At 43.3% G+C, this 271,988-nt stretch overlaps 6 protein-coding genes and 1 non-coding gene across 11 annotated transcripts in view; 4 read left to right on the top strand and 3 right to left on the bottom strand.

Annotated features, from left to right (window-relative positions):
- LOC115144625 (circumsporozoite protein-like) overlaps positions 1–685 on the top strand; it is a 4,018-nt gene extending 3,333 nt beyond the window's left edge. For both annotated transcript variants that reach the window (XM_029685663.2, XM_065002304.1), the window contains one exon: positions 1–685. This exon is cut by the window's left edge. The gene's annotated coding sequence lies outside the window, so the exon portion shown is untranslated.
- Positions 686–2,025: 1,340 nt separating this feature from the next.
- Positions 2,026–16,779, bottom strand: LOC115144454 (hepatic leukemia factor-like). The gene is made up of 4 exons (XM_029685508.2): positions 16,401–16,779; positions 14,809–15,156; positions 11,581–11,792; positions 2,026–4,714 (listed from the first exon to the last, which is right to left on the bottom strand). The coding sequence occupies exons 1-4, from the start codon at positions 16,534–16,536 to the stop codon at positions 4,499–4,501; spliced, it is 912 nt and encodes a 303-aa protein (XP_029541368.1). The 5' UTR covers positions 16,537–16,779; the 3' UTR covers positions 2,026–4,498.
- Positions 16,780–30,225: 13,446 nt separating this feature from the next.
- LOC115144452 (syntaxin-binding protein 4-like) lies at positions 30,226–157,015 on the bottom strand. The gene is made up of 22 exons (XM_029685506.2): positions 156,818–157,015; positions 146,432–146,505; positions 145,972–146,067; positions 144,796–144,865; positions 144,229–144,303; positions 137,011–137,102; positions 130,336–130,495; positions 125,815–125,947; positions 122,689–122,795; positions 122,024–122,327; positions 118,291–118,363; positions 114,456–114,553; positions 113,900–113,996; positions 105,345–105,469; positions 104,528–104,617; positions 104,334–104,399; positions 88,747–88,932; positions 71,303–71,419; positions 70,644–70,693; positions 68,015–68,154; positions 39,087–39,144; positions 30,226–33,915 (listed from the first exon to the last, which is right to left on the bottom strand). Exons 1-22 carry the CDS (start codon positions 156,871–156,873, stop codon positions 33,768–33,770), a joined length of 2,415 nt encoding a protein of 804 aa, XP_029541366.1. The 5' UTR covers positions 156,874–157,015; the 3' UTR covers positions 30,226–33,767.
- Positions 157,016–165,893: 8,878 nt separating this feature from the next.
- Positions 165,894–166,009, bottom strand: LOC115144636 (U5 spliceosomal RNA). The gene has a single exon (XR_003865856.2). It is a non-coding gene; the product is annotated as a U5 spliceosomal RNA (small nuclear RNA).
- A 13,327-nt stretch (positions 166,010–179,336) lies between these two features.
- Positions 179,337–187,048, top strand: LOC135561243 (uncharacterized). Its single transcript, XM_065002663.1, has one exon. The coding sequence runs from the start codon at positions 179,493–179,495 to the stop codon at positions 180,702–180,704; it is 1,212 nt and encodes a 403-aa protein (XP_064858735.1). The 5' UTR covers positions 179,337–179,492; the 3' UTR covers positions 180,705–187,048.
- A 14,836-nt stretch (positions 187,049–201,884) lies between these two features.
- On the top strand, positions 201,885–245,917 carry LOC115144450 (ras-related protein Rab-40B-like). Of its 2 annotated transcripts, none has more exons than XM_029685505.2 (7): positions 201,885–202,160; positions 202,415–202,651; positions 232,416–232,476; positions 241,357–241,417; positions 242,876–242,953; positions 243,502–243,724; positions 244,198–245,917. In XM_029685505.2, the coding sequence occupies exons 2-7, from the start codon at positions 202,510–202,512 to the stop codon at positions 244,497–244,499; spliced, it is 867 nt and encodes a 288-aa protein (XP_029541365.1). In that variant the 5' UTR covers positions 201,885–202,160; positions 202,415–202,509; the 3' UTR covers positions 244,500–245,917. The 2 variants fall into 2 exon arrangements, with proteins under 2 accessions (XP_029541365.1, XP_029541364.1); XM_029685504.2 differs by having other exon boundaries at positions 201,885–202,210.
- A 3,418-nt stretch (positions 245,918–249,335) lies between these two features.
- The window catches only part of LOC115144506 (caskin-2-like), a 92,184-nt gene continuing 69,531 nt past the window's right edge, over positions 249,336–271,988 (top strand). For all 3 annotated transcript variants that reach the window (XM_065002661.1, XM_065002660.1, XM_065002662.1), the window contains exons 1-2: positions 249,336–249,699; positions 251,445–251,966. In XM_065002661.1, coding sequence (XP_064858733.1) covers positions 251,873–251,966 — 94 coding nt within the window. In that variant the 5' untranslated portion in view covers positions 249,336–249,699; positions 251,445–251,872. The remainder of the gene's footprint in view (positions 249,700–251,444; positions 251,967–271,988) is intronic.

Genomic DNA, 271,988 nt, shown 5'->3' with positions numbered 1-271,988 from the left:
AGAAAAAACAAGGGCCTTGTCAGCTCAGTGCCCATCGAGACCAACCAATGACTTGACCAATCACAGAGCCCCATTTGCAATATGAATAGCAGCAAATGATGCATCCCCCATGTTTCATGTTAGAGGGATTAGTGTCCAACTCAAGTATTATGGGAGAGCGAGGGTTACATATTCTCTCTGATGTTTGCTCTGCTTTGCTTTGGTCCTCTCTGCAGGGTAACATACGTTTCTTCTTGTTAACAGACCAAAAACATTTTGGTCATATTCTGGATTTGACGTAGGTGGTAGTGGGGACTAATAAGGAGTGGACATCAGTTAAGGGACTTAGTCTAGGGAGGGAGATATTTGTGGCACGCAAGAGGGAGGATTTAAAATCAAACTTGACTTGAGCCAACGTTCAAGTGAACTTGGAAACAAACAGGTTGAAACAGGGTGGAATTTTCCCAATAAGAAACAGTTGTTGTCTTTTTCTGTTGCAAAACATTTCGCTACCGTGTACACTAATGAATAACACCCAGGTTTTGGGGAGAAGTCAGACATGTTGCTATCAAAACACAGTATATCCTTCATTAAATGTCATATTTATGGTACAGTATTAAGATACTGCAAGAATATATTGCACATTAAATAAAAGTATCACAAAAGTATCACCTTTGCCCAAGCCCCTGTAAATTACATTGTATAAAAAAAAGATTAATAAAAAAAAACTAAAAACTAAACTAGTTGATGTGTTTGTACGTATGCTGAGAGAGAGAGGTAGACAGCACAGTGCAGCATAACACACACACACACACACACACGCACGCACACACGCACGCACGCACGCACACACGCACACACACACACACACACACACACACGCACGCACACACGCACGCACGCACGCACACACGCACACACACACACACACACATTGTGCTAGCCTGTCTAATCATTAAATGTCACGACCAAATAATGTACGGCTGAATTACAGATGTGTTGGCTACAGCACATAACGCAGTAGTGTAGTAGTAAACTATGACATGGGACCAGGCTATTGAAGATCTGCCATGGATGGAGATCGCCCTCCAGTGGTTACCTTTGGAAAAACTACTCTCTCATCTGACTCTTTAAAAACATATATTTCTGATTGAATTTTCTCATTCGTGAGATACAGATAGTTATTGCATCATGTCTTGTCTTGTTTCTTTTTTCCTCATCTGATACCACACAGGGAAACCACCGAATCCAACCAAGAGCTTGTGGATTGAGAACATTGTTTCATTCCAAATCAACCCGTAGGTTTTTGCCCCATATACTACCCACCATATACTACCCACCATTGCAACCTGTACGTTCTCACTGGCTCCAGGTCATCTACAGGTCTCTGCTAGGTAAAGCCCCGCCTTATCTCAGCTCGCTGGTCACCATAGCAGCACCAACCTGTAGCACGCGCTCCAGGAGGTATATCTCACTTGTCACCCCCAAAGCCAATTCCTCCTTTGGACACCTTTCCTTCCAGTTCTCTGCTGCCAATGACTGGAACGAACTGCAAAAATCACTGAAGCTGGAGACTCATATCTCCCTCACTAGCTTAAAGCACCAGCTGTCAGAGCATCTCACAGATCACTGCACCTGTACATAGGTCATCTGTAAACAGCCCATCCAACTACCTCATCCCCATACTGTATTTATTTATTTATCTTGCTCCGTTGCACCCCAGTATCTCTACTTGCACATTCATCTTCTGCACATCTACCACTCCAGTGTTTAATTGCTATATTGTAATTACTTTGCCACCATGGCCTATTTATCGCCTTACCTCCCTTACCTCATTTGCACACACCGTATATAGACTTTTTATACTGTATTAATGACTGTATGTTTGTTGTATGTGTCGAACTGCTTTGCTTTATTCTTGGCCAGGTCGCAGTTGTAAATGAGAACTTGTTCTCTACTAGTTAAATAAAGGTGAAATAAAATTTTAAAATAAATCAAATAAACCCCCACTTGTTTTATCATCAGAAAGAACACATAACTAGCAGATGATTTCAACCATTTTATTTTGATCATGAAAAACAAACGAAAGACAAGGGAGGAATACTTGGAAAAACACAGATTTGAACATATCAGCATATAAGTATTCTGTCTAGTGAACCCTACACCAAGAGGAATGTAGGAATCATCACACAAAAGGGAGAAATTAAGAAGAGACATAACATAAGCGTTTGTTGTTGGGATTTGACTTTCTTCTAAAACCAAAACTACATACAATACAACTAAGAGTTTAAAAAGGGATGCCAATATCAATCCTCCTCTTAGACTACAGAGCTTCTGCTTCTGAAAACCAAAGAAAAAACGCAACAAAACATACACAACTTTTCAAAACGAAAACAGCAAAGCGTTTTGAGTTTGTCTGTGGTGGGCGTGAGGGGTTAAAGAGTGAGACTGACTACACTTTCATATGGTCTGTAAAACAGCCTGTCACTTTCATATGGTCTGTAAAACAGCCTGTCACTTTCATATGGTCTGTAAAACAGCCTGTCACTTTCATATGGTCTGTAAAACAGCCTGTCACTTTCATATGGTCTGTAAAACAGCCTGTCACTTTCATATGGTCTGTAAAACAGCCTGTCACTTTCATATGTAAGGTTGTCTTGAGTAATGCCCATGCAAAGTATCTGAGAAACAGCATCGGTAGAGGTGAACAAGTTCTGAATATACATAGTTCATTTTTTAAATACACAGGAGATATATGTAGGGAAAAAAATACTGTACAAAAACAAGAATATCTTTGTAGAAACAACAAAACCTTTCATATATTAACATATACTTTCTATACTGTAATCTTTTGGTCTGTAGTAAAGAGATATATAAAGTGATGTGGGTATATTCCACAGGCAACACCATTCATTTGCCCAACGTACACTGTGTTCATTTGTTATATACAGTAGTACATCTGTTACATTCATCTCTCATTGGGTCATGGGGAGAGCATCTGTACGGTGTTAATATTAGGACAGCCTCATTCTCAGCAGGAATTCTTTCAATCTCGGCAGGACTGAGAGGCAGTCCTAATATGGACAACCCGTACCTCTGTAGACAAGAACATGACACCGAGAAAAGATGACACCTGACAAAAGAAAAAGAACACAATAAAAACTATTGCCTACTGCACAGATGCTGATAATGTTCACGTTTGAATGCTTGAACAACAAATAGAATCATGCCTGATTTTATGTAAAGACATAAATATCATAATATCACCTAATAAAAGCAATTAGAAATTGGTTACGTGCTAAAATAAAGAGGGCAGGTCCATGCGTGTCTGTGACAGTAGGCTTGGTAGAGAGGAGACCAAGAGCTTATACTGCCTTATTGCTTTAGCTTCCCGAACATGTTCTGTTCAACAGAGTGATCTGGTGACAAGGAACTAGAAACAAACCTTTGTTATACATAACACTGCTATAAGAAGAACATGAGAACGATGACGCTGACATGATAATAGCCTGGCGGCCGGGTCTGTCTCTGCTTTATCCTCCATGTTGTCGCCTCACTAAGGCAACAACGTAGCGTTGCTTAATGCAGAAACAGTCGGATACCCAGGCTAGTGGTATGTAGGCCTGGGAGAGGTTTTAAAGTATGAGCAGGGCAGTGATTGTTTACACGTTACAAACAGCTTATATCTGTTGGAGAAGAAGACAGGGAGGGAGGTGGATAAAGTGGGACAGGTAACGTCAGGGGGAGACGTCTCAACTGACATTTACACTATGGAAACCAGAGAAAAACCGAAGCAACCATTAACACAAGATGATTCACAGACATTATGAATCAAGAACGTTATGAATCACAGACGTTATGAATCAAGGGAGTGGGAGGAGGGTAGGTAACATAAGATTCAACATACACATTCATAAGAAAATAACACACCACAGAAAAAGTCATGAAAAATGCAGAAAATAACACAAAAGCCATGTGTGGACAGATACACTACTTCAGAAAGAAAAGAACCAAATGAAAAACACACACAGATCGGAAATCAAATAAACCCATTCCGTTTCTTACATATAGACGGTACAGAAAGCTACCCGCTTTCCCTCACAAGGGCCAATCACAGAGAGACATGGATGAGGATGAAATATATGGTATAGAAAATGAGTAGAAATGTGCTACTGAGCCTAAATAATTTTGTCCTTCAATCTCTTGATACGAGTTGTGAGATGGTAGGAGGCAGTTCCTAGGTTGTGTGTGGGGGCAGTTTTCGAGCAGGGAGGACATTGATCGGGTGGTAGCCTCAGGCAGGTGTAAGCCCAGCCTCTCAACCTCATGCTTCTGGGGGTGTTCAGGGATGAATGAGGACCTGGGCAACAGGGCCGTGTGTGTGTGTGTGTGTGTGTGTGTGTGTGTGTGTGTGTGTGTGTGTGTGTGTGTGTGTGTGTGTGTGTGTGTGTGTGTGTGTGTGTGTGTGTGTGTGTGTGTGTATTCTCCATGTTTGTGAGTGTATTCTATCTCAGTCCCATTACAGAGGCCCCTGTGTGGCCTGGTACTCGGCCACAATGTTCTTTGTGCGCCCAAGCTCTCTTCTCAGATCGGCCACCTCCATTTTCAGGGCGGAGTTCTCCTTCTCCAGGAAACCCGCTCGGATGGCGATCTGGTTTTCTTTGAGTCGACGGGCGTCACGTGACCTCTTGGCAGCCACGTTGTTCTTCTTACGCCTCACCCAATACCTGTCATCCTGCTCGAGAGGTGCAAGGGAAGAGAGCGGGTATTAAAAGAGGGGAAATGTACTTAATTATAGACTGGGTGGTTCGAGCCATGAATGCTGATTGGCAGACAGCCATGGTATATCAGATCGTATATCAAGGGTATGACAAAACATGTAGTTTTACTGCTCTAATTACGTTGCTAACCAGTTTATCCGCGTTGCGCCGCTACGACGATCAGCCCTTAGCCGTGGTATATTGGCCATATACCACACCCCCGGGCCTTATTGCTTAATTATACACTACCGATGAGCAATATGATTATTTAAAAAATAATCACATATTTGATATAATCGTGTTAACTGGACTGGTAGCTTTAGACAACTTTTCATTGACTTATTTCTGTGTTGAAAACACACCCATATGTTAACTGTCAGGGATAGATCTCTCCCAATTAGAAAATGACCCCTCCTCTCAGTCTGGCAGCTAGGAGGAGTTTTCCCATAACCTTTGTACACAATCAGCTTTCAGTCAATTCATTACTGGACTAAAGCCCTGCATGGATATACCTTTATGTGAATACATTTTTAAAAAGGCAAATCCCCTTAGTCTGACAGAGGAGAGAGAGAGAGACAGAGAAATAATGAAAGAGAGAGAGAGAAAGAAAGAAAGAACAGGAGAAAGAGAGGGAGCGCGAAAGAAAGGAAGAGCGGTAGAGAGAGGGAGAGAGAGAGAGAGAGAGAGAGAGAGAGATTAATCACACAGGGTGTTCTTGGGATGAACACAAGACCAGCTAAGCCTCTTATCTGGACAACACACCCCTTAGGTCAGATCTGACCAATGGGAAGGGTGCAAATAGGGTCAGGGTCAGATGAGAGCTGATGGAAGCAGCTAGTGAGAAGAGAGACAGAGAGAGAGAGATAGAGAGAGAGAGAGAGAGAGAGAGAGATAGAGATAGAGATAGAGAGAGAGAGAGAGAGAGAGAGAGAGAGAGAGAGAGAGAGAGAGAGAGAGAATGCAGCGTGGTAATCAAACAAACCAGAGTTGATGGCTCTGTGTGAACAAATTATAGTCTACTACAAACTATAGTCTACTACACACTTTGGTCTACTACACACTACAGTCTACTACACTAACTACACACTATAGTCTACTGCACACTATAGTCTAAGACACACTATAGTCTACTGCACACTATAGTCTAAGACACACTATAGTCTACTACACACTATAGTCTATTGCACACTATAGTCTACTACACACTATAGTCTATTGCACACTATAGTCTAAGACACACTATAGTCTACTGCACACTATAGTCTAAGACACACTATAGTCTACTACACACTATAGTCTATTGCACACTATAGTCTAAGACACACTATAGTCTACTACACACTATAGTCTACTACACTTACACACTATAGTCTACTACACTAACTACACACTATAGTCAACTACACACTATGGTCTAGTACACACTATAGTCTACTACACACTATAGTCTACTACACACAATCTGCTACAACACAATATAGTCTACTACACACTATAGTCTACTACACTAACTACACACTATAGTCTACTACACACAATGGTCTACTACACACTATGGTCTACTACACACTATAGTCTACTACACTAACTACACACTATAGTCTACTACACACTATAGTCTACTACACTAACTACACAATATAGTCTACTAAACACTATAGTCTACTACACTAACTACACAATATGGTCTACTAAACACTATAGTCTACGACACACTATACTTTACTACACACTCTGGTCTACTACACTGACTACAAGCTATAGTCTACTACACACTATAGTCTATTACACTATAGTCTACTACACTATCTACACACTATTGTCTATTACACAATATGGTCTACTACACACTATAGTCTACTACGCTAACTACACACTTAAGTCTACTACACTAACTACACACTATAGTCTACTGCACACTACAGTCTACTACACACTATAGTCTACTACACACTATGGTATACTACACACTATAGTCTACAATACTAACTAGACGCTATAGTCTACTACACACTATGGTCTACTACAAACTACAGTCTACTACACTAACTACACACTATAGTCTACTACACACTATAGTCTACTACACACTATACTCTACTACACTAACTACACAACATAGTCTACTACACACTATAGTCTACTACAAACTACAGTCTACTACACTAACTACACACTAAAGTCTACTACACACTATGGTCTACTACACTAACTACACACTATAGTCGACTTCACACTATATTATACTACACACTATAGTCTACTACACACTATAGTCTACTACACACTATGGTAGACTACCCACTATAGTCTACTACACACTATAGTAGACTACCCACTATAGTCTACTACACACCATAGTCAACTTCACACTATATTCTACTACACTAACTACGCACTATAGTCTACTACACACTATAGTCAACTTCACACTATATTCTACTACACTAACTACACACTATAGTATACTAAACACTATAGTCTACTACCCACTATAGTCTACTACACTAACTACACACTATAGTCTACTACACACGTACGTCTACTACACTAACTACACACTACAGTCTACTACACACTATAGTCCACTACACTAACTACACACTATAGTATACTACACACTATGGTACACTACACTAACGACACACTATAGTATACTATACACTATGGTACACTACACTAACGACACACTATAGTCTACTACACACTATGGTACACTACACTAACTACACACTATAGTCTACTACACACTATAGTCCACTACACTAACGACACACTATAGTATACTACACACTATGGTACACTACACTAACGACACACTATAGTATACTACACACTATAGTCTACTACACACTATAGTCTACTACACTAACTACACACTATAGTCTACTACACTAACTACACACTATAGTCTACTACACAATATAGTCTACTACACACTATAGTCTACGACACACTATACTTTACTACACACTCTGGTCTACTACACTGACTACACGCTATAGTCTACTACACACTATAGCCCGCTACACACTATAGTCTACTACACACTATAGTCTACTACACTATCTACACACTATTGTCTATTACACAATATGGTCTACTACACACTATAGTCTACTACGCTAACTACACACTTAAGTCTACTACACTAACTACACACTATAGTCTACTGCACACTACAGTCTACTACACACTATAGTCTACTACACACTATGGTATACTACACACTATAGTCTACAATACTAACTAGACGCTATAGTCTACTACACACTATGGTCTACTACAAACTACAGTCTACTACACTAACTACACACTATAGTCTACTACACACTATGGTATACTACACACTATAGTCTACAATACTAACTAGACGCTATAGTCTACTACACACTATGGTCTACTACAAACTACAGTCTACTACACTAACTACACACTATAGTCTACTACACACTATAGTCTACTACACACTATACTCTACTACACTAACTACACAACATAGTCTACTACACACTATAGTCTACTACAAACTACAGTCTACTACACTAACTACACACTAAAGTCTACTACACACTATAGTCTACTACACACTATGGTCTACTACACTAACTACACACTATAGTCTACTACACACTATGGTACACTACACTAACTACACACTATAGTATACTACACACTATAGTATACTACACACTATACTCTACTACACTAACTACACAACATAGTCTACTACACACTATAGTCTACTACAAACTACAGTCTACTACACTAACTACACACTAAAGTATACTACACACTATAGTCTAGTACACACTATGGTCTACTACACTAACTACACACTATAGTCTACTACACTAACTACACACTATGGGCTACCACACACTATGGTCTACTACACACTCTGGTCCACTACACTAACTACACAATATAGTCTACTACACACTATAGTCTACTACATACTATAGTCTACTACACACTATAGTCTACTACACACTATACTCTACTACACACTCTGGTCTACTACACTAACTATACACTATAGTCTACACACTATAGTCTACACACTATAGTCTACCACACACTATGGTCTACTAAACACTATAGTACACTACTCACTATAGTCTACTACATACTATAGTATACTACGCTAACTACACACAATAGAATACTACACTAACTACACACTATAGTCGACTTCACACTATATTATACTACACACTATAGTCTACTACACACTATAGTCTACTACACACTATGGTCCACTACACTAACTACACACTATAGTCTACTACATTAACTACACACTATAGTCGACTTCACACTATATTATACTACACACTATAGTCTACTAAACACTATAGTCTACTACACACTATGGTCCACTACACTAACTACACACTATAGTCTACTACACACTATAGTACACTACCCACTATAGTCTACTACACACCATAGTCAACTTCACACTATATTCTACTACACTAACTACACACTATAGTATACTAAACACTATAGTCTACTACCCACTATGGTCCACTACACTAACTACACACTATAGTCTACTACACACGTACGTCTACTACACTAACTACACACTATAGTCTACTACACACTATAGTCCACTACACTAACTACACACTATAGTATACTACACACTATGGTACACTACACTAACGACACACTATAGTATACTACACACTATGGTACACTACACTAACGACACACTATAGTCTACTACACACTATGGTACACTACACTAACGACACACTATAGTATACTACACACTATGGTACACTACACTAACGACACACTATAGTATACTACACACTATGGTACACTACACTAACGACACACTATAGTCTACTACACACTATGGTACACTACACTAACTACACACTATAGTCTACTACACACTATAGTATACTACACACTATGGTACACTACACTAACGACACACTATAGTATACTACACACTATGGTACACTACACTAACGACACACTATAGTCTACTACACACTATGGTACACTACACTAACTACACACTATAGTATACTACACTACACTAACGACACACTATAGTATACTACACTACACTAACGACACACTATAGTATACTACACACTATGGTACACTACACTAACGACACACTATAGTATACTACACACTATGGTACACTACACTAACGACACACTATAGTATACTACACACTATGGTACACTACACTAACTACACACTATAGTCTACTACACACTATAGTATACTACACACTATGGTACACTACACTAACGACACACTATAGTCTACTACACACTATGGTACACTACACACTATAGTCTACTACACACTATGGTACACTACACTAACGACACACTATAGTCTACTACACACTATGGTACACTACACTAACTACACACTATAGTATACTACACACTATAGTATACTACACACTATAGTACTACACTACACTAACGACACACTATAGTATACTACACACTATGGTACACTACACACTACACTAACTAACTACACACTATAGTCTACTACACACTATAGTATACGACACACTATGGTACACTACACTAACGACACACTATAGTCTACTACACACTATAGTATACTACACACTATGGTACACTACACTAACGACACACTATAGTATACTACACACTATGGTACACTACACTAACGACACACTATAGTCTACTACACACTATGGTACACTACACTAACTACACACTATAGTCTACTACACACTATAGTATACTACACACTATGGTACACTACACTAACGACACACTATAGTATACTACACACTATGGTACACTACACTAACTACACACTATAGTCTACTACACACTATAGTATACGACACACTATGGTACACTACACTAACGACACACTATAGTCTACTACACACTATAGTATACTACACACTATGGTACACTACACTAACGACACACTATAGTATACTACACACTATGGTACAGTACACTAACGACACACTACTAGTAGTACTACACACTATGGTACAATACACTAACTACACACTATAGTCTACACTAACACACACTATAGTATACTACACACTATGGTACACTACACTAACGACACACTATAGTATACTACACACTATGGTACACTACACTAACGACACACTATAGTATACTACACACTATGGTACACTACACTAACGACACACTATAGTCTACTACACACTATAGTATACTACACACTATGGTACACTACACTAACGACACACTATAGTATACTACACACTATGGTACAGTACACTAACGACACACTATAGTCTACTACACTAACTACACACTATAGTCTACTACACACTATAGTATACTACACACTATGGTACACTACACTAACGACACACTATAGTCTACTACACACTATGGTACACTACACTAACGACACACTATAGTCTACTACACTAACTACACACTATGGTACACTACACTAACGACACACTATAGTATACTACACACTATGGTACACTACACTAACGACACACTATAGTCTACTACACACTATGGTACACTACACTAACGACACACTATAGTCTACTACACACTATGGTACACTACACTAACGACACACTATAGTCTACTACACACTATGGTACACTACACTAACTACACACTATAGTCTACTACACTAACTACACACTATAGTCTACTACACTAACTACATGCCATTCACTCACTGTGATTATCATTTATTCATCTATTCATCAATAACAGAAGATGGCCGGATCTACCTGTTTCATAATCAGGGATAACACAGATAGTCTGATAGATTAGAGACACAGAGAGACACACACACATACCTTCAAGTCATCTGGCAATAACACCTTGCGGGCCTTCTTGAACATGGGCTGTGGTTTGAGCTCCTCGGGGGCAAACTTGCGTTTGCGGGGGTCGAACATCTCCTGTCCTGGTACGCTGGACAAAACCAAGTCAGCAGGGTCAGGCACATAGCTCACCGGCACCTGGATGGACTCTGGGTCGATGGGGCTGGGAGTGTTTCTGGACGGCAGGGCTGGTGAGGGAGAGTAGGAGGACAGAAGGATGTTAGATACATGGAAGTAGGTTATAGAAATGTATTTGATAGAATTAGAGAAATTACCACTACATATTTTTTCGGGGAGAGGGTTGGTGGTTTAGTGCACTATTCTGAAGATATTCAAGATAAAAGTTAAACTTGAGCTAAATCAACGTGACAAGGTGAAATTAGTGCGTTTTTATTCCTTGCACCATGAATAGTCACATTGTTATCGTAATGTTTCCAGTAGTAGTGACAAACTGCAGCCACTGGGGGGCACAAGACACAAAGATAACACACAACCTAAACCAAAGTTTGCCCGTCTGTGAAACATCTAGTACCTCGTGAGTACCTACATACTCACCCCTCGTCTTCCCCCTCCATTTCCCATCCAGAACTAACTACTGGACAGAAAAACACTGGTTCGAAAATGGTTACGTGGACAGGATTTATGTAAGTCTGTATTCATCTATCTCTGACCACTGTCCTTACACAAGCATTATGCATGTAAGTATAGATTTGCATTGAGTGGGCCTGAGGCTGGAGGCCAGCTGGTGTGAGATGGGCGAAAGCGATAGTGCCAGAGGCCCCTGCTCCTTTTCAGTGTTCAAATTACATCTCAACCTCAATCTGAACCTGATGTGCCGACTAGGCCCTTCCCTAACATGAGCCGAGGTAGAATAGTTGTATAGAGAACCTTATAGCCTTCACACTCTAACTATAGTGACCTGTACAGGCAGTTTACTTGTTCATCAAGCTGCCTTACACTACAGAAACAGGAGACAGGTCCCTGTCCCTATGGGCTGTTCTGGCTCGGACCGGGCTTATTTGTCAAAGGCTTAAATACTTACCTAACTAACCTCGTCCCCAGGCTCAATTGCTACCAGAGAGAGAGCGAGAGAGAGAGACAGCTGGTGGACGAGATGAATTACACTGATGCTGCCTGAGACATATACAGTGCATTCACAAAACTTGTTAGGTTACAGCCTTATTCTAAAATGGATTGAATAGTTGTTCCCCTCATCAATCTACACGATACCCCATAATGACAAACCAAAAACAGGTTTTAAGACATTATTGCACATTAATAATAATAAATAAAATGGAAATATCACATTTACTTAAGTATTCAGACCCTTTACTCAGTACTTCGTTGAGGCACCTTTGGCAGCGATTACAGCCTTGAGTCCAATCAATTGAATTGACCTCAGGTGGACTCCAACCAGTTGTAGAAACATCTCAATAAAGGATGATCAATGAAAACAGGATGTACCTGAGCTCAATTTTGAGTCTCATAGCAAAGGTTCAAATAAATATGTAAATAAATATTTTTTTTATTATTATTGTAAAAACCTGTTTTTACTTTGTCATTGTGAGGTATTGTGTGTAGATTGATAAGAGAAAAACAAACATATAAGGCTGTATGTTACAGAATAAGAATAAGGCTGTAAGGTAACAAAATGTGGAAAAGTGAAGGGGTCTGAATACTCTCCGAATGCAATGTAGATAGATCTATACGTAGTTCAGCTCAGATGTACTGGGAAATATATGACTTCCAAGAAATATTTGACTTCCAGCCCCAGTGTGAAGATTTCATAAATCACGAGAAAGCAATGTATGCTTTATTAGACCTGTGTGTGTATAGCACCTGATAATCAACAGCTGCCTCTCAGAAGCTGCTAATCAACAGCTACCCCTCAGAACCTGATAATCAACAGCTGCCTCTCAGAACCTGATAATCAACAGCTGCCCCTCAGAACCTGATAATCAACAGCTGCCTCTCAGAACCTGCTAGTCAACAGCTGCCTCTCAGAACCTGCTAGTCAACAGCTACCCCTCAGAACCTGATAATCAACAGCTACCCCTCAGAACCTGATAATCAACAGCTGCCTCTCAGAACCTGATAATCAACAGCTGCCTCTCAGAACCTGCTAGTCAACAGCTGCCTCTCAGAACCTGCTAGTCAACAGCTACCCCTCAGAACCTGATAATCAACAGCTGCCTCTCAGAACCTGCTAATCAACAGCTGCCTCTCAGAACCTGATAATCAACAGCTGCCTCTCAGAACCTGCTAATCAACAGCTGCCTCTCAGAACCTGCTAATCAACAGCTACCCCTCAGAACCTGATAATCAACAGCTGAACCTGCTCAACAGCTCCTCTCAGAACCTGCTAATCAACAGCTGCCTCTCAGAACCTGCTAATCAACAGCTGCCTCTCAGAACCTGCTAGTCAACAGCTGCCTCTCAGAACCTGCTAATCAACAGCTGCCTCTCAGAACCTGCTAGTCAACAGCTGCCTCTCAGAACCTGCTAATCAACACCTGCCCCTCAGAACCTATTAATCAACAGCTGGCCCTCGGAACCTGCTAATCAACAGCTGCCTCTCAGAACCTGCTAATCAACAGCTGCCCCTCAGAACCTGCTAATCAACAGCTGAAGGGATATAAAGTGAGGGATTTGACCTCCAGGGGGAAGATTTCACTTAAATCAAGACAAGGAAATCTATGCTTTTCAGAAGTGTCTAAGACCTGCCTATCAAAACAGAAGTGCTTAAAATGAGTGACTAAAGAACAGAACAGTACGCTAATTAGTTGAGCTAGTGGGGTCACGACCAGGGTCTGCCATCAAAGCCTGGAGAAATTAGGGGTAAGTGCCTTGCTTAAGGGCACATCGGCAGATGTTTCACCTTGTCGGCTCGATGATTCGAACCCATAACCTTTCGATTAGGGGCATAGACAGAGGAAACACACACACACTCACGGGTCACAACATCTGAATTTCACACCTTTTCCATTCTGGGTTTGAGGCCTCTTCTACGAAACCTAAGTAGTAGTCCTACTTTATTCTTCCTGAGCTGTGGTTGATATGTATTATATGAGCTAGAATTGTCTTTCAGATATTCTCTGTACAGACAAACAGAGGATGTGGGTGTTATCCTTTTTTCCTTGTGTGTGTGTGTGTGTGTGTGTGTGTGTGTGTGTGTGTGTGTGTGTGTGTGTTTTTTTTACACACCTGCTCTGGCGAGGCTAGGGAGACAGTTCTGTGCGCCCATGCTTGTGTGTACCGACGTGGATGCGCTGGCATGGTTGCTAAGGTCGATCACCGAGGGCAAGGCTTGTGACATGATTGGCGTCTGGTGCTGGGACTGTGATTGGTACTGGTTGGGGTGGGTGGAGGCGTCGAGTTCAGAGGGGAGGCCGTTTTCCGACAGGAACTCGTCCAGATCCATGTACTCCAGCTGGAAGTTGTCTCCATCGTAGGGGAGAGTCTTGTTCCACAGCGTGGGCCCCAGGAAGGCTGACTGGGGGGCACTCCTCTCCTCATCCAACTTCTTCTCCTTCTCTTGCTCCTTCTCAAATCCTAAAGAGAACATGGGGGGGGGTCCACAGTAAGTACCAAGACACCAAAAAAACAACGCTCATCTATATATACAATGGTAGCACTTTACTTCGAGGTACAGAAATTAGATTACAGAAACAGTCAAATAAAGTGCTGCACAGTCGTGAGGCTTCTATGCTAGTATTGAAAGTGCTATGCTAGTATTTAAAGTGCTATGCTAGTATTGAAAGTGCTATGCTAGTATTTAAAGTGCTATGCTAGTATTGAAAGTGCTATGCTAGTATTTAAAGTGCTATGCTAGTATTTAAAGTGCTATGCTAGTATTGAAAGTGCTATGCTAGTATTGAAAGTGCTATGCTAGTATTGAAAGTGCTATGCTAGCATTGAAAGTGCTATGCTAGTATTTAAAGTGCTATGCTAGTATTTAAAGTGCTATGCTAGTATTGTAAGTGCTATGCTAGTATTGAAAGTGCTATGCTAGTATTGAAAGTGCAGCATCTATTTATTGCATCTGTTATTTGGGAGACTAAAGTATCCTCTATGGTTTGCAGCAGCTCATCTTCAGGGTTAACTGGTTTGGATAACTGGTTATGAGGAGCAAAAAAAGCTGAAATTCGGAAGTGAAACCTGCTTTGATAACGTTACTTCAATAACAATATCTATTGCTACATCACTACCTCTCAAATGATCATACTTTCAATCAATCAATCCATTGCATCAACATACATCACTGATCACTGGGGCTAGCTATATAATTCAATACATTCATGTAGGAATAATAAGGAGTAGTGTGGTAGTTAATTGCTAGCTAATGAATTTGTCAAGTGTTGTCAGGTGACTAATATCAGAAAACATAGCTACTGTAGGCCTACTAGTGGAGCCGGTTTGGGCACATACAGACAGGTACCCACGTATATAGTAACCTTATGTGAACTATATCCATATGTCTGTATTTCGATAGGTAAGGACGCTGAAGCAAATCATTATCAATTTGATCGAAGATTTCTAAAAAAAATAATGTTGGCTATAGGCCTTTAGAGAATAGTTCAAAATGCATTATTTACGCTATCTATCTGGAGCAAAGCGAGTCCATAGATACTAGTAGATTTTCCAATAAACTATTCAATATATAAATAAATAATGTAAATAAACAAATTGTCTCTATAAAAATAAAGACAATTTAAGTTTGAGATAAGTAATGATATATTCTAGAATAGAAAGGAATAGAATAGAACAGAGTAAAACAAAGGTTAGGCTGTTTTTACCTTCATGTTGTTGTTCGTGTTGTTGGAGGAGGGGTAGTTTCATGGGGTTCTCCAGTAGAGACTTCAATACCCAGTGATTCGACATAGGTAGAAACCTTGGATTCCCCGGGAGATGTCTGGACACTATTTTATCCATCTCGCCTCCCTTCAGCTGTCAAAAAAAATCACTTAACCTGGTCCTGGTGGGCTAATACAAAATCCAAAACGTTCAACTGTATCGAAATTTTTTATCGAAATCACAGGTCGATTTCGACCTCAACAACTGCCGATATAAAACCCAGTGGGAAAAGCTGGTTCCAGTGACACCTGCTATTCCAATAGCTCTGTAGTCTACAGTAGAAGGCAGAGCTAGCCTAGTCCCGTTCACCCATTCATACCATGTGAAAACCGAGATATGTGACGTCAAACCCTGAGATACCGCCCATTTTATCTCTCTCTATCGCTCTCTCTCTCTCTCGTGTGTGTGTGTGTGTGTGTGTGTGTGTGTGTGTGTGTGTGTGTGTGTGTGTGTGTGTGTGTGTGTGAGTGAGACACTGACAAGTCAAGACACCTTAGTCCCCTAGCTATTAGGATATTTTATTGACGGAAGGAGGAATATAGCCTATCAACAACACTGTTTCTATATAGCCCATTGCGTTTCCAGACTAATTCGTATGGAGGTTACCTACTAGATTAGAATAGACCTAGTACTAGGCCCTACAGACTATAATTTCTCAAATTTAAATCCTGTCAAGGAGAGTTCAGAGAAGCCGGCAAAGTAGGGCTATTCATCACATGCATGCGCACAGAGAGTAATATTCCGAATAGCATAATATCCGAGTTTGTGTGTGCACTATAATTACATTATGTAGGCCTACATTGGCTGTTGTTCAAAATAGGTACAAGGTGCGTCTGTTTTGAACCCACCGTTCTCATCATGAGAAGCGCGTCCTCATATGTGAAACACGTGACAAATTACACTAAAGTTAGGCAAAGTTTTTTCCGACATATACATACATAGATGGACTAATTGCACAATGAGGTAAATGGAAATCGCTGTAGTCATGTTCCAAGCGAGGAGCTATGAGAAAAACATTTGGGTGGAGAGTGATTTTTTGATAGAGTGCTTTTTCGTCTGTCACGCATTGAGCGCACGGACCCCCCTTCACCCTTAGCCTAGAAAAGGGTGGATGGAATGACGGGTCACGTTAGTGGGCGCGGTTGACCTACTTTTGTCCAATAGCGGAGCGAGATATCCTGCGCTCGCTGCTCACCACCTCCTAGGGCCTAGGCGGTTCTCACATTGAACCTCATGTGCTTTCAGCGGGGTGAAAACAACTCAATCTAACACACAGCAGCCTACTGGGAAGAAAAAGCTCCTGTACTCTTTGTACAAATGAAACAAGGCGTTTAGGCCTACAAAGTGAACAACTGCAGGATCTTCATCCACCCTAGTCCTGCCTTCTGCTGCCAAAATGCAGACAGTCACTCATAAAAACAATACAAAAACACATCTTTCAGAAAGCCAATGGTCTTTGATTGATTCTGTCCTGCCCCCTATCCCCTTCTGTCCCTGAAATTGCAATATTAATTGGTTAATTGTATTATTAATTGCTCTATAATTTGATTCAACCTGCACTTGATTTTATGTAGCCTACTTTTTCCCTTGATTGTCCTGAAAGGCCTCTATCAATGAATGTATTATTTTTTTTAAATATATTTTTTAAATGTAACCTTTATTTAACTAGGCAAGTCAGTTAAGAACAAATTCTTATTTACAATGACGGCCTATCGCTATAGAAACTCAATGTAGTATTTTATTTAGCAATAAGGCCCGAGGGCGTGTGGTATATGGCCAATATATTATTGTTAAGGGGTGTTATTATGCACGACACAAAGCGGAGTGCCTGGATACAGCTCTTAGCCGTGGTATATTGGCCATTTACCACAAACCCCCAAGGCGCCCTATGGCTATTAAAAACTGGTTACCAACGTAATTAGAGCAGTTCAAATACATGTTTTGTCATACCCGTGGTATACAGTCTGATATACCATGGCTGTCAGCCAATCAGCATTCAGGACTTGAACCATCACGTTTATAATCTTGTTTATACCATGGCATTGTTGAATACTCCTTTCTGATTGGCTTGATGGGCATTCAAGAGCGTGCATTATTTCCCTATAATGCACAGTATATTTGCAGGTAGAATTCAATGGCTGTAATTAATTTGTACCATGTTTTGTTTGAAAGCAGTCGAATTGAACATATTATGGGTACTGTTGAATTTGATTTTCATAAACTAGCAAGTCTGTTTGTTTGGTTACCATGGCTACCATGGTTACTACTAGTACTGTAGTTATCTAGTAACCTTGCTAGCCACTTGAGTGGATGTTGAACACCTTTCTACTGGCAAATGAACACATATTTCTAGTGGCAAATTATAGCTATAGAATAAAAGGGATAATGAACTCAGTCAGTTCCACTCCGGCATCGTGTTGTGGAACACACCTTCCACGTCACTTTATTTTCCATAGAATGCATAGCGCCCCTCATTGACTATCCCTTTATTTTTGGTTTATATGAGAATATGAAGTAGTAAGCTCTTGCCACTCTCATATCCACTAGCAGTCAAAAGTTTGGACACACCTACCCATTCAAGGGTTTTTCTTTATTTCTACTATTTTCTACATTGTAGCATAATAATTGTGAAGACACAAAAGCTATGAAATAACACATATGGAATCATGTAGTAACCACAAAAGTGTTAAACAAATCAAAAAATATATTTTTAATTTGAGATTCTTGAAAGTAGCCACCCTTGTGGAAGCTATAGTCCTTTGTCTGCCTATGTCTGAAAAAGTGACATTAGAGACAATGTTAGCTCACACGAATATGTTAAACAAATCTCTATTTTCCTCCTAAACTCTAAACTCTGTTGACATCCTTGACAACAGAGGTTGCTAAAGCATATGTCGTGACAACCTTTGCAAGAGAAAAGTAGGACATTGCTTAGCCACACCTGCTCCCCTGGGCTAAGACAATTCCAGACATGTGCACATAGGATCCAACAGTACTAACGATGTTTGTGCATGATGTCAATTAAATGTCTCTGAAGGAGTCAGTGACACTAGCTTGCTTACAGTGTGTGATGAGTGATGTTGCATGAAATATATAGACCTATGCTAAAAAAAAAAAAACATTTTGGCTACAGATGCAGTTGGATGTATTAGGGATTTAGGTCGATTCTTTTGCGGGGGGGTTGGGGGGTCATTTTGAGCACCTTCCCCTTACAAAGATCTATGCACAGCCCTGAACACTTGAAAAAGTGAGTGGGTTAGTCACTGCATGTACAATATTCTCCTGAGCGCTGGCACACGAAAGTAAAGTTGTCAGATTTGAGCTTTAGGCAGGCTAGAAATCATCTCAGGCAGAAAATCTGTTTGCAGTATTCACATGACTTTGTTTTAATCAAACATGAGATATTGCAACTCAGAACAATGGAATTAGAACTATTACGAATATCCTCTTTAACCTGAAGGTAATTATAGTATATCTTCCTTACACACACTCCAATCCAATATCGTGTGTGCGTGTGTGTTTGTACCAATAACAGATTGAAAATGCGATTAGCATGACCAGCAATGACCTAAATTAGCCAGTGTGTTATGTACTGTAAGAACTTGAGCCTACTTTGCCCAACACACACACACACACACACACACACACACACACACACACACACACACACACACACACACACACACCTGGCTGAAGGCCACCGCTCACACAAGTTAGGGTTGCCAAGATTCAGTTGTATTAAAACTACTGTACCTTGACCTTTTCTGCCTCTGATGAAATTGTTTGATCTTTACCTTCTTTCACTACTTTGCGTGGTTAATCTTTCCTTAACAGAGACTATGTCAAGAGAATGAGAATGTTGTGAAAGTAATATAAAAGAAGGCTGAAACAGCAACTGTCTGGCTCTGAATGCATCCCCAATTGCACCCAATTCCCTATATTGTAACTGTCACACCCCGACCATAGTTTGCTTTGTATGTTTCTATGTTTTGTTTGGTCAGGGTGTGATCTGAGTGGGCATTCTATGTTACATGTCTAGTTTGTCTATTTCTATGTTTGGCCTGATATGGTTCTCAATCAGAGGCAGGTGTTAGTCATTGTCTCTGATTGGGAACCATATTTAGGTAGCCTGTTTGGTGTTGGGTTTTGGTGGGTGATTGTTCCTGTCTCTGTGTTTGTTGCACCAGATAGGGCTGTTTCGGTTTTCCACGTTTGTTGTTTTGTATTATGTTTAGTTGTCTTATTAAAAAACATCAATAGTAACCACGCTGCATTTTGGTCCTCCTCTCCTTCAACTCAAGAAAACCGTTACAGTAACGTCTCTCGCCAGAATGAGGATCGGACCAAAGCGCAGCGTGGTAAATGTTCATGATAATTTATTACTTAAAACACTCGAACAAAATAACAAAGAGAAAAATGAACAGTTCTGTAAGGCAAATCAACTATACAGAAAACAACTACCCACAAAACACAGATGGGGGGAAAAAGTATGATTCCCAATCAGAGACAATTATAGACAGCTGCCTCTGATTGAGAACCCCACTCGGCCAAAAACAAAGAAATAGCAAACAGAAATAAAGAAACTAGAATGCCCACCCTAGTCACACCCTGGTCTAACCAAAACATAGAATAAAAGCCTCTCTATGGCCAGGGCTTGACATATATAGGAACTACTATAGCCCTACTACTTGGGCTCTGGTCAAAAGTAGTGCACTATAAAGGGAATAGGGTGCAATCTGGAACGTAACACTGACTCTCGTTTTTAGTAGAACATTTAGTACAGCAAGACCAATTAGAGGAGTCAGCCAGTCAGTCACTTCCTGTTGAACGCGAAACGAGGGAGAGCTCGTTTTGGTGTTTTGGAAAGTTTGTTGTTTTGAAAGACTATTGAAACTCTTTTGAGTTTCGATTCCGCAACCCGGTTGGCATCAGTTGCTGGGACTGCTACTATCTGTCCAGTGATGCTGCCGACCAAGGCCGGTTCTGAGTAGCTGTTTGGCATATCAGCTAGCCTAGCTGCTAGCTAACTAGCTGCCTATCAAGCTAGCAGGGTTTTCTTGAGGGCTTGAACGCAGCCCATGATGAGGTTAGCCATTGTGGCTGGGAAGCGGATTGTCCCAAGCAGAGAAAGAAGAAAATAGCTTCAAGTGGTGTGTCCAAATATTGGTGGAGTCAGTTAATAAAAGAATAGACGACCTGACCAGAGAGGCCCAGAACATAAAGAACAGTTTGCAGTTCTCCCAGGGTCAGAATGATGAGTTGAAACAGGAGAACGGCAAGATGACAGCAATCTGTAAGTCATTGAGAGAGGACATCAGTTCTGTTTGTGAATCCCTGATAACAATGACAGAGAAATCACATTATCTCGAGGGACAATCAAGGCAGAACAACATTGTTGTAGATGGATTTGCAGAATCCACATGAGACCTGAATGAAGTCTGAGGACAAAGTGAGGGAAATGATCTCGAAGAAACTGAAGATGGACCACAGGAAGATTAAGGTGGAGCGTGCCCACACCGGGACTGGTAACAGGCCCTGGCCAATAGTGGTCAGGTTCCTGAGGTTCAAGGACAAGGTAGCTGTTCTGGAAAGAGCCAAGAACTTGAGAGGAACGTACATCTTTCTCAAAAGGACTATCCTGAAGCTGTGCACCAGAAGAGGAAAGAACTTATCCCAGCCATGAAAGCTGCCATAGTGTGTGGGGACATTGCTTGCATCCGCTATGACAGGCTCTTTGTCCACCCTCCCTCCCAAAAGCCTGGAAGGGATGAGAGAGCCAAGCCTATGGGTTGTAGCTTCAACCCTGCAGCACACACACACACACACACACACACACACACACACACACACACACACACACACACACACACACACACACACACACACACACCAATTGATGAATGGACTGCTGAGGGTTTATCTTTTTGTCTCTTGCTTTGTTTGCTCTTTTCCATATTATGTTTATCTCTGATAAGCTACTCAGGAAAGGGCTGAAATTAGCCCATATTAATATATGTAGCCTTCGAAATAAGGTTCATGGAATCAATAACTTTTTAACATCAGATAACGTTCATATATTAGCCATTTCTGAGACTCACTTAGATAATTATTTTGATGATATAAGCAGTAGCAATACAAGGATATAACATCTATAGAAGAGACAGAAATGCTTAAGGGGGAGGTGTTGCTGTATATATTCAGAGCCATATCCCTGTAATGCTTAGAGAAGATCTTATGTCAAGTGATACTGAAGTGTTGTGGTTGCAGGCTCACCTGACACACCTATAGCCTTTTCTTTTGGGGTGTTGCTATAGGACACCAAGTGCTAACAGTCAGTATGTAAATACTACGTGTGAAATGCTTGATAGTGTATGTGATGTAAACAGAGAGGTCTACTTTCTTGGGGACCTGAATATTGACTGGTTTTCATCAAGCTGTCCGCTCAAGAGAAAGGTTCTCACTGTAACCAGTGCCTGTAACCTGGTTCAGGTTATTAATCAACCTACCAGTGTTTTTACAAACATTACAAGAACAAGATAATCCACATGTATTGATCTCCTGTTAACTAATACTGTATAACTTTGTTCTAAAGCTGTATCCGTACCCATTGGATGCAGTGATCACAATATAGTGGCTATATCCAGGAAAGCCAAAGTTCCAAATGCTGGGCCTAAAATAGTGTATAAGAGACCATACATTTTGCTGTGACTCTCATGTGAACGATGTCAAAAATATTTGTTGGTCTGATGTGATTTATAAGGAGCATCCAGACACTGCACTTGATTTATAAAATTGCTTCTTCCAATTATTGATAAACATGCACCTGTTAAGAAACTGACTGTTAGAACTGTTAAGGCTCCATGGGTAAATGAGGAATTGAAAAACTGTATGGCTGAAAGAGATGGGGCAAAAGGATTGGCTAATAAGTCTGGCTGGCTGACTTAGTGCAAATTGAGATATGATGTGACTAAACTCAACAAAAAAAAGAATAAACTGTATTATGAAAACAAGATCAATGATATAAAGAATGATGGAAACAATTTTGGAGTACTTTAAATGAAATTATGGGCAGAAAGACAAATTCCATCTTTCATCGAATCAGATGGCTTATTCATCACAAAACCATTTGTTGTTGCTAATTATTTTAATGATTACTTCATTGGCAAAGTGGGCAAACTTAGGCAGGAAATGCCAACAGCGAACAGTGAGCCATCATATTCATGAATAAAAACGAATAATGAAAGAAAATCATTGTAAGTTTGAATTTTGTAAAGTTAGTGTGGAAGAGGTGGGGAAATGATTGTTATCGATCAATAATGACAAACCTCCTGGCATTGATAACTTAGATGGAAAGTTACTTAGGATGGTAGCTGACTATATAGCCACTCTTATTTGTCATATCTTTAATCTGAGGCGAGAAAAAAATATTTATCCTCAGGCCTGGAGGGAAGCCAGAGTCATTCCGCTACCCAAGAGTGGTAAAGAGGCCTTTACTGCAGACCTATCCGCTTGCTGTCAGCTCTTAGCAAACTGTTTGAAAAAATTGTGTATACAATTACAAATACAATGCTATTTCTGTCACGGCCGTCGTAAGAAGTGGACCAAAGTGCAGGGTGGTGAGTGCTTCCTTTTTATTTTAATAAAACGTCTCTCTAAGGTCAGGGCGTGACAATGTCTCTGTAAACAAATTAGCAGACTTTCAGCATGATTATAGATAAGAGCACTCAACATGTACCACACTGACACAAATGACTGATGATTGGTTGAAAGAAATTGATAATAAGAAGATTGTGGGAGCTGTACTGTTAGACTTCAGTGCAGCGTTGGATATTATTGACCATAACCTGTTGTTGAAAAAACGTATGTGTTATGGCTCTTCAACCTCTGCTATATCATGGATTCAGAGCTATCTATCTAATAGAACTCAGAGGGTTTTCTTTAATGGAAGCTTCTTTAATGTCAAACATGTAAGGTGTGGTGTACCGCAGGGCAGCTTTCTAGGCCCTCTACTCTTTTTTGTTTTTACCAATGACATGCCACTGGCATTAAACAAAGCATGTGTGTCCATGTATGCTAATGATTCAACCATATACACATCAGCAACCACAGCTAATGAAGTCACTAAAACCCTTAAGAAGGAGTCACAGTCTGTTTTGGAATGGGTGGCCAGTAATAAACTGGTCCTGAACATCTCTAAAACTAGGAGCATTGTATTTGGTACAACTCAGTCCCTAAGTTCTAGACCTCAGCTGAATCTGGTAATGAATGATGTGGCTGTTGAACAAGTTGAGGAGACTAAATTACTTGGTGTTACTTTAGATTGTAAACTGACATGGTCAAAACATATTGTTCAATGGTTGTAAAGATGGGAAGAGGTCTGTTCATAATAAAGGAGATGCTATGCTTTTTTGACAAAACAGAGCGGCATGTCTAGGGCTGTGGCGGTCACAATTATTATTATTTTCAAGCAGGCCAGGTAGGCTATACTCCTTTTGGAAATATAAGCTATGTGTTTAATATTAAGAAAGTTGAGAACTAGCCTACCGAATGCTGATGGGATCCTCCTCTTTTTAGTAGAGGCCATCACTCTGTTTTCTCCCACAATTGCATAGCCTATAAAAATGTTGCGCAACATGAGGTTATGGGCTCTCGTGAAGTGTTTGACTAGATTTTCGAACCCATTTTTATTTATTTATTTTATTTCACCTTTATTTAACCAGGTAGGCAAGTTGAGAACAAGTTCTCATTTACAATTGCGACCTGGCCAAGATAAAGCAAAGCAGTTCGACAGATACAACAACACAGAGTTACACATGGAGTAAAACAAACATACAGTCAATAATACAGTATAAACAAGTCAATATACGATGTGAGCAAATGAGGTGAGAAGGGAGGTAAAGGCAAAAAAAGGCCATGGTGGCAAAGTAAATACAATATAGCAAGTAAAACACTGGAATGGTAGATTTGCAATGGAAGAAAGTGCAAAGTAGAAGGTGGGAGATGCTATGGTGACCAGCGAGCTGAGATAAGGGGGGACTTTACCTAGCAGGGTCTTGTAGATGACATGGAGCCAGTGGGTTTGGCGACGAGTATGAAGCGAGGGCCAGCCAACGGGAGCGTGCAGGTCGCAATGGTGGGTAGTATATGGGGCTTTGGTGACAAAACGGATTGCACTGTGATAGACTGCATCCAATTTGTTGAGTAGGGTATTGGAGGCTATTTTGTAAAGGACATCGCCAAAGTCGAGGATTGGTAGGATGGTCAGTTTTACAAGGGTATGTTTGGCAGCATGAGTGAAGGATGCTTTGTTGCGAAATAGGAAGCCAATTCTAGATTTAACTTTGGATTGGAGATGTTTGATATGGGTCTGGAAGGAGAGTTTACAGTCTAACCAGACACCTAAGTATTTGTAGTTGTCCACGTATTCTAAGTCAGAGCCGTCCAGAGTAGTGATGTTGGACAGGCGGGTAGGTGCAGGTAGCGATCGGTTGAAGAGCATGCATTTAGTTTTACTTGTATTTAAGAGCAATTGGAGGCCACGGAAGGAGAGTTGTATGGCATTGAAGCTTGCCTGGAGGGTTGTTAACACTGTCCAAAGAAGGGCCAGAAGTATACAGAATGGTGTCGTCTGCGTAGAGGTGGATCAGAGACTCACCAGCAGCAAGAGCGACCTCATTGATGTATACCAAGTCAACAAACAAACAGGTCACTGACCATCTCGAATCCCACCGTACCTTCTCCGCTGTGCAATCTGGTTTCCGAGCCGGTCACGGGTGCACCTCAGCCACGCTCAAGGTACTAAACGATATCATAACCGCCATCGATAAAAGACAGTACTGTGCAGCCGTCTTCATCGACCTCGCCAAGGCTTTCGACTCTGTCAATCATCATATTCTTATTTGAACTTCTACTTTTAAAAATCCACCTCTCTAAAAACAAGTCTCTCACCGTTGCCGCCTGCTATAGACCACCCTCTGCCCCCAGCTGTGCTCTGGACACCATATGTGAACTGATTGCCCCCCATCTATCTTCAGAGCTCGTGCTGCTAGGCGACCTAAACTGGAACATGCTTAACACCCCAGCCATCCTACAATCTAAACTTGATGCCCTCAATCTCACACAAATTATCAATGAACCTACCAGGTACCCCCCCAAAGCCTTAAACACGGGCACCCTCATAGATATCATCCTAACCAACTTCCCCTCTAAATACACCTCTGCTGTCTTCAACCAAGATCTCAGCGATCACTGCCTCATTGCCTGCATCCGTAATGGGTCAGCGGTCAAACGACCTCCACTCATCACTGTAAACGCTCCCTGAAACACTTCAGCGAGCAGGCCTTTCTAATCGACCTGGCCGGGGTGTCCTGGAAGGATATTGATCTCATCCCGTCAGTAGAGGATGCCTGGATATTTTTTTAAATGCCTTCCTAACAATCTTAAATAAACATGCCCCATTCAAGAAAATTAGAACCAGGAACAGATATAGCCCTTGGTTCTCCCAGACCTGACTGCCCTTAACCAACACAAAAACATCCTATGGCGTTCTGCATTAGCATCGAACAGCCCCGTGATATGCAGCTGTTCAGGGAAGCTAGAAACCGTTATACACAGGCAGTTAGAAAAGCCAAGGCTAGCTTTTTCAAGCAGAAATTTGCTTCCTGCAACACTAACTTTAAAAAGTTCTGGGACACTGTAAAGTCCATGGAGAATAAGAACACCTCCTCCCAGTTGCCCACTGCACTGAAGATAGGAAACACTGTCACCACTGATAAATCCACCATAATTGAGAATTTCAATAAGCATTTTTCTACGGCTGGCCATGCTTTCCACCTGGCAACTCCTACCCCGGTCAACAGCACTGCACCCCCAACAGCAACTCGCCCAAGCCTTCCCCATTTCTCCTTCTCCCAAATCCATTCAGCTGAAGTTCTGAAAGAGCTGAAAAATCTGGACCCCTACAAATCAGCCGGACTAGACAATCTGGACCCTTTCTTTCTAAAATTATCTGCCGAAATTGTTGCCACCCCTATTACTAGCCTGTTCAACCTCTCTTTCGTGTCATCTGAGATTCCCAAAGATTGGAAAGCAGCTGCGGTCATCCCCCTCTTCAAAGGGGGACACTCTTGACCCAAACTGCTACAGACCTATATCTATCCTACCATGCCTTTCTAAGGTCTTCGAAAGCCAAGTCAACAAACAGATTACCGACCATTTCGAATCTCACCATACCTTCTCTGCTATGCAATCTGGTTTCAGAGCTGGTCATGGGTGCACCTCAGCCACGCTCAAGGTCCTAAACGATATCTTAACCGCCATCGATAAGAAACATTACTGTGCAGCCGTATTCATTGATCTGGCCAAGGCTTTCGACTCTGTCAACCACCACATCCTCATCGGCAGACTCGACAGCCTTGGTTTCTCAAATGATTGCCTCGCCTGGTTCACCAACTACTTCTCTGATAGAGTTCAGTGTGTCAAATCGGAGGGTCTGGAACTCAAGCGTACTCAAGCGTACAGAATTTTTATTTTTCCATCTTATATAGCACAAGTGAACAGCAAACCTGGTTTCAAAAAACAAATAAACCAACAACTCACGGCACAACACCTCTCCCCATGTGACCTACTGGTTGTGTGTATGTACTGACATGTGACCTACATGTTGTGTGTATGTACTGACATGTATGTGTAACTGATAGATACACACACACACTACATTTTAATGTTTTTAAATGTACTGTACGTAAATTGTAATGTATTTTCTGTCTGTAATGTATTTTTCATTAGGTGTTGGACCCCAGTAAGACTAGCTGTTGCTATTGGCATCGGGCTAATGGGGATCCTATCAAATCAAATCAAATGAGCCAGTCCATCAGCCAGTCCTTCAGCCAGACAGTCAACCAGCCAGCCAGTCCACCAGTCAGTCAGTCAGTCAGTCACCCAGTCAGTCAGTCAGTCAACCAGTCAGTCACCCACCCAGTCAGACAGTCACCAAGTTAGTCAGTCAGTCAGTCAGTCACCCACCCAGTCAGTCAGTCACCCAGTCAGTCACTCAGTCAGTCAATCACCCAGTCAGTCAGTGAGTCAGTCAGTCACCCAGTCAGTCAGTCAGTCACCCAGTCAGTCAGTCAGTCAGTCAGTCAGTCAGTCACCCACCCACCCAGTCAGTCACTCAGTCAGTCAGTCAGTCACCCAGTCAGTCACTCAGTCAGTCAGTCACCCAGTCAGTCAGTCAGTCAGTCAGTCACCCACCCAGTCAGTCAGTCACTCAGTCACCCAGTCAGTCAGTCAGTCACCCAGTCAGTCACTCAGTCAGTCAGTCAGTCACCCAGTCAGTCACTCAGTCAGTCAGTCACCAAGTCAGTCAGTCACCCACCCAGTCAGTCAGTCACCAAGTCAGTCAGTCAGTCACCCACCCAGTCAGTCAGTCACCCAGTCAGTCACCCAGTCAGTCACTCAGTCACCCAGTCAGTCAGTCAGTCACCCAGTCAGTCACTCAGTCAGTCAGTCAGTCACCCAGTCAGTCACCCAGTCAGTCACTCAGTCAGTCAGTCACCAAGTCAGTCAGTCACCCACCCAGTCAGTCAGTCACCAAGTCAGTCAGTCAGTCACCCACCCAGTCAGTCAGTCACCCAGTCAGTCAGTCAGTCAGTCAGTCAGTCAGTCACCCACCCAGTCAGTCAGTCACCAAGTCAGTCAGTCAGTCAGTCACCCAGTCAGTCAGTCAGTCAGTCAGTCAGTCACCCACCCAGTCAGTCAGTCACCAAGTCAGTCAGTCAGTCAGTCACCCACCCAGTCAGTCAGTCACCCAGTCAGTCACCCAGTCAGTCAGTCAGTCAGTCACCCACCCAGTCAGTCAGTCACCCAGTCAGTCAGTCAGTCAGTCAGTCAGTCACCCAGTCAGTCAGTCACCCAGTCAGTCAGTCAGTCAGTCAGTCAGTCAGTCACCCACCCAGTCAGTCAGTCACCCAGTCAGTCAGTCAGTCAGTCAGTCAGTCAGTCAGTCAGTCAGTCAGTCAGTCAGTCACCCAGTCAGTCAGTCAGTCAGTCAGTCAGTCAGTCAGTCACCCAGTCAGTCAGTCAGTCAGTCAGTCAGTCAGTCAGTCAGTCACCCAGTCAGTGGGTGTGTTCGAGCAGATCACTTTTGTCAAGACTTGATCAACATTTGTCACCACCTTACATGTGATCCAAATGTTTAACATAAATAAATGAAATATCTAATTTGAGACAATATAGCTAATGTATTTATTTAGATGTTACTGTAATGTTGTGTCCCATATTATAGCCTACAATTAGTCTTGTAACAAATTCAGATGTGCTTATTGTCTATTAAGTGTGAATAAAATCTAATACAAATTGTTGACTAGACCTGGGTTTTTCTACACTGGCCATTTCAGGGACTTGTTCTGTGTCCCTTCATGAGCAAGAACCCCAGACATGTTGGGGGTCAATACCAAGTGCATTTGACAGCTTGGCATATTGTTTACCCATTAACTTATGTGAACTGATTTACATGTATAGTCTAATCTTTTTCGTCATGTGATTGAATCAAAAAATCAGTTCCTGGGGTGGCAGCGTAGCCTAGTGGTTAGAGTGTTGGCCTAGTTAACCGAAAGGTTGCAGGATCGAATCCCTGAACTGACAAGGTAAAAATCTGTTGTTCTACCCCTGAACAAGGCAGTTCACCCACTGTTCCTAGGCTGTCATGAAAATAAGAATTTGTTCTGAACTGACTTGCCTAGTTAAATAAAGGTTTATATATATATATATATATATATATGTTCATCATGCTTACTGACAAAAGCAACATACAGGTTGAGAATGAGATAAATACACTGCAGACTGTGGTGATTTGACATGTAATCAATTACCATACAGTAAGAATCTTTGTGGACTTCATTTAATCACATCTCTTACAATTCCATGTTGCACAAACACAAATAATAATGAGGAGGGTACATAGGCATAGCAATGGCAACAGAGCATATGCAATATACTGCAAAAACACCTCTATGTTCTCATTCTAGTAGCCTACGGTGTATGTGACAATAAAACATATATATATATATTTTTCTGAACCATCACACAAATACAAAACAAGTCTTGTGAATGTTATAAAGAGATTGGGCTGGTATCTAATGTCCTTATCATCAGGATATTCATTCCTTGGACCATGTTGATCGTGTTCATCTTTGTGTAGGAGAAGTGGAATTTCGATAGCATCCACTTCATTGGCAATAGCAAAGGTGAACATATCTCACATTGTTGTGCTTCCTAGAAACAGCAGAAGTTGGCCGACTTGCTGTCAGTGCATATGTACCTCTCCCGACTTTACTCGCTGGCTTCCATCTACAGACGGCTACTTTCAGCTTAACACTCAAACGTGCCCAGTCAGCCAGTCAGCTAGTCAGCCAGCCAGCCAGCCAGTCAGCCAGCCAGCCAGCCAGCCAGTCAGCCAGTCAGCTAGTCAGCCAGTCAGCCAGCCAGCCAGCCAGTCAGTCAGCTAGTCAGCTAGTCAGCCAGTCAGCCAGCCAGCCAGCCAGTCAGCCAGTCAGCCAGTCAGCCAGCCAGCCAGCCAGTCAGCTAGTCAGTCAGCCAGTCAGCTACTCAGTCAGTCAGCCAGCCAGCCAGTCAGTCAGCTAGTCAGCCAGTCAGCCAGCCAGCCAGTCAGCCAGCCAGTCAGCTAGTCAGTCAGCCAGTCAGCTAGTCAGCCAGCCAGCCAGCCAGCCAGTCAGCTAGTCAGTCAGCTAGTCAGCCAGTCAGCCAGCCAGTCAGCTAGTCAGTCAGCCAGTCAGCTAGTCAGTCAGCCAGCCAGCCAGTTAGCTAGTCAGTCAGCCAGCTAGCCAGCCAGCCAGCCAGTCAGTCAGTAGCTGGAACACTGCCGCTATGGAACACTGTCACTACACTACACAAAAAGGTGCTATCTAGAAAATAAAGGGTTATATGGGAGTCCCCATAGGAGAACCCTTTGAAGAACCATTTTTGGTTCCAGGTAGAACCCTTTTAGGTTCCATGTAGAACCCTTTCCACAGAGGCTTCTACCTGGAACCAAAAAGGGTTCTCTACGAGGACAGCCAAAGAACCCTTTTGGAACCCTTTTTTCTAAGAGTGTATGGAACACTGTCACTATGGAACTATGGAGCTGTGGGGAGACGGTATCAACATCGCTGATACTGTTCGTTGTCACGGCTCTATGGAACACAGAACTTTGAACGAGAGAGAGAACGAGAAAGAGAGAGAGTGTGTGTGTGTGTCATGTGATTGGTGTTTCCAGAGGAAGGGGATATATTTAACCACACATGCTAGAGAGGGAAAATCAATACTCCCAGCCTGGGGCACGGTCGATATTGGCTTGGACACACACACACAAAACACACATGTTTGTTTTACTATTTCTCTGGGGACCAAACAATTGATTCCCATTCAAAATCCTATTTACGTTAACCCCTAGCTCTAGCCCTAACTCTTAACCTAACCCAAAACTGCCCAATTTCCCTTGTTTTAGTATCCTTGTGAGGACTTCATACATACTTAGTATAACATGTAATATTATGCAAAACACTGGTAATGGTTGGTTAGACATGAACACAACACACTTGACATGTTGTATTAGGCTGCATTTATACAGGCAGCACAATGATGATCTTTTGCCCAATTATCGGCAAAAGATCTGATCTGATCTGATTAATCAAAAGACGCAAAGTGGCAAAAGATCAGAATTGGGCTGCCTGTGTAAACGCAGCCTTTTATACATTTGAAATACTGTTTGATTGATCTCTTAATGGAGGTAGCAGCGCTACAGGACACAGAACAGACATGTTATCAATGTATTTTGGATAAAAATAGCAACACTGGGCTCAACTAGTGAGTAAATCAAATCAAATACTACAGGCTAAAGAGCAGGTTAACTAACAGCAAATAGGATGATGTTTGATAACTACCCTTGCTATTGCATGCTTTCATTCCATAACTCTTTTAAAAACAATGTGTTACATTATTACAACCTAAAGACACCTGGCAATAATCTGTCCAACTCTTATCTGACCAATGGACAAGATGCAAGCCAACTCTTATCTGACCAATGGACAAGATGCAAGCCAACTCTTATCTGACCAATGGACAAGATGCAAGCCAACTCTTATCTGACCAATGGACAAGATGCAAGCCAACTCTTATCTGACCAATGGACAAGATGTAAGCCAACTCTTATCTGACCAATGGACAAGATGCAAGCCTACTCTTATCTGACCAATGGACAAGATGGAAGCCAACTCTTATCTGACCAATGGACAAGATGCAAGCCAACTCTTATCTGACCAATGGACAAGATGCAAGCCAACTCTTCTTCTCAATCCTTTGCCTCTCCGCCATAACAGTTCTGGTGAAGGAAGAGAAAGGTCAAAATATAGCATGTTAGGCCGAGCTTTCAGCAGTAGATTCTGGTATATTTTGATTCAGAAGACAATTCCGATTTCGGAATGTGGACCTCTCGGAATGGCATTCCAAGGTGCAGCTCAGGGAGCAAACAGAAAAACTGGAGTTTTCTCCAACCTGTTTTGCTTCGGAAAAGAAAATTAGACATTGTGAAGCTGGCTTCTAAGGTTGAAAAATATGGAGGGTTGTGAAATTGTTTGTAAAGACTTATGTGTAAGTTGATAGAGAGATGAAGAGAGAGAGGGCTTGGTCACTGTTCCTCATAGAGGTAATAGGAATAAATAGCAGCATACACATATAATAGAGAAGGAGGAGAGGCAACTCCAGTAACTCTTTAGAAACCCACAGCGATATAATAAGAGTCATGAATCAACTCCATCGAATGGGGAAGCTAGCCTTGTGCAATTCATTTTAACACAATTAATTAACTGTCTATACACTGCTCAGCCCAATTCCGGATAGGTTTCAATGTAAAAATATATATATAAAGTTTAAACTGTATATTCACCAGAACAGCTAACGTACACTGCCATTTAATGAAACATTATGTGTGGCTACTTATATGATTTTAAAGACAATATTTTGTTGGGGCTCCTAAAGGGTTTCAGGTAGTTGTCTCTGTATCCACCTCTAGGGTTCTACTGAATCTCTATTTGTACAGGAAGACTGGTGTTATTTCACCAATGCCTGGTGTTTTTTCTTCGCTTGGGGAATAGCAACACGACAGAACGTTCAGATAGAAATGTTATATACAGAGCTGCCTGCGAGGCCTCTCTATTATCCAATTCCAAGACACACAATATCTAGTCTATTCAATACACGTTTATCTAAAGATTCTGCAAAGATTCTGCAGTTCCTATGGAACTGTCCCAGGTCTAAGTCTTGGTGTGGTCGGGGCTGGGGGTGGCTGTGTTGTCTTCCTGTCCGTCGGCTGATACCTCCCCCTCTCTCTCAGACAGCCCCAACCCCAGAGCCAGGCTGCAGGTCACCGGATGGGTCCACGATGTCGTCTGCGTCACATGACTGGCACGAGACAAAAATAAGACAGAGCAACACATCACTCTCAGGTCATCACCCCTGAACCCCTGAACCCCTGATCCCTCTTCAATCGAATGGATCAACTTCCTTAACGTTTATGTGCTTCTAACCCTAAATTACCAGAACATGTGGTCCCCTCATTTCTTACCAGTCTTTCATTTAGTCGTCAAGCACAAAACAACACACTCCGGGACTCCCTGCACATCTTTCATTCAGTCATCAACAACAATAAGACACACCCTGGGACTCCCTGCACATCTTTCATTCAGTCATCAACAACAATAAGACACACCCTGGGACTCCCTGCACATCTTTCATTTAGTCATCAACAACAATAAGACACACCCTGGGACTCCCTGCACATCTTTCATTCAGTCATCAACAACAATAAGACACACCCTGGGACTCCCTGCACATCTTTCATTCAGTCATCAACAACAATAAGACACACCCTGGGACTCCCTGCACATCTTTCATTCAGTCATCAACAACAATAAGACACACCCTGGGACTCCCTGCACATCTTTCATTCAGTCATCAACAACAATAAGACACACCCTGGGACTCCCTGCACATCTTTCATTCAGTCATCAACAACAATAAGACACTCCCTGGGACTCCCTGCACATCTTTCATTTACTCGACAGCCAGCATGGCTAAGACTGCGTGTAAGACTGAGATCAAAGCAGATATGTTGGGTTGAGTCTATTCTGTGGTTTACAGTCAGCTAGGAGTCAGGAGTCGCCGCTCAACGGCAGCCTTGGACTGGTTCTGTCCGTATAAATCAAATCAAATCAAATTTATTTATATAGCCCTTCGTACATCAGCTGATATCTCAAAGTGCTGTACAAAAACCCAGCCTAAAACCCCAAACAGCAAGCAATGCAGGTGTAGAAGCACCTGCAAGTATAGTCGAGAAGTACTGGTTCTGTCTGTATAGTCAAGAAGTACTGGTTCTGTCTTTATAGTCGGAAGTACTGGAAGTTTTAATTCATGGAATAGAAAAAGGGATGTGGGACTTTGTGGAAACTTGGCACAACATTGGTTGGTTCTGTAAGCGTGGGGCTCAGTGGCGGACTGGCAGATGATGTGGGCTTGTTGGTGTAACCGAAAGTAACTTCCGGGTTGGAGCGAGCGGTCGCATCTGCACTCGGTCCGCAGGTAGTATTACATTTCATTACATTTCATTATTTCATTATTCATTATTCATTACATTTCATTATAGTACAACGGTTTGATTTGTCTAATCTTAGCAATTTCTTCTTAGCTAGCTACATAGCCGTCTTTGTATCATAGATAATTGCGTAATTATCGTATTTCGTCGTCCTAACGCAGTCTACACTGCCCTGCAGCTAGCCAGCTAGCTAACGTCCACCGTTAGCTAGTCCACCGTCTACCGATTAGCAGCACAACTATTACACTCAACTGAACGACTTGATTAGTGTAGTGTTAGCTAGCTACATAGTTGTCTTTGCTGTCTTCGTATCCAAGATAATTGTGTAGTTTAGAGTGTGTAGTTTTAGAGTGATTATCTTAATTTACCGAGGTTAGCTAGCCAGCTATTTGTCGTCCTTAACGTAGGAGACACTGCTAGCTAGCCAACAGCTAGCCAACGTCTACCGAACAGAACTTCCGCACTCAACAATCCGGTCGCATTTCGCTCGCTCCACAGGTAGTATCACATTTTTCATTTCATTTCATTACAGTACAACGGCTTGATTTGTTTGATCGTAGCTAGCTACATAGCTAGCTACATAGCCGTCTTTGTATCAAAGATAATTGTGTAGTCTAGAGCGATTTCCTAGGTTAGCTAGCCAGCTATTGTCGTTCTTTTAACGCAACGTAACGTAATCAACACTGCTAGCTAGCCAGCTAGCCCCGAATAGCAGCACAGTAGAAACTATTACACTCAACGGAACGACTTGATTAGTGTAGTGTCAACAACGCAGCCACTGCCAGCTAGCCTACATAGTCAACAACGCAGCCTCTGCCAGCTAGCCTACTTCAGCAGTACTGTATCATTTTAATCATTTTAGTCAATAAGATTCTTGCTACGTAAGCTTAACTTTCTGAACACTCGAGACGTGTAGTCCACTTGTCATTCCAATCTCCTTTGCATTAGCGTAGCCTCTTGTGTAGCCTGTCAACTATGTGTCTGTCTATCCCTGTTCTCTCCTCTCTGCACAGACCATACAAACGCTCCACACCGCGTGGCCGCGGCCACCCTAATCTGGTGGTCCCAGCGCGCACGACCCACGTGGAGTTCCAGGTCTCCGGTAGCCTCTGGAACTGCCGATCTGCGGCCAACAAGGCAGAGTTCATCTCAGCCTATGCCTCCCTCCAGTCCCTCGACTTCTTGGCACTGACGGAAACATGGATCACCACAGACAACACTGCTACTCCTACTGCTCTCTCTTCGTCTGCCCACGTGTTCTCGCACACCCCGAGAGCTTCTGGTCAGCGGGGTGGTGGCACCGGGATCCTCATCTCTCCCAAGTGGTCATTCTCTCTTTCTCCCCTTACCCATCTGTCTATCGCCTCCTTTGAATTCCATGCTGTCACAGTTACCAGCCCTTTCAAGCTTAACATCCTTATCATTTATCGCCCTCCAGGTTCCCTCGGAGAGTTCATCAATGAGCTTGATGCCTTGATAAGCTCCTTTCCTGAGGACGGCTCACCTCTCACAGTTCTGGGCGACTTTAACCTCCCCACGTCTACCTTTGACTCATTCCTCTCTGCCTCCTTCTTTCCACTCCTCTCCTCTTTGACCTCACCCTCTCACCTTCCCCCCTACTCACAAGGCAGGAAATACGCTCGACCTCATCTTTACTAGATGATGTTCTTCCACTAACCTCATTGCAACTCCCTCCAAGTCTCCGACCACTACCTTGTATCCTTTTCCCTCTCGCTCTCATCCAACACTTCCCACACTGCCCCTACTCGGATGGTATCGCGCCGTCCCAACCTTCGCTCTCTCTCCCCGCTACTCTCTCCTCTTCCATCCTATCATCTCTTCCCTCTGCTCAAACCTTCTCCAAACTATCTCCTGATTCTGCCTCCTCAACCCTCCTCTCCTCCCTTTCTGCATCCTTTGACTCTCTATGTCCCCTATCCTCCAGGCCGGCTTGGTCCTCCCCTCCCGCTCCGTGGCTCGACGACTCATTGCGAGCTCACAGAACAGGGCTCCGGGCAGCCGAGCGGAAATGGAGGAAAACTCGCGCTCCCTGCGGACCTGACATCCTTTCACTCCCTCCTCTCTACATTTTCCTCTTCTCTCTCTGCTGCTAAAGCCACTTTCTACCACTCTAAATTCCAAGCATCTGCCTCTAACCCTAGGAAGCTCTTTGCAACCTTCTCCTCCCTCCTGAATCCTCCCCCTCCTCCCTCTCTGCAGATGACTTCGTCAACCATTTTGAAAAGAAGGTCGACGACATCCGATCCTCGTTTGCTAAGTCAAACGACACCGCTGGTTCTGCTCACACTGCCCTACCCTGTGCTCTGACCTCTTTCTCCCTCTCTCTCCAGATGAAATCTCGCGTCTTGTGACGGCCGGCCGCCCAACAACCTGCCCACTTGACCCTATCCCCTCCTCTCTTCTCCAGACCATTTCCGGAGACCTTCTCCCTTACCTCACCTCGCTCATCAACTCATCCCTGACCGCTGGCTACGTCCCTTCCATCTTCAAGAGAGCGAGAGTTGCACCCCTTCTGAAAAAACCTACACTCGATCCCTCCGATGTCAACAACTACAGACCAGTATCCCTTCTTTCTTTTCTCTCCAAAACTCTTGAACGTGCCGTCCTTGGCCAGCTCTCCCGCTATCTCTCTCAGAATGACCTTCTTGATCCAAATCAGTCAGGTTTCAAGACTAGTCATTCAACTGAGACGGCTCTTCTCTGTATCACGGAGGCGCTCCGCACTGCTAAAGCTAACTCTCTCTCCTCTGCTCTCATCCTTCTAGACCTATCGGCTGCCTTCGATACTGTGAACCATCAGATCCTCCTCTCCACCCTCTCCGAGTTGGGCATCTCCGACGCGGCCCACGCTTGGATTGCGTCCTACCTGACAGGTCGCTCCTACCAGGTGGCGTGGCGAGAATCCTGTTGGCTGGGCTCCCTGCCTGTGCCATTAAACCCCTACAACTCGTCTTTTGTTCAACCTTCCCAAGTTCTCTCACGTCACCCCGCTCCTCCGCTCTCTCCACTGGCTTCCAGTTGAAGCTCGCATCCGCTACAAGACCATGGTGCTTGCCTACGGAGCTGTGAGGGGAACGGCACCTCAGTACCTCCAGGCTCTGATCAGGCCCTACACCCAAACAAGGGCACTGCGTTCATCCACCTCTGGCCTGCTCGCCTCCCTACCACTGAGGAAGTATAGTTCCCGCTCAGCCCAGTCAAAACTGTTCGCTGCTCTGGCCCCCCAATGGTGGAACAAACTCCCTCACGACGCCAGGACAGCGGAGTCAATCACCACCTTCCGGAGACACCTGAAACCCCACCTCTTTAAGGAATACCTAGGATAGGATAAAGTAATTCCTCTCACCCCCCTTAAAAGATTTAGATGCACTACTGTTCCACTGGATGTCATAAGGTGAATGCACCAATTTGTATGTCGCTCTGGATAAGAGCGTCTGCTAAATGACTTAAATGTAAATGTAAATGTAAAACTGAGTCAGGCAACCGCAATACCTTGACTTTGTTGTCCTTAAGCCATTTTGCACAACTTTGAAAGTATGCTTGTGGTTATTGTTCATTTGGAAGACCCATTTGCAACCAAGCTTTAACTTCCTGACTGATGTCTTGATATGTTTCTTTAATATATCCACAGAAATGTCCTCCCTCATGACGCCATCTATTTTGTGAAGTGCACCAGATCCTCTTGCAGCATAGAACACCCACAACATGATGCTGCCACCCCCATGCTTCACGGTTGGGACAGTGTTCTCGGCTTGCAAGCCTCCCCCTTTTTCCTCCAAACATAACCGCTCCAGGCTTATGACCTTATAAACAAGCCCACATCATCTGGCAGTCCACCACTGAGCCCCACTCTTACAGAACCAGTACTTCCGACTATACAGACAGAAACAGTCAAAGGCTGCCATTGAGCGGAGACTCCTGGAGCGGTTAGAATATTAACCCTCTAGTTGTTTGGACTTACTTGATGAAGTATTTGACTCCTTCTGCAGTGTATGCCTCTTCCCATCCATATGGAAGATCTAGAAAAAGAGAGAAAGAGAAAGGGAGAGAGAAAGAGAGCGACAGAGAGAGAGAGAGAGAGAGAAATAACCTGACACTCTCAGCACACAGGGGTACAAATACCTACCTGGAGGTGACAGTATTTCCTCCCAAATACATCTATGACAAAACAACCAACAACCAACTCCTGCAGCTCTGTCGTACGCTGGGTCTGTACATAGTCAATGGTAGGCTTCGAGGGGACTCCTATGGTAGTTACACCTACAGCTCATTGTTTGGCAGTAGTACTGTAGATTACTTCATCACTGACCTCAACCCAGAGTCTCTCAGAGCGTTCACAGTCAGCCCACAAACACACCTAACAGATCACAGCAAAATCACAGTCTACCTGAACCGAGCAATACTCAATCATGAGGCATCAAAGCCAAAGGAACTAAACAATATTACGAAATGCTATAGATGGAGGGAAAGTAGTGCGAAGCTGAAAAGTCAAATATCCTGTTTAGGCTTCCTACTGCCATAGTTACTTACACCTTCACCATTACAGTGAAATGTTTTGTCCAGGAAGTTGTCTAAAAGGGATTGAATTTGATATTGCCTAGATGTTTTTTGGTAGGTTTATGCTATCAAATCAACATAGTTAAAGCAGACAACCTATGAAAATTAACAACAATGACAAATAGTTTGAAGAATAATGCAAAAACCTAGGAACGAAATTGAGAAACCTATCCAACCAAAAAACATTGAGATCCAGAAAACCTGAGTCTCACCCTTCACTATGGTGAATCACTAAAACCATACAGAAATACACTACGGAACAAGAAGGAACAGCACATCAGAATCAGCTCAATGTAACTGAAGAATCCATAGAATCAAACCACTTCTGGGAACACATTAAACAAACAAATACACAAAGTGTTGTCTATACAAAACTGAGATGTATGGATAAACCTTTTTAGCTCTAAAACAAATAACAAACAGCAAAAACATATACATGATCAATTACAAATCTAAAAATCAGCAATTAAAGACTACCAGAACCCACTGGATTCTCCAATTACGTTGAATGAACTACAGGATGAAATACAAATCCTCCAACCCAACAAGGCTTGTGGTGTTGATGGTATCCTATATGAAATGATCAAATATACAGAACAAAAACTCCAATTGGCTATACTTAAACTCTTTAATATCATCTTCAGCTCTGGCATCTTCTCCAATATTTGGAACCAAGGACTGATAACCCTAATCCACAAAAGTGGAGACAAATTTGACCCCAATAACTATTGTGTGATATACGTCAACAGCAACCTTGGGAAAATCCTCTGCATCATCATTAACAGCAGACTCGTACATTTCCTCAACGAAAACAATGTACTGAGCAAATGCCAAATTGTCTTTTTACCAAATTACCGTATAACAGAGCACATATTCCCCCTGCGCACCCTAATTGTCAAACAAACAAACCAAAACAAAGGCAAAACCTTATCAGGCTTTGTTGACTTAAAAATCGTTTTTGACTCAATTTGGCTTAAGGGTCTGCTATACAAATGGATGGAAAGTGGTGTTGGGGGAAAACATACAACATTATAAAATCCATGTACACAAACAACTGTAACAATGTACAATGTACACAAGTGTGCCGTTAAATTTGGCCAAAAACACACACATTTCTTTCCACAGGGCCGTGGGGTGAGACAGGGACGAAGCTTATGCCCAACCCTCTTCAACATATATACAGTTGAAGTCGGAAGTTTACATACACTTAGGTTGGAGCCATTAAAACTTGTTTTTCAACCAACAAATGTCTTGTTACCGGGTGGTGCAGTGGTCTAAGGCACTGCATAGCAGTGCAAGCTGTGCCACCAGAGACTCTGGGTTCGAGCCCAGGCTCTATCGCAGCCGGCCGTGACCGGGAGGTCCATGGGGCGACGCACAAATGGCCCAGCGTCGTCCGGGTTAGGGAGGGTTTGGCTGGCTGGGATATCCATGGCTCATCGCGCACCAGCGACTCCTGCCGGGCGCAGTGCACACTGACCAGGTTGCCAAGTGTACAGTGTTTCCTCTGACACATTGGTGCGGCTGGCTTCCGGGTTGGATGTGTGCTGTGTCAAGAAGCAGTGTGGCTAGGTTGGGTTGCGTTTCGGAGGACGCACGGCTCTCAACCTTCGCCTCTCCCGAGTCTGTACGGGAGTTGCAGCGATGAGACAAGACTAACTACTACCAATTGGATACCACAAAATTGTGAAGAAAAAAATTAAACAAAATATAGTTTTGGCAAGTCGGTTAGGACATCTACTTTGTGCATGACACAAGTAATTTTTCCAACAATTGTTTACAGACATATTATTTAGTTTATAATTCACTGTATCGCAATTCCAGTGAGTCAGAAGTTTGCCTTTAAACACCTTGGAAAATTCCAGAAAATGATGTCATGGCTTTAGAAGTTCTGATAGGCTAATTGACATCATTTGAAAAGGCCTACCTTCAAACTCAGTGCCTCTTTGCTAGACATCATGGGAAAATCAAAAGAAATCAGCCAAGACTGCAGAAAAGAAAGATTGTAGACCTCCAAAAGTCTGGTTCATCTTTGGGTGCAATTTCCAAACGCCTGAAGGTACCATGTTCATCTGTACAAACAATAGTACTCAAGTATAAACACCATGGGACCACGCAGCCGTCATACCACTCAGGAAGGAGATGTGTTCTGTCTCCTAGAGATGAACGTACTGTGCGAAAAGTGCAAATCAATCCCAGAACAACAGCAAAGGACCTTGTGAAGATGCTGGAGGAAACAGGTACAAAAGTATCTAAATCCACAGTAAAACAAGTCCTATATTGACATAACCTGAAAGGCTGCTCAGCAAGGAAGAAGCAACTGCTCCAAAATCTCCATAAAAAAGCCAGACTACGGTTTGCAACTGCACATGCGGACAAAGATCGTACTTTCTGGAGAAATCTGGTCTGATGAAACAAAAATAGAACTGTTTGGCCATAATGACCATCGTTATGTTTGGAGGAAAAAGGGGGAGGCTTGCAAGCCGAGAACACTGTCCCAACCGTGAAGCATGGGGGTGGCAGCATCATGTTGTGGGGGTTCTTTGCTGCAGGAGGATCTGGTGCACTTCACAAAATAGATGGCATCATGAGGGAGGAAAATTATGTGGATTTATTAAAGCAACATCTCAAGACATCAGTCAGGAAGTTAAAGCTTGGTTGCAAATGGGTCTTCCAAATGGACAATGACCACAAGCATACTTTCAAAGTTGTGCAAAATGGCTTAAGGACAACAAAGTCAAGGTATTGGAGTTGCCTGACTCAGTTACACCAGCTCTGTCTGGAGGAATGGGCCAAAATACCCCCAACTTATTGTGGGAAGCTTGTGGAAGGCTACCCGAAACGTTTGACCCAAGTTAAACAATTTAAAGGCAATGCTAGCAAATACTAATTGAGTGTATGTAAACTTCTGACCCACTGGGAATGTGATGAAAAAAATAAAAGCTGAAATAAATCATTCTCGCTACTAATAATCTGACATTTCACATTCTTAAAATAAAGTGGAGATCCTAACTGACCTAAGACAAGTCATTTTTACTAGGATTAAATGTCAGGAATTGTGAAAAACTGAGTTTAAATATATTTGGCTACGGTGTATGTAAACTTCCGACTTCAACTGTATCAATGAATTGGCGAGGGCACTAGAACAGTCTGCAGCACCCAGCCTCACCCTACTAGAATCTCACATGTCTACTGTTTGCTGATGATCTGGTGCTTCTGTCCCCAACCAAGGAGGACCTACAGCAGCACCTAGATCTTCTGCACAGATTCTGTCAGACCTGGGCCATGATCGGTAAATTTCAGTTAGACTAAAATAATGGTGTTCCAAAAAAGGTCCAGTTGCCAGGACCACAAATACAAGACAAGGCAAAAAAGGCCTTCTATGCAATCAAAAGGAACATAAAATTTGACATACCAATTACGATCTGGAAAACAATATTGTGTTGGTCCGCTTACCAACCAATAATTCACAAAATGGGACAAACACCAAATTGAGACTGCATGCAGAATTCTGCAAAAATATCCTACAGTATGCGTACAATGTAAAACACCAAATAATGTTTGCAGAGCAGAATTAGGCCGATACTCGCTAACTATACAAATCCAGGAAAGCGCTGTTATATTCTAGAACCCTCTAAAAGGAAGTGATTCCCAAACCTTCCATAACAAAGCCATCACCTACAGAAAGATGAAGAAGAGTCCCCTAAGCAAGCTGGTCCTGGAGCAATGTTCACATACACAAACAGACCCCACAGAGCCCCAGGACAGCAACACAATTAGACCCAACCAAATCATGAGAAAACAAAAAGATAATTACTTGACACATTGAAAAGAATTAACAAAAAAACAGAGCAAACTAGAATGCTATTTGGCCCTGAACAGAGAGTACACAGTGGCAGAATACCTGACCACTGTGACTGACCCAAACTTAAGGAAGCTTTGACTGTGTACAGACTCAGTGAGCATACCCTGCTATTGAGAAAGGCTGCCATAGGCAGACCTGGCTCTCAAGAGAAGACAGGATATGTGCACACTGCCCACATAATGAGGTGGAAACTGAGCTGCACTTCCTAACCTCCTGCCAAACGTATGACCATATAAGAGACACATATTTCCCATCAGATTACACAGATCCACAAAGAATTAGAAAAACAAATCCAATTTTGATGAACTCCCATATATATATTGGGTGAAATACCACAGTGGGCAATCACATCAGCAAGATTTGTGACCTGTTGCCACAAAAAAAGGGCAACTAGTGAAAAACAAGCTTCGCTGTAAATACAACAAAATACAAGGTTTATTTATTTTTCCTTTTTTCCCCCTTTAACTATTTGCACATCGTTACAACACTGTATATAGACATATGACATTTGAAATGTATTTTTCTTCTGGAACTTGTGTGAGTGTAATATTTACTGTTCACTTTTTAATGTTTATTTCACTTTTGTTTATCCAATGTAAACATACAGTACGAGTCAACATTTTTGACACACCTACTCATTACAGGGTTTTTATTTATTTGTACTATTTCTACATTGTAGAATAATAGTGAAGACATCAAAATGACAAAATAATACATATGGAATCATGTAGTAACCCAAAAAGATTTAAACAAATCAAAACATATTTTATTTTATTATTTTATTTATTTATTTTTTTATATTTGAGATTTTTCAAAGTAGCCACCCTTTGCCTTGATGACAGCTTTGCACTCTCTTGGCATTCTCTCAACCAGCTTCACTTCTTGAAGAAGTTCCCACATATGCTGAGCACTTGTTGGCTGCTTTTCCTTCACTCTGCGGTCCAACTCATCCAAAACCATCTCAATTGGGTTGAGGTTGGGATCATCAGGTCATCTGATGCAGCACTCCATCACTCTCCTTGGTCAAATAGCCCTTACACAGCCTGGAGGTGTGTTTTGGGTCATTATTCTGTTGAAAAACAAATGATAGTCCCACTAAATGCAAACCAGATGGGATGGCGTATCACTATAGAATTCTGTGGTAGCCATTCTGGTTAAGTGTGCTTTGATTTGTAAATAAATCACAGTGTCACCAGCTAAGCACCCCCACACCATCATACTTCCTCCTCCATGCTTCATGGTGGGAACCACACAAACGGAGGTCATCCGTTCACCTACTCTGCGTCTCACAAAGACACTGTGGTTGGAACCAAAAATCTCAAATTTGGACTCAGCAGACCAAAGGACAGATTTCCACCAGTCTAATGTCCATTGCTCTATTGCTGTTCTTGCCATAATATGGACTCTGTCTTTTACCAAATAAGGCTATCTTCTGAGTACCACCCCTACCTTGTCACAACACAACTGATTGGCTCAAACACATTAAGAAGGAAAGAAAATCCACAAATTAACTTTTAACAAGGCACACCTGGTAATTGAAAGGCATTCCAGGTGACTGCCTCAGGAAGCTGGTTGAGAGGATGCCAAGAGTGTGCCTTGTTGTGCCTCTCATCAAGGCAAAGGGTTGCCAAGAGTATGCCTGTCATCAAGGCAAAGGGTTGCTACTTTGAAAAATCTCAAATATAAAAAAGATTTAGATTTGTTTAACATTTTTTGGTTACTACATGATTCCATATGTGTTATTTCATAGTTTTGATGTCTTCACTATTATTCTACAATGTAGAAAATAGTAAAAAAATAAAGAAAAACCCTTGAATGAGTAGGTGTCTCCAAACTTTTGACTGGTAGTGTATATAAATACGTCAAATGCCTCTCCTCTGAAGTAGTGACGTCCGTAATATGCCCAGCTTTTGGAAAAAGGTCACAATTATGTGTGTGTGTTTTTGGTTTTACAATCCTTGTGGGGACCAGAAGTCCTCCAGGACTAGTAAAACAAGGAAAATTCTGACAAGTAGGGACATTTTGGCGGTCCCCACAAAGAAAAAGGCTATTTTAGGCTTAGGGGTTAGGTTTAGGGTTAGGTTTAAGGTTAGGGAAAATAGGATTTTGAATAGGAATCCATTGTTCAGTCCACACGAGGACAGTCAAACTTTTGTACAAGTAGCATGCTGACTGAAACGTGTCTTGCAGGCTGGGAACAGTTGTGGCTGCTTCGCATGATGTATTGTTGTCTCTACTTTTTTACCCTTTGTGTTGTTGTCTGTGCCCAATAATGTTTGTCCCATGTTTTGTGCTGCTGCCATGTTGTGCTGCTGCCATGTTGTGTTGCTACCATGTTGTTGTTATATTATGTTGCTACCATGTTGTGTTGTCATGTGTTTCTGCCATGCTATGTTGTTGTCTTAGGTCTCTCTTTATGTAGTGTTGTGGTGTCTCTCTTGTTGTTATGTGTTTTGTCCAATATAAACTCAGCAAAAAAGACACATCCTCTCACTGTCAAATGCGTTTATTTTCAGCAAATTTAACATGTGTAAATATTTGTATGAACATAACAAGATTCAACAACTGAGACATAAACTGAACAAGTTGCACAGACATGTGACTAACAGAAATGGAATAATGTGTCTCTGAACAAAGGGGGGGTCAAAATCAAAAGTAACAGTCAGTATCTGGTGTGGCCACCAGCTGCATTAAGTACTGCAGTGCATCTCCTCCTCATGGACTGCATCAGATTAGATTAGCTATTTCTTGCTGTGAGATGTTACCCCACTCTTCCACCAAGGCACCTGCAAGTTCCCAGACATTTCTGTGGGGAATGACCTTAGCCCTCAGCCCCCGATCCAGCAGGTCGCAGACGTGCTCAATGGGATTGAGAGCCAGGATCTTCGCTGGCCATAGCAGAACACTGACATTCCTGTCTTGCAGGAAAACATGCACAGAACGAACAGTATGGCTGGTAGCATTGTCATGCTGGAGGGTCATGTCAGGATGAGCCTGCAGGAAAGGTACCACATGAGGGAGGGATGTCTTCCCTGTAACGCACAGCGTTGAGATTGCCTGCAATGACAACAACTCAGTCCAATGATGCTGTGACACATCGCCCCAGACCATGACGGACCCTCCGCCTCCAAATTGATCCCGCTTTAGAGTACAGGCCTCTGTGTAATGCTCATTCCTTCGACGATAAACACGAATCCAACCATCACCCCTGGTGAGACAAAACCGTGACTTGTCAGTGAAGAGCACTTTTTGCCAGTCCTGTCTGGTCCAGCGACGGTGGGTTTGTGCCCATGGGCGATGTTGTTTCCGGTGATGTCTGGTGAGGACCTGCTTTACAACAGGCCTACAAGCCCTCACTCAGTCCAGCCTCTCTCAGCCTATTGCGGACGGTCTGAGCACTGATGGAGGGATTGTGCATTCCTGGTGTAACTCGAGCAGTTATTGTTGCCATCCTGTACCTGTCCCGCAGGTGTGATGTTCGGATGTACCGATCTTGTGTAGGTGTTGTTACACGTGGTCTGCCAGTGGGTGAACAATCAGCTGTCCGTCCTGTCTCCCTGTAGCGCTGTCTTAGGTGTCTCACAGTACGGACATTGCAATTTATTGCCCTGGTCACATCTGCAGTCCTCTTGCAGCATGCCTAAGGCACATTCACGCAGATGAGCAGTGACCCTGGGCATCTTTCTTTGGTGTTTTTCAAAGTCAGTAGAAAGGCCTCTTTAGGGTTCAAAGTTTTCATAACTGTGACCTTAATTGCCTACCGTCTGTAAGCTGTTAGTGTCTTAACGACCATTCCACAGGTGCATGTTCATTAATTGTTTATGGTTCATTGAAGCATGGGAAACAGTGTTTACATCTTTACAATGAGGATCTGTGAAGTTATTTGGATTTTTACAAATTATCGTTGAAAGACAGGGTCCTGAAAAAGGGATATTTATTTTTTTACCTTTATTTAATTAGGCAAGTCAGTGAAGAACAAATTCTTATTTTCAATGACGGCCTAGGAACAGTGAGGTTAACTGCCTGTTCAGGGGCAGAACGACAGATTTGTACCTTGTCAGCTCGGGGATTTGAACTTGCAACCTTCCGGTTACTAGTCCAACGCTATAACCACTAGGCTATGCTGCCGCCCCTACACTCTAACCACTAGGCTACGCTGCCGCCCCCTGCTCCAACTTCACTCCTTTTGCTGAGTTGATGTACATTTTTTAATCCCAGGCCGTCATCAGAAATAAGAATTTCTCCTTAACTGATTTTCCTAGTTAAATAAAGGTTAAATAAATAGCGTGACCGAGGAGGGCAGGGGATGCTGACATTTTCATCATTCTCATCCCGTGATGCCAAGTGTGTGTGTGTGTATTCTAGCTTATTATGTATGACAGCTGTTCATATTCTTCTGGAGCAGCACATTACTCAGGCCCATGCTGGGCCATGCCACCTGTGGAGGGTTAGCAAAGGTTAGCCGGGGTTAGTCAGCGCACGGTGAGCCACGTGAGACCACAGTGACACCAGGGTGGAGGAGGAGAAGGAGTGAATTTGGAGCAGGGGGCAGAGGGACTGGGGATTGGTAAGGGGAGAAAGAAGGGTTATTCGCTGTAATATTGAATTAAGCATTCAATGAATTATGAATTTACAGACACTTTGATTCTATCTACACACACCACAATTAACTCCTTGGTCTGACCCTAGCACAATGATGCTCCATTGATAATTTCCCTGTCCACCTATCTCTCCCCCTCCCCTTTATTTTATATTTGAATCTCCCTCTATATGATGTCCTTGCGGGGATTGTTGTAAGCAGCTTTAAACGCTTTATTTAATGCTTTTTATTTATCAGAAACACTCAATTGAATTCAGTCCACTGCCCCAGGATGTGGGGAAAAGGACACATTGAGGAACAAAGCTGGCATTGAGCCCTCTGTGGTTCACATGGTAAGACCCCCTCTCACTTCTCTCTCCGAGGCCAGGGCTAGGAGTCAGTCTCTGGTCACGAGGGACTCTCGTTAGAAACAGATACAAAACCAGAAAGCCTTGGAAGTATTTCTGAAATATACACTGTGTAATGTTCCAAACGGATTATTTGGCATGTCAAGCCAAGTTCAATCAGTTCAAATCAATTCAGATCAGTTCAAGATCATTGGATACTTTATTTTCTGTGACTGATGTGTTCACTAAAACCTGAGACCAAACTGCTTATCCCCGGGCCCCGCCTGTCAACATTTAATTAACAGAGTGAAACCCAGTGACCGATATCATGTTTTTCTGTTTCCGGGGGTGTGAACTATCGCCGTTGCCGAATATGTGCATTGTGTTTATTGTGCCATGTACAGCGATTGCGATACTTATTGTAAAATAACACTTTTTGTTCACAGTAAGAGGGACAGGATGATATTTGGTGAAAGGTCGACTGTAACCATAGAATCAGAACTAATAGATCCACTGGATTTCTCACAATCCAGACATCATTGCAGGTGTAGAACACAGAAAACAGCACTGAATTCTGAGTGAGGGTGTCAGAAGCATCAATTGATCGAACATTCCAAATGGTACATCCAACATGGCCACCGGTGTACCCACATATGGAATGTTGTTTGGAATGGGAATATACCTTCTACTAGTCCAACTCTATACCCATAACCCCTTTGGGTGGCCCCTGTGTCAAGAGACCGCAGACACTGTTACAGGTTTCAAGATGATCCATTTTCTTCAAAAGTGTGAAAATCTAGTTCCATCTACGTAAACTAATTGCAAAGACAGGCAGATCCAGCTCAAAGTTATGCAAGCATAGCTAGTAGTTACCGAATGTGATTTTTGGTGAGTGTGGACATTTACAAATGAAAGTGACCAAGAAAAATTGTGAAAATGAACAAATTGTTGATGCATGCTTTTCTGAAGGAAGTGCAGCATGTGTACAGGGAGCAGAGGAGAGAAACACTCCTAGTAGGAAGCACAGGGAAAACATGGCAGCTGTGCAGATAACTCATCCAAAGCTCTTTGACTTCTGGCAGAAAATCATTCAAAGATATCTGATGGCAAACATTTAGTTGTGAATTGCATACAAGTTTAACTTCATCACCTCATGTACGCTTCACAACAGAGACTAGATATAGAATGCTATGGACGCACCAGGTCACTTTCTGGGGAACTACGATAAGCTTCATAATTTAAAATAATAAGGTCATCTTTATTATACAATAATAGGATATGTGATACTGTTAATGGTTTGCCTAAATGGCGGAACTTGGTGAAATAACATTCAGAGAATCCATTTTTTGCAATTTGGTGAAATAATTTGTTTTTTAAGTGTATGTTTCCTAAGGATCAATGTAGCGCAAGTGTAAAAATGTTTGAATTTCCTTTTCTCCTAAATGGGATTATAAATGGATCAACTTTTAAACCAGCATTACTTCCATTATTCATCCAAGTACAGTGTATGGTATGCCATTTTGAAGCACTGTCTGTATTTTTATCCAATGTATTAAAAAGAAAAACACACATTTTGGAACAAAAGACAGAAAAGAGAGGGTTTTGGTATTTGGTTTATTTGCCAAAGCAGCTGATATTCTTCCTGGGGTCACAAAAAAACACAAAATACATCAAGTAACCAAATATTGATAGATTGATAGACAAGGACAGTCACATACATTTAAAATACAACGATATACAAACAATACAACTAAAGAATGTGTGTGTAGATGATTGTGTGTGTGTTAGAGTGTGATAGTGTGTCTGTGTCATTTCACAGTCTCTATTGTGCCATGGGATGTTATTTTATCAACTTCTGAAGGGATTTTTGCTGTATGCCTGAGTAATTGGAGATGGGAGTTCAATTCGATCATGGCTCTGTATAATATGGTGTGTTGCTGTGAATTCGTTTTGGACTGTGAAGAGACCCCTGGTGGCATGTCTGGGTGTCTGAGCTGTACGCTATTTGATTATGTAGACAATCAAATGTTCATCACAGTAATATTTCTCATAAAAACTAGAAGGAAAGCAGTTCATTTCTCATCAACCGTCAACCAGGAACGACTGGCATGTAAGTTCTGTGTGTGCAGTTAAGGGCAAGGCGTGCTGCTCGGTTTTGCATGCTGCACTTGACCATATTAACGGACAGTTATCAAGATGGGACAAGACCAGAGACCTAACAACTAGTACAGTCCCCATCTTTACAACAATTTTGTCAATATGGGGCGGCAGAGTAGCCTAGTGGTTAGAGCATTGGACTAGTAACCGAAAGGTGACAAGGTACACATCTGTCGTTCTGCCCCTGAACAGGCAGTTAACCCACTGCTCCTAGGCCGTCATTGAAAATAAGAATTTGTTCTTAACTGACTTGCCTAGTTATATAAAGGTAAAATAAAATATGACTTGACCATGATAATTGACCATCCAATGGCATACCTAGGAGTTTAGCTTCCTCAACTTACTCAATGGTCGCACCCTTTATGCACAACTCCAGTTGAGGTTTAGATCTTAGAGAATGTTTGGAACCAAATACAACAGTGTATTACTAATCACCCATTCTGATACTGACTGTAACTTCTTATTTAGAATTTCAGTGAGCTCACTGGCTTTGGGTGCTGACATGTAGAGTGGAATCATCTGCATACATAGTTGTTCTAGCGTTGTGTAAGACCAGTGGAAAACAATTTGTAAAACATAGAGAAGAGTAACGGCCCGAGGCAACTGCTCTGAGGAACACCACACTGTACATATCTGATGTGAGAGAAGCTTCCATTGAAAAACACTCTCCGGGTTCTATTAGATAAATAACAATCTCACCATGTAATGGCAGCTGATGAGTTTTTTCAATAACAATTTATAATCACATAAAAGGCTGGATTGAAATTTAACAATACAGCTCCAACTATCATCTTATTATCCATTTATTTTAACCAATCACCGTACTTAGTGCAGTACAAGTTGAGTGCCCTTCTCTGTATGAGTGCTGAAACTCAATGGTTACCTTCCTTGTTATCCTAAAAATAGCATTGTATTTGGTCAAACACAATTCTCTCAATCAGTTTACTAAGAACCTGTAGCAAACTGATTGGGCTGGTGTTAGAGCCAGCAAAGAGTGCTTTACTATTTTTAGGCAGTGGAATAACTTTAGCTTCCTTCCACTCCTGTGGACACATACACTCCTTTAGTCTTTGGATAGAGATAGGGGTGGCAATACAATCTGCTACTATTCTCAGTAGTTTCCCATCAAGGTTGTCTATACCTGGTGGCTTATCTTTATTGATAAATACCAATAGTTTTTCCACCTCTCCCATGCCGACTTGGCCAAATTCAAAACAGTAGTTTCTCTTTCATTATTACACTGAACAAAAATATCAACGCAACATGTAAAGTGTTTATCCCATGTTTCATGAGCTGAAATAAAAGATCCCAGAAATGTTCCATACGCATAAAAAGCTTATTTCTTTCAGATTTTGTGCACAAATTTGTTTGCATACGTTTTTGAGCATTTCTCCTCTGCCAAGATAATCCATCCACCTGACCGATGTGGCATATCAACAAGCTGATTAAACATTATGATCATTACACAGGTGCACCCTGGAGACAATAACAGGCCACTCTAAAATGTTCAGTTTTATTACAACACAATGCCACAGATGTCTCAGATGTCTCGCAGGAATGTCCATCAGAGCAGTTGACAGATAATGTAACGTTCTCTACCATACGCTGCCTCCAACGCCGTTTTCGAGAATTTGGCAGTATGTCCAACCGGCCTCACAACCGCAGACCATGTGTATGGCGCCGTGTGGGCGAGCGGTTTGATGATGTCATCACTGTGAACAGAGTGCCCCATGGTAGGAGTGGGGTTATGGTATGTCACCCATTGAGCATTTTTGGGATACTCTGGATTGACGTGTACGACAGCGCATTCCAGTTCCCGCAAATATCCAGCAACTTCACACAGCAATTGAAGAGTAGTGGAACAACATTTCACAGGCCACAATCAACAGCCTGATCAACTCTATGTGAAGAAGATGTGTCGCGCTGCATGAGGCAAATGGTGGTCACACCAGATACTGTCTGGTTTTCTGATACACACCCCTACCTTTTTTTGTAAGGTATCTGTGACCAACAGATGCATATCTGTATTCCCAGTCATGTGAAATCCATAGATTAGGGCCTAATTTATTTATTTACATTGACTGATTTGTTTATATGAACTGTAACTTTGAAATTGTTGCATTTATATTGTTGTTCAGTATAGATATTTTATGCAAAAATAGGATGGTTCACTGTTTAATGTTATCATTTCACTCCTGAGGTTTTCAACTTTACTAGTGAAATAGACATTGAAATGATTGGCAATGTCAAAAGGTTTTGCTATGAACGAGCCATCAACGTCAATGAACGATGTAGATGAATTGGGTTTCCTGCCCCTGATATAATTTAAGGTAATCTAAAATATTTTCCCATTGTGTTTTATGTCATTTATCTTGGTTTGGTAATATACACTGAGTTTACTTTTTCCAGACCGACCAGGTGAATCCAGGTGAAAGCTATGATCCCTTATTGTCACCTGTTAAATCCACTTCAATCAGTGTAGATGAAGGGCAGGAGACAGATTAAAGAAGGATTTTTAAGCCTTTAAACAATTGAGACATGGATTGTGTATGTGTGCTATTCAGAGGGTGAATGGGCAAGACAAAATATTGAAGTGCCTTTGAATGGGGTATGGTAGTAGGTGCCAGGCGCACTGTCTTGAGTTTGTCAAGAATTGCATTGCCATGTTTTTCACACTCAACAGTTTCCTGCGTGTACCAATAATGGGAAAGGGGGATACTTAGTCAGTACAAATGAATGCACTCAACTGAAATGTTTCTTCTGCATTAAACCCAACCCCTTTGAATCAGAGAGGTGTGGGGGGGGCTGCCTTAAATCGACATCCACGTCATCGGCACCCAGGGAACAGTGGGTTAACTGCCTTGCTCAGGGGCAGAAAGACAGATTTTTTACCTTGTCAGCTCGGGGATTTGATCCAGCAACCTTTCGGTTACTGGCACAACGCTCGAGTAGTCCACCACCAAAAGGACATCCAGTCAACTTTATACAACTGTGGGAAGCATTGGAGTCAACATGGGCCAGCATCCCTGTGGAACACTTTTGACACCTTGTAGAGTCCACAGCCCAACAAAATGTGGCTGTTCTGAAGGCAAGAGGGGATGCAACTTAATATTATGAAGATGTTCCTTATTTTTTGTGCACTCAGTTTAATTTATTCTTCTTTTAGTTAAGTTTAGTCACAAAACTTCTGTGGTGGAAATTGATTTATCATAATTAATTCATCACTACCGGTGGCTTGCACATGTGACTGACCAATACCTCACGAGGCCCTCTCTCTCTCTCTCTCTCTCCAAGTTGAGACTTGAAACAGACACCTCGGTTGTTCCCATAACAACATTCTGGGCGTACTGCCAAGGTGAGGAACAGTGATAGTGAGGATTCCTCCATACACGATCAGTCAGTCACCTGCATGAACCTTTCTAATTAGTTATTAGAAAGTAGCATGATACATAAACATATTATTTCCCTCACACTTCTCAATTTACAGTATGTCAACCAATCAGCTGTATTTTGCATATTTTTTTTTACCTTACAATTTTTTAAATTCATCATCAATCCATGGGGTTCTAACAAGTCAAAGTGAATTTATTAGGTGTCTGCTTGGCAACAATTGGCATTAATAATTTTACAAATACGTCTAATGCTGCATCTGGATTCACTTCCTCATACACATCAGACTTGTCTTTTTTACATCTTCAACAAGAGTCATGAGGAAACATTTTGTATGATCTCTTATGAAATACTTTAGGCCCAACCCTTGGTACTTTGGCTTATTAAATCACATACACACGTTTAGCAGATGTTATTGTGGGTGTAGCAAAATGCTTGTGTTTCTAGCTCCAACAGTGCAGTAATATCTAACAATTCACAACAATACACACTAATCTAAAAGTAAAAGAATGGAATTAAGAAATATATAAAAATATTAGGACGAGCAATGTCAGAGTGGCATACTGTAGACTGAAATACAGTAGAATAGAATACAGTATATACATAGATGAGTAAAGCAAAAATATGTTAATATTATTAAAGTGACTAGTGTTCCACTATTAAACTGGCCAGTGATTTCAAGTCTATGTACTGGATATAGGGCAGCAGCCTCTAAAGGTGCAGGATTACGTAACCGGTTGGAAGCCACCTAGTGATGGCTATTTAACAATCTGATGGCCTTGATGCACCTGTACTGACCTCACCTTCTGGATGATAGCGGGGTGAACAGGCAGTGGCTCGGGTGGTTGTTGTCCTTGATTATTTTTTTGGCCTTCCTGTGACATCAGGTGCTGTAGGTGACCTGGAGGGCACATAGTTTGCCCCCGGTGATGCATTGGGCAGACCAACCCACCCTCTGGAGAGCCCTGCGGTTGCGGGCGGTGCAGTTGCCATACTAGGCGGTGATACAGCCTGATAGGATGCACTCTATTGTGCATCTGTAAAGGTTTGTGAGGGTTTTAGGTGCCAAGCCAAATGTCTTCTGCCTCCTGAGGTTGAAATGGCGCTGTTGTGCCTTCTTCACCCCATTATTTGTGTGGGTGGACCACTTCAGATCATCAGTGATGTGTATGCCGAGGAACTTGAACCTTTCCACCTTCTCCACTGCGGTCCCATCGATATGGATAGGGGAGTGCTCCCTCTGCGGTTTCCTGAATTTCACAATCAGCTCCTTTGTTTTCTTGACGTTGAGTGAGAGGCTAAGTGACTATGCATAGATAATACACAGCAGCAGTGTAAACACAAAGGGGCTTCAGCAGTGTTATGGTTTGGGGGAAGAAGCTGTTAAGGAGCCTTTTGGTCCCAGACTTGGTGCTCCAATACCACTTGCCATGCAGTAGCAGAGAAAACAGTCTATGACTTGGGTGACTGCCTAGTATATAGGTCCTGGCTGACTACTGTTGTGTCGTCTGCAAACTTGATGATTGAGTTGGAGGTGTGCGTGGCCATGCAGTCATGGGTGAACAGGGAGTACAGGAGGGGGCTGAGCACGCACCCTTGTGGGGCCTATATGTTGAGGATCAGCTTTCTTGGGAACAGGGACAATGGTGGCCATCTTGAAGCATGTGGGGACAGCAGACTGGGATAGGGAGAGATTGAATATGTCTGTAAACACTCCTGCCAGCTGGTCTGCGTATGCTCTGAGGACGCGGCTAGGGATGCCTTCTGGGCCGGCAGCCTTGCAAGGGTTAACACATTTAAATGTCTTACTCACTTTGGCCACAGAGAAGGAGAGCCCACAGTCCTTGGTAGCGACCCGTGTTGGTGGCACTGTGTTATCCTCAAAGTGGGCGAAGAAGGTGTTTAGCTTGTCCGGAAGCAAGACGTCGGTGTCCGCAATGTGCTGGTTTTCCCTTTGTAGTTCGTGATTGTCTGTAGACCCTGCCACATACGTCTCGTGTCTGAGCCATTGAATTGCGACTCCACTTTGTCTCTATACACTTCCTGATTAACTCGGTCACCGTATCAGTGTATTCGTCAATGTTATTCTCAGAGGCTACCCAGAACACATCACAGTCCGTGTGATAAAAACAATCTTGAAGCATAGATTCTGATTGGTCAGACCAGCGTTGAATAGTCCTTTCTAAGGGTACTTGAGTTTCTGCTTATGGGAAGGGAGGAGCAAAATGGAGCCGTGATCAGATTTGCCGAAGGAAAGGTGAGGGAGGGCCTTGTAGGCATTTATCGAAAAGATGAGTAGCAGTGGTCTAATGTTCTCTCAGAGCGAGTGCTACAGTCAATGTGTTGGTAGAACTTCGGTAGCGTTTTCCCCAAATTTGCTTTGTTATAATCCTCAGCTACTATAAATGCGGCCTCAGGAAATATGGTTTCCAGTTTGCACAAAGTCCAGTGTAGTTCTTTGAGGGCTGCCGTGAGGGAATATACACGGCCGTGAGGGAATATACACGGCTGTGACTTTAACTGAGGAGAATTCTCTTGGGATGTAATACGGTTGGATTTCGATTGTGAGGTATTCTAGGTCGGGTGAACAAAAGGACTTGAGTTTCTGTATGTTATTACAATCACACTGAGTAGTTAATCATGAAACATACACCTCCGTCTTTCCGGAGTGTTCTTTATTCCTGTCTGCGCAATGTACTGAGAACCCAGCTGGCTGTATGGACGAAGACAGTATATCCCAAGAGAGACATGTTTGTGTGAAACATAGTATGTTACAATCCCTGACATCTCTCTGAAAAGAGATTTTCGCCCTGAGCTCATCTACTTTATTATCCAGAGACTGAACATTATTGAGTAATATACTCTGAAGCGGTGGGTGGTGTGAAAGCCTCCTGAGTTGGACTAGAAGTCCACTCCGAGTAACTCTTCTCCGCCGGCTGTGTTTTGGATCCGCCTCTGGAAACAGTTCAATTGCCCTGGGTGGTACGAACAAAGGATCCAAATTGGGAAAGTCATATTCCTGGTCGCAATGCTGGTGAGTTACCACCACTCTGATATCCAAAAGTTATTTCCGGCTGTATGTAATAATGCAAAAGCATTCCTGGGCTAATAATGTAAGAAATAAAACAAAAAAAATACAAAATACTGCAAAGTTGATTAGGAGCTAGAAGCTGAGTTGCCCTATCTGACGGCGTGATCTTACACAATATTGCCACAATGTTATGATCATTACAGCCAATGGGAACTGATATTGCTTTGGCGCAAAGCTCTGCCGCATTAGTGAAGATATGATCAATACAAGTGGATGTCACAGATACAATACTATTGGTGTCCATTCTAGTTGGTTGAGTGATGACCTGGGTCATGTTACAGGCATTAGTCAGAGTTAGAAGCTTCCTCTTGAGAGGACAGATAGTTGCTAACCAGTCAGGTCACCCAGAAAATAGACCTCTCTCTGTTAACATCACACACATTATCAAGCATTGCACACATATTATCCATATACTGACTGTTAGCACTTGGGGGCCTATAGCAGCACCCCAGAAGAAGAGGCTTTTGATGATACAGGTGAATTTGCAACCACAACACTTCAACAACATTTGACAATAGATCCTCTCTCAGCTTTAAAGGAATACACGTCTCTGAACATATACAGACACCTCCCCCATAGGCATTCCTGTATTTTCTGTAGATAGTATATACTTGTATTGCTACTGCTGTAATAGCAAAGGAATTATCTAAGTGAGTTTCAGAGATGAGCTGTATATGAATGTTATCCGATGTTAGCGAGTCATTGATTTCATGAATTATTTCTATGGCTACATATTCATGTGGGCTATTCTTCACCCTTTCCTGGGTAGCTCATTGGAGATTGAGATAATATGGAGAAAAACAAGATCATTGTTTGGCTAATAGAGTGGGCCAATCAGGCACTTGTGAGTGTCAGTTGGTGTGTGATGTTGAGCTGAAGCTACTGATCCAGAAGCTTGGCTCTCTCGCTCATGCTGCTTGTCCACACAACACACACACACAGTCTCTCTCTACTTTCTTGTTGTGTTGCCAAGAAAAAAGGTTGAAAAAGGTAATTACACTATTTTAGCTAACAGAGGGGGGAGTAGAGGAGAGACAGAGGGCCTAAAACATAAAGCCTTGTGTTTAGTTGTTATAAGAGTATTTAATTCGGACTATAACAGAGGGGGGAGTAGAGGAGAGACAGAGGGCCTAAAACATAAAGCCTTGTGTTTAGAAGAGAGACATAACAGAGGGAAGAAAACCTAAAACATAAAGCCCTGTGTTTAGTTGTTATAAGAGTATTTAATTCGGACTATAACAGAGGGGGGAGTAGAGGAGAGACAGAGGGCCTAAAACATAAAGCCCTGTGTTTAGTTGTTATAAGAGTATTTAATTCGGACTTTAACATAGGTGCCATGGACTGTATTAAACGGGTGCAGCAGGATCTAACATGGGAGTGTGTAAAGTTAACCTTCAAGTGCTTAATTGTAAAGATGTCTGTGTTAGGATGCAGCTCTGTGAGACAAAATACGTAAAGCTGCCATGTGCCAACTCAACCACAGCTTTCACTCACAGCTTAGAGACAGAAACCGTGCCGCAAATGACACCCTATTGCCTATATAGTGCACTCACTACTACTAGTCTGGTCAAATGTAGGGCAATATATAGTGAATAAGGTGTGATTTGGGACACACAGACTGGGGATGGGCTAGCAGCAGGGTGGTAATACCAGTAATACCAACACAAAGCAGGAATTGTCTGACAGTAATGCTTGAACTGTACTGTGTACAGTATTTGTATTCATATTTCCTGGGTGACAGACAGGATTAGTGAATGAGTATCTCTGGATTTGAATGATGTTTCATTCTCTCTGGCTATATCCAAAATGGCACCCTATTCCCTTATTAGTCCACTACTCTTTACCGGAGCCCTATGAGCCCTGATCAAAAGTAGTGCACAAAGTAGGGAATAGAGAGCAATTTGGGACACAGTCAGAGAGAATGACATACTCTGTCTGCCTCCTGCCTTTTCTGCTGAATGCAGACTGGGGTTAGGATTTGGTGTGTAAATACACTGATGGGGGTGACCCAAACACACACACACACACACACACACACACACACACACACACACACACACACACACACACACACACACACACAGTATGTAAGTATGTTTGACTACAGGGAGACAGGGAGTGGTTGTGGCTGGTATGCAAACATTCATCATGACTACTAACCACCGCAGGAGAAGGGGTAACACTGCAGCGCACAGTGGACTTTCTTCATTGGCTGGTGATATCCAATACACCTATACATGACTAGTCAACAAAGCTAATTCAACATCACATTTGACAGACAGGGAGAAAGGTGATTGACTACTACACTACTAACCAACCAGCATAGCATCAGAAAGAACCAACGCGTATTGTCTGGGATGCTACAGGACAGTCCAAAGGAGAGTCTTCAATGACAAATTGAACCCTAACCCTGAAATATATCACATGATATCATTAATAACAGATAGTAAAATCAAATCAAATTGTATTTGTCACATGCTTCGTAAACAACATGTGTAGACTAATAGTGAACCCATTTAGAGGAAGGACTTATTGAAGTTTATTATCTACTACTCCACAATATGTTTTTTTCAACATACCTCATAGCCTAACCTTTAACCAAAGGTATACAAGGCAAATATACAGTCTCTACAGGGCCTTCAGAACGTATTCACAACCCTTTACTCTTTCCAAATGTTGTTGTGTTACAGAGTTTAAAATGGATTAAATCTAGATTGTTTGTCACTGGCCTACAAACAATACTCCATAATTTAACATTTTAACAAATTCATTAAAAATGGAAAGATGAAATGTCTTGCGTTAAGAAGTATTTGTTTTGGCAACGCCTTAAGTTCATGATTAAACAGTTGCTAAACAAGTCACATAATAAGTTACATGGACTCACTCTGTGTGCAATAACAGTGTTTAACATGACTTTTCAATGACTCATCTCTGTACGCCACACATACAATTATCTGTAAGGTCCCTCAGTCGAACAGTGATTCAACCACATACACCTGGGAGAGTTTTCCAATGCCTTGCAAAGGAGGGCACCAATTGGCAGATGGGTAACAATAAATAAGCAGACATTGAATATGCCTTTGAGCATGGCGAAGTTATGCTTTCCCAAATTGTTCCTTTATGATCTAGTCAGGTCATTACATTGGTGTCAGAAGTGATCATACCTCAGGCTCGAAGGTCGAGGGTTCGTGACCTGCTCCCTGCTGTTTCATTACATTGGTGTCAGAAGGGATCGGACCTCAGGCTCGAAGGTCGAGGGTTCGTGACCTGCTCCCTGCTGTTTCATTACATTGGTGTCAGAAGGGATCGGACCTTGCATCCATGACAGTGCGTGTGCTTGGCCGGTGAGCGCGTTCCTGTAAGACGTAGAGTCGCAAGCTAACGTGAGGACGCGTTCTTTGAAAGGAGGGAGTAGTGTAACGACCCTGGGTTTATAAGCGCGGAAATCGACCCTGCCACACGAGCATGCTTTTGCGGCACAGTCGATAGCACGCCGGACATCGGGCTCGAAGGTCGAGGTCTCTGATATCCAATAGCTTTTCCCAGCTGTATGTAATAACACTTACGGTTTTCTGGTTTCCTGAGGACTTGAAGCGAAGCTGCCATCTCTGTCGGCGCTATCCTGTTAATGTCCAATGGCCGATGAGCACAGATGCGTTTTATTTATATGTTTCGGCATAGTTTCTCTTCATGTGACAAGGATTGAAAAGGATTTAGCAGTAGATTGTCGTCTTGATTCACGATGACTGCTAGCTTGCTAGCCAGATTTTGAAAGTATGATGTTGACATCATCAGTCCAATCAAAGCTACGGCTAACGTAACTCTATGGCAGCACCCAGGGTACTTGAATTTTCTAACTCTCTCTGTAGATTTTGCGATGATGTGGTGTCCCCATGAGTGACAGAACACTGAACCAATCACAGTGCAACTAGAGAACATTACCAACCCATACGCTCCATATTTTCCACTGGCTGCCCCACCATCACAGAAAGCACCGAGCTAGACTGCAACACCTGCATTTTGGAGCTGCCTTACTCAATCAAGAAAGCAAAAAAAGAGACCGTGTTTGTATGAGGCTTTATTAACTCAATGATTATTTTGTTTACATTGTTTGCAAATTAGTATGTGACACGTAATTAATGCCAAATAGCTAGAAACAGGTGGGGCAAAGCTCTTAGACTTACCCAGAAAGACTCACAGCTGTAATCACTGACAAAGGTGATTGCAACATGTATCGACTCAGGGTTGTAAATACTTATGTAAACAAGATATGTATTTCATTTTCAATAAATTTGCAAAAATGTCTAAAAACATTATTTCACTTTGTCATGTATGGGGTATTGTGTGTAGATGGGTGAGAAGAACATTTTTAATCCATTAAGAATTCCGGCTGTAACAACAAAATGTGGAATAAGTCAAGGGGTATGAATACTTTCTGAAGACACTTTACATTTACAACCATCATTCAAATCATTTCTGCAGTTAAACATGTTTTAATACCAAAGGTATTCTATAAAATATATTGTAATCTTCAAAAATTCAAATGTTAAATGAAATTGTTAAATATTTTTGAATGCTTTAGCCTGTGGGATGATAAGAAAGGGTTGTTTCTTGTGTTTTGATATAATCAGTCATGATCAGAATAAAGCAAATTCACTTAACAGGATCAGATTTTTATTTTATTTGGACAGTTTTTAAAGCAAAGGAAATGGTTGAATAACAGTATTATAAATATAAAATGTAACATGTAACAATTCTAAATCAATGTGATTGACTAAGTGTTTGATTAGTAGGGTTGTAAAATTCCAGGAACGTCCCTGGTTTTCCAGAATGCCTGGTTGGAGTATTCTGGATTTCATGCTTTTTCCCAGATTCCGGGAATCCTCCAACCAGGATTTTGAGAAAACGAGGGATTTTTTTCCAGGAATTTTGCAATCCTACTGATTAGTTACAAAGAGGGGGTTAGATATGTCTGTCTACCTACACACTGTTTGGAATAGCAACATTTACATGTTTGTCATATAGCACTTATCCAGAGCGACTTACAGGCAGACAGATTTTCCACCTAATCGGCTCAGGGATTCAAACCAGCGACCTTTCGGTTACTGGCCCAACGCTCTTAAGCACTAGGCTACTTGCCAACCTATGTAGCTAATAGCGGAATGCCATTGAGCCCCCATAATGTATTGCACTTTACAGTTGTGTACTGTTATATATAATTCCAAGAGCTAACTAAACATTTGTCTGTAAATATACATCAATTATTAACAGTTTACATAGGTTTTATGACACCTCAGGCTAACTGTGGGTGCTATTACCCTAAACCCCAACCACCCCTTTATAGCAGACAGGAAGTGTTCTGTAGAAAACATTTATTGCTGCGGATACGATATACAGTATAAACAATACTGTACATAAACAAGGACTTTGTATAAAGTGTATGATGTGGTGGTCCTGTATTCTTTAGCGGGTATAGAGCAGGGGTACTCAACTCTGACCCTACGAGGTCCGGAGCCTCCTGGTTCTCTGTTCTACATGATAATTAATTGCACCCACCTGGTGTCCAGGTCTAAATCAGTCCCTGATTGTTTCTTTCTAATGAAACAATGCAGTGGAACTGGCTTGGTGGTCCAGAGTTGAGTTTGAGCAGCATAGATTGAAGAGCTTGCAACACCAGGATTGTGGGTTTGACTCCTGAGGCCACCCATACGTACAAAATGTATACAAGCATGACTAAGTCGCTTTGGATAAAGCTGTCTGCTAAATGGTGTATATATTATTATTATATTATGTAAGTTTGATGTAAGTATGACGCAAGTCTAAGAAAGGTTCCTAGAACTGAATAGACAGAATGAGGACTCTTTAAATTCCAAGTCAATTCCATTCAATTACAATCTTTGCGCAAACAAAAGAGTGTGATTAGGTTGTGTGTGTGTGTGTGTGTGTGTGTGTGTGTGTGTGTGTGTGTGTGTGTGTGTGTGTGTGTGTGTGTGTGTGTGTGTGTGTGTGTGTGTGTGTGTGTGTTGAGAAGGGGTAGGTAAGTAGGTCAATCCAATATTAGTGACCCAAAACATGTGTGTGTTTGTCCACTCAGAAAGATCACCTGGTTGAAATGTAAGGTAAGATGGTTTTCCTCAGCCGTACACAACCAAGAAACACTGAACCCAGTGAAAATGACAAAGATGGGATCTGGGGAGAGGAGAATGTCTAAAGTACAAACACACACACACGCACACGCGCACACATACACAAAACACACACACACACGTACACAAACACACACACACAAACATGCACACGCGCACATAAACACACACACACGCGCATGTACACAAACACACACACACAAACACACACACACGTACGTACACAAACACACACACACACACACACGTACGTACACAAACACGTACACAAACACACACACACGCACACAAACACACACACGCGCACACACACACACATACACAAACAAACACTCCCTTAGATAAACATCTGTTGTTTTTGTAATGCTAGATCCATTGAAAATGTTGCGCCTTGCTGTACTACGGGGAACACAACCACATAAGAGTCGTTTCTTTATATGTGCCTAAATGTCCTGTTTTCTACCGTACTTTGCTTTTTGTTTATGTATACATGTGTGTACAGATGACCTAATGTATAATAATGATGCCAATAATGTATAGATAGTATTATGTATTACAGATTAGCAAATTAAAATACTGTACCATGTTTGACTATGGCCGCTTTTAGTGTCTTAAACTGAGTGGTCCACAGTGTGGTTATTACAATTGGTATTTTGTATTGTCAACTATACTATCATTGTGGAGTGACACTTTAATAATACATTTTTCTAACTAATACTTTGGGTCATTTGATATTGGATTGACCTACTTATCTAATGCCTCCTTAACACACAAGTTTACATAACACACCAATGAACACAATATATTTTCCAAATGATCCAATGTTCTCTTAGAAGTAATCCAAAACCAGAAAGGACTTTCTTCTCACAAAACATTCACAGGACCTTCTTTTGTTTCACAGAATCACTTGATATTATTACCAGCCTCAGATGGCAGCAGATGTTTATTTGTTTTTGAATGGCAGAAGTGTAAAGTAACAGTCTGGCAGCCTTTAATCCTACCATAACGTTTCTAGTTCTCTAATCCTACCATACCTGTTCTAGTTCTCTAATCCCACCATACCTGTTCTAGTTCTCTAATCCTACCATACCTTTTCTAGTTCTCTAATCCTACCATACCTGTTCTAGTTCTCTAATCCTACAATACCTGTTCTAGTTCTCTAATCCTACCATACCTGTTCTAGTTCTCTAATCCTACCATACCTTTTCTAGTTCTCCTCTAATCTTGCCATACCTTTTCTAGTTCAACTCTAATCTTACCATACCTTTTCTAGTTCTCTTCTAATCCTACCATACATTTTCTAGTTCTCTTCTAATCCTACCATACATTTTCTAGTTCTCCAACACTGACTCATATTATCAAGGACAGTACATTTTTATTTTTTGTATCTGACATTCATCTATGATTACCAAAAATGAAAACAGAAAGAGAGAAATCCTACATCCCAAAATGGCACCCTATTCCATATTTAGTGCCCTACTTTTGACCAGGGCCCATAGGGCTGAGTTGACAAACCCCAGAGTCACAATGACGCGTCCGCCTCAGGTGAGAGAATAGAGATAGTTAGAGGATGAAACATTGTATCTGTCTCATTATGGCATCTATGAGAGCATGGGCAGCACCATTGAGGCCGATCTCCATTTTTCTTCTACTACTACTTCTATGAGTTGGTAAACAAACTGAAAGGGTGCATACTGCCACCTGGAGTTTGTTGTTTGAACAGGTATAAAGCCAAGATTGACAATTACCTGCCACCTGCAGTAAATTGTTTTCTCACGGGCTTAATTCATTGGCTGATCCCTCCTGATGAACTGGATGGAATTATGTGATCCTTCCTAAACCCATAGGAAGTCCCAACCAGTTCACTACTTCAAAATGGTTATGTCCTCACAATGGCACTGCCCATGCTAAAACAGAATTTTGGGCACTAGAGTCCTCTATCTATCTCTATGGGTGAGAGTTAGATCACCTGGTTGATTGGCTGCTTCACCTCTGACTGGGAAAGGTCAAGAGGGGTCAGGGGTCAGGAGAAAGTTTTGTTGGATCAGACAAGGTTAAACTAGAGACCGTGACCTCGGAGGTCAGTACTTCTCACCAGAGGCATCGATACAGAGAGTTGGGCCAATGTGGTTTCTGTCTGAACATTCCGAAAGCGCCTCTTCCTCCTCCACAGCCGTTGCTAAGTATTTATGGTTACGCATTGTGCTGTTTATTTGTGAAAGGTTTTGAAAACTATGAAGATGTCCAGTGAAAGGAGATGTGCAATTTGTTGACATCACAATACCGAATTGGATACACATTGTTCCGAATGGTAATCAGTAAAAATGTTTTAAATTCGCTGCTCTGTTTTGCTTGTTTGAGTCGGGTAATTTCAGAGGGAACTATCGGAGGCGATCTCGTATTGTTACGTTGGCCAAAATTTCAAGACTGAAGGTGCTAACATGGCGTCCATTCTGAAACCGTAGTCTCTTAATATATGGCTCTACATCCAAACGAGCTGCAATGCCATACAACACTCCTTCCGTGGCCTCCAACTGCTCTTAAACGCGAGTAAAACCAAATTAATGCTTTTCAACCGTTCGCTGCCTGCACCCGCCCGCCTGACTAGCATCACCACCCTGGATGGTTCCGACCTAGAATATGTGGACATCTATAAGTACCTAGGTGTCTGGCTAGACTGTAAACTCTCCTTCCAGACTCATATCAAACATCTCCAATCTAAAATCAAATCTAGAGTCGGCATTCTATTCCGCAACAAAGCCTCCTTCACTCACGCCGCCAAACTTACCCTAGTAAAACTGACTATCCTACCGATCCTCGACTTCGGCGATGTCATCTACAAAATAGCTTCCAATACTCTACTCAGCAAACTGGATGCAGTTTATCACAGTGCCATCCGTTTTGTTACTAAAGCACCTTATACCACCCACCACTGCGACCTGTATGCTCTAGTCGGCTGGCCCTCGCTACATATTCGTCTCCAGACCCACTGGCTCCTGGTCATCTACAAGTCCATGCTAGGTAAAGCTCCACCTTATCTCAGTTCACTGGTCACGATGGCAACACCCACCCGTAGCACGCGCTCCAGCAGGTGTATCTCACTGATCATCCCTAAAGCCAACACCTCATTTGGCCGCCTTTCGTTCCAGTACTCTGCTGCCTGTAACTGGAACGAATTGAAAAAAATCACTGAAGTTGGAGACTTTCATCTCCCTCACCAACTTCAAACATCTGCTATCTGAGCAGCTAACCGATCGCTGCAGCTGTACATAGTCTATCGGTAAATAGCCCACCCAATTTACCTACCTCATCCCCATACTGTTTATATTTATTTACTTTTCTGCTCTTTTGCACACCAGAATCTCTACCTGTACATGACCATCTGATCATTTATCACTCCAGTGTTAATCTGCAAAATTGTAATTATTCGCCTACCTCCTCATGCCTTTTGCACACAATGTATATAGACTATTTTTTTCTACTGTGTTATTGACTTGTTAATTGTTTACTCCATGTGTAACTCTGTGTTGTTGTCTGTTCACACTGCTATGCTTTATCTTGGCCAGGTCGCAGTTGTAAATGAGAACTTGTTCTCAACTAGCCTACCTGGTTAAATAAAGGTGAAATAAAAATAAAAATAAAAAATAAAAAACTTCTCACCCTGCTCACAACCTGACACCAACGCTGGATTAGAACTGAATTGAACAATCGGAAACAGTTTGCTCCCATATGGCTCCTGGTCCAGATGCTGTATATTGTAATTCCTGAAGAATCGTGTTAGTAATGACGACATCAGTATCTAACCCCTCTTCCTCTCAATCATCTTCTCTGCTTCTGTTTTCGTTCCCCGTGGTGTTATTAAGACCCAATGTGGAAGGTTTTCCCCTTTTGATGTCATTGGCTTCCTCCCATCCCACTACATTCAGGGCTACAGTATGGTCAGCGACTGACTTGATCAGGTGCATGTATGGTGATGTTTTTTGTATTGACTAAGGTCTTATTGTACATTTCTAGATACACTGGTCCAATTCTGAAAACAATTATTTGATTCAAAACACAAATCTATAGGAAGTCGAACATTGCGAACATCATCAACACTACATTTCATGTTGAATGAAAGATCATTCTGTCCGTCCACTAGACGATGACTACAGAGAAAACACGAGTAACTACGGAACAATTAGTCTCTGGTTCATTCAACTCCACTGGACACAGAGACGGAACAATTAGTCTCTGGTTCATTCAACTCCACTGGACACAGAGACGGAACAATTAGTCTCTGGTTCATTCAACCCCACTGGACACAGAGACGGAACAATTAGTCTCTGGTTCATTCAACCCCACTGGACACAGAGACGGAACCTCTCAAAGTTGCTTAGCTGCTTTACGGTCTCATTCTGTTGTCTGATCCTTAGGTACAAGGATGTCCATCATTTTCTTACAGGCCACTCAACTAAAAGATGGCCATTGAGACGTGTATAGTAACTACAAAGATGGCTTGGTGTCTGTTATCCGGTTGGTTTTGGTTGGCTTAGTAACTAGATTGTTTGAGGTCTGTTGAGCTGGTTGATTTTGGTTAGCTTAGTAGCTATGGACATAATTTGGTTGGTTTGGTGTCTGTTATCCAGTTGGTTTTTGGTTGGTTTCAGAACTATGGAGGTGATTCGGTGTCTGTTGAGCTGATTGGAATTGCATGCTAGACCAGGGATAGAGACGACATGCAGGCATGCAGTGAGTCGAGATGATAGATCACTTACACTCCACCTCCAGAATGGCGCTAACAGTCCGTGTGAGTTCTTTAGCCTCCGCGGTTAGTGTGGCGGCCGTCCACTGGGACTTCTTCCCCACCCGGGCTCCCAGGGGCTGAGAGGAGGCTCCAGCCTTCACGTCACTGGAGCTGCAGAGACACAGACAGGTATAGAGTTTCAAGCTGACAGCATTTTTACACTGTTTTAAGCATGTCTGTATTTGTCAATCTAGCAAGGGGGCAATATTTAGATTTTTTTCATTGGCAAGATTAGCAAATTTAGGCACAGTGGTGGAAAAAGTACCCAAATGTGATACTTGAGTAAAAGTATAGATACCTTAATAGAAAGTTACTCTCGTAAAAGTTAAAGTCACCAAGTAAAATACTACTTATGTAAAAGTATAAAAGTATTTGGTTCTAAATATACTTAAGTATCAAATTAAATGTAATTGCTGAAATATAGTTAAGTATCAAAAGTAAAAGTCTAGATGATTTCAAATTCCATATATTAAGCAAACCAGACAGCACCATTTTCTTACGGATTGCCAGGGGCACACTCCAAAACTCAGATTATGCATAGACGCCTCACAAGGCCTCAACTGGCAGCTTCATTAAATAGTATCGGCAAAACACCAGTCTCAACGTCAACAGTGAAGAGGCGACTCCAGGATGCTGGCCTTCTAGGCAGAGTTCTCTGTCCAGTGTCTGTGTTATTTTGCCCATCTTAATCTTTTATTTTTATTGACCAGTCTGAGACCTGGCTTTTTCTTTGCAACTCTGCCTAGAAGGCCTGCATCCCGGAGTCGCCTCTTCACTGTTGACGTTGAGACTGGTGTTTGTGGGTACTATTTAATGAAGCTGCCATTTGAGGACCTGTGAGGCGTCTGTTTCTCAAACGAGACACTCTAATGTATTTGTCCTCTTTCTCAGTTGTGCACCGGGGCCTCCCACTCCTCTTTCTATTCTGCTTACAGCCAGTTTGCGCTGTTCTGTGAAGGGAGTAGTACACAGCTTTGTACGAGATCTTCAGTATCTTAGCAATTTCTCGCATGGAATACCCTTAATTTCTCAGAACTAGAATAGACTAATGAGTTTCAGAAGAAAGTTCTTTGTTTCTGGTCATTTTGAGCCTGTAATCGAACCCACAAATGCTGATGCTTCAGATACTCAACTAGTCTAAAGAAGGCCAGTTTTATTGCTTCTTTAAATCAGAACAACAGTTTTCTTCTGTGCTAACATAATTGCAAAAGGGTTTTCTAATGATCAATTAGCCTTTTAAAAGTATAAACTTGGATTAGTTAACACAATATGCCATTGCTACACAGGAGTGATGGTTGCTGATAATGGGCCTCTGTAAGCCTACGTAGATATTCCATTTTAAAAAATCAGCTGTTTCCAGCTACAATAGTCATTTACAACATTAACCATTTCAATTTGATGTTATTTTGACGGACAAAAAAATGTGCTTTTCTTTCAAAAACAAGTACATTTCTAAGTGACCCCACACTTTTGAACGGTAGTGTATATACAGTTGAAGTCGGAAGTTCACATTCACCTGAGCCAAATACATTTAAACTCAGTTTTTCACAATTCCTAACATTTAATCCAAGTAAAAATTCCCTATTTTAGGTCAGTTAGAATTACTACTTTATTTTAAGAATGTGAAATGTCAGAATAATAGTACAGAGAATTATTTATTTCAGCTTTTATTTCTTTCATCACATTCCCAGTGTGACCTACCCACCGATACACACAGGAGTAGGCACACATACACACACAGGAGTAGGCACACAGCCACACACAGGAGTAGGCACACATACACACACAGGAGTAGGCACACAGCCACACACAGGAGTAGGCACACAGCCACACACAGAAGTAGGCACACAGCCACACACAGGAGTAGGCACACAGACACACACAGGAGTAGGCACACAGCCACACACAGGAGTAGGCACACAGCCACACACAGAAGTAGGCACACAGCCACACACAGGAGTAGGCACACAGCCACACACAGGAGTAGGCACACAGATACACACAGCAGTAGGCACACAGACACACAGGAGTAGGCACACAGACACACACAGGAGTAGGCACACAGACACACACACACGGATAGATGAAGACACGCATACACACAAAGGAAAGCTGCAGGAGATCTTAGAGATTGGAATTTGTTAGAGACTGCTAGACACACACACACTCACTCACTCCCGCACACACACACGTAGGGAAGTTACAGGAGGTCTTACATACTGGGTCTTTATAGACACACAGTTTAGTAAAACTGATGGGATTATACAGAATAACATACTGTCTCATTAAATGAAAAGGTTCAGGAAAAATGGTCTGTTAAAAAAAAAAGTGCTTTTATGCTTGTCTTTACAATTAGGAGTGTATAGACTTGGTCAGAGATCTGCTGTCTGCCAACTGTTGCTACTAGCAACAAGTTAAATGTCGTCTTTTTGTGCATCACTCGCTGCAATCTAATGTCACCATAACCCATTCACGGTTTCCTGTATACAATGATGAATGAGATGCTCAGAAAGACAGCCGGCTTTTGAAAGGGAAAGGACGGAGGCAGACATTTTATTCATGTTCACTCTATTCCTACTGAGCACCATAGACGTTCTTACCTGTAGCTCTTCACAGGTCCTTGATTTTCAATGAGGAAGTCTTGGACATTCTGACCGGGAAGGAATGACAAGATTGGTATTATTTGTGAGTTGACAGCTGTCTCCAATACTCTATTTCCTATATGGTGTGCTACTTTTGACCAGGGCCCATGCATAGGGCCCATACATAGGGCCCATACATAGGGCCCAAGCATAGGGCCCATACATAGGCCCATACATAGGGCCCAAGCATAGGGCCCATACATAGGGCCCAAGCATAGGGCCCATACATAGGGCCCAAGCATAGGGCCCATACATAGGGCCCAATAATGGCTCTTGTCAAAATTAGGGCACTATAAAGAGAATAGGGTGCCATTTGGGACACATCTGATGAGACCACATTTCTGAACACCACAAGCCTATTTATCAGATCTGGGAATAAATACTATTTAAGATATTTCAATGACTTTCACATACATTTCGAAGTAAGTACTTGATCTTTTTTATTTTGATATTTATTTCCAAATACAGTTGGAAATGATTGGTATGTATTTAAAAATACTCAAATACACAGACGCATTTTCTTTTTCAAATAAAAATAGAGCATCCTTAGATGTCATTTTAAGGCCGCAAAATGTGAAGACTGCAAGGGGTGTGTAAACTTTCACTAGGCACTGTACCTCCACGAAGTTGAGCAGTTTACCCATGGACACCTCAAAACCCTTTTTGGCCTCCTCGTTCTTCCTTAGTTGACACTCCAGAACGGCCACTCTCTTCTTCAGTTCCTCTGCCTCATCCTATCAGAATGGACAACAACACAGAGATCAGGTCGTCAGCTTGGAATTTACTGAATGGCCTACATCTGGATGAGTTTTCAAGTTGAAAGATTGGCTGTATTTTCAGTAGGGCTGTCATAGCTACTCAGTTAATTTTTTGTATTTTAGTGCACAATTGTTTATTTTTATCGTGACTGATCGTATTGTCTGGAAGCGTAGAAAATACACTGAAAACAAGTTGACATTGAGGTTAATGAAAGCGTGCTTTATCAATTTACCTGTTACTTTGGACAAAATCAAGTTGTCAATATTCTTGTAATGCTTTTTGTATAAATAATCTTAAATTACAGCTCAATTTGAGCAAATTCTGAATTTACGATTAATCTTGATAAACCACAGCAAATCCTGTTATGAACACAATAAAAAATATTTTTTTACAGCCCTAATTTTCAATTAGTGACATTTTGGATGATAGTTTATTATTTTATAAACTATTGCAAACTAATCTATTTACTTTTCTGTGACTGCTAAAAGTGTGATACTACTTTGTGTGTTTATAAACACTTTTCCATTGACGTACTATACTACTGTATGTACTCTGAGTGCCAAAAGAGTGACTGGTGATGTAATCATGGTCCAGGTACTGGTCGCTAGCCAGATCAGTACAAATAACTTTAAATGAACGTCACTGAGCATCAACATTAATACATTAATGATGCAGCAGGAGCTGCTCTGGCCCTGAATAATACAAGTCAAATGCTGACCCACTTTTACTGAACAGTACAGAGAGAAAACCTGGAGTGGTTTCACGTACATGAGTATTGGAGATCTGGAGGGGACTCACACAGTAAGAGTGACTGGAGTGACAGGAGAGAAAGGAAAAGCAAGGAGAGGAGACGATGTTAAGAATGAGGGAGAAGTTTGAGCTTATTTTACTCACACATGGAAGCAGGGAATCCTAGCAGGTAGAGGGGAAAACCAGGAGCTTTGCTTAGCACAGCACAGGGGCGAGGGAGGGACCTGGAAGGCGCCGACAGACATGGCAGCTCAGCTTCCAGTTTCTTAGCAACTTTGCAGAATTTTGTTTTTTTGTATGTAAATTTTTACATTATAAGGCCAGAACTTTTTTATTACATACAGCCGTAAAACAACTTTTAGATATCAGAGCTACAGTAATTCACCAGCATTACGACCAGTAAAACAACTTTTAGATATCAGAGCTACAGTAATTCACCAGCATTACGACCAGTAAAACAACTTTTAGATATCAGAGCTACAGTAATTCACCAGCATTACGACCAGTAAAACAACTTTTAGATATCAGAGCTACAGTAATTCACCAGCATTACGACCAGTAAAACAACTTTCCCGAATTGGATCTTTTGTTCGTACCCCCCAGATTATTGAACTTATCCTGGAGGCCGCTCCAAGACGCCACTGGCGGAAAAGAGGAATTGACTTCAAGTCCGACTCAGGAGGTGTACACACCATCCACAGCTTCTGAGTATTTTACTCGCTAATGTTCAGTCCTTGGACAATAAAGTACAAGAGCTCAGGGCGAGGATTTCCTTCCAGAGAGACATCAGGGACTGTAACATTCTCTGTTTCACGGAATCATAGCTCTCTCCGGATATACTCTCCCCGTCCATACAGCCAACTGGGTTCTCAGTACATCGCGCAGACAGGAATAAAGAACTCTCCGGGAAGAAGAAAGGCGAGGGTGTATGTTTCATGATTAACAACTCTTGGTGTGATTGTGATAATGTACAGGAACTGAAGTCCTTTTGATCAGGCGACCTAGAATATCTCACAAACAAATGTCGACCAAATTACCTCCCAAAATAATGATCTTCCGTTATAGTCACAGCCGTGTATATTCCCCTTCAAGTCGATACCACGACGGCCCTCAAGGAACTACATTGGACTTTGTGCAAACTTGAACCCACATATCCCGAGGCTGCATTTATTGTAGCTGAGCAAATTTGAGCAAATTTGAGGAAAACGCTACCGAAGTTTTATCAACACATTGGTTGTAGTACTCATGCTACAAAAACTCTCGACCATTGTTACTCTCCCTTCTGGGATGGCTACAAGGCCCTCCCTTCGGCAAATCAGATCACGACTCCATTCTGCTTCTCCCTTGCTATAGGCAGAAACTCAAACAGGAAGTGCCCGTGCTAAGATCTATTCAACGCTGGTCTGACCAATCAGAATCCATGCTTCAAGATTGTTTTGATCACGAGGACTGGGATATGTTCCGGGTTGCCCCTGAGAATAACATTAACGTATACACAGACACTGAGTTCATCAAGGAAGTGCAGAGGGAATGTTGTTCCCACTGTGACTATTAAAACCTACCCAAACCAAAAACCGTGGTTAGATGGCAGCATTCGCGCAAAACTGAAAGCGTAAACCACCTCATTTAACGGCAAGGTGACTGGGAATTTGGTAGAATACAAACAATTCAATGGCTCAGGCACGAACAGTTGAAGTCGGAAGTTTACATACACCTTAGCCAAATACATTTAAACTCAGTTTTTCATAATTCCCTGTTTTAGGTCAGTTAGAATTACTTTATTTTAAGAATGTGAAATCTCAGAATAATAGTTGAGAGAATGATTTGATTCAGCTTTTATTTCTTTCATCACATTCCCAGTGGGTCAGAAATGTACATACATTCAATTAGTATTTGGTAGCATTGCCTTTAAATTGGTTAACTTGGGTCAAATGTTTTGGGTAGCCTTCCACAAGCTTCCCACTATAAGTTGGGTGAATTTTGGCCCATTCCTCCTGACAGAGCTGGTCTAACTGAGTCAGGTTTGTAGGCCTCCTTGCTCGCACACGCTTTTTCAGTTCTGCCCACACATTTTCTATAGGATTGAGGTCAGGGCTTTGAGATGGCCACTCCAATACCTTGACTTTGTTGTCCTTAAGCCATTTTGCCACAACTTTGGAAGTATGCTTGGGGTCATTGTCCATTTGGAAGACCCATTTGCAACCAAGCTTTAACTTTCTGACGGATGTCTTGATGTTGCTTCAATACATCCTCATGATGCCATCTATTTTGTGGAGTGCACCAGTCCCTCCTGCAGCAAAGCACCCCCACAACATGATGCTGCCACTCCCATGCTTCATGGTTGGGATGGTGTTCTTCGGCTTGCAAGCATCACCCTTTTTCCTCCAAACATAACGATGGCCATTATGGCCAAACTGAAAGGCCGCTCATTTTTGTTTCATCAGACCAGAGGACATTTCTCCAAAAAGTACGATCTTTGTCACCATGTGCAGTAGCAAACCATAGTCTGGCTTTTTTAAGGCTGTTTTGGGGCAGTGGCTTCTTCCTTGCTGAGAAGCCTTTCAGGGTATGTCGATATAGGACCCGTTCTATTGTGGATATAGATACGTTTGTACCTGTTTCCTCCAGCATCTTCACAAGGTCCTTTGCCGTTGTTTTGGGATTGATTTGCAGTTTTCACACCAAAGTACGTTCATATCTAGGAGACAGAACGTGTCTACTTCCTGAGCGGTATGACAGCTGTGTGGTCCCATGGTGTTTATACTTGCGTACTATTGTTTGTACAGATGAATGTGGTACCTTTAGGCGTTTGAAAATTGCTTCCAAGGGTGAACCAGACTTGTGGAAGTCTACAAAAAAAATTCTGAGGTGTTGGTTGATTTCTTTTGATTTTCCCATGATGTCAAGCAAAGAGGCACTGAGTTTGAAGGTAGGCCTTGAAATACATCCACAGGTACACCTCAAATTGACTCAAATTATGTCAATTAGCCTATCAGAAGCTTCTGAAGCCATGACATACTTTTCTGGAATTTTCCAAGCCGTTTATAGGCACAGTCAACTTCGTGTATGTAAACTTCTGACCCAGTGGAATTGTGAAACAGTGAATTATAAGTGAAATAATCCGTCTGTAAACAATTGTTGGAAGAATTACTTGTGTCATGCACAAAGTAGTTGTCCTAACCGACTTGCCAAAACTATAGTTTGTTAACAAGAGATTTGTGTAGTGGTTGAAAAACTAGTTTTAATGATTCCAACCTAAGAGTATGGAAATTCAACTGTATGTGGCAGGGTCTACAGGCAATCCCGGATTACAAAGGGAAAACCAGCCTCATCGCAGACACTAATGTCTTGCTTCTGAACAAGCTAAACATCTTCCTTGCCCGCTTTGAGGACAACACATTCCCACCGTCATGGTCCGCTCCCAAAGACTGTGGGCTCTCGTTCTCCGTGGCCGACGTGAGTAAGACATTTAAGTGTGTTAACCCTCACAAGACTGCAGGTCTAGACAGCATCCCTAGCCGCGTCTTCAAAGCATGCACAGACCAGCTGGCTGGAGTGTTTACGGACATATTCAATCTCTCCCTATCCCAGTCTGCCTTCCCCACTTGTTTCAAGATGTCCACTATTGTTCCTGTACCCAAGAACGCAAAGGTAACTGCACTAAATGACTATCGACCCGTAGCACTCACTTCTGTCATCATGAAGTGATTTGAGAGGCTAGTTAAGGATCATATCACCTCCACCTTACCTGACACCATAGATGAACCTCATTTTGCTTACCGCCCCCATAGATCCACAGATGATGCAATCGCCATTGCACCTCGCACTGCCCTATCCCATCTGGACAGGAGGAATACACCATAGTACCCTCCAAGCTCATCATTAAGCTCAGGACCCTGGGTCTGAACCCCACCCTGTGCAACTGGGTCCTGGACTTCCTGATGGGCCGCCCCCAGGTGGTGAAGGTAGGAAACAACACCTCCACTACGCTGATCCACAACACAAGGGCCCCACAAGAGTGGGTTCTCAGCCCCCTCCTCTACTCCCTGTTCATCCATGACTGCGTGGTCACACATGCTTCCAACTCAATCATCAAGTTTGCAGACGACACGACAGTAGTAGGTCTGATTACCAACAATGATGAGACAGCCTACAGGGAGGAGGTGAGGGCCCTGGGAGAGTGGTGGCAGGAAAATAACCTCTCCCTCAACGTCAACAAAACAAAGGAGATGATCGTGGACTTCAGGAGACAGCAGAGCGAGCACGCCCCTATCCACATCGACGGGACCGCAGTGGAGAAGGTGAAAAGCTTCAAGTTCCTCTGCGTACACATCACTGACAATATGAAATTGTCCACCCACACAGACAGTGTGGTGAAGAAGATGCAACAGTGTCTTTTCAACCTTAGGAGGCTGAAGAAATCCGGCTTGGACCATAAGACCCTCAAACTTTTACAGATATATAATTGAGAGCATCCTGTTGGGCTGTATCACCGCATAGTACGACAACTGCACCGTCCACAACCGGAAGGGCTATCCAGAGGGTGGTGCAGTCTGCCCAAAGCATCACCGGGGGCACACTGCCTGCCCTCCAGGACACCTACAGAACCCGATGTCACAGGAAGGTCAAAAAGATAATTAATGACATAAACCACCCGAGCCACGGCCTGTTCACACCGCTACCATCCAGAGGTCGAGGTCAGTACAGGTCAGTACAGGTAAAGCTGTGACCGAGAGACTGAAAAGCAGCTTCTATCTCAAGCTCATCAGACTGTTAAATATCCATCACTAGCCAGCTACCACCTGGTTACTCAACCCTGCACCTTAGAGGCTGCTGCCCTATGTACATATACATGGAATCACTAGTCACTTTAATAATGGAACACTAGTCACTTTAATAATGTTTACATACTGATTTACTCATCTCATATGTATATACTGTACTCTACCGTATTTTAGTCAATGCCACTCAGACATTGCTCGTCCTAATATTTAGATATTTCTTAATTCCATTACTTTACTTGGAGATGTGTGTATTGTTGTGAATTGTTAGATACTACTGTATTGTTGGAGCTAGGAACACAAGCATTATGTGTATGTGACCAGTAACATTTTCATTGATTTGATTTGGAGCGGACTTTACCTAGCAGCCCTGGGGAGAGGGAGGAACCTGGAGCAGAGTTTACCTAGCAGCCCTGGGGAAGGGAGGGACCTGGAGCAGAGTTTACCTAGCAGCACTGGGGAGAGGGAGGAACCTGGAGCAGAGTTTACCTAGCAGCCCTGGGGAGAGGGAGGAACCTGGAGCAGAGTTTACCTAGCAGCACTGGGGAGAGGGAGGAACCTGGAGCAGAGTTTACCTAGCAGCAGAGGGGAGAGGGAGGAACCTGGAGCAGAGTTTACCTAGCAGCACTGGGGAGAGGGAGGAACCTGGAACGGACTTCACCTAGCAGCACTAGGGAGAGGGTGGAACCTGGAGCAGAGTTTACCTAGCAGCCCTGGGGAGAGGGAGGAACCTGGAGCAGACTTTACCTAGCAGCCCTGGGGAGAGGGAGGAACCTGGAGCAGAGTTTACCTAGCAGCACTGGGGAGAGGGAGGAACCTGGAATGGAATTTACCTAGCAGCACTGGGGAGAGGGAGGAACCTGGAGCGGACTTTACCTAGCAGCACTGGGGAGAGGGAGGAACCTGGAGCAGAGTTTACCTAGCAGCCCTGGGGAGGGGAGGAACCTGGAGCAGACTTTACCTAGCAGCACAAGGGAGAGGGAGGAACCTGGAGCAGAGTTTACCTAGCAGCACTGGGGAGAGGGAGGAACCTGGAGCGGACTTTACCTAGCAGCCCTGGGGAGAGGGAGGAACCTGGAGCAGAGTTTACCTAGCAGCCCTGGGGAGAGGGAGGAACCTGGAGCAGAGTTTACCTAGCAGCCCTGGGGAGAGGGAGGAACCTGGAGCAGAGTTTACCTAGCAGCCCTGGGGAGAGGGAGGAACCTGGAGCAGAGTTTACCTAGCAGCAGAGGGGAGAGGGAGGAACCTGGAGCAGAGTTTACCTAGCAGCAGAGGGGAGAGGGAGGAACCTGGAATGGACTTTACCTAGCAGCAGAGGGGAGAGGGAGGAACCTGGAGCAGAGTTTACCTAGCAGCCCTGGGGAGAGGGAGGAACCTGGAATGGACTTTACCTAGCAGCCCTGGGGAGAGGGAGGAACCTGGAATGGACTTTACCTAGCAGCACTGGGGAGAGGGAGGAACCTGGAGCGGACTTTACCTAGCAGCACTGGGGAGAGAGAGGAACCTGGAATGGACTTTACCTAGCAGCACTGGGGAGAGGGAGGAACCTGGAGCGGACTTTACCTAGCAGCAGAGGGGAGAGGGAGGACCCTGGAACGGACTTTACCTAGCAGCACTGGGGAGAGGGAGGAACCTGGAACGGACTTCACCTAGCAGCCCTGGGGAGAGGGAGGAACCTGGAGCAGAGTTTACCTAGCAGCACTGGGGAGAGGGAGGAACCTGGAACGGACTTTACCTAGCAGCACTGGGGAGAGGGAGGAACCTGGAGCGGACTTTACCTAGCAGCCCTGGGGAGAGGGAGGAACCTGGAGCAGAGTTTACCTAGCAGCAGAGGGGAGAGGGAGGAACCTGGAGCAGAGTTTACCTAGCAGCCCTGGGGAAAGGGAGGAACCTGGAACGGACTTTACCTAGCAGCAGAGGGGAGAGGGAGGAACCTGGAATGGACTTTACCTAGCAGCCCTGGGGTAGAGGGAGGAACCTGGAACGGACTTTACCTAGCAGCAGAGGGGAGAGGGAGGAACCTGGAATGGACTTTACCTAGCAGCCCTGGGGAGAGGGAGGAACCTGGAACGGACTTTACCTAGCAGCAGAGGGGAGAGGGAGGAACCTGGAGCAGAGTTTACCTAGCAGCAGAGGGGAGAGGGAGGAACCTGGAGCAGAGTTTACCTAGCAGCAGAGGGGAGAGGGAGGAACCTGGAGCAGAGTTTACCTAGCAGCCCTGGGGAGAGGGAGGAACCTGGAGCAGAGTTTACCTAGCAGCAGAGGGGAGAGGGAGGAACCTGGAATGGACTTTACCTAGCAGCACTGGGGAGAGGGAGGAACCTGGATCAGAGTTTACCTAGCAGCAGAGGGGAGAGGGAGGAACCTGGAACGGACTTTACCTAGCAGCAGAGGGGAGAGAGAGGAACCTGGAGCGGACTTTACCTAGCAGCAGAGGGGAGAGAGAGGAACCTGGAGCGGACTTTACCTAGCAGCAGAGGGGAGAGAGAGGAACCTGGAATGGACTTTACCTAGCAGCAGAGGGGAGAGGGAGGAACCTGGAATGGACTTTACCTAACAGCAGAGGGGAGAGGGAGGAACCTGGAACGGACTTTACCTAACAGCAGAGGGGAGAGGGAGGAACCTGGAATGGACTTTACCTAGCAGCAGAGGGGAGAGGGAGGAACCTGGAATGGACTTTACCTAGCAGCCCTGGGGAGAGGGAGGAACCTGGAGCAGAGTTTACCTAGCAGCAGAGGGGAGAGGGAGGAACCTGAAGCAGAGTTTACCTAGCAGCAGAGGGGAGAGGGAGGAACCTGGAATGGACTTTACCTAGCAGCACTGGGGTGAGGGAGGAACCTGGAATGGACTTTACCTAGCAGCCCTGGGGAGAGGGAGGAACCTGGAACAGACTTTACCTAGCAGCACTGGGGCGAGGGAGGAACCTGGAGCAGAGTTTACCTAGCAGCACTGGGGAGAGGGAGGAACCTGGAGCAGAGTTTACCTAGCAGCACTAGGGAGGGGAGGAACCTGGAGCAGAGTTTACCTAGCAGCCCTGGGGAGAGGGAGGAACCTGGAGCAGAGTTTACCTAGCAGCACTGGGGAGAGGGAGGAACCTGGAGCAGAGTTTACCTAGCAGCCCTGGGGAGAGGGAGGAACCTGGAGCGGAGTTTACCTAGCAGCACTGGGGAGAGGGAGGAACCTGGAGCAGAGTTTACCTAGCAGCACTAGGGAGGGGAGGAACCTGGAGCAGAGTTTACCTAGCAGCAGAGGGGAGAGGGAGGAACCTGGAGCAGAGTTTACCTAGCAGCACTGGGGAGAGGGAGGAACCTGGAACGGACTTCACCTAGCAGCACTAGGGAGAGGGTGGAACCTGGAGCAGAGTTTACCTAGCAGCCCTGGGGAGAGGGAGGAACCTGGAGCGGACTTTACCTAGCAGCCCTGGGGAGAGGGAGGAACCTGGAGCAGAGTTTACCTAGCAGCACTGGGGAGAGGGAGGAACCTGGAATGGAATTTACCTAGCAGCACTGGGGAGAGGGAGGAACCTGGAGCGGACTTTACCTAGCAGCACTGGGGAGAGGGAGGAACCTGGAGCAGAGTTAACCTAGCAGCCCTGGGGAGGGGAGGAACCTGGAGCAGCCTTACCTAGCAGCACTAGGGAGAGGGAGGAACCTGGAGCAGAGTTTACCTAGCAGCACTGGGGAGAGGGAGGAACCTGGAGCGGACTTTACCTAGCAGCCCTGGGGAGAGGGAGGAACCTGGAGCAGAGTTTACCTAGCAGCCCTGGGGAGAGGGAGGAACCTGGAGCAGAGTTTACCTAGCAGCCCTGGGGAGAGGGAGGAACCTGGAGCAGAGTTTACCTAGCAGCAGAGGGGAGAGGGAGGAACCTGGAGCAGAGTTTACCTAGCAGCCCTGGGGAGAGGGAGGAACCTGGAGCAGAGTTTACCTAGCAGCAGAGGGGAGAGGGAGGAACCTGGAGCAGAGTTTACCTAGCAGCAGAGGGGAGAGGGAGGAACCTGGAATGGACTTTACCTAGCAGCAGAGGGGAGAGGGAGGAACCTGGAGCAGAGTTTACCTAGCAGCCCTGGGGAGAGGGAGGAACCTGGAATGGACTTTACCTAGCAGCCCTGGGGAGAGGGAGGAACCTGGAATGGACTTTACCTAGCAGCACTGGGGAGAGGGAGGAACCTGGAGCGGACTTTACCTAGCAGCACTGGGGAGAGGGAGGAACCTGGAATGGACTTTACCTAGCAGCACTGGGGAGAGGGAGGAACCTGGAACGGACTTTACCTAGCAGCAGAGGGGAGAGGGAGGACCCTGGAACGGACTTTACCTAGCAGCACTGGGGAGAGGAAGGAACCTGGAACGGACTTCACCTAGCAGCCCTGGGGAGAGGGAGGAACCTGGAGCAGAGTTTACCCAGCAGCACTGGGGAGAGGGAGGAACCTGGAACGGACTTTACCTAGCAGCACTGGGGAGAGGGAGGAACCTGGAGCGGACTTTACCTAGCAGCCCTGGGGAGAGGGAGGAACCTGGAGCAGAGTTTACCTAGCAGCAGAGGGGAGAGGGAGGAACCTGGAGCAGAGTTTACCTAGCAGCCCTGGGGAGAGGGAGGAACCTGGAACGGACTTTACCTAGCAGCAGAGGGGAGGGAGGAACCTGGAATGGACTTTACCTAGCAGCCCTGGGGTAGAGGGAGGAACCTGGAACGGACTTTACCTAGCAGCAGAGGGGAGAGGGAGGAACCTGGAATGGACTTTACCTAGCAGCCCTGGGGAGAGGGAGGAACCTGGAACGGACTTTACCTAGCAGCAGAGGGGAGAGGGAGGAACCTGGAGCAGAGTTTACCTAGCAGCAGAGGGGAGAGGGAGGAACCTGGAGCAGAGTTTACCTAGCAGCAGAGGGGAGATGGAGGAACCTGGAGCAGAGTTTACCTAGCAGCCCTGGGGAGAGGGAGGAACCTGGAGCAGAGTTTACCTAGCAGCAGAGGGGAGAGGGAGGAACCTGGAATGGACTTTACCTAGCAGCACTGGGGAGAGGGAGGAACCTGGAACGGACTTTACCTAGCAGCCCTGGGGAGAGGGAGGAACCTGGAGCAGAGTTTACCTAGCAGCCCTGGGGAGAGGGAGGAACCTGGATTAGAGTTTACCTAGCAGCAGAGGGGAGAGGGAGGAACCTGGAACGGACTTTACCTAGCAGCAGAGGGGAGAGAGAGGAACCTGGAGCGGACTTTACCTAGCAGCAGAGGGGAGAGAGAGGAACCTGGAATGGACTTTACCTAGCAGCAGAGGGGAGAGGGAGGAACCTGGAATGGACTTTACCTAACAGCAGAGGGGAGAGGGAGGAACCTGGAACGGACTTTACCTAACAGCAGAGGGGAGAGGGAGGAACCTGGAATGGACTTTACCTAGCAGCAGAGGGGAGAGGGAGGAACCTGGAATGGACTTTACCTAGCAGCCCTGGGGAGAGGGAGGAACCTGGAGCAGAGTTTACCTAGCAGCAGAGGGGAGAGGGAGGAACCTGAAGCAGAGTTTACCTAGCAGCAGAGGGGAGAGGGAGGAACCTGGAATGGACTTTACCTAGCAGCACTGGGGTGAGGGAGGAACCTGGAATGGACTTTACCTAGCAGCCCTGGGGAGAGGGAGGAACCTGGAACAGACTTTACCTAGCAGCACTGGGGCGAGGAGGAACCTGGAGCAGAGTTTACCTAGCAGCACTGGGGAGAGGGAGGAACCTGGAGCAGAGTTTACCTAGCAGCACTAGGGAGGGGAGGAACCTGGAGCAGAGTTTACCTAGCAGCCCTGGGGAGAGGGAGGAACCTGGAGCAGAGTTTACCTAGCAGCACTGGGGAGAGGGAGGAACCTGGAGCAGAGTTTACCTAGCAGCCCTGGGGAGAGGGAGGAACCTGGAGCGGAGTTTACCTAGCAGCACTGGGGAGAGGGAGGAACCTGGAGCAGAGTTTACCTAGCAGCACTAGGGAGGGGAGGAACCTGGAGCAGAGTTTACCTAGCAGCAGAGGGGAGAGGGAGGAACCTGGAGCAGAGTTTACCTAGCAGCACTGGGGAGAGGGAGGAACCTGAACGGACTTCACCTAGCAGCACTAGGGAGAGGGTGGAACCTGGAGCAGAGTTTACCTAGCAGCCCTGGGGAGAGGGAGGAACCTGGAGCGGACTTTACCTAGCAGCCCTGGGGAGAGGGAGGAACCTGGAGCAGAGATTACCTAGCAGCACTGGGGAGAGGGAGGAACCTGGAATGGAATTTACCTAGCAGCACTGGGGAGAGGGAGGAACCTGGAGCGGACTTTACCTAGCAGCACTGGGGAGAGGGAGGAACCTGGAGCAGAGTTAACCTAGCAGCCCTGGGGAGGGGAGGAACCTGGAGCAGCCTTACCTAGCAGCACTAGGGAGAGGGAGGAACCTGGAGCAGAGTTTACCTAGCAGCACTGGGGAGAGGGAGGAACCTGGAGCGGACTTTACCTAGCAGCCCTGGGGAGAGGGAGGAACCTGGAGCAGAGTTTACCTAGCAGCCCTGGGGAGAGGGAGGAACCTGGAGCAGAGTTTACCTAGCAGCCCTGGGGAGAGGGAGGAACCTGGAGCAGAGTTTACCTAGCAGCAGAGGGGAGAGGGAGGAACCTGGAGCAGAGTTTACCTAGCAGCCCTGGGGAGAGGGAGGAACCTGGAGCAGAGTTTACCTAGCAGCAGAGGGGAGAGGGAGGAACCTGGAGCAGAGTTTACCTAGCAGCAGAGGGAGAGGGAGGAACCTGGAATGGACTTTACCTAGCAGCAGAGGGGAGAGGGAGGAACCTGGAGCAGAGTTTACCTAGCAGCCCTGGGGAGAGGGAGGAACCTGGAATGGACTTTACCTAGCAGCCCTGGGGAGAGGGAGGAACCTGGAATGGACTTTACCTAGCAGCACTGGGGAGAGGGAGGAACCTGGAGCGGACTTTACCTAGCAGCACTGGGGAGAGGGAGGAACCTGGAATGGACTTTACCTAGCAGCACTGGGGAGAGGGAGGAACCTGGAACGGACTTTACCTAGCAGCAGAGGGGAGAGGGAGGACCCTGGAACGGACTTTACCTAGCAGCACTGGGGAGAGGAAGGAACCTGGAACGGACTTCACCTAGCAGCCCTGGGGAGAGGGAGGAACCTGGAGCAGAGTTTACCTAGCAGCACTGGGGAGAGGGAGGAACCTGGAACGGACTTTACCTAGCAGCACTGGGGAGAGGGAGGAACCTGGAGCGGACTTTACCTAGCAGCCCTGGGGAGAGGGAGGAACCTGGAGCAGAGTTTACCTAGCAGCAGAGGGGAGAGGGAGGAACCTGGAGCAGAGTTTACCTAGCAGCCCTGGGGAGAGGGAGGAACCTGGAACGGACTTTACCTAGCAGCAGAGGGGAGAGGGAGGAACCTGGAATGGACTTTACCTAGCAGCCCTGGGGTAGAGGGAGGAACCTGGAACGGACTTTACCTAGCAGCAGAGGGGAGAGGGAGGAACCTGGAATGGACTTTACCTAGCAGCCCTGGGGAGAGGGAGGAACCTGGAACGGACTTTACCTAGCAGCAGAGGGGAGAGGGAGGAACCTGGAGCAGAGTTTACCTAGCAGCAGAGGGGAGAGGGAGGAACCTGGAGCAGAGTTTACCTAGCAGCAGAGGGGAGAGGGAGGAACCTGGAGCAGAGTTTACCTAGCAGCCCTGGGGAGAGGGAGGAACCTGGAGCAGAGTTTACCTAGCAGCAGAGGGGAGAGGGAGGAACCTGGAATGGACTTTACCTAGCAGCACTGGGGAGAGGGAGGAACCTGGAACGGACTTTACCTAGCAGCCCTGGGGAGAGGGAGGAACCTGGAGCAGAGTTTACCTAGCAGCCCTGGGGAGAGGGAGGAACCTGGATCAGAGTTTACCTAGCAGCAGAGGGGAGAGGGAGGAACCTGGAACGGACTTTACCTAGCAGCAGAGGGGAGAGAGAGGAACCTGGAGCGGACTTTACCTAGCAGCAGAGGGGAGAGAGAGGAACCTGGAATGGACTTTACCTAGCAGCAGAGGGGAGAGGGAGGAACCTGGAATGGACTTTACCTAACAGCAGAGGGGAGAGAGAGGAACCTGGAACGGACTTTACATAACAGCAGAGGGGAGAGGGAGGAACCTGGAATGGACTTTACCTAGCAGCAGAGGGGAGAGGGAGGAACCTGGAATGGACTTTACCTAGCAGCACTGGGGAGAGGGAGGAACCTGGAGCAGAGTTTACCTAGCAGCAGAGGGGAGAGGGAGGAACCTGAAGCAGAGTTTACCTAGCAGCAGAGGGGAGAGGGAGGAACCTGGAGCAGAGTTTACCTAGCAGCCCTGGGGAGAGGGAGGAACCTGGAATGGACTTTACCTAGAAGCACTGGGGTGAGGGAGGAACCTGGAATGGACTTTACCTAGCAGCCCTGGGGAGAGGGAGGAACCTGGAACAGACTTTACCTAGCAGCACTGGGGAGAGGGAGGAACCTGGAGCAGAGTTTACCTAGCAGCCCTGGGGAGAGGGAGGAACCTGGAATGGACTTTACCTAGCAGCACTGGGGAGAGGGAGGAACCAGGAGCAGAATTTACCTAGCAGCCCTGGGGAGAGGGAGGAACCTGGAGCAAAGTTTACCTAGCAGCCCTGGGGAGAGGGAGGAACCTGGAGCAGAGTTTACCTAGCAGCACTGGGGAGAGGGAGGAACCTGGAGCAGAGTTTACCTAGCAGCACTGGGGAGAGGGAGGAACCTGGAGCAGAGTTTACCTAGCAGCCCTGGGGAGAGGGAGGAACCTGGAATGGACTTTACCTAGCAGCACTGGGGAGAGGGAGGAACCTGGAGCAGAGTTTACCTAGCAGCCCTGGGGAGAGGGAGGAACCTGGAGCAGAGTTTACCTAGCAGCACTGGGGAGAGGGAGGAACCTGGAGCAGAGTTTACCTAGCAGCAGAGAGGAGAGGGAGGAACCTGGAACGGACTTTACCTAGCAGCCCTGGGGAGAGGGAGGAACCTGGAATGGACTTTACCTAGCAGCCCTGGGGAGAGGGAGGAACCTGGAATGGACTTTACCTAGCAGCACTGGGGAGAGGGAGGAACCTGGAACGGACTTTACCTAGCAGCCCTGGGGAGAGGGAGGAACCTGGAATGGACTTTACCTAGCAGCCCTGGGGAGAGGGAGGAACCTGGAATGGACTTTACCTAGCAGCACTGGGGAGAGGGAGGAACCTGGAATGGACTTTACCTAGCAGCAGAGGGGAGAGGGAGGAACCTGGAATGGACTTTACCTAGCAGCCCTGGGGAGAGGGAGGAACCTGGAATGGACTTTACCTAGCAGCACTGGGGAGAGGGAGGAACCAGGAGCAGAATTTACCTAGCAGCCCTGGGGAGAGGGAGGAACCTGGAGCAAAGTTTACCTAGCAGCCCTGGGGAGAGGGAGGAACCTGGAGCAGAGTTTACCTAGCAGCACTGGGGAGAGGGAGGAACCTGGAGCAGAGTTTACCTAGCAGCACTGGGGAGAGGGAGGAACCTGGAGCAGAGTTTACCTAGCAGCCCTGGGGAGAGGGAGGAACCTGGAATGGACTTTACCTAGCAGCACTGGGGAGAGGGAGGAACCTGGAACGGACTCTACCTAGCAGCCCTGGGGAGAGGGAGGAACCTGGAATGGACTTTACCTAGCAGCCCTGGGGAGAGGGAGGAACCTGGAATGGACTTTACCTAGCAGCACTGGGGAGAGGGAGGAACCTGGAATGGACTTTACCTAGCAGCAGAGGGGAGAGGGAGGAACCTGGAATGGACTTTACCTAGCAGCCCTGGAGAGAGGGAGGAACCTGGAATGGACTTTACCTAGCAGCCCTGGGGAGAGGGAGGAACCTGGAGCGGACTTTACCTAGCAGCCCTGGGGAGAGGGAGGAACCTGGAGCAGAGTTTACCTAGCAGCAGAGGGGAGAGGGAGGAACCTGGAACAGAGTTTACCTAGCAGCAGAGGGGAGAGGGAGGAACCTGGAGCGGACTTTACCTAGCAGCCCTGGGGAGAGGGAGGAACCTGGAACGGACTTTACCTAGCAGCACTGGGGAGAGGGAGGAACCTGGAACGGACCCTACCTAGCAGCCCTGGGGAGAGGGAGGAACCTGGAGCAGAGTTTACCTAGCAGCCCTGGGGAGAGGGAGGAACCTGGAATGGACTTTACCTAGCAGCAGAGGGGAGAGGGAGGAACCTGGAGCAGAGTTTACCTAGCAGCACTGGGGAGAGGGAGGAACCTGGAACGGACTTGACCTAGCAGCCCTGGGGAGAGGGAGGAACCTGGAGCGGACTCCACCTAGCAGCCCTGGGGAGAGGGAGGAACCTGGAGCAGAGTTTACCTAGCAGCACTGGGGAGGGGAGGAACCTGGAGCGATGGGGCAGTAGCTCGCGTGTCTGCGTACACACATCCGTACCCACGCATGCAGTCAGTAAGCCTAGTAAGCAAAACATTGTAGCGGCCTCCCTCTTGACAGCGAAGAGAAAAACATTTTAGAGTTCATTTCCTGCAATTCTACACATTTTGCCATGGGGCATTGAGGAAATGTTGCAGTTTTGGAGCAAGTTGCACCTTGTGTGTTCTACTATTCTAACTCTCAACAGCAGTTTTTGGAAATGGATCTGCGGGCCTACAAAAGGGGAGCCGCGGGCCGCTTTTTCCTCATCCCTGCCTTAAACCAAGTTAATAATACGTGTGGTTGAGTCGTTGCGGACATCTTGCTTCTGGACAAACTAAACGCCTTCTTTGCCCACTTTGAGGATAACCCAGTGCCACCGACATATTGCGCTCCCAAGGACTGTTTGCTCTCGTTCTCCGTGGCCGCCGACGTCAGTAAGACATTTAAGCGTGCATGTGATACATGTTAATAATACATGCGGTCGAGGAGTAGACTGTTATTCATTCCAACAGGGGAATGTAGTGTAGTCTGTTAGCTCACACTGGGCACAGGTTTAATAGGCCCCACACACGGACGGACGGACAGTGAAGTCTGTTACCTCAGACTGGATTTATAGGCCCTGCAACACACTAAAAAAAGGAAAAGGAGAATGACATGAAAAGGAGAGAGAGAAGGAAAGACAGTACCAGAAGAGAGCAACAAAAACACATCTTCGCCAGGAGGTCATAGCACTGGGTTTTGGCTCTGGTCTACAGTAGTGCACTACATGAACAATAATAGCACTGGGTTTTGGCTCTGGTCTACAGTAGTGCACTACATGAACAATAATAGCACTGTGTAGGGTATTGGCTCTGGTCTACAGTAGTGCACTACATTAACAATAATAGCACTGGGTATTGGCTCTGGTCTACAGTAGTGCACTACATTAACAATAATAGCACTGGGTAGGGTATTGGCTCTGGTCTACAGTAGTGCACTACATTAACAATAATAGCACTGGGTATTGGCTCTGGTCTACAGTAGTGCACTACATGAACAATAATAGCACTGGGTATTGGCTCTGGTCTACAGTAGTGCACTACATTAACAATAATAGCACTGGGTATTGGCTCTGGTCTACAGTAGTGCACTACATGAACAATAATAGCACTGGGTATTGGCTCTGGTCTACAGTAGTGCACTACATGAACAATAATAGCACTGGGTATTGGCTCTGGTCTACAGTAGTGCACTACATGAACAATAATAGCACTGGGTATTGGCTCTGGTCTACAGTAGTGCACTATATTAACAATAATAGCACTGGGTAGGGTATTGGCTCTGGTCAAAAGTAGTGCACTGCTGTATCTAGAGAATAAAGGGTATGATTTGAGACTCAGTCTGTGTTACCTGCACCTGGCTGGACTGGCCGGGCTGCTCTGTCCTCTGGGTCTGGAGCTCAGCTATCTCAGCCTCCAGGAGATGGATCACCTCCTCATAATCCATCTCCATCCCTCTGGCCTGCTTCTGGGCTGCCTCAGACAGGTGGATCCTGCTCCGCAGTGCACGGCTCTCCTCAACTCCAGACTTGACCTCCTACCATCGACAGGATAGGACAGTTAAACAGGAACAGGGGTACAGGAGTTCCGGGAGGTGGGCTTGTTGCCTTGAGTCCAGAGTGGACCAACTTAAACTTAAATCATATGTTTGACATCTTAAATGATCGTGGCCCAGGTTACATGAAAAACCACATTGATATGGTCTTATAACCAATACCAGAGCTGGTGTTATGTCTCGTAAAATTCCAAGAGTAAACAGTACTGCGAGGAGCACGTTTTCCATACAGGCATTTGTCTATGGAATAGCCTTCCCTTGGAGATCAAGCAAATAAAAATAGCTTTAAAAAGCAGGCAAAGTTTTTCATTTAGACAAGGTTGTCTAAGTAAGAGAAACCACTCCACTGCCGCTTGTGCCCCTTACTGCTGGCCAGGTGGATTTATTTAAAGGATCGGTGTGATGTGCAATTAATAGATTGTTTTAATGTGAAATGAATATGGTTGATTAGAGTAGAGACAACGGACTAGAGTAGAGACAACGCACTAGAGTAGAGACAACGGACTAGAGTAGAGACAACGGACTAGAGTAGAGACAACGGACTAGAGTAGAGACAACGCACTAGAGAGAGACAACGGACTAGAGTAGAGACAACAACGGACTAGAGTAGAGACAACACGCACTAGAGCACTAGAGTAGAGACAACGGACTAGAGTAGAGACAACGCACTAGAGTAGAGACAACGGACTAGAGTAGAGACAACGCACTAGAGTAGAGACAACGGACTAGAGTAGAGACAACGGACTAGAGTAGAGACAACGGACTAGAGTAGAGACAACGCACTAGAGTAGAGACAACGGACTAGAGTAGAGACAACGGACTAGAGTAGAGACAACGGACTAGAGTAGAGACAACGCACTAGAGTAGAGACAACGGACTAGAGACTAGAGTAGAGACAACGGAGTAGAGACAACGGACTAGAGTAGAGACAACGCACTAGAGTAGAGACAACGCACTAGAGTAGAGACAACGGACTAGAGTAGAGACAACGGACTAGAGTAGAGACAACGCACTAGAGTAGAGACAACGCACTAGAGTAGAGACAACGGACTAGAGTAGAGACAACGGACTAGAGTAGAGACAACGGACTAGAGACAACGTAGAGACAACGGACTAGAGTAGAGACAACGCACTAGAGACAACGGACTAGAGACAACGGACTAGAGTAGAGACAACGGACTAGAGTAGAGACAACGGACTAGAGTAGAGACAACGCACTAGAGTAGAGACAACGCACTAGAGTAGAGACAACGGACTAGAGTAGAGACAACGGACTAGAGTAGAGACAACGCACTAGAGTAGAGACAACGAGTAGAGACAACGCACTAGAGTAGAGACAACGGACTAGAGTAGAGACAACGGACTAGAGTAGAGACAACGCACTAGAGTAGAGACAACGCACTAGAGTAGAGACAACGGACTAGAGTAGAGACAACGGACTAGAGTAGAGACAACGGACTAGAGTAGAGACAACGCACTAGAGTAGAGACAACGGACTAGAGTAGAGACAACGCACTAGAGTAGAGACAACGGACTAGAGTAGAGACAACGGACTAGAGAGAGACAACGGACTAGAGTAGAGACAACGCACTAGAGTAGAGACAACGGACTAGAGTAGAGACAACGGACTAGAGTAGAGACAACGCACTAGAGTAGAGACAACGGACTAGAGTAGAGACAACGGACTAGAGACAACGGACTAGAGTAGAGACAACGCACTAGAGTAGAGACAACGGACTAGAGTAGAGACAACGCACTAGAGTAGAGACAACGGACTAGAGTAGAGACAACGCACTAGAGTAGAGACAGAGTAGAGACAACGGACTAGAGTAGAGACAACGCACTAGAGTAGAGACAACGCACTAGAGTAGAGACAACGGACTAGACAACGGACTAGAGGACTAGAGACAACGCACTAGAGTAGAGACAACGACTAGAGTAGAGACAACGGACTAGAGAGACAACGGACTAGAGACAACGGACTAGAGTAGAGACAACGGACTAGAGTAGAGACAACGGACTGGAGTAGAGACAACACACTAGAGTAGAGACAACGGACTAGAGTAGAGACAACGCACTAGAGTAGAGACAACGGACTAGAGTAGAGACAACGCACTAGAGTAGAGACAACGGACTAGAGTAGAGACAACGCACTAGAGTAGAGACAACGGACTAGAGTAGAGACAACGCACTAGAGTAGAGACAACGGACTAGAGTAGAGACAACGCACTAGAGTAGAGACAACGGACTAGAGTAGAGACAACGCACTAGAGTAGAGACAACGGACTAGAGTAGAGACAACGCACTAGAGAGACAACGGACTAGAGTAGAGACAACGGACTAGAGTAGAGACAACAACACTAGAGTAGAGACAACGGACTAGAGTAGAGACAACGGACTAGAGTAGAGACAACGGACTAGAGTAGAGACAACGGACTAGAGTAGAGACAACGCACTAGAGTAGAGACAACGCACTAGAGTAGAGACAACGGACTAGAGACAACGGACTAGAGTAGAGACAACGGACTAGAGTAGAGACAACGGACTAGAGTAGAGACAACGCACTAGAGTAGAGACAACGGACTAGAGTAGAGACAACGGACTAGAGTAGAGACAACGGACTAGAGTAGAGACAACGGACTAGAGTAGAGACAACGACTAGAGTAGAGAGACAACGGACTAGAGTAGAGACAACGCACTAGAGTAGAGACAACGGACTAGAGTAGAGACAACGCACTAGAGTAGAGACAACACACAACGGAGAGTAGAGACAACGCACTAGAGTAGAGACAACGCACTAGAGTAGAGACAACACACTAGAGTAGAGACAACGCACTAGAGTAGAGACAACGCACTAGAGTAGAGACAACACACTGGAGTAGAGACAACGCACTAGAGTAGAGACAACGCACTGGAGTAGAGACAACGGACTAGAGTAGAGACAACGCACTAGAGTAGAGACAACGCACTAGAGTAGAGACAACACACTGGAGTAGAGACAACGGACTAGAGTAGAGACAACGCACTAGAGTAGAGACAACGGACTAGAGTAGAGACAACGCACTGGAGTAGAGACAACGGACTAGAGTAGAGACAACGGACTAGAGTAGAGACAACGCACTAGAGTAGAGACAACGGACTAGAGTAGAGACAACGGACAACACACTGGAGTAGAGACAACGCACTGGAGTAGAGACAACGGAGTAGAGTAGAGACAACGGACTAGAGACAACGGAGAGACAACGGACTAGAGTAGAGACAACGCACTGGAGTAGAGACAACGGACTAGAGTAGAGACAACGGACTAGAGTAGAGACAACGGACTAGAGTAGAGACAACGCACTGGAGTAGAGACAACGGACTAGAGTAGAGACAACGGACTAGAGTAGAGACAACGGACTAGAGTAGAGACAACGCACTAGTTTTTCTGACCACGTGACCTGGCCTGGAAAACTCCTGGCCGTACCTGATACCATGATAATATGGTAGTGACATTGAAGGCTGTGGCCCATTTTTTACTGTTGTTACCATCTACACAAGCTGTCATCTGTTATTAAGGTGCAGCTCATACTGTTAACAAAAAAACATTTGTTGACGATTACTTCCGGTCTCTGCAGACCTAAAAAAACATCCTGTTTCGTGTTTCTAGTGGCATAACATGCATTGGTCAGTGAGTTTGAAACCTTTTTTTACAGAAACCCCCCCTGTGCTACCCCCTACCTGGTGTTCCATTATCCATCAGTAAGTCAGTAGAATCAGGTCAAGGATGTAGCAGTCTAGTCATAACTCACATGGACATATACAACAATTTTGACAACACATTTTCTGGGGTAATTTCTGATCTCTGCTGATGGATAAAAATAAATATCTCCCCTGGTGTCTCTCTCTCTCTCTCACACACACACACACACACACGCGCACGCACGCACACACACACTCCAGACTAACTGTTCCTGTTGTTTCCGGTTAGAATACTGGGAATTCTATCAATTCTGAGAACCGACGTTCCGAGAAGAGAGAGAGAGAGAGAGAGAGAGAGAGAGGGATAAGACTTAAGCTGGGATAGATCACAGCACACGGGAAAGACATGAAAAAGCAGAGAAAGCCCTCCATAACGTATCAGTATAAATATGTACACTACCGTTCAAAAGTTTGGGGTCACATAGAAATTACCTTGTTTTTGAAAGAAAACCACATTTTTGGTCCATTAAAATAACATCAAATTGAACAGAAATACAGTGTAGACATTGTTAATGTTGTAAATGACTATTGTAGCTGGAAACGGAAGATCTTTTTGTGTTATATCTACATCGGCGTACAGAGGCCCATTATCAGCAACTATCACTCCTGTGTTGCAATGGCACGTTGTGTTAGCTAATCCACATTTATAATTTTAAAAGGCTAATTAATCATAAGAAAACCCTTTTTGCAATTATGTTAGCAGAGATGAACACTGTTGTCCTGATTAAAGAAGCAATAAAACTGGCGTTCTTTAGACTAGTTGAGTATCTGGAGCATCAGCATTTGTGGGTTCAATTACAGGCTCAAAATGGCCAGAAACAAATAACTGTTGAAGGCCAGCATCCCGGAGTCGCCTCTTCACTGTTGACGTTGAGACTGGTGTTTTGTGGGTACTATTTAATGAAGCTGCCAGTTGAGGACTTGTGAGGCGTCTGTTTCTCAAACTAGACACTCTAATGTATTTGTCCTCTTGCTCAGTTGTGCAACGGGGCCTCCCACTCCTCTTTCTATTCTGGTTAGAGCCAGTTTGCGCAGTTCTGTGAAGGGAGTAGGTCACAGCATTGTACGACATCTTCAGTTTCTTGGCAATTTCTCGCATGGAATAACCTTCATTTCTCAGAACAAGAATAGACTGACGAGTTTCAGAAGAAGGTTATTTGAGAGAGAGAGAGATCTCGTGCATTTTTAGATTTTGAGTTGGATATACAGGATGCTACCCTCTACAACATAATATATACAGGATGCTACCCTCTACAACATAATATATACAGGATGCTACCCTCTACAACATAATATATACAGGATGCTACCCTCTACAACATAATATATACAGGATGCTACCCTCTACAACATAATATATACAGGATGCTACCCTCTACAACATAATATATACAGGATGCTACACTCTACAACATAATATATACAGGATGCTACCCTCTACAACATAATATATACAGGATGCTACCCTCTACAACATAATATATACAGGATGCTACCCTCTACAACATAATATATACAGGATGCTACCCTCTACAACATAATATATACAGGATGCTACCCTCTACAACATAATATATACAGGATGCTACACTCTACAACATAATATATACAGGATGCTACACTCTACAACATAATATATACAGGATGCTACCCTCTACAACATAATATATACAGGATGCTACCCTCTACAACATAATATATACAGGATGCTACCCTCTACAACATAATATATACAGGATGCTACACTCTACAACATAATATATACAGGATGCTACCCTCTACAACATAATATATACAGGATGCTACACTCTACAACATAATATATACAGGATGCTACCCTCTACAACATAATATATACAGGATGCTACCCTCTACAACATAATATATACAGGATGCTACCCTCTACAACATAATATATACAGGATGCTACCCTCTACAACATAATATATACAGGATGCTACCCTCTACAACATAATATATACAGGATGCTACCCTCTACAACATAATATATACAGGATGCTACACTCTACAACATAATATATACAGGATGCTACCCTCTACAACATAATATATACAGGATGCTACCCTCTACAACATAATATATACAGGATGCTACCCTCTACAACATAATATATACAGGATGCTACACTCTACAACATAATATATACAGGATGCTACACTCTACAACATAATATATACAGGATGCTACCCTCTACAACATAATATATACAGGATGCTACCCTCTACAACATAATATATACAGGATGCTACCCTCTACAACATAATATATACAGGATGCTACACTCTACAACATAATATATACAGGATGCTACCCTCTACAACATAATATATACAGGATGCTACCCTCTACAACATAATATATACAGGATGCTACCCTCTACAACATAATATATACAGGATGCTACCCTCTACAACATAACCTTCACTCCAAATCAAAACTCAAAACCTACAACCTGATTTTGGACGGAATTGCGGAATCACCTGGAACGTTTACAACTACCAAAGATTATTATTCCAACGCTATACAGCAAATGCTCTGGAAAACAACAGAAACCTGAAAACACCATCCAACCTGGAACTGAATGAGTAATGTTATGTCTGAAGATATACTTTATTTCCATAAGCCAAGAAGAAGAACGCATTACATTACTTTATAATGACTGAATGATAAATTAAGGCTGCTAAGCTTGATACAACTTTAATTAGCACTGACGTGTCAAGTGAGAGCTGTCAAAGCCCTTTAGCCCAACAACGTCAGGAGAGAGCTGTCAAAGCCCTTTAGCCCAACAACGTCAGGAGAGAGCTGTCAAAGCCCTTTAGCCCAACAACGTCAGGAGAGAGCTGTCAAAGCCCTTTAGCCCAACAACGTCAGGAGAGAGGTGTCAAAGCCCTTTAGCCCAACAACGTCAGGAGAGAGCTGTCAAAGCCCTTTAGCCCAACAACGTCAGGAGAGAGCTGTCAAAGCCCTTTAGCCCAACAATGGCAGGAGAGAGCTGTCAAAGCCCTTTAGCCCAACAACGTCAGGAGAGAGGTGTCAAAGCCCTTTAGCCCAACAACGTCAGGAGAGAGCTGTCAAAGCCCTTTAGCCCAACAACGTCAGGAGAGAGCTGTCAAAGCCCTTTAGCCCAACAATGGCAGGAGAGAGCTGTCAAAGCCCTTTAGCCCAACAATGTCAGGAGAGAGCTGTCAAAGCCCTTTAGCCCAACAACATCAGGAGAGAGCTGTCAAAGCCCTTTAGCCCAACAACGTCAGGAGAGAGCTGTCAAAGCCCTTTAGCCCAACAATGGCAGGAGAGAGGTGTCAAAGCCCTTTAGCCCAACAACGTCAGGAGAGAGCTGTCAAAGCCCTTTAGCCCAACAACGTCAGGAGAGAGCTGTCAAAGCCCTTTAGCCCAACAACGTCAGGAGAGAGCTGTCAAAGCCCTTTAGCCCAACAACGGCAGGAGAGAGGTGTCAAAGCCCTTTAGCCCAACAACGTCAGGAGAGAGCTGTCAAAGCCCTTTAGCCCAACAACGTCAGGAGAGAGCTGTCAAAGCCCTTTAGCCCAACAACGTCAGGAGAGAGCTGTCAAAGCCCTTTAGCCCAACAATGGCAGGAGAGAGGTGTCAAAGCCCTTTAGCCCAACAACGTCAGGAGAGAGCTGTCAAAGCCCTTTAGCCCAACAATGGCAGGAGAGAGGTGTCAAAGCCCTTTAGCCCAACAACGTCAGGAGAGAGCTGTCAAAGCCCTTTAGCCCAACAACGTCAGGAGAGAGCTGTAAAAGCCCTTTAGCCCAACAACGTCAGGAGAGAGGTGTCAAAGCCCTTTAGCCCAACAACGGCAGGAGAGAGGTGTCAAAGCCCTTTAGCCCAACAACGTCAGGAGAGAGCTGTCAAAGCCCTTTAGCCCAACAACGTCAGGAGAGAGCTGTCAAAGCCCTTTAGCCCAACAACGTCAGGAGAGAGGTGTCAAAGCCCTTTAGCCCAACAACGTCAGGAGAGTCGAACAGTCTACTCCAACCAAATGGAGAGGCCTTAGAAGCTGCCTCCCGCTGTTCAGAGGTCATTCAAATACAGTACCCTGTGTATGTAAAGAACGATAAGACAAGAAAAGATCACAAAATGAAGCTCCTTATGGAAAGTCAAGAGACACTTTTTGCTGACTATTATAAAAATGGGCACATCAGCAACCTCCTCTTCTACAAAAACCATCCCCTGGCAGGGCACAGTGCTATATTAACACAAACCATCCCTGGCAGGGCACAGTGCTATATTAGCACACTACCCCTCTGTTAAGAGAGGGGGTGTTGACGAGGGGTGGAAACTCAGGATACTAGACAACGAGGACTCTGAGTCAGCTAATATACATCTCTATAAGTCTGGAAGAGTAATGGTACAGGTGAACCCCAAACAGTTTCAGCTGGACTTTCACCTACCCCCCGAGTGGGTCAGACCCGACCTCTTCATTATAGAACCCCACAGACGAGCTATACATACATTGGCCTAAACATTAGCGCCACAGGTAACTTCCACAAAGCTGTGAACGATCTGAGAGACAAGGCAAGAAGGGCATTCTATGCCATCAAAAGGAACATAAATTTGACATACCAATTAGGATCTGGTTAATACTTGAATCATTAATAGAACCCATTGCCCTTTATGAGGTCTGGGGTCCGCTCACCAACCAAGAATTCACAAAATGGGACAAACACCAAATTGAGCCTCTGCATGTAGAATTCTGCAAAAATATCCTCTGTGTACAACGTAAAACACCAAATAATGCATGCAGAGCAGAAATAGGCCGATACCCACTAATTATCAAAACTGGTTAACCTTTTTTTTTTTTTACTATGACTTTTGTAATGGGTTTATTCTTTTGGAACTTCTGTGAGTGTAATGTTTACTGTTCATTTTTATTGTTTATTTCACTTTTGTATATTATCTACTTCACTTGCTTTGGCAATGTTAACATATGTTTCCCATGCCAATAAAGCCCCTTGAATTGAATTGAGAGAGAGGTAGAGACGTCGAGAGGTAGAGACAGGGGAAGGAGAAAGCAAGAGAAGTATGTGCATGTGTATGAGTCCATGTATGAGTGTGTGTGCCCCAATGTCCATGTCAAATACTAATCTTGGTGACCTTGGACACTAATGACAAATTGTAATGTTTCCCATTTCTTCATCTATCCATCTTCATCTCCCCTTCCTTCCTCAGCTCTACAAAATAACCCTAATCAAGTCATACCAGTTGGCAATATAACCCTTCACAAAGAGAAACAGCAGGTCTTTCCCCTGGTTCAATTCAATACTTCCACTCTGTATGCATATTTCATACATTTTTCTTGTAAATAATTTATTTTATTTATCCGCTTGTGTAATGTTTTCTGTGTGCTATCTGGGGTGACCAACCTGGACTCAGGGGTAGACTTAACATAGTAAACTTAAATCTTTCTCCCTCCCTTTAGTATGATAGGATTAGGGGTTAAGGTTAGTGGAAGGGTTACCCAGCTAGCACATATTTTTGTTTTGGACCTTGGTGAGTGTGTTGTTTTCCTACGGTTATTTGGCATACAACCTTCCCACAACGTTCTGGGAATGGTGCAGGACACCCAGCTAGCACATAATATTCTGAGAACCATATGTTTCTTAAGTGGGAATTTCAGAACTTTAGCATAATGCTTTCTGCAGGTTTGTCATGGTTCTATTTAAAGTCATATTCTCAAAGCATTAAGAAAACGTTCAGGGATCCATAGTAAAACGTTCTCAGACGCTACATGAAACCTACAAATGTAAGTTCCCAGAACAGGCGAAAATTTTACTTCCGTTCTCAGAACGTTTAAAACAGTCTTACCAGTCAGGAAACTTATGTTTTTGTTCCCAGAACCAATGGGAAACCAAAAACATATGTTCCCACAACTCCCAAGGAACCAAATGTGCTAGCTGGGAAAACTTAGGGTTAGGGGTTAGGGTTAAGATTAGGCGAAGGGTTAGCTGACATGCTAAGTAGCTGCAAAGCAGCTAAAATGTAGCAAGTAGTTGCAAAGTTGCTACCAACTAGCTAAAATGGTCTGTGATGCGATTAAAAAATTAAGAAAAACCCTTGAATGACTAGGTGTGTCTAAACTTTTGACTGCTACTGTATATATATATATTATTTTGTATTTTTTTAAATGCCTCGTGCTCCAGCACGTTGACTCGGTGTATATATATATATATATATATATATATATATATATATATATATATTTTTTTTTTAAATGCCTTGTGCTCCAGCACGTTGACTCGGTACTGTATATATATATATATATATATATATATATATATATATATATATATATATATATTTTTTTAAATGCCTCGTGCCCCAGCACGTTGACTCGGTACTGTATATATATATATATATATATATTATTATTATTAATTTTCTTGAATGCCTCGTGCCCCAGCACGTTGACTCGGTACTGTATATATATATATATATATTATTATCATTTTTTTTAAATGCCTCGTGCCCCAGCACGTTGACTCGGTACTGGGACCTCAAGTTATTGTTACTTTTGGTGTATTTATTCCTCATGTTATTATTTTTCAATTATGTATCTTTTTTCTCTCACTGCATTGTTGGAAGTAAGTTTTTCACTGTTAGTCTACACCTGTTGTTTGCAAAGCATGTGACAATTTCTTTTGACTATACATGACCATACCAACCCAGTGTAGTGTACATAGAAGGTTAAATAGTTACACTGCTGAATACACAGACGAAGCTAGAGTTTAGAGTTACTCGCACACACACACACACACACACACACACACACACACACACACACACACACACACACACACACACACACACACACACACAGACAATGCACGTACACACACACACACACACACACACACACACACACACACACACACACACACACACACACAGTTTAGCTGTTAAACCTGTTTGTGTGTGTGTGTGCATGTGTTTGTGTGTGCATGTGTGTGTGTGTGATTATGTGTGTGTGATTGTGTGTGTGTGATTGTGTGTATGCATGTGGCGCGTGCATTTGCTTGTGTGTTTGTTACAGTAGAGCTTTAACCTGAAAGCCAGGGAGTGACCACATAAAGTGCTTTCAGGAATGTATTCACACCCCTTGACTTTTTCCACGTGTTGTTGTTTTACAGCCTGAATGTAATATGTATTACATTTAGATGTTGTGTCACTGGCCTTCACACCACATAATGTCAAAGTGGAAAGATGTTTTTAGAATTTTTAACAAATTAATTTAAAAAATGAAATGCTGAAATGTTTTGAGTCAACAAGTAAACCCCTTTGTTATGGCAAGCCTAAATAAGTTTAGGAGTAAAAGTCTGCTAAACAAGTCACATAATAAGTTGCATGGACTAATAGTGTTTAACATGAATTTCAAAAACAGATTCAACCACAGACCAGGGAGGTTTTAAATGCCTCGCGAAGAAGGGGACCTATTGGTAGATGGGGGGAAAAAAACAGACATTGAATATTCCCTTTGAGCATGTTGACGTTAATAATTACACTTTGGATGGTGTATCAATACACCCAGTCACTACGAAGATACAGGCGTCATAACTAACTGAATTGCCAGAGAGGAAGGAAACCGTTCAGGGATTTCACCATGAGGCAAATGGTGACTTTAAAACAGTTACAGAGTTTAATGGCTAAGATCGGAGAAAATGGAGGATTGATCTACAACATTGTAGTTACTCCACAATACTAACCTAAATGAGAATAAAAAGAAAGCCTGTACATAATAAAAATATTCCAAAACATGCATCCTATTTGCTATAAGGCACTAAAACAGCAAAAAAATGTACTTTATGTCCTGAATACAAAGTGTTATGTTTGGGGCAAATCCAACACATCACAGAGAACCACTCTTCATATTTTCAATCATGGTGGTGGTTGCATTCTGTTATGGGTATGCTTGTCATTGGCAAGGACTAGGGAGTTTTTTTAAATTAAATAAATAGAATAGAGCTAATCACAAGCAAAATCCTAGAGGAGAACCTGGTTTCCACCTTTCAGCAGGAGTTGCTTACCTAGACGACAGTGAATGTTCCTGAGTGGCCGAGTTACAATATTTACTTAAATCTGCTTGAAAATCTAATGGCAATACTTGAAAATGGCTGTCTAGCAATGATCAACAAGCATCTTGACAAAGCTTGAAGAATTTAAAAATATTTGCAAATATTGTAAAAATTCAGGTGTGCAAAGCTCTTAGAGATTTACCCAGAAAATCTCACAATTGTAATCACTGCCAAATGTGATTCTAATTGACTTCAGGATGTGGTCATACCTGGTGGAAGAGAGAGGTGAGCACCGAAACATCCTGTCCTGCCTCTCTACTGCATCTTTATGTAATACATGTATCACTAGCCACTTTAACTATGCCACTTTGTTTACATACTCATCTCATATGTATATACTGTACTCGATACCATCTACTGTATCTTGCCTATGCCGCTCTGTACCATCACTCATTCATATATCTTTATGTACATATTCTTTATCCCCTTATACTTGTGTCTATAAAGTAGTAGTTTTGGAATTGTTAGCTAGATTACTTGTTGGTTATTACTGCATTGTCGGAACTAGAAGCACAAGCATTTCGCTACACTCGCATTAACATCTGCTAACCATGTGTATGTGACAAATAAAATTTGATTTGATTTGACTGTCCATATCCTTATCCTGGAACATTCTGAGTATTGACTCAGGGGGTTGAATACTTATCTAATCAATATATATTAGTGTATTCATTATTTATTTATTTATTTATTCCACTTTGACTTTGACTTTATTTTTTCCACTTTTGAGTATTTTCTGTAGATTTTTCACCAAAAAAATGACAATTAAATCCATTTTAATCCCACCTTGTAACAGAACAACATTTTGGAAAAGTCAAGTAGTGTGAATACTTTATGAAGGCATTGCATGCAGTCATGGTCGTGACAAACATGCAGTAAAGAAGGAAGTCTAAGAAAGAAAGAAAGATGTTACCGGTTCCTGATGGGCATATTAATATTGCCTGTGGATAAATGTGGATATTGATCTGTGCTCTTTACGCAACACTTGTATCAGAATATGCATCTCAAATGGCACCCTATTCCCTATATAGTGCACTACTCTGGTCCAGTTGTCCATTATAGGGAATAAGGTACCATATGGGACGCATCCAGAGTGTGTGGGAGACCGACCCGTAGAGGAGTGGAGGTGAGGCCAAGTGTGCTGTGTCTATGACTCACAGTACAGAGAGGGTGTATTTATTTATTTTACTTAGGGTCCACCCTCTTCTGTGTTCCGTGGAGTCTCGCACTTCATACAGTGAGTTTGTTACACTGTTCTGTCTGTTTCTCCCGCCTACACACGGTACTGTAAGTGCTGCTACTACAGGATGTGCTAAACCCAGTGCTCTCAACAAGCTCAGAGTACGCTTCCCAAATTATACCCTATTCCCTATATACAGTAGTGCACTACATTTGAACAGAGCCCTGGTCAAAGAAGTGCACTACTTTTGAACAGAGCCCTGGTCAAAGAAGTGCACTATAACCCGGAATAGTGTGTAATTTGGGAAGTGTACTCAGAGGATGCTTAGGGATGATGGCATACGTCGAAGGGACCGTGACTGCTCTAGTAGTACTAAGGTTGATTAACCACTTAGTGATGTGGTTCAAGGAGTTTATAATGAGTGGTCTGTTTGTTTCAGTATGGGATGCTCATGTGGTTTGGTGTATGTAGTATTGGATACTCTGGGCTGATCAGTTTATAATGAGTGGTCTGTTTGTTTCAGTATGGGATGCTCATGTGGTTTGGTGTATGTAGTATTGGATACTCTGGGCTGATCAGTTTATAATGAGTGGTCTGTTTGTTTCAGTATGGGATGCTCATGTGGTTTGGTGTATTGTATTGATACTCATGTGGTTTGTTTGTGTATGGGATGCTCATGTGGTTTGGTGTATTGGTATTGGATACTCATGTGGTTTGGTGTATGTAGTATTGGATACTCATGTGGTTTGGTGTATGTAGTATTGGATACTCATGTGGTTTGGTGTATGTAGTATTGGATACTCATGTGGTTTGGTGTATGTAGTATTGGGTACTCATGTGGTTTGGTGTATGTAGTGGTTTGGTGTATTGTATTGGATACTCATGTGGTTTGGTGTATGTAGTATTGGATACTCATGTGGTTTGGTGTATGTAGTATTGGATACTCATGTGGTTTGGTGTATGTAGTATTGGATACTCATGTGGTTTGGTGTATGTAGTATTGGGTACTCATGTGGTTTGGTGTATGTAGTATTGGGTACTCATGTGGTTTGGTGTATGTAGTATTGGATACTCATGTGGTTTCGTGTATGTAATATTGGATACTCATGTGGTTTGGTGTATGTAGTATGGGATACTCATGTGGTTTGGTGTATGTAGTATTGGATACTCATGTGGTTTCGTGTATGTAGTATTGGATACTCATGTGGTTTGGTGTATGTAGTATGGGATACTCATGGGCTGATCAGTTTATTGGCTGTGTCTGAATACTCCTTCTTGTTCTCTAAAAAGTAGTCTTTTTTGTGGTATGTGAAAATAGAACGTTGTATATGTGAAATTTCCAAATTGTAGTTAAAGCTTTAAATGCGTAGTCATTTTGGCTTTTCGTCGAGTAGAATTCGCTGCACACTATAGAGAAGGGGAATCTTCTTTCCAAACCCTTGTGCGTTTGACAACAGCTTATAATCAGATAGGGAGACTCGCTTTACCAAAATGAACAAATGCTGGGATCAACACAATTGCACATTACACGACTCATTGTTAGTATGGTTGAGCTAGTATGTTTATATTTGTTGCTTATTGAATGCAGTTTTACTAAACAATATGTTCTAAATAGTATGTGGTACGACACAGTATGGCTTTTTAGTAAGTAGTAGGCAAGACACAGCCATTCACAAGACAATCCTGTTATTGCATTATTGTATGAATTCCATAGGCTAAGACCAAGAAAAGACCCTTGCTTGCTCAATATAAGCTGGGAACTAAGGATACGTAATCAAGATATAGTGCTCGTATGCTACCAATTCCCGACTAGTCGTTAATAAAGCTTGAGTTGGACTGTGGCTCATTCTCTGTATCTTTATAACCATCAAGATTCTTCATTTTTAAAAGTATTATTGCTGGACCTAAAATTTTAAAAACACCAGCAAATCAAGCTCCAAGTGATTAACTTTTTTATTTTTGTATTTATCTGTTCCAAAGTGTAATTGAAATGCATTCCAGGTGACTACCTCATGAATCTGGTTGAGAAAATGCCAAGAGTGTGCAAAGTTGTCATCAAGACAACTGGCTACTTCGAAGAATCTCAAATATATTTTGATTTGTGTAACACTTTTTTGGTTACTACATGATTCCATATGTGTTATTTCATAGTTTTGATGTCTTCACTGTTATTCTACAATGTAGAAAATAGTACAAATAAAGAAAAACCCTGGAATGAGTAGGTGTGTCAAAACTTTTTTCACTTGTACAGTATACACTTTAAGTGTGCTTGTGCAGAACTCCCTCTGGTGAATGGGGAAACATCTATACAACCCCCCCCCCCCCCCCCAGATAAACTGTACTAACACACCTGTTTGACATTGTTCAGCTCTCCCTGCATCTGCAGTTGAAGTCTCTCGGACTCTGCCAACTGCTCCTGAAGAATGTAGAGACACGGCAACAAAAAAGAACATAAATTGTCTATATACTGTATATGCTCATGTATTCACGTTTCTCTTTTCTGACCTACTAATGTTTGATATCTCGAACTCCGGTAATATGTACCTGTAGTTTCTTGATTTCTCTCAGAGCCTCGATGTGGTCTTTCCTCAGTCTCTCCATCTCCTCTAGGTCATCAGAGTCAGACAGTGAAGACTGATAGATAGACAGACGGACAGCTTTAATGCATATAAAAACACACTACTATACTACACATATTACACCTTCAAGCAGAGCATCAACAGGGCAACATTCATAACCACTGCACATCAAGTTTACTACAGCAAACATTAACGCTACAACAGACAAACACTCTTTGGGGCTGTTTCCCAGACACAGATTAAGTTTAGTCCTAGACTACAAAGCACTTTTAATAATGGAGATTCTCAATTGAGTTTCCTTTTTAGTCCAGGACCAGGTTTAACATGTGTCCGGGGAAACGTCCTTTTTAATTTAGCATACAGATGTAAGATCTTAATTTGATCACCCTGTTGCAGGAGAAATGCCGAGAAATGTAATGCAATGTAGGACATTTAAAACATGTAGTAGTGTATTTGAGGTTTAAAAAGGCTTCTGAAGTTCGTCATTTCCACTTTGAAATTTCTGACTTGATTTTCCCTTACGAAAAATGTATCAACCCCTTACAAAAATGTCCACATGATAATTCACATTCCTGTTATTTTATGTTCCTGCTGTAGCAATTTGGGTCAAAGTAAGATCCTACAACTGTAAGACATAGATCTGCAAGTTATTTTCAAAATCATCATACCTATATCAAATTTCACAGTCTGACGTGCACGTAAACAACTACAGTACATTAGATTTTATGTATTTACACAGGAAACCCATTGAGGCTGGAGGGTGCAGATTTAATATATCCTACCCGTGATTTGGTGGGTGACTCTAGGAGGCTGGAGAGGTCTTCTGACACAAACTTTAACCTCTGACCTCCCGCCTCTGACTCCTCAAACTGTAGCTTGAACAGCTCCCGCGTCAGCGTCTCAAAGTCTGTACACAGAGAGGCAACGTGTGTTTTATAATCACAATCTATAAATACAGTGCATTCGGAAAGTATTCAGACCCCAGACTTCTTCCACATTGTTACATTACAGCCTTATTCTAAAATGGACTAAATAAATGTTTTCCTCATTAAATCTACACACAATACCCCATAATTACAAAGCGAAAACAGGTTTTTAGGAATTTTTGCAAATTTATTTCAAATAAAAAGATAAGTTTTTTTTTTTAAGTATTCAGACCATTTGTTATGAGACTTGAAATTGAGCTCAGATGCATCCTGTTTCCATTGATCATCCTTGAGATGTTTCTACAACTTGATTGGAGTCCACCTGTTGTAAATTCAATTGATGGGACATGATTTGGAAAGGCAAACATCTGTCTATATAAGTTCCCACAGTTGACAGTGCATGTCAGAGCAAAATCCAAGCCACGAGGTCGAAGGAATTGTCCGTAGCGCTCCGAGACAGGATTGTGTTGAGGCACAGATCTGGGGAAAGGTACCAAAACATTTCTGTAGCATTGAATGACCCCAAGAACACAGTGGCCTCCATCATTCTTAAATTGAAGAAGGTGAAATCCCTGAGCTGTGTCCTTCCTCTGCAGCAATTGAGTTAGGAAGGACACCTGTATCTGTGTAGTGACTGGGTGTATTCATACACCATCCGAAATGTCAGTAATAACTTCACCATGCTCAAAGGGATATTCAATGCCTGCTTTTTTTACCCATCTACACTACCGGTCACAAGTTTTAGAACATCTACACTTTAGCTCAGTGCGAATGTTGCCTGTAATCCATGGCTTCTGGTTGGGGTATGTACGTACAGTCACTGTGGGGACGACGTCCTCGATGCACTTATTGATAAAGCCAGTGACTGATGTGGTGTACTCCTCAATGCCATCGGAAGAATCCCGGAACATATTCCAGTATGTACCAGCAAATCAGTCCTGTAGTTTAGCATCTGCTTTATCTGACCACTTTTTCAATCGACTGAGTCACTGGTGCTTCCTGCTTTAATTTGTGCTTGTAAGCAGGAATCAGGGGGATGGAATTATGGTCAGATTTGCCAAATGGAGGGCGAGGGAGAGCTTTGTACGCGTCTATGTGTGTGGAGTAAAGGTGGTCGAGAATGTTTTCCCTCTGGTTGCACATTTAACATGCTGATAAATCAGTTCTCTTTCATTTCTAAGTTTCCCTGCATTAATGTCCCCGGGCCACAAGGGTGAGAGTTTTCCTGTTTGCTTTTGGTGGTATACAGCTCATTGAGTGCAGTTTAGTGCCAGCATCGGTCTGTGGTGGTATGTAGACAGCTACGAAAAATACAGCTGAAGGGCCTCCCGGGTGGCGCAGCTGTACTGCAGCGCCAGCTGTGCCACCAGAGACTCTGGGTTCGCGCACAGGCTCTGTCGTAACCGGCTGTGACCGGGAGGTCCGTGGGGCGATGCACAATTGGTCTAGCGTCGTCCGGGTTAGGGAGGGCTTGGCCGGTAGGGATATCCTTGTCTCATCGTGCACCAGCGACTCCTGTGGCGGGCCGGGCGCAGTGCACGCTAACCAAGGTTGCCAGGTGAACGGTGTTTCCTCCGACACATTGGTGCGGCTGGCTTCCGGGCTGGATGCGCGCTGTGTTAAGAAGCAGTGCGGCTTGGTTGGGTTGTGTATCAGAGGACGCATGACTTTCAACCTTCGTCTTTCCCGCGCCTGTACGGGAGTTGTAGTGATGAGACAAGATAGTAGCTACTAAACAGTGAATAGAATAGTGCAGTGAATAGAGTTTTTAGAAAGTAGACGGAAAGAAAGATTGGTTAGAGAGAACGAGATCACTAAAGTCAATGCTTTGATCTCGTTGGATAATACAGTATTTTTTTTTTTTTTACTCTATTCTATGTTAGCGTTCATTCATAGGCTAGGTTGTAGAAACCTCATGATGGGTGCAGGGAAAACTTGAGCTGGGTGAATGTCATATGAATGTAATAGAAATAAAGCCATGCTCATATGTAAAATAAATCATTCTCCCTCATCTTAAAGGGCACCGACCACTGAAAGAAGTTAGCTATCATCTAACATGTTCAGGGAATGCATGATGGATATTTTGATGTGCAACATGTCAAAATAGGGTCCAGAATGATCAGATATAATTTTGGACCATTAGAGATGAATTTGCCTACATGTTTTTGTGCATATTGGCCTAGGCTATTTGCTACATAATTTAGGCCTACCACCTGTGAAAGTTAGAACTCAAAACACACTAGCTAGATTGCTCACTCTAAATATGATATTGTTGCTAGATAGAAATGCAATTGATCTAACAGTAAACGTAATGTCCTACAAAAATGTTCCATTTGTAGGCCTATATAGGTTCTTGATATAGGCTATTCATCGCAAACGGTGCTCTCAGCTAGCGTATTATCTCAATTATATACTCAATTTTTAAAGTGGTGTTACATCCTCTATATTGATAGTTGAGAAATAATTGTTATACTCACATAAATATGAAACTCTCCTATTTTTTAACAACAGTAACAGTAGTTGTTTTAAAAACTCTCTTTCCCGGAATTACATTTCAAAATGATGCTCAACTGTCACTATGCTTGTGCTTATCAGAATGTATCTAAAAATGATGCTCAACTGTCACTATGCTTGTGCTTATCAGAATGTATCTCAAAATGATGCTCAACTGTCACTATGCTTGTGCTTATCAGAATGCATCACTCCCTTCACTTCGTGTGCAAAGGGGAGAGAGGGAATGAGAGCCAGCACTGAAACAGAGACAGAGCAGATACTTTCATTACAGGAAGCAGCCTAATGCACATTACTGTTGACCAAATAATGGTTTTAGAACTAAAAAATCTGCAGGAACGCTGTGAAGCCTAATCACCAACATAAGTCAAATTGTTTTGGTAAGAGGGCAATGTTGGTTTCTGTCATTTCCGTTTCTCGTCCCATCTCTAGATAGTTTTGTTGTCTATCAAATTGTCTTTTTTTTTTGCCATGGTGACAGAGGCACAACATAACAGAAAAATTGTAGCCATGTCTGTCGTATTTTAAAATACCTTTGAAAACTGAATGTTAAGGCCTTTAAATCAGATAATCAAAAATATAAAATATTTTTAAAGACTTTTCAAGGATGTGCAGAGACACCCTGTGAATGTGTTTGGGATAAGTATCAGCCATCAGGGTTAAACGTACATTGTCTTGCCCTGGAGGCAGAACTAAGCGGTTTCCACTAGATGGGCGGGCTGCAAAGTCAAAAGGGTCAGGTAAGATTATGGGGAAGTGTAGTCTTACCAGCGTAGAACACTGTCAGAGCAGGGTTAGGGTCAGGGTAAGGTAAGGTTATGGGAAATGTATTCTTACCTGCGTAGGCCACTGTCAGAGCAGGGTTAGAGTTAGGGTAAGGTAAGGTTATGGGAAATGTATTCTTACCTGCGTAGGCCACTGTCAGAGCAGGGTTAGAGTTAGGGTAAGGTAAGGTTATGGGGAAGTGTAGTCTTACCAGCGTAGGCCGCTGTCAGAGCAGGGTTAGGGTCAGGTAAGGTTATGGGGAAGTGTAGTCTTACCAGCGTAGGCCACTGTCAGAGCAGGGTTAGAGTCAGGGTCAGGTAAGGTTATGGGGAAGTGTAGTCTTACCAGCGTAGGCCACTGTCAGAGCGGGGTTAGAGTTAGGGTAAGGTAAGGTTATGGGGAAGTGTAGTCTTACCAGCGTAGGCCACTGTCAGAGCGGGGTTAGAGTTAGGGTAAGGTAAGGTTATGGGGAAGTGTAGTCTTACCAGCGTAGAACACTGTCAGAGCAGGGTTAGGGTCAGGGTAAGGTAAGGTTATGGGAAATGTATTCTTACCTGCGTAGGCCACTGTCAGAGCAGGGTTAGAGTTAGGGTAAGGTAAGGTTATGGGGAAGTGTAGTCTTACCAGCGTAGGCCACTGTCAGAGCAGGGTTAGAGTTAGGGTCAGGTAAGGTTATGGGGAAGTGTAGTCTTACCTGGTTAGGCCACTGTCAGAGCAGGGTTAGAGTCAGGTAAGGTTATGGGGAAGTGTAGTCTTACCAGCGTAGGCCACTGTCAGAGCAGGGTTAGAGTTAGGGTAAGGTTATGGGGAAGTGTAGTCTTACCTGCGTAGGCCACTGTCAGAGCAGGGTTAGACTTAGGGTAAGGTAAGGTTATGGGGAAGTGTAGTCTTACCAGCGTAGAACACTGTCAGAGCAGGGTTAGAGTTAGGGTCAGGGTAAGGTTGTGGGGAAGTGTAGTCTTACCAGCGTAGAACACTGTCAGAGCAGGGTTAGAGTTAGGGTAAGGTAAGGTTATGGGGAAGTGTAGTCTTACCAGCGTAGAACACTGTCAGAGCAGGGTTAGGGTCAGGGTAAGGTAAGGTTATGGGAAATGTATTCTTACCTGCGTAGGCCACTGTCAGAGCAGGGTTAGAGTTAGGGTAAGGTAAGGTTATGGGGAAGTGTAGTCTTACCAGCGTAGGCCGCTGTCAGAGCAGGGTTAGGGTCAGGTAAGGTTATGGGGAAGTGTAGTCTTACCAGCGTAGGCCACTGTCAGAGCAGGGTTAGAGTCAGGGTCAGGTAAGGTTATGGGGAAGTGTAGTCTTACCAGGTTAGGCCACTGTCAGAGCGGGGTTAGAGTTAGGTAAGGTAAGGTTATGGGAAGTGTAGTCTTACCAGCGTAGGCCACTGTCAGAGCAGGGTTAGAGTTAGGGTCAGGTAAGGTTATGGGGAAGTGTAGTCTTACCTGGTTAGGCCACTGTCAGAGCAGGGTTAGAGTCAGGTAAGGTTATGGGGAAGTGTAGTCTTACTCAGCGTAGGCCACTGTCAGAGCAGGGTTAGAGTTAGGGTAAGGTTATGGGGAAGTGTAGTCTTACCAGCGTAGAACACTGTCAGAGCAGGGTTAGAGTTAGGGTCAGGGTTGTGGGGAAGTGTAGTCTTACCAGCGTAGAACACTGTCAGAGCAAGGTTAGAGTTAGGGTAAGGTAAGGTTATGGGGAAGTGTAGTCTTACCAGCGTAGAACACTGTCAGAGCAGGGTTAGGGTCAGGGTAAGGTAAGGTTATAGGGAAGTGTAGTCTTACCAGCGTAGAACACTGTCAGAGCAGGGTTAGGGTCAGGGTAAGGTAAGGTTATGGGAAATGTATTCTTACCTGCGTAGGCCACTGTCAGAGCAGGGTTAGAGTTAGGGTAAGGTAAGGTTATGGGGAAGTGTAGTCTTACCAGTGTAGGCCGCTGTCAGAGCAGGGTTAGGGTCAGGTAAGGTTATGGGGAAGTGTAGTCTTACCAGCGTAGGCCACTGTCAGAGCAGGGTTAGAGTCAGGGTCAGGTAAGGTTATGGGGAAGTGTAGTCTTACCAGCGTAGGCCACTGTCAGAGCGGGGTTAGAGTTAGGGTAAGGTAAGGTTATGGGGAAGTGTAGTCTTACCAGCGTAGGCCACTGTCAGAGCGGGGTTAGAGTTAGGGTAAGGTAAGGTTATGGGGAAGTGTAGTCTTACCAGCGTAGAACACTGTCAGAGCAGGGTTAGGGTCAGGGTAAGGTAAGGTTATGGGAAATGTATTCTTACCTGCGTAGGCCACTGTCAGAGCAGGGTTAGAGTTAGGGTAAGGTAAGGTTATGGGGAAGTGTAGTCTTACCAGCGTAGGCCACTGTCAGAGCAGGGTTAGAGTTAGGGTCAGGTAAGGTTATGGGGAAGTGTAGTCTTACCTGGTTAGGCCACTGTCAGAGCAGGGTTAGAGTCAGGTAAGGTTATGGGGAAGTGTAGTCTTACCAGCGTAGGCCACTGTCAGAGCAGGGTTAGAGTTAGGGTAAGGTTATGGGGAAGTGTAGTCTTACCTGCGTAGGCCACTGTCAGAGCAGGGTTAGACTTAGGGTAAGTGGTTATGGGGAAGTGTAGTCTTACCAGCGTAGAACACTGTCAGAGCAGGGTTAGAGTTAGGGTCAGGGTAAGGTTGTGGGGAAGTGTAGTCTTACCAGCGTAGAACACTGTCAGAGCAGGGTTAGAGTTAGGGTAAGGTAAGGTTATGGGGAAGTGTAGTCTTACCAGCGTAGAACACTGTCAGAGCAGGGTTAGGGTCAGGGTAAGGTAAGGTTATGGGAAATGTATTCTTACCTGCGTAGGCCACTGTCAGAGCAGGGTTAGAGTTAGGGTAAGGTAAGGTTATGGGGAAGTGTAGTCTTACCAGCGTAGGCCGCTGTCAGAGCAGGGTTAGGGTCAGGTAAGGTTATGGGGAAGTGTAGTCTTACCAGCGTAGGCCACTGTCAGAGCAGGGTTAGAGTCAGGGTCAGGTAAGGTTATGGGGAAGTGTAGTCTTACCAGCGTAGGCCACTGTCAGAGCGGGGTTAGAGTTAGGGTAAGGTAAGGTTATGGGGAAGTGTAGTCTTACCAGCGTAGGCCACTGTCAGAGCAGGGTTAGAGTTAGGGTCAGGTAAGGTTATGGGGAAGTGTAGTCTTACCTGGTTAGGCCACTGTCAGAGCAGGGTTAGAGTCAGGTAAGGTTATGGGGAAGTGTAGTCTTACCAGCGTAGGCCACTGTCAGAGCAGGGTTAGAGTTAGGGTAAGGTTATGGGGAAGTGTAGTCTTACCAGCGTAGAACACTGTCAGAGCAGGGTTAGAGTTAGGGTCAGGGTAAGGTTGTGGGGAAGTGTAGTCTTACCAGCGTAGAACACTGTCAGAGCAAGGTTAGAGTTAGGGTAAGGTAAGGTTATGGGGAAGTGTAGTCTTACCAGCGTAGAACACTGTCAGAGCAGGGTTAGGGTCAGGGTAAGGTAAGGTTATAGGGAAGTGTAGTCTTACCAGCGTAGAACACTGTCAGAGCAGGGTTAGGGTCAGGGTAAGGTAAGGTTATGGGAAATGTATTCTTACCTGCGTAGGCCACTGTCAGAGCAGGGTTAGAGTTAGGGTAAGGTAAGGTTATGGGGAAGTGTAGTCTTACCAGTGTAGGCCGCTGTCAGAGCAGGGTTAGGGTCAGGTAAGGTTATGGGGAAGTGTAGTCTTACCAGCGTAGGCCACTGTCAGAGCAGGGTTAGAGTCAGGATCAGGTAAGGTTATGGGGAAGTGTAGTCTTACCAGCGTAGGCCACTGTCAGAGCGGGGTTAGAGTTAGGGTAAGGTAAGGTTATGGGGAAGTGTAGTCTTACCAGCGTAGGCCACTGTCAGAGCAGGGTTAGAGTCAGGATCAGGTAAGGTTATGGGGAAGTGTAGTCTTACCAGCGTAGGCCACTGTCAGAGCGGGGTTAGAGTTAGGGTAAGGTAAGGTTATGGGGAAGTGTAGTCTTACCAGCTGGCCACTGTCAGAGCAGGGTTAGAGTTAGGGTCAGGTAAGGTTATGGGAAGTGTAGTCTTACCTGGTTAGGCCACTGTCAGAGCAGGGTTAGAGTCAGGTAAGGTTATGGGGAAGTGTAGTCTTACCAGGTAGGCCACTGTCAGAGCAGGGTTAGAGTTAGGGTAAGGTTATGGGGAAGTGTAGTCTTACCAGCGTAGAACACTGTCAGAGCAGGGTTAGAGTTAGGGTCAGGGTAAGGTTGTGGGGAAGTGTAGTCTTACCAGCGTAGAACACTGTCAGAGCAGGGTTAGAGTTAGGGTAAGGTAAGGTTATGGGGAAGTGTAGTCTTACCAGCGTAGAACACTGTCAGAGCAGGGTTAGGGTCAGGGTAAGGTAAGGTTATAGGGAAGTGTAGTCTTACCAGCGTAGAACACTGTCAGAGCAGGGTTAGGGTCAGGGTAAGGTAAGGTTATGGGAAATGTATTCTTACCTGCGTAGGCCACTGTCAGAGCAGGGTTAGAGTTAGGGTAAGGTAAGGTTATGGGGAAGTGTAGTCTTACCAGCGTAGGCCGCTGTCAGAGCAGGGTTAGGGTCAGGTAAGGTTATGGGGAAGTGTAGTCTTACCAGCGTAGGCCACTGTCAGAGCAGGGTTAGAGTCAGGGTCAGGTAAGGTTATGGGGAAGTGTAGTCTTACCAGCGTAGGCCACTGTCAGAGCGGGGTTAGAGTTAGGGTAAGGTAAGGTTATGGGGAAGTGTAGTCTTACCAGCGTAGGCCACTGTCAGAGCAGGGTTAGAGTTAGGGTCAGGTAAGGTTATGGGGAAGTGTAGTCTTACCTGGTTAGGCCACTGTCAGAGCAGGGTTAGAGTCAGGTAAGGTTATGGGGAAGTGTAGTCTTACCAGCGTAGGCCACTGTCAGAGCAGGGTTAGAGTTAGGGTAAGGTTATGGGGAAGTGTAGTCTTACCTGCGTAGGCCACTGTCAGAGCAGGGTTAGACTTAGGGTAAGGTAAGGTTATGGGGAAGTGTAGTCTTACCAGCGTAGAACACTGTCAGAGCAGGGTTAGAGTTAGGGTCAGGGTAAGGTTGTGGGGAAGTGTAGTCTTACCAGCGTAGAACACTGTCAGAGCAGGGTTAGAGTTAGGGTAAGGTAAGGTTATGGGGAAGTGTAGTCTTACCAGCGTAGGCCACTGTCCCAGCAGGGTCTGTTTGTAGTCTGGCCCTCAACGTCTGTCTCTGTGCCTCTGTAGGATTCAGTCCCAATGCATCCAGAGCCTGGCAACACACACAGAGTTACACACACACACACCATACCCTTAAATATGACCACACGCACAGACTAGTAAACCACACACACACCTAGCGTGACTAAGCATGCTTGGATGTGAATACTGCCTATCGATATTGCCATGATGTCGTGGGAGAATGATTGGAGCAGCTCGGACAGCACACAGTGAACACACTGAACACACACGTTGGCTGTACGATGCAGTGTAATCAGGCCAGAGCACATGACAGGCCAGCAGCAGTAATAGTTTATTGAGCAGTGTCTCTGCAGGGATGAGGCAACGTCAACACAATCAATACACTGCAATGACCCTAATGTCAAACCACATCCGTACAGTACATACACACACAATTATAAACATTCCCATACACATACACTAATTCTTAGACACATACATTAAACACTGATAAACACACATTCTTCCACATCCACATGCCCACACTGACCTGCTCCAGCCTCTCCAGTTTGAGGCGACAGATGGAGCTGAGGGAGCACTTCCTTTGTGGTACGAGACTGCTGACTGGCTGCCATACAGTGGAGGATTCTGGGTAGAGGGAGACGGACAGGTAACCAAGTGAACCAGTAACTGGGTATAATAATGCATAACGTTGTTGTTGTCTATGACAAATGTATTACATTTATTGCATATACATGTGTAAAAAGAAAAGCTTATAAAATGGAGGAGAGAGAAAAAGAGAGAGTGAGCAAGAGAGAGAGGGGGCAGAGGCAGAGAGAGGGGGCAGAGGCAGAGAGAGAGGGAGAGGCAGAGAGAGAGGCAGAGGGAGAGGCAGAGAGAGAGGGAGAGGCAAAGAGAGAGGCAGAGGCAGAGAGAGAGAGAGAGATTTACAGAGCAAGAGAGAAAGAGAGATTTGTCACATTCTGAGACAAATCAGAATTTAAGGTATGTTACACATATTATTTGGGAACAATCCCACTTTATGGGAACAATCCCACTTTATGGGAACAATCCCACTTTATGCACAAGTCTGTTACACAAGCATATCTAAATGCAGCCCTTTGTCATTTAAGACAGGTCTGGTCAGAGTGAGAACAGGTGAGCTGTAAACAGACAGGTTCTGGAGAGAGAGATAATTAGAGATGAAAAAAAACCCAGGAAGGAACGGTGGAGGGAAATTATTGTGATGGACGGCTCGGCTTCACTGCAGCCTTCCAACCAAGTTCACGACAAGAGGGTAGACAGAGGCAGTCCTCTGACAGACAGATACAGATACAGTCCTCTGACAGACAGATACAGATACAGTCCTCGGTAGCTCTGTAGGTAGAGCACGGTGCTTGCAATGCAAAGATAGTGGGTTAAATTCCTGGAACCACCCGTACGTAAAATGGATGCAAGCATGACTGTAACTCTGGATAAATGGCCTATTATTGTTATTACAAATTGAAATTTTGAAAGTGGTGAATTAGTAGTTCAGGTACTTAGTGTAGCTAAGGCAGGTAGTTAACGGATGCAAAACAGTTTTAGGTTTTGCTCACAAACGCAGTAAACATGTAGAAGTAAATGTAGTAAACAGGTAAATGTAGTAAACAGGTAAATGTAGTAAACAGGTAAATGTAGTAAACAGGTAAATGCAGTAAACAGGTAAATGTAGTAAACGTGTAGAGGTAAATGTAGTAAACAGGTAAATGCAGTAAACAGGTAAATGTAGTAAACAGGTAAATGCAGTAAACAGGTAAATGTAGTAAACGTGTAGAGGTAAATGTAGTAAACAGGTAAATGTAGTAAACAGGTAAATGTAGTAAACAGGTAAATGTAGTAAACAGGTAAATGTAGTAAACAAGTAAATGCAGTAAACAGGTAAATGCAGTAAACAGGTAAATGTAGTAAACAGGTAAATGCAGTAAACAGGTAAATGCAGTAAACAGGTAAATGTAGTAAACAGGTAAATGTAGTAAACGTGTAGAGGTAAATGCAGTAAACAGGTAAATGTAGTAAACAGGTAAATGCAGTAAACAGGTAAATGTAGTAAACAGGTAAATGCAGTAAACAGGTAAATGTAGTAAACAGGTAAATGTAGTAAACAGGTAAATGTAGTAAACAAGTAAATGCAGTAAACAGGTAAATGCAGTAAACAGGTAAATGTAGTAAACAGGTAAATGCAGTAAACAGGTAAATGTAGTAAACAGGTAAATGCAGTAAACAGGTAAATGTAGTAAACAGGTAAATGTAGTAAACAGGTAAATGCAGTAAACAGGTAAATGTAGTAAACAGGTAAATGTAGTAAACAAGTAAATGCAGTAAACAGGTAAATGTAGTAAACAGGTAAATGTAGTAAACAGGTAAATGCAGTAAACAGGTACATGTAGTAAACAGGTAAATGCAGTAAACAGGCAAATGTAGTAAACAGGTAAATGCAGTAAACAGGTAAATGCAGTAAACAGGTAAATGTAGTAAACAGGTAAATGCAGTAAACAGATAAATGCAGTAAACAGGTAAATGTAGTAAACGTGTAGAGGTAAATGTAGTAAACGTGTAGAGGTAAATGTAGTAAACAGGTAAATGTAGTAAACAGGTAAATGCAGTAAACAGGTAAATGCAGTAAACAGGTAAATGTAGTAAACAGGTAAATGTAGTAAACAGGTAAATGTAGTAAACGTGTAGAGGTGAATGTAGTAAACAGGTAAATGTAGTAAACAGGTAAATGTAGTAAACAGGTAAGTGTAGTAAACAGGTAAATGCAGTAAACAGGTAAATGTAGTAAACAGGTAAATGCAGTAAACAGGTAAATGTAGTAAACAGGTAAATGTAGTAAACGTGTAGAGGTAAATGCAGTAAACAGGTAAATGTAGTAAACAGGTAAATGTAGTAAACAGGTAAATGTAGTAAACAGGTAAATGTAGTAAACGTGTGCACAGGTGTCATATCTGATTATACTGCTGCACCACCTGAACATGAACATGTTGGGCAACATTTGAAGGAAGACTATGTGCTAATTATTCACACCTCTGTGTCAACTGATCATTGACATGTTGAGCAACACAGAACATCCAGCATCCAGACAACACCATTCATCATCATTCCAAAGCGCTCTGAAGAACATTTTTCTGACAAGGGATTCCATCCGGAAGATGACAACATGTTATTGGGACGGAGGCGGACAGAATGTCTTGTTTGTGACCCCATCAGATCCAAGCATCTCCCACCTGCCTAATTTCCACCTTCCAAGCTGCATGCCACATCACTACAGCCTCCTCTATACTAATCTGAGCTCAGGTTCCCAAATGGCTCCATATTCCCTTTATAGTGCATTACTTTTGACCAGGGCCCTTACGGCCTACTATAGACCAGGGCCCTTACGGCCTACTATAGACCAGGGCCCTTACGGCCTACTATAGACCAGGGCCCTTACGGCCTACTATAGACCAGGGCCCTTACGGCCTACTATAGACCAGGGCCCTTACGGCCCACTATAGACCAGGGCCCTTACGGCCCACTATAGACCAGGGCCCTTACGGCCCACTATAGACCAGGGTTTCCCAAACTCGGTCCAGGAATACAACAGACCTTACAGTGAAATGCTTACTTACGAGCCCCTAACCAACAGTGCATTTTTGTTTAAATACAGATACGAATAAGAGATAAAAGTAACAAGTAATTAAAGATCAGCAGTAAAAAAGAACAATATATACAGGGGGGGGGGGGTGGGTACCGGTACAGAGTCAATGTGCGGGGGCACCGGTTAGTTGAGGTAGTATGTACATGTAGGAACAGTTTGCCTGTACTCACAGACTGAGTTTATGACATGACTCTGTCCTCTGGAGAGAAATAAGGGCTAAAAAGGCACAAGCTCGTTTAACTAGTATCTCTTCTTTATGACCTGCTGTGATCTGTTTCCACGTAGATTCCACTTACAGGTATGCGTCCCAAAATGGCACCGTATTCCATGTATATAGTACACTACTTTAAACCAGAGGCCAATTGGCCCTGATCAAAAGAAGTGCACTACATTTGTGATGCATTCTAATTGTAGGTGTATCCGAGGGCAGGACTGGAACATGTCCTAAAGCGATTGGACACGATGTTCAGAAATGTACATCAACAACAACTCACTAAAGCACTTTCTGGTCCGGCTGTTTTCAGAAATGTGAGTGTAGTTATATTAGCCCAGAGGCCAAGGTGAAGGTAAGACAGAGTGGGGAAGAAGAATGAGAGAGAGGCTGAGAGAGAGAGAGAGAGAGAGGCTGAGAGAGAGAAAAAAAATGAGAGGGGGAAAGAGAGGAAAAACCGAGACAGAGATACAGAGAAATAGACAGGTTTCTCACCAGGCTTGGCGTCTGTGGTGCTGGGACTCTGAGGAGGGGAGGAGACACACGTCTGTTCTGTCCTCATTCGCACCTGCAGGACACAACCACACCACTACATTACCACCACAACATACAACTAATGTTCCCTATAATTGTTTTATGCTCTGAGTGCAAACTTGAATGTTTTGAAAATTCGGTGTAATTCCCATCAAGCGTTTACTGTGAACACTGAGACTGTACACCGCTTTAAGTTGCAGGGCTTGACATTAACCTGTTTATCCACTTGTCCTTCAGACAACGAGGTGACTGAAATTGTTGTTGACTTGTTTGATACAAAAAAAACACTTTACAAAATGAAATGCATTATTATTCCCATACCATTACTACAGAGAATCAGACAAATGATGCTACACTCTGCCTATAGGTTACTTAATAACTCACTAACTAGCAAAAAATATGAACAAAATGTGCACATGCCTACATGCAGCTCTCGCTTTGATTATCAAAACAAGTGCATCTACTCACGATCCCTCATACTGTAAACACAGTCCAGTTCAAAGTAAATGACACAGATCCATGTTTGGCAATGGTCTATTTGTATATACAGTAGCCCTACTGCAGCTCTGATTGTTTATGCCACACCAGTCTGTGTAGAGTACGGGCTGAGTAATGCATGCCAATGCAATAGAATCCTACTCCGATGCGTTATGCCTACAACAAAATCTCTTGCATAGTTAGTTTTGTTTCGGTATGTTGCATTGAAAGTGGCTAATATTGCGTTGATTCGATCACAATTGCCAGAGTAAAGGGAAATATTGATACTGTTAACAGGGAAAACTCTAGAACAGTAGTCACCAACCTTTTCTGAGTCAAGATCACCTGACTTGAAACTCAGCAAAAAAATAAACGTACTCTCAATACGTTTATTTTCAGCGAAATTAACATGTGTAAATATTTGTATGAACATAACAAGATTCAACAACAGACATAAACTGACAGACATGTGACTAACAGAAATGGAATAATGTGTCCCTGAACAAAGGGGGGGGGGGGTAAAAATCAAAAGTAACTGTCAGTATCTGGTGTGGCCACCAGCTGCATTAAGTACTGAAGTGCATCTCCTCCTCATGGACTGCACCAGATTTGCCAGTTCTTGCTTTGAGATGTTACCCCACTCTTCCACCAAGGCATCTACAAGTTCCCGGACATTTCTGGGGGGAATGGCCCTAGCCCTCACCCTCTGATCCAACAGGTCCCAGACGTGCTCAATGGAATTGGATCCGGGCTTTTTCCTGGCCATGGCAGAACACTGACATTCCTGTCTTGCAGGAAATCACACACAGGAGGAGCAGTATGGCTGGTGGCATTGTCATGCTGGAGGGTCATGTCAGGAGGAGCCTACAGGAAGGGTACCACATGAGGGAGGAGGATGTCTTCCCTGTAACGCACAGCGTTGAGATTGCCTGCAATGTCAACAAGCTCAGTCTGATGATGCTATAATTGTTTTAGGCTCCAGACCATGACGGAGCCTCCACCTCCAAATTGATCCCGCTCCAGAGTACAGGCCTCGGTGTTCCTTCGTTGATAAACGCGAATCCGACCATCACCCCTGGTGAGACAAAACCGCGACTTGTCAGTGAAGAGCACTTTTTGCCAGTCCTGTCTGATCCAGTGACGGTGGGTTTGTGCCCGTAGGCAACGTTGTAGCCGGTGATGTGTGGTGAGGACCTGCCTTACAACAGGCCTACAAGCCTTCAGTCCAGCCTCTCTCAGCCTATTGCGGACAGTCTGAGCACTGATGGAGGGATTGTGCATTCCTGGTTTAACTCGGGCAGTTGTTGTTGCCATCCTGTACCTGTCCCGCAGGTGTGATATTTGGATGTACCGATCATGTGCAGGTGTTGTTACACGTGGTCTGCCACTGCGAGGGCGATCAGCTGTCCGTCCTGTCTCCCTGTAGTGCTGTCTTAGGCTTCTCACAGTACGGACATTGCAATTTATTGCCCTGGCCACATCTGCAGGCCTGATGCATCCTTGCAGCATGTCTAAGGCACATTCACGCAGATGAGCAGGGACCCTGGGCATCTTTCGTTTGGTGTTTTTCAGAGTCAGTAGAAAGGCCTCTTTAGTGTCCTAAGTTTTCAGAACTGCGACCTTAATTGCCTACCGTCTGTAAGCTGTTAGTGTCTTAATGACTGTTCCACAGGTGCATGTTCATTCATTGTTTATGGTTCATTGAAGAAGCATTGGAAACAGTGTTTAAACCCTTTACAATGAAGATCTGTGAAGATATTTAGATTTTTATGAATTATTTTTTAAAGACAGGGTCCTGAAAAAGGGATGTTTCTTTTTTACTGAGTTTACAACATAACCAATTTAAAACATTACTGTAGCAATGAGGTTTGTGCTGTAGGCTTTAGGCCCAACACATTATCACCGCATATTGGTTTTGTTTGAAATGCCCTGCCAATGCATTGTTGTTCGGGCCATATTTTTACAATAGTATTTCTACATTTGAGGTAGGCTATATGATCACACTGGTAATAGAACCGTTGTTGTATTGTGAGGCACAGCTGAGTGAGCATACATTTAAATAATTCGCTTTTTATTTATTTTACTGGGCTGATGGTGCCTGCATGTGATGGCCAGTCTCAGTGGCAGGAGAGAGCAGCAGACTGAGGGTCAACTTCTCAACATCCCTCCGCTCTCCCTTTCCTCCGCTGACCAAAAAGGGACTTCCAGCTGATGGCGAAACTCGAGTCGTACCGCATTATTTCTGCCTCATGCACAAATTCATGTTGTTACTCCTATGAACAGAGAAAGTTCAATATTCCTTGATATTAAAAAAGACCCAAGCTGCTAATAATAACGCGAGCCTATAGATCCTTTCCTACTCAAAATCAAATCAAATCAAATCTCATATGACTTCCGGCGCCGACAGAGATGGCCGCCTCGCTTCGCGTTCCTAGGAAACTACTCATTCATTACTGCTGCAGTGCTTGTGGCTCTGAGTGGAAATAGGAAGAACGTGCATTTTAGGGCTTCTAAAAGTGTTGAATACAAAGTGTTGACAGTGCTGAGTAACAACTTAAACATGAACTCACTCAGCTCTTTGCTGTATTTGTTGACCGTCTCTCTCTAGTCATAGTTTTAAACGTTTTGAAATCTCACCGTATGAACTCTGTAGCTACCTTTTATGCCTGCTACGTTACTGCAGACAGTGATCTGAGTCATCCGATTGGCCAGCGGTAGGCCTATAGTGCACTTTTTTGTACAACAACATTTGTACCTTTAGACAAATTAAATAGTTCAAAATGGCAACAGTTGGTCTATCCCGCGCACGCAGCTGAATCAGCTGCACCTACTGCCAACAGCCCGAGACAAATAAAAGCACGCAGCTGAATCAGCTGCACCTACTGCCAACAGCCCGACACAAATAAAAATAGGAACACAAGGCTTGTTTTTTTTTTACTGAAATGTTTGGCGATCGACTAGGAAAGCCTTGGAGATCGACAAGTTAATCGTGATCGACCGGTTGGTGACCACTGCTCTATAAAGTTGAGTGAAGTTCAATCTCCTAATTCTCGCTGTGGTAAACGCGTGCAGCTTAGAGGGAACATTACACACAACACCACATCCTACAACCACACCAACTATTAATACCATAAGGAGGAATAACCATATTCAAAGAAAACCCTGTAGGGGTGTGTATGTGCGTGTGTGCATTTGTCCCTGCGTTAAAGTCCCAAACCTGGCTGAGGTTGACAGAAGGCAGGGTCTCGCTGGCGGGGTTGAGGGTGGAGGTGATCTTGGGCACCACCAGGGGAGCTCCAGGGAGGGCTGCAGGGAGCGTGGTTCTCCTGTGCTGGAGCAGTGACCGAGGGGGAGGCAGGGCCCCCAGTACAGCCAGGGTCCCTCTCCTGGTGGGGGGCACTGAGGTGGCTCCACTGGCTGCGTCCTGTGGGGTGAAAGGACCCTGGGGGCCACTGCTGGAGGAAGCAGAACTGGTGGAAGTCCTGTGTCTCATAAATGCTATCTCCACCGTAGGGTCTGGTCTGGAGAAGGACAGACAGAAGGGAGAATTGAGAATGGATTGGACTACTTTGAATGTAGTTAATAGATTGCGTCCCAAATGGCACCCTATTCCCTATATAGTGCACTATTTTTTGACATGGACCCATAGGGATCAAGTCAAAGGTCGTGCACTATTGAATAGGCTGCCATTTGAATGCACTCTACGTTATAGTTCACACGATTCCCTCAGAGATTGTTCTGGACACATTACAATAAAGATGGATGTGTTTACTCTTCTACTACTGTCTGATTATACAGGAACCTTGAAAACAAGATGGTGGACCTCAGGAGGTTTATCCTGTCAATACATATTCAAGTGAAGTCATAAAGGTACGCCCCCACCTGAGTTTGGTGCGTGTCAGGATACTTCTAGCCTCCTCATAAGTCACTCCGATTAACGACTCCTTATTAATCGATACCAGCTGGTCTCCTGGCTGTAGTCTACCGTCCTGTCAAATGAAACACAAACTACATCAAGGGTCAAGGGTCATGGTTTCATTGTAATATGATAACAATATGGTCAATATCAGTTAAATACAGGTAGAGAATATCTTTAGGGCATTAAATACAGAGAATATCTTTAGGGCATTAGGATATAGTTATTGTATTAGTTAAATACAGGTAGAGAATATCTTTAGGGCATTAGGATATAGTTATTGTATTAGTTAAATACAGGTAGAGAATATCTTTAGGGCATTAGGATATAGTTATTGTATTATTTAAATACAGGTAGAGAATATCTTTAGGGCATTAGGATATAGTTATTGTATTATTTAAATACAGGTAGAGAATATCTTTAGGGCATTAGGATATAGTTATTGTATTAGTTAAATACAGGTAGAGAATATCTTTAGGGCATTAGGATATAGTTATTGTATTATTTAAATACAGGTAGAGAATATCTTTAGGGCATTAGGATATAGTTATTGTATTAGTTAAATACAGGTAGAGAATATCTTTAGGGCATTAGACATTTAACATTTACATTTACATTTAAGTCATTTAGCAGACGCTCTTATCCAGAGCGACTTACAAATTGGTGCTTTCACCTTATGACATCCAGTGGAACAGCCACTTTACAATAGTGCATCTAGGTCTTTTAAGGGGAGGGGGGTGAGAAGGATTACTTTATCCTATCCTATGTATTCCTTAAAGAGGTGGGGTTTCAGGTGTCTCCGGAAGGTGGTGATTGACTCCGCTGTCCTGGCGTCGTGAGGGAGTTTGTTCCACCATTGGGGGGCCAGAGCAGCGAACAGTTTTGACTGGGCTGAGCGGGAACTGTACTTCCTCAGTGGTAGGGAGGCGAGCAGGCCAGAGGTGGATGAACGCAGTGCCCTTGTTTGGGTGTAGGGCCTGATCAGAGCCTGGAGGTACTGAGGTGCCGTTCCCCTCACAGCTCCGTAGGCAAGCACCATGGTCTTGTAGCGGATGCGAGCTTCAACTGGAAGCCAGTGGAGAGAGCGGAGGAGCGGGGTGACGTGAGAGAACTTGGGAAGGTTGAACACCAGACGGGCTGCGGCGTTCTGGATGAGTTGTAGGGGTTTAATGGCACAGGCAGGGAGCCCAGCCAACAGCGAGTTGCAGTAATCCAGACGGGAGATGACAAGTGCCTGGATTAGGACCTGCGCCGCTTCCTGTGTGAGGCAGGGTCGTACTCTGCGGATGTTGTAGAGCATGAACCTACAGGAACGGGCCACCGCCTTGATGTTATTTGAGAACGACAGGGTGTTGTCCAGGATCACGCCAAGGTTCTTAGCGCTCTGGGACGAGGACACAATGGAGTTGTCAACCGTGATGGCGAGATCATGGAACGGGCAGTCCTTCCCGGGAGGAAGAGCAGCTCGGTCTTGCCGAGGTTCAGCTTGAGGTGATGATCCGTCATCCACACTGATATGTCTGCCAGACATGCAGAGATGCGATTCGCCACCTGGTCGTCAGAAGGGGGAAAGGAGAAGATTAATTGTGTGTCGTCTGCATAGCAATGATAGGAGAGACCATGTGAGGTTATGACAGAGCCAAGTGACTTGGTGTATAGCGAGAATAGGAGAGGGCCTAGAACAGAGCCCTGGGGGACACCAGTGGTGAGAGCACGTGGTGAGGAGACGGATTCTCGCCACGCCACCTGGTAGGAGCGACCTGTCAGGTAGGACGCAATCCAAGCGTGGGCCGCGCCGGAGATGCCCAACTCGGAGAGGGTGGAGAGGAGGATCTGATGGTTCACAGTATCGAAGGCAGCCGATAGGTCTAGAAGGATGAGAGCAGAGGAGAGAGAGTTAGCTTTAGCAGTGCGGAGCGCCTCCGTGATACAGAGAAGAGCAGTCTCAGTTGAATGACTAGTCTTGAAACCTGACTGATTTGGATCAAGAAGGTCATTCTGAGAGAGATAGCGGGAGAGCTGGCCAAGGACGGCACGTTCAAGAGTTTTGGAGAGAAAAGAAAGAAGGGATACTGGTCTGTAGTTGTTGACATCGGAGGGATCGAGTGTAGGTTTTTTCAGAAGGGGTGCAACTCTCGCTCTCTTGAAGACGGGAGGGACGTAGCCAGCGGTCAGGGATGAGTTGATGAGCGAGGTGAGGTAAGGGAGAAGGTCACCGGAGATGGTCTGGAGAAGAGAGGAGGGGATAGGGTCAAGCGGGCAGGTTGTTGGCCGGCCGGCCGTCACAAGACGCGAGGTGTCATCTGGAGAGAGAGGGGAGAAAGAGGTCAGAGCACAGGGTAGGGCAGTGTGAGCAGAACCAGCGGTGTCGTTTGACTTAGCAAACGAGGATCGGATGTCGTCGACCTTCTTTTCAAAATGGTTGACGAAGTCATCTGCAGAGAGGGAGGAGGGGGGGAGGGGGAGGAGGATTCAAGAGGGAGGAGAAGGTGGCAAAGAGCTTCCTAGGGTTAGAGGCAGATGCTTGGAATTTAGAGTGGTTGAAAGTGGCTTTAGCAGCAGAGACAGAGGAGGAAAATGTAGAGAGGAGGGAGTGAAAGGATGCCAGGTCCGCAGGGAGGCGAGTTTTCCTCCATTTCCGCTCGGCTGCCCGAGGATATAGTTATTGTATTAGTTAAATACAGGTAGAGAATATATTTAGGGCATTAGGATATAGTTATTGTATTAGTTAAATACAGGTAGAGAATATCTTTAGGGCATTAGGATATAGTTATTGTATTAGTTAAATACAGGTAGAGAATACAGTGCCTTTCAAAAGTATTCATCCCCCTTGGCGTTTTTCCAATTTTGTTGCATTACAACCTGTAATTTAAATGGATTTTTATTTGGATTTCATGTAATGGACGTACACAAAGAAGTCCAAAATGGTGAAGTGAAATGAAAAAAATTACTTGTTTCAAAAAAATAAAAAACATAGTTGTAGTTATTTTATGCCTTAACTAACATCTCACACTTTATTATGTATTCACACAAAACCCCTGTGTAACCCCTGATTCCCCCAGTATCAGAAGGTAAACATAGTGACAAGTCACCCTCTGGCAGTCTCCTCCAGGCACTATTTCCTGAATCAACACCATTGGTCCCTCGGCTCGGTTAGCTCCACCCTTGATGATGAGGCCCAGGCCTGTTCCTTTTGAGATGCATATCAACTGAATGATGCTGTCACTAGGGAGAGGGAGAGAGAGAGAGACACAATGAGGTGGAAACTGAGCTGCACTTCCTAACCTCCTGACAAATGTATGAGCATATTAGAGACATATTTCCCTCAGATTAAACAAACCCAATTTTGATCAACTCCCATATCTACTGGGTGAAATACCAGTGTGCCATCACAGCAGCAAGATTTGTGAACTGTTGCCACAAGAAAAGGTCAACCAGTGAAGAACAAACATCAATGTAAATACAACCCATATTTTAACTATTTGCACATAATATGACATTTGAAATGTTTTTAATGCAAGTGTAATGTTTACTGTTAATTTTTATTGTTAATTTCACTTTTGTTTATTATCTACTTCACTTGCTTTGGCAATGTTCACATATGTTTCCCATGACAATAAAATCCTTAAATTGAAATTGAGACAGAGACAGAGACAGAGACAGAGACAGAGAGAGACAGAGACAGAGACAGAGACAGAGACAGAGACAGAGAGAGAGAGAGAGAGAGAGAGAGAGAGAGAGAGAGAGAGAGAGAGAGAGAGAGAGAGAAATAATCAGAAAGACACTGTCGGGAGGTGGCAGAGATGAGAGACAATAGTTCAGACTAACACACCGACTGTGGTCATGACTAAATAAAATAACAGAAATAGGACAGCACTCCGGTAAATAAACTTAAATTTAGCCCTTCTTCAGCATTCAAGGCAATGACAATCAATGTCACAACCACCTCACAGGTGGGCATAATTAAAAATTCCCCATCAGTATTGGCCCAATCAAGAGATCCCAGCAGAGAGGGCTGTGGGGGAAACATGACAATCTAATAAAGATACATAGACAATCAATACAATTACATTGTGATGTAATTACCAAAGTTATTGATAACACTACAAACAACAAGAAAAAGAACATTCCTCATTAAGGCCTGCTGGGGCAAGAGTTCCCAACCGTCTATCCTATATGTCTCTCTTTGGAGAAGTCATTTACCCCCCCCCATATCCTCCGCTACGTGGCGCCTTCACCAATTCAATGCCTATACAACGTAGGGGCACTTAGTTCATGACTATGGCTTTTGAAATGCCCGGCAACAGGTGATTTTTCCTTGCGGTTGCCAACGGAGCTCTTATGCTCACATATCCTCGTCTTAAGTTCACGTTTGGTCTGACCCACATAACAAAGGTTACAGGAACACATAAGGATATACAACACATTTTGTGTTACATGTTATTCCACCTAGAACCTTTATCATCTCACCTGAATGGGGATGGAATTGAGAGATCCCTCTGATCATAGCAGGGATATTGCCTTCAGGAATGATAGTCATGAAAAACAATGCTTTTTTCTTAGGCAAATCCCCTGAATGGGGATGGAAAGAGAGATCCCTCTGATCATAGCAGGGATATTGCCTTCAGGAATGATAGTCATGAAAAACAATGCTTTTTTCTTAGGCAAATCCCCTGAATGGGGATGGAAAGAGAGAGTTCCCTCTGATCATAGCAGGGATATTGCCTTCAGGAATGATAGTCATGAAAAACAATGCTTTTTTCTTAGGCAAATCCCCTGAATGGGGATGGAAAGAGAGATCCCTCTGATCATAGCAGGGATATTGCCTTCAGGAATGATAGTCATGAAAAACAATGCTTTTTTCTTAGGCAAATCAGACCTTACTAAACAATCCTGTAAATTTGAGGGTCTCATAGGAAAACTCTCTTATCCACCTCGTGGGGATTCAAACGCTTTACCAAACCTGGGGTCACTGTGTAATATGTGGTTACTACAAAGTGGCCACCCTTTGCCTTGTTGACAGCTTTGCACACTCTCATTCTCTCAAACAGCTTCACCTAGAATGCTTTTCCAACAGTCTTGAAGGAGTTCCCACATATGCTGAGCACTTGTTGGCTGCTTTTCCTTCACTCTGTGGTCCAACTCATCCCAAACCATCTCAATTGGGTTGAGGTTGGGTGATTGTGGAGGCCAGGTCATCTGATGCAGCAATCCATCACTCTCCTTCTTGGTTAAATAGACATTACACAGCCTGGAGGTGTGTTGGGTCATTGTCCTGTTGAAAAACAAATTATATTCCCACTAAGCACAAACCAAATGGGATGGCGTATCGCTGCAGAATGCTGTGGTAGCCATGCTGGTTACGTGTGCCTTGAATTCTAAATAAATCACTGACAGTGTCACCAGCAAAGCACCCCCACATCATCAAACCTCCTCCTCCATGCTTCACGGTGGGAACCACACCGATCATCCATTCATCTACTGTACGGCTCACAAAGACATGGCAGTTGGAACCAAAAATCTCACATTTGGACTTGTCAGACCGGACAGAAGGACAGATTTCCACCGTTATAATGTCCATTGCTTGTGTTTCTTGGCCCAAGCAAGTCTCTTCTTATTATTGGTGTCCTTTAGTAGTGTTTTTTTGCAGCAATTCGACCATGAAGGCCTGATTCACTCTGAACAGTTGATGTTGAGATGTGTCTGTTACTTGAACTCCGTGGAGCATTAATTTGGGCTGCAATCTGAGGTGCAGTTAACTCTAATGAACTTATCCTCTGCAGCAGAGGTAACTCTGGGTATTCCTTTCCTGTGGTGGTCCTCATGAGCCAGTTGTATCATAACTATTGATGATTTTTGCAACTACGCTTGAAGCAACTTTCTAAGTTCTTGAAATGTTCTGTATTGACTGACCTTCATGTCTTAAAGTAATGATGGATTGTAATTTTTCTTTGCTTATTTGTGCTGTTCTTGCCATAATATGGACTTGGTCTTCTACCAAATAGGGCAATCTTCTGTATACGACTCCTACTTTGTCACAACACAACTGATTGGCTCAAACACATTAAGGAAAGAAATTCCACAAACTAACTTTTAACAAGGCACACCTGTTAATTTAAATTAATTCCAGGGGAATACCTCATGAAGCTGGTTGAGAGAATTCCAAGAGTGTGTAAAGCTGTCAACAAGGCAAAGGCTGGCTACTTTGAAGAATCTAAAAATATATTTACTACTACATTTACTATTACTACTACATTTACTATAATTCCATATGTGTTATTTCATAGTTCTGATGTCTTCATTATTATTCTACAATGAAGAAAATACAAATATAGAAAAAGCCTAGAATGAGTAGGTGTGTCAAAACAAATGTGCAGGAGTTGGCTACATGGTGAACTATTTTTTAATAATGGTGTATGATAACTGCTGAAATGAAGAAAAGTATTTATGTCTGTTTCTTTTCTATAAGCCATTGTGATCTTAATGACAGGTAATGACATCATAATGACATAATGACAGGTAATGGCATCATAATGACATAATGTAGTTGTATTGTGTGTCTACATACAGTTTCTTTATTTTTTATTTATTTATTTCACCTTTATTTAACCAGGTAAGCAAGTTGAGAACAAGTTCTCATTTACAATTGCGACCTGGCCATTTGATTGTGGGGTATTGCCTAAGGCCCAGTACATCACTGTGGCTAAGCTGCCTGCCAACCAGGATCTCTATACCAGGCGGTGTCAGAGGAAGGCCCTAAAAGTTGTCAAAGACTCCAGCCACCCAAGTCATAGACTGTTCTCTCTGCAACCGCATGGCTGGCGGTACTGGAGCGCCAAATCTAGGACCAAAAGGCTTCTAAACAGATTTTACCCCCAAGCCATAAGACTCCTGAACAGGTAATTAAATGGCTACCCGAACTATTTTCATTGTGTCCTGCCACCCCCCACCCACCAACCCCTCTGCTGCTACTTTCTGTTTATCATATATACATAGTAACTTTAACAATACCTACATGTACAGTTGAAGTCGGAAGTTTACATACACCTTAGCCAAATACATTTAAACTCAGTTTTTCCACAATTCCTGACATTTAATTAGTCTTAGGTCAGTTAGGGTCACCACTTTATTTTAAGAATGTGAAATGTCAGAATAATAGTATAATTGTTCAAGTTCAAATAGGTGCCATTAATACAGGTAACGAGTGGAGGACAGAGGAGGAGCCTACAGGTCTGTGAGAGCCTACAGGTCTGTGAGAGCCTACAGGTCTGTGAGAACCTACAGGTCTGTGAGAGCCAGAAATCTTGCTTGTTTGTAGGTGACCAAACACTTATTTTCCACCATAATTTGCAAATAAATTCATAAAAAATCTTACAATGTGATTTTCTGGATTTTTTTTCTCATTTTGTCTGTCATAGTTTAAGTGTGCCTATGATGAAAATTACAGGCCTCTCATCTTTTTAAGTGGGAGAACTTGCACAATTGGTGGCTGACTAAATACTTTTTTTGCACCACTGTACATATACATATATACACACACACACACACACACACACACACACACACACACATATAGACAATCCCTCAACTATCAATTTCAGAATGTCACTTACTTGAAGATGGGCTGTGTAGGGCCTGTGTTGGGGTTTGACGTATAGGGGGGCCCAGTGGTATAGGGAGGTCCTGTGACCCCCTCTTTAGGACTGAAGAGCTGGCTGGTGGGACTGGTAGATCTGGAGGAGGAAGATGAGGAGGCCGTGTCTGTCTTGCCTCCTGGAGAGAAAGAGAGAATTATTATTATAAAATCAACACCCCAATTAGAATTTGGACCAAAATATTTGACAGCGTAATCCCACCAATAGCTATTTACAGAAGTGAGGTTTGGAGGCCCCTCTTCAAAATGGATATCCAATTGAAGCCCTACATGCAGAATTACAGTATGTTGTAAAATTCTACAAGACCAAAGAAATACACCAACTAATGCATGTAGGGCAGAATTAGGGCTTCCCAGCGGTAATGAAATATACAAAAAATATATAATTAAAATTGTGTCTAGGGTTGCAACGGGTTGGTAACTTTCCGCTAAATTTCCAGAAATGTTACATGGGCAGGTAAGTCCGGGAATTTGGGGAATTTTACATCGATTTTTGTGGGATAAACATAAGGCGATTCTAGGTCTTGTGGCATATTTTGGTTAAACTATCCCCAATTCAATGTAATTGCAACCACAGTGCATGTGCAGTGCACTCTGAAGATCTTGCACACTAAATGAGATTCTATTGAGCCCACACTACTACACTGTCTGAGCCAAGGACTACAAGCTTTCTGGTAAGTTTTGATTAAAATTTGTATTTTACATGTATTTAACTAGGAAAGTCAGTTAAGAACAAATTATTATTTTCAATGATGGCCTAGGAACAGTGGATTAACTGCCTTGTTCAGGGCAGAACGACAATACCTGGTGGGGTGAATATATTTTATATGACATACATTATTTTTTGTTACCTAGTAAATAGTAGCCTACAGCAAAGTGTGTTTATATAATTTCTAACTTGTTAACAATTTCTGCTAGTTAGTTTTTGCTACCGTGTGGGTTTTAGCTTGCTTGAGCTTGCTAACTGAGGAGTGTTAATTCACCTGTTTCCATGCATGTTTCATTTTAAGACATGAGTCTTACAAAGGAGTTGTTTAATCTCATTGCTTAACAATTTATCTGTACATGGAATTGTATTTCATTTTTTTTTTACCAATTTCTTTCTAATCTTTACAGGAGACATTTCACTGCAGCTAATGTAGAAGGAAAATGTGTTTACATTTGCAAATACTGTGCCAAATCATATGTGAAGAATGCAACAAAGATGCAGAATCATCTGGCCAAGTGCATAAAGTTCCCTCAGCGCTCACAACAGGCAACCTCTGACATAAGTCCCTCTTCTTCTATTCAAGGTAAAAATGATGAATCAGGCACCTCATCGATAGCAACAGCTCATGGTCCTCCTGGGATCAGAAGTCTTTTTGACTCAATGGAGGAACGTAGTCAGAGAAATGCTGATGAATGTCTTGCTTGAGCTGTGTATGCAACTGGTTCCCCTCTGATGCTCACAGGCAATGTGTATTGGAAGAGATTTCTGAATGTTCTTCGCCCAGCATACACCCCTCCAACCAGACATGCTTTATCTACTCATTTGCTGGATGCATAGTTCAAGTGAAGGTCAAGCAAATCATAGAGAAAGCAGATTGTATTGCAATCATCTCTGATGGGTGGTCGAACGTTCGTGGGCAAGGAATAATTAACTAAATCATCTCCACCCCTCAACCAATATTCTACAAGAGCACAGCCACAAGGGACAACATACACACTGGTCTCTACATTGCAGATGAGCTGAAGGTAGTCAATGACCTTGGACCACAGAAGGTATTTGCACTGGTGACAGACAATGCTGTGAACATGAAGGCTGCTTGGTCTAAAGTGGAGGAGTCCTACCCTCACATCACACCCATTGGCTGTGCTGCTCATGCATTGAATCTGCTCCTCAAGGACATCATGGCACTGAAAACAATGGATACTTTCTACAAGAGAGCTAAATGGTTAGATATGTGAAGGGTCATCAAGCAATAGCAGCAATCTACCTCACCAAGCAAAGTGAGAAGAATAAGAGCACCACATTGAAGCTGCCCAGCAACACCAGTTGGGGTGGTATTGTCTTCATGTTTGACAGTCTCCTGGAGGGGAAGGAGTCTCTCCAAAAAATGGCCATATCACAGTCTGCCGATATGGACAGCCCCATCAAGAGGATCCTCCTGGATGATGTATTCTGGAAGAGAGTGGTAAGCAGCCTGAAACTCCTGAAACATATAGCAGTAGCCATGACACAGATTGAGGGAGACAATGCCATCCTGTCTGATGTTCAGACTGCTTGCATATGTAAGAGAAGAAATCCATACTGCCCTGCCCACATCACTGTTGCTCCAAGCAGAGGAAACTGCAGTTCTGAAATACATCAAAAAGCATGAAGACTTCTGCCTGAAGCCCATACACGCCGCAGCGTACATGTTGGACCCCAAGTATGCTGGCAAGAGCATCCTGTCTGGTGCAGAGATCAACAAGGCCTATGGTGTCATCACTACTGTGTCTCGCCACCTTGGCCTGGATGAGGGCAAGGTTCATGGCAGTCTGGCAAAGTACACTTCCAAGCAAGGGCTTTGGGATGGAGATGCATTATGGCAGTCGTGCCAACATATCTCATCAGCCACCTGGTGGAAGGGACTTTGTGGATCTGAGGCTATTTCCCCTGTTGCTTCCATCATCCTCCAAATCCCACCAACATCGGCCGCCTCTGGTCCTTGTTTGGGAACACACACACCAAAGCACGCAACAGGATGATCAATACAAGGGATGAAAAATGGGTGGCGATCCAGGCAAATTTGAGGCTTTTTGAGTCTGACAACGAGCCATCTTCAACAAGGTTGGAACATGACAGTGAAGATGAGGCCTCAGAGTCTGACGTTCAAGAGGTGGACATTAAGTACATATTCTTTATCCCTTTTACACTTGTGTGTATAAGGTAGCAGTTTTGGAATTGTTAGTTAGATTACTCGTTGGTTATTACTGCATTGTCGGAACTAGAAGCACAAGCATTTTGCTACACTCGCATTAACATCTGCTAACCATGTGTATGTGACAAATAAATTTGATTTGATATGATTTGAAGAAGGTCCAGGGAGAAGCCATGGAAGCCTGAGAGGAAGACAACCAAAGCTTTAGTTTCCTTACTATCATTTTACAGATGTTTGTTGAAAACTTTTTTGGGGAGATGTGATGGATCATTGGGGATCATTCAATATTCCCTTTCTTTTGTTGTTCAGTGAAATCATCCCATGTGAAGAGTCAACTCATTTAATTAAAGTTCAATTCGTAACTAAATTATTATTTTTATTTCTATTAGAAGGATTTAATCATTTGCATGTATGTCTACTTATGATGAGGTAAAATGTTTATGTTTCTGTCTCCATATGATATGGTAAATATATCCAATGCTAAAAACATCTACATTTAAATGGTATTAATTTTAATTTGCATATATTCCCATTCATTCCCACGGAAAATTCCACCACTGAATGTGCAACCCTAATTGAGGCTATTTCTAAATTGAATTAGAAGAGGTGTGAAAGGGAATATGGATGAGAATTAGAAGAGTGGTGAAAGGGAATATGGATGAGAATTAGAAGAGGTGTGATAGGGAATATGGATGAGAATTAGAAGAGGTGTGAAAGGGAATATGGATGAGAATTAGAAGAGGTGTGATAGGGAATATGGATGAGAATTAGAAGAGGTGTGATAGGGAATATGGATGCGAATTAGAAGAGTGGTGAAAGGGAATATGGATGAGAATTAGAAGAGGTGTGATAGGGAATATGGATGAGAAATAGAAGAGTGGTGAAAGGGAATATGGATGAGAATTAGAAGAGGTGTGATAGGGAATATGGATGAGAATTAGAAGAGGTGTGATAGGGAATATGGATGAGAATTAGAAGAGGTGTGATAGGGAATATGGATGCGAATTAGAAGAGTGGTGAAAGGGAATATGGATGAGAATTAGAAGACGTGTGATAGGGAATATGGATGAGAATTAGAAGAGTGGTGAAAGGGAATATGGATGAGAATTAGAAGAGGTGTGAAAGGGAATATGGATGAGAATTAGAAGAGTGGTGAAAGGGAATATGGATGAGAATTAGAAGAGGTGTGATAGGGAATATGGATGAGAATTAGAAGAGGTGTGAAAGGGAATATGGATGAGAATTAGAAGAGGTGTGATAGGGAATATGGATGTGAATTAGAAGAGGTGTGAAAGGGAATATGGATGAGAATTAGAAGAGTGGTGAAAGGCAATATGGATGAGAATTAGAAGAGGTGTGATAGGGAATATGGATGAGAATTAGAAGAGGTGTGAAAGGGAATATGGATGAGAATTAGAAGAGGTGTGATAGGGAATATGGATGAGAATTAGAAGAGGTGTGAGGGAATATGGATGCGAATTAGAAGAGTGGTGAAAGGGAATATGGATGAGAATTAGAAGAGGTGTGATAGGGAATATGGATGAGAATTAGAAGAGTGGTGAAAGGGAATATGGATGAGAATTAGAAGAGGTGTGATAGGGAATATGGATGAGAATTAGAAGAGGTGTGATAGGGAATATGGATGAGAATTAGAAGAGGTGTGATAGGGAATATGGATGCGAATTAGAAGAGTGGTGAAAGGGAATATGGATGAGAATTAGAAGAGTGGTGATAGGGAATATGGATGAGAATTAGAAGAGGTGTGAAAGGGAATATGGATGAGAATTAGAAGAGGTGTGATAGGGAATATGGATGAGAATTAGAAGAGGTGTGATAGGGAATATGGATGCGAATTAGAAGAGTGGTGAAAGGGAATATGGATGAGAATTAGAAGAGTGGTGATAGGGAATATGGATGAGAATTAGAAGAGGTGGAAAGGGAATATGGATGAGAATTAGAAGAGGTGTGATAGGGAATATGGATGAGAATTAGAAGAGGTGTGATAGGGAATATGGATGAGAATTAGAAGAGGTGTGATAGGGAATATGGATGCGAATTAGAAGAGTGGTGAAAGGGAATATGGATGAGAATTAGAAGAGGTGTGATAGGGAATATGGATGAGAATTAGAAGAGGTGTGAAAGGGAATATGGATGAGAATTAGAAGAGGTGTGATAGGGAATATGGATGAGAATTAGAAGAGGTGTGATAGGGAATATGGATGAGAATTAGAAGAGGTGTGATAGGGAATATGGATGAGAATTAGAAGAGGTGTGAAAGGAATATGGATGAGAATTAGAAGAGGTGTGATAGGGAATATGGATGAGAATTAGAAGAGGTGTGATAGGGAATATGGATGAGAATTAGAAGAGGTGTGATAGGGAATATGGATGAGAATTAGAAGAGGTGTGATAGGGAATATGGATGCGAATTAGAAGAGGTGTGAAAGGGAATATGGATGAGAATTAGAAGAGGTGTGATAGGGAATATGGATGCGAATTAGAAGAGTGGTGAAAGGGAATATGGATGAGAATTAGAAGAGTGGTGATAGGGAATATGGATGAGAATTAGAAGAGGTGTGATAGGGAATATGGATGAGAATTAGAAGAGGTGGATAGGGAATATGGATGAGAATTAGAAGAGGTGTGATAGGGAATATGGATGAGAATTAGAAGAGGTGGATAGGGAATATGGATGAGAATTAGAAGAGGTGTGATAGGGAATATGGATGAGAATTAGAAGAGTGGTGAAAGGGAATATGGATGAGAATTAGAAGAATAGGGAATATGGATGAGAATTAGAAGAGGTGTGATAGGGAATATGGATGAGAATTAGAAGAGGTGTGATAGGGAATATGGATGAGAATTAGAAGAGGTGTGATAGGGAATATGGATGAGAATTAGAAGAGTGGTGAAAGGGAATATGGATGAGAATTAGAAGAGTGGTGAAAGGGAATATGGATGCGAATTAGAAGAGTGGTGAAAGGGAATATGGATGCGAATTAGAAGAGTGGTGAAAGGGAATATGGATGCGAATTAGAAGAGTGGTGAAAGGGAATATGGATGCGAATTAGAAGAGTGGTGATAGGGAATATGGATGAGAATTAGGAAGGGTGTGATAGGGAATATGGATGAGAATTAGGAAGGGTGTGATAGGGAATATGGATGAGAATTAGGAAGGGTGTGATAGGGAATATGGATGAGAATTAGGAGGGGTGTGATAGGGAATATGGATGAGAATTAGGAAGGGTGTGATAGGGAATATGGATGAGAATTAGGAGGGGTGTGCTAGCGAATATGGATGAGAATTAGAAGAGGTGTGATAGGGAATATGGATGAGAATTAGGAAGGGTGTGATAGGGAATATGGATGAGAATTAGGAAGGGTGTGATAGGGAATATGGATGAGAATTAGGAAGGGTGTGATAGGGAATATGGATGTGATAGGGAATATGGATGAGAATTAGGAAGGGTGTGATAGGGAATATGGATGAGAATTAGGAAGGGTGTGATAGGGAATATGGATGAGAATTAGGAAGGGTGTGATAGGGAATATGGATGAGAATTAGGAAGGGTGTAATAGGGAATATGGATGAGAATTAGGAGAACTACGTCAAGTGTGTGAGTTACAAATTGTACCCTATTCCCTATATAGGGCCCTGGTCAAATGTAGTGCACTAAATAGGGAATAGGATGCAATTTGGGACGCAAAAGGTCCTAGGTACAGAAACTCACCTGTAGAGAGCTGTGTAGGGGAGACCCTCCCTGAGCTTCCTTTAAAACTGCTGTGGGAGCCATACTTATTCATCAACTCAATGAACTCCCGCCTGGAGGACAGACAGACAGACAGAGTCAACTCCCTCAGAGAAACAGTACAGTAGAGCTCTGTCTCCCTCCCATGGTCACACACAGACATTGATTCCAAGTGACATCTGACAGGAGCAGACCCATTAAAAGTGTCTTCTTTGTTAGTAGTTGAGATTAGGATTATCTGAGCTAGATCAGGATGCTAATCCGGTTTAATCTCGAGGTAAAGAGTCTACTGTGTTATGTGTTCAGGTAAAAAGTCCTAAGTATGTCTTAGAAAAAAGGATTGACCTCTTGGCCCCAGCTGTCTGGTCTGGGAATCAGTCTGACATTTATAGGGTTAGGGTTATACTGTACAGTGGGCTCCAAAAGTATTGGGACAATTATGTTTTTTTGTGATTTTAGTTCTCTACTCCAGCACTTTGGATTTGAAATAATATAATGACGATGAGGTTAACGTGCAGACTGCCAGCTTTAATTTGAGGGTATTTTCATGCATGGGTGAAGCGTTTCGAATTGACAGCACTGTAGAGGAGCAAAAGTATTGGGACAAATTCCCTTGCATATTAAAGTAGTAAAACGTTAGGTATTTGGTCCCATATTCATAACACATCAAGCTTGTGACTCTACAAATTGGTTGAATGCCTTTTCTGTTTGTTTTGGTTGCGTTTCAGATGATTTTGTGCCCAATAGAAATGAATGGTAAATAATGTAATGTGTAATTTTGGAGTCATTTTTATTGGGAATAAGAATAGAATATATTTCTATATATATTTCTACATTAGGATGCTGGATGCTACCATGTCTACGGATAATCCTAAAAAAATTGTGAATAATGATGAGTGAGAAAGTTAGACGCACAAATATCATATTCCCTAAAAATGCTAACCTCCTCTATTATTGTAATGGTGAGAGGTTAGCATGTCTTGGGGGTATGATATAAAATGCTAACCTCCTCTATTATTGTAATGGTGAGAGGTTAGCATGTCTTGGTGGTATGATATAAAATGCTAACCTCCCCTGTTATTGTAATGGTGAGAGGTTAGCATGTCTTGGGGGTATGATATAAAATGCTAACCTCCCCTGTTATTGTAATGGTGAGAGGTTAGCATGTCTAGGGGGTTATGATATAAAATGCTAACCTCCCCAGTTAGTGTAATGGTGAGAGGTTAGCATGTCTTGAGGGCCTGATATTTGTGCATTTATAACTTTCTCACTCATCATTATTCACGATTCATTCAGGATGATCCGTAATCATGGTAGCATCCTCATGAATGTAGAAGTGTTTAGAAACATATTCTATACTTATTCCCAATAAAAATGACTCCAAAATTACACACTACACTATTTACCATTCATTTCTATTGGGCACAAAATACTCTGAAACATAACCAGAACAAACAGCTGATGAAAGACGGATGGATGGACAGACAGTCTTCTTAATATGTCAGCCTGTATCCGTCTGGCTGTCCGTCTGGCTGTCCGTCCGTTGAGCCAGTAGTGTGTGACGTGGCTGACAAACAGTGAAAAGCACAGAGGCCAGCAGAGTGCCAGGTCACTTTATGTCAGGCCCGGTGTACAAGACGGGGTGAGACGTGACAGGAGAGAGAGGATACAGGACAGATGCCTTTCCTCAGCAGTTAGGAGAACTAGAGTCCCAGAGGATATTTGGGAAGTGTTTAAATGTACCCAGTGTTTAAATGTACCCAGTGTTTAAATGTACCCAGTGTTCAAATGTACCCAGTTTTCAAATGAAGTCCTCCCTGATTGGCAGATGAGTGTATACCCTGATTAGAAGTCTCTGGGACACTGTAAAGTCCATGGAGAATAAGAACACCTCCTCCCAGCTGCCCACTGCACTGAAGATAGGAAACACTGTCACCACTGATAAATCCACCATAATTGAGAATTTCAATAAGCATTTTTCTACGGCTGGCCATGCTTTCCACCTGGCAACTCCTACCCCGGTCAACAGCACTGCACCCCCAACAGCAACTCGCCCAAGCCTTCCCCATTTCTCCTTCTCCCAAATCCATTCAGCTGAAGTTCTGAAAGAGCTGAAAAATCTGGACCCCTACAAATCAGCCGGGCTAGACAATCTGGACCCTTTCTTTCTAAAATTATCTGCCGAAATTGTTGCCACCCCTATTACTAGCCTGTTCAACCTCTCTTCGTGTCATCTGAGATTCCCAAAGATTGAAAGCAGCTGCGGTCATCCCCCTCTTCAAAGGGGGGACACTCTTGACCCAAACTGCTACAGACCTATATCTATCCTACCATGCCTTTCTAAGGTCTTCGAAAGCCAAGTCAACAAACAGATTACCGACCATTTCGAATCTCACCATACCTTCTCTGCTATGCAATCTGGTTTCAGAGCTGGTCATGGGTGCACCTCAGCCACGCTCAAGGTCCTAAACGATATCTTAACCGCCATCGATAAGAAACATTACTGTGCAGCCGTATTCATTGATCTGGCCAAGGCTTTCGACTCTGTCAACCACCACATCCTCATCGGCAGACTCGACAGCCTTGGTTTCTCAAATGATTGCCTTGCCTGGTTCACCAACTACTTCTCTGATAGAGTTCAGTGTGTCAAATCGGAGGGTCTGCTGTCCGGACCTCTGGCAGTCTCTATGGGGGTGCCACAGGGTTCAATTCTTGGACCGACTCTCTTCTCTGTATACATCAATGAGGTTGCTCTTGCTGCTGGTGAGTCTCTGATCCACCTCTACGCAGACGACACCATTCTGTATACTTCCGGCCCTTCTTTGGACACTGTGTTAACAACCCTCCAGGCAAGCTTCAATGCCATACAACTCTCCTTCCGTGGCCTCCAATTGCTCTTAAATACAAGTAAAACTAAATGCATGCTCTTCAACCGATCGCTACCTGCACCTACCCGCCTGTCCAACATCACTACTCTGGACGGCTCTGACTTAGAATACGTGGACAACTACAAATACTTAGGTGTCTGGTTAGACTGTAAACTCTCCTTCCAGACCCATATCAAACATCTCCAATCCAAAGTTAAATCTAGAATTGGCTTCCTATTTCGCAACAAAGCATCCTTCACTCATGCTGCCAAACATACCCTTGTAAAATTGACCATCCTACCAATCCTCGACTTTGGCGATGTCATTTACAAAATAGCCTCCAATACCCTACTCAACAAATTGGATGCAGTCTATCACAGTGCTATCCGTTTTGTCACCAAAGCCCCATATACTACCCACCATTGCGACCTGTACGCTCTCGTTGGCTGGCCCGCTTCATACTGTCGCCAAACCCACTGGCTCCATGTCATCTACAAGACCCTGCTAGGTAAAGTCCCCCTTATCTCAGCTCGCTGGTCACCATAGCATCTCCCACCTGTAGCACACGCTCCAGCAGGTATATCTCTCTAGTCACCCCCAAAACCAATTCTTTCTTTGGCCGCCTCTCCTTCCAGTTCTCTGCTGCCAATGACTGGAACGAACTACAAAATCTCTTAAATTGGAAACACTTATCTCCCTCACTAGCTTTAAGCACCAACTGTCAGAGCATCTTACAGATTACTGCACCTGTACATAGCCCACCTATAATTTAGCCCAAACAACTACCTCTTTCCCAACTGTATTTAATTTATTTATTTATTTTGCTCCTTTGCACCCCATTATTTTTATTTCTACTTTGCACATTCTTCCATTGCAATACTACCATTCCAGTGTTTTACTTGCTATATTGTATTTACTTTGCCACCATGGCCTTTTTTGCCTTTACCTCCCTTCTCACCTAATTTGCTCACATTGTATATAGACTTTTTTTTTTTTTTTTTTACTGTATTATTGACTGTATGTTTGTTTTACTCCATGTGTAACTCTGTGTCGTTGTATGTGTCGAACTGCTTTGCTTTATCTTGGCCAGGTCGCAATTGTAAATGAGAACTTGTTCTCAACTTGCTTACCTGGTTAAATAAAGGTGAAATAAAAATAAATAAATAAAAAAGTACCTGTTGCTCATCGGTTGCTCACTTGTGTTCCCTGAGAATGTGGTTTGAATTAAAAAGATGTGGACCTACACACCGAAGAAGGCTTCAAGCTGAAACGTCTCTCTCTAGTTCCGAGCAGCGCTGCTTTCAAATCAAGTCTTGATTTAGTATTTATTAGGATCCCCATTAGGATTAACATAATTAAAACAATAACATAACACATCAAAACATCACATTAGACATTATTAATATTATATCTATAATTATAATTATAATATTATATAATATATCTAATATTTACAATATAAACAACATTTACAATATAAAATGTACAGTACTACAATATTACTGTGTGTGTGTGTGTGTGTGTGTGTGTGTGTGTGTGTGTGTGTGTGTGTGTGTGTGTGTGTGTGTGTGTGTGTGTGTGTGTGTGTGTTGTGTGTGTCTCTTCATAGTCCATGTTATGCCGTGAGGTGATTTATCCTACTTTTTCTTTTTACAGATTTTACTGTTCACTTGAGTTACTTGATGTGGAAGACAGTTCCATGTAGTCATGGCTCTATGCAGTACTGTGTGTTTCCCAGAGTCTGCTCTGGACTTGGGGACTGTGAAGAGACCCCTGGTGGCATGTATTGTGGGGTATGTATGGGTGTCTGATCTGTGTGCTCGTTGTTTGAACAGACAGCTTGGTGCTGTCAACATGTCAATACCTCTCACAAAGACCAGTAGTGATGCAGTCAATCTCTTCTCTTTTTTGAGCCAGGAGAGATTGACATGAATGTCATTGATGTTAGCTCTCTGTGTACATTTAAGGGCCAGCTGTGTTTCTCTGTTCAGGGCCACTGTAATTTGTCCTTCTTTGTGGCACTTGACCATATAACTGGGCAGTAGTCCAGGTGTGATAAAACTAGGGCCTGTAGGACTTGTTGAGTTGATTGTTATGTGAAGAAAGTAGAGCAGCGTTTTATCACGGACAGACTTCTCCCCATCTTGTGCCAGGTCAGACTCAAACAGGTGCTCCTGGCACCTACTACTATACCCTGTTCAAAGGCATTTAAATATTTTATCTTTCCCATTCACCCTCTGAATGGCACACATACACCAATCCATGTCTCAATTGTCTCAAGGCATAAAAATCCATCTTTAACTTGTCTCCTCTCCTTCATTTACACTAATTAAAGTTCATTTAACAGGTAACATCAATAATGGATCCTAGCTTTCATTTGGATTCACCTGGTCAGGCTGTCATAGAGAAAGCAGATGTTCCTAGTATTTTGTACACTCAGTGAATACTCTGAAGTACGCTGGAAAATGTGTTGAACGTAATCAAACCTTTTTTTAAGGCCATCCACACACAGGGGTTAACTGGGGTCATGTTTCTACCATGACAGACGGCTTCCTGTGCTGACTGAGGTCAGAAGGAAACAGTGTTCTTTCTCTGTCCTCTAATAAGCAGTTTTCTGAATCTGCACATTTGAACCAGCCAGGCCTCAAACACTGTTACACAACACTCAACCCTCAACACTCAACCCTACACAACACTCAACCCACTCAACACACACAACACTCAACCCACTCAACCCATCTTCCCTAAAGCTTCCCCAAGACTCTCTGTTTCTGGCACCCTATTCCCTATATAGTGCACTACTTTAGACCAGGACCCTATTCCCTATATAGTGCACTACTTTAGACCAGGACCCTATTCCCTATATAGTGCACTACTTTAGACCAGGACCCTATTCCCTATATAGTGCACTACTTTAGACCAGGACCCTATTCCCTATATAGTGCACTACTTTCGACCAGGGCTCCAGTTAGGAATAGAATATTCCTAATAAATTATATACATGATATATAATACATTATTATTATATTACATTATTAGAATGGGGTCCATTTCTGAGTGAACACAACCCAAAGTCCTTATTGTTCTTACTGTAGTAACCAGATGGTTGTATTTATCAAAAGCAAATCAAGGATTCTTTAACCACTCAGCTCCTAACAGTATCTACCCTTGTTCAGTGACAACAACGTAGTGCTCTGACGCAGTGCACACTACCATACGTAGGCTACACACAAACGTTCGTAGCCTTTGTCTAATAGTGATGGGGGAATAAATCGATACAGTTTCATATTACAATATTTGACTCCCAAGTATCGTTTTGGAAATAAATCAATTAAATATGTACAGTTCCAGACAAAAGTTTGGGAGAATGCCAAGAGTGTGCAAAGCTGTCATCAAGGCAAAGGGTGGCTACTTTGAAGAGGTCTTCACTATTATTCTACAATGTAGAAAATTATTTTAAAAATAAAGAAAAACCCTTGAATGAGTGGGTGTGTCCAAACATTTGACTGGTACAGTATATAATATATAATAATCATATACCAAATCAAACAACACCAAGAATGTGTTCTGACTTCTGATAAAATAAATAAAATACACGTATAAGGGCAATTCCGCCACTTTTCAACTTCCTAGTCATTATCTGCAGCACCATAACAGTGTCTATATTATGTGAAAACAGCCTATTTTCTATGATCTGTGGTTAAAAGGGGAAGAAAGGTCCTAAAAAATGATTTTCTATGATCTGTGGTTAAAAGAGAAGAAGAAAGGTCCTAAAAAATGATTTTCTATGATCTGTGGTTAAGAAGAGAAGAAGAAAGGTCCTAAAAAATGATTTTCTATGATCTGTGGTTAAGAAGAGAAGAAGAAAGGTCCTAAAAAATGATTTTCTATGATCTGTGGTTAAGAAGAGAAGAAGAAAGGTCCTAAAAAATGATTTTCTATGATCTGTGGTTAAAAAGAGAAGAAGAAAGGTCCTAAAAAAATGATTTTCTATGATCTGTGGTTAAAAAGAGAAGAAGAAAGGTCCTAAAAAATGTGACCTGACAGGTTAGGATTAAAATGTAAAAAGAAAAACAGTGATTTTCAAAACCGGCAATGAGTTTCTAGCCAGAGAAAATGTATCTTCTCTCTCCCCACAACACCGCAAATCTCAGTGTTTGAAAATCACTGTTTTTAATATATCGTCATCGGGCAGAATTTGTTTTACTTTACATTTTTTTTCTATTTTCTATAAAGCGCTGTTATCACATATGTAGACTCTGGTATTGTGCTGCAGATGAGAGTCTCTGAAAAGTGGTGGAATTTCCTTTTAAATAAAGTCAGGCTTGGCTACCTGCTTTCATCGTCCCTGGCAACCATCAGAGACATGTGATTGGAGGCGGACGCTGACCGGAGGATATCCACCGCCCTATAGGACCACAGGAGAGAGGAGAGCAGTTTTAACACTACACCCGGTTTCAGGAATTATATGTCACAAATGGCACCCTATTCCCTTATAGTGCACTACTTTTGACCAGGGCTCATAGGGGATAGGGTGCACTACTTATGACCAGGGCCCATAGCGGATAGGGTGCACTACTTTATACCAGGACCCATAGGGGATAGGGTGCCATTTGGGATACACAGAAAGTGGTGATGGAACTGGCATAACACCTTCAGTCATCGTCACCTCTAGAGGTCGACCTCTAGTCACCTCTATGTAGAAAACTGTTGTTTTTTAATTCAATATGTGGCATTCAAGTATTACTCCTGAGTTGAAACACAAACACCAATGTAACACCAACACCAATGTAACATACTTTGCATAGCATCATTCACATGGCTAACGAACAATTAACAAACAACTAAACTCACATGAACTAATTATGGCCGAGTCTACCACTGTGTACTAATGACCTACCTCTCGTTGGTTACTCCTCCTAAACTCATATTATTGACTTCCAAAATGAGGTCGCCCGTTCTAAGCCTCCCTGGAACACACAAATACACAGAGACAGAGAGAGAGAGAGAGAGAGAGAGAGAGAGAGAGAAAGAGAAAGCGAGAGAGAGTGAAAGAGACAGCGAGAGAGAGTGAAAGAGAGTGCGAGAGAGAGAGAGAGGGAAGGAGAAAGAAAGAGACAGCGCGAGCGAGAGTGAAAGAGAGCGAGAGAGAATGAAAGAGAGAGTGCGAGCGAGAGAATGAGAGAATGAAAGAGACAGCGAGAGAGAGAATGAGAGAATGAAAGAGACAGCGAGAGAGAATGAGAGAATGAAAGAGACAGCGAGAGAGAATGAGAGAAAGAGACAACGAGAGAGAGGGAAAGAGAGCGAGAGAGAATGAAAGAGAGAGTGCGAGCGAGAGAATGAGAGAAAGACACAGCGAGAGCGAGAGAATGAGAGAAAGACACAGCGAGATCGAGACAGCGAGAGAGAGAGAGAGAGAGAGAGAGGGAAAAAGAGCGAAAGAGGGAAAGAGAGCGAGAGAGGGAAAGAGAGAAGAAAGAGACAGGAAAAGAGAGAATGAGGGAAAGAGACAGCGAGAGAGGGAAAGAGAGCAAGAGAGAGGGAAAGAGAGCGAGAGAGAATGAAAGAGAGTGCGAGCAAGCGAGAGAATGAGAGAATGAAAGAGACAGCGAGAGAGAGAATGAGAGAAAGAGACAGCGAGAGAGAGGGAAAGAGAGAGAGACAGCGAGAGAGAGGGAAAGAGAGCGAGAGAGAATGAAAGAGAGAGTGCGAGCGAGAGAATGAGAGAAAGACACAGCGAGAGAGAGATTGAGACAGCGAGAGAGAGAGAGACAGTGTGGGAAAGAGACCCAGAGGGAAAGAGAGCGAGAGAGAGGGAAAGAGAGCGAGAGAGTGGGAAAAAGAGCGAAAGAGGGAAAGAGAGCGAGAGAGGGAAAGAGAGCGAGAGCGAGGGAAAGAGAGCGAGAGAGAGGGAAAGAGAGCGAGAGAGAGGGAAAGAGAGCGAGAGAGAGGGAAAGAGAGCGAGAGAGGGAAAGAAAAAAGAAAGAGCATTTTGCCATCATCATCTGTAATAGAGGTTATTTATCAACATACTAAATTAGCCAAAAACAACAACCATCAGAAAGTAACGTACCATCCTGAGCAGCCAGCCCTCCCGGTAACACCCGCTTGATGAAGATCCCAAACTCCTCACGTGTCTGCTCTCTGTAGCCACCGATGATCTTCACCCCTGGATGAGGAACAAGAGACAAAAGCAACACCTTATATGAACCCCCAGTAGATAAAGGTTATAGGGGAAATCTATTAAGCAGAAAGCACATTTTAGAGCAATTGAGAGGTACAGTATCGGAGCTGCCACTATTTAGAATGTTGCGGCGCGTTAGCTCACTGCTCAGCTCTTTTTGCGGGGGGAAATGTCGCCCTTCGACTTGCTATAATAATCATTCGTTACTAGGGCCAGGAGTTTTTCCGTGACTACATAATCTGACCAGGGAAACCTCTGGGCCCCAGTTATAGCTGATTAAAATGTATATAGACCATAGCTACATCCATTCATAATGCATATTACATTAGAGGTCAAGTTGTATACTGACCCAGTCCTTTCTTGCAGTCGCAGAACTCCAGTCTCTCGATGGCCCGGTTGATGCCGTGAGGCCCCATGACGGTCCTGGAACACAAAACACCTTCTCGGTCACGTCACCCCAACGTTTACCCATTTAACTAATAAATATTATTTGAAACCCCTTCCTCGTGGATGGAAAGAAAAGAAGGCTCATGACGGATAGAGGAAGAGGATGGAAGAGATAAAGGAAGATAGAAAGAGACCTCTCACAGCCACATGGTTCATCGGATGAGCTTTCATCTCCGGCCTCAAGATGTAATTGAATCATTGTCCAAAGGATTTCGTTAGAATAGGTTCCCAGAGCCACACCAATATGTTCCATAACCAGCTGTGGACTGGCTTTACAGACGAGCTGAAATGTGTCAGGAGCCGCCGCGAGTGAGTGAGTGTGTGTGTAGGGAGTGTGTGGTCTACGGAGCCACCAAAGTGTCTGGCAAGTGTGTGAGGCGAGTATGTGAGGCGAGTGTGTGTGTAGGGAGTGTGTGGTCTCCAGAGCCACCAAAGTGTCTGGCAAGTGTGTGAGGCGAGTATGTGAGGCGAGTGTGTGAGGCGAGTGTGGTATTCCAGAGCGGCTGCAGGTGTGTGTGGAGAGTTTGTGTCGGTGCGTTCTGAGTATATGTGGGGTCAGAAGCAGCCGCCAGACACAAACTGACAGGGTTTCCGCATCAGGGGAAAAACAAAAACACACCGTCTCATCTCTTCACAGGGACTTTGACTGGCAGCATCACATCAGCTCAGGCTGTCCAGACCAATCTCCCTATGAGCCATTCACAGCATTAAAATGCTTCATATGACAGTAATAACCAAGGACTTACCCAATCTGAAAAGAAGATTTGTTGTTGAGAATTAATGCCATTATGCTGGACGTGTACATTGTATGAGGACGGTCAAAAGGTTTTCCAGGCCACATCATGTGATCAGGAGAAACTCTTGGCCGTAATTGTGTGTGTGTGTGTGTGTGTGTGTGTGTGTGTGTGTGTGTGTGTGTGTGTGTGTGTGTGTGTGTGTGTGTGTGTGTGTGTGTGTGTGTGTGTGTGTGTGTGTGTGTGTGTGTGTGCATGCTGCGTCACCGATGGGAGTAAATGGTTTACAGCAGCAAAGAGCTTTTAGATCTTTTCAATTATGAAAAAAGTAATTATAGTCTAAACAGGTGCATTAGGTATTGGAAAACACCGCTGCCAATCTGCAGACCTGGGAGGACAGGACAGGGCTGGGAGGTAATCCTCTGGACAAACAGACAGATACAGGAAGAAACAGAGGACAAAGCTTTGGGTTCAAACTAGGGCATTGGATGACTACAGTCAATACAATTAATTTCAAATGTAGTGTACGCACATCCAATAACTTGCAAGTGCTGTGTACAAAAATACACAGTACTTATACCCAAACACTGATAAATGCTCTGGCACAATAAACTGCGGGAGCATTCATTATATTTGACAGTCAATACAACAGTACATCTGTGGTCCAGACAGTGTGGCTGTATGCTGTTTACGTTCTCCATGTACTGAAAGCCTTCAGAAGACTTCCTATCAGATGATCATTCATTGGTGCTTTCTTTTTCCAACAGCTGCTTGACCTCTGCGTTTAATCTATTGCCCTTCATCTTGTGCTATGTACCCAGCACCTGTTCCGCATATTTGGCGGCCAGACCTTTCACTAATTTGTGCTTTACTTGGATGACATTGGTCATGAAAAGAAACCACCTTTTTACACCACAGGTACTGTACCAGAATCAAGATCCAGTCCACGAACTTATAGGTTGTTGTGTTCATCAAATATCTCTTGTATATCTGTATCGTGTCTGGACTATCATTAAATGTGAAGACTGTAGATTATCGAATCAATTCTCTATGTGCAATTTAATTATGCGATTAAACTAATCATGTAACTTTAAATAACTAGGAAGTTGGGGCACCATGTAAAAATGTCATTTATATAGTGTCAAACTCCCAAATATAGCTTGGCTATCTGTACGAATCCTAGCCTAAATCATGAATCGGCGATATACAAATTGGCTTAATTATTTATTTACTAAGTAACTAAATAATCACACACAATTACATGAACAAACAGTAGACATTTGGGTTACTACATGATACAAAGAAAAAGTCCCTAGCGGACGATACCGATATGAAGGCTTGGTAAACAAAGGAAAGGGGTGGGGACTGAGAAAGAGCGGGAAAGACTAAATGGATTCACTACACACAGTTGATAATTATATTCATTGAAATACTAATAATTTAAAATCAAATCAAATCAAATGTTATTTGTCACATACACATGGTTAGCAGATGTTAATGCGAGTGTAGCGAAATGCTTGTGCTTCTAGTTCCGACAATGCAGTAATAACCAACAAGTAATCTAGCTAACAATTCCAAAACTACTACCTTATAGACACAAGTGTAAGGGGATAAAGAATATGTACATAAAGATATATGAATGAGTGATGGTACAGAGCGGCATAGGAAGATGCAGTAGATGGTATTGAGTGCAGTATATACATATGAGATGAGTATGTAAACAAAGTGGCATAGTTAAAGTGGCTAGTGATACATGTATTACATAAAGATACAGTAGATGATATAGAGTACGGTATATACATATGAGATGAATAATGTAGGGTATGTAAACATTATATTAGGTAGCATTGTTTAAAGTGGCTAGTGATATATTTTACATAATTTCCCATCAATTCCCATTATTAAAGTGGCTGTAGTTGAGTCAGTGTGTTGGCAGCAGCCACTCAATGTTAGTGGTGGCTGTTTAACAGTCTGATGGCCTTGAGATAGAAGCTGTTTTTCAGTCTCTCGGTCCCAGCTTTGATGCACCTGTACTGACCTCGCCTTCTGGATGATAGCGGGGTGAACAGGCAGTGGCTCGGGTGGTTGTTGTCCTTGATGATCTTTATGGCCTTCCTGTGACATCGGGTGGTGTAGGTGTCCTGGAGGGCAGGTAGTTTTCCCCCGGTGATGCGTTGTGCAGACCTCACTACCCTCTGGAGAGCCTTACGGTTGTGGGCAGAGCAGTTGACGTACCAGGCGGTGATACAGCCCGACAGGATGCTCTCGATTGTGCATCTGTAGAAGTTTGTGAGTGCTTTTGGTGACAAGCTGAATTTCTTCAGCCTCCTGAGGTTGAAGAGGCGCTGCTGCGCCTTCTTCACGATGCTGTCTGTGTGGGTGGACCAATTAAGTTTTCTGTGATGTGTACGCTGAGGAACTTAAAACTTACTACCCTCTCCACTACTGTTCCATCAATGTGGATAGGGGGGTGTTACCTCTGCTGTTTCCTGAAGTCCACAATCATCTCCTTAGTTTTGTTGACGTTGAGTGTGAGGTTATTTTCCTGACACCACACTCCGAGGGCCCTCACCTCCTCCCTGTAGGCCGTCTCGTCGTTGTTGGTATTCAAGCCTACCACTGTTGTGTCGTCCGCAAAATTTACACATGAACGGCCGGTCATTCGAGAATAATTGTAATGTATATATTTACGCCCGTATGTCGTTGTTGTCTTCTCTGTTGGAATCGCCGGTCTGTCTGCTGGAGAGTTAGATCATCAGAGAGTCTCTGGTTAACTTTCCCAGAAGTCACAATGTCCTTTGTGGTTGTAGCTTTCTCCGCGGCTCTGGATAGTGTCTGTTGTCATGGATACGTCAGGTCTACAGATGGTCATTGCATAGAATAGATGCTTCCACGGTTCTCGCTATTCTTGTACTAGATTTACGTAATTTCCAGCTGCGGCTTAGAAATTATACATCTTCGACAGGATTGTACTTTAAATACCCCACGGACCATTCCCACATTCTCAAAAATATTAATATTCTTTAATCCTCCAATATGGGGGATTAGGAGTTGTCATGATTGGCCTGCTTGGGTTAGGTTACCGTGGACCACAATCCTACGGAGAGATCTCTCACACCCACCAGAGAGGAAGAGATCGAGAGGTATGGAGATGTTTTTTTTTATGACACCTCACGCCCATTGTAAATCTAAGGCAGCAGACAAAATTCCTTTGTTCTCTCACTATGGTGAACCGGCCTCAGAACATTAACAAGCAATAAATGGACTTTGGGACAATAGGTTTCGTCAGCCACAATGGTGGTAATGACAATAGATGGAATATGAAAATTAATGGGGCGGCAGGTAGCTTAGTGGTTAGAGCGTTGGGACAGTAACCGAAAGGTTAGTAGATCGAATAGTAGATCGAATCCCCGAGCTGACAAGATAAAAATCTGTCATTCTGCCCCTGAACAAGGCAGTTAACCCACTGTTCCTAGGCCGTCATTGTAAATAAGAATTTGTCCTTAACTGACTTGCCTAGTTAAATATAAAATTTATGTCATTTTTGTTATGATATTAAAAGTTAAAGGACGATGTTATAACAAATACATTGTAACTTTAAGAGTTTTCCTAGTCTGTGCCTGATGTTTGCATATTGTACGTTGTGTGGAAAATGTCCAGATCAAAGATAATGTTTTTCTAAAGATGAAATGTGAAGTTATTTGTCTAAATTGGATCTGAGTAAAATCCTCATAACTTGGTACGCCCAGAGAATTGCCCTAAAGGCGAAAATGCCCATTCCTGACCCGAGGGTATAAAACCTGTGAGTTAAGAATTAACATATCAGACTAAGTGACCCTGAACTGCAGCCAAGGTCTGAGTGGTCAGCAAACCCAAAACGCAACACGAGGTTGAAGAAGACAGAGGAACCTTTTAACAACCTATGCTACGGACGAGTAGCTGTATCTAAAGGGTGTGAATTCAAGCAGGACCACCTGGTCACCACTCTCCAAGGAATCGTGTGTCTACACTGTTTTCCTTCCCGCGCTGGAACCATCCACACGGCTGATTAGCCCTCCTCAGAAGACCCCTTTTCAGAGCGAGGACGAGGAAACAGACCACTAAGAGAAAGGACACTGACATCGTGAGGAGAACAGAGTGACACCAGGTTGAAGACGGACAGTCATCAGAGAAGTCGGAATCCAGTCCACGCAGAGACACCCCATTGGACAGTTTCAACACGTAATTACATCATTATATTCTGACCCATAAGAGCAGCAGTTCGGGGTTAGGGTTCAAATAAGCATAGCTGACAAATGCACCCAAGTGTATTTTTCTCTCCATTTTGTGTAACACGTGTCAAATTGTATTGGCCCCCTAGTGGCCTGTTTTATCATATTAAATTCTAATCCATAGCCTATACTGTGTGTTTGTGTATCTTATATTAGCATTTTAGCTTGTTAGCAAATAAATAATCAACTCAATTGGTGTGGGGGGGATTTATTTGGCGAGACTCGGGTTTGAGCAGATTCCTGGATTATGCCACGTTCAGAATGAGACTGTGGAGGAAATGGACTAATTAGCGACTGTTATAAAATCGATATTCTGATATTCTTTGAGTTCGTTTGGGAAATAGAAACTCAATAAAGCTAAAACTTTCCCATGGTGCCACAGGTTAATAGGTTAATAATTGCCTTATTCATTTAATCACGTAATTATAAACCGTTAATCAATCGACGAGCAGCACATTAATCAATACAACATCACGACAGAGTTGAACAAAGAGAAGCTCTTTGTTCCATAGGTTTCTTTCCTCTCTCTTTCTTCTTGACCAGGGGGAAGAGAGTCTGCCAGGAATTTATGACCTGTTGTTAAGTCTTAAAACTTGGTGGGAGAAAGAGAGTGAGAGAGAGAGAGAGAGAGAGAGAGAGAGAGAGAGAGAGAGAGAGAGAGAGAGAGAAAGAGAGAGAGAGAGAAAGAGAAAGAAAGAGAGAAAAATAGAGAGAAAGAGAGAGAGAGAGAAAGAGAAAGAGAGAGAAAGAGAAAGAAAGAGAGAGAGAAAGATAAAGAGAGAGAAAGAGAAAGAAAGAGAGAGAGAAAGAGAAAGAAAGAGAAAGAGAGAGAAAGAGAAAGAGAAAGAGAGAGAAAGAGAAAGAGAAAGAGAGAGAGAGAGAGAGGATGCCACAATATACACACCAAAAGGCCATAAGACATCTGCTACATGTGCTGACTATTCAAAACATGAACTGGTCTATAAAATATATTTTTTTTAAATATCACCTGGTCAGACCATTACTCCAGTTCCAGTTGTCTGATAGGTACTGTTTGGCGTAGTGCAGAGAATTTTTGACCAACCTTAACTTATCGATATTCCCTCAATTCCTGACTTGGAAAACAACCAATGTCTTCTAAAAGTTCATGTCTAGTTTCAGGGGGTTTGTTTGAATTTAGAAAAAATGTTGCTCCATGAAGTAATCCAACCATTTGTATGCCGCCATCTTGTCTATTCCAAATCTTCCCTCATTATTGAGACAGGTGGGTGTCATACTCAAAGTGCTGCATGTCATGATGATGTCTCAATCAACGAGAGAAGATTTTAAATAGACAAGATGGCGTCGTACACATTGTTGGATTACTTCATTAAGCAAAAAACTGATTTCATTTCATAACGGAGCATTAGACAACTAGACATGGACGTTTAGAAGACATCGGTTGTCTTGCAAGTCGAGAATTGAGGAAGTATCACCAAGTTAAGGTTGGTTGAAAATTCTCTGTGCTACGCCAAACAGTACCTAACCTGTAACGGCTAATGTAGCGTCACTTTTGCCTGTTACAAACTGCTAGATAATAAATGCCTTGTCATAGCAGACCTACCCACATTTGCTATCCTATAAGCTTTCATCATCCAACACCTTGTCAGTTTATGGACCGATCTAGAGTTGTGGAATGCTTTTACAACAGATCCCCGCGTAACTAAAGCATGTGCATAAATCTTTCATTGATGTCAATGGGAAAATTATATATAAGTACTCAGAAGTTGATGAAGTGTCGGCATGTTCGTCTCTGCCCTGCTCATGACCCTGGAAGTAGCAGAGGGAAAGGGTTCAGCTAGAGGTTAACACTCCAGATTTAGGAAGAGCTGACCTGGTTTCCTGAGTTTCCGTCAGCGGCAGCAACTGATTGGCTGAATACCCGGAGCACCAGGTGGTTGGTGTTGTCAACAAAGGAGCATGACAGAAATATGATGACAAGTTTTCGAACTACAGGTAGTTTATTTGAGAAGATATATAAAGCGATCTGTGAATTTGAACAACAGCATAACTTGACCTATTTCCATCTTGCATGTCAAAAAACTGAATGACTACTGCTGTACATGCTGCCATTGTTTGGAACAGATTAGATTGTGCTAGAACGAGCAGCCAGCTCATGAACAAAACGAGTGCACCAGAGAGAATGGTCATCACTAGTTACCACAGCTACAGAGTCATAAACCCCTCCTATTTCCACAATTTCTTCTTCTTAAAATCTGATTTTAAAACCAACCCTAACAACATTAACCACACTGCTAACCTTATGCCTGACCCTAGCCTTAAATTAAAACCAAGAAGCTCATTTCTGTTTTCATTAATTTTTTTTTACAATATGGCTGTGGTAACTAGTGGAAATCAGGGAGAACACAACAAGCATGCAGATGCAATAAGTGAAAGCATGATCTAACTGGGGATAGCTAACTGGGGATAGCTAACTGGGGATAGCTAACTAACATGATGTCACAAAGCATGATCTAACTGGGGATAGAACTGGGGATAGCTAACTAACATGATGTCACAAAGCATGATCTAACTGGGGATAGCTAACTAACATATTGTCACAAAGCATGATCTAACTGGGGATAGCTAGCTAATATATCGTCACAAAGCATGATCTAACTGGGGATAGCTAGCTAATATATCGTCACAAAGCATGATCTAACTGGGGATAGCTAGCTAACATATTGTCACAAAGCATGATCTAACTGGGGATAGCTAGCTAATATATCGTCACAAAGCATGATCTAACTGGGGATAGCTAACTAACATTTGTCACAAAGCATGATCTTCTAGCCAGGTAACTTTCATTCTGAAATAACTTCATATTTCTGAGTTACTCAGATATTAGTTTAGAAAGAGTTGAAATTGGCATTGAAAGGGGGGATACCTAGTTAGTTGTACAACTGAATGCATTCCATTGAAATGTGTCTTCCGCATTTAACTAAAGCCCTCTGAATAAGAGCTAATTATTTATCAAAGGTAGACATGCACATTTGAGCGCCTCAGAGAGGTCCATTTACTTTGTGCTGTTATGATTTATGCTGCAGTTCGCCCTGATAGAAAATACCTGGTAAAACGATCCAAGCAATGTCCACGGAGGCCGGAGCCGCTGTTGACAGTCACTGAGGGGCAAAGTAACTGAACAGATTGTTTTGAACAATATATTTTTCAAACAGGAAAATGTACACATTTACTGCACTTTCATTAGCATTTAAAACATAATCCAATAATATATCATCTATATTTTTCTTTAAATAAAAATGTTCACTTTTTTTTTTTTTACCCATCACATATTATTAATTTTGACCAATTACAAGTGGGACTCGGTCCCTAACACCGTAATAGGCATTCCACCTCTGGTTTCCGTTCATGAAGGAATAGAGGGAAGAGGTATTTTCTATGGCCTGTCTCTGCCCTGCTCATGACCCTGGAAGTAGCAGAGGAAAAGGGTTCAGCTAGAGGTTAACACTCCAGATTTAGGAAGAGCTGACCTGGTTTCCTAAGGTTCCTCTCTCTGCCTTCCCTTCCTATTCACTCCTCTCGTTTAATCATTACCACCTCCTTTCCTTTCATTTACTTTCCTCTCCTGTCTTCCCTCCTTATCTCCTCTCCTTCTTCCCTTCCATCTCCTGTCATTTCTGTCTCTCCTCCCTAATTTCCCCTCCCATATTGTCCTCGTTTCCTCCGTCCTCTACTCTTCCCCATCCCCGTTCACAACAAAAGCCACATTTCTAAATTTAGCCCAGGAGATTACACTAACCAATAGACAAATGGCCAAGACAGACTCCGAAGGCTCATAGTAAGATCACTAAACAGCTGTTGTTCCTGTAGCCTACAAAAGGACTATAATGCATTCACCCATATGTGTTTTATATAGCCTACAGTGTCACATACACACTGTTTAACCCTTAACAATCAATAAACACTACAATAGACATTGTAGTGAGTGAGTCATTGTACACAAAAAACAAAAAAAAAGGTTCTTAAATGTTCCTTGCCCGATGAATAACCTTTTGAGTTAACTGTGGGGTTATTGAGTGGCATCTACAGTTCTTCAGAATTCTCAAAGGTTCTTGTATGTATTGAAGCCTGCAGATGTGTACCTTTCATAGCACACAGCAAATTGGCTAATCCTATAGTTTTTACGGTAATTTATTAGCAGCCAGTTACCTGTGAGTTACTGTAAAAAATAAAATATATATAAATTAAGTACAGTATGTTAACGTAAATTGTAAACATAACAGTAATTTACTGTTAAATCAAAGTTTATTCTGAATTTATAGTAACATACTATACTTTTTGGGGGAGTAATTCATGTAATTTACTGCCATAAGAACAACAGGATTTTTTTGTTTTCCATTGTATGAGTTTCAGGCCACTGTATGAGGGTACAACTAGGCCCTCAAAAGAAGGCATTATGAAATATGCATTGTATTTTTTTTTATTTATTACATTTTAATTACAAAATATTCACTTAGGATCTCACTTGGTAAAGGCAAAAGGACTGAAAATTAAAGAATGCAACAACCACAGTCATGGGTGGTACTGGTAACTCTAAAATTCACTCCAAAGGTACCCTGGGAAATATGCAAATAAGCTTAAAACCCTACAGCAGGGCTATTCAATTCCAGTCCTGGAGGATTTTTGTATGGTTCTTCAGACACTAAAATAGTTCCCCTATGGCATTGCTCTCAATAACCCTATTTCGTTCCTACTTGCACCTTTATTTATAAGAATGTAGTGAGTTACTTGCGGAGTATCGACGGTTAGAACAAACATGTAACTGATCACTTAATACGGGCTAATCTGTCTTCCCTTCGTCCTCCTGCTGTGACAGGACTGGCCAGGAGCGGTCACAGGGCTCCAGCTGCTATAGGCCATTTATAAACCTCCGTCTATAGGATACACTTCCATCTCCAACTCTACATATGTAGTGCAGCTAAACTCGTACATTACTGCAAAGAACAGTCAAGTAAACAGACACATTAAGGCTTCCTTGTTGCTTCCCCTGCACAAGTCTCTGAGCAACACACACACACACACACACACACACACACACACACACACACACACATGCACGCACCTCCTCCTACTGTAAGGCTCAGAGGTGAAAGGAAGTAGAATTTTAGATGCAACAAAAATGTAAATTACTGTACATATTTTCACCCTTCAATTTAAAAAAATGACTTAAAAAGAGAAACTAGATTAAGAGTGAAGAGGGTGATTAAGCAAATAGAGGGAAAACAAATTGAAAGAGGGACATACCAGTATAGCAGAGATAGCCCATCGAATCGTTCTGCCTCCTTAGGCAGTAGTGCCATCGCACAGAAAGAGAGACTGAATCACTTTCTCAAACACACACAGACAGGGAGATAAAAACACCCCCCCCCACACACACACATACACACACACACAAATATTACGGAGCCATGGGAGATGAGAGCAGTCAGTTGTTTGGAGAGAGATGAGACACTAGCAGTTTAAACAGTTGGGAGAGAGAGAGAGAGAGAGAGATTGAAATCCGCCTCGTCAGAGAGAGAACACGCCTGCCTATGTTTACCACTAATCCCTCCTGATACACGTCCATCACGCACTGCCTGCGCCTCACCTCTCTTTCCACTGTCGCCGGGAGTCAGGGAGACACACACCACACAATCTAAGAAACATACCCACAGTCACACACACACACACTCAAACTGACGACGTACCTCTTTCCAAACAGCAATCAGGGAGAGACAGAGGGACTGAGAAGGAGAACAGAAAAACAAATAGGTCAAAGTACACATCCATGCAATTACAGCTATTAGGAAGAGAAAGATGGGCAGCACTTTATTTGGATACCCCCGTTCTCCCCAATTAAAGGTGCAACCTCCTGTGCTTAACCCTTACCCTAAACCCAACCCCAACCCTTACCCTAACCCCAACCCTAACCCTAACCCTAACCCTTACCCCAACCCCAGGGCCGGCACTAGCCTTCACATGATTACCGGAATTCATGGAGGCACCACCCTGTTATAGTTTACTAGTTTATTTTAAGTCTGGGGTTTATTTATTAGGCAGATTCCATTGCAAAATGTCTTGTCTGTTGCAAAATGTTTTGCAAAAGAAAATTGTTTGCTCTGTTTGCTTCTGTTGGGTTCCTGGAGTAAACTTAACAAAACGGGGTGGGACCATAGAGATAGATAGAGGACTCATCTTTTTTCATTTGTGCCATTATAGCGTCTATGATCATCACGGATAGCGCCATTGACACCATCTCTATTTTAAAGTCTTCTTCTTCACGATTGGCTGATCTCTCCTGATGACTTGGTTGGACATGAAGTTGGAAGTCCCACCAATTGACTACATTAAAATGGTGGAAGCCCTCAATGGCGCTGCTGCCCATTCTAAACTGGCCTTTTGGCCACTAGTGGCTTCTATCATTCTCTATGGGAGGGACCTACCTGAATTTGTCAAATAGAAACGCTGGTTTTCATTGCAAAACTTTCAGTTTGGAGTAAATTGTTTCCATTGCTAAATGTTTTGTAACAGAATCCGACTAATGAATACACCCCAGGTCAACCGTCAACTTCCCACACATTTTATCTGAATATTTCTACAAGCAAAGGAAATACAGATTTAATATATGAGGGCTATGGCGATAATTATAATTCCTTCCTTGAGAAATATTTTAGTCCCAGGAACCACTCTGCCACATCCACAATAATGTCCATCTTCCAACACCATGGAGTCCTCAAGAGTACCTTTCATTCCCCCCACCCTTTTGACAGCCACTACATATGAAATGCTCTGGACGGCCCTGACTTTGGCAACCACATTCTCTTCTGCCCTGGTCAGAGCACTCCAAATATGTAGCTTCATGCTTTCCAACACAGTTGCAACACGTCACAGCTTCTTCATAACATTCACCATGACCTCCTTTTCCACAACTTCAACATCTCAGATTCCTCCACCTGCAGACACTTTGTACATGTCCAAATATTCTACACCGTTCACACTGCAACGGTTTGGAAAAAATATGTTCTGGTGTCATCTACGCCTCTGAGTGAACCGGATCTATAACCGTCTCACACAAACACACACTTCATCCAATTAGTTGTGCAAATAAGTAAAGAGATAGGGGGACTGAAAGTAGTATATTGCAAGGCAGAGAATAAATCAATGAGCATACATTTATCAGTATGCCATCAGTAACCTGATTTCAGATGTGTCCATTATAAACAAGATTATTAGGGAAATCGTTATTGCAAAGAATGTAAACGTTGTTATCGAACTATTATATTAATCTGACTGTTGTGTCGGCGAACAATGAACTAAAAAGAATCATGAGTCTACAAGCCATTTCTTCACCATAGGGGCATATTGGAGCTGTCAAATATGACTGAAACGTATAAAACAATGTGCAATTGTGATTGCTAGGCGTACAAATAAGATTATTAATGTATATATTTGAAACGAAGTCTAGTTGTGGGCCGCAACCGGACAAGATTGTGAACGAGCAGTCGGAATCCAACTGCTTAACTGCCGCGAGGACTATTTGCCTAGTAGGCTATCGTTCGCGAACTGCTGCAGCCACCCGAACGATTCGTTCTCGGGTGTTGAGAGCAGAGGCAGGCTGTGTATGTTTTGGTTCTACAAAGCTGTGTCCATCGATAACATTCAAGAATCAATTCATTCTTACACAATGCATTCATTTATCCATTATTTCCATTCTCTATGCTTCCTGCAACATTCTCTATTTGTCTGCGCGTACATGATAATGTTGGTGGTCGGAGCACGTCTCTGGAGCGGCTGAACCCAATCGTGTCCAACTGCAGCCCTCAATACGGGGCATTCCTGCATGTGGGCATTCTTGCATGGACATTCAATTGCTATGGCACTTTTTAATGCTAAGGTTACAAACATATATTATGATAAATAGAATTTAAACTTGTATCTCATTATGGTAAATGGTGATTGTAAAAGCTATAATTGTAATGGCTTTGCAGATAAGAAAAGACAAATCAGTATTTACCTGGCTAAAAGACAAGGAATAGAATATCTATTGTTTACAGGAAACTCATTCAACAATTTTAGATAAAGTTGTGGAAAAAAGGACTGGGGGAGACAAAATATACTTCTCCCATGGGCAAAGAAACTCAAAAGAGGTGATGATATTAATTAACAATAATGCAAACAGATCCACAAGGCAGATGAATGATTTTAAATGTGTTATTGGTCCTTAAACAGATATGGCTCAATCTATACGGTCCAAATAAGGCTGAAACATGCTTCTTAGAAAATGTATCAAACCTACATGCAATACAAGACTCTATTATTATGGCGGAAGTTTATAATATGGTTTTAAATACCTCAATGGACCGTAAAGGAAAATCACCCTTGTGCACTTAAGGAAATCACAAATGTCATGGATATATTAGAAGTAGTATATGTTGGCTTCAATATCCTGACCTAGTGAGATATACATGGAGGAGGTTTAATATCCTGACCTAGTGAGATATACATGGAGGTTTAATATCCTGACTTAGTGAGATATACATGGAGGAGGTTTAATATCCTGACCTAGTGAGATATACATGGAGGTTTAATATCCTGACCTAGTGAGATATATAGTGGGTCAAAAAAGTATTTAGTCAGCCACCAATTGTGCAAGTTCTCCCACTTAAAAAGATGAGAGAGGCCTGTAATTTTCATCATAGGTACACTTCAACTATGACAGAAAAAATGAGGAGAAAAATCCCAAAATCACATTGTAGGATTTTTTATGAATTTATTTGCAAATTATGGTGGAAAATAAGTATAGAGGTTGTCTATTTCCCAAAGACAACCTCTGGATATGACGCTGAGCACGTGCACTCAACTTCTTTGGTCGTCCATGGCGAGGCCTGTTCTGAGTGGAACCTGTCCAGTTAAACTGCTGTATGGTCTTGGCCACCAGCTCAGTTTCAGGGTCTTGGCAATCTTCTTATAGCCCAGGCCATCTTTATGTAGAGCAACAATTCTTTTTTTCAGATCCTCAGAGAGTTCTTTGCCATGAGGTGCCGTGTTAAACTTCCAGTGACCAGTCAGTATGAGGGAGTGTGAGAGCGATGACACCAAATTTAACACACCTCCTCCCCATTCACACCTGAGACCTTGTAACACGAACGAGTCACATGACACCGGGGAGGGAAAATAGCTAATTGGGCCCAATTTGGACATTTTCACTTAAGGGTGTACTCACTTTTGTTGCCAGCGGTTTAGACATTAATGGCTGTGTGTTGAGTTATTTTGAGGGGACAGCAAATTTACACTGTTATACAAGCTGTACACTCACTACTTTACATTGTAGCAAAGTGTCATTTCTTCAGTGTTGTCACATGAAAAGATATACTCAAATATTTACAGAAATGTGAGGGGTGTACTCACTTTCCTGATATACTGTATATCCAATGCAAAAAAACATCTACATTTAAATGGCATTAATATTAATTCCCATATATGCCTGTTAATTCCATCGGAACGTTTCCACCTCTGAATATTCCCCAAAATGTGCAACCCTAGTTCAGACACATGATTTCTGCCTACAACAGCTGTGTGATCAGCCAGGCATTCAGGGCAGTTAGAGGGACATAAATTAGGCTACTTACATTGTGTCTACCAATAACCATTTGCTATAGCATTATCATGACTCAGCGACACAATGGTAGAGATTAACTGAGCTGGGCTTGGGTCATTGACAAGTCATTGTCGCAACACAGCCTTATAATACTGTGAAAGGTTCCAGAAACCCAAGTGATCTGGGTGGGTCCCATCCTACTTATAAAACGAGTCGTGTTTCCAAAAGGTTTTGAAATTGTCAACAAAAGCTACACCCATTGAGCTGCAATAATCCCGTAGCCAGTTTTGAAGAGAAAGAATCCTGCTAAAGCGTTCAATGCCACGATTCAGAGAGGCCACAGGGCCAGATATGATGACTATTTTATTAGTGTCTAGCAGAGAGTCAATCAGCTCTTTGAAATCCAGTTTCAACTGTTCAGAGCTGCCCTTCATAATGCCATTGAAACCCACATGGACTACTCTAGAATCAATGTCCATGTCCTGGCATAGATTTTTAAGAGCAGCGTGCCCAGTGCACCACTTGGCTTGAGAGATGTGGAGTGTTAACACCTTTAGTTGGCTCTCCATATTTTTTTTTTTTAACAATACTTTATCTGATTTTCCCTAGTTTTCATTTTGCTCCTCTTTTTGGTTCGCTTCAGTAGGTTACACAGCAGACGGGAGGTGGGGGCAACACCACTAGCACAGAGTGTCACTAACTATTAGGCTAGCTAGCACACGGTGTCGCTAACTATCAAGCTAGTTAGCACAGTGTCACTAACTATTAGGCTAGCTAGCACACGGTGTCGCTAACTATCAAGCTAGTTAGCACAGAGTGTCACTAACTATTAGGCTAGCTAGCACACGGTGTCGCCCTAACCTCCCATCTGCTGTGCAAGCGAGAGGCAGGGACAACCGGTAGACAGTGTCTTTTCTTCGGTACACAGTAGGGCGACATTGTGTGCTAGCTAACTAGCACACATGGTTCATACAGGAAACAATGGTATGCTCAGGGGGAAATGCACCAAATTTTGTACACAGTAGGTACCAGTTCGTCAAATTTCTGCCGAGATCCAAATTGCCTTGGGAAGCAACGTCAGCACAAGAACTGTTCGTCGGGAGCTTTATGAAATGGGTTTCCATTTGAGCAGCCGCACACAGGCCTAAAATCACCACGCGCAATGCCAAGCGTTTGTTGGGGTGGTGTAACACTTGCCGCTAATGGTGACCGCGCGCAACTGAAGTCACAGGGTGCGTGATGAATCACGCTTCACCATCTGGCAGTCCGACTGACTAATCTGGGTTTAGCGGATGCCAGGAAAACGCTACCTGCCCCAATGCATAGTGCCAACTGTAAAGTTTGGTGGAGAAGAAATGACAGTCTGGGGCTATTTTTCATGGTTCGAGCTAGGCCCCATAGATCCAGTGAAGGGAAATCTTAATGCTACAGCATACAATGACATTCTAGACGATTCTGTGCTTCCAACTTTGTGGCAACAGTTTGGGGAAAGCTCTTTCCTGTTTCAGCATGACAATGCCGCACGTGGACAAAGCGAGGTCCATACGGAAATGGTTTATCGAGATTGGTGTGGAAGAACTTAACTGGCCTGCACAGATCCCTGACTTCAACTCCATCGAACACTTTGGGGATAAATTGGAACGCCGACTGCAAACCAGGCCTAAATCGATGGAGGAAAAGAGGTGGAATTGGGGATGTCTGGGAGGAGGTGGGAATTACCTGATGAGCAACTCCCCGATTCCTCGCATGCGCTTCCTTGTCTCCTCCTTAAAAACCATTGAATGAGAAGGTCAGAGGAGAAGGACCTCTGACTTTCTTATGAAATGGGTTATGAGAAGGAGGCGAGAAGAGAGGATACGAGGAATCAAGGAAATGCAATGGAGATTCTCCCAGTGATTCAACAACATCCCATTTCAACAGCAGTTTCACACTTCCCACGTCTCAATGAAGTACTGTTGCCACCTGGTGGGTAGTAGAGGTTATTAGCAAAGTATTTTAATATTGGTCAAATTAAATCAATCATTCATAATTATTCACAAATACTAATGACTAAAAACTACACAAAAACAGAGACACAACAGTACAAAAACACACCCAACAAATTCCTCAGATGAATTCACCTGAACCATATAACTGATCGTGTTGATGAGAAGGTAGAACAGGGCCTATTTGCATGTATAATAAACCTCAATAAGAGGTGGATCTAAGCTCTGATACAGACAGGGTGACAGATACGCAGTGTATTATCTTATCTCTCTCACCAGACCCACACACTTCCTTCTGCTGACTTGTGAACTACTGCTACACACATGCACAACCTATACATACCAGTAGAATACACACTGGTTACACACACACTGGTTATACACACACACACACACACACACACACACACACACACACACACACACACACACACACACACACACACACACACAGACACACAGACACACACACACAGCTAACTACATAACCAACTTCAGCCTAATCACAGAACAACACGTATTGACACACCGTCTCCTACTGTTCTAAAGAATGTAGTCTACTGCCAGTACCACATGCACCGTAAAACTATCTTGTTGTTTTGACAGGATTATACAATCAAACTAACAGTAAAGTACCGTATTAATTATTTACCGTATTAATTGCCATAAATGGCAACACTCTCTGGGTGATTTAAGGCATAAACAGTCAATTATACTGGAAATTCTAAAGAAACTTAGGTTTAACAGTACATTACTGTAACCGCACAGCACTGTGGGATTGGCAACAGGCAACTTTTTCAATTCTGAGTGATAGGTTCGAGAGACATCAAGGTCCGAAGTGAACCAACCAAACAAGGTGTGTACAACATTTACATGATTTAGAAAATGTAATTCACATAATAGTACACTGTAATGGAAACTGATTGATATGGTAAATTTGTACGACAGTAAAAAACTGTGAAGCATTATACTGCAGCATACAGTACATTATGGTGCATTGTGGGGAAATGTTGTGGGCAGGGAAATAATGGCTGTATATAGAATGGTGTAATTCCACTCCACAGAATACAGTACCGTATCGTATTTTTTGAGTGGCAAAAACATTTTGACTACTAGTGATGGCATGGTAATGATGTTTTGACTACTAGTGGTGGCAGGGTAATGATGTTTCTGGCTCATTAACATATTTTGAGGCATGCCTTGTAAGAGGCTACATTTGTGCCACCCGTTAGAGTGCTGTACAAATTCAACTGATATGTGGTAGGTGTACCCCATCAATTAAACGTGTATAGCGGACAGATTGGAGTGGCAGTAGGTCGCACACCTTGCTGAGTATTTGCCATGTCCTTCGGTCTGTTTTGCCCTGTGGTCATTGGGAGAATCTCAAGTGCATACTCTTTCCCTCCCCTCTGACTTTCTCCTCCAATGGGTTTTTAGAATGAGGTGAAGATGCTTGGAGTATGCAATTGGTTTTTATAGCACCTGCCCTTCTAGGCCTTAATGAAGGCTTCCAAACTGGCATTCAATTGATATGCTGTAATATGCAAACCCATTAGCTAGCAGCCAACCTGATTGCACCAATCCCATGCAATTAAAGTAAAATACACACCCGATCTCCCCTCAATTAATTTAATCCAGTCATTGGTTACAATTACTGGAATAAGATTACAGTAATGCACTATACTGTTGTTTTAGAGTAACTTTACAAGCTGCCAGTTGCCTGTATATTAGTATTGGATACTGTAAAATAGAGTAAATCACAATTAGATATAATTCACCACCTATCACACTTTTTCAAACCACATTGCATGAAGTTGCCCCTGCATTTAACTGAGAAGACACCAGAACTCTGACTGTGAGCGCTGCATTTTTCTCCGATGCTCCAATTTAAAGTTCCCCAAATAAACATACCCTCGTAAAACTGACCATCCTACCGATCCTCGACTCCGGCGATGTCATTTACAAAACAGCCTCCAACACTCTACTCAGCAAATTGGATGCAGTCTATCACAGTGCCATCCGTTTGGTCACCAAAGCCCCATATACTACCCACCACTGCGACCTCTATGCTCTCGTTGGCTGGCCCTCACTCCATATCCGTCGCCAAAGCCACTGGCTCCAGGTCATCTATAAGTCATATAAGTCATCTATAAGTAAAGCCCCACCTTATCTCAGCTAACTGGTCACCATATCAGCACCCACCCGCAGAACGCGCTCCAGCAGGTATATTTCACTGGTCACCCCCAAAGCCAATCCTTCGGCCACCTTTCCTTCCAGTTAGTTCTCTGCTGCCAATGACTGGAACGAACTGCAACAATCACTGAAGCTGGAGACTCATGTCTCCCTCACTAGCTTTAAGCACTAGCTGTCAGAGCAGCTCACAGATCACCACTGCACCTGTACATAGCCCATCTGTAAATAGCCCATCCAACATTGCACACCAGTATCTCTACTTGCACATTCATCACTCCAGCGTTTAATTGCTATATTGTAATTATTTCACCACTATTGCCTACCTCACTTGCACACACTGTAAATATACTTTTTCGATTTTATTATTGATCGTATGTTTGTTTATTCCACTTGTAACTCTGTTGTTGTTCGTGTTGCACAGCTTTATCTTGGCCAGGTCGCAGTTGTAAATTATAACTTGTTCTCAACTAGCCTACCTGGTTAAATAAAGGTGACAAAAATACAGGTCAACATGAGATTACCTACAACATTCAAAATATTTGTATTATTATTAACACCTGTAGGAAGCCCAGCCGTGAAGCCGGGCATCAAAAAATTAGTTGATACTCATAATGTTCCTCTCCACGGAAATCTTTAGTAAAAGGCGAAAGATTTATGCGATCTGAAGAGAAACCAGAGTGTACTACAGCTTCATTAAAAACATTCACAGCCTGTTCTCGGCCTTACTATTCAGGGTCATGGTTAATATTATTATTATTATTTAATCAAAGCTCTATACCGTCGACAGAACACAGAGATATTACAGTCCACCAATGCAAATGAAGAGAGACGTTTGGTAAGTGTCATACTTTGCAACTTCATTATTTCTTCACGCAAACGAAATGCACGCTGGGCATTACACAAATAATTTCCTGGTTTGTCCCCTTCATTTGTTAATCTCATCAACGGCTGTAACTACGTTGGCATAACAGTTAAACTTACAATCAAAAATCTACTATCACTCGGAAACGATGTTCAATTTGTACATTTTGACAGGACGAAATACAACGCTTCTACATGGAGCATGCGCAGTTGAGACCCTGCAGGCAACATTTTCACAAGTCAGGCGTGAGAAGCAGGAAAGGGTGTCAGCATGTAAACCGTTGTGCTTTACAATTGCGTGTAATCACTCTGCAACAATGTATACATTTAGAAGACAAACATAACTCCATGATGAACGTTTGTGTAAAATGGTCTAACAACGTGTCTTAACAGGTGTTTGACTAGTGGACTACTCTACTACAGGTAATAGCCTATTGCCCTGAAAACCACACAGTGAAGTATAGTATAAAGTCCACTAGCCCTACAGAGAAGTCTACCCAAATTACCTAAACATTCCAAGGCAAGACCGATTGCTGTATGGCGATGACGATGTACATGAACAAATTTCCTCGGTTTCTCCCCACAAACAAATTGCTACCTATAATATCACTAAAGCGAGTTAACAATGTATTTTTATATAGCCTCCACATTGACTCTGTACTGGTACCCCCTGTATATAGCCTCCACATTGACTCTGTACTGGTACTTCCTGTATATAGCCTCCACATTGACTCTGTACTGGCTACCCCCTGTATATAGCCTCCACATTGACTCTGTACTGGTACCCCCTGTAAATATCCTCCACATTGACTCTGTACTAGTACCCCCTGTATATAGCCTCCACATTGACTCTGTACTGGTACCCCCTGTAAATATCCTCCACATTGACTCTGTACCAGTACCCCCTGTATATAGCCTCCACATTGACTCTGTACTAGTACCCCCTGTATATAGCCTCCACATTGACTCTGTACTGGTACCCCTGTATATAGCCTCCACATTGACTCTGTACTGGTACCCCCTGTATATAGCCTCCACATTGACTCAGTACCGGTACATAGCCTCCACTCAGTACCCTGTATATAGCCTCCACATTGACTCTGTACCGGTACGCCCTGTATATAGCCTCCACATTGACTCTGTACTAGTACCCCCTGTATATAGCCTCCACATTGACTCTGTACTGGTACCCCCTGTAAATATCCTCCACATTGACTCAGTACCTGTACCGCCTGTATATAGCCTCCACATTGACTCAGTACCGGTACCCCCTGTATATAGCCTCCACATTGACTCAGTACCGGTACCCCCTGTATATAGCCTCCACATTGACTCAGTACCGGTACCCCCAGAGGAAAGGAAGGAGAGAGCAGGGGCCATGAGGTGGAAGACGGTGTCCCCTCTCTCTGGTCAGTCTCACCGGAGGAAAGGAAGGAGAGAGCAGGTGGAAGACCGTGTCCCCTCTCTCTGGTCAGTCTCACCGGAGGAAAGGAAGGAGGGTCCAGGTGGAAGACGGTGTCCCCTCTCTCTGGTCAGTCTCACTAGAGGAAAGGAAGGAGAGACCAGGGACCATGAGGCGGACTCTCTGCTGCTCTCTCCCTCCCTCTGCTGAGACTAATGCCGGGTTCAAAACAACTCGGAAGTCAGAAATCTCCGACTTCCGACTTCAGTGCGTTCAAGACAACTGGGAATCCAGCCCCTCGGCCTTTCAAATGTTGACCTGATTAAAGACCTTACTCACTCATGTGGGCCTCAGAGAGCGAGATCACCCAGTCCTCTTGGCCAGTGGGGGACTTCACGCAAGGTACGGTGTTATTGTAGAAGCGTGCATAAAATGCATCCATTTCAGTCAAAATTGTGATTTTTCCTGTATTTATTCAGTTGAAGTCGGAAGTTTACATACACCTCAGCCAAATACATTTAAACTCAGTTTTCCTGACATTTAATCCTAGTAAACCCTTTCTTAGGCCAGTTAGAATCACCACTTTATTTTAAGAATTTTGGCCCATTCCTCCTGACAGAGCTGGTTTGTAGCCCTCTTTGCACGCACACCCTTTTTCAGTTCTGCCCAAAATATTTCTATAGGATTGGGTTCAGGGCTTTGTGATGGCCACTCCAATAGCTTGACTTTGTTGTCCTTAAGCTATTTTGCCACAATTTTGGAAGTATGCTTGTGGTCATTGTCCATTTGGAAGACCCATTTGCGACCAAGATTTAACTCCCTGACTGATGTCTTGAGATGTTACTTCAATATATCCACATAATTTCCCTTCCTCATGATGCCATCTATTTTGTGAAGTGCACCAGTCCCTCCTGCAGCAAAGCACCCCCACAACATGATGCTGCCACCCCCATGCTTCACGGTTGGGATGTTCTTCGGTTTGCAAGCCTCCCCCTTTTTCCTCCAAACATAACGGCCAAACAGTTATGGCCAAACAGTTCTATTTTTGTTTCATCAGACCAGAGGACATTTCTCCACAAAGTACAATCTTTGTCCCCATGTGCAGTTGCAAACCGTAGTCTGGCTTTTTTATGGCGGTTTTGAAGCAGTTGCTTCTTCCTTGCTCAGCGGCCTTTCAGGTTATGTCGATATAGGACTCGTTTTACTGTGGATATATATACTTTTATACCTGGTTCCTCCAGCATCTTCACAAGGTCCTTTGCTGTTGTTCTGGGATTGATTTGCACTTTACGCACCAACGTACCTTCATCTCTAGGAGACAGAACGAGTCTCCTTCCTGAGCGGTATGACAGCTGCGTGGTCCCATGGTGTTCATACTTGCGTACTATTGTTTGTACAGATGAACGTGGTACCGTCAGGCATTTGGAAATTGCTCTCAAGGATGAACCAGACTTGTGGAGGTCTACAATTTTTTCCCATGATGTCAAGCAAAGAGGCACCGAGTTTGAAGTTAGGCCTTGACTCAAATGATGTCAATTAGCCTATCAGAAGCTTCTAAAGCCATGACATCATTTTCCGGAATTTTCCAAGCTGTTTAAAGGCACAGTCAACTTAGTTTATGTAAACTTCTGACCCACTGGAATTGCGATACAGTGAATTATAAGTGAAATAATCTGTTTGTAAACAATTGTTCGCAAAGTTACTTGTGTCATGCACAAAGTAGATGTCCTTACCGACTTGCTAAAACTATAGTTAACGACTCCAACCTAAGTGTATGTAAACTTCCGACTTAAACTGTGTATATATATTTGTATATATATACTTCCACTCTATGAGGCTGGAATAATACTGTGAAATTGTGAAAATTATGAAAATGCCCTTTTAGTGTAAGCTGTTTGAAAAGACGCCTGAAATTTCAGCCTGTTTTAGTGGGATGGAGCTTTAAATGAGCGTTCCAAACCTCTCTGCCAATAACAGCGTTTACATTTTTTAAATGATTTTGATTGAAAACAATCACAGTAAAGTACTTAATTGTTACTCAGAAATGATTTGATTTTTTTCTTTTGGAAAAGTTTTATTGGCACAATTCCTTTAAAAACAGCTCATACATTTTTTACATCATTTATACACATAAAACGGCAACAAAGCATAAAACACAGCATTCGAACGTTACATTTAAATTTGTTAAAAAGTACATGTTGTTAAAACCAATGAAAACAACCATGAATATAAGTACTTTCTTTGTAAAAACATCGAATCTGTAAAAACCATTTAAAATGTGTACTAATGATCTAACAAAGGTAAAACATTTTTAAGACATGAAAAACATGTTAAAAAGCCACTTTGTTAAAAAGCTGTCTTCAGTCCCTTGTACAGGAGCGGGGTGAGTCTTTATCAAGCTCACCTCATCCTGCTCTTCTGAATAGATCATCGTCCCGTCCTTCGGGGCCCAGAGGAGATCCCTCCCCTAGGCGCATCGCCCTAGGCGCCGCAGCGCTGTCAGGCCGTGGCCGCCCGGACCTAGGGTGTTGTGGGGGACCCTTCGCCTGGGGTCGAGGCCCCCTTCCTTTCGTACCACCCCAGGGCTTCCGTGGCTACCATGGCCACTGCCTGGGGGGTGGTCTCTACGTTTTTCGCTACCAGCAGGTTACGGGAGGACCACAGTGCTTCCTTCAGGCACGTGAGGGTGGGCCAGAGTTTGGTGAAGGTCTTCGATGGAAGGGGCCTTCGGCCCACCCCATACAGCACGAGCTGAGGGTTTAGGTCCTCCCCTGCTGGCAGACACGAGGAGATCAGGGGGCCTGCTTCCTTCCACAGGTCCCTGGCGGCTCTGCACTCCCAGAGCATGTGCCTCACCGACTCTTCTTGGCCGCAGCCTGGTCGGGGCACGAGGATGTCCTCGCCATGCCCCGTGAGTGCATAACGGCCCTGACCGGGAGAATCTCGTGGGCAACCATCCAGGACAGGTCCCGATGCCGATTCAGGAGAGCAGGATGGGCCACGTTGCGCCAAACCGTTGTGGGCTCACCTATAGCGAGCCCGCGCACTGGACATACTGGTTCCCGATCCTGCACAAGAGAGAGAAGAGAGCGGTGTTTTGTTAAGACCGTGACTGTTTCTTTTTCCAGTTTAAAATGTCTTAAAACTTCTGGAGCTGGACGTAGGGCGGGGGTAGCAGGAAAGAGACTGGGGCTCGCAGGTCGACTGGGATCAGCCTCAGAGTCCTGAGGTAAGATCCCAGCCAGAACCGTGCGAGGGCCTGTGTCTTGTTGTTGACCGGGAGGTGGCCAGAGTCAGATGTAACGCTGTGTAGCGGCTGCCCAGGAACAAGTAGAGGTCAGGCATGCCTTTCCCCCCCTTGGACCTGGGCCTCTTGACCACCTCCCTCCTCAGCCTCTCTCACTTGCCTCCCCACAGGAAGTAAAAAAGCATTCGCTCCAGGTCTAAAATACTCCTTCGAGGGGGGATAAAAACAGAACTGATTAATAAAAGCACAGGTAAAATCACAGCTTTAATGATTAAAACCTTGCCCTCCAAAGTCAGCTGTCGTAGTCCCCAAAACCCAGTCTCTGTCTTACAGTCCCCAGGATTCCACTCCAGTTACCGCTCCCTCCTCCCCCGGTCAAACTTACCCCCAGTACCCTTATGTCCGTCAGTTTAACTGTCAGAGGTAGTCTGGTCAAGTCTGGGTCTGCCCACGGTCCGAAGAATTGGGCCTCTGTCTTGTCTCTGTTCAGTCTCGCCCCAGAGGCTCGTCCGTACCAGTCAGTCCTGTCCAGGGTCCTGTCGACGGATAAAAGGTCGGTACATAAAATGTTGACGTCGTCCATGTAAAAGACGCACTTGGCGGTCATCCCCCACTCCCGGGATACCCACCCCACTGATCCCTTGGTCCCTTCTCAAGACCTGTGCCAGTGGTTCAATACAGGCCACGAACAGAAGAGGAGATAACGGACAGCCCTGACGGACGCCGCAGTGTACTCCCACTGCTTTTGACAGATGCCCATTTACAAGGATTTTGCTGGTGATGTCCCCATACAGCAGTCCCACCCAAGCTAAGAACCTGTCCGGGAAACCCATTTTTTGCAGTACCTTAAAGAGGTACTGGTGCGAGACCCGATCAAAGGCTTTTTCAAAATCTAAATTTAGGACTACAAGCCGCATGTTTCTGTCTCTCGCATAACAGATGGCATCTCGGATCAGTATCAGGCTGTCCGTGATCTTCCTTCCGGGCACGGCACAGGTTTGATCCGGGTGGATCACCTCCCCTAAAACAGAAGACATTCTGAGTGTTAAAATCTTGGTAAAAAGTTTACAGTCAAAGTTTAAAAGGGTAATCGGTCTCCAGTTTTTCAGGTCCGTCCTGTCGTTTTTTTTGTATAAAAGAGTCACGATCCCCACTCTAAAACTGTCGGGTAGTCTGTCAAGGTGTTCGAAGTCGGTAAAAACAGTCAGAAGTTCGTCGGCTAAAACATCCCAAAAGGTCAAATAAAACTCCAAAGGGAGGCCGTCCTCCCCCGGTGATTTACCCCTCTTAAAATGTTTCAGTCCTTGGTCAATTTCTGTCCTCGTCAGGTCTTTTGTCAGGTCGTCTGTATTGGGTAGGGTCTTGTCGATGTATGTTAAAAGGTCCCCCATTGTTTCTTCGCACACATCTTTTACCCCAAACAGTTCCCCATAAAAATCCTCAACTACTTCTTTTATTCCTTCTGTATCTGTTTTTAAAACCCCATCTTTATTTTTTAAACGAGTCATTAACCTACCCTTACTAACTATTTTCTTAAAAAAGTACCTTGTGCACTTCTCCCCCTCTTCTAATTCCCTTTCCTTGCTTCTTAAAATAACCCCCTTGCTTCTCTGTTCTGCTAAAAATGCCATTTCGTTTTTTACTTCTTTAATTTCTTGGTTAAAATCAAGGCCCTGTTGGCATAGGTTAAAATACCTTTCCAGTCGCTTTTGCAGTCCCACCATGCGTCTATCTTTTTCTTTGCTTTTTTTCTTTCCTATCTCTCTAAAGAAGGTCCTCGTCCTTCCCTTCACCATTTCCCACCACTGTGCTCGCGTGTCAAAGAAGTCCTGTAGCGTCTGCCACTGGCTGAACTGCTCTCTGTACTGACTAACTACTCTATCGTCTTCTAAAAGGGAGCAGTTCAATTTCCAGGGCCCTCTTCCCACGGTCACACCCGAAGATAGTGAAAGGGTGCACATCAGCATTACGTGATCTGAGAAGAAGGCAGGGGTTATTCTAGCATCAGTTGGGGGACAGTCCCGGGTAAACAGATAATCAATGCGAGAGGCTCTGGTGCCGTCACCACTGGTCCAGGTGAAGCCCTCCTCTCTTGGATGCAGGGTTTTAAAACAGTCAGTCAGTTTAAAATCCCTGCACAGCCCTTGCAATAAAACACTTGACCTGTCTACCTTAAAATCCCCTCCTGCCCCTCTCCTGTCTGCTCTACTTAAAACACAGTTAAAATCCCCACCCACCACTAGAGGATCCCTCCCTAACATGTGGGACTGCAGGTCTTCTAAAAGTGTGCACCGGTCATGTTTATCGTTAAAACCATACACATTTAGCACGTTAAAATCCCTCCCCATAAAAGTACAATTGGCTAAAAGAGCACGCCCGCCTACCACCACCGTGCTCCCCTTCACCACCACCTGTGGGGTCTTGATTAAAATGGCAACACCGTCGTTCTTGTTAAAATTGGAACCACTCCAAATGGAGGGCCCGTGCTGCCACTTATCCTCCCATTTCCTGTAAGAGGATAAAAAGGGTAGACCACACTCCTGTAGTAAAAACACATCAGAGTTAAACCTTTCTAAAAAGGATAAAACCGACTGTGCTCTTGTTGCTGTTCTTACACTCCTCACATTTATAGTGGTGATTTTAAAAGCCATAAAAGGGGTGAGTAAAAACAGTGCTAAAAGAAAAAGCATTGAACAGTTAAAAGGGGGTTAAGTTCTCAGGGACTTTCTCTCTCTCCCTCCGGGGTAAGGGGGTTTGGAAGGGAGAGGAGGTTAAAATCGGGCTTAAAAAGGAGACTTGATTGGGGGAGTTGGAGGGGAAGGTTCTGGGTTCTTCCTCCCCCTGGGAGCTCTCCCACTCCACCTTTCCCTTTTTCTCCTCACCCTGTTCGGGGTCAGAGAGCTCCTCAACATTTCTTTTACGTGGGGGGAGGTGAACCTCCAGAATCTCCCCCTCCTCCCCCGTACCTTCTGACACCGTCTCCATGGTGCTTTCCGACACCGACCCTATAATATCTGACCCACTTGGGGAGCTTTCGCTGAACATCTCTCCGGAGCCGTCTTTCTCGGCCCTTTCTCCTTCAGGGGTCACATTAGTCTGGGGTAGGGGGATTGGGGTGGGGAGGGTTTTGTCCTCTCCTCCCACTTCTTCCACCACTACACCTTCCGCGCCCTCCACTACAGCCACCACCACCACTGGCTCCACCACTGTCTCCTCCACCACCACTACCGGCTCCACTACTGCCACCTCCTCCACCACCACCGGCTCCTCCACCACCACTACCGGCTCCTCCACTACCACCTCGGCAACTGCCGTTCCAGCCCTCCGGCGCTCGAAAGCCCGGTCCGCGGCCGCCCACTCCCTCCTTCCAGCCTTGGCCCTGTTGGCCCAGGAGGAGGGGCAGTCGCGATGAGGTGGGACCGCTCGCCACAGAGGTTGCACGACCTTCCGTTCGTGCATTCCTCGTAGCGGTGGCCCACCTCCCGGCACTTCATGCAGACGACCTTCTGGCAGGCGTCTGCAAGGTGGCCATGTTCACCACACTTACGGCACAGCTTGGGCTGGTCCTGGTAGTGAACATGGCCCCTGTTTTCTCCGAGGACTATGGTGGATGGGATGGCTTTCAACCCACCATAGCCCCCAGGGTCCTCCCTTTGCTGGACAGTGACCCTCCAGGCCCCTGTCCAGATCCCATCGAGGTCTTTAACCTGGATCAGGGGACCCTTCACGTTGCAGTACCTGTCCAGCCATACTGCAACGTCCTCCGGCTGTACGGTTTCATTGTACATGCGGATAATAACGGTTTTAATGCTATTATCCGTCAGCTTGGTCACCTCAAACATTGCTGTGAGGGACCCCTGGGTGTTCAGGGCGTTCTGGAGTTTCCCCCCAGAACTCCCTCAGGAAGCTGGCGTTGGCGAAACTGACATCGAAGCCCTTCCTATAGGGGAGGGCTAAGATGCAGTTTACCTGCGCGGGATGAAAGCCGAGCTCTTTCTGGAGGAATTTTCTGGAGAAATCCAATCGGGATAACTCCATTATTTTTCCTCCCCTCTCCTTTAGAAGGAGGCGCACTGCATGGTGCCTCCTCATGCCAGCCTGTGCTGCTGACATGATGGAGGCCCACTCCCTTTACAGCCCAACACCAGTGAGAGGGGAGGGAAGGGGAAGGGGTGAGGGAGAAGGGGGGGTGTAAAACAGCCAAGGAACTAGCAGGCTCAGCCAGGCTATGCTGAACAGGGCCTACCAGTACCACGGGACACACAACAAACTATCTAGCACAGCACCAAACTAATCTTATCGACAATGGGAAGGGACACAAGGACGGATTTTTTTTTTTTTTTTGTGTGTGTAATTTTTAAAATTAAAGACACGAAGGGGAAAGACAAAAATTAACAAGGCACAAACCAACAAGGAACGGGGGGGGGGAACTAAAAATCTAATTTAGGTGAGGGGAAATAAGGGGAAAACAAAAAGGAACACTGACCAACACAACACCTGCCAAACTTGAGGGCCGATAGGGCTAGCCGGCCTCACCAGCCGACCAGACCAAGCCAACCAGCTAGCAAGCCTCACCAGCAGACCAGGCTAAGCCAACCAGCTAGCGAGCCTCGCCAGCAGACCAGGCCAAGCCAACCAGCTAGCAAGCCGGCAGGCAAAGGTCCCCCAGTTGACAACACAAAACAAGAAACAGAAACAAAAGGCAATTTTAGGGGGTGAACTAACAAGTACAAGGTGGATGGGAACACGGACAATACAGTCAGACAAACACGCAACAATACAATTGTGCCTAAAGGGCCAGGAGGCAACACAAAACTCAAACAGTAGGGATAATTGAAGGGGGGGAAGGGTAGGATACAAAGGGGAGGAGAGGTACAAAACGGGACAAACAAGGGGAAAGCTGAAATTTAAATAAAATAAGAAAGAAAAGGACCAGAGGGCCTTTAAACTCACCCTACAGGTGCTGGTGCACCTGTAGACCACCACCAGAACCACCACCTAACCCAGGACAAAAACAATAGTGAAACAATACAACAGTAATGACTTTAAACAGAAATAAATAGCACAAAATCCTCCCGGCGCCCTCCGGCCTGCGATCGCTTCTCTGATCAGGTGCAGCACTGTCAAAGGCACTACACGTGATCTTAGCCAAAAGGCCGAGAAGCGATTTGATATTGAGATAAAAACGGCTGCACTGGGCTTTTAAACAACTTATAGTAACTATTTTCCAATAGAGGGCACTAAAAAGCCCAGGTTAGAAGGGGTGGCAGGTAGCCTTCTGGTTAGTGCATTGGGCCAGTCACTGAAAGGTTGCTGGATCAAATCCCCAAGCTGACAAGGTAAAAATATGTTGTTCTGTTAGGCTGTCATTGTAAGTAAGAATTTGTTCTTAACTGACTTGCCTAGTTAAAAAAGGTATAAATAAAAGAGCACAAGCTAATCAACATTTAGAAATACTTTTTATAGTGTTTCCTTCTACACACACATGAATCTTCTGCGGTAATACCTGCCTGTTTCCTAAAGATGGTAGTCTAGCCAGCCAGCCCAGGGGAAGCCCTTGCTGAGTTCAACAGTGATCCCCTCTTTCTTAAAACACACACACATTTGTTATAAATAGGCTAGCCAACCAACTGTCAGGGGAAGCCCTCACTAAATGCTGACTCAGGGTTGAGAGGTTAACTGTTTGTTTTGGACAAAGCTTTAGGCTCCTCCAATTTCCCTCCAGGATCTCTTTCAGGCACCTCCAGTAACCTCCAGGATCTCTTTCAGGCACATCCAGTAACCTCCAGGATCTCTTTCAGGCACCTCCAGTAACCTCCAGGATCTCTTTCAGGCACCTCCAGTAACCTCCAGGATCTCTTTCAGGCACCTCCAGTAACCTCCAGGATCTCTTTCAGGCACCTCCAGTAACCTCCAGGATCTCTTTCAGGCACCTCCAGTAACCTCCAGGATCTCTTTCAGGCACCTCCAGTAACCTTTGCAGTGGCAGGCAAGAATAGCCTCTTTTTTAACCTTTATTTAACTAGGTAAGTCAGTTAAGAACAAATTCTTACTTACAATAACAGCGAACAGTGGGTTATCTGCCTTGTTCAGGGGAAGAACGACAGATTTGTACCTTGTCAGCTCGGGGATTTGGTCCAGCAACCTTTCGGTTACTGGCACCAGTAATTTTTCACTGGGTTAGCTGAGGGGTGGCTTGGTTGCTGTGTAGGGGTGCTTGCAATATATGGTGTACATGCCTGGACACATACATTATTTTCTTGGGGGTGCTAAAGGGGATGGTAGACCTATTCTTGAGGGGGGCTTCAGCACCGTCACGCCCCTCTCTGAAGCCAACCATGCCTGTTACAGCTGCCCCCAATAAGCCAATATAGAATCTGACTTCCTGAATTCAGATGATGAAACTAGTCATTTTCTGATCCAACAATAATTTTTAAAACTTTGGTCACCCTACATTGAACTGGTTTCATCCAAATATCATTCGATGAACCACATGATTTTGACTGTTCAAGGCCTTTAAGTGTATGTTTATTTTCGTTTAACTGTATCCTATGCCTGCCTGAAATGATTGCCCCTCAGGAATGAATTAAGTTAACTTGCATTGACCTGAATTTATGCTTTTTTTGTGAATCCTGTTTTATAAACAGATTTTTTTTTATAATGCCAGGATGTCATCTATGAATTCACTGCACACTATTGAGGAAGAGAATCGTCTTTTCAGACTCACCTTGTGTTTGACAGCAGCTGGTAATCACATAAGGGAATGCAGTGGACCAAAATGAACGAATGACAGGGAACAACCCAATAGTGGAAAGATGCATAAAGATGGCGGCCTCCATGCACTTACCACAAATTCCTTTTTTTGTTTATGTTCGCCGTATTGTAGAGTGCTCTCTATTACTCATTGATTGAATTATACATTAGCACAGTAGTAAACGTTATCCCAATTCTATCTCCAAGATGCCGGCAATTTGAGAAAGTGAAAAAAGTAGATGGTGCATTGAGCCACACAGTCACGTGGTCTAACAACTCATATTTGAATGTTACCATCTTCATGCACGTTCCCCATTGCACAGTAGATCATCTCAGTATGCCTAGTATGTGGATATTTGTTACTTAGTGCATTCATTTTTACTAAACAGTATGTTGTAAATAGAAAATACTGGTAGTATGATAAGTACAGAGTATATACTTTTAGTAACCAGTAGGCAAGACAGATTTCGGACACAGAAGCATTTTATTAATTGTGCTGTCAATGTTCACTTGAACGAAGTGTAAAGAACGTCGTGCTGCTTGCTTAGTGACTACCGCTTCCTCCTAATGTGTCACATACAAAGGCTCGAACCCAGGACCTCTGCCTTCGCAGACACACATGAATGCCCTCCTTGAGTGTCTAACCCAGTCGTGTCACCAAAAAGCTATTCAACAGTGCAAGTGGAGACACTTCAGGCCTGAGGGGTGTTTTCCACAGATCCAGATCTACTATGTCATGCATTTGCTAACATTACACTTATCCACACTTACCAGAGGGTTCAGATTGCAAAGTTAGAGGCTAGCTAACTTTGTAAGCATGCCAAACACATAGCCAAGGCTTCAGACTAATGAGAGGGCTATAAATATAATCCACAGTGGTGGGAGAAGTTGGAATGAAGGCCAAACAGTCAGTCAAAACAGACTAAATACATGGTGTCAGAATGCAGTTTTTGGAGCAGGATGCCCACTCAATTCAAACTGGAATTGTTTTATATGTTGTATTCAACATCCACATTTGCTTCACATTATCTCATTGCAACACTGCATCCAAGTTGCTTGACATAGGCGTTTCAAAGAGCTGTCAGTCAACCAGAGGAGGCTGGTGGAAGGAGCTATAGGAAGACAGGCTCATTGTAATGGCTGGAATGGAATAAATGGAACGGTTTCAAACACATCAAACATATGGAAAACCATGTGCTTGACTCCATTTCATTAATTCCATTACAACCATTACAACGAGCCTGTTCTCCTAAATCTCCTCCCACCAGCCTCCACTGCAGTCAACATGAGCTTTCCGCCCACTCAGCCTATTAGTTCCCCGCTCGCTCTGTCTGTCTTTTCAGTTTCACAAATTCAGAGCATTTTTATTAGGAAGATATTTTGGTTACTCAAAAGGCTATTTTACATGGGAATGTATACATCAGAATGACTGTGTGGGACCTTTAACATTGAAATGTGTGAACCCCTACAGACTCTGGATCAGTGTTAAATTTAACACTGAGGAATTTGTTGTGTAGGCCTGGTCTACAATTTCATTTAGGCTAGAGTTACAGATTGTGTGTGTGTGTGTGTGTGTGTGTGTGTGTGTGTGTGTGTGTGTGTGTGTGTGTGTGTGTGTGTGTGTGTGTGTGTGTGTGTGTGTGTGTGTGTGTGTGTGTGTGTGTGTGTGTGTGTGTGTGTGTGTGTGTGTGTGTGTGTGTGTGTGCGTGTGTGTGCGTGTGGAAATCAACTCCAGTCACATCCTTCTCAAAACCCATTGGGAGAGAAGGACAGCGGGGAGGAACCTTGGTATGCTCTTCCAATGGCTTTTGAGAGTCTAGGAAGGAGGAAAAGTTACTTTTGGAGTTGATCACACAATTAAAACTTCATGAGAGAGTGTCTGGCTGGAATCACATTCAGCTATGTCAGTTCTTAATGATTATGAAACCATAATTCGGAGGTTAGTAGAGGAATTGGGATACACATGTAGTGAAGTGAAACATGTTCTGGAGACGCAATATGGAATTGAGAGGGGAGCTAGCACTTCGTCCATCTATCAGTTCTGCGCTGCACGAGATATACATCGCTATGACTACTCACGACTTGGAAGAGAAGGTGTTAATGCTATCGTTGCAGCGGTCACTAGAAGTGGACCAGTTTGTGGCAGGAAGGTCATGACAGGTATGCTAAGAGCTGCTGGCTTCAGGTTGGGAGAGAGAAGCGTCAGACAGGCACAGATACTGATGAAACCAGTCTACACTCAAATGCGAAGAGAGGGCACCGCCAGCCAGATGAATCCTCATGTGTACCCTACAGAATATGTGGGACAACAACTTTACATGGATCAAAATGAGAAGCTCAATGATTTTGGTGTCACTGAAGTTCTGGCATCTGACAGTTTCAGTGGCAAAATTTTGGGGTTTTCAGTAATGCCAATCAAGAACAACCTGACCATTTATGAGGAGATCTACAGAGACATCTGTCTGAAACACGGCTTGTTCGATCAGTTAAGTGTTGACTACGGTAAGGAATTCTACCTGTGTCTATACCAGCAAGACAACCTCCAAGCACATCGCACCAATATCAACAGGCCCCCTTACATTCAGAGTGAATCCAGACAGAATCAAGAAGCAGAGAGGAAGTGGGTTGAAATCAATGCCAGGGTAAATGACCCCATCGAGCACGCACTATGCAGCATGACAAGCGATGGTTTGTTGGACATTGATGACCTGTGTACCAAGTTCTGCGTCTCCTCGTTTGCAAGAAGATGCTGCACAACTGGAATAGATAACTTAATTCCAGCATTGAATGCCCATACCATTTCCCGCCAAGGCATTCCAGATGTTTTGTTTGCCAACCACCTAAAGGCAGCGAGAATCACTGAAGATCTCCTCCCCCCAGCCAACGTTCTAGCAGCAGATTACATCAGACACGGAGGAAGCCTTACCCACCCCGAGGTCTTCGGGAACGACCCCCTTGATGGCCAGCTTGACCTTCAGCAACAGAGAGAGGACATCTTCTCAACTCATTATCCTTCTTTTGAGAACATATTTTACAGTGCAGTTAATGGCCATTATAACGTTTTTAAAGATGCTCTTCTGACCTACATCGACATAACTCACAGAATGAGTTAAAAGCAAAGTGACATTTGGAACATATGGCAAAAGACAATAGGCTACAAAGGCAAATTTCCAGCAGTGAAAAAATAATGAAAATGTTATTGAGTGTCAGTTGTTGAGTACTTGGACCTGTAGGCCTTTCTGACACCCTACCTGACAAATATATTATAATACTATTAGAAAACTGTGCCTAAAAAGTTGTTACAAGGAACATTTCGATCTGTTCTTAAATATTTAATTTCACCTCGGAGAGCACCACGGCTGCCCCTCTCGGTCTCTCGAACACAGAGGAAGATTTGGCCTCGGTTTATCCTCAGTTGGGGATCTTGAGTGGCGCAGCGGTCTAAGGCACTGCAGTGTTAGAGGTGTCACTACAGACCAGGTTCAATCCCGGGCTGTATCACAACCGGCCGTGACCAGGAGTCCCATAGGGCGGCGCACAATTGGCCCAGCCTCGTCCGGGTTAGGGAATGGTTTGGCCAGGGTAGAATTTGTTCTTAACTGACTTGTCTAGTTAAATAAAGTTAAAATAAAAAAATACTAACCCAGATTAGCCTACTCATAAGGGGAACCAAAAACTGACCACTATGACATAGGCTATCTGTGAAGCATGGCTCGTAATACATGTTTGCATCCTTTTGGAATCCAGCCGCCATCATCAAAACCGCCCGTAGAGGGGTAAACACATAGGCTAGTAAAAAGGGAATTAGAGTATCAACAAAACAGACCAAACGAAATGCTTTGCAATATAAGGACCTTCCAAAGGAGGCTAATGTAAAAACTAAGTATATTTTCACACAATTAAACAAACATTTTCGTGCAAGCCATCTATCTGTGATTTGTTCAAGGATGGGAGGAAAGAAGGATGCATACAGGTAGGATCTTAATTTGAGACAGTTTGTTACAGCAGGAAAATAATCCTGAGGTGTTGATACATTTTTCGTCAGGGCAAGTCTGAAATGTCTAAGAGGAAATTACACACTTTACAAGCATTTTTAAACTCAAATACACCACAAGTTTGCATTTCCTGCAGTGCAGGAAAATTCTCAGCAACAAAAGTGTGATCAAATTAATATTCTACATCTGTAGGGCCTAGGCTATCCCAAAACAGGGACACCGTCTCTACTATAGACGGTGCGTTTGTCTCAGCTATACCGCTAACTTATGCTACCATTTGTTCACCGTACATAGAAGCCTAGACATATAGGTTATAGTAATGCACTGTAAAATTGCTCTCTCATGCGGGGCTTTACCCGAAACCCAGGCCCCCTGCCCATGGCCATGCAATTACATCAAGTGATCCAACAGATTGTGTACAACATTATTGAGATGATTTGAAATATTGAAGTTAAAACTGTTATTATGACAGTTTGACATAAGTCCTTCAGCACATGGCTCTGTCCGAGGGATAAAATACAGTTCCTACAAAGCAGAGGCTCCTAGCATCAGGTTTTCAGTCATCCCAGATGTAAAAGCTGTCATAGAGGTCAAGGCTATTACTATATTAGCAATTAAACTGGACAACCTTCTATTCAACACCTTCTATTCAACACCTTCTATTCAACTCGTTCATAGGCAGACAGAAATACTTTCCATTTTTTCCAATTATTAAATCAGACTTCCAATTGTGAGACTGGATGAAACATTTGTAAATACGTAAGTTGTGTTTCACTTCAAAACATTGATGTTTGATTGGGCCATGTAATGGATTTGTCACTTGTCCTGACTCTTCTAAACGCTTGGCTAGAACCAGACATGGGCAGCATCTATGTTACATGTATTTGAAATACATATTTTTAATTACTTTTGAGTATTTTGTCATTTGTATTTCACTGGCCTGAACTACATCCAATGTACAGTTAACTGCCAAAAGGAAGGAAACACCAACATAAAGTGTCTTAATAAGGTGTTGGGCCACTTCGAGCCAGAACAGCTTCAATGCACCTTGTCATAGATTCTACAAGTGTCTGGAACTGTATTGGAGGGATGCAACACCATTCTTCTAGGAGAAATTCCATCAGTTTTGTTGATGGTGGTGGAAAACGCTGTCTCAGGCGTCGCTCCAGAATCTCCCATAAGCGTTCAATTGGGTTGAGATCTGGTGATTGAGATGGCCATGGCATATGGTTTACATTGTTTTTATGCTTATCAAACTATTCAGTGACCACTCATGCCCTGTGGATGGCAGCATTGCCATCCTATGGGGCAATAACTATGGTAGCCAAAATAACGGCCTGCCCAGCATTTTTATACATGATGGAACGTTAATTACTTAATTAACTCCGGAACTACACCTGTGTGGAAGCACATGCTTTCAATATGCATGTACATGTATCACTCATTTACTCAATTGTTTCCATTATTTCAGAAGTTACCTGTATTTGGTAACAAGATACTCAGTCTTCTTGGGTATGACGCTACAAGCTTGGCACACCTGTATTTGGGGAGTTTCTCCCATTCTTCTCTGCAGATCCTCTCAAGCTCTGTCAGGTTGGATGGGGAACGTCACTGCACAGCTATTTCCAGGTCTCTCCAGAGATATTGGATTATGTTCAAATCCGGGCTCAGGCTGGGCCAATCAAGGACATTCAGAGACTTGTCCCGAAGCCACTCCTGCATTGTCTTGTCTTTTATTTTTTTATTTGATTTAACTAGGCAAGTCAGTTAAGAACAAATTCTTATTTATAATGACAGCCTAGGAACAGTGGTTTAACTGCCTTGTTCAGGGGCAGAATGACAGATTTTTACCTTGTCAGCTCTGGGATTTGATCTAGTCTAGCAACCTTTCGGTTACTGGCCCAACGCTCTAACCACTAGTCTACCTGCTGGTTACTGGCCCAACGCTCTAACCACTAGTCTACCTGCCTCCCCTATGGAGTAAGTTTTCATCAAGGATCTCTCTGTACTTTGTTCTGTTCATCTTTCCCTCAATCCTGGCTAGTCTCCCAGTCTCTGCCGCTGAAAACCCCCCACAACATGATGCTGTCATGCTTCTGGTTCCCTTCCCCAGATCTGTGCCTCGACACAATCCTGTCTCGGAGCTCTTCGGACAGTTCCTTCGACCTCATGGCTTGGTGTTTGCTCTGACATGCATTGTCAACTGTGGGACCTTATATAGACAAGTGTGTGCCTTTCCAAATCATGTCCAATCAATTGAATTTACCACAGGTGGACCCTGTCGTAAATCAAGTTGTAGAAACATCTCAAGGATGGTCAATAGAAACAGGATGCACCTGAGCTCAATTTCAAGTCTCATAGCAAAGGTTTTGAATACTTATGTAAATAAGGTATTTGCAAACATTTCTAAAAACCTGTTTTCACTTTGTCATTATGGGGTATTGTGTGTAGATTGATGTGGGGGAAAAAAACATTTTTAATCCATTTTAGAATAAGGCTGTAACGTAACAAAATGAGGAAAAGTCAAGGAGTCTGAATACTTTCCAAATGCTCTGTATAAATTCCTGTGGAAGCTGGATGTATTTCTGGCACACCTGTTTCTGAACATGGGCTTGTAAATGATCTGTTGCTTTGGTATTCAATACTTCTTGTTACTCTGCCATCGACTTTATTAGATCAAATTGGAGTTTCAAAAACCCAGCTCAAATGACGCAGGGTCATAAAGTAACCCCAAATGTCTTCGGGCTGCATGTATTTCTGACACCCAGTTTAGGAACATGGCAATGGTTGGAGTAGGTCACTGACAGGGGGTAATTATTTGGACTACTCGTTGTCACTCTGCCATTTAATATGTTTGTCCAAAGATCTGTGAAACTTGCTGAAAAACAACACAGCTCCCCATTTTATCCAAATGTACTTTCACACTGCACGCTGAAAAAGTGAAGACCTCATAATCTACACTGTGGACCACAGAGAGATCCTGTACAGGCCCGGCACGTTATTATGACCTTATTAGTTGACCCATTAAGTCCTTACATTGGCAATCGTTATAGATTTACAACGACATATGTGACCTGGATAATAAGATCTGAATGAACCAAGCCTAGCTCAGTTGTTTTATGGATCAATGCCACGGCATGTGACATTTCACATCTAGATTTAGACTGCTGATCCAGACTTCTGATCTAGTTTCTGCTGTTTTGCCTACGACGATGGTACCCTGACCTGTTCACCGGACGTGCTACCTTGTCACAGACTAGCCTAGGCAGCCGCTAGTTGGCGCTAGATCTGCACCATCGTCTAGGATTGATGTGCATTCTTCTGTAATACACTTGTGCCCCCCATGGACCGACTCGTACATAAGGCATCATCCATTAAGGCTGTAAAGGCATCATTTTCCTCCTTAACTAGCTTTAATGGCGAGCCTCTGGGGGAAAAAACGGGAAAGATATGCGCATTGTCTAAATAAAACACAATTTTCCACCACCATTTTTGGATTTTCGTCCAATTTAGGATGTTGCACACCCTTGTCTGAAGGCGGTGTATACGAAGTATGTGTAAAAGATAGTGCAGCTCTAGCGCCCACTATTGGCTGTCTAAGCTAGTCCCGGACCTGCTGTTTTGTCTCTCCCCCACCCTCTCTCTCTCCCCTCTCTCTCTCCATTGGATCTGTTATCTCGACCTCTGAATACCTGGCTATGAAAAGCCAACTGACATTTACTCCTGAGGTGCTGACCTGTTACACCCCTCTAAACCACTGTGATTATTATTTGACACTGCTGGTCATCTATGAACCTGTACACAGCTTGAAGAACGATCTGGCCTAAATGGCCATGTACTCTTATCTCCACCTGGCACAGCCAGAAGAAGACTGGCCACGCCTTGGAGCTGGGTTCCTCTCTAGGTTTTTTTCATAGGTCCTCGTTTTCCCTAGTCACTGAGCTTCTACTTCTGGACTGCTTGCTGTTTGTGGTTTTAGGCTGGGTAAGCACGTTGACAGCTGCCGATGTAAAGAGGGCTTTATAAAATACATTTGATTTGATTGAACTGGCTGTGACATTTTGATGGATTGTATCATGTGCTCAGTTGGCATATACAGTGGGGCAAAAAAGTATTTAGTCAGCCATCAATTGTGCAAGTTCTCCCACTTAAAAGATGAGAGAGGCCTGTAATTTTCATGGAAAATAAGTATTTGGTCAATAACAAAAGTTTATCTCAATACTTTGTTATATACCCTTTGTTGGCAATGACAGAGGTCAACCGTTTTCTGTAAGCCTTCACAAGGTTTTCACACACTATTGCTGGTATTTTGGCCCATTCCTCCATGCAGATCTCCTCTAGAGCAGTGATGTTTTGGGGCTGTTGCTGGGCAACACGGACTTTCAACTCCCTCCAAAGATTTTCTATGGGGTTGAGATCTGGAGACTGGCTAGGCCACTCCAGAACCTTGAAATGCTTCTTACGAAGCCACTCCTTTGTTGCCTGGACGGTGTGTTTGGGATCATTGTCATGCTGAAAGACCCAGCCACGTTTCATCTTCAATGCCCTTGCTGGTGGAAGGAGGTTTTCACTCAAAATCTCATGATATATGGCCCCATTCATTCTTTCCTTTAAACGGATCAGTCATCCTGGTCCCTTTGCAGAAAAACAGCCCCAAAAAGCATGATGTTTCCACCCCCATGCTTCACAGTAGGTATGGTGTTCTTTGGATGCAACTCAGCATTCTTTGTCCTCCAAACACGACGAGTTGAGTTTTTACCAAAAAGTTCTATTTTGGTTTCATCTGATCATATGACATTCTCCCAATCTTCTTCTGGATCATCCAAATGCTCTCTAGCAAACTTCAGACGGGCCTGGACATGTACTGGCTTAAGCAGGGGGACACGTCTGGCACTGCAGGATTTGAGTCCCTGGTGGCGTAGTGTGTTACTGATGGTAGGCTTTGTTACTTTGGTCCCAGCTCTCTGCAGGTCATTCACTAGGTCCCCCCGTGTGGTTTTGGGATTTTTGCTCACCGTTCTTGTGATCATTTTGACCCCACGGGGTGAGATCTTGCGTGGAGCCCCAGATCGAGGGAGATTATCAGTGGTCTTGTATGTCTTCCATTTCCTAATAATTGCTCCCACAGTTGATTTCTTCAAACCAAGCTGCTTACCTATTGCAGATTCAGTCTTCCCAGCCTGGTGCAGGTCTACAATTTTGTTTCTGGTGTCCTCTTTGGTCTTTCAGCTCTTTGGTCTTGGCCATAGTGGAGTTTGGAGTGTGACTGTTTGAGGTTGTGGACAGGTGTCTTTTTATACTGATAACAAGTTCAAACAGGTGCCATTAATACAGGTAACGAGTGGAGGACAGAGGAGCCTCTTAAAGAAGAAGTTACAGGTCTGTGAGAGCCAGAAATCTTGCTTGTTTGTAGGTGACCAAATGCTTATTTTCCACCATAATTTTCAAATAAATTCATAAAAAATCCTACAATGTGATTTTTTTCTCATTTTGTCTGTCATAATTGAAGTGTACCTATGATGAAAATTACAGGCCTCTCCCATATTTCTAAGTGTGAGAACTTGCACAATTGGTGGCTGACTAAATACTTTTTTTGCCCCACTGTAAGTGAGGGGAACACACCCCCCTTTTTTTCCAGAGGGCTATTTTGTCACCCCCCCCCATCATTTTCAATCAACCTAATGAGCCACTTAGTTCATAGAACCGCGATTACGCGATTACGATAGCTAAATGTGGTTGTGTCAAAATGTTTTCTTCCAACAAATTCGCATCTAATTTTTTAAAGATTGGAGCTATCAGCTATTCCCTTACAGTCACGACTCTCAGGAACACGTGCATATCTTCTCTTTCCCTCTACGACGCTCGCATGCCGCGCAGGACACGTTAGAAGGGACTGTGACAAAATCACATTTGATAGCAATACAGGGGCTGCATCCACAAAGAGTCTCCCAGTAGAAAATTGCTGGTAAGTGCTGAGTGTAGAGACATTTCACTCATACTCTCATATGTAAAAAATAAAAGCTATGCATGAAGCCTCTTAGTCGTAAGAGTTTCACCTAGTCGATCAATATTTAGGAGATCACATTTTGGACTCTTAGAGATCTCTTAGAGATCAAGTGCCCAAATGTACCAAGTTATGTTGACTGCCCTTACCTGAAGATACAGAATGGAGAGCTGATGTCCTTACCTGAAGATACAGAATGGAGAGCTGATGTCCTTACCTGAAGATACAGAATGGAGAGCTGATGTCCTTACCTGAAGATACAGAATGGAGAGCTGATGTCCTTACCTGAAGATACAGAATGAAGAGTTGATGTCCTTACCTGAAGATACAGAATGGAGAGCTGATGTCCTTACCTGAAGATACAGAATGGAGAGCTGATGTCCTTACCTGAAGATACAGAATGGAGAGCTGATGTTGAAGAGATCTCATGCTTACTACTGGCAGGTGTAAGGTCAAATCCTTCTCACAGGTTGTAGCTGGTGTGACTTTGTAATCTGTGATCTACAGGTTTCAAAAACTATAAGAGAGAAGGTTGACCACTTTTATTGTGTCTATCTCGCACCTGAATGGATCCCCTGCATGTGTGCCACATTTAGTGGTTTTATGAAAAATAAGTATTGATGTTCTTGTGAAGAAATCTACAGTAGAATAGATTAGTTAAAAAATGTTCAACAGTTCAGTTAATCAATCACACATCTCTAACATTCTATTCAATCTTGCATTCTGGCTGTACTGTGTTGACTTGATTTCTTTCCTCCACCCCTGTTACTCATTGCCTAATTAAAGCCAATACAAGCTACACACAAACTGATATTCACTACAACACAAATTATTGATACATGTCGAAGATAAACAAATTATTATTTATAAATAAACACATGTACATTTACACTGTCTTGGCCCATGCTCTGGACCGGATCAGAGACGGCACAGTCCATAGGCAGCGCATCAGGTTCTTCACCCCCCTCAGTCGGAGCAGGAGGTTTTCTTTCCCAAACACCAGGTCTCTTTTGAATGTGCCAGTTCCACGCGAAGACAGTAGGAACAACTCTTTTTAAGTATTGTCGTCCCCCAATTTTTCCCTCAACTAAGTCACTTTCGACTAAATGTGTACTACACACCTTTGTGTGTTTGGTGACAGTAAAGTTGTCACGACGTACTGCCACCAACCACCTTTTTCTGAGCTCTACATCGCCCGGGAAACGATGGAAGCTCACAATACCATTACATTTGCAAGAAACTGAACACAGAGGCACTGAACAATGTTCATTAGCACCTCCTTCGCGGGGCTGTAATTTAAACGTAGTCATTGCGAACTATTTCAGTCAGAAATGCATTGACGATAGCTAGTAAGCTAATGATGAAAACAACAGCAGAACTCGCTCCGGAAGTCATCTACCGGTCGGAAGTCAATTAGAACGTTGGAGGCGGAGTAATGCAAAGAGCCTATTGGAGTGTGGCCTTCGTCGTCTTTCTTCTTCTTTGCAGTTTAACGGTGGTTGGCGTCCAATATGTTGAATTAAAAACACCCTTCCAACACTCATTAAAAACTCATGGGACACCACCACTCAACAGACCCTGTAACTCTTCAGAAGTCAAATCTCGTATACTCAAATACTTCTCTGCAGCTGCCATCACAACATCTATTCTCTGTGATTTACGGTCCATTTCTGCGGTACAGTTGATAACTATTGCTAAGAATGCTAACTCTCTTTCAATCACCCGCGTGGATATATGCTTGTCAAAATCAATCAGTAGATGGGTGAGGTGGGACTTGTAGCGTGTCAGGCATCTAAAATACTGGCTATGCGGACGCACGGGAGCAGTTTGGATGAAATGATTGAATAACATGTATGTGTACATTTATTTTGTAACGCTATCGCACACAATATGGTCAACATGTAAGTTTCATCAAATCATTTTCACACATTTCTGTCTTATACCCCAGGTGGCCTGAAAAAAAAGTGAAGAAAATAGCTTGATTGCCCATGTTAGTACGATCTTAATAAGGAAGCTGCGAATTTTCGCAGCTTTTAGTTAAAAATCGCGCAACATTTCAGCGCCCTGCTACTCATGCCAGGAATATAGTATATGCATATGATTAGTATGTGTGGATAGAAAACACTCAGACGTTTCTAAAACTGGTTAAATCACGGCTGTGACTATAACAGAACGTGCGTTTCATCGAAAAGTGCAGGAAAATCTGATCACTGAAAATGGAAAAATATATCCATGCGCCACTTCAACCAATTGTTAAAGGTGACCCAGATTAAATGAGGCCGAGGTTGCAATACCTACAGCTTCCACACGATGTCAACAGTCTTGTCATTTGTCTCGGATTTGTTTCTTGATCAAACCGAAACAAGGGAGCCGATTTCTTCCGGTCTCCGACAGGATGTTTTGGTTGAGCAATATCCGGACATGATTTCAAGACGTGAAGCTAAAGAATATACATCGCCCCGTGATCATTTTGATAGATTATTAACGTTTACTAATACCTAAAGTTGCATTACAAAAGTATTTCGAAGTGTTTTGTGAAAGTTTATCGTCGACTTTTTTAATTTTAAAAAACGCTATTTTTTTCGTTGATCACACACTCTTCATAGATCGATATCTAGGCTATATATGGACCGATTTAATCGAAAAAAGACCCAAAATGATGTTTATGGGACATCTAGGAGTGCCAAGAAAGAAGCTCGTCAAAGGTAATGAATGTTTTATATTTTATTTCTGCGTTTTGGGTAGCCCCGGCTATCGCAAAATCTGTCGTTAGGTGACGTTGCAGTACTTTGGGGGTGTATGCTATCAGATAATAGCTTCTCATGCTGTCGCCGAAAAGCATTTTACAAATCTGACTTGGTGGATAGATTCACAACGAGTGTAGCTTTAATTCAGTACCTTGTATGTGTGTATTAATGAAAGTTTGAGTTTTATCAAAAACTATACATGGCGCACTTGAAATTTCCGCTGATTTGATCCCCACAATGGGACCGCTTCTCTAACAAGTTAAAACAATTAAATGTCTTAGGGTAGAAGATACAAAGAAATCGCATAGAATTTTTGGGGGGTGTTTTGAATAAAAAAAGCTAAAGTGTAAGCAGACTGCGGCCAGTAAAGGACTTAAACTCAAACACTCATAAAAACATGAAAATAATAGTCTATATCAAATAATGTATTTTTCGCAATTAAAATGCTTTCATAGAAGTTATAGAAATGGATAGAAAGATTTAACAACAATGTAACATTTTGGAGATATGTTGCATAGCAACTCACTGCCTTCATGTAGACAATGTATACGAAACGCTTCAGTCTGATTTTAGATCATAGCACTCAGACTGCACTTGTGAAGGTGGTAAATGACCTTTTAATGGCATCAGACCGAGGCTCTGTATCTGTCCTCGTGCTTCTAGAGCTTACTGTTGCTTTTGATACCATCGATCACCACATTCTTTTGGAGAGATTGGAAACCCAAATTGGTCTACACTGACAAGTTCTGGCCTGATTTAGTTCTTATCTGTCGGAAAGATTTCAGTTTGTCTCTGTGGAGGGTTTGTCCTCTGACAAATAAACTGTACATTTCGGTGTTCCTCAAGGTTCCATTTTAGGACCACTATTGTTTTCACTATATATTTTACCTCTTGGTGATGTCGTTCGGACTTTCACTGCTATGCGGATGACACACAGTTGTACATTTCAATGAAACATGGTGAAGCCCAAAAATTGCCCTCGCTGGAAGCCTGTGTTTCAGACATAAGGAAGTGGATGTAAATGGTCTACTTTTAAACTTGGACAAAACAGAGATGCTTGTTCTAGGTCCCAAGAAACAAAGAGCTCTTCTGTTAAATCTGACAATTAATCTTGATGGTTTTACAGTCGTCTCAAATAAAACTGTGAAGGACCTCGGCGTTACTCTGGACCCTGAGCTCTCTATTGACGAACATATCAAGACTGTTTCAAGGACAGCTTTTTTCCATCTACATAACATTGCAAAAATCAGAAACTTTCTGTCCAAATTGTTTTTATCCATGCTTTTGTCACTTCTAGGTTAGACTACTGCAATGCTCTACTTTCCGGCTACCCGGATAAAGCACTAAATAAACTTCAGTTAGTGCTGAACACGGCTGCTAGAATCTTTACTAGAACCAAAAATGAGATCATATTACTCCAGTGCTAGCCCTCCTACCTATCTTTCCGATTTGGTCCTGCCGTACATACCTACACGTACACTACGGTCACAAGATGCAGGCCTTCTTATTGTCCCAAGCCTCCAGCATTTATGCTGCAGTAGTTTGTGTGTCGGGGGGCTAGGGTCTTATCCGGTGTACTCTGTGAAGTTAAGTATGCTCTCTCTAATTCTCTCTTTCTTTCTCTCCTTTCTTTTTCTCTCTCCCTCTCTCTGTCTCTCTCTCGCTGTCTCGCTCTCTCTGAGGACCTGAGTCCTAGGACCATGCCTCAGGACTACCTGGCCTGATGACTCCTTGCTGTCCCCAGTCCACCTGGCCGTGCTGCTGCTCCAGTTTCAACTGTTCTGCCTGTGGCTATGGAACCCTGACCTGCTCACCGGACGTGCTACCTTTACCAGACCTGCTGTTTTCAACTCTCTAGAGACAGCAGGAGCGGTAGAGATACTCTCAATGATCGGCTACGAAAAGCCAACTGACATTTACTCCTGAGGTGCTGACCTTTTGCACCCTCGACAACCACTATGATTATTATTATTTGACCCTGTTGGTCATCTATGAACATCTTATCCATGTTCTGTTATAATCTCCACCCGGCACAAAGTAAGTATCAGAAGTAAAAGTGTAAATCCTTTAAAATTCCTTATATTAAGCAAACCAGACTGCACAATTTTCTTGTTTTTTTTTATTTTACGTATAGCCAGGGGCACGCACCAACCCTCAGGCATAATTTACATACAAAGCATGCGTTTATTGAGTCCGCCAGATCAGAGGCAGTAGGGATGACCAGGGATGTTCTCTTGATTTGAGTCAATTGGAGGTGTACCTGTGGATTTCAAGGCCTTCAAACTCAGTGCCTCTTTGCTTGACATCATGGGAAAATCAAAAGAAATCAGCCAAGACCTCAGAAAAAAGATTGTCAACCTCCACAAGTCTGGTTCATCCTTGGGAGCAATTTCCAAACGCCTGAAGGTACCACGTTCATCTGTACAAACAACAGTATGCAAGTATAAACACCACGCAGCCATCATACCGCTCAGGAAGGAGACGCGTTCTGTCTCCTAGAGATGAACGTACTTTGATGCGAAGTGCAAATCAATCCCAGAACAACAGCAAAGGACCTTGTGAAGATGCTGGAGGAAACGGGTACAAAAGTATCTATATCCACAGTAAAATGAGTCCTATATCGACATAACCTGTAGGGCCCCCCAGCAAGGAAGAATCCCCTGCTCCAAAACCGCCATAAAAAAAGCCAGTCTACGATTTGCAACTGCACATGGGGACGAAGATTGTACTTTTTGGAGAAATGTCCTCTGATCTGATGAAACAAAAATGAGCGGCCTTTCAGTTTGGCTATAATGACCATCGTTATGTTTGGAGGAAAAAGGGGGATGCTTGCAAGCCGAAGAACACCGTCCCAACCGTGAAGAATGGGGGTGGAAGCATCATGTTGTGGGGGTGCTTTGCTGCAGGAGGGACTGGTGCACTTCACAAAATAGATGGCATCATGAGGGAGGAAAATTATGTGGATATATTGAAGCAACATCTCAAGACATCAGTAGGAAGTTAAAGCTTGGTTGCAAATGGGTCTTCCAAATGGACAATGACCCCAAGCATACTTCCAAAGTTGTGGCAAAATGGCTTAAGGACAACAAAGTCAAGGTATTAGATTGGCCATCACAAAGCCCTGACCTCAATCCTATAGACAATTTGTGGGCAGAACTGAAAAAGCGTGTGCAAGCAAGGAGGCCTACAAACCTGACTCAGTTACACCAGCTCTGTTAGGAGGAATGGGCCAAAATTCACCCAACTTATTGTGGGAAGCTTGTGGAAGTCTACCTGAAACGTTTGACCCAAGTTAAACAATTTAAAGGCAATGCTACCAAATACTAATTAAGTGTATGTAAACTTCTGACCCACTGGCAATGTGATGAAAGAAATAAAATCTGAAATAAATCATTCTCTCTACTATTATTTTGACATTTCACATTCTTAAAATAAAGTGGTGATCCTAACTGACATAAGGCAGGGCATTTTTACTAGGATTACATGTCAGGAATTGTGAAAAACTGAGTTTAAATGTATTTGGTTAAGGTGTATGTAAACTTCCGATTTCAACTGTACATCACCCGATGTCACAGGAAGGACAAAAAGATCATCAAGGACAACAACCACCCGAGCCACTGCCTGTTGACACTGCTACCATCCAGAAGGCGAGGTCAGTACAGGTGTATCAAAGCAGGGACCGAGAGACTGAAAAACAGCTTCAATCTCAAGGCCATCAGACTGCTAAACAGCAATCGTTAGCTCAGAGAGGCTGCTGCCTACATTGAGACCCAATCACTGGCCATTTTAATAAATGAATCACTGATCACTTTAAACAATGGATCACTAGTCACTTTATGGCACTTTAATAATGTTTAAATATCTTACATTACTCATATCACATGCATATACTGTATGTTATACCATCTATTGCACCTTGCCTATGCCGCTTGGCCATCGCTTGTCCATATACTTACATGTACATATTCTCATTATTCACCCCTTTAGATTTGTGTGTATTAGGTAGTTGTTGGGGAATTGTTAGATTACTTGTTAGATATTACTGCACTGTCGGAACTAGAAGCACAAGCATTTCGCTACACTCGCATTAACATCTGCTAACCATGTGTAGTAAAGGTGCTGACTATCTGAGAATAAACTGTAGGCTATAAAAGTAGACTTCCCTCCAAGGAGAGGAGCGGGAGGACTAATAGAGCCCCAATCAAAAAATGCTGACCCCTAGTGGTCTAAATGTCAACTTTGACCTCAGGCCATTTTGGTTGTTTCTTTAGGAACATGTCTGCTAAATGAACATATTGTTTCCACAATTTATCAGCTTGCACATACTGTATGATGTCACCTATGTTGATGGTGTTTTGTATGCTTTATGTTTGAACTAAATTAGTAAATAATAATGATTTATGATGTTAATACTATATATACAATATCTAATCATGTTGCAATATGATGATGAAAATAATAGGCTAATATATTCAATATGCTGTAAACTATTGTATATGTGTTTAACTGTTTCACTTTCTCATCCCTCCTCACCCTAATTATACTACCCCTCACTGTGGTCGTTGGCTGCACTAATTGCAATGTTTGTCTACACAACAAGGAGAAACACTAATGGTATTACTCTGAAGCAAGCACTGTAAAACGTTGGTGGTTTACCCAATACATTACTGGAAGATTATATATATTGTGTGCAACTCTCTATTTATAGAGCTTGAAAATACAATCTACACAGGACCTTCTAATCAGCAGGGCTGCGTTCACTACATGTTTACGTTCTGGAACGTTCAATTGAACGGAAACGGTGCTGTACTGAACGACCATTTGAAAAACGAGGAGGGTTTGGGGAATGCTGTCAGCATGGCTAGCCACTGCCGTTTAAACACGTCTCTCATTGCTTCAAGCCACACCCACCAAACGGAAACAAATGTACCTCGAAGTCTGTTCAAGAACGTTGTGGGGAAACGGGTTGTTCCGTACAAACTGTTATAATGAGATAATACGATTATTGAAATGCTGTGCTGGTGTTATGAGTCGTCAGAAGTGTAATGGACAGTTTTAGCCAACTGAAATGTGAGACAAATAAAAGCGCCCCCAGAAGCTTTAATAGATCATAGCCTACTGTAGATACATAACTAAACATTTAACAGTTCTACGAGCTGTAATTGAACGCCTAAAGGTTTATTTTCTAGCATTTAAATATATATTTAATATGGTTTCACCAGATAAATCAAACTTGGCAAAGCCCGAGGTAACAGTCAACTCTGTCACAAGCGTGTGAGGACTGAATGGTGCTTTCAAGACAACTGACAACTCGGGAAAAAACGAGGCCAAATCATGATGTAAGTGATCTTCAGGTCGGAATTCCGAGTTTGATGACGTTCAAACGATTTTTATAGTCGGAGCTTATTTTTCCTAGCTACCAGTTGTCTGAGATTTCCGAGTTCCCAGTTGTTTTGAAAGTGGCAACACTGTTATACATCTGAACTTTGCATCCAACTTGTCCTGCGTTTATTATTTGTACTACCGACAATACACCACTAGAGGTCAGGCGATGAACGGTAATCATTGATGCAATCAACAACTGTGGCGCACTACGAATACCTTACGTCTGTGTGGATGATCTCATTTTATGTAATGTGAGCAAAGAAAGCTTTATTTGTGAAAAGGAAAAAACAAAGCGAAACTCAAATAAAAGTAATGGACAGGAAATGAAAGAAATTCAGTCAAACTCAAGTCATATCTAATTTTCTCTTAATTGTTTCAAATTCACTATTTCAGTGCAAAAAATAGGCTACAATCTTTTATTATCATGTAGGTCCTACACATGTCCATTGCCTTTGGTGATTTACAAGCTAATAACGAATATGTAGCCTAATAATTACGATGTCCGAATTAATTCCTCGAATCTCTCCGTGTTGCCTGGTGTGCAATTACGCAATGGACACAGTGGAGTTGAAGCTGCTGCCAGCAGGCAGCTTCTCTCTTATTGTTACATAACCCATCTGATCAACAGACCCAAGGCATCCATCCACCACACCAGGGCTCTTCAATCCTCTTCCTGGAGATGTAGTGTCCTGTAGGTTTTCGCTTCAACCCTAATCTAGCCCACCTGATTCTAATAATTAGCTGGTTGATAAACTGCATCAGGTTAGTTACAGCTGGGGTTGGAGCTAAAACTTACAGGAGGGTAGCTGTCCAGGACAAGTATTTATGACCACTGCTCTGTAAACAATACTCTACTGCTCGCAATACAATGTTTACTCCCTGGTATGGGGGGTGATATATGCCAGAATGAAGCCTAGGCAACCATACCACCACGTGACTGTCGTCTACCATTGAACGTCTGACTGACATGACATGATACCAACGTCTGCGTGACGCCTGCGTGTAACTAACATGTCGTCATACCAACGCCTTACTAACGTCTGTGTAACGCCTGCGTGTTAATGAAGGCCATAAGATGCATAGTTTATATGAATATATTTCATCTCAATCATAAATGTTCAAGCTGACATTCCGAAGTAGCCACCCTGAGCAATAGTGTAGCCTACAGCTTGTCTATTTTCTGTTATCGCTAACTGCCTAGAAAAGATTATGTCCAATCTATAGGTCATCTGTCTTACCCTCAACACCTCATGGCATGGTATGTTATTTTATCTCACTGTATACATTCTAAATGTTGTTATCCAATCACAGACTGAGTTGTTACCAGTTCCCAGTAGGCTACATCAGACAACCAATAAGAGTTGTGTCCATGGCTTTCAGTCGAATAGAGGAGTGCTATTTGGGATCCTTGGGATGTCCATACGTCAATCAAGTATAAATGTAAAATGGTTAAGTTTATTTTAGTTAAGGGTTATAGTTTGGGGTTCAGGGTAGGGACGTCCCAAGGAAACCGGACAGATGTGACCGTTCATAGAGTGAGAGACAGGCACAGTATTTGAAAACTCTGCACAGACATTTGTTTTGTTTTTCTACAAGCAGCAAACATGATTTTCGAGTGTCTGCCCCAGATAGTTTCCTTAGAGATGATGAAAAGAATGAACAAGATGTCCATAATCCGATTGAGGAGTAAGTAGGCTATATTTAAGTTTGTAATATCGTTAGAAAATATTCAGGCCTACTGTGTTAAGGCAAATTTGGTTAATTTGAATATAATCACTTTTTGTTTATAACGTATTGTTGAATGCACATAGGCAATATTATTTACTGTGTCAATAGGGGAGTAGCCTAGTGTTCAATAATAACGTTATTTGATGTGCTAGTATTATTTATTTCATGGATGAATGAAATTATAAATGAAAATATACACACGGTGCTATTAGATATATACAGTGCCTTGCGAAAGTATTCACCCCCCTTGGCATTTTTCCTATTTTGTTGACTTACAACCTGGAATTAAAATATATTTTTGTGGCGGTTGTATCATTTGATTTATACAACATGCCTACCACTTTGAAGATGCAAAATATGTTTTATTGTGAAACAAACAAGAAATAAGACAAAAAAACAGAACTTGAGCGTGCATAACTATTCATCCCCCCCAAAGTCTATACTTTGTAGAGCCACCTTCTGCAGCAATTACAGCTGCAAGTTTCTTGGGGTATGTCTCTATAAGCTTGGCACATCTAGCCACTGGAATTATTGCCCATTCTTCACGGAAAAACTGCTCCAGCTCCTTCAAGTTGGATGGGTTCCTGCTGGTGTAAAGCAATCTTTAAGTCATACCACAGATTCTCAATTGGATTGTGGTCTGGGCTTTGACTAGGCCATTCCAAGACATTTAAATGTTTTCTCTTAAACCACTCGTGTGTTGCTTTAGCAGTATGCTTAGGGTCATTGTCCTGCTGGAAGGTGAACCTCCGTCCCAGTCTCAAATCTCTGGAAGAATGAAACAGGTTTCCCGCAAGAATTTCCCTGTATTTAGCGTGATGTATCATTCCTTCAATTCTGGTTGGTTTTTCATTGGATTTTAGGCTACTATATCAATTGTGTTATAGTCTGATACATTATTTTAACATTTCTACAAACATCAAAGTGTTTTCTATCAAATGATATAAATTATATGCATATCCTGGCTTCTGGGCCTGAGAAACAGGCAGTTTACTTTGGGCACGTAAGTCAGGCAAATATTCTGAAAAAGGGACCCTAGCCTGAAGTTAAGGTGTATGACTCCAGTGTTCATGACACCACCCTGGAGTTTCTCTCACATCTCATCTCTCTTACCTTTTCCAGGGACCATCCCTTACCTCCCTCATCAACCCCAATGACATAAAACATATCAGACATGTATCCTTTTCTGTCTGCCATTAACAAATCAAATATCAAATATTTAAATTAAATAATTCAATAACTGTACTTTTACATACCTGATATGCCTGTAACCTGTGTGTTTGCTTGTTATGGCTGTTTCCTACCCTGTTCCCTTTACTCTGCTCCTGTTCTCCAGGACCTAAGGGTTCTGCCTAACACCCAGACATGGATCCACCTGATGTTCTCCATTACCAACCACCCTCCAGCTTTTCATTACATCAGCTACTGTTATTGTCATGTTGTCATTATCTGCTACGAAAGAGCAAGAAAACTATCATACTGGGCACATAATGTGAGATGCACAGATTAGTGAAAAACACTAAAACTGCAAACACTCAGAACAGAGAGAGCAGCAGCGCCTGGACTTTGCAGTCTCCCTCTTCTGAGACTGACTGCCTGTTGAAAACAAGTGACAGGAAGAACCTCTTTACTATTGTAAAGTGGCTGCTCCACTGGATGTCATAAGGTGAATGCACCAATTTGTAAGTCGCTCTGGATAAGAGCGTCTGCTAAATGACTTAAATGTAAATGTAATGTAAATGTCCACACAGCACCCACCTCCTCCCTATCCCACATAGCAGAATTCAGTATTTCAGTCTATGATTGCCATGTGAGTCTACATGTGAAAGTAAATTGACACATGTAACAAAAAAAATCAATGTTTATATATTTAAAATATTGCCAGATTGGTTTTCACGGCTGTTTCATATGGTGTTCATTATTGTAAATTGTAACCTATCCCTTGATGGTATTTGTTAGTTCAACATTATTCATTGTTGGATCATAGGACATACAATAGATATATATATATATATATTGAACCATAAGGGTGTACTAATGAGCTATGATTTAAAAACAAATCATAATAAAGGACTACTAAAATAATATTATTTCAGTGTAGATAAGGGAAGGCTTGTTTTAAATGAAAACATGGCAGCCATACAAGCCAGTGTATAAATCAAATGTATTTGCATATGAATGGAGTGGAAATGAGATTACTTTGTGATCTGTAACATAAGTAACATTAATGTGTCGGGGGGGGCATCAAAATTATATATATTTTTTTACCCCTTTACCTGTTTATTCATAAAAAGCAGAAGATGGTAAATCATTTTAAACGCAATGGTTAGCCTATGCAAATTAATAGCAAAACAAAAGCTTATTAACAGGAATAGATTTAGCCTAATTGGTAACAAATATGAAGTGGGGAAAAGTGAGAATCCTAGTCAGGCTATTTTTTGTTGTTGTCAAATCTAGATTAAATATAGGTCTTCATGTGTATCAAATCTGTATGCGATTGTGGACTAAATCAATGACAAACAGCTGAAATGTTGATCAAAACAGGCTGGGGTGTTTTCGGTTCCGTTTAGGCTATGGTTATGCGTAAGAACGTAACTGCACTGAAATTAATAGCCTAAGCAAAGAAGCGGTAGCATATGCTTTTTGCCTGTATCTATAACAAGGGTTAATCCTATATCCACACATACCCCCTCAATTCAAGACCACAGAAATTTATAGCCTAAGGATTGCATTGTGACAGTGATTTTTTAAAACTTTATTTAACTAGACAAGTCAGTTAAGAACAAATTCTTATTTACAATGACAGCCTATCAGGGAGCAGTGGGTTAACTGCCTTGTCCAGGAGCAGAACAACAATTTTTTACCTTGTCAGCTCAGGGATTCAATCCAGCAACCTTTTGGTGGCCCAACACTCTAACCACTAGGCTACATGTCTATTGTGTCTATTAAACTGGTAAACTGGGAACTTGGGGGGGCGAAGTAAAATCATGACATCAGTGGTTTTCAGGTCAGAGAAATATGCCAGAGTTTCTGAATTGGAATTCCGAATTGGATGACCACTCAAAACAAACATTTTCTCCAGTCTGAGCTTGTTTTTTTCAGGGTTCCCAATTGTCTTGAATGCACTGAAGTCGGAAGTCCGAGATATTTTGAATGCGCATCTAGAGACCTAAGCTCCCTCTTATTTCTGAATAGGGCTACCTCGAACAAAGAAGCCCTTGTGTTTGTATTGAAGTGAGAAATCAGCATATCTACACAGTAATGGTGGCTGGCTACAATATCAACTAACCTACTCATTTTTGTATTGAGATGATATGCCTATTTGAGCTAAATTGATACATTTTATTTAACTAGGCAAGAACAATTAAGAACAAATTCTTATTTTCAATGACAGCCTTGGAACAGTGGGTTAACTGCCTGTTCAGGGGTAGGACGACAGATTTGTACCTTGTCAGTTCAGGGGTTTGAACTCGCAACCTTCCGGTTACTAGTCCAACGCTCTAACCACTAGGCCGCCCCAATGATGATGAAATTGATTAGATTACTCCGACAATGAAAAATATTTGTACAAAATCATGTACATGTAGATGTTTGTAAGGTGTCCATAATGAACTTACAAGCAAACAGACATGTGACCTGTCAATGCCACGTTACACGGCGTGAATACTACGTCTACGTGACCTGAACGTGACATGTACTGTCTCCATTGACAGTCCATGTTAATTCGTGGCGGTATTTTATGGCGCTAGGAAGACATTAGGTGACTTGGTGAGAGGTATCAGTAGCTTCACAAAGCTTAATTCTGGCACGAATCACCCCCCATACACTATTCACAGGACAAGAGATCCCTGGTCTGTTTTATTGATATTGAGCAATGTATCAAATATAGCCCTTTATTTATAATGGTACAGTTCAGTTGTATTTTACCTGAATTATGTATATTGTATGTGGACTATTGTCTCTAACAGTTTTTTCTTAGGGAAAACTTAATCCATTAAATTAGGTAATACTATTATTGATCACATTTTAACACGATTTGTAATTATAATTTCCTCGTCAAAATGATTGCAATTGTTTTTCTCAAAATTTGCTGCTGTTTTACAGCGAGACTGGCTGTCCGATTGTTGTCTGAATATAAGAATGTCCGTAAATCCGTGGAACTGTTCTGCGCTAGGCTACGTCAGAAATCGTGCCCAGCCAAAACACAACAAACCAAGCCACGCTGTCCACTGCAAACCAGTGGCTGCTGCGGGCGCCCACAAATACTGACCCGGAATCAGTTCAAGCAGCCGTCATCGGTCATCCTATCCCTTCCTACAGGGTTAAAATCCCTAACACTGATCTCTCATCAGGGCTAGCGTTGAGCTCAGACCGAACAAGGCTTGGCAAGCAGCGGTAGTCACACCCCTCTCTTGTATCAAATGGGTATTTCGGGTTTTTGACTGACGTTTGCAGCGACTACTACCGATTCAAGGCTGCCCTAGCAACCCGCTGGATGAGCCAACCAAAGCGGCGCAAGGCTTGACCCTCTGCGGCTACTGGAGACATGCCTGCTTGGAGAGAGGAAACGACAGACATCCGAGAGAGCTGCGGAACAGCGTGGCTGGCGACCCAAAAGCAGGACTATAAAAAAATGACACTTCTGGTACTTTAAAGGCACGGTAGCGTGAATGAAGGATTTATGGAAAGAAGATTTGAGCACAGGAACAGGTTCGGCGTGAGCGGCAAGCTTTGATGTTACAGTGGATTACACTGTAGATGTAGGCTCATTTTTATACATTTTTAATTACATTGTGTTGTCCCTTTCGGTGACCAAATTGACACTTGTAGCTTTCATTCAAGCTTCTATTTTGGAGACTTTGTGAGTTACCAGATATTATTTTTGAATCGTAATATAAACAGTCGAAGAATTCCACATTCAATTTGACTCTCTTCTTTGCTCCTTTGATTCGTGCGTCACACAGCTCAAATCTCGAGTTGGAGGAGAAACGGAAGAAGTGATCGAACAGTCGTGTACACGGTGTTCCATGATGGAACATAATCATTCTTCACCGTGAGGATGAACCACAGAACCAGCCCCGCCAAGGCTTACGATTTTCTGCTCAAGTTTCTCCTGGTCGGGGACAGCGATGTGGGAAAGGGGGAGATACTTGCGAGCCTCGAGGACGGAGCCAGCGAGTCTCCATATGGCTACAACATGGGTGAGTGTCCAGTTTACAACAGTGTAAATACAAAGAAAAAAACAATACATTTTCATTTCAAACATTTTATTTATAGAAAAGGTTTAATTAACATTACTTCTACGCCGTGATTCTACATCTGCTTTGCTTGCTGTTTGTGGTTTTAGGATGGGTTTCTGTACAGCACTTTGTGACATCAGCTGATGTAAGAAGGGCTTTAGAAATCCATTTGATTGATTTGATGTTATGATCACCACGAATCGAAATATTGAAAGGAAAATAGATTGATTGCGCAACACAAACCAGTGATCACACGCAGTCCATTTTATGCACAACTCGTTATGGCTGGTACAGTACATGTCATCTGAGCCCAGAAAAGCGCAGTGGTCGTCATTCCTTAGCTAGCCAGTGCACATTCTTTAAGTTAAATGCGGTTATATTTGTGATTAGCGGACTATAAGACCATGGCTGGGCATGTCATCTTGGACGTCTGCTAGTCAGTGTGTCCCAAATGGTGCACTACTTCTGTGGTGCACTATTATAGTGCACTACTTCTGACTAGGGCCCATATTACTCTGGTCAAAAGTAGTGCCTTATTTAGGGAATATGGTGCCATTTCGGACCAGAGTATGGATGATCATCACGGAAGGACAAGACATATTATGGCCTTTGATGATGTCACCCACCAGTGTCAGAGCTTGACAGTCTTCTAGGGGGGAAAAACAATATATGTTTTATTACTGGAGATATTGACTGACTTGTTGCACTCTGTCATAAGAGGTTGACTGTAATATTACAGTCATCTGTCAGAGAACTGGTTCCCCCCCATCTCTCTCCCCCATCTCTCTCTCTCTCTCTCTCTCTCTCTCTCTCCCCCCATCTCTCGCTCTCTCTCTCTCTCTCCCCCCATCTCTCGCTCTCTCTCTCTCTCTCTCCCCCATCTCTCGCTCTCTCTCTCCCCATCTCTCTCTCTCTCTCCCCCATCTCTCGCTCTCTCTCTCTCTCTCCCCCCCATCTCTCGCTCTTTCTCTCTCTCTCCCCCTCTCGCTATCTCTCTCTCTCCCCCATCTCGCTATCTCTCTCTCTCCCCCATCTCGCTATCTCTCTCTCTCCCCATCTCTCTCTCTCTCTCTCCCCCCCATCTCTCTCTCTCTCTCCCCCCATCTCTCTCTCTCTCTCTCTCTCCCCATCTCTCTCTCTCTCCCCCATCTCTCTCTCTCCCCCATCTCTCTCTCTCCCCCCATCTCTCTCTCTCCCCATCTCTCCCCCATCTCTCCCCATCTCTCTCTCTCTCTCTCCTCTCTCTCTCTCTCCCTCTCTCTCTCCCCCTCTCTCTCTCTCTCCCCCATCTCTCTCTCTCTCTCCCCCCCATCTCTCTCTCTCCCCCATCTCCCATCTCTCTCTCTCCCCATCTCTCCCTATCTCTCTCCCCCCATCTCTCTCTCTCTCTCCCCCTCTCTCTCTCTCCCCCATCTCTCTCTCTCTGTCTCTCCCCCATCTCTCTCCCCCCCATCTCTCTCTCTCTCTCTCCCCCCCATCGCTCTCTCTCCCCCCCTCTCTCTCTCTCTCCCCTCTCTCCCCATCTCTCTCCCCCATCTCTCTCTCTCTCTCTCTCTCTCTCTCTCTCCCCCATCGCTCTCTCTCCCCCATCTCTCTCTCTCTCTCTCCCCTCTCTCTCTCTCTCCCCATCTCTCTCTCTCTGTCTCTCCCCCATCTCTCTCCCCATCTCTCTCTCTCTCTCTCCCCCCCATCGCTCTCTCTCCCCCATCTCTCTCTCTCTCTCTCTCCCCCATCTCTCTCCCCCATCTCTCTCTCTCTCTCTCCCCCCCATCGCTCTCTCTCCCCCATCTCTCTCTCTCTCTCTCTCTCCCCCCATCGCTCTCTCCCCCCCCATCTCTCTCTCCCCCCATCTCTCTTGCTCTCTCGATCTCTCTAATATCCCTTATCCGCGTCCCTAAATAAGAAATCCACACGATAACAATGTAACGCATGTGCCATAGTGTACCTTGTACTTGAACATAAAAGGAGTGTAATGAAATCTTGGCCATATAATGTCTCACCACCCATTGATTTTCACAATGCATAACTTGAGTGTGCTACCCTAAAGGTGGTAGGTAGATGTTGATTTCGGGCATGTCTGAGCTCTCTCTCTCTCTCTCCCCCATCTCTCTCTCTCTCTCTCTCCCCCATCTCTCTCTCTCCCCCCATCTCTCTCTCTCCCCCCATCTCTCTCTCTCTCCCCCATCTCTCTCTCCCCCATCTCTCTCTCTCTCTCTCTCTCTCCCCCCATCTCTCTCTCTCTCCCCCTCTCTCTCTCTCTCTCTCTCTCTCTCTCTCCCCCATCTCTCTCTCTCTCCCCATCTCTCTCTCTCTCTCTCTCCCCCATCTCTCTCTCTCTCTCCCCCCATCTCTCTCTCTCCCCCCATCTCTCGCTCTATCTCTCTCTCCCCCATCTCTCTCTCTCTCTCCCCCTCTCTCTCTCTCCCCCCATCTCTCTCTCTCTCTCTCTCCCCCATCTCTCTCCCCCCCATCTCTCTCTCTCTCTCTCTCCCCCCCATCGCTCTCTCTCCCCCATCTCTCTCTCTCTCCCCCTCTCTCTCTCTGTCTCTCCCCCATCTCTCTCCCCCATCTCTCTCTCTCTCTCTCTCTCTCTCTCTCTCCCCATCTCTCTCTCTCTCTCCCCCCATCGCTCTCTCTCCCCCATCTCTCTCTCTCTCTCTCCCCTCTCTCTCTCTCTCCCCATCTCTCTCTCTCTCCTCCCCCCATCTCTCTCCCCCCATCTCTCTCTCTCTCTCTCCCCCATCGCTCTCTCTCCCCCCCTCTCTCTCTCTCTCTCCCCCCCATCTCTCTCTCTCTCCCCCCATCTCTCTCTCTCTCTCTGTCTCTCCCCCATCTCTCTCCCCCAATCTCTCTCTCTCTCTCTATCCCCCCCATCGCTCTCTCCCCCCCATCTCTCTCTCCCCCATCTCTCTTGCTCTCTCGATCTCTCTAATATCCCTTATCCGCGTCCCTAAATAAGAAATCCACACGATAACAATGTAACGCATGTGCCATAGTGTACCTTGTACTTGAACATAAAAGGAGTGTAATGAAATCTTGGCCATATAATGTCTCACCACCCATTGATTTTCACAATGCATAACTTGAGTGTGCTACCCTAAAGGTGGTAGGTAGATGTTGATTTCGGGCATGTCTGAGCTTGTTTCTTCAACCGTGGGAAAACTCTCTCTCTCTCTAGCGTTGGTTCGAAGGCACGTCCAAGCTTGTTTCTTCAACAGTGGGAAAAGTCTCTCCAGTGTTGGTCGAAGGCAGCTCAGACATCAAACAGCTATTCAGGAAAAGCCCACACCAATGCTTTCCAATAAGTCAATACCTCCAGTACTGCCCGAGCCACAGTTTTTCCACAGCAATCATCATACACACTGCAAGAAGAATGCTGAGGGGAAACAGAAGAGCTACGGCAGGGCATGATACAATAATTAGGTTGTGAGCATAAATGCATATTTCTGTTCTCTGTAAGTAAAAAAAACAAAACAATAAAGTGCATCTTATGTTTGTGTATATAATACAGACTTGCTCATCCTGGATATACAGATAGCTGACTCTGCCCAGGATTTTTGTTGACATGTTAATGAGGTATATGAGAGCAGAGAGTACCTCAGGGACTGACTCTTCTAGTTCCAGGCCTGGGGAGAGAGTACCTCAGGGACTGACTCTTCTAGTTCCAGGCCTGGGGAGGGAGCACCTCAGGGACTGACTCTTCTAGTTCCAGGCCTGGGGAGGGAGCACCTCAGGGACTGACTCTTCTAGTTCCAGGCCTGGGGAGGGAGTACCTCAGGAAGAATGTTGGGTAGGTTACTTTCTACGTGTAATTTGTTAGGTTCTAGTTACCTGACAAATTTTAATTAGGAAAGTCACTTTTGGATTGCCCAAACTCCATAAAGTAATCTGATTACTTTTAGACTATGTTCCCCTTAAGAGGCATTAGAAAAATACAAATATTTAAATTGAATGACATCTATATCTAAGATAAATCAATGTTAGAGTTGTACATAGCTGGCCATACATTTTTTTGCGTTTTACTTTATGTGTTGGTTATGTAGGCTTCATTGCTTTGCACTACATATAATAAGAATAATAGGATTAGACTGTCTTTACATTAAAAACCAGTCTGTCAGATTTACAGTCATTCCAATTCATTTCATAGGCCTACCCCTTGATCTAAAAGTATAGGACTTGGAAATATAGATGAGCCAAATTGTTTTACTGGAGCATAACCCAAAAACTATGGACTTATTAATAGCCTACTCTGTTGTTTATGACTTTGTTGTCCTGGAGGACTGATTGGGCTTATTGCTTCCAGTTGAAAAGGAAATGCTGCTCTCATGGAATGGAATCCTTTTCGTTTCAGCACTACCGAAATGTGCTATTTGCATGTTAAAATGTATGCCATATGCTGCATTTGCTATAGACCTAATGTTTACGTTTTTGTTCGGGACACTTTTTGATAACTCAATAGTTTGCAGCTTTTTAAAGTCTTATCAAAAGTACGAGTTTTAGCATGTGTCTGTAAGGCCTATCAATATTTTTGTGGAATCAGCACAAATTCGATTGAGCAATAAAAGCCCCACCTTAAAATAAATGTGTTTTTGACAGTACGGAGCACTATACCACAGTGGAGTTTAGAAGGGAGCAACTACCTCAAACTTGTATTCCAAAGGCTGGGATCCGCACCATGCAGCTGTTGCAATAGCGCATTTTTCGCAGGTTGACGTTTCTTGGCATGAGTCTCGTCCTGGAGCCAGAACTGAGCGGTTTCCACTAGATGGGAAAGCTGCAAAGTCAAAATTGTCTGTATTGTAAAAATGTATGAAAACAAAAATGATATTTTTGGTCTTAATTTAGGCATTATGGTTAGCAGTGTGGTTAGGTTTAAAATGGGGTTTTATGACTTTGTGTCTGTGCCAGCTAGTGACCACCCACTGGGCACACCACGTCATTTAAACATGGATCATATTTGGTTGAGACGTTGATCAATGAGATTACAACCTATATTCACCCACACAAAAAGACAGCCAAACGTTAGTTGAATTACCAGAGTGTTAACACTATGTGTTCAACCATTATAAAAGCACTACCAAATTCCAATGGAAAAAAACCATGTCAGAATTTTGGTTTAGTTGTCTCAACATGTCTAATAACTTTGCTTTCCACCATTTTAAAAGCACAGCAAAGTTGAAAATGTTAATAGAATGTCAGATATTTGGTTTATTTATTCAACAGATTGTGTTCTAACTTTATCTGACAGCAGAACCAAATGACCTGGATGACAGTTAAGATTACATTAAAACTACATGGTGCAAGTGATCAATGCCGTTGGAGATTCTGTACAGATTATCACAGTCCTGTGACGACCTATTCATGCTATCTTGAACATGCACACTTTATATGATTATATAAGATATTATATATATATATATATATATTAGTTACGAGTAACCTCAATGTGGGCATGTATGTTTTATTGTATTATGGTTGAATGTTACATTAGTTTGTAAAATGGCCTTAACTTCAGGCAATTTACTGGATTACAAAAGTAATATTGTGTTTGGTTGACAACGCAACCAAATATCAACATTCAACTGAAATGTACTTATTGTTTGGATAGTTCCATCTGAACCACTGGTTTAATCCCATTCTTTCACTTTTATTTTAGGTTGAGTTGGAGATATGAATCCTTGTTAATAAGACATTTATTGTACTTCAAAAATTATATTGAATTGTGTTTGGTTGTCAACACAACCAAAGGTCAACATTTGAAGGGAGTTTTATCTTCTGCCTGGAAAGTTGCAGCTGTGCTATTGACTTAGTCTGGCTTTAATTCCAGTCTACAAATTGTTCATTGAAATGTTGGATTCCCTTCTCCATCTCAACCAAAAATATAACTTAATGAATAGGACTAAATCAATTATAACTTTATTTAAATAAAGTTGAATTTAGTCCTATTCTTTAACATACATATATACATACACATATATGTATGTATGTATGTATGTGTGTGTGTTAAAGAATGATTAAATTAAAAACGTTATTTTATATATATATATATATAATGTGTGTACCGGTCAAATGTTTGGACACACAAACTCATTCAAGGGTTTTTCTTTATTTTTACTGTTTTCTACACCTCGAGCTCAACCTCAACAAGACAGAGCTGCTCTTCCTGCCGGAAAAGGCCTGCCCACTCCAAGACCTCTCCATCACGGTTATCAACTCCACAGTGTCGCCCTCCCAGAGTCAAATAACTTTGGCGTGACCCTGGACAACACCCTGTCATTCTCTGCAAACATCAAAGCAGTGACTCTCTCCTGCAGGTTCATGCACTACAACGTCCGTGGTGTACAATCCTACCTCACACAGCAAGTGGCACATCCTAATCCAGGCACTTGTCATCTCCCGTCTGGACTACTGCAACTCACTGTTGGCTGGGCTCCCAGCTCCCTGCTTGTTCCATCCTCTGCACACTCCACTGGCTTCTAGTCGAAGCTCGCATCCACTACCAGACCATGGTACTTGCCCACAGGGCAGCAAGATGTACTACCCCTCCCTACCTTCAGCCTAAGATTGAGACTTGTCCCGAAACCACTCCTGCATTGTCTTGGCTGTGTGCTTAGAGTTGTTGCCCTGTTGGAAGGTGAACCTTCGCCCCAGTCTGAGGTCTGTAGGTTTTCATTAAGGATCTCTCTGTACTTTGGTCCGTTCATCTTTTTCTCGACCCTGACTAGTCCCTCAGTCCCTGCCACTGAACAACATCCCCACAACATGATGCTGCCAACACCATGCTTCACCATAGGGATGGTGCCACCACCATGCTTCACTAGTCTCCCAGTCCCTGCCGCTGAACAACATCCCCACAACACGATGCTGCCAACACCGTGCTTCACCGTAGGGATGATGCCACCACCATGCTTCACTAGTCCCTCAGTCCCTGCCGGGGAACAACATCCCCACAACATGATGCTGCTACCACCATGCTTCACTAGTCCCTCAGTCCCTAACACTGAACAGCATCCCCACAGCATGATGCTGCTACCACCATGCTTCACTGTAGGGATGGTGCCACCACCATGCTTCACTAGTCCCTCAGTCCCTGCCGCTGAACAACATCCCCACAACATGATGCTGCTACCACCGTGCTTCACCGTAGGGATGATGCCAGGTTATCTCCAGACATGACGCTTGGTTTCATCAGACCGGATAATATTTATTCTCATGGTCTGAGAGTCTTTTTAGGTGGCTTTTGGCAAACTCCAAGCAGGATGTCATGTGCCTTTTACTGAGGAGTGGCTTCCGTCTGGCCACTCAGTGCTGCAGAGATGGTTGTCCACCTGGAAGGTTCTCCCATCGCCACAGAGGAACTCTAGAGCTCTAGTCATAGTGACCATCGGGTTCTTGGTCATCTCCCTGACCAAGGCCCTTCTCCCAAGATTGCTCAGTTTGGCTGGGCGTCCAGCTCCAGGAAGAATCTTGGTAGTTCCAAATTCTTCCATTTTAGAATGATGGAGGCCACTGTTCATGGGGACCTTCAATGCTGCAGAATTGTTTTGGTACCCTTCCCCAGATCTGTGCTCGACACAATCCTGTCTCGGAGCTCTACATACAATTCCTTTGACCTTATGGCTTGGTTTTTGCTATGACATGCACTGTCAACTAGGGAAGCTTTCATAGACAGTTGTGTGCCTTTCCAAATCATGTCCAATCAATTGAATTTACCATAGGGGGACTCCAATCAAATTGTAGAAACATCTCAAGGATGATCAATGGAAACAGGATGCACCTGAGCTCAATTTCACGGCCTCATAGCAAAGGGTCTGAATACTTATGTAAATTAGGTATTTCTTGTTTTCTATTTTTAATAAATTTGGTATTTCTAAAAACCTGTTTTCACTTTTTCATTGTGGGGTATTGTGTGTGTGTGTGTGTGTGTGTGTGTGTGTGTCGCTGAGGATTATTATTTGGTTTATCCATTTTCAAATAAGGCTGTAATATAACAACATTTGGAAAAAGTCAAGGGGTCTGAATACTTTCCGAAGGCACAACACGACCAAAAGTATGTGGACACCAGCTTTTCGAACATCTCATTCCAAAGTTGGTCCCCCCTTTGCTGCTATAACAGCCTTCACTTTTCTGGGAAGGCTGTTCACTAGATGTTGGAACATTGCTGCAGGGACTTGCTTCCATTCAGCCACAACAGCATTAGTGAGGTCGGGCACTGATGTTCAGCGTTTAGGCCTGGCTCGCAGTCGGCGTTCCAATTCATTCCAAAGGTGTTTGATGGGGTTGAGGTCAGGGCTCTGTACAGACCAGTCAAGTTCTTCCACACCGATCTCTACAAACAATTTCTTTATGGACCTCGCTTTGTGCACGAGGGAATTCTCATGATGAAACAGGAAAGAGCCTTCCCCAAACAGTTGCCACAAACTTTGAATCACAGAATCGTCTAGAATGTCATTTGTATGTTGTAGCATCAAGATTTCCCTTCACTGGAACTAAGGGGCCCAGCCCGAACCATTAAACCAGACCCAGACCATTATTCGTCCTCTACCGAAATTTACTGTTGGCACAATGCATTGTGGCAGGTAGCGTTCTCCTGGCATCCACCAAACCCATACTCGTCGGTTGGACTGCCAGATGGTGAAGCGTGATTCATGAGTCCAGAGAACGCGCTTCCACTGCTCCAGAGTCCAATGGCAGTGAGCTTTACACCACTCCAGTTGACGCTTGGCATTGCGCATGGTGATCTTAGGCTTGTGTGCGGCTGCTCGGCCATGGAAACCCATTTCATGAAGCTCTCGACTAACAGTTTTTGTGCTGACATTGCTTCCAGAGGCAGTTTGGAACTCGGCAGTGAGCGTTGCAACCACTGAGGACAGACGATTTTTACGCACTTCAGCACTTGGCGGTCACGTTCTGTGAGCTTGTGTGGTCTACCACTTTGCTGCTGAGCCGTTGTTGCTCCTAGACATTTCCACGTCACAAAAAAGGCACTTACAGTTGACCGGGGCAGCTCTAGCAGGGAAGAAATTTGACACTGACTTGTTGGAAAGGTGGCATCCTATGATGGTGCCACGTTGAATATCACTGAGCTCATCAGTAAGGCCGTTCTACTGCCAATGTTTGTCTATGGAGGTTGCATGGCTGTGTGCTCGATTTTTATACACCTGTCGGTAACCGGTGTGGCTGAAATAGCCGAATCCTTAATTTAAAAGTAATCCTAGAAGTAATCATCTAGTTGTTAAAAAGTATCTGTAATCTGATTTACAATATTTTTTTCTGGTACTTTTTTTTGTATTCCGTTACATGTAATCTGTTACTTCCCAACCCTGCTCATGGGAGAGCACAGGAAAGAGCAGACCTCTCTGGTAACCTCTTTGTTCTCTTTCGGGTCTGGCTGCTACACAGTTTTCTATTACAACTCATCTATTAGATTTTGTGGGAAACCACTAGGAACGTTTATGATTTGGTAGCTTTGAGAGAGGAGTAGAGACAGAGACACAGGGACAGAGATAATAGGGCGTGAGAGGAATAGAGACAGAGACAGGGACAGAGATAATAGGGCGTGAGAGGAATAGAGACACAGGGACAGAGATAATAGGGTGAGAGAGGAGTAGAGACAGAGACACAGGGACAGAGATAATAGGGTGAGAGAGGAATAGAGACAGAGACACAGGGACAGAGATAATAGGGTGAGAGAGGAATAGAGACACAGGGACAGAGATAATAGGCTGAGAGAGGAATAGAGACCGAGGGACAGGGACAGAGATAATAGGGCGAGAGAGGAATAGAGACACAGGGACAGAGATAATAGGGCGAGAGAGGAATAGAGACAGAGACACAGGGACAGAGATAATAGGGTGAGAGAGGAATAGAGACCGAGGGACAGGGACAGAGATAATAGGGTGAGAGAGGAATAGAGACACAGGGACAGAGATGATAGGGTGAGAGAGGAATAGAGACAGAGACACAGGGACAGAGATAATAGGGTGAGAGAGGAGTAGAGACAGAGACACAGGGACAGAGATAATAAGGTGAGAGAGGAATAGAGACACAGGGACAGAGATAATAGGGTGAGAGAGGAATAGAGACCGAGGGACAGGGACAGAGATAATAGGGTGAGAGAGGAATAGAGACACAGGGACAGAGATAATAGGGTGAGAGAGGAATAGAGACAGGGACAGAGATAATAGGGTGAGAGAGGAGTAGAGACAGAGACACAGGGACAGAGATAATAGGGTGAGAGAGGAATAGAGACACAGGGACAGAGATAATAGGGTGAGAGAGGAATAGAGACAGAGACACAGGGACAGAGATAATAGGGTGAGAGAGGAATAGAGAGACAGGGACAGAGATAATAGGGCGAGAGAGGAGTAGAGACAGAGACACAGGGACAGAGATAATAGGGCGAGAGAGGAATAGAGACACAGGGACAGAGATAATAGGGTGAGAGAGGAATAGAGACAGAGACACAGGGACAGAGATAATAGGACGAGAGAGGAATAGAGACAGAGACACAGGGACAGAGATAATAGGGTGAGAGAGGAATAGAGACCGAGGGACAGGGACAGAGATAATAGGGCGAGAGAGGAATAGAGACACAGGGACAGAGATAATAGGGTGAGAGGGGAATAGAGACAGAGACACAGGGACAGAGATAATAGGACGTGAGAGGAATAGAGACACAGGGACAGAGATAATAGGGCGTGAGAGGAATAGAGACACAGGGACAGAGATAATAGGGTGAGAGAGGAATAGAGACAGAGACACAGGGACAGAGATAATAGGGTGAGAGAGGAGTAGAGACAGAGACACAGGGACAGAGATAATAGGGCGTGAAAGGAATAGAGACAGACACAGGGACAGAGATAATAGGGTGAGAGAGGAATAGAGACACAGGGACAGAGATAATAGGGCGTGAGAGGAATAGAGACACAGGGACAGAGATAATAGGGTGAGAGAGGAATAGAGACAGAGACACAGGGACAGAGATAATAGGGTGAGAGAGGAGTAGAGACAGAGACACAGGGACAGAGATAATAGGGCGAGAGAGGAGTAGAGACAGAGACACAGGGACAGAGATAATAGGGCGAGAGAGGAATAGAGACACAGGGACAGAGATAATAGGGTGAGAGAGGAATAGAGACACAGGGACAGAGATAATAGGGCGAGAGAGGAGTAGAGACAGAGACACAGGGACAGAGATAATAGGGCGAGAGAGGAATAGAGACACAGGGACAGAGATAATAGGGTGAGAGAGGAATAGAGACCGAGGGACAGGGACAGATAATAGGGTGAGAGAGGAATAGAGACACAGGGACAGAGATAATAGGGCGTGAAAGGAATAGAGACAGAGGGACGGGGAGATGAGGGGAGAGTCCGTTGTCACTACTACTAATTTGCTGGGAATATTCTAGAAGCTTGTAACGCCTCCATGATGTCTATTAACAGTACTGTCTGGTTGAGAGTTCACAACCCACTGTGACTATTTAAACCTACCCAAACTAGAAAACGTGGACAGGTGGCAGCATTCACGCAAAACTGAAAGCAAGAACCACCGCATTAACCATGTCAAAGTGACTGGGAATAAGGACGAATACAAACAGTGTAGTTATTCCCTCCATAAGGCAATCAAACAGGAAAACGGTCAGTATAGAGACAAAGTGGAGTCTCAATTCAACGGCTCAAACACGAGAAGTATGTGGCAGGGTCTACAGACAATCACGGGCTACGAAGGGAAAACCAGCCACGTGGCGGATACCGACGTCTTGTTTCTGGACAAGCACCTTCTTCACCCACTTCGAGGATAACACAGTGCCACCGACGTGGCCTGCTACAAGGACTGTGGCCTCTCCTTTTCCATGGCCGACGTGAGTAAGACATTTTAAGACTGTTAACCCTCACAAGTCTGCCAGCCCAGACGACATCCCTAGCCGCGTCCTCAGAGCTTGCACAGACCAGTTGGCTGGAGTGTTTATGGACATACTCAATCTCTCCCTATCTCAGTCTGCTGTCTCCACATGCTTCAAGATGTCAACTATTGTTCCTGTACCCAAGAAAGCAAAGGTAACTGAACTAAATGACTATCGCCCCGTAGCACTCACTTCTGTCATCATGAAGTGCTTTGAGAGGCTAGTTAATAAGGATCATATCACCTCTACCTTACCCAACACCCTAGACACACTTCAATTTGCTTACCACCCCAATAGATCCACAGACGATGCAATCGCACTGCTCTATCCAATCTGGACAAGAGGAATACCTAATGTAAGATTGCTGTTCATTAACTATAGCTCAGCATTCAACACCCAGAGGGTGGTGATGTCTGCCCAATGTATCACCGGGGGCAAACTACCTGCCCTCCAGGACACCTACAGCACCCGATGTCGCAGGAAGGCCAAAAAAATCATCAAGGACATCAACCACCTGAGCGAGGTCAGTACAGGTGCATCAAAGCTGGGACCGAGAAGCTGTTTTTCAGTCTCTATCTCAAGGCCATCAGACTGTTAAATAGCCATCACTAGCTGGCTTCCACCCAGTTACACAACCCTGCACCTTATAGGCTGCTGCCCTATATACATAGACATGGAATCACTGGTCACTTTAATAATGTTTACATACTGATTTTCCTCATTTCATATGTATATACTGTTTTCTATTCTACTGTATTTAAGTCAATGCCACCCCCGACAGTGCTGTCTAATATTTATTAATTTCATTCTTCTAGATTTGTGTGTATTGTTGTGAATTCTTAGATATTATTGTACTGTTGGTGCTACAGTAGGAACACAAGCATTTTGCTACACCTGCAATAACATCTGCTAAATATGTGTATGTGACCAATACAATTTGATTTGATTTCCAGACAACCTTCCCCATTCCCCTGGTTGGGGAGCTTCTCCAGGGTGAAATGAGTCTGTCATAGCCTGCCCTAAACAGAGAGGGTATACATCCTGAGTCTGCCATAGTCTGCCCTAAACAGAGAGGGTATACATCCTGAGTCTGTCATAGCCTGCCCTAAACAGAGAGGGTATACATCCTGAGTCTGTCATAGCCTGCCCTAAACAGAGAGGATATACATCCTGAGTCTGCCATAGCCTGCCCTAAACAGAGAGGGTATACATCCTAACTGAGTCTGTCATAGCCTGCCCTAAACAGAGAGGATATACATCCTGAGTCTGCCATAGCCTGCCCTAAACAGAGAGGGTATACATCCTGAGTCTGTCATAGCCTGCCCTAAACAGAGAGGGTATACATCCTAACTGAGTCTGTCATAGCCTGCCCTAATCAGAGAGGGTATACATCCTGAGTCTGTCATAGCCTGCCCTAAACAGAGAGGGTATACATCCTAACTGAGTCTGTCATAGCCTGCCCTAAACAGAGAGGGTATACATCCTGAGTCTGTCATAGCCTGCCCTAAACAGAGAGGGTATACATCCTGAGTCTGTCATAGCCTGCCCTAAACAGAGAGGAAGCATCCTGAGTCTGTCATAGCCTGCCCTAAACAGAGAGGGTATACATCCTAACTGAGTCTGTCATAGCCTGCCCTAAACAGAGAGGGTATACATCCTGAGTCTGTCATAGCCTGCCCTAATCAGAGAGGGTATACATCCTAACTGAGTCTGTCATAGCCTGCCCTAAACAGAGAGGGTATACATCCTAACTGAGTCTGTCATAGCCTGCCCTAAACAGAGAGGGTATACATCCTGAGTCTGTCATAGCCTGCCCTAAACAGAGAGGATATACATCCTGAGTCTGCCATAGCCTGCCCTAAACAGAGAGGGTATACATCCTGAGTCTGTCATAGCCTGCCCTAAACAGAGAGGGTATACATCCTGAGTCTGTCATAGCCTGCCCTAAACAGAGAGGGTATACATCCTAACTGAGTCTGTCATAGCCTGCCCTAAACAGAGAGGGTATACATCCTAACTGAGTCTGTCATAGCCTGCCCTAAACAGAGAGGGTATACATCCTGAGTCTGTCATAGCCTGCCCTAAACAGAGAGGGTATACATCCTAACTGAGTCTGTCATAGCCTGCCCTAAACAGAGAGGATATACATCCTGAGTCTGTCATAGCCTGCCCTAAACAGAGAGGGTATACATCCTAACTGAGTCTGTCATAGCCTGCCCTAAACAGAGAGGGTATACATCCTGAGTCTGTCATAGCCTGCCCTAATCAGAGAGGGTATACATCCTAACTGAGTCTGTCATAGCCTGCCCTAAACAGAGAGGGTATACATCCTAACTGAGTCTGTCATAGCCTGCCCTAATCAGAGAGGGTATACATCCTAACTGAGTCTGTCATAGCCTGCCCTAAACAGAGAGGGTATACATCCTAACTGAGTCTGTCATAGCCTGCCCTAAACAGAGAGGATATACATCCTGAGTCTGCCATAGCCTGCCCTAAACAGAGAGGGTATACATCCTGAGTCTGTCATAGCCTGCCCTAATCAGAGAGGGTATACATCCTAACTGAGTCTGTCATAGCCTGCCCTAATCAGAGAGGGTATACATCCTAACTGAGTCTGTCATAGCCTGCCCTAAACAGAGACAACATCCTAACTGAGTCTGTCATAGCCTGCCCTAAACAGAGAGGGTATACATCCTGAGTCTGTCATAGCCTGCCCTAAACAGAGGATATACATCCTGAGTCTGCCATAGCCTGCCCTAAACAGAGAGGGTATACATCCTGAGTCTGTCATAGCCTGCCTAAACAGAGAGGTATACATCCTGAGTCTGTCATAGCCTGCCCTAAACAGAGAGGGTATACATCCTAACTGAGTCTGTCATAGCCTGCCCTAAACAGAGAGGGTATACATCCTGAGTCTGTCATAGCCTGCCCTAAACAGAGAGGGTATACATCCTAACTGAGTCTGTCATAGCCTGCCCTAAACAGAGAGGGTATACATCCTGAGTCTGTCATAGCCTGCCCTAAACAGAGAGGGTATACATCCTAACTGAGTCTGTCATAGCCTGCCCTAATCAGAGAGGGTATACATCCTAACTGAGTCTGTCATAGCCTGCCCTAATCAGAGAGGGTATACATCCTAACTGAGTCTGTCATAGCCTGCCCTAAACAGAGAGGATAAACATCCTAACTGAGTCTGTCATAGCCTGCCCTAAACAGAGAGGGTATACATCCTGAGTCTGTCATAGCCTGCCCTAAACAGAGAGGATATACATCCTAACTGAGTCTGTCATAGCCTGCCCTAAACAGAGAGGGTATACATCCTAACTGAGTCTGTCATAGCCTGCCCTAAACAGAGAGGGTATACATCCTAACTGAGTCTGTCATAGCCTGCCCTAAACAGAGAGGGTATACATCCTAACTGAGTCTGTCATAGCCTGCCCTAAACAGAGAGGGTATACATCCTAACTGAGTCTGTCATAGCCTGCCCTAAACAGAGAGGGTATACATCCTAACTGAGTCTGTCATAGCCTGCCCTAATCAGAGAGGGTATACATCCTAACTGAGTCTGTCATAGCCTGCCCTAATCAGAGAGGGTATACATCCTAACTGAGTCTGTCATAGCCTGCCCTAAACAGAGAGGGTATACATCCTAACTGAGTCTGTCATAGCCTGCCCTAAACAGAGAGGGTATACATCCTGAGTCTGTCATAGCCTGCCCTAAACAGAGAGGGTATACATCCTAACTGAGTCTGTCATAGCCTGCCCTAAACAGAGAGGGTATACATCCTGAGTCTGTCATAGCCTGCCCTAAACAGAGAGGGTATACATCCTGAGTCTGTCATAGCCTGCCCTAAACAGAGAGGGTATACATCCTAACTGAGTCTGTCATAGCCTGCCCTAAACAGAGAGGGTATACATCCTAGCTGAGTCTGTCATAGCCTGCCCTAAACAGAGAGGGTATACATCCTAACTGAGTCTGTCATAGCCTGCCCTAAACAGAGAGGGTATACATCCTGAGTCTGTCATAGCCTGCCCTAAACAGAGAGGGTATACATCCTGAGTCTGTCATAGCTGAAACAGTATACATCCTGAGTCTGTCATAGCCTGCCCTAAACAGAGAGGGTATACATCCTAACTGAGTCTGTCATAGCCTGCCCTAAACAGAGAGGGTATACATCCTAACTGAGTCTGTCATAGCCTGCCCTAAACAGAGAGGGTATACATCCTGAGTCTGTCATAGCCTGCCCTAAACAGAGAGGGTATACATCCTAACTGAGTCTGTCATAGCCTGCCCTAAACAGAGAGGGTATACATCCTGAGTCTGTCATAGCCTGCCCTAATCAGAGAGGGTATACATCCTAACTGAGTCTGTCATAGCCTGCCCTAAACAGAGAGGGTATACATCCTAACTGAGTCTGTCATAGCCTGCCCTAAACAGAGAGGGTATACATCCTGAGTCTGTCATAGCCTGCCCTAAACAGAGAGGATATACATCCTAACTGAGTCTGTCATAGCCTGCCCTAAACAGAGAGGGTATACATCCTAACTGAGTCTGTCATAGCCTGCCCTAAACAGAGAGGGTATACATCCTAACTGAGTCTGTCATAGCCTGCCCTAAACAGAGAGGGTATACATCCTAACTGAGTCTGTCATAGCCTGCCCTAAACAGAGAGGGTATACATCCTAACTGAGTCTGTCATAGCCTGCCCTAAACAGAGAGGGTATACATCCTAACTGAGTCTGTCATAGCCTGCCTAAACAGAGAGGGTATACATCCTAACTGAGTCTGTCATAGCCTGCCCTAAACAGAGAGGGTATACATCCTAACTGAGTCTGTCATAGCCTGCCCTAAACAGAGAGGGTATACATCCTAACTGAGTCTGTCATAGCCTGCCCTAAACAGAGAGGGTATACATCCTGAGTCTGTCATAGCCTGCCCTAAACAGAGAGGGTATACATCCTAACTGAGTCTGTCATAGCCTGCCCTAAACAGAGAGGGTATACATCCTAACTGAGTCTGTCATAGCCTGCCCTAAACAGAGAGGGTATACATCCTAACTGAGTCTGTCATAGCCTGCCCTAAACAGAGAGGGTATACATCCTAACTGAGTCTGTCATAGCCTGCCCTAAACAGAGAGGGTATACATCCTGAGTCTGTCATAGCCTGCCCTAAACAGAGAGGGTATACATCCTGCTGTCATAGCCTGCCTAAACAGAGAGGGTATACATCCTACTGAGTCTGTCATAGCCTGCCCTAAACAGAGAGGGTATACATCCTAACTGAGTCTGTCATAGCCTGCCCTAAACAGAGAGGGTATACATCCTAACTGAGTCTGTCATAGCCTGCCCTAAACAGAGAGGTATACATCCTGAATAGCCTGCCCTAAACAGTATACATCCTGAGTCTGTCATAGCCTGCCCTAAACAGAGAGGGTATACATCCTGAGTCTGTCATAGCCTGCCCTAATCAGAGAGGGTATACATCCTAACTGAGTCTGTCATAGCCTGCCCTAAACAGAGAGGGTATACATCCTAACTGAGTCTGTCATAGCCTGCCCTAAACAGAGAGGGTATACCCTGAGTCTGTCATAGCCTGCCCTAAACAGAGGGGTATACATCCTAACTGAGTCTGTCATAGCCTGCCCTAAACAGAGAGGGTATACATCCTGAGTCTGTCATAGCCTGCCCTAAACAGAGAGGATATACATCCTGAGTCTGTCATAGCCTGCCCTAAACAGAGAGGTATACATCCTAACTGAGTCTGTCATAGCCTGAGAGGGTATACATCCTGAGTCTGTCATAGCCTGCCCTAATCAGAGAGTATACATCCTAACTGAGTCTGTCATAGCCTGCCCTAAACAGAGAGGGTATACATCCTAACTGAGTCTGTCATAGCCTGCCCTAAACAGAGAGGGTATACATCCTAACTGAGTCTGTCATAGCCTGCCCTAAACAGAGAGGATAAACATCCTATCTCAGGACTTTACAGAGGGTCATAAAGTTTTAAAGAATATTCATATTTTTTTTACAAACCCAAGAGCTTGTTGCGTTCATTGCATTACGAATTCCATTCTGTGAGCGGTGAGGCAGACAGGCTACCAACACACAGTGGATCAGGAAACTGTCCATTATGTAAGAACAACAACCTGGTAGATGGAGAAAGTGTTTTACAGTGACTGTGTCCCAAATGGCAGGGCTCTGGCCAAAAGTAGTGCACTGTGTTCTTGTTTTTCTTCAATATTGTGTTTTTTTCTGCTCTGCGACATTCAGAATGTGTCACTTTATTTAGACACCTCCTGAGGGAGACTTCCCAACATGCAATGCTATGCACTTTGGAGATTCAGAATGTGTCACTTTATTTAGACACCTCCTGAGGGAGACTTCCCAACATGCAATGCTATGCACTTTGGACATTCAGAATGTGTCACTTTATTTAGACACCTCCTGAGGGAGACTTCCCAACATGCAATGCTATGCACTTTGGAGATTCAGAATGTGTCACTTTATTTAGACACCTCCTGAGGGAGACTTCCCAACATGCAATGCTATGCACTTTGGACATTCAGAATGTGTCACTTTATTTAGACACCTCCTGAGGGAGACTTCCCAACATGCAATGCTATGCACTTTGAAGATTCAGGGAAGGTGTCACTTTATTTAGACACCTCCTGAGGGAGACTTCCCAACATGCAATGCTATGCACTTTGGACATTCAGAATGTGTCACTTTATTTAGACACCTCCTGAGGGAGACTTCCCAACATGCAATGCTATGCACTTTGGAGATTCAGAATGTGTCACTTTATTTAGACACCTCCTGAGGGAGACTTCCCAACATGCAATGCTATGCACTTTGAAGATTCAGGGAAGGTGTCATGGGGTATAAATGTAAAACATCATCATCATCAACAACAGTGTTTGTTTTTATTTTATTTAACTGATGTTTGTTTGACTGATTCCTAAAGGCAGTTAGGGTGGATCCCAAATGGGACCCTATTTCCTATGAGTCTTGTTCAAAAGTAGTGCACCATATAGTGGATAGGGATCTATTTGGGACGCAAACAGGGTTTTCCTCAGAGGACCATAGTTAGCTGCTAATTACCTCATTTTCTCTCTTTAGTGTTTCTTTCCTAATGTTCTCATTACAACAACTCCAATCGTCGTCATCTGGAGGGAGTCAAAGGTCGGTGTGAAGTCATTCCTTTATTCCCGTGGGAAATGTGTGTGTGTCCGCACATGCAACATTGTGTTGTGCTTGTGAAAACAGAAATATTTGACAGGTTTTCCTGATTCTACTATAATCAGAGTAGTGGCAGTTATCAACTTAATCTTCTGGAGAATCCAATAAGGGACACATGGCAAGCTCCCTCGGAAGAATTTAAATGACATTTTGGTAAACCTATTACCTGAGGTATACCAATTAAGAGACAAATAAATGCTTTCCAAACTTATTTTGAGGTTTGTCTCTACATTGCTACTTTAAGATGAAGTTCTGTCTGACTTTTGCTGCTTGAATGACGTGTTGGTTTCTACATTGAAAGCATTGGACAAAACCCACACGCTGAAGAATGTGTGTGAATTCTCCGGGTGTTCTCTTGCACTACCAGTGACATCTTTTATATGTTTTTGTACACTACCATTTTTCCTGGTCGTATTGACATGGTTTGTTGAGTGTGGCCCTGCTCGGTTTTTGCTGGTATCACAGGATATGATGAATCTGATGTGTGTTTTATATAGGAACCACAGTTTCCTCCACCTCCCGGCTGGTTTGGCTTGTTTTAAACACCATGGAACAGAGGCTGTGTGTTCCCCACATGGCACCCTATTCCCTATATAGTGCACTATTTTCTACCGGAGCACTATGGGCCCTGGTCAAACGTAGTGCACTGTATAGGGAATAGGGCACCATTTAGGATGCAGGCAGTGTTCCCCCTTCAGCGCTCTGGCCAATCATTTCTGTTGCCGTTAGGCTACTAAATGTGGAATCAACAGGATCCAACGTTCATCTCAGTTTTGGGTCAGTTCTACTAATAGGATGAAATGAAGAGAGAGTGGAAGCATTTCTGTGGTCAGCAGGTCTCCATAGCCAGAGAAAGATGTTTCAGTCCCAAATCATACCCTATAGGGCTCTCGTCAAAAATAGTGTACTATGTAGGGAACAGCGTACCATTTGGGATGCGCACAGAGAGTGAGCTGGGCGGTCTGGGTGAGATGATGGCTGATTGCATGTTGGGGAATGACCACAGACTCCAGAAGCAGTAGAACAGTTGGAACACAGACAGAGGAATGACCACAGACTCCAGAAGCAGTGGAACAGTTGGAACACAGACAGAGGAATGACCACAGACTCCAGAAGCAGTGGAACAGTTGGAACACAGACAGTGGAATGACCACAGACTCCAGAAGCAGTGGAACAGTTGGAACACAGACAGGGAATGACCACAGACTCCAGAAGCAGTGGAACAGTTGGAACACAGACAGGGAATGACCACAGACTCCAGAAGCAGTGGAACAGTTGGAACGCAGACAGAGGAATGACCACAGACTCCAGAAGCAGTGGAACAGTTGGAACACAGACAGAGGAATGACCACAGACTCCAGAAGCAGTGGAACAGTTGGAACACAGACAGAGGAATGACCACAGACTCCAGAAGCAGTGGAACAGTTGGAACACAGACAGGGAATGACCACAGACTCCAGAAGCAGTGGAACAGTTGGAACACAGACAGAGGAATGACCACAGACTCCAGAAGCAGTAGAACAGTGGAATGACCACAGAGATTCTAGAATCCCTCTGCTCCAACAGAATCCTTCCATAAACTGTTGTTGAGGTCGCAGGCCACAAAACCGTTCCAAACCAAAATAGATCACTTGATTATAGTTCAGAACACACACATACAGGGAAAGAGTCACGCATGTACAAAGACAGAAGTACTAAATTACTGCGCGGTAATATCAGCATGGAGGGCCAAAACTCCATACCATCAAAACAGGATGAAATTTCAGGCGTCTTTTCAAACAGCTCATACACTAAAAGGGCATTTTCCTAAATTTCACAGTATTATTCCAACCTTATTGTGAGACAAATCACATTTTGACTGGACTGGGCCTTTAACAGAAGGTGAGGGAGGAGAGGAAAAGAGAGTGGGAAGGAGGAGAGCTATTGCGCCCTACAGTAATCGTGCTGAAAGAAAGTGTATGGCATCAGTAACAGATGGCAGAGAGGTGAGATGGAGGGATGAAGGTTGACAGATGGAGGGATGACGGTTGACAGATGGAGGGATGACGGTTGACAGATGGAGGGATGACGGTTGACAGATGGAGGGATGAAGTTTGACAGATGGAGGGATGAAGGTTGACAGATGGAGGGATGAAGGTTGACAGATGGAGGGATGAAGGTTGACAGATGGAGGGATGACTGTTGACAGATGGAGGGATGACTGTTGACAGATGGAGGGATGAAGATTGACAGATGGAGGGATGACGGTTGACAGATGGAGGGATGAAGCTTGACAGAAGGAGGGAAAGGGGGAAAGGGGGAGTGACCTGCAGGATTCAGCCTTACTGTAGTAGGCTGGTAGTACTGTAGTAGGCTGGTAGTAGGCTGGTAGTACTGTAGTAGGCTGGTAGTACTGTAGTAGGCTGGTAGTACTGTAGTAGGCTGGTAGTAGGCTGGTAGTAGGCTGGTAGTACTGTAGTAGGCTGGTAGTACTGTAGTAGGCTGGTAGTACTGTATTAGGCTGGTAGTACTGTATTAGGCTGGTAGTACTGTAGTAGGCTGGTAGTACTGTGGTAGTACTGTAGTAGGCTGGTAGTACTGTAGTGGGCTGGTGGTACTGTAGTAGTACTGTAGTAGGCTGGTAGTACTGTAGTAGGCTGGTAGTACATTTACATTTACAATCAAGTCATTTAGCAGACGCTCTTATCCAGAGCGACTTACAAATTGGTGCATTAGGCTGGTAGTACTGTAGTAGGCTGGTAGTACTGTAGTAGGCAGGTAGTACTGTAGTAGGCAGGTGCTACTGTAGTAGGCTGGTAGTACTGTAGTAGGCTGGTAGTACTGTAGTAGTACTGTAGTAGGCTGGTAGTACTGTAGTAGGCTGGTAGTACTGTAGTAGGTGACTGACTGGATGTGTCCCAAATGGCACACTGTTTCCTCTATAGTGCACTTCTGTTCACCAGAGCCCATAGGGAATCAACCAACCTAATGCAGCTGTTTTCTTATTGTCTGGATACGTAGAGCTACACTAATCATACAACAATTACTCTGACATATCCTAACCTAGAGAGAGCATTTCTTTTTACACGGAAAGTATACTGTGTGGTGTGTGTGTGTGACCAGGTCTGCCAGGCAACACAGGGCGCTAGGGCAGCAGGTCACCCTAGCGATTTAAAGTGTTGGGCCACTAACCGAAAAGGTTTCTAGTTCGAATCACCAAGCTGACTAGCTGAAAAATGTGCAGATATGAGCTTGAGCAAGGCACCAGGGTCGCTGTCAATAATGGCTGATCACTGGCCGTGACCCCACTCTCTCAGGGAGAGACTTGTACAAATATAAGCACCCCCTATTTGACCTCTGATGATGCATGTCAACAGACATAACGTCGCCTCTCCACAGTGTTTTGTGTGTAAGGCTGTATGTGCTAGGCTTTGGGTTTTTCTCAAAATAACCCTTCAGACTCCTGAGGGGCCCTCATATGGAAACTGTCTCTGCCAGTTTTAACTGGAGCTGCCACCTCACACAGTTTCATAAGAGAGAATCACATCCCATATCAACTATCATTCAATAGACATAAACAAGGATGTACAGTGCCTTCGGAAAGTATTCAGACCCCTTGTTTTTCCACACTTTGTTATGTTACAGCCTTATTCTAAAATGTATTAAATGTGGGGGGTTTTACCCAGCAATCTACGCACAATACCCCAAGACAAAGCGAAAACAGGTTTTTAGAAATTGTACCAACTGTATTAAAAATAGAGAAGATAACTTATGTAAATAAGGTTTCAGACCCTTTGCTATGAGACTCGAAATTGAGCTCAGGTACATCCTGTTTCCATTGATCATCCTTGAGATGTTTCTACAACGTCATTGGAGTTGTCATGGCGTGGCCCTTCTGGGTGTATATTGTGGCCCTCCCACCACAGGTTTTACAACGGTCATAAATCCCGGGTAGAAACTCTCGGCCAAGGGGTATTGAGGGACAGAGCCTATGGAGAACAAAGACATTCTTCTTGCCCAAAACGCCCAATCCACAAAATTGGAGAACGAAACAATATTTATATTTTTGAGAATGTGGGAATTGTCCGTGGGTATTTTTAAAGAACAATCCTGTCAAATTTGTTTCATTTGGTGATCTCATGAAGGACAGGAAACACACATTACTGTGGCTTTTGTTTGTGTACACTTCTCAATTATTAGTTTAGCATGTGATGGTTGTGTAAACTATATGATTGAATATGAATCTATTTGTGAGAAGATGTGATGTTGGCCTTCTAAACAAGATACTTGTTTAGACAAAGTTTTAACTAGTCAGTGGCCACACCCCCATGAGCCCAGACATCACAGCAGGCGTCATGGAACAGACCATTCTTCCACAGAGTATGAAACCACCCGTGTGAGCCCAGACATCACAGCAGGCGTCATGGAACAGACCATTCTTCTACAGAGTATGAAACCACCCGTGAGCCCAGACATCACAGCAGGCGTCATGGAACAGACCATTCTTCCACAGAGTATGAAACCACCCGTGAGCCCAGACATCACAGCAGGCGTCATGGAACAGACCATTCTTCCACAGAGTATGAAACCACCCGTGAGCCCAGACATCACAGCAGGCGTCATGGAACAGACCATTCTTCCACAGAGTATGAAACATCACCAGGCGTGAACAGACCATTCTTCTAGACATCAGCAGCAGGTGTCATGGAACAGACCATTCTTCCACAGAGGTTGAAACCACCCGTGAGCCCAGACATCACAGCAGGCGTCATGGAACAGACCATTCTTCCACAGAGTATGAAACCACCCGTGAGCCCAGACATCACAGCAGGCGTCATGGAACAGACCATTCTTCCACAGAGTATGAAACCACCCGTGAGCCCAGACATCACAGCAGGCGTCATGGAACAGACCATTCTTCCACAGAGTATGAAACCACCCGTGAGCCCAGACATCACAGCAGGCGTCATGGAACAGACCATTCTTCCACAGAGTATGAAACCACCCGTGACAAAATGTACATTAGACCAGAAAATATGGAGCTGTCGCTACATGTTGAATTGGTTGGCAACTCTACAAAAGGACTAGACCAGAGAATGTGGAGATCATTCCCTTGTTGAAATGGCTGAGAAATCTACAAATTAAAGAACAATTATTCAGGCTGCAGCAGTTTTTAAACACTTTAGCCTGGTAAACGCATCCGGTCTAAGAACATTTCCGAATGGTACTCTGAAGTATCCATTATAACAACCTACACCTCAGACAGACTTTGATCTCTGGTGGACAAACCAGGGGCTTTCTGTCGACTGCCTATCCAGCAGACGGACCGGCGTCCACAGAGAGGGACAACAAAGGCATACACTCGTAAATATGTAAATTTACATTTCTTTTCGAATGAGCGGTTGTTCATGTTCAATGTATAGGCATTTCCATGAGTGTATTGTAGTCAACTGTATGTACTTGAATCCACTCTCAGTTTCCTGTTCTTGAGTGGTCCCCACCCCCTTTCCGTTGTCTACCAAGCCGTCATAACGGTTTTGTCCGCTAGGGACTTTTTTTTTGTATCATGTAGTAACCAATGTATATTTTTTTTGTGTGTGTGTGTGTGTGTTTTTTATGTAAACCTGTGATTGATTAAGTTAGTTAGTAAATAAATAATTTGTATATTGCTGAGTCATGATTCTATGCTAGGGTTCGTGCAGATATCCAAGGATTTGTGACGTTCAGTAATGAGACTGAGGTCGTAATATATTAAGTGACTGTAATCGATAAGATATGAAAATATCTGAAGAGTTATATTTGGAAATTGACACTATATAAACAATACTTTTCTGTGGTGCCCCGACTTCCTAGTTAAAGTTACAAGATTAGTTCAATTGTGTAATTAAATTACACAGAGAATTTATTTGATAATATAAAGTCTTCACATTTAATGATATTAAACACTACAACAGGGTCCACCTGTGGTAAATTAAATTGATTGGACCTGATTTGGAAAGGCACACACCTGTCCATATAAGGTCCCATAGTTGAGCAAAAACCAAGCCATGAGGTCGAAGGAATTGTCCCTAGAGCTCCGAGACAGGATTGTGTCGAGGCACAGATCTGGGGAAGGGTACCAAAACATTTCGGCAGCATTGAAGGTCCTGAAGAACACTGTGGCCTCCATCATTCTTAGGTGGAAGTTTGAAACCACCAAGACTCTTCCTGGAGCTGGCTGCCCGGCCAAACTGAGCAATCGATGGAGGAGAAGGAGGAAGATGGAGGAGGAGTGCTGCCAAGATAAGAGGAGAAGGAGTGCCAAGACAAAAGGAGGAGGAGTGCCAAGATGGAGGAGGAGGAGTGCCAAGATGGAGGAGAAGGAGTGCCAAGATAAGAGGAGGAGGAGTGCCAAGACAAAATGAGGAGGAGTGCCAAGATGGAGGAGGAGGAGTGCCAAGATGGAGGAAGATGGAGGAGGAGGAGTGCCAAGATGGAGGAGGAGGAGTGCCAAGATGGAGGAGGAGGAGTGCCAAGATGGAGGAGGAGTACCAAGATGGAGGAGGAGGAGTGCCAAGATAAGAGGAGGAGGAAGATGGAGGAGGAGGAGGAAGATGGAGGAGGAGGAAGATGGATGAGGAGGAGGAGGAAGATTGAGGAGGAGGAGGAGGAGGAAGATAGGAGTGCCAAGATGGAGGAGGAGGAAGATGGAGGAGGAGGAAGATGGAAGATGGAGGAGGAGTGCCAAGATGGCTGCGAGGTGGCTTCAATAGAACTTTTGTGATTAGAGTTGTTGATGTTTTTACATAAGTAGATGAATTGGCAAATATGACTATTCGCTAACAGGACAGTGTGCCTGACTGTATTGAGTGAGTCAACGTATGTGTAGATGTGTTTGTCCTGGTTAAATTAGAGGAGTCTAGCTGAGCTCTTGTATGTTATTGCGTGTGAGTGTATGTGTGCGCACACGTGCGTGTGAGTGCGTGCGTGCGTTTGTTTATGGACACATACTGTAGCCATGCGTTTGTGTGAATCTTCCTCAGGGTGTCAGCACAAACTACACTATGTCCAATCCAATTACACAATGTCAAGTCAGAGACAGACCGATCCAAACCCAACCAGACAGTTGAGGCAGCACAGAGAGGCCGGAACGACACCTAGAGGGATAGGTTATGGGTACAGGTCGTGAGGAGGGCGGTTGCCAGGGGTGACAGTTTGACTGGTGAACTGACTCTTGATGTGGAGGAAAAGCATTAAATGCCACCTGTGATTTGCCAGCTGCCATTGGTATCCATTATTACGATGCGATACAGTCCATTACTACGATGCGATACAGCCCATTACTACGATGCGATACAGTCCATTACTACGATGCGATACAGCCCATTACTACGATGCGATACAGTCCATTACTACGATGCGATACAGTCCATTACTACGATGCGATACAGCCCATTACTACGATGCGATACAGCCCATTACTACGATGCGATACAGCCCATTACTACGATGCGATACAGCCCATTATTACGATGCGATACAGCCCATTACTACGATGCGATACAGCCCATTATTACGATGCAATACAGCCCATTATTACGATGCGATACAGTCCATTACTACGATGCGATACAGTCCATTACTACGATGCGATACAGTCCATTACTACGATGCGATACAGTCCATTATTACGATGCGATACAGTCCATTACTACGATGCGATACAGCCCATTACTACGATGCGATACAGCCCATTACTACGATGCGATACAGTCCATTATTACGATGCGATACAGCCCATTACTACGATGCGATACAGCCCATTATTACGATGCGATACAGCCCATTATTACGATGTGATACAGTCCATTACTACGATGCGATACAGTCCATTACTACGATGCGATACAGTCCATTACTACGATGCGATACAGCCCATTATTACGATGCGATACAGCCCATTATTACGATGCGATACAGTCCATTATTACGATGCGATACAGTCCATTACTACGATGCGATACAGTCCATTACTACGATGCGATACAGTCCATTATTACGATGCGATACAGTCCATTATTACGATGCGATACAGCCCATTACTACGATGCGATACAGCCCATTATTACGATGCGATACAGCCCATTACTACGATGCGATACAGTCCATTACTACGATGCGATACAGTCCATTATTACGATGCGATACAGCCCATTATTTTTACGATGCGATACAGCCCATTATTACGATGCGATACAGCCCATTATTACGATGCGATACAGCCCATTATTACGATGCGATACAGCCCATTATTACGATGCGATACAGCCCATTATTTTTACGATGCGATACAGTCCATTATTTTTACGATGCGATACAGCCCATTATTACGATGCGATACAGTCCATTACTACGATGCGATACAGTCCATTACTACGATGCGATACAGTCCATTACTACGATGTGATACAGCCCATTATTTTTACGATGCGATACAGCCCATTATTTTTACGATGCGATACAGCCCATTATTTTTACGATACGATACAGCCCATTATTACGATGCGATACAGTCCATTATTACGATGCGATACAGCCCGTTATTACGATGCGATACAGACCATTATTGCAATGCAAATCAAATTTTATTTGTCACATTATTTTTACAGATGTTATGCAGCCCATTATGCTTCTAGGTACGAACGTGCAGTAATATCTAACAAGTAATCTTAACAATTTCACAACTATCTCATACACACAAGTGTAAAGGAATGAATAATGCAAATGTTACATTTGTGCTGCTCTCATTGACCAAAAGTAAAGCGTGGCTTTTCTGACGTTAATGACTGTAATTATCAGGACCTCTTATTGAGCAGACACACAGTACACTGCTGCTTCCAGACATGGTAAGGCTCTGAGCACATACTGAAGCTTAATCATAATACTCACAGGTTTAGTGTGCTAGTGTGTGTCTTTGTTTGCATGTATCCGTGTGTGTGTGTGTGCGCTGCTGTCACTATGTAGCTGTCTGTGCTGTGCAGTATGAGTCATTCTCACTGGGTGAGATCCAGTGGGGATTTCATCATCAACCCTTAGATGGTCATGGATTTAGTTTGATTTCTATGCAAACACATTATTGTCATCTTCACGTACACACACACACACACACACCCACGTGTCATTCTGTGTTGATAGCATAACGTCTGTGGGGTGATGGGTTAACATTTGATCTGGTCTCCGGAATCCTGGCCTTTGAGAGACAAACAAACACACACACACACACACACACACACACACACACACACAGCCTAGGACCCCACCTACGTGTCTGATGAGAAAATACAGCTGGGTCATGTGGAGTCTCATTACATCTCTGCCACTAAGCACATTAGTGTCTGTGTGCACACCAGAATTTGACGTTATGCCAATATGCCATCGTAGTCAACAACGTAAGAAGATTTCAAGTACTTAGCTAAATGTTCCACATTATGGAATCAGCACTTGAAAAGGTCCAGTGTGACGGTTGAAGTGTGTGAGTGTGGTGGCGTGAGTGATTTGTGATGCAAGGATAAGAGCTGTGTCTGAGGTCTCTAGGGACAGGTATGGAAGCAGCCATCACTCCCTTAGGAGTCAGGGGGCCCTTCTAATGTCGGGGGATTTTCAACAGGATCAGATTTCTATCCCAGTGTCACTGTCCCAGTGGAATGTCTAACACTCTAGACTCTGTTTAGGAGTCATCTGAGTGACCTGTGTGCGTTTGTGCGTTTTAATCTGTGCATGCGTTCATCAGTGTTGCCTCAGTAGCTTCACACGTCTGCCCACATCCCTCACCACCCTATTCCCTGTTATAGTGCACTACTTTGGACCAGGGCCCATAGGGGATGTAGACATGTTCACTCACTCAGTGTTAAAGTTTAATCTGCTCCCTGCTGGATGACAGATGGAGAGTTCTTCTTCCACATGTTTCCTCCTGAAACATACAGATCCCCATTAGTATCCTCTTATTCGTCTGTCTGTCTGTGTGTCTCTGTCTGTGTGTCTGTCTGTGTCTCTCTCTCTCTTTCTCAATTAAATTCAAGGGGCTTTATCGGCATGGAAACATATTGCACATTGCCAAATCAAGTGAAGTGGATAATAAACAAAAGTTAAATAAACAATACAAATGAACAGTAAACATTACACTCACGAAAGTTCCAAAATAATAAAGACATTTCAAATGTCATTATGTGCAAATAGTTCAAGTACAAAAGGGAAAATAAATAAACATAAATATGGGTTGTATTTACAATAGCGTTTCTTCTTCAATGGGGTTGCCCTTTTCTTGCCCTTGTGGCAACAGGTCACACATCTTGCTGCGGTGATGCACACTGTGGTATTTCACCCAGCAGATATGGGACTTTATCAAAATTGAGTTTGTGGGTCTGTGTAATGAGGGAAAAATGTGTCTCTAAAATGGTCATACATTTATTTGGCAGGAGGTTAGGCACAGTTTCCACAGCCTGTCCTCTCTCTCCCTCTCATGTAGAATGATCATGACAGTCCGGACATACTGTACAAGGCCTAGATACATTCAGAGTAGACTAAGAGAGATGGTATTAACATCATTTTATTGTTGTTGGCAGGAATCGACTACAAGACGACTACGATACTCCTAGATGGAAGAAGAGTCAAGCTGCAGCTCTGGTGAGTGAAGTCACTGAACATACACACGTTACCCTGCTAAACTCATCCCATTTTCACCTCAGGGATATTGAAATGTTAAATGTGACTCTATGGATGAAATAGGGTTCCATTTGGAACGCATAGGGTTCCATTTGGATGAAATAGGGTTCCATTTGGAAGGCATAGGGTTCCATTTGGAAGCAATAGGGTTCCATTTGGAAGCAATAGGGTTCCATCCTAGTTCCCGTCTGTGTCCCAACTGCAATCCTGTTCCCTACATAGTGCACTACTTTTGGCCAGGTTGTATGTAGGGGATAGAGGGCCGTTTGGTACACAGACCCTCGTCTTATCATCGATTTGATAAGTACAGGGGGGCGGTGTACCAAACAGTACCCCGACTGTATCATGTTGATCAGATTAGGAGAAGAATAGAGTATTGTCCTGAAGGAGGTCAGCGAGAGGCAGACCTTGTTATAAAGGAGAAGCGTAAAGGCAGAGATGAGTTCTGTACAGAGGCTCAATAAGAAACATGCAAGTCTGATTACAGTAAGGGGGATTGTAGCCATATTTGTCAATAGGGATAAGGGAAGGACACACACACACACACACACACTCTGTGGTCCCCATTGTGTGCCATCCCCGCCTCTCCACTCTACTCCTGACCCCCTACCCTGAGAGCAGTACTTTTATTTTTAGAGGGTTTTGCTTTTAGTCGAGTCAATATTGAATTATTAATCTGGAAATTTAGTTTGATGTCTAAGAGGATGAGATTATTTCATGCTTTAACAGAGAGGGTGTTAGAAATGCTCTCTATCCTCCTCCCTATGGCTACACGCTAATCACAGCTGGCTAGCGTGTCATTGGGGAAACAGTGGTAAAATGGGGCCAAGGGACAGAAGCTATTTTTCAATCTTTATTTATTTGTAAAAAATTATTTCACCTTTATTTAACCAGGTAGGCTAGTTGAGAACACCTTTATTTAACCAGGTAGGCGAGTTGAGAACACCTTTATTTAACCAGGTAGGCGAGTTGAGAACACCTTTATTTAACCAGGTAGGCTAGTTGAGAACACCTTTATTTAACCAGGTAGGCGAGTTGAGAACAAGTTCTCATTTACAACTGTGACCTGGCCAAGATAAAGCAAAGCAGTGTGACACATACAACCACACAGAGTTACACATGGAATAAACATACAGTCAATAATACAGTAGAAAAAGTCTATATACAGTGTGTGCAAATGAGGTAAGGGAGGTAAGGCAATAAATAGGCCACGGTGGCGAAGTAATTACAATATACCAATTAAACACTGGAGTGATAGATGTGCTGAAGATGAATGTGTAAGTAGAGATACTGGGGTGCAAAGGAGCAAGATAAATAAATACAGTATGGGGATGAGGTAGTTGGATGGGCTATTTACAGATGGGCTATGTACAGGTGCGGTAATTGACAGCTGGTGCTTAAAGCTAGTGAGGGAGATATGAGTCTCCAGCTTCAGTGATTTTTGTAGTTCGTTCCAGTCATTGGCAGCAGAGAACTGGAGTCGACGATCGGTAGGATGGTCAGTTTTACGAGGGTATGTTTGGCTGCATGAGTGAAGAATGCTTTGTTTGCGAAATAGGAAACCGATTTCTAGATTTAATTTTGGATTGGAGATGCTTAATGTGAGTCTGGAAGGAGAGTTTACAGTCTAGCCAGACACCTAAGTATTTGTAGTTGTCCACATATTCTAAGTCAGAACCATCCAGAGTAGTGATGCTGGACGTGTGGGCAGGTGCGGGATAGGGTTATTGTGGTTATTCCTATGGTTATTGGTTATCCCTAGGTTTAGGTTAGTGGTCACAAGGCCATCAGACTGTTAAACAGCCATCACTAACACAGAGAGGCTGCTGCCTGCATACAGACTTGAAATCATTGGCTACTTTAATAAATAGATCATTAGTCACTTTAATAATGTTTACATATCTTGCATTACTCATCTCATATGTATATACTGTATTTTATACCATCTATTGCATCTTGCCTTATGCCGCTTGGCCATTGCTCATCTATATATTTATATATTCTTATTCCTTTACTTAGATTTGTGTGTATTAGGTAGTTGTGGAATTGTTAGATTACATGTTCGATATTGCTGCACTGTCGGAACTAGAAGCACAAGCATTTCGCTACACCCGCAATAATGTCTGCTAACCATGTGTACGTGACCAATACAATTTGATTTGATTTTAACCACAATAACCCTAATCCTAGGGATAACCACTAGCCCTAGGGATAACCACTAGTCCTAGGAATAACCAATAACCCTAACCCTAGAGATAATAAGCATAACCCTAGGGATAACCAATAACCTTATCCCTAGGAATAACCCTAACCCTAGGGATAACCACTAGCCCCAGGGATAACCAATAACCCTAACCCTAGAGGTAACCACAATAAGCATAACCCTAGGGATAACCAATAACCCTAACCCTGGGGATAACCACTAGCCCCAGGGATAACCAATAACCCTAACCCCAGAGATAACCACAATAAGCATAACCCTAGGGATAACCAATAACCTTATCCCTAGGAATAACCGTAACCCTAAAGATAACCACAATAAGCATAACCCTAGTGATAATCAATAGCCCTAACCATAGGGATAACCACAATAACCCTATCCCTAGGGATAACCACAATAAGCCTAACCCTCGGGATAACCACCAACCCTAACCCTCGGGATAACCACCAAACCTAACCCTCGGGATAACCACCAACCCTAACCCTAGGGATAATCACCAACCCTAAGCCTAGGGATAACCACCAACCCTAACCTAGGGATAATCACCAACCCTAACCCTAGGGATAATCACCAACCCTAACCCTAGGGATAATCACCAACCCTAACCCTAGGGATAACCACCAACCCTAACCCTAGGGATAATCACCAACCCTAACCCTAGGGATAATCACCAACCCTAACCCTAGGGATAATCACAATAAGCTGATTGCAAAGCTGCAGCTTGTGAGAAGGAAGGAGAATATGAGTATTTAAACAGTGGAAGGTTATTATCTTATATTTGTATTTCTTTCCCCTATAAAACATCTTCTCCCTCCATAGTAGACTGTTGTGTAACTAATCTCATCCCCAGGCTCAATCTCAGAAGAGAAAGAGCTGGCTGGTAGATGAAATCTTTATGTACCAGATGGTTTATAGTGTCACTATATTAAATCATATCAAGAAACAATGAGCGTGACGATGCACTCTCTCATCGAATTAAAAACACAGCTGGATTTCAAATCTAATAGTCAGAAGTCTGGGCCTAAGGCCGACGCGTGAGCCAACCCAAACACTGCTCTGGCATCCAGGTCTGAAGAATGCAGTCTGGAAACATGCTATTGCTCTCGCTCTGCTCTCCCACTACCCTCCCAGATTGCATTATTTTAAATGCAGGCTTAAAATACCAGTGTCTTTAATCCTCTCTTTGTAAAACCAATTATGTGGAATGTATAAATTGTCTGAATTTCACAGACAAATATACTACACATTTGAGAAGTAATTAGTGTTGCTAAACATAGATAATCATCGGTGGTGGTCTGACAAGTGATTGGTTGGTTGTTGGCCAACAGCAATAGATGGGTCGTTTCAATGAAGTGTTTTTAAAAAATTAATATTTTAAATAGAAATTGTGCACAAATATAGATTTTGTTAAATGAAGAGTACTTTAATATACAGGGCCTACATCCTGTTGAAAGCCTACATCCTGTTGAAAGCCTACATCCCGTTGAACTTTTTTCACATTTTGTTGCGTTACGAATTCAAATGGATTTAATTGTACTTTTGGGTCTTTGATCTATACAAAATACTCTAATGTCAAAGTGAAAAAGGTTTTACAAATGAATGAATAACAATTAAATAACTAAAATATATAGTTGTTGCATAAATATTCACCCTTTTCCTTTAGACACCTAAATTAGTTCAAAGGTCAAATTTGGCTCAACAAAATCACATGATAAGTTACATAGGCTCATTCTGTGTGAAATAATAGGGGTTGACATGATTTTTAAAAATGACTACTCCTTCCTCTGTCCCCCATAGACACAACATCTGTAGGGCCCCTCAGTCAACTATTGAATTTCAAACAGATACAACTACAAAGACCAGGGAGCTTTGCGAAAGCCCCATAAAGAAAGGCAGTGATTGGTAGATGGGTAACCATAACAAATCAAATATTGAATACCTATTTAAGCATGGTCAAGTTAATAATGATGCCGTGGATGATGTATTAAACCACCCACACACAAAGTTGTCCTTCTGAACTGAGCTGCAGGACAGGAAGGAAACTGTTCAGGGATGGCAACATTGAGGCCCTTGGTAATTTTGAAACAGCTACAGAGTTCAATGGCTGTGATGGGAGAAAACTGAGGATGGATCAACAACATGGTAGTGACTCCACAATAATGACCTAAATGACAGAGTAAAAATAATACAAATATACAGAATAAAAATATTCTAAAACAGGGCATATGTATGCAGCAAGGCAGTAAAGTAATCAGTGATGTGCAGGTTGACTCATAACCCACAGTCCCAGTTTAAGGTCATTAACTATTGTGTGGATGAAGAGCTGGTGGGTGGTGTGGGGGCTGACTAAAGAGAAAATAATACATTTTTTAAAATCCAGTATTGTATTATTCTTGTGCAATTTCTATCTATAGGCTAAATTGAGGTTTTTCTTTCATACTTTTTTGTTTATCTGGAATTAGTGCGTAATACTAAGCTTTAGGGCCTAACTTTGTGTCCCAAATAGCACTGCGACAAAAAGGACAATGTCAGAGTTTAATTCAATAAGAGAAAAGCTGCGAAATGAAAGTTGAAAATAAATAGAAGGGCCAGAACAGTTGTCTAATGTTATAGGAGGAGGGCCAGAACAGTTGTCTAATGTTATAGGAGGAGGGCCAGAACAGTTGTCTAATGTTATAGGAGGAGGGCCAGAACAGTTGTCTAATGTTATAGGAGGAGGGCCAGAACAGTTGTCTAATGTTATAGGAGGAGGGCCAGAACAGTTGTCTAATGTTATAGGAGGAGGGCCAGAACAGTTGTCTAATGTTATAGGAGGAGAGCCAGAACAGTTGTCTAATGTTATAGGAGAGCCAGAACAGTTGTCTAATGTTATAGGAGAGCCAGAACAGTTGTCTAATGTTATAGGAGGAGGGCCAGAACAGTTGTCTAATGTTATAGGAGGAGGGCCAGAACAGTTGTCTAATGTTATAGGAGAGCCAGAACAGTTGTCTAATGTTATAGGAGGAGGGCCAGAACAGTTGTCTAATGTTATAGGAGGAGAGCCAGAACAGTTGTCTAATGTTATAGGAGGAGGGCCAGAACAGTTGTCTAATGTTATAGGAGGAGAGCCAGAACAGTTGTCTAATGTTATAGGAGGAGAGCCAGAACAGTTGTCTAATGTTATAGGAGAGCCAGAACAGTTGTCTAATGTTATAGGAGGAGAGCCAGAACAGTTGTCTAATGTTATAGGAGGAGGGCCAGAACAGTTGTCTAATGTTATAGAAGGAGGGCCAGAACAGTTGTCTAATGTTATAGGAGGAGGGCCAGAACAGTTGTCTAATGTTATAGGAGGAGAGCCAGAACAGTTGTCTAATGTTATAGGAGGAGGGCCAGAACAGTTGTCTAATGTTATAGGAGGAGGGCCAGAACAGTTGTCTAATGTTATAGAAGGAGGGCCAGAACAGTTGTCTAATGTTATAGAAGGAGGGCCAGAACAGTTGTCTAATGTTATAGGAGGAGGGCCAGAACAGTTGTCTAATGTTATAGGAGAGCCAGAACAGTTGTCTAATGTTATAGGAGAGCCAGAACAGTTGTCTAATGTTATAGGAGAGCCAGAACAGTTGTCTAATGTTATAGGAGGAGGGCCAGAACAGTTGTCTAATGTTATAGGAGGAGGGCCAGAACAGTTGTCTAATGTTATAGAAGGAGGGCCAGAACAGTTGTCTAATGTTATAGAAGGAGGGCCAGAACAGTTGTCTAATGTTATAGGAGGAGGGCCAGAACAGTTGTCTAATGTTATAGGAGGAGAGCCAGAACAGTTGTCTAATGTTATAGGAGGAGGGCCAGAACAGTTGTCTAATGTTATAGGAGGAGGGCCAGAACAGTTGTCTAATGTTATAGAAGGAGGGCCAGAACAGTTGTCTAATGTTATAGGAGGAGGGCCAGAACAGTTGTCTAATGTTTTGGTCAAGTGGTAAAAGAGGATGATAGCGGTGCCCATGTCATGTAATGATAGTGAGGCTCTATACAAATGTCAGTCACAATAAGGGTACTTCAAAAAGGCCTATGGCACATTAAGGGAACTGTTGCCTTCTGCTCAGATGGTTTACATGGAAACTGAAATCAGGACACTGACTGTAGGTCTACAACCTCTCACATAGTCGTAATATTAACTCCTACAGAATTAAGCATTTCTTGTAGTAAAATTATACCCCAAATGTACATTTTGACTCAGGAACAGCAGTGGGGAAATATGATTTATTTCTTTCAGCATCTTGAGAGAATATGAATGCGCAGTTAGACACCGTCTGGACAAGTGCTGTCTTTATCAGAATCATAAAAGCTGATAGTATTTCAACTGCATAAAATATGCATCCAAATGCAGAACTAAAATCTTATCAGAAACATGTTGGGTCGTTTTCACAGCTGGTAGAACTTTACCGACGTCAACTAGATGGAAGCATTCATTCTGTAATTGATGACCTTATTCTGGTGAGTAAAAGGGTTTATTTAGTCTTCTAGGGCAACATATAATGACAAAACAGAAGCTGCATGTACAGTGGGGCAAAAAAGTATTTAGTCAGCCACCAATTGTGCAAGTTCTCGCACTTCAAAAGATGAGAGAGGCCTGTAATTTCCATCATAGGTACACTTCAACTATGACAGACAAAATGGGGAAAAAAATCCAGAAAATCACATCTCTCATCTTTTTAAGTGGGAGAACTTGCACAATTGGTGGCTGACTAAATACTTTTTTGCCCCACTGTATCTAATTATAGACACTTTGACTAACAAATAGCCTATTAAAATGACGGAAATTATAAGCAGAAACATAGTCACGTCTACTCCTGCTCCTCCCCTCCGGTGTTCGATGTCGTCGGTTTACTAACTACCGGCCCTGGCTGCCCATCATTACGCACACCTGGGCCTCATCATCAGTTACACCTGGGCCTCATCATCAGTTACACCTGGGCCTCATCATCAGTTACACCTGGGCCTCATCAGTTACACCTGGGCCTCATCATCAGTTACACCTGGGCCTCATCATCAGTTACACCTGGGCCTCATCATCAGTTACACCTGGGCCTCATCAGTTACACCTGGGCCTCATCATCAGTTACACCTGGGTCTCATCAGTTACACCTGGGCCTCATCATCAGTTACACCTGGGCCTCATCATCAGTTACACCTGGGCCTCATCATCAGTTACACCTGGGCCTCTTCATCAGTTACACCTGGGCCTCTTCATCAGTTACACCTGGGCCTCATCTTCAGTTACACCTGGGCCTCATCAGTTACACCTGGGCCTCATCATCAGTTACACCTGGGCCTCTTCAGTTACACCTGGGCCTCTTCAGTTACACCTGGGCCTCATCATCAGTTACACCTGGGCCTCATCATCAGTTACACCTGGGCCTCTTCAGTTACACCTGGACTCTACCACCTTCCTGATTACTCCCCATATATATTGGCCTCTGTTGTTATTTCCCATCAGGCGTTATTGACTCTGTTTCCATGTCCCGACACTACTCCTGTTTTTCTATTGTTCACATTCTATTAAACTCTCCACCTGCTTCCTGACTTCCAGCGTCTATGTTACAGATTAACACCTCAATATTATGGAAGCAGCAGTTGATCAAGGCTTCTTTCAGATGGTTAGCGAACAGGGAAACCTATACTTATCCTGTACTTATCTAATCAAGGTATTCTAGTGTTTTAGTTGTCATGAATCTAAACATTTACAATGTTTCTTCCACTTTGACTTTACAGAGGATTTTGTGTAGATCTTTGACAAAAGAAAATACGATTGAAATACATTTCAATCCCACTTTGTAACGCAACAAAATGTTTAAACATGTCAAGGGGGTGTAGGCTTTCCACAGGCATTGTAGACCACATGGAGAATTAAATCATGCTGAAAGATTTCAACCCACTTGATCCAAACATTTCTCAATGTTTCACCATCATTGTAAAGGCATTAGTTATTGTTATTGTTGCTTTGACAAAGTAATTTCTGAAGATAATGATTTATTTAATGTGATTAGTGATTCATTCAGTGTCCCTCGTTTTAAGGTCAACACTGTTATGTGAACTGAACTCTCAATTTAATATGTTACTTCCTGCTTTTATATATTTTTAAAAGAAACACTGGTCAAATCAAAAGCGCTGGTTCTACTCTTTTTGGTCATTTTCTGGTGTTTTGTGGTGGGAAAATAAGTGGGTCGAGCAAAACACATCAACGCTGTTACCAATGTTTTAGTCATTAAATGTTTTGGGGAAATATGCATTCAATTGCCACTCCCTGTTGCACACAAGCTTCCATTTCCCAGGTCACAAGGAGATTTATGGATGATTTAAAATGCAATCATCAACCCTGGTACGGTCAACCATAGTCACTTGTTTTTTTATGAAGTTGAATATGTGCTTTTAATGACAATGTTACAATTTGTTGAAATTATTATTATTATTATTTTTTACCAAGTTACACTTTTCAAAAGACACAAAATTTGTGGAACAACCCAGATGCCTTGCCCTGAATAAGGTTGTGAGATTAAGGGTGGAATGCTGTGTGATTTGATTAACAGGTGTCTGACCTGCTGACCCTTTAACCCCTGACCTCTAACCTTTGTGTGTTGTTTCAGGGACACATCTGGCCAGGGGCGCTTCTGCACCATCTTCCGCTCCTACTCCAGAGGAGCACAGGTGTGTGTGTGCGTGTGTGTGTGTGTGTGTGTGTGATTGTGTTTGAGTGTGCACCTTTGCCAAAAAAAAGAGTGTGTTTAGCATTTTTCAGTACTTTGTTTGATTAATGGGTCAGTCTACACAATCAGAAAACAAATACCATAGTGTTTACAGCAGGGGAATGCTGCTGCTGTTGAACACTGCACTACACAGTAAATGTATAAAACATGTTTTACTGCACAGTAAATCCTCATGTATAAAACATAAAATCTTGGTTTTGCGAAAACCTCACTCAAAGGACAGATTTAATCTTTGAGGAAAGGAATAGCTTGAGAATTTCAATATAATGAACATAGCAGCCTGTTATGAAAATGTTTTAGGATCCCCACCACAGATGACCTGTAAAAACTGCGCTGTAGCCTATACATGTATAAGCCTACTGGCTGTGCTAATATTATAGAATAGAGATATGGGAGTTGTTTGTACATGCTTTCAAATCCATCTGTATATCAGCAACATCACTATTGACCCTGGCATCCTTTCCTGTGGAAATGTCACAGAATGGGTGGGTGGGGGTGGGCCTGTTCAAAAACAACAGTTGAATGATAAATTGTTAGTGGATCCAGTCCTTTTACCATGTAGGAAGTCAATTTAGTTCAACCACATCATTGATGTGCTACTACTGAATCATACTGGCTTTACCCAATCCTGAACCACTGCTGATCAGCTACGGAGAATTCTCACCCCCAGGCGATGAATGAAAATTACTTTGTGCATAAAGTTTTTTTGTTGTTTAAAAAAAAAACGATTACTAATCTGCCCGTTACCAACCATAGACTGGCTGTTACCATGGTGACAATGACATCCCCTGCCATAGCGAGGCAGAAGGATGTGCTTCTTGAACACTGTGTACACACCATAAATATAGTCATCAGAGATCAACTCTGTGTGTGTGTGTGTGTGTGTGTGTGTGTGTGTGTGTGTGTGTGTGTGTGTGCATGCGGGCGGGCGGGTCGGTCAGGTCACAACAAATAGAAGTCACACACACAAGTCTCTGGCCTCTAACAGTTCTATAGAATGCATGCTGATGGAGAATTGGCTTGAATCCTCAGTGTTAGTTGCTGGTGCCACCGGTGACAGTCAAACATAATAGCAGATGGACCGACTACTCTAGCTAATTGCATTTATACTGTAATGTGCATTTCCCTTTTTACAGTTTACACTCTTCCCCCATTAACGAAATAGTATGCTTCATTTTCTCTGACCTTAATTTAAGTAGCCTACTGTACACAATGTTACATATTATAATGTGCATCTCCCCTTAGAGAGAGTTTTAGAGTGCGTGCTAGATACCATTTTATTATTCTGTTATGTCTCTCTATTTTCACAATACCCCTCCCCCATCTTTCTTTCTCTCTCTCTCTCTCTCTCTCTCTCTCTCTCTCTCTCTCTCTCTCTCTCTCTCTCTCTCTCTCTCAGGGTGTGATCTTGGTCTATGACATCACCAACCGATGGTCCTTTGATGGTATTGACAGATGGATAAAGGAGATAGATGAGGTAAGAGACATCGATCAATCACTCCCTCCGAGTAGGCAAACCACTTCTGTGTCCAAAAATGGCACCCTATTCCCCAAAGGGTTCCGGTCAAAAGTAGTGCACTTTAAAGGGAACATGGCGCTATTTGAGGCACTCTCACTGAATCGCTCTATTGCGCCGTGATGTAAGACACATTGCTCAATATCTGCTTGTGAGCATGACTAAACCTTCTCAGAACTCCATCCCACGCCTCTCGCCTCTGCTCCGAAACAACTCACCCACACTCAACTAGCCACACACAGAGTTAGACTTCAAGATGGTCCATGTTTAGTCAATAATACTATTCAACTTCAATGAAAATCACATATGGTAGAATACTCAACGATTTGATTCTTGAAAAGCTTCATGCCCCCTTGTATTGCCACATTTATTTTAGTGAATACAGGGAGGAATGCTATGCAACACACACACACACACACACACACACACACACGCACACTCTTATCCATCCCGGTGTACTAACAGAATCTGTGCCTCACCACTTTCTGTTTCCCTTCCTGTCTACCCAGCATGCACCAGGAGTTCCCAAGATCCTGGTGGGTAACCGGTTACACCTGGCCTACAAGCGTCAGGTGACCACGGAGCAGGCCCAGCTGTACGCTGAGAGGTTAGGGGTAACCTTCTTCGAGGTCAGCCCGCTGTGCAACTTCAACATCACAGAGTCCTTCACAGAGCTGGCCAGGATTGTCCTGATGAGGCACGGTATGGAGAGACTCTGGAGACCCAACAAAGGTGAGTGAGGCAGTGAACACTGAGCCTATAGCAACTTCTCTGTCTTTCTCTGTCTCTCTGTCTCTCTCTCTGTGTGTCTCTCTCTCTGTGTGTCTCTCTCTCTCTGTGTCTCTCTCTCTCTCTGTGTCTCTCTCTCTGTGTCTCTCTCTCTCTCTGTGTCTCTCGCTCTCTCTCTCTGTGTCTGTCTCTCGCTCTGTGTCTGTCTCTCTCTGTGTGTGTCTCTCTCTCTGGGTCTCTCTCTCTGTGTCTCTCTCTCTCTGTGTCTCTCTGGCTCTTTCTTTTTCTTTCTTTTTTTCTCTTTTTCTGTCTTTCTGTCTCTCTCTCTCTCTCTCTCTCTCTCTCTCTCTCTCTCTCTCTCTCTCTCTCTCTCTCTCTGTTTCTGTTTAGCCCAACAGTGCCCTCTCATGGTGTATTATTGCTATTTGTGAAATGTTAAATATTTTCTCTCTCCTCCCCTTCTCTGTCTTTCTTAGTGTTGAGTCTCCAGGACCTGTGCTGTCGTTCCATCGTGTCTTGCACCCCTGTCCACCTGGTTGACAAGCTTCCTCTCCCCCTGGCCCTCAAGTCCCACCTCAAGTCTTTCTCCATGGCCAACGGCCTCAATGCCCGCATGATGCACGGAAGTTCCTACTCTGTCACCACCACCAACACCACCCACATCGCCACCAAGAGGACCGGAGGCCAGCTGCTAAAAAATAAAAAATGTATCCGCCCTCAGCAGCTCAGCCCGGCGGCCGCACAGAGCTGCACCGGCAACAGCTGCAAGATCTCCTAGCAACCGGCCGAAACAGGAATAGGAAGTCCTTGGGACAGTATGTTGTCATCAAAGGAACAGGAAATTGGTGTTGTTCACTACTGCAGCTCATCTAGGCTCACCAAGAGCCAGCCACATGAGCTTCAAGGGTGTTTTCAATGAGGGGTGACCCCTCACAGCCCCCCATAACCCCACAGACCAGGAAGTTGTCACAGGGACAGACCCACAAGAGTCCCACCTGAGCTCCATGGTGGAACGAAGATGTGGAAGGAACCTGCCATGTTCAGAGGCTGTGGATTGACACTACTGGTCACTAGCATTGGACCCAAAAGGACGTTTTGACAACCGATCGTGTCTGAGCCATATGACTGTATAGTGCGTAATATGATTCCATGAATACAGTATGTCAACATATGAACTATATAGTACTATGTGTACACTATTTGTGGATGATCTGTGGTTATTTTTGCTCTGTTGCCTCACCCAATGACACAAAGCATTCAAATGAGTTTCACACCTGTGGTCTAATTTCACAATGAAAGGAAAGTGGACTGGTATTGTAAATGGTATACTATATCGTTGCCTTTTAAACTAAATGCTGGGTCTTTTTCAAATCTGGCTACTGGTTTTACACACCGTTACTTTTTACAGTAAAATACTATTTTTGCCGACGTTGTTCATTCTTTGGAGAAACCATTTGTATCATGAATTTGTATGATATGTACAGTTATGACAATGTTGTTTGATACTGTTTGTTTGATGTTGGGTTTGTAGGTGTTTCACAGTGACACAGATGATGCTATTAAGCAATAAGGCCCTAGGGGGTGTGGTATAGGGCCAATATACCACGGCACAGGGCTGTTCTTAGGCACGATGCAATCCGGCCATATATCACCAACCCCCAAGGTGCCTTACTGCAATTATAAACTGTTTACCAATGTAATTAGAGCAGTAAAAGTAAATGTTTTATCATACTTGTGGTATACGGTCTATAATAAACTGGGTGGTTCGAGCCCTGAATGCTGATTGGCTGAAAGCTGTGGTATATCAGACCTTATATCACGGGTATGACAGAACATGTATTTTTACTGTTCTAATTACGTTGGTAAGCAGTTTATAATAGCAGTAAGGCACCTCGAGAGTTTGTGGTAAATGGCCAATATACCACTGATAAGGGCTGTGTCCAGACACTCCACGTTGTGTCGTGCGTAAGAACTGCCCTTAGCCGTGGTATATTGGTCATATAACACACCTCCTCGGGCCTTATTGCTTAAATATACCACAACTTTCAGCCAATCAGCATTCAGGGTTCAGCCAGTTTATAATTTCAGATACATAGTGACAACACCAAAGACACAGCAGACGTGAGGACGTCACTGAATGAACAAGCTGTTTTGTACAGTAAATATTACCACTACAATAAATTTCACAAACAGGAACTGTCTTTTTTGCTAAGATAATAATTGATTGGATTTATACAGCGTTTTTCCACATGCTCAAAGCGCTGTACAGTGGGGTGGAAAAGATAGGTAACTTGGTAGACAGACGTCACCAGGGATACAACGCTGCGGTCAGAGAGAAAACAGATGTCATATTTATTGAGGTAAAGGTTTGTGTGTGTGTGTGTGGTGTGTGTGTATGGTTCTGCAGAAAAGGAGAGACATCCATGAACAGGTTTCATAACAGAACAGGGGAATGTGATAAGGATAAACCTATTCAAACACATGATGAAAGTAAGTATAAAACATATTTTGGGGGGTATGACTTCACTAGACATGGAAAATAGGAACCAAACACTCTTAACTTGGACACACAACTGGAAGGGAACGGAAGAATTGCTTGACGGGATTTAAATACAAAAGAAAAGGTGTGTATAAACTGTAGTGTAACTGTCTTACACTGTAACTGTTTCTAAATGAGGTGTCACAGGCTCAGCCATGGAGCAAGAACTGTAACTGTTTCTAAATGAGGTGTCACAGGCTCAGCCATGGAGCAAGAACTGTAACTGTTTCTAAATGAGGTGTCACAGGCTCAGCCATGGAGCAAGAACTGTAACTTCATTGGAAAAACACATAGCTTTTCAAATCCATCAGAAAAGCAGAGAAATGTACCCTTGGAAAGCTTTCCTGATAGTTTTAGTCTTGTCTGCACTCTGTCTCTGGTTATGTGTTCTTCAATGAGATAGTTTTAGTCTTGTCTGCACTCTGTCTCTGGTTATGTGTTCTTCAATGAGATAGTTTTAGTCTTGTCTGCACTCTGTCTCTGGTTATGTGTTCTTCAATGAGAGTGTCAACAAGAGGATCAGTATTTGGAAAGTCCTCATAGCAAAGAGTCCACACTGAAGATGTGTTCTGTATAAACCCCAGGCTAACACAATGCTATTATCAGGTTCTGATAAGCTCTTACTGTAGTTTACTATAACAGTATGTGTAGCTTTTTACTGATAATGGCAGAGACTTGTAAATGACAAACAAATGTGTTGAACAAATGTGTTGTATTTCAATGCTTATCTAGACCACCTGGGGGGCAACCTGACAGCCCTAGAGGTGTTGGAAGGGTGACCCCCCCCCCCCCCCCCCCGACAGTCATGCCTCTCCTCCATAAGAGGAACTTCAAAAGACTGCCTGACTGGGACTCCTGTATCTCCTGGACCAGAAACACTGAGTTACCCCAGCACCTGTGTCAATCTACGTAACATAATAAAATAATGATTTAAGAAATCCCCATCAGTTTAAACTAGAGATATCTGTTTTTTTGCTTGGGTTGCGAGTCAATCCACCACATCCGTCTATGTCGGCCATCTGTGGTGGTAGGTGGCTGAGCTACAGTGGTGTTTGTCAGACCTCACGAAAACCTCTAGCATCTGAACGGTTTGGCCTAAAAACTATTATGGAGAGGGGAGACTCTCACGAACATGATGGTGTTCTCCGTTTCGCTCTACGACCCCAACAAATGTCAAGGGACTCGTCTGAAGTCGGTAACGCTGATGCGCCAACTTCTGTCTGTAGCTTCCGAACATGGTGGTTTTGCTCTACATCGGCCACAAGTGTCACACAGGACTCATCTGAAGGTAACCCATACAAATGAATAGAAGTATGGAGGTAGTTTTGTGCCATCACAAATAAGGGGATAAATACAATGAACAAAAATATCAACTCAACATGCAAAAATGTCTACGATTTTACTGAGTTCCAGTTTATATAAGGAAATCAGTCAATTGAAATACATTCATTAAGCGCTAATCTATTGATTTCACATGCCTGGGAATAGAGATATGCATCTGCTGGTCACAGATACCTTTACAAAAATGGTGGATCAGAAAACCAGTATCTGGTGCGACCACCATTTTCTTCATGTAGTGTGACACATCTCCTTCGCATAGAGCTGAATAGGCTGTTGATTGTTTCCTGTGGAATGTTGTCCCACTCCTCTTCAATGGCTATGTGAAGTTGCTGGATATTGGCGGAAACTGGAACACGCTGTCGTACACATCCATCCAGAGCATCCCACACATGCTCAATGGCTGGCATATCTGGTGAGTATACATGCTGAAACATGAGGTGATGGCGGCGGATGAATGGCGCGACAATGGGCCGCAGGATCTCGTCACGGTATCTCTGTACATTCAATTGATTCATTGATGAAATGCAATTGTGTTTGTTGTCCGTAGCTTATGACTGCCCATACTATAACCCCACTGCCACCATGGGGCACTCTGTTCACACATCAGCAAACTGCTTGATCACACAACGCCACACACGCTGTCTTTCATCTGCCAAGAACAGTTGAAACCGGGATTCATCCATGAAGAGGACACTTCTCCAGTGTGCCAGTGGCCATCGAAGGTGAGCATTTGCCCACTGAAGTCTGCTCCAAAGATGAACTGCTGTCAGGTCAAGACCCTGGTGAGGATGACGAGCTGAGCTTTCCTGGGACAGTTTCTGACAGTTTGTGCAGAAATTCTTCAGTTGTATAAATCCACAGTTTCATCAGCTGTCTGGGTGACTTGTCTCAGACGATCCTGGAGGTGAAGAAGCCAGATGCGGAGGTCCTGATCTGGCATGGTTACACGTGGTCTGCGGTTTTGAGGCCTGGTTAGACGTCCTGCCATATTCTCAAAAACGACGTTGGAGACTGCTTATGGTGGAGAAATTAACATTAAATTTTCTGGCAACAGATCTGGTGGACATATTTGTAGTCAGCATGCTAATTGCACGCTCCCTCAAACCTTGAGACATCTGTAGCATTGGTTGTGTGACAAAATTGCACATTTTAAAGTGGCTTTTTATTGCCCCAGTGATGCAAGATTGTGTTAAAATTGCGAAGAATGGTTAACATTTTTAAATTCTTGAATTAATCTGTTTCTGATAGTTTATTCGCTCTGTAAGAGAAGCTATGCATGATTCATTGTTTAAACAAGACTAAAATACATGTATTTCATTGTCGTACTTTTGAAAGCACACTGCAGCGGTCCATTTGATTTGAGTGCAACGGGTGTGTTACTTACGATACCCCGTCTTACCAGCAGGTGTCATTAAAACCTAACAACTTCGAACTGTGGACCGTTTTATTTTGTTTCCTCGACCACATACACAAACTCCTTTCAAAATCCTATCAGAGCAATTTAATGCCACTTGGATTGCGCGGCTTTTGAATATTTCTACATGATAAACCCGACCTAAAACCATGTATTGTCTAGTATGGACATTCTAGCTCCAATAAATTATAACTTTAGCCTAACTACTGATACAGAGTCAGGTATTTGTTCACTCCCCTAATGATTAAGGATAGTATGGGAGCATGGTCATCTGATCCTGGATCTGTGTTTTAATTCGCGACGAAGTTCTCCTGAGTTTTGATGCGTGTGGAGGCGGAGCCGCGCGCTTTGCTCCAGGTCGCAGAGGGATTTGGAGAAAGATATGTCCTCCTAGCGCAGGGACAAGTCCGTCGATTTATCCTTCAGGAAGGGTCTGTCTGGCGAGGATGACAGGATTTTATTTACTGGAAGCAAAATAAGATTTAACTGAATAATGTCAGTTTGACTTTCAATAATTTATCTAAACGTTTTCTGGATTATGTGTTGCCAGTAGCAGCATAACTTCTTCATACAGGCAGATTCCATTGAGTCTACAAGCACCTGACTCGCTGAGCACTACACCCTGGCTTCAACCCTTCACCAGTCCAAGGTCAAGGACCGGATAACATCTGTCAACATTTTCTGGTGAGTTAGTATTTCCCTCTTCGTTCGTTTATTATTGAGTGGTCTTGCAAGACCACAAATCAAAAAGCACTTGATTGGGTGAAACGTCCGGGGGAGCCGGAGGAGAGATTGGAAAGCCACTGATCTGTTTGTGTTTCAAGGTAGATGGGTACACCTGCTTGTCAATAGTAGCCTATATAGCTGGCTATATTAGGTTTGTTTTAAGGCCAGTTTGTTTCCCTGACTACAGGGACGCAATCTAGCTAGCAGCACTGTGTTTAGTTACAAATGTTTCTACATGTGCCTCCCTCATGGACACCTGCTGATTAAACTATGATGTGACGTTGTGACACCCTCTAAACCAGGGTTTCTTAAACTCCCGTTTAGTTTTTTGTCCTAGCACTACACAGCTGATTCAAATGACCAACTCATCATCAAGCTTTGCTGATTTGAATCAGCTGTGTAGTGCCAGGGAGAAAAACGAAACGTGCAGGGGGGGTGTCGAGTTTGGGAAGCTGTGTGTATTGGGTTTGGTGTCGATCAATACGACAGTGATTTGCTAGCTGGCAAGCAAGGTGCCTGACCAGTTTTAAATTAGTGGCTCATCATGGCACAAATGAATGGCATTAAGCTACAACTAGCTGGTCGGGCACTACATCTCTGTGCTAGAGGTGTCAATACAGACCCTGGTTTGATTCCAGGCTGTATCACAACCGGCCGTGATAGGGAGACCCATAGGGCAGCGCACAATTGACCCAGAGTCGTTAGTGGTTGGCCAGGGTAGGCTGTCATTGTAAATAAGAATTTGTTCTTAACTGACTTGCCTAGTTAAAAAGTACTGAGCTCATATAGCCTAACTTCTGAATGGAGTTAACATGGTTTCATGACTGCTTCCTTACATGATGCCATCTCCCTTCACTTTCACATTTGAAGAATGTGAAATCTAAAATATATTTTGATTTGCTGAACACTTTTTTGTTTACTACATGATTCCATATGTGTTATTTCATAGTGTTGATGTCTTCACTAGTATTCTACAATGTAGAAAATAGTAAAAAATAAAACAAAAACCCTGGAATGAGTAGGTGTGTCCAAATGTATGACTGGAACTATATAATTAAAAAATATATACTTTATATATATATATATATATATATAATTTAAAAAATGTTTTTTTACCTTTCTCCTGGATATTTTTTATCCCCTTAGTGCAGCTGCATGGCTTTGTCCTCTGATGTAGCATTTAGGGAATGGGATTAAGATGCAGTCACTTCTGCCTTCTACCGTGCGTTCCTAATGTCACCCTATTCCCTATGTTACGTACTACCTTAGTAGAATTGGCAATTGGAGTTCAGGACAGCTCCTAGGGAAGAAAAAAAAACAGTTGAGGGGAAAGTGGGAGGAGTAAAGGAGATGTATTCTGGCATGGAATGATCCTCAGGTAACCATGGTGGAAGGGCTTCCTGAGTGAAATAATGGTTTTAGAATGACACCATCCTTAATTAGGTTGTAGTAACAACCTGTAATAACACACTTATACCAATAGAATATTTAGAGGGGATTTCATCCTTGATAAATTCATTTTTGTTTATCATTTACATTGCTGTATACTTGGAATGTACAAGCCTAGCAGTGCATTGGCTCCACACTGAGCTTTGCAAGTTGTTTCATTGAATGTGGTTTCAAGTGGTTTCAGTGAATAGTAGTAAATTCCCAGCTCGTGAAGGTATGTCTCTGTTTTCTAATGGCAGGTTCTACTGTTCCAGGTTGGCGGACACAGAGGAGAACCCGAAACACACCCAGCCCTGAGGACAAGTAGACTACGCGACACACCCTGCCCTGAGGACAACTCCAGAAATACTACATTTTAATTTAGACCAGGACAGACTACAACCAGGCCCCACACACAAACACACTCTGGAAACCAAACGACCTGGTGGTGCTGGTGCCTAGCCTCACCCAGTTAATAACAATGGTCTGGTCTGTTCCAATCTGATTGACACATACTGACTGTCTGGCTGGTTTGGGTGTTTTGTGACGCTCCTCTATACGTTCATCATCATTGTATCTGATTTTGAAGAGCTGACATGCACCTGACTGTGTGAAGTTGAGCCCTCGACTGCCAAGGACCACTTAGACTACTGACCTCGTAAGGGCCGTGTGTGCTCACTGGTCGCTTGTGTGGTGGTCGATCATGGGTAAGGAGCAGGACCTCCTGGTGGCAGTGAAGAGTGGAGACATCCTCCTGGCCCACAAACTCCTGGCCAAGGTCACATACAACAAAACCAGTGAGTACCTCGACACACACACACACACTTACCTGCTTCCCGTTCAATTCCTGATGCTGCCTGTGTTCGTTTTCAGAGCATGTGTATCTGTTGGCTTGATGTAATGTACAGCAGAGGATAGTATGGGAGAGTGAAACAGAAATTGCCTGTCCCTTATTCGAGTGATACTATTCTCTGTATCAAAGGAAACTTTTTCAACATGGCAGTATCAGGTTCAACCATCCACCACAACCAGTGATCCAGTTAACGGTCAGACAATTTGAAGTTAGTTGGAGTCAAACCCCACAACAACATGACTTAGTCTCCAAAAACAAGACGCTGGTACTAGGGCTGTGATGGTCATGGAATTTGGGATGATATTAATTGGCTGGCAATGTGACCGTGGTCACCCTAATAACCATTCGGGGGAGCATATCCTCTCCTCTGCTCTGCCATAGAAATGGAATGAATAGAATGGGCATCCCCATTCAAGTCAACAATGTCATAATGGGTGGACTGGAGGCCATTGCGAGTGTACCCATAGGAGCAAAGCAGGAGGTAAAAATGCTCAAATATGCATTATGATTTGTTCATTCAACTCAACTGGCATTACAAAAAGTTCATTCCATTGCACGAGCCACATCATTTGAATGAACATCCTACGTTACCATAGAAATGATTGCATCACAATACAAGGCAGCCATTGCTAGTGTACGTATGAGGTTCCAATTTCATTCTGTTTCTATGTGTGCTGGTGCTGCATTGTGGGGGGTTTTGCCTAGGCAACTGAAGACTAGTTTGCTGTTTCGGCAAGTAGCAACAATGTTTCATCACGTTGTTAAGAGTCCATGTTACCGTAGAAACAGACTCAAACCGCACGAATGCCCGGCTGTTCGTTCCACACAATTTTATAATTTTTTGTGTATTTTTTATTTTCATTACGGTGTTCATCCATAATCATTGGTTGCACAGTTATATAGTAGTTGTGCCAGCCTTAGCTGGTACAGTACAATACATGTCTCGAATGCCACCCTATTCCCTATATATTGCACTACTTTGGACCAGAGTCCCCTGGTCAAAAGTAGTGTACTGTATAGTTAATAGGATTGCATTTGGGATGCAACCTCAGTGTGGGTTTTGAGCTTCAGTGTTACTTATTTGTATAGATTCCTGTCAAACAGAGCACAAGATTAGCCTAGCATATCATTGTTGCTAATGACAGTATTCTCCTTAAACCCTTCCCTCTCTCTGTGAAACTTCTTTGTTGCTGTTATCTGCCTGTGCTGTGCTTTCATCATGGCTGCTCTGCTCGGTGGCAGGCTCAGAGGAACAAGGGCTGCTCTGCTCGGTGGCAGGCTCAGAGGAACAAGGGCCTGGCAGAGACTCATGGCATGGGGTTAGCGTTATCCCTACACATCATGACACGCTGCTAATGCCTTTCAACAGTCAAACACTTATGGGCTAAATGTTCCTAAGCTCAGGAAAATAAATTCTAGGCCTAGCTGTTGCATTCATTTCTTCATTTGCTGTGTGATTTTATTTTGTTTCACCAACTTTCTGGATGTAACTCTACCCTGAATGGGAAAAATAGGCTTCTTTCTGGTGCTTTGCAATGCTTGCTTACGATCCCTTCCCAACGATGTAGAATATTAAATAATAATAGTAACACGAGGAATAAAATACACATAGTGGAGCTTTATACAGGGAGTACCAGGTCGGTCTTAGGCAGGGTGAACTGACTAGACATCAGGATAGATAATAATAATAATAAGGTATTTGAGGTAGATATGTACATGAAGACATCAGGATAGATAATAATAAGGTATTTGAGATAGATATGTACATGAAGGCAGGGTGAACTGACTAGACATCAGGATAGATAATAATAAGGTATTTGAGGTAGATATGTACATGAAGGCAGGGTGAACTGACTAGACATCAGGATAGATAATAATAAGGTATTTGAGATAGATATGTACATGAAGGCAGGGTGAACTGACTAGACATCAGGATAGATAATAATAATAATAAGGTATTTGAGGTAGATATGTACATGAAGGCAGGGTGAACTGACTAGACATCAGGATAGATAATAATAATAATAAGGTATTTGAGATAGATATGTACATGAAAGCAGGGTGAACTGACTAGGCCTGGAGATGCTAACGGTGTTTGCTAATTTAGTTACTGTGAGACCGGCAGTCTTTTGCATGACAATAACCGGCTGACAAAATGTCATGACTGCCACAGCCCTAGGCACGCACACAACTGTCTCAAGGCTTAAAAATCCTTCTTTAACCTGTCTCCTCCCCTCCATTGACACTGAATGAAGTGGATTTAAAAGATGACGTCAATAAGGGATCATAGCTTTCATCTTGATTCACCTAGTTATTCTATGTCATGGAAAGAGCAGGTGTTCCTAATGTTTTGTATAGTCTAGTGTGTGCGCAGTAGAGTCAGTGCAGATACTTCCAATACCATTTAATTGACTATTTAGCAGTCTGGCTATTTAGCACTCTTATGGCTTGGGGGTAGAAGCTGTCTCGGAGCCTGTTGGTCCAACAGCTGATGCTCTGGTACCATTTGCCAGGTGGAACTACAGTGAACAGACTATGGCTTGGGTGCCTGGAGTCTGGCAAAACCTCGGGCCTTCCTCTGACACTGCCTGATATAGAGGTCTTGGATGGTAGGGATGCTTGATACTGGTGTTGGAGCAGAGGGTGGCTACACCGTTGTGGGTGAACAGTGATTACAGGAGGGGACTAAGTACACACCCCTGAGGGGCCCCCGTGTTGAGGGTCAGCGTGGCGGAGGTGTTGTTGCCTACCCTTAACACCTGGGGGCGGCTCCTCAGGAAGTCAGCATCCATTTGCAGAGTGAGGGGTTCAGTCCCAGGGTCCTTCGCTTAGTGATGAGCTTCAGCACTATGGTGTCAATGAACAGCATTCTTACTTTGGTGTTCCTTTGTCCAGGTGGAAATGGACAGTGTGGAGTGCAGTAGAGATTGTGTCATTTGTTGGGGCGGTACGCTAATTGGAGTGGGTCTGGGCTGATGGTGTTGTGAGCCATGACCAGACTTTCAAAGTATTTCATTGCTACAGATGTGAGTGCTACGGGGCGTTCTTGGGCAGGGGGACTATTGTTAGGGAGAGGTTGAAAATGTCAGTAAAAAGAACTTGCCAGCTGGTCAGCACATACTATGAGTAGGCGTCCTGGTAATACGGCCTTGTCAATGTTAACCTGTCTACACTACGGGACAGAAATAACATTAGGGAGGTCAGAGACCTGGCAGTGTGGTGCCAGGACAACAATCTCTCCCTCAACGTCAGCAGTACAAAGTAGCTGATTGTGGACTACAGGAAACACGCACTCCCCCATTCACATTGACGAGGCTGTAGTGGAGAGGGTCCAGAGCTTCAAGGTCCTCTGTGTCCACATAACTAAAAGCCAATTTATGCTTGATCCGAAAAATGTGGTTGGAGGCTTCGTATGCGGAGCATGTAGAGGCATCGCTGTGCACATCACAAATGTTGTGACAATGCGGAGGGCTCCGTATAGCTCCGCATTGACATGATTGATTGACGGGAGGTCCTGTATAAACACAAAACTCACTTCCTTGACAACTTCCTTCACAACAGCTCTGCTCTGCTCCAAGAAGCGCAAAAAGTATGTTTGCTCTGACAACACCTCTTCCCCCTCAGGAAGTTGAAAAGATTAGGCATGGGCAGAACCTCAGAAGGTTCTACAGCTGCACCATTGAGAGCATATTGACTGGCTGCATCACCGCTTTGTATGGCAACTGCAACACACACACACACACACACACACACACATACTATACTGACACTCCAACACACACATACTATACTGACACTCCAACACACACACACACACACATACTATACTGACACTTCAACACACACACACACACACACACACACATAGTACACTGATACTCCAACACACACACACACACACACACACACATATTACATTGACACTCCAAAACACACTTTAACACTCTTCACATACGCTGCTGCTACTCTGTTTATCTATCCTGATTGCCTCGTCACTTTTATCCCTACCTACAATAGTACATATTACTGTAGACTTTTTATGTGTGTGTGTATTGTTAGATACTACCTTTGGAGCTAGGAACACAAGCATTTTGCTACACACATAATAACATAGGATAAATATGTGTATGTAACCAATTTGATTTGAATTACCTCAACCCCTATTGTTTTCCTTCTTACTATTAAAACACTGCATGGTCGGGATATGGCTCCTAAGTAAGCATTTCACTGTAAAGTCCACACCTGTTGTATTCTGAGAAATGTGACAAATACTATTTTATTTGACCTAGGAGGCTATCTGTTGTACAGTCTGTTCTAGAAGCTTAGTGATCCCTTCCCAATGTCATCACCGTTGTTCGATACACACACATACAGTACCAGTCAGAAGTTTAGATACACCTATTCGTTTCTTTTACATTTTTACTATTTTCTACATTGTAGAATAATACCGAAGACACCAAACTATGAAATAACACATATGGTAACCAAAAAAATGTAGTAACCCGGAAAAGTGTTAAACAAATCTAAATATATTTGAGTTTCTTCAAAGTAGCCACCCTTTGCCTTCATGACAGCTTTGCGCACCCTTTCCTGTCATCACCATTGACCCTAGTAGAGGGGTTGAGGATGTGGTCAACGTAAGGTCGTTCATCAGTGCAGAGGTGTTGTAAGACGGCTGTCCCTGTCCTGATTAGTGGCTACTGAAGTTGAATTGTATGCCTATTGGTTACTATGTAAAGGCTCTATTTGTACGTACATTTGCGAGCGCATGCGGTCGGGGTCTTGTCAGGACCAGCCTCAGTATCAGTTATATTGTTGCCATGGCGTCCTACTAGCAGCTATTTTTAGTTTTTGAGAATATTTTAGTTTTAATTGCAAATCTGGTGTTTTTGAGCCACAGATTTGAAGATTGACTGGTAGGTTGCCAGCAGCATACCATCCTGTATACCACTGCTGGTATGCTTCTGAAGCTAAGCAGGGTTGGTCCTGGTCAGTTCCTGGATGGAAGACCAGATGCTGCTGGAAGTGGTGTTGGAGGGCCAGTAGGAGGGACTCTTTTCTCTGGTCTAAAAAAATAAAACATATCCCAATGCCCCAGGGCAGTGATTGGGGAACCTGCCCTGTGTAGGGTGCCGTCTTTCAGGTGGGACGTTAAACGGGTGTCCTGACTCTCTGAGGTCATTAAAGATCCCATGGCACTTATCGTAAGAGTAGGGGGGTGTGTTAACCCCGGTGTCCTGGCTAAATTCCCAATCTGGCCCTCAAACCATCACGGTCACCTAATAATCCCCAGTTTACAATTGGCTCATTCATCCCCCTCCTCTCCCCTATAACTATTCCCCAAGTCATTGCTGTAAATGAGAACGTGTTCTCAGTCAACTTACCTGGTAAAATAACAGATAAATAAATAAAGGTTAACACTTTGTTTTGTCTTGGCTAGCTTTTGTTTTGAAAAATGTATCTGGACACAGTACCACTTTTTTTGTTTTGTTTCACATGGCTCTTTTGAGAACATAATTTGAGGAGTGGATTGAAGCGTGAGAGGAATGGGAGGTGGAGGAATACAGCTGAGGCTTGTAGTGAGGACGACTGGCTACTATTCTGAACTTTGTGTGGTGATCTTTCTGGCGCCCAGAGCTGCTGAGGCATCGCCTAAGAGGGTGTTACACAGAGTGGAAGAGGAGAAGTCCAGAGGCTGTAAGACTCAGGCTGGTTCCCAGACTTGCCCTCCTACAAGATCATCAGCAGACTCCATCGCCACCATGATCCTCTACATCTTCGGAGGATGCAGCTTTTTAAAAAAGCTTTGAGATTCTATGAAAAACGCTGTAGACTTGTCATCATTACTTTAGCCAGGCTGATGGAGAGAGACCACCAGAGCACTGACTGGACTCAGGGCTGGAGGAAGGGGTCAGAGGTCACGGGGTTAGAGGAGGATCAAGGAGAGGGTCATGGGGTCAGAATGGTCAACAGGAAAGACGTAGGGCTCTGACGGGGATGTGACATCATGTAATTTTGGACGACAGTAATTGACCAGCCAAATGACCGCAGTCTTTGTAATAGCTGTTCCTTACTGCATGTGCTGCCATAGAAATATAATGACTAGAACAGGCGTCCCCATTCAAGTCTTTAAAAGTCTTTATTAACCATAACATGCAAAACAAAGATTCCACAAAGAAATTAGAAAAAAATCTAACTAATTCACGTTATATCAATTCAAATACAGACATATAGCAAATACATGTTGTTTTGTATACGTTCTAAAGACTCTAAATAGTTTTCCAAATCGATTTTAAAAAACATTAAGGGGCTTAATCTTCATAAAATTCAGATTTGTGTATGAAAAATGTTCCTAATAAAATAAAGAGATTTATGACATACTCACGTTCAATTGTGGAATCGGTGTAGTATAATAATATGTCGAAATTTCAATGGTTGTATGCAATTTGAGGCCAAGATATAGTTTTACATCAGTACAGAACACTTCAATATATAAACAATGACAGAATAAGTGTTCAATAGATTTCAACAGTTTCTAGTTCACAAAAACTGCATTCCCTGGTAACATCAGGTATATATTTAGAAATCAAGCTATTACACGGATAGAATCTATGGATAATCTTAAAGATCTCCTTTACTTTATTGGTCACCATGAATTTGTGTGCAGTGAGCCAAGCGGCAGGGTAGCCTAGTGGTTAGAGCGTTGGACTAGTAACCGGAAGGTTGCAACAAGGTACAAATCTGTCATTTTGCCCCTGAACAGGCAGTTAACCTACTGTTCCTAGGCCGTCATTGAAAATAAGAATTTGTTCTTAACTGACTTGCCTAGTTAAATTAAGGTAAAATAAAAAAAAATTAAAAAGCACGTGGCCACTTTACATCAAATGATGAAGCCCAACAAAATATTGCAGAGGGAATAGACTTCCTGTTGAAAATATCCCATAATGAACAATTGTTGAATTTCGTATCTAGTAGAACAATGCCATTCACCTGGATATTGCTTACAGTCGGAGATGTTCCAAAATAGAATAATGCATAAAGTAAAGTTTTTATCCCACTAGGTATAGCTTTAATAACAGTGTCATATTCCTTGCTTGAAACCTCAAAGTAGTATCTTTCCATAAAGTCTCTCCGTGGTAATAGATTCACACTAATATTAACTAATTGGCTGACAAGGACAATGTTTTTCGAGAACTGTTTATGGTTAAATAACATCTTGTTTCTATGTAATATCGACCTATTGTTCCATATAAAACATTTACGAGGTGAAAAGTTGTGTTTATACTACAAAGCCCAGCACATTAATGCCTGTTGGGAGTCACTGCCAGTTTCACAGGAAGTTTACCCACAATATATGGACATTGTAGTAAAAAATGAAGCCCTTCGAACTTCTGAAAAACAAAATGAGGTATAATATTCCAGAAACGATGAGGATCTTTTATGTACCTTTTAATCCAGTTGACCTTTGATATCTGATTGAAGAGTGTGAAATCTAAGACATTTAGACCGCCATCACAAACCCTGTTGGTGATAACATCTCTTTTTATCTTATGTGGCTTGTTTTTCCATATGAAGTTGTACAAAAGCCTATCTAAGGTACAGCAAGTGGATTTGGGAATGTCAATAGATAGCCCCTCAGCTTTGGATAAAAGCACCCTTCCTTGAGGACTTAAAATTCCTCATGGTTAAGGAGGGATTTTTGAGGGGGTCAGATTCAGTTACAGGGTTCAAATTAAGATCATTCACAGCCTTAAGATTTTTGGTGATCTTTACACCGAGGTAGGTTACAGTATCTTTTTCACAATATGCTGGATTGACAGCTCCTTTCAAAACAAATATCTCACATTTGGAAATATTTAATGCCAGACCTGAGATTTTGGAGAACTGCTTCCCGATATCTAGCTTGTGACACATTTTTCAAAAAAAGTGAGGAGTCATCCACCAGTTGGGATATCTTGATCTCTCTGGCCTGGAATGTAATGCCTTCAAATGGACTTTTATGAACTAATGAGCATAGAATTTGAGATACTAACAAAAATAAAAAAGGTGAAATTGGACAACCTTGTCGTATTCCTTTGTAAATGTTAAACCTTGAGGATGTTCCATGACAGAGTTTGATACAGCTATTGCCACCATTATACAGAGTTCTAATAGCGTCAACAAAAAAACGATAACATTTCAAATGCTTAAGACAATCAAAGATAAAATTGTGACTTACTGTATTAAATGCTTTCTGAAAATCCCAAAATAGGATAACAGGGAAGTCATCCAATAGATCACAATACTCAACCAAGTCTAACACCAGCCTCAGATTATTAGATATATGGCGCCCTTTCATAAACCCTGATTGACATTCATCAATCAGATCAGTTATTTTTTAACTGAGCAACCCCGTACTGGATGTCCATAATGGATAGATTTTGACAACAAGACCAATTTTTTTAATTCTTCACTAACCAAATTAACATTCTCTATAGAATCAAGGAGATCCTTAGTCACTCAAATTGTTATCTAAGGAGTAAAGATTCTCATAAAAATTAGTGGTTAAGTCTGATATCAACTCTCTATCCTCAGTGGTAACCCCATTAATCTTACATTTCCGAAGTGTGTGGAGTTCCCCTCCTCTTTTCCAAATTAAAAAAGTATCTACTGTTCTTTCTGCCTTTTTCAAGCCATTGTTTTCTGGATCTTATGAAAGCTCCTCTAGCCTTTTCCTCATACAATGTATCTAGTTGATTCTGTAAATCATTCAATTTAGCTTTCTCATTAAGATCAAGATACTCAATCTCTGTGATATTCGCAATTGTCTTAGAGTTCAGCTTGAGTGCCTTGCGAAAGTATTCGGCCCCCTTGAACTTCCAAAATAAACATATCCAGGTGTTAGAATGGCCAAGTCAAAGTCCAGACCTGAATCCAATCGAGAATCTGTGGAAAGAACTGAAAACTGCTGTTCACAAATGCTCTCCATCCAACCTCACTGAGCTCGAGCTGTTTTGCAAGGAGGAATGGGGAAAAAAATTCAGTCTCTCTATGTGCAAAACTGATAGAGACATACCCCAAGTGACTTACAGCTGTAATCGCAGCAAAAGGTGGCGCTACAAAGTATTAACTTAAGGGGGCTGAATAATTTTGCACGCCCAATTTTTCAGTTTTTGATTTGTTAAAAAAGTTTGAAATATCCAATAAATGTCGTTCCACTTCACGATTGTGTCCCACTTGTTGTTGATTCTTCACAAAAAATACAGTTTTATATCTTTATGTTTGAAGCCTGAAATGTGGCAAAAGGTCGCAAAGTTCAAGGGGGCCGAATACTTTTCGCAAGGCACTGTACCTCGCATCTCCTTCTTAAAGCAAGCCGATTTCCATAAGGATACAGGCTGAGCGGATTGTAAATTTCAGCAGTTCCCAATATTTCCCATATTCTGCATTAGATGTAGCTAAACAGAAAGTAGATTCTTAATCACGTTTTTTAAATCATCATGCAATAACAATGAGTTATTTAATTTCCAATAACCACCAGAGTATTTCTTACCATCATTATGGAACATTCTTACAGTCAACCATATGACTTTATGATCCGTCAGGACTTCAGGCAGTGTTTTTACTGCTACAGTGTTGGGCTCAAGACTAGAGGTTATCACCCACAAATCAATTCTTGATTGTAAAGAACGATCTCTATTACTCCATGTGTATTGTTTCTCTCCAGGGTTTTTAACTCTCCATATGTCAATTAAGTCCAGGCTTTGGCAGAAATTCACCAACTTGTTCACACCAATGTTAGGCCTATGGGGCAATCTAGTCTCATTAGAATAAACCATATTAAAATCTCCACCAAATATAATCTGACTGGATGGATATTTTCTCAGAAGACCTGTAAGAATTTCTTCAATTTCCTCTATTTGGAGGACTAGAACAGTATCCATATACATTACACAACACAAATAATCTGTCCATGTGGTTGATGACCGCTACTAGCCAATGTCCATTGGTGTCCATTTGAGTAAAAAAATATGTTCCTTTGAAATTGTGTGCTAAAATTGCAACCCCAGCTGAATGATTAGTCCCATGGGCCAAAAATATGACATTGCCACACTGATTTTCCAATAATTATAGTCCTCTTTGCATGAATGTGTTTCTTGAACGAATACAAGATCTGCGTTGCAGTCCTTACAAAAAAAAGAAAGCTTTTCTCTTCAACAGGTTTCGTATCCCCTTGGCATTGATTTGACATAAACTTCAAGTCCATATCTATAGAATAGAAAGAAAAATCCTATGCAATCTCAACTCTACCCTCTCTATAAAAAGTTGCTTACTATATGTATTAACAGAAGTCTTAACTTGTAAACAGTAACACCATAATTCAAAACTAGAATGCTCAGTTTGCAGTGGGGAAGGAGGTACCTTGTCAACCTACGACAGAACAAATCACCCCGGTAGTATTTATTTTCCGTGGTGAAAAAGGCTCTGATTCCCCTGTAGTATCCACCTGTAGTAGTATCCACCTGTAGTAGTATCCACCTGTAGTAGTATCCACCTGTAGTAGTATCCACCTGTAGTGGTATCCACCTGTAGTAGTATCCACCCTTTCTTTGATTTCGGGCCTGTTGTACAAGAGGCCACAACTTTGCCTTTGCTGCCTTGTCCGCAGCAGTCAAGTCCTCACCGACTCTAAATTATTTCAGAGTGGCGCTTTCCTTTGCTTTCTTCCCAACTGCATCTCTCGCTGTGCGAAAAGCAAACTGGATGATAATCGAGCGGCTGACAATGGCATCTTGTTTCTTCCCAATACGATGAGCGACAGTCATATCCATCGGGGAAGTCCGGTGCCACAGGGTTACAGATGTCTCTTACCAAGCGCTTCACATTCTCATCCTGGTCCTCGGGGACACAGTAAAGCCGTAGCCCCACCTTCTCCGGTATCGCTCTGCTTTCAATAAGCGCTCTTGCATGTCTGCGATGGTCTTCTCCTGTGCAGTGCATTTCTCAGAAGTAGCCGTGTTTGCAAGTTTAAGCTTTTCGATACTCTTGTATGCATGATTCAGAGAGGTCTCGAGGTCAACTATTTTTCATGTATTTTCGCGTATAATTTTCTGGTGGAAAAATGAGTGTGTCGAGCATAACACATCAACGCTGTTACCCATAGACAGTCTAGAAATGTTTTAGTACACAGAACAAAAATTATAAAGGTAACATGCAACAATTTCTAAGATTTTACTGAGTTACAGTTCATATAAAGAAATCAGTCAATTGAAATATACCTCATGCAGCTCTGTCGCATAGAGTTGATCAGGCTGTTGATTGTTTCCCGTGGAATGTTGTCCCACTCTTCAATAGCTGTGCGAAGTTGCTGGATGTTGGCTGGAACTGGACCACGCTGTCGTACACATTCATCCAGAGCATTCCAAACATGCTCAATGGGTGATATGTCTAGTGAGTGTGCAGGCCATGGTAGAACTGGGACATTTTCAGATTCCTCGAATTGTGTGCAGATCTTTGCGACATGGGGCCTTACATTATCATACTGAAACATGAGGTGATGGCGGAGGATGAATGGCACGACAATGGATCTCTTCGAAGTAGCTCTGTGCATTCAAATTGTCATCGATTTAGGATGCTATTGTGTTCAATTGTACGTAGCTTATGCCTGCCTGCCCATACAATAACCCCACTGCCACCATTCGGCACTCTGTTCACAATGCTGAAATCACAGCAAACCGCTCGCCCACACTACTCCATACACGCCATCTGCCCAGTACAGTTGAAACCGGGATTCTTCCGTGAAGAGCACACATCTCCAGTGTGCCAGTGGCCATCGAAGGTGAGCATTTGCCCACTGAAGTCGGTCACGACGCCGAACTGCAGTCAGGTCAAGACTCTGGTGAGGACGACAAGCATGCAGATGAGCTTCCCTGAGATGGTTTCTGCACAAATTCTTCAGTATTTACGGACAGACTTCTCCCCATCTTAGCTACTGTTGTATCAATATGTTTTGAACATGACAGTTTACAATCCAGGGTTACTCCAAGCATTCTGAAACTAACTGCAGCTCTTTAAGTGTTGCAGTCATTTCAGTTGCTGTAGTAGCTGACGTGTATAGTGTTGAGTCATCCGCATACATAGACACACTGGTAAGGTGCCTAAACAGCTACCCTGGGGAATTCCTGATTTATGTTTGAGAGACTTCTATTAAAGAATACCCCCTGTGTTCTGTTAGACAAGTAACTCTTTATCCACATAATAGCAGGGGGTGTAAAGCCATAACACAAGTTTTTCCAGCAGCAGATTATGAACAATAATTACAAAAGCTGCACTGAAATCTAACAAGACAGCCCCCACAATCATTTGATCATCTATTTCTCTCAGCCATTCTTCAAGTCATTTGTGTAAGTGCTGTGCTTGTTGAGTATCTTTCCCTATAAGCGTGCTGAAAGACTGCTGTCAATTTGTTTACTGTGAAATAGCATTGTATCTGGTCAAACACCATTTTCTTCCCGAAGTAAGGCCATTCTATAGACAATGTTTGTCTATGGAGATTGCATGGCTGTGGGCTCGATTGTCTACACCTGTCAGCAACGGGTGTGGCTGAAATAGCTGAATCCACTCATTTGAATGGGTCTCTACATACTTCTGTGTGTGTTTAGTGTATTTCTGTAGCCCCAGGTACTGTAGATGCTTATCCAGGCTTGCCTGTACTTGCCCTATAACATTTCTCATGTTGTCTGCTTGATACGGCTGAGGAAAGACGAAGAGAAAACCTTGTCTGTAGGAGTGGTATACAGTGATTTTGGTATTTGTTTGTGCATGTATGGATGTTTTGTTATTGTCTGACAAAAGTGTGTGTGTGAGAGAGAGAGAGAAGTGCTCCTTAGGGAATAGGCCTATATCAGTAGTAACTTTAATGAGAATCAGCAGGAAGCTGCTTTTGTAGTCTGTAGAAGCTGCAGCTGCTTTGATCTGCTATGCCCCATGTAGTCTCTGATTCTCCTGACAGGATGTTAGATACAGAGATGGAGGTTATATTGTAACCCCCAGTGCCCTTCATCCGTTCCCTGTTCTGGATGTTTTAAAAGGCTCTTGTCTTGTTCTGATACGCAAAATGGCGATCCTGCGTAGTTGCACTGAGTAACTAATCGGGGAGCTGCACACTTGTGGGTATTTATAAATTAGGCTTGACACGCTCCAAGCCTTTTGAAATCTCTCCCTTCAGATGGTAGTCACTAAGTCATTTCCAATGGGGGTAATGTATGGTCTTTACTGTGAGGGAGGCCTAGTACCTTAGACGCATAATGTGTAAGGGGAGGGTATATATATTGAATTAAGGCAGACAGTGACGGGAATCCATTCTTCCCAGGTTAGATATGTTGTCCCAGGTTGCGGTTAGGCTACTTTACCTTAGCAGAGATGATGGGAGGTGGGGTAGTCTAGTTATGATTTATGTGGGGGAGGGGAAAGAGGCAAGCTTGTTACCTGGGCACAGGCTTATCTGTCATCAATAAAGTCAAGAGGTTCTATTAAGGGTAGAACTTAAGAGAACTAGCCTAGCTAGTAGTTCCCAGGGTTTGGGCCACAGAGTGAATTCCATCATCACACAAAGTGTACAGTTTCTGGCCTTTTTGAAATTAGAAAACGTAATGACTTTTCCACTAATAGTTGAGCATGTGCGTGTATGTGCGTGTGACATTCAGACTCCCTACCGTTACTGTTTGGCTCTATTCAGATAATCAGGCGTGTGGGTTAATGCTGATCTTGTAATATCACCAAGATGTTTTCACATTCTTCGTGTCAGTGTTGACCTCAGACAGTGGTGACCTTAGACAGCTACACATGGCTTGGCCTGGGTGTTGTTTTGCCAATTCAGGATTTCAGCCAATTAACATGGTTACAGTCAGTAGGTAGTAGGTCTATACTCTATTTTGGGCTATTGCACAGATTAGAGGTCGACCGATTTATACTTTTTCAACATCGATACCGATTATTGGAGGACCAAAAAAGCCGATACCGATTAATCGGCTTAGCTATTAATTTATTATTTTAAAAATGGTATTTATTTGTAATAATGACAATTTACAACAATATTGGATGAACACTTTTATTTTAACTTAATTGAATACATCAATAAAAAATCAACTTAACCTCAAATAAATAATGAAACGTTGAATTTGGTTTAAATAATGCAAAAACAAAGTTTTGGAGAAGAAAGTAAAAGTGCAATATGTGCCATGTAAAAAAGCTAACGTTTAAGTTCCTCGCTCAGAACATGAGAACATATGAAAGCTGGTGGTTCCTTTTAACATGAGTCTTCAATATTCCCAGGTAAGAAGTTTTAGGTTGAGGTTATTATAGGAATTATAGGACTATTTCTCTCTATACCATTTGTATTTCATATACCTTTGACTATTGGATGTTCTTATAGGCACTTTAGTATTGCTAGTGTAACAGTATAGCTTCCGTCCCTCTCCTCGCACCTGGGCTCGAACCAGGAACACATCGACAACAGCCACCCTCAAAGCATCGTTACCCATCGCTCCACAAAAGCCGCGGCCCTTGCAGAGCAAGGGGAACAACTTCTCCAAGTCTCAGAGCGAGTGACGTTTGAAACGCTATTAGCGCGCACCCCGCTAACTAGCTAGCCATTTCACATCGGTTACACCAGCCTAATCTTGGGAGTTGATAGGCTTGAAGTTATAAATAGCTCAATGCTTGAAGCACAGCAAAAAGCTGCTGTCAAACGCATGAAAGTGCTGCCTACCATCGCTCAGTCAGACTGCTCTATCAAATATCAGATCATAGACTTAATTATAACATAATAACACACAGAAATATGAGCCTTTGGTCATTAATATGGTAGAATCCGGAAACTATAATTTCGAAAACAAAACGTTTATTCTTTCAGTGAAATATGGAACCGCTCCGTATGTTATCTAACGGGTGGCATCCCTAAGTCTAAATATTGCTGTTACATTTTACAACCTTCAATGTTAAGTCATAATTATGTACAATTCTGGCAAATTAATGACGGTTTTGTTAGGAATAAATGGACTTCACACTTCGCAACGAGCCAGGTGGCCCAAATTGCTGCATATACCCTGACTGCTTGCACGGAACGCAAGAGAAGTGACACAATTTCCCTAGTTATAAGAAATTAATGTTAGCAGGCAATATTAACTAAACATGCAGGTTTAAAAATATATACTTGTGTATTGATTTTAAAGAAAGGCATTGATGTTTATGGTTAGGTACACATTGGTGCAACGACAGTGCTTTTTTCGCGAATGCGCTTGTTATCCTCTTATGGATCCCTAGTGATCCCTTCCCGCTCTAATCCCGTTAACGATTTGACAACATCCAGTGAAATTGCAGTGCGCCAAATTCAAAAACAGAAATACTCATAATGCAAATTCATGAAACATACAAGTGTTGTACATCAAAATAAAGCTTAACTTCTTCTTAATCCAGCCGCTGTGTCAGATTTCACAAAGGCTTTACGGCGAAAGCAGACCATGCGATTATCTGAAGACAGTGCCCCGCATACAATCACATGAAAATCAGATTTCAACCAGGCAGGTGCGCGACTAAAGTCAGAAATAGCGATATAATTAATGCCTTACCTTTGAAGATCTTCTTCTGTTGGCACTCTAAAATGTCCCAGAAACATGGTCCTTTTGTTCGATAATGTCCTTTATGTCCCAAAAATGTCAATTTATTTGGCGCGTTTGATTCAGAAATACACCGGTTTCAACTCGCCCAACATGCCTACAAAGTATCTAATAAATTACCTGTAAACTTGGTCCAAACATTTCAAACAACGTTCCTGATCCAACCTTAGGTACCCTAAAATGTAAATGATTGATCAAATTTAAGATATACTGTGTTCAATACCGGATAAAAAACAACGTGAAGCGCGTTCCAGGTCACGCGCATCAAAAGACTTGAGTCCATCTGAGTGACACATGGAAAGAACAGGACTACTTCTTCATTTCTCAAAAGAAAAACATCAACCAATTTCTAAAGACTGTTGACCTCTAGTGGAAGCCATAGGAACTGCAACTGGGTTCCTCATAAATAGGGTTTCCCTTAGAAAACAAATTAAAAACAGTGACCTAAAAGAAAAACAATCTTGGATGGTTCGTCCTCTGGGTTTTGCCTGCCAAATCAGTTCTGTTATACTCAAAGACATTATTTTAATGAGTGTTTTCTATCCAAATCTACCAATTGTATGCATATCCTAGCTTCTGGGCATGAGTAACAGGCAGTTTACTTCGGGCACGCTTTTCATCTGGACGTGAAAATAGTGCTCCCTATCCCAACGAGGTTAAATCATTACCCGTTTGGCGAAGTAAGCTGTGATTCGATGAGAAATTAACAGGCACCGCATCGATTAAAAAAGCAGAACACTCTAAATAAACTAGTAATATCATCAACCATGTGTAGTTAACTAGTGATTATGTTAAGATTGATTGTTTTTTATTAGATAAGTTTAATGCTAGCTAGCAACTTACCTTTGCTTCTTGCTGTCCTCCCGTAACAGGTAGTCAGCCTGCCACGCAGGCTCCTCGTGGAGTGCAATGTAAGACAGGTGATTAGAGCGTTGGACTAGTAACCGGAAGGTTGCAAAAATGAATCCCCGAGCTGACAAGGTAAAAAATCTGTCGTTCTGCCCCTGAACATGGCAGTTAACCCACTGTTTGCGCAGTGGTGAACCTATAGGCCTTCAATGTGTGACAGTTTCGTGATTCTGAAAGGACAGCAACCGTAATAACAGCGCACCAATGTAGGAGAGAGCATTTCCTGTAAAACGCAAAGAACCAGTGGTATAGTGGACGGTATACGCAGGTGTAAGCCGTATACCCACTTTTTTCCCAGTGGGAATTGTGTGTACTCACTTAATCCCTACTGATGCGTATCAAAGTAGTGTAGTGGAGGTATACGATTGATCAATTATGTAATGCAATTATGAGACATCACAAAGCACAAAGTAGCCTACACAATCGCAAATCACATGAAATATATTCACATGCGCGCCACACACACAGCCTAGTTTCGGCCTAGTGTGCAGTTCTCAACTGGTTTTGGCATGGAGCAGCTCACAGAAGAATGACATCGGTAGCCGGTAAGGTAGGAAAGACTTTTCAATTCATCTACCTGTAAATGCTAACTAAGACAATAATGTACATGCAAACCAGGAGTTGAAACATTTTAGTCCGAGGTGTTGGTTATTAGGCTATTTGTGATGCGCAATTGTCATCATGGCTATTTGCATCAGGGGCGTAGACATGGATGGGCCTGGGTAGACAGAGACCCACCCAGTGGGGAGCCAGGCCATGACTGGCCCACCCAATCAAATTGATGTGTTTTAATCATTGTTGTGGACTTACACATTTTGAGTGAAAATCTGAAATCTGCCTTTTGAATGGCAGATGCCTTTTTTATCTAGCTTCTGATGGTCTAGCCCACTGGTTCTCAATCCTGGTCCTGGGGACCCAAAAGGGGGCACATTTTTGTTTTTGCCCTAACACTACACAGCTGATTCAAATGATCAACTCAACAAAAGGCATTGATGATTTGAATCAGGTGTGTAGTGTTATATTATATATATTATAATATATCATATATTATTTTAATCATTATTTTATAAGTCTTCAGCCCTTCTCTGAAGAAGTAGAATTGTTCCCCACTATGATTGGGTTAGTAATCATTTTAGAGTGGCTCTGTTTCCCCAGCATGCAATTTTTTTCACTGTTTTTTGAATTTCAAAAGAATCTATATGTACTGAAATATGAACACAGAACTACTGAACATTTTGAACTCTTATTATGGTGGGGATTTGACAAAATTACAATCACGGTCTTGAATTGGACTCACATTTTGACTCGGTCTCGAACCCCCCCCCCCCCCCCCCTGGTCTTGATTCGGTCCCCCCCCCCCGGGTCCTTGGGCTTGACTCGGTCTCGATTTGTTCTGGTCTTGAATCGGTCTCTCTTTAAATGACTTGATCACAACACTGCAGGTTTGTCTGCAGCTAGTGACCCTACAGTATAGATAGATGATAGTTCTGAGGAAGAATTCAGGCAGCATTGTTTCACCAGACTTGTTTACAGATACACTGCAGAAAAACAACCCAACTAACAGACACACAAACTAGAATAACCAGGACAAGGTCACACGAGTTTGGTAGACACATAAACTCTCCTTGAACTCTAAATCTCTTTCTCTCCCTTCACTTGTATTCAGATGATTAAGTATTTTCTGGTAATGATGAAGTTATTGTACTGGAACAAAGCCTGTGCTGCTTGTCTGCAACTATACACAGAGACATGCAGAGGTCTGTGTCCCAAACCGCTCCCTATTCCCTTTATAGTGCAGTGCTTTTTACTACTCTAATGACAAGGAAATAATTATAAACTCATTAAGATGTGGTTTACAGTATGTGTATGATCATGTCACTTTTACCCCTACCTACATGTGCGTATTACCTCAACTCCCTCGGACTCCTGCACATTTCCTCGGTACCGGCACTCCTTGTATATAGCCTCGTTATTGTGTAGCCTACACCTGTTGTATTTGGCACATGTGACAATATTTGTTTAGATTATTTCCCATGCTTGTGGACCAAAGTGTAAACTGTGTACTTGTCCGAGCGATGATCTACGTTTGTCCATCTCTCTACCTCCTGTCCTGTAAATTGTTCTGTCCTTTTGTTAGATTGTCCTTTTGTTAGATTGTCCTTTTGTTAGATTGTCCTTTTGTTAGATTTGTTTTAAAAAAGCAGCAGTTTTTGCCATTGAGGTCATTTGCAGTGTATTTGGTATGTCTTTGAAAAAGCATGGTCGATTCTTATTTTTTTGCTTTATTTTTGAAGATTGTATGCTAGGCTATTATTAACCAAAAGTACCTTGTAACATGATTATATTTGTATATGTTGCAGGCTTCCAGTTAAATGCATAATTTTGGTTTTATTATGTAGGCCGACGTCTTTAACTACAGTAATATGTATTGGTCCAGAAGGAGTAGTGATGTCTTACTGGCTGTGCTCAGGCCTATAGAGACTAAATGGGTGATGAGCAATGGTTTTAAGGCTGAAGTGAATAATACAATAAGTGATTTATGGGTGAAGTTAACTTACTAGCCTATATTTAAGCAATAAGGCTTGAGGGGTGTGGTATATGGCCAATATACCACGGCTAAGGGCTGTTCTTGGGCACAACGCGGAGTGCCTGGACACAGCCCTTAGCCGTGATCTATTGGCCATATACCACAAACCCCCAAGGTGCCTTATTGCTATTATAAACTGGTTATCACCGTAATTAGAGTAGTAAAAATAAATGTTTTGTCATCAGACCGTATACCACGGGTATATACCACAACTGTCAGCCACTCAGCATACAGGGCCCGAACCACCCGGTTTATAATTATTATTAGCCTATTATATTTACATATTGCTGGGTTATTCATTCTATAGCTAGCCAATGTTGCTTGTACATGTTAGTGATATATTGTCACCTGAATAAGCGAGAGTGGTTGTCTTGTCCAAATGGAAGAATTTATACTGTAGGCTATTTAAACATGTGGCAAGAATTTGGGAAAAATGTTCTCCGTCAACTAACGAAGGACTAAATGAGTTTAGTCTAACATCTTATTTAAGTGCAAACATGTAATCGGGAAAAAACATGTATTGTCCCTAAGGCCTGTTGCTGTGAAGAGTCCAGCTGCACCAACAGATCCTCTGCTCCCCCCTCTTTAAATGACTTGAACACAACACTGCAGGTTTGTCTGCAGACATAGTCTTCTACTATGTCTCTCTGTTTACACTGGCAGAGGGGCGGGCGGGCAGAGGGGCGGGCAGAGGGGCGGGCGGGCAGGCAGAGGGCCGGGCGGGCAGGCAGAGGGGCGGGCAGAGGGGCGGGCGGGCAGGCAGAGGGGCGGGCGGGGGCGGGCAGAGGGGCGGGCGGGCAGGCAGAGGGGCGGG

Source organism: Oncorhynchus nerka, linkage group LG16 (genome assembly GCF_034236695.1).
Source record: "Oncorhynchus nerka isolate Pitt River linkage group LG16, Oner_Uvic_2.0, whole genome shotgun sequence".
In the NCBI taxonomy this organism is placed as follows: domain Eukaryota; kingdom Metazoa; phylum Chordata; class Actinopteri; order Salmoniformes; family Salmonidae; genus Oncorhynchus; species Oncorhynchus nerka.
The sequence above is the reverse complement of the archived record's forward strand: the minus strand, read 5'-3'. Positions and strand labels throughout refer to the sequence as shown.

Bases quoted from the DNA above. Each gene is read 5' to 3' on its own strand.
- LOC115144454 (XM_029685508.2), bottom strand. From the start codon at position 16,536: ATGGATAAAATAGTGTCCAGACATCTCCCGGGGAATCCAAGGTTTCTA. The intron at 11,793-14,808 runs GTGTGTAAAAAA...CTCCCTCACCAG, and splicing joins CCCTAGCCTCGCCAGAGCAG to CCCTGCCGTCCAGAAACACT. The intron at 4,715-11,580 runs GTATGTGTGTGT...CCTCTCGAGCAG, and splicing joins TATTGCCAGATGACTTGAAG to GATGACAGGTATTGGGTGAG.
- LOC115144452 (XM_029685506.2), bottom strand. From the start codon at position 156,873: ATGGCACTACTGCCTAAGGAGGCAGAACGATTCGATGGGCTATCTCTG. The intron at 144,304-144,795 runs GTAGGTCATTAG...GTGGTCCTATAG, and splicing joins GGAGGAGTAACCAACGAGAG to GGCGGTGGATATCCTCCGGT. The intron at 114,554-118,290 runs GTGAGAAACCTG...CCCTCTACCCAG, and splicing joins CACCACAGACGCCAAGCCTG to AATCCTCCACTGTATGGCAG.
- LOC135561243 (XM_065002663.1), top strand. From the start codon at position 179,493: ATGTCAGTTCTTAATGATTATGAAACCATAATTCGGAGGTTAGTAGAG.
- LOC115144450 (XM_029685505.2), top strand. From the start codon at position 202,510: ATGAACCACAGAACCAGCCCCGCCAAGGCTTACGATTTTCTGCTCAAG. The intron at 242,954-243,501 runs GTAAGAGACATC...CTGTCTACCCAG, and splicing joins GGATAAAGGAGATAGATGAG to CATGCACCAGGAGTTCCCAA. The intron at 243,725-244,197 runs GTGAGTGAGGCA...TGTCTTTCTTAG, and splicing joins ACTCTGGAGACCCAACAAAG to TGTTGAGTCTCCAGGACCTG.